Here is a 262523-nt window from a genome sequence, read left to right as displayed (position 1 = left end):
CATTTATCATTGTTGCAGGCAAAAACCACCTTACATCTTGGTATGAGAATAGTGGATTTTCAAGCGATTGGGTGATTTCTGTTACTGAAAATGGCTGGACTACAAACGAGAGAGGCATGGATTGGATTCAGCACTTTGAGAAGCATACAAAGGCCCGGAGTGTTGGTGGTTATCGCTTGTTAGTCCTTGATGGTCATGAGAGCCACCACTCAGATGAGTTTGAGGAGTACTGCAAGGAACACAACATTATTACGCTTTGTATGCCTGCTCACTCTTCTCATCTACTCCAGCCACTTGATGTTGGCTGTTTCGGCCCGTTAAAGCAGGCCTATGGTCGGCAAATTGAAGATATGATGCAGGCTCATATTTCTCATATTACAAAGGATGACTTCTTTCCTGCCTTCCACACTGCATTTAACACTACAATGACGGAAAGTAACATTTGAGGCGGGTTCCGAGGGGCAGGGCTTCTTCCATTTGACCCTGAGAGAGTGATATCTACACTTGATCTTAAGTTAAGGACACCAACGCCTCCAAGCTCCCGCCCAGGTACTGCTCAACCTTGGGTTTCTCAGACACCAAACAACCCAATTGAAGCTATGTCACAGTCTACATTTATTAAAACTCGGATTTCACGCCATCAAAATAGCTCTCCAACCTCAATCTATGCAGCTGTTGACCAGTTTACAAAGGGTGCATCGCAAATAATGCATCAATTAGCACTGCTAAAGGGAGAGAACCAAAACCTACGACAGGCAAATGAAGTACTAAGCAAGCGCCGGAGAGCTAGGAAAACATGACTACAGCAAGGAGGATCACTTAGTCAACAAGGGGCGCAAGAGCTACAGGATGAGAGGGATGTTGTGCAGCAGGTAGAGCAGGAAATAAGGGCAAGCCGTGGTCGGAAGCCAAGGGAAGAAACCCGTGCCCGTCGCTGTGGCAAGTGTGGTGAGACTGGGCACAATGCGCGCACGTGTCAGATTGTAATAGACACCTCTGAGGAAGAGGACTCCGAGTAGTTTCAATTGATTTCTAATGTTGTGGTAGATTTATCGCAATGTTTGTCGTGAGGGTAGATAATTTTGGCGCTTTCGCTTGTTTGGCGCTTTCGCTATACATGTACGTTATTTAGAAACCTGTTTTGTTGAAGTTATAGATATCCTCGTCTTAGCTCCTGTATTTTGCAACCGTATTTTGTACAGGCTGAAACCAGTTTTGAATAATTGTAGGATTTTCACATTTAGCCCATTGGTAATCGTATTTATGGTTGTACTTTGATTAGAGGGAGTTGTGACATTTTATAAACTTATAGAATGTCACAAGTACTATAGGATCTAGGGTCTACGTATCAACTGTAGAAAGGCACTGGCATTTATAGGCCCCTTGACTTCGTTGAAATGCTTCAATGATATTAGATTGCTAAGAGAGTGTCTTAATGGCTTGTACAAAAGGAATGGCAATTGAATGAGCATCTAATAGATGTGTAGTTACAACTGCAGTACCAGAAGTTTCTTGATACTCCTTTCAGCAGTACTTACAACGCCAAACAGCCTTTCCATATCTATTAACATAGGCTGTATCACGGTGCTCAGGTGTATGGTCCTAGATTTTTGATGTACATGGACGTTTTCAGCTTTTAAGAGATGAAGAGGACTGTGTAGGCGCGTCGCTTTGAGTATCAAATGTCTCAAACTGAGAACTATCAACATCTAACAATAAACTAGACTGTTGTAATGCCATTTTGCAAAGAATAAAGCTATAGATCATGAAGATGAAGAGTTTTCACTATATGGTACTCATATATTAGGCCAATAAAATTGCCTAATCAGGTAATTCAAACTGCAGTTTAAACTGCAGTTTCAACTGCCAAGAACTAACTACGAACTGTACGGCATAATCTGTAAACCAACTGCCAAGAACTGCATAATATCAGCCCTGCAAACCTAGGGAGGTCGGAGTCAGTATCCTGCTGATCTAGGGGTGTGTGGCCACGTCTAGGTATTGTAGTGAGTTGTGTCTTGTGGTCGGAGCCACTGTGCATGTCAAGGCAGACAGTGGACTGTGCGAAAGGGATGTTAGAGAAAGTTGTTAAGAACATGGCCTGCAGGTTGGAACTCCTAGGGTGCCGATGAAGTCCATGCCGCTCTCGCTAGCCCATCTTGCAAGTTCTGCACCTTGGTGTACTGACTGTACTCCTGGTTCAAACATGTCGTGCTAGGCATTGAAGTCGCCTCTAATAAGGCAGTTTGGTACTAGATGTGTAACGTAGTTGAGCACCTGTGGCTAGAGGGGTTGTCTGTAGACATTGAGAATCGCAAAGCCATTGTAAGGATGCCTTCTCGTCTTTCACTCTAAGGAGCAGACTCTGAGTAGCTGCGGGTCACGTGTGATCATTTGGGCGGGCTAACCGAGTCGGAGGGGTTTCGGGTACTTGAGGGAAATGACTCATGGGGTTCCCCCTTCATCTTTTTTGTATCCTTCGTAGTAGACTTATAGGATAGCATCCGTTTAGCCTCCGACTTGCACTCTCATATGCTACTACTGTGAGCTGGGTGCCCTGTGTCCTTACAGCCATTGATGTCTATCCATAGCATGTCCTGGCTTTCCATAGGGCGGCGTTGTTGGGTCATGAGGCCAGCTATGAGTAAGAACAGGTTTAGAGAAGCCGGAAGTGAACATGATGATGCGCATAAGTGCAGTTCGCTTTAGGTCAATGTCATGACACTCCTTCAATATTTGTATGACCCTTCGATTTGCTTTAGTCTCTAGTACTTATTTCACTATGTCATTCACTTCACCTGCTTCGCTCACTTCGCTCACTTCGCTTCACTTGCTGACCTAGATCAGCCCAAATGTTGACTACTGGCTTAGGCTCTCTTGTTATTGGCTCGCTTCACTAGGGCTCGCTTAGCTAGGGTTCGGTTAATTAGTGCCTTCGCTTATTTGGCACTAGGGATTTTTACTGTTATATAAGCACTTATTGCTCATGTCTCTTATTGATCTTTAGCTAGCAAATTATACACTACTTGGCCTTCTTGCAATTCCTCCTGCTTCGACTTACTTTGCATTCCCTTACTTCGAGTCTAACCACTTGGCCAACCTGTTAGTCTCACCACTTGACCCCTGTGGTATAAAGTATATGCTTTGGAGCCTGAACTACTATACCTTGTCCTACTGCTTCGAGTATCGAAGTCTTCACATTATACTTCAGATACTTCTGCAGACTCGAAGGTCAGCCTCAGTTTGAACTGTCCTTACAGTCAAGCACTGGTCTCACCCTGTTTTATATTTGAGAATAAAAGATAAAAGTAGCACGTAGAAAAGAGCCCAAATTTGTTTCTTATACCGGCCAAACTAGCTTATTGCAAAATCTATAAGAATTATGTTTTTTTCTCCATCTATTTTCTTGTTTTTCTGATCTGTAAAGCATTACTCTCTTATACTTCCAATAACAATACATAAGAAAATAATGTCGTTATGGGAAGTTATTGCAAAGCGTGATCAGAGACTGCTAGAAAGGAAATCTTTAGATTATCAACTGCATGGATTTAGATCTAGGAACAAGTCTGATAAAAGGAATAAGATAGAGCAGCAGATCTTCGATCTCGATAAAGAGATTCTCAAAGACAATTCAGAGATACAGAGATTAGAGAGAGAAAGTAATGCTTCTTAAAACGATGATGTCGCTGCTGCGCAGAAGGCCAAAGATAAAGCAGATGTAGAAAAGCAGGCCTTAGATGTCGCGGAAGAAGAAGCAGCAAAAAAGGCAGCAGAAGAGAAGGCAGCAAAAGAAGGAGCAGAGAAGCAGGCCTCAGATGCCGTGGAAGAAGAAGCAGCAAAAAAGGCCACAGAAGAGAAGGCAGCAAAAGAAGCTGCAGAGAAGGAAAATACACAGAAGACTGCAGAATAAGAAGCAGCAAAAAAGGCCGCAGAAGAGAAGGCAGCAAAAGAAGCCGCAGAAGAAAAAGCAGCCGCAGAGTCGCCACCTGACGACGATATAGTTAATAGACTTTGAAATGGTCTGACTATCAGCAAATTAAAGGAGGATATTTCCATATCAGTAGAATTTTTTTTGTCAAAACATCAGCATGTTGTTGGCTACAAGAATGGGTTTGGAACCCCAGTTATTATTCTTGACAAACAATTTCCCCCAGCAAGAATTTTCAGAATAAGAAGGGACATTGGACATGACAAGAGTAGTCCCAACATTATGCTGCGGAGATGTGGGGGAGAGCTAAAACCTAACTCTGAGGTGAAATGGGGGGTTGACGACCTTGCTGCTGTTAAACTGATTGCAATAGATGTCCCACTTGATTATACTTCATCTCCGGCAAACCTGGTCAAGCTAATTCCTAGGATGATAGGTACAGAAAAGGATGAATTCAAAGCAAATAATTGGAAAACTCTGACACAGCCGGATGTACAACTCTACTGCGAATGGGAGGAACTGTTAATATTAGAAAATGGTGAAAAGGTCTTATGTGGAAGAAGAATGCGGATAGTTACTTGCTTTATGTCACCACATTGGTCGAAGGTTGGTATCAAAAGGTTTCTGGTGGGGCAGTATGTAGACGAACCAATACCAAACACCTGCTGAGGGTGAAAAAATAATCGTCGTGACCAAACTTTTCGCTTCGCTCAAGGTTGGAGTAAGCAATACGCGGCTGCCCAACCTGAGAGGAAGCAATATGCGGCTCGTCGGAACGTGCGTCTGTTCACCGCCACTCCTCAACAAAACCTCTACCATAGTTGTCCATAGTATTTAGATAGTAATTATATGCAATTCATTTAATGGAAGGGACTCCTCTATCAAATGCTCATGAGTGGCTCCTAGAGAACCCCTCTGAAACAGCAACTACTACCAGTCAGATTTTCAAAGTGCCTAAATCAACGATACAGTTAAGTATCAGCCGACTAGCCTAGCAGCTCCTATCCAAGGGTGCTAGAATAAGCTACTCTCTACTGTGTAGACAGAGGCCATAAAGAAATGGATCCTTAAGCAGTATTACCTAGGGCTTAGAGCAACTAGGAATATGATATTTACTGCTGTCTATAAGCTGTAGAGCCCACAGCTGCCCCCGTCACAAAGCTATCTTACAAAATTTATACAGAATGAGCTTAAGGAATATTACTTTATTACGAAGCTAATTGCGTAGTAGTGTACGAAGGCTCAAGATGAGCCTATAGTTCTAAAGTGGTTTCAAGAGTACGGCTAGTTTATACTAGAGCGTGGTATAAAATCAGAGTCAATCTAGAATATAGATGAAACTGGCTTCTAGGTTAGGATTCTAGGTAGAGAATGTGTGATTGTGCCACAAGCCGTAAAGGAGCTCTACATCCTAAGCCCTAAAAATCATATGTCTATTACTATACTTAAGGCTGTGTCTACAACTGGAAAAGTCATACCGCCTATACTTATCATTCCGGGCAAAATACACATGGATTCTTAGTACTACGCCAACCTTTAAGGCACAGAGCTCATCATGCTCTCTAACACTGGATTTTCAAACAGCTAGCTTGCCTTACGGTAGCTAGAGCACTTTATAGAGCATACTCCCTCTAAGGAAATGAAAGTTCTACTACTTAACTCTTATATAAGCCATATAAGTGATGATTTCATCATTATGGCAGAAAAACCAATATTATCATATATACATTCCTATCCCATCTTACTCATATTTTACAGCTACTAGATGTAAGGATCTTCTAGCTGTATAAGCACTAGCATAGAGAGGATATGCTTGCTGCCATACATGATATGGATGTTACATATAACCTATCGTCCTTTATGAGGGATCTTACCAAAATGCAGTTATAGACTTTTAAGGAGTCTACAATTATATCAGCTTTCTAGAAAGCAGGAATTTAGCTAGTAATCTACGTTATAGCTCTCGCAAAGCTATGTATGTACTTCCAGCCTGCTCCTATGCCTACACCTACACCTCTACCTATACGGGTTTCTATACCAAAACCCTCCACTTTTAGGGGGGTTAAAGAGGGGCTATAGTACTAGAAATAACAGGTTCTAGAGGGTTTTAGTAGCCCCTTAAGGGAGAGCTATAGGCATTGGCTCTAGGTTGAGGAGTCAAAGAAGCGGTCGAGCTGAAGCTAGTCTCGCCTTTAGTTTGGAGGTAAGCTTATAGCAGCTCACGCTTACGAGCTTCGGGCCTAGAAAGCTGAGCTAGCAGCTTAGAAGCTTGAGGCCAAGTGGGTTGGAGTAGCCTGCTAGGCTGCCAACTAGGCCTAAAAGCAGCTTCGCTAGGCAGGAATTGAGGCCTAGAAGAAAGAGCGCCTCTGAAAGAAGAGGGTAGCAGCTCTTCAGAAAGCTAGCCCCCAATCCTCTAGAGTTTGAGGACCTAATTCCTAACCCAGAAGCAGTGTTGAAAATCGTCGCCTTCTGCTAATTCATCCACATTTTGTACCCATTTAGTCACCTCGTAGTTGGCTCCTCTGCTAAGCCTGGTATAGGAACCGGCAAGGAAGAAGTTGATTTGTACGATTGCCTCCACAGCTGCCCTACCCGAGATTTAGCTCTCTCAATCCATTCTGTGTTGTCTTCCCAAGTCTTCTCCATGTATGCCCACTTGAAAGAAGGGTTTAAGACTGTGGCTGCTAAATAGACTGGAGAGTCTTCTGTCAATTTATAGTAGTCAGCCAGTTTGGCCCAAGCAGTCTCCATCATCGTAGCCAAGTGGGGGATGGCCCCTGGCGGCCTCGATGTGGTGTAGGAGATAATTGTTATGGCTAAGTGCTAGTGTTATGGCTAGCACTTACGGCGGCAACCTCACGTGATGGATAACATTGGATATCATGGATATTATGTTATCCATGTTATCCACAGCGATCCACGGAATGTCATATGATGGATAACATTGGATATCTTGGATATTATGTTATCCATATTATCCACAGCGATCCACAGAATGTCATGTGATGGATAACACTGGATATCTTGGATATTATGTTATCCATGTTATCCACGGATATCCCTTTGGCACGACGCCACTATATAAGTAGATAGGAGCTTCGTGCTCAACTCAATATAGTATTCTTTACAATACTGTAACGTATTACTTAGAAAGCCTTTGTGTTTAATCCCCTGCCTCCTCTGTCAAGTCAACCTTATGCAGGAAACCTCTGTGTCTTCTATCGTTTAGAAGTCAGCGTTACACTTTGAGCACCACTTCTACGAGGTACCAGCTTATACACAAAGCAACATGTTGGCTGTAGAATCCAAGGGAAAGGTCAGGGCTGCCACAGCTGCGTAGACCTTTGGTTCCTTAACCCTTCCAATTGGCCTTTGGGCGGGTGCAGTCTCCCTAGACTCAGTGGAAGCTGTGTCCTCCTCGTGTCCTTCCAGACGGGGGTCCTCCCACTCGTCCTCGATGTCTTGGTGTCGCCTTTTTGTAAGGATGCCTTCTCATCTCTCACTCTAAGGAGCAGACTCTGAGTAGCTGCGGCTCACGTGTGATCATTTGGGCGGGATAACCGAGTCGGATGGGTTTCGGGTACTGGAGGGAAATGACTCACGAGGTTCCCCCTGGTCACGTGTGATCATTGGGGTGGGCTGACCGAGTCGGATGGGTTTCGGGTACTTAAGGGAATTGACTCACGGGGTTCCCCCTTCATCTTTTTTGTATCCTTCATAGTAGACCTATAGGATAGCATCCGTTTAGCCTCCGACTTGCACTCTCATATGCTATTACTGTGAGCTGGGTGCCCTGTGTCCTTACACTTTTATGACGACTTTTTTCTTGAATTTGGGCTTGCTTCCTTGCAAAGTCCTGTAGGGCCTCAGGGTAGGCGTTGTAATTGTCACCGTGCGATCCTCGGAATACTTCTAGGGCTTCCTTCATTGTGTTGAAGTAGGCCCTCTCTTCTTCCACTCGCTTCTGAAGGTCGGCCAGCTTCGAGGCCATATTCCCACCTTGGTCGGCCACCAAGTCGTCGATTTCTTGGGTCGTAGGTCCTGGAGCTACCTCGGTGGCCTCGGTGGCTGGTGTCGCTCCCCCCGAGGTCGCTCGAGTAATCCGTCTTTCCAAACTTGCCATCCTGACCCAGTAGGCTGGATATGGGTAGAGTCAATAGAATTGTAACGTGTAAGCCCAAGGTCTCACAGGAGTCCAGGGAACCAGGTCAAGAGGCAGGAAAGGGGTATCGTATTCGTAAGGACAATAGGTCTACATAAGTACAGCGACTATTGACTGGAGGCCTTCTTCCGAGGCCTCCAACCCCTTTTATCTATGCACCTTGTGCCCTACTTTACCGAGCCCTATGGGCCCCTAATGAAAGGGACCTCACGTGGTGGCACGTGATGGCCTTCCTTACAACAAGCTACCAAAAAGGGATGTGAGGCGATCGACGAACAGGCCCCACGTCTCAAGTCACAAGCCTATCGTGTAGCTCGAGATCGTATTCTGAAGGAGCGTGATTTACTATTTCGACGAAAGCTTGCTGGTAAATTCACTCGATCAATCGACAAGGCTCTGCCGCGGGATCACATGGCAAAGATCTATAAGATACTGGATAGACAGGATACAGCCATCCTAGTAGAACTAAGAACAGGTCACGTTGGATTAAACGATTACATGGCCCGAGTTCATAGGGCTGACTCGGTCGCATGTTCATGTGGAGCTGAGGCTGAAACGGTATCGCACTTTCTATTCCACTGCCCGTTGTGGCATAGCCCGAGACAAGAATTGCAACAAGTGTTTGGCGATCGACGAAGTGATCTGTCGTACGCATTAGGGGGATGGAGTGGACGCATCGAGAGACGAACTGGAAAGCATGTTGATGGCAACCGGGATCAATGGAAGCCAGAAATTATGGCGATCAAAGCTGTTATACAGTTTGTGAAGGCAACCGGAAGACTTCAACCACAGCAACGTATTGATATGGAAGACGAAGGAGGACAGAGGGGCAGCTCGGGATGAGGGTGGACGAGAAGGCGTCGGAGAAGAAGGCAGCAATGCTGGAAATCTCAGGCTCGATCATTTGCGACTGAGGAGTTTTTAAGCTCGGAAGCGATGGCCAACACTTTGAACAATTAGGATAGCTTATAGCATATAGCGAGAAGCTTTACAAATAAACTTAACTTGACTTAAGTTATGACAGTAGAACGTAGGGAAACAACAGTAGATCAGCGCTCCTGATAGTCCAAACAGTCAGTCGGTCTGTCATGGGCAGACTGGACTGTTGGTCTGTTCGTTATCGTCAGACCAGACGGACTGTTGGTCCGTACGTCGTCATCAGATCAGACTGCAGTCTGGACTGTAGTCTGGACTATTAGTCTAAATCACAACATATGACTTGTAGCCTTTGCTATCAACGATTCTACCTCCAAGCTCCCCTATGTCATCTCCACTGTGTCTGATCCCCCACCGCTCTCATCGCGCCCCAATGCATCAGAGTGGTTGGACCCAGCAGCCGCATCGACATAGCGACACTAGACTCTGCAATTAGCTGACGGTAGTCCTCATGAAGCAGAAAACTCACATCTGATGGGACTATCAAGGCGCTGCTGTCCCAGGAACGTAGACATTCTACGAGATTTAAAGTTTCAGCGTCCATAGCTCCTCGCTGATCGGTTACCGTAAGTTTTTATTTCGAGAAGAGTCGCTGTCCCAGAAGACATGGCTGCAATAGAAAGAATGTCAAGGGCCATCAATGACAAGCTAGGGAATCGTTTACGCTGGGCCAGCTCCAGCCACCATTTCAGCGGGTCTGGCGTCATCACAACAGGCTCACGGCAGTACACTTCGTACTTGTCAAGGGCGAGAGTGAGGGCGAGGGTGAGGCGAGGGTGAGGGCGAGGGCGAGAATGGGAGAGAGGGTAGGAGTGGGAGCGAAGAAGTGATAATTTCATAGAATGGCTTAATTATGTACCTTTACATACAAATTACTATAGAGAGGTACTTACGGTCGCAATTGTGACGAGCCGCGTATTGCTTCCTCTCGAGTTGGGCAGCCGCGTATTGCTTTTGAAGAAGAGGAAGAAGAGGAAGAAGAGGAAGAAGAGGAAGAAGAGGAAGAAACAGAGCAGGAGCGTCAAGAAAAACTCATTCGCGAAATCGAAGGCCAATACTGAGCTAAATACAAGGTATTGCTAAACGCTAGATTAACTCGGAAACAAAAAAATGCTATAATAAAGAAATTCAATGGCGTTTACGGCACAATTTGATAGTAAGACTTTGTTTTTGGTTTCATGTTTGCAGTTTTCAGGGTAGCACAAATAATCATAATAATCATGACTAACTTATGCGCTTTGTAAATAATCATGATTATGATTACGACGACCTAATAATCATGATTATAATTGGTTTTCTAACCGTGGCAGTTTTAATGAGCTTAGTTTATCCTTTCTGCTTTGTTTCAGTCCAATCATCCATACTCTTTCAATCCGCTAGGTTTCCATTATTTCGTTTTAAATCTGTCATTAACCCCCTTACTTGGATAAGTCGTCGAAGCTTCTGGCAATTTTTGGTCATACCCTGCCATTGCCGTGCCATTACGATTTTAAGTCTAGACTTCTGCTATGATACTATATTACCTAAATATAGCATGCGACCATTAATTAGCACGGCATACGCCTTGTGATATCGTCCATGCTGAGTCAATCAGAGTGCTTTGCTCCTAGGATTGCATTATGTCGGCACACTACGTTAAATCTACTGCTTCGGACATAGTAAACGTGCCATTTGTAAGCACGCATCCCCTAAGCATTCTCCGAACCACGCTAACTTCCCCTAGAGCCACGAGACCTGCCGTCAGACCTTTTCGCAGAGCAGCAACCTTCAGACACGCAATATGCGTCATACTAACGATCGCCCTTACGGCTGTGTCCTGTGCAGCGAGCAGTTCGCATCAGTGAGCAGTCTACGCGTTCACAAAAACACACACAACGGTATAAAGGAGTTGAAGCGCAACCTTGACCATTGCAATGAGCGTTTCAGATATCCTGGTGACCTCAAGAATCACCAAAATAAACGCCATACCAACTCGGTACGCAATCTAATGGTTAACAATACGAACTATGACGGGGGTAAGGGGCATGAAAAGGGCGGGTATAAATATGAAGAGGGGCAAACACACGCATTTGCGGATAGGATGTGCGTAGAAGTAAGTTGAAAACCTTGCTTCTGATACCCTATTTTAGCAGCTAACATTTACGAAATAGGATTGGGATTTGACTTTGTCTACAGCAACGAAACATATAACCCCCCTTCAAGAAACTCTATTAGCAGGTACAGAATGGGATTGGCCAAGTTAGTTAAATAGCTTATACATGGCACTTACTGCGTTGCATAATATCCAAAGATTCTTGTTGAGACCTTAATATCATTTGAAGTCACGCTCCTAGCTCTTCAGTTCCAGAACCTCAGCGAAGTGCCCCACCTTCAGCTTCAGCGAGGAATGCGCTTCCACTTCGTTGAATAGCTTGTCTGCCTCCAAATTCCTACATTACAAATTGGGTTGCCCAGTCTTCGTTATCTGGTCATGTCTTCCGGATCGTCCTCATAGTTTGTCAGGCATTCATCTCGAAGGTTTGGGAACAGTCGATCAGTCCATAGGCAATCGTTTTAATAAAGTGTATTTATCGTGATAATCCGCCTTTGCAGAGTATCTAGGCATTGTCAAATAATCGCAGGCAGACAGCGTAAAGTATTCGTCTCTTATGGGGGAGATCAGGATTGAATTTGGGGGGCTTCTGCAGCGTGAGGCCCAGAAGGATAGCTATGGACAGCAACTTGATTACCAATTTAAACTTTGGCATAGGTATAATCGTTCTCCCCAGTAGTCGAAATCGTCTACACAAGTTTCCGGCTCATCATATATTTGGCTGTTATGGTCGTGGATATCAGACTCCGGTATCAATACCGCCTGCCTATCATACTTATGACCCCTAGCAACTACCACATATGGCCACATAGAAATTCTCCATCGGAGTAAACCAGTTTCATCGTCCTTATATTCGCGACTTTCTGCTTCTCGAACCAATAGCTGTGCGACTTTTCGCTTCTCGAACCAACAGCTGTGAGTTTGCCTGTTCGGTATTGGCCCCCTCTGGATCTTCTTCTGTTTTTCGAGGGAGTTCATTTTCTCTCGTGTCGGGTTGGTTTGATTGCTGGCAGTAAAAGTCGTCCAATTGGTTGCCCCGTTTCTGACTGAGCTCTTCATTGTCTGTAACAATGATCTCCTCGGGATCGACAAGGTCAACGCAGACGGTAGCACTTGCGCCGAATTCGCCCCGTCGGTAGCGCTCCTCCATGTGGTTCCGTCGCAATTAAGAAATTAGAAGGCTGTGCCCATGCTGGAATTACAACAGCTCACGACATTTCTAACGCTTTCGCTCTGGGCCAACGGTCGCATGATGCGCTCTTTGAACTTCTGTCCACCAATTTCAGGGTGGCTATAAAAACTGTTCGCAGGCTAACTACTCATGAGAAAACTCGACTTAGCCTGTTGGTGCGGGCAGAGAGGTGGACTAGGAAGGAGCGTCCGGGGTCTGATGACGTCCATGACTTTTGGAGGGGGAGGAAGGAGCGGGTGAAACAGGCTCATGATGTTGATCTTGACCTCCTCGCTCTTACCACGCAGCAGCTCGCCGGCGCCCTCCTCTTCCAGTCCTACTAGCGCAGTCGTATTCGTCCGGTAGACGAACTTGTTGATGGCCTGGATGAATTTCTCGTGCAGCTCCTTGACCTGGAGTTCCTTCTCTAACCAGTTGTACGTGCTAGCTGCGATTTCGACGCAGTAGATTGCGGTAATCGATCAGGGCCTTTATCGAGTCAGGTGTTAACTTGAAGGCGACCTCGTTCCGAAGCACCATGTATGGGGTTTTTAAAAGTCAGGGTCAGAACAAGGCTGACGACTGATGGCAAGAGCGTCCTGGCTGTATAGACGGTAATGATGCGAGACTAGCAATATCATTTAATGCTGCAGAACTATCAATGCAAAGATAAAAACGCACAATAACAAAGCTTCCAAATTAACACAAAAGCCTTCAGCCAGTTATGGAGAGGCAACAAACTGGTAATCTTGAACTATGGACGAATCACGAGTAGCCCTATAGAAGCGAATAACGATATTACCATGGCCCTAGCTTGTTCGTCCCATCGTACCCCGATGTTTGCTTACGACATAGCAATTCTGTCCTTCCTCGCAATTTCCACCCTCTTTGCCCAAGACTGCGAAAGCCTGCTGGAGTAAAGTTGCCACAGCTTTGGCATCAACTTCATATCTTGCGTACAGTACAATGCCATCTCCTGTTGTAGCGGTCTCTTGTTAAACACCTCGTATGAACCGCCGAGCTCAGGGGCGAATAGCCGCTTGCCCTTGCTTTTCTCCGCTATCCATTGTCGTTTCTCAGACGCTGCCATAACTAGGTCTTTCTCGATACAGCTTGAGAGGCCTTTAAGACAACGTCTAGAGTACATCCGAGTTGCTAATTGAAAGTCTTCTTTGATGTACGGAATAACTCAGATGCGCTGTTCAGCCACTTTGGCGTCAAGTTAGCGTGTATTCAGGATAGTATTTGACCAGTATCACCCGCCGTAGTGAAGGCATCGCCTTGAGTATGTGGACGTCAACCAGATAAGTCTTGTCACATGGCGGGATGAGGATTTGAAGAATTGAGACGGAGCCTAGTCTACAAAGATTTACCCCTTCAATGTCGATATAAATAGGAGGAGGGCTTTCTGGAAGGCCAAGGAGAGAGTCGACGAGGTGAGAAAGAGCCTCAGGGCTGTCAACCAAGTAACCAGATCCTTCTTTCTTGGTTGACAGCCCTCTTACTTGGTTGACAGCCCTGACGCTGTTTCTCACCTCGTCGACTCTCTCCTTCTTCTAGAAAGCCTAAGTTAAGCTTAGCGACGAGAATTGAAGGGATTCGTAGGTCGTATATCGAACAGCTGGAGGATCGAAGGATCGAAGGATCACGGCCCAAATGCAAGCACAACAATGAAATCCCTTAAATAACGTAGAATATCCCTTCTCATTTCAATCATCACCCCCCCCGCCCGATTCTTCCCAAAACTCCAACTTCAGACTCCCGTTACAATAATGGGGGCAGGAGTGGGTGATGTTATGGGGGTAGGTGTGACTTACGGGCTGAGGGAGACGTGGTGAAGAGCTGCTCGGTGGTCAAGCCGAGTTCTTCGAGGGAGGATGGTGTGTTGGTTTGCTAGGGAGGATGGTGTGTTGGTTTGCTAGGGTGATATAATGGGGGCAGGCCTTCCCTCCCTCGAAGAACTCGGCTTGACCACCGAGCAGCTCTTCACCACGTCTCCCTCAGCCCGTAAGTCACACCTACCTCCATAACATCACCCACTCCTGCCCCCATTATATCACCCTAGCAAACCAACACACCATCTACAGTCGCGCCCCGAGATAATGAATTCACACAAGTGACCCGCTGCCGCACCCCTAGCGAGGGGTCCGAATACGTCGCCGACGTCGACGACGTAATTGCGTGCTACAACTACCTCGTGGCCCTCGGCGACTATACCTGCAGAGAGCGCGAGCTCTGCAGGATCGGCAGCGCTAAGATCACGGGCATAAGCAAGAACGGGCATACATGGTCTTGGGGTGTTCCTTTCGTTTTCACTACCGTGAAATGTGTGAGCTGTTACACACAGGCACAAACTCGCCTAGCAGCCGTCCTTCCATTTCTGGCTCAGGTCTTGTCCTATACTTCGACGTCTTCGAGCTCTTCGGGTCTGCCCTAGTCTTGCATCTAGTATGACAGCACCGCCCGGCGGGTATCCACCGGATCTCGCCGCGTTATTCACATCTGGAATTGGCGTCGAAATTGTGAAATGAGAGGTGGCTTCCTGCATTTGTGTCTATTGAACTCGTGAGCTGAGTTGGCACTGTCTCGTACGGAAATGTCGGTGACGAGGCTCATCAGTGACGACTTCTGGAGAGAGTTCATCCTGCTATCAGACTGCTTCCGCTCCTGATACGCGTTCCGGGCCGAATGAGGTCGGCATCTGTAGAAATGACTACCCCCTGCTTCACCACCAATCTCGCCAGCTCCGTCTTAGCTTGACCTATCTCTGATGCAGGTATCTTCTTGCTGCTCTTTCCATTCTCACACTTCCCTTCTTCGGGAGACCAGCCAGGCTTTCGTTTCCGATTTGGAGATAGAGTTCCGAGTACCGCTCGTGGGCGTATGAACTCGGCTCGTTCAAAGTCAATCCAGGTAATTCCTGGCCGATCCGGGTGGACGAGAATGTTCCGGGCTGCTGGATCACCCTGTAGTACTCCCAACTGATGTATGGCATGCAGACCGGAGATGGCGTCGTCAGCGAGAGTTTGTGAGATTGGCGATCGTAATTGGAATCCTCCAAAGCTTAGAAACATCATATAGACAATACGAACGGCTCCTGCGTAGTATAATATACTGTCCACTTTCGTCTCTCCTAGGTGCACAGGTACGCACTTCCCCTGAACAGGAAGGAGACGATGGTAAATTGTTGATTCGTGCATCAGATCTTTAACACACTCAATCCCGGTGCCTTTCGCGGCAACGGTGTACCCAAATCCAGGTAACTTGACCTTGAAAAAAGCTCCTCGAGCTCCATGAACGTTCATTGTCACACAATAGTCAAGCTGACTGCGCAACAACTCGCGGATATGTCGCATGAATGTATTACGGTCGAGTTGATGACGACCTTTTCCATGTTCCTTGACATTCGGACACTGCCAATCGAGTTCTCCCCCATCTACCATACCCATTAGGCAGTTTGGCGTACAAAATCGACCTAAGTTCTTTTGCCGATGAGTCTCGCTAGAAGCCCCCTTTTTCCCACCACCTTCGGTCCCACCACGTTTGGTAGATTGTGATGGTTGGTTGGGGGAAGTAATAGTGTTTCCGCTTTTTGGAGGCGGTTGAGGACGACTTGGTGTGTCGGGATGATGGTTGTCATCATCGCTGCTGAAAGAAGACGTCACCGAAGCACAACTTCCCACGTATATGTTCTTCCTGCGAGGTCGGAATTGGATCGGTGACCGTATAATATCCCGAGTGACCCTTGGTGAAGGGCGATACTCCGAAGACGGAACTTCGTCATCGGCGACGGCATCCTCGACCTCCTTAACGACGACATTCCATGTCTTGAGCTGACGCAGAGCTTTCCTTATCCATTGTGCACTGCGTGGAGGCGTTTTAAGCGCGCGAAGAGTAAACGCTATAGCCTGACCAACCGCGGTCATATGCAATCGATTGGGCTCATTTCCACGCTCGTCCCAGCCAGTGGACGGCCCGACATCTCCTTTTGGAACAGATAGAGAGTAGTACACGGTCGAGGGATCATCAGGAATGCGCAAGAATATTGTTGCTTCACCAGTGTAGATCTCGCCATATTCCACCCCAGCCTTCACCATATATGAGAAGCCTTGCGTGATCACCGCGGCCACCAAACGACGACAGCGAATTGCCACACTTTCATTCTTGCTTACTTCCACAACCTCGTCCAGGTTCATCTCGGCAAGACCTTTATAAATATGCCCTAAGGTCAACTTATGAGGAGCTTTGTATTCGATCGTCAGCGCGGTCACTCGGCGCTCAGTCTCTCCCTCACCACCGACATTGTAAACGCAGAACTGATCTGCGCGAGGACGGGGAGTTGTCGTTACGGATTCCGATGACTTGGAAGAATCAGTCCATCCCAGGTTTTTTGCAGGGGCTCGAAGGCGTTCCGACCGTCGCGGGTTATCAGCGATGCTAAGAGATTGCATTTCCTCTGTTGTTCGATCCGGACTGAGTGTGTTACTGTGGTTTTCAAACTTGACTGAGCCTTTGAGACCAAAACAATGGCGTAATACGCTGTCTTTAGAGAACCGCTCGATGATCTGGGATACCGGATCCTCCAAGGTGAGTCGAGCAAAGGTATGAAGGTCTAGCTCTGACCCCATCTGGCGCCGGCGAACGGCTTCTCCTGACTCTGCCAGTGTATGCAAAGAGGTAAAGTGTCGTTCAAGGACGAATTCTGACTCCATCAAATCGACCCACGTACGTGCCTGCTCCGAGTCAAACTCTGGCCATGGCAAGATTCGTTCAGGGCGGGGTTTGTGATGTGCGTTTGCGGCATCGCCTTGCGTGGACTGTGTACTATCAGGTTGAATGGTCAGACCTAGGCAAAGGTGAGTATGGCATGCATCGAGGAACTCGGGTAGCGTGGTCTTTCCGGTCCTCCGTTCGTAGCGCTGTCGGTCTTCTTCGCGGAGTTGTTCTGCTTCTTCGCGAAGTTGTTCTGCTTCTTCGCGAAGTCGTTCTGCTTCTTGTTCCCGTTGTTCTGCTTCTTCGCGGAGTCGTTGCTCTTCTTCGCGAAGTCGTTCTGCTTCTTGTTCACGTCGTTGCGCATCTGCCTCGCGTTGCTGCGCTGCCCGAAGCTGTTGCCGCAGAGCCTCAATTTCTGACGACATCTTCGAATGCTGAATTAAAGGGCTGGCTTTCAAGTATGCTTGATGTTGGAGGTAATTGCAGAATACGGGGAACTACACACGAATTTGTGTGGTAATCTCCGACAACCGTAATCAGTCTCTTCGGGCAAAGGAGCAGAAGCTTCACAGTAGAGTACAGTAAAACAGTACAATATAATCAATTGAATTACAACCTAATCTACGGGCCTACGTACGCTATTTGTAGGCCTGGGGGAAACCCCCAAGACCCTGACAAGCTGAGGGGCTTCAGCTGAGCTCAGTAAGTGGCTTTCAATAGCCTGGCGCCACTGTCCAACTCGTAAGCCAACCGGGAAGCTAGACAGTTCCCCGGGGAAAACCCGTCATTTTTGGGCGTAAAAGTGCTTTGGTTCCAGTCTAAGTCTTCTAAGGTTCAACTTGGTATCGACTTGGTATCGAGTATATTGGGGGTTAGCTTAAGGAGCGCCAAAGAGAACCCAGCGGAACGAGTGTATAATGTTGCACAGCATATTGGTGCCCAAATCTTCCTGCCAAGCAGCTCAAGTACTTCTGCCTGCTGCTACTCGAGTAGTAGTATGAAAGAATCCCGTGAGGGGAAGGCTAGAAGAATGAACAGAAAGAATGTGCCATTTAAGGTGGACACTGTGCCAGCAGCGGTAATGATGAACCAGAACAGAAGTCTCCGGTGTGGTAAGTGGCTCTGATTTTGAAATATTGCTTGCTGCTGGTCGGGCACAGCAATCCGTTCCGCAGCCTACTACATCGGATGACAATACCATTACAGGAACAACCTGCGCTTTCGCAAACGTCATTGTTGTAATGGTGGGTGCACCAGATGTGAGAATCTAGCCACCCAAGGAAGGGATGAATTTACTAAGACAACACACTGTCTTAGGAAACAGAGCCAAAGGGTTGTAGCTTAGACTATTCCACAACGCAGCAATCAGGTGTGTGATGTAGTGAAGTGGTTCAGACAAGTTGCAACAAATGTTGAGTCTGGGAACTCAGGGGTAAGTCAGAGGTTAACACCTCACTGACTTTTCAGAAACAAGGAGTAACAAGATGAATGCTTAGAAGCTTAGAAAAGACGTGGAAGTACGGAGGTAGCGTTCAAAAGTTTTGTCCTGCCAAGAATGCCAAGGTATGCATAACTTCCCCTCACTTGCGACCGACGAACTGACTCAATCGACAGTGCCTTTCAAGTTCAAACGATGGCACCGAACACGGATATCTCGACGAGGGCCCTGATTGTGGCCCTCAAATCTCCGACTGGAGGAAAGACTTCAGCGGAAGTTGCTGAGAAAACTGGCCTGTCAACCCGACAGGTGAACCGGATATATACTCGCGCAATTGAGCGTGGGTTTGACCCCAACCATATGCCACTCACCTTACGAGATGAGTGGTTACAGGATGCTCCCCGGTCTGGCCGCCCGACAAAACAAACAGCTGAAGTGACAGAGGGAGTTGTCGCAAAGGTGTGAACCGACCGTTACGGAAGGGAAAAAACTTGTGCTGATATCGCGGGGGAACTTAGCTTCCAAGGTATCGACATCTCCTCCATGACAATATGGAGGGTTTTAAGGACTGCTGGCTTCCGGAAAACGAAACCGACGAGGAAGCCAGGGTTGACGAAGAAGATGAGGGCGGAGAGATTAAAATGGTGCCTCAACCATCAGCACTGGACACTCGAGGATTGGAAAAATGTAATATGGTCAGACGAGACATCTGTGGTACTAAACCATAGACGGGGAGGTTATCGGATATGGAGAAAGGCAGACGAGGCATTTTTACGGAGTTGCATTAGGGAACGGTGGAAAGGATACTCAGAATTTATGTTTTGGGGATGTTTTACTTACGACAAGAAAGGGCCATGTCATTGTTGGATCCCAGAGACAAAAAAAGAACGAGACGCTGCAGAAGTTGAAATACATGGAATGAATGAAGAGTTGGAACCAATTTTACGTGAAGAATGGGAATTATCAAATGGGATACGCCGAATGTCTCTACGCAATCTTCCTGGTATAAAGCCACTATGGAGATGGAATAAAAAGAATGGGAAGTTAAGCCGTGAGAAAGGAGGAGGGGGGATAGATTGGTACCAGTATCAGAAAAAGATTCTGATACCAAAGATGTTCCCATTCACAAGGGAATGCATGGTAGACCGTCCGGATACTATTGTACAAGAAGACAATGCTCCATCACACAATCATTACATTCAGCGGCGAGTATTTCAATTACATGACATTAATCGCCTCTTCTGGTGCGCCAACTCTCCAGATTTAAATGTCATCGAGCCGTGTTGGCCATGGATGAAAAGGAGGACTACAAGGAAGGGGGCACCAAAAAGTCGACCAGACACGATACGAGCTTGGGAGACCTGTTGGGAAGATCTCCCTCAGTCGCAAATCCAAGCCTGGGTCGAGAGGATTCCTCAACATATCCAGAAAGTCATCGAGCTAGAAGACGGAAATGAGTACAAGGAGGGGCGAGAAGAACACTGATTTCATAACTATGTACATAACTAAATTGTGAACTGTGGCGTTTCCTAGCGTGGGACAAAACTTTTGAACGCTTCCTCCGTATGTGATAGTCAATTTACTGTATTGTCTGCTTGCCCTTTCTTAAGGAAAGGGCAATCCTATTTATGCTAAAGGAGTGTAGTTCTCTCATTTTCCAAGACTTTCCATGACTTACCAGGCTTGGTAACTGTAGTCGACGTAAGAGAATCCCATAGAACCATCTCTTAGGTTCATAGCCTATAGGAAGTAAAAGGAGGTCCAAGGTCAGAGTACCCCTATAGACAAATTATGTCATAGACAAATTATGTCATAGACAAATTATGTCATAGACAAATTATGTCATAGACAAATTATGTCATAGACAAATTATGTCATAACTTAACCAATCTTGTGGGTAACTAAGGAGTGATGATGTGTAATGAATCATAGATGGTTGTAGAAGCTTTTGGAGCAATCGTTCATGTTCCTAGGCCTCTAGTTGATAGAGATATGTCATGTGTAGTATTAGCCCAGTAACTAATTGTTACGACGGAACAAGAAGGCTGGCCAACTACAGGACAGGAAGGAGGGAGGTCGCATGAGACCGGCCCTGGTACCTGGAGGGGCAGCGGGGAATAGTAGTTCCGAAAGTATCACGTGACGGACTCGCAGGATGATCAGAAGAGTCCTAAGAGTCCAGGACTCCGAGGACTCGAGTGAGTTCCCAGGAGTCCACTAGGCACGTGATGGACTCGCAGGATGATGAGAAGAGTCCTAAGAGTCCAGGACTCCGAGGACTCGAGTGAGTTCCCAAGAGTCCACTAGGCACGACGCCACTATATAAGTAGATAGTATTTCCTTAGATAGGAGCTTCGTGCTCAACTCAATACAGTATTTGTTATATACTAGTAACGTGTTACTTGAAGCCTTTGTGTCTGATCCCCTGCCTCCTCTGATAAGTAAACCTTTACGCAAGAGAACCTCTGTGTCTTCTATCGTTTAGAAGTCAGCGTTACACTAATGTAAGGACACAGGGCACCCAGCTCACAGTAATAGCATATGAGAGTGCGAGTCGGAGGCTAAACGGATGCTATCCTATAGGTCTACTACGAAGGATACAAAAAAGATGAAGGGGGAACCCCGTTGAGTCTGTTTCCTTAACTCCCGAAACGGGCCCGACTCGGTTATCCCAACCCTAGCCCTGAACCTTCCACCGCAACAGGTCTACATCGGCCCTGAACCCTATACACTTACCGTCCCCCACTATAGTGTAACTCGCTATATGCTCCTCTACTGGTTCGAAACCCCACCGAGTCGGATTCCATGCTTGTAGTGACCGTAACAGTTCTGAGACAGGTTCTTCGAGTATCTAGGTACGGAGGCATCCTTACAACTAAGGAGTGATATCATGTAATGAATCATAGAGGGTTGTAGAGATATGCTATGTGGTCATATCGGCCCAGTAACTAAGGAGCAATGACGTGTAATGAATCATAGAGGGTTGTAGCAATCGTTGAGTAGTATTGCTCTTGTTGTTGGTGTGACAAGCCAAAATATGTATAGTGACTTGTAGGTTTGAGGAGGAGATTTCTAAGTTTGCTCTTGAGTTTGATAGCAAACTGAGTGCACCGAATGTCAGTATGACAGTCCGACTCAGGTAACCTGCCCTAACTCTCCCCACGTGACCGTAACATGTCGACTCCGATCCCTTCCGTCACTGAGGGCGGAGGCATCCTTACAACATATGCATTTAATCGTATTCCATTGATCTTTTTTTTTAGTGAAGAGCCTTGTAAGGATCTTCTTCTTCTGAAGCTATATAGTGATGCAGCTGATGCAGGAGTGACGGCGTTGTGTCGCCTAATCGGGAAACCACGCCCTGGCTATTTGAGTCCAACAGTTGTTGAGTTAGCTAGGTCAATTAAGTCAGTTGGGTCAATTGAGTTGGTCGCGTCAGTCGCGTCTGCTGCTAGGTCGGTCGGGTCTGCTGCTAGGCTGGTTGATTTGATAGGGTCTACGAAGCCACTAGTTAGAAATAGCCGAGTCTGCTAGATTATGGCAGGTTTAATGGGTTGGTTGTTTGTTGACTTGACTGAGCTGGTCAACTCTGTAGACTCGACACTTATTTAACTACACTTCCTCTGCAACCTCGCGTAATATCCGATGGCAGCATGAGTATAAGTGATCCTCAAACAAAATAACCACTGCCTTGAGAAGTGGCTCGAATACCCGCTTTTTATTCTGGTCCTTGGATATGAAGTTTACCATTGGAACTATAGCCTCTTCTACAGTAGCACCCGTAGGCAGCTCCCCTCGTGGATGTATATAAAATGCAGCTTCGACTCAAAGCTGGAGTGCATGTCCTTTATGACTTCGAGTAATATCCGACGAGCCATCCATAGTTTCGACTTTCATACTAGTTTTGTCAAAGTTGGTGCCGGGAATGTACGAGAGCAATACGTAGTTTTCAATGTTGAGGCACAACTGTTGGAACTACGTTCCTAGATGTACGCTGCACAGTGTAGCTTGTATACTGGCTATATATATATAGGGCTTCGCACCCATAGTTTACTCAATCAAGTCGTCAAACTCCAATTATGTGTTCAACAACAACTCCACCTTGGTTGTCAACGCAGCAGTAAACATGGCGACAAAGCTACGTCGTCTGCCTTTCCATTGTTCAAGTCCTTCACCCCATGTAGAGAATCCAGTACGACTGTGGCCAAACAACCTGCAAATACTCGAGAAATTACATTCCTCCGGACACTCCACAACAGTAGTGTGTATATGTCGTACAGTCTGCCTCGAGAAAGATTGCTAATCATAGCGCTTTGGGTAGGTCATCCCACAACATAGTCGGGCTTGCCAACAAACGCTGAGGGAAGGATGAGGCAATAGGAGGGACAGTCAGGACGTTCACTACATGGACTAAATTGATCGATTCAAATAGCTAGATTAAACTTCTCAATAACCTTTCTGGGGTTTCACTTGACATACAAAATCTTTGATCATCGATAGCCCATATTGATCGTTCTCAGGCGTAGCAAACTTGAAATCCTCCCTCGTCCAGCCTCTCGTCCCAGCCTTTATACCTAAACGTTCTCCCTCTCGCCGACAAGAGTCGAAATCTGTGATGATTGGATTGTCATCATTCCCGCTCATCAGGATAATAAGACCCAGCTTATGAAGGTGTTGAATGCCATTCTGAATACGACCTAAACAGAGATCTGCATCGAGAGGGCGAGGGTCTTTGGATACTCTCTCTGATAGAGTCATGCCGTACTTGACAAAACAAAGGCCTGTTATTCTTCCACCATCGACTATACACCCAAGATATTGAGCAATATTCGGGTGGGGGCATACTCTTAGAATCTCGCAAGCTTCAGCCTCAATAGGAGGGTGCTGAGTTCAGTAGAGGCATCCGTTTCGCCGTAATATAGTAAGTAAGGAAGGCCGCTTCGCATAACAGTTTTGAGGAAGCGGCTCCGGAGCTCGTGTGAAATCTGTCGGAAATGGAGGCCAAATTTGTGAAGTTGGAATCGGGCTAAGGACCAGCTCGTTTAGGTGACCATGTTCTCAAGCACTGTCGCGGCGTACCTGGCAGATCTCAGGCCCAACAACGATTCTTTCTTATTCATCAACTATTATAATGTAGATTGTAATTTAAATGATAATATCTCAACATGAATGGAGTAGTATTTAATATAAATGGCTCGAAAATGAAACCTCTTCCTTTCGCCAAAACGCAACGCCACTAAAGATTCAAAAAAGAAAAGAAGAAGTCGGCAATCCAAGCGTCGCATATACCTCATCAGCATCTCGCACTTCTACCTTCTGCAAATCCGACCATGTACCATCCCCCACACAGCCCGCGTATAGCACTTCACCCCCCCCCTAGCCATCCACACCGCCACCGCCACCCCAATCACCGGCACCACCAGCGCCCCCGCAGCCAAAATCACATTCCCCTGATGCCGACTCGCCTCCATAACCTTACTATACCTCATATTCCCAAAGCTAACCCTCGAATACTGCGTCGCCCACCCCAGCGCCGGGAAATAATGACTCAGCGTCTCCTCCAAGCGCTTCCTCAGCTTGTACAGCGGTAACACGACACCCTCGCGCATCTCGACGTAGTTCGCCAGCGCGAGGGAGCTGATGGCTGCTGCGTCGGGGGTGCGGAGGGCGGTGTAGCGGTCTAGTGATTCTGGGGTCGGGTTGGTGGAGCGGGGGAGGAGGTCGAACAGGACGCGCACGTCTTCGAGGCCCGCGTTCATGCCCTGGCCGTAGAAAGGAACCATAGCGTGAGCGGCGTCGCCGAGGATGACAGCCGAGGCGCGGAAGTGGTAAGGGGAGCAGGTGAGGGAGATGAGGGGGAGGTGGGGGTTGGCGTTGAACTGAGCGATGAGGGAGGCCGGGGGGATGAGGGCCGTGACGCCGGGGAAGGAGGCGTTGAAGAAGGAAGGGATGGTAAAGGGGTCCGTGGCGAGGCGGGAGAATTCAGAGGAGGGGAGGAAGAGCGTGCAGGTGAAGGAGCCGTCGAGGGAGGGGATCGCGATGAACATCCTGTCGCTGCCGGGCCAGATGTGTAGGTGGTTGGGGGAGATGGTGTGTTTGGAGGTTGGGGTGAGGTAGGCGTTGGGGGCGATGGTGAATTCGCACCAGAGAGTGTCGATGTACTCCTGCTTGTAGTCCATGCGCGTGTACTTCATGAGGTGGTAGCGGGTGGCGGAGTGGGCACCGTCGGCGCCGATGAGGAGGTCGAAGGTGATTTCGACTTCTTGCCTTTCGCCGGCGGGGGATCTCGTCTCGAGCCAGGCTTTGTTGTCGGCGAAATTTGCGCCGACGAGCTTGTGGTTGAAGAAGATCTTCACGTTGGGCATTGACTCCAGCTCGTCGAGGAGGTGCTTGTTCAGCCCGCCACGGTCGACGGCGAAGATAGTCTGATGATATTAGATGGGTTTGATGGGGATGTGAGATGACTTACCCTGCCGTGGATATCGTAGTCCTGGGATTCTTCGTAGAGGCGCCCCGAAGCTTTCTGGCCGTGGATCATACGGCCTCGCATGGGGATGGTGTCAGCCATGATACGCTCAAGTAGGCCGTCCCTTCCACTGGCTCGCAGGGAGTTGATCCCACGCTCGGAGAGAGCAAGATTGATGGACCGTGTGAAGTTCAACGGCGTTGTTGAAGGGTCGCGGAGATCTGTTATATGTTAGATTGTGGCCTGGTGAGGTGAGAATGCATAGAGGTCCCGCGAACTCTCAAAATGAGACTGCTTCTCGAATCGACACAAAAACCATGACAAAACCCCAATAGACGGCAAAGAAAAGTAGCAGCTGCGTATAAAAAAGGGTATATATTCATAGATGATAGATAGTAAATGATATCATTACCATTTCGTAGCTCATACACTTCCACCTCGAAGCCCCGTTCAGCCGCATATATGGCCGCCAGCGCTCCCACCGGCCCCGCGCCGACGACGACAATCTTGCTCTTTGTCCCCGATTCATGCTGATTTTGGGTTTCCCGGTCATCCGAACCAGAATCCGAACCAGAATCCGAACCCCGAGAGCCCGTGACCGTCCATGTCACGCCTGGCTGGCGCTGCTTTGAGTCTAAGCCGAGGTCAGACTCGACGATGGAATATGAAGAATCCATGTGGCGAATAATATGTATGTGCGTATAGACAAAATACAAAAAAGAAAAGGAAACAGATGGGAAATGACGGGGCTTTAAGCAAATAGCGTTACGCAAACCATGGCGTGTCACTCGGGTCAAAAGATGAGGCCGATGATCCTCCGATGAGTAAGCTTGCTTTAAAACGTGCTAAGCCACTTTATTCTAGCCTCGCGGAAAATGTTCAGCCTCGTCATGATTTTCTCAGCCTTGCAGATGTTTTCATCGCACTCAGCCTTGTGTGGCTCAGTCAGCAATACTGTGGTGGCGGCTGAAGGAACTTTTGGTTTTAACAGTTGTCTTTGAGAAGGCGCAACGCTTTACATCAGAAAGGAATATCTTCACCACACATCCTTAGCTACACGATTTACAGCGGGAGATCAGGCATACATAGGATATATTTGATATCCAGTTTTGTAAAGCTCTACGCCCCATCGCCAGCAATATGACTGCAACCACTGAGAAAAAGCGCACATGCATCAGCACCGACTGCCCAAACGAGGCTGGCACTCTGCAATGCCCGACGTGCTTGAAGCTTGATATCAAGGATAGCTTCTTCTGCTCGCAGGACTGCTTCAAGAACAATTGGGTATGTGGACTCCAAGGCCTCTCCGATGTGCCCCACGCGACACCAACGAGTACGAAACTGACAGACGCCGCAGTCCACCCACAAGACCGCCCACAAGTCAAGTAACTTCCTCCGAAAACCTCATAGTGCCCGGTGTCGTATCTAAACCAGATCCCCTTACAGGTCTCTTCAATCCCTTCCCCACCTACCCCTTCGCAGGGCCACTCCGGCCTGTATACCCGCTGTCTGATACACGAACCCTCCCCGCATCGATACCCCGCCCCGACTACGCCAGAGATGGCATCCCAAGGAGCGAGCGCGCGCAGGGACGCCAAAAAATCGAGATTCTAGACAAGGCAGCGCAGGATGGCATGCGCAAGGTGTGCCGGCTGGCGAGGGAGGTCCTGGATATTGCGGCTGCGGCGGCGGTTCCTGGCGTCACGACTGACCATATCGACGAGATCGTCCACAACGCCTGCATCGAGAGAAACGTATGCCATTACACCCCATGTTTGTAGGAACATTTGCTGACGTCTAAGCAGTCATACCCCTCGCCACTGAACTACTGCCACTTCCCGAAATCCGTATGCACCTCCCTCAACGAAATCATTTGCCACGGCATCCCCGACAAGCGCATCCTCGTCGACGGCGACATCCTCAACATCGACGTCACCCTCTACCACGGCGGCTACCATGGCGACCTCAACGAGACATACTACATCGGCGAGAAGGCCCGTAACGACCCCGACTGTGTGCGTGTGGTCGAAGCGGCGCGTACCTGCCTGAACGACGCCATTGCGTTGGTCAAGCCAGGCGTCCTCTTCCGCGATTTCGGAACCGTGATCGACAAGCACGCCAAGTCGCAGAAGTGCGACGTCGTCAAGGCGTACGTCGGCCACGGCATCAACAGCCTGTTCCATTGTGCACCGAACATTCCGCATTACAAGAACAACAAGGCGGTTGGGCAGGCGAAGGAGGGCATGTGCTTTACGATCGAGCCTATGATCAACCTGGGGTCGCACAAGGATAAGACCTGGCCGGATGACTGGACCAGCTCGACGCAGGATGGGAAGAGGTCTGCACAGTTTGGTAGGTTTTGCGGATCTGATATTTGTGGAATTGGCTGACTTTCTCATAGAACACACACTTTTGGTGACAGCGGATGGGGTGGAGGTTCTCACGGCCAGGTTACCAAACTCACCTGGGGGCCCGGTGCCAATGCCAGTCGTAGAAAAAGTAGAGAATGGGACAAAGGCAGAGTAGTGGCAGCAGCATGACATGCCTTTGGTCGGCACGGGGCGGTCCCACAGTGTAAATAGGTGAAATCTGGGGAATTAACTGAGCCACTGAACCCTTAAACTGCCTCAAGACATGACAGTCCGTTTTAAGTCTGACGTAGACGTGAAGTATTGGCCTACTCAGGTACACAAAAACTCACCATTATGAACAAAATGCAACCGTGAAGAGTGACGAATTGATCGTCCCTTGCATATCCTCACGTGCAGTGCAGTAAACATTTGAGACCTATTACCCCAAAAAACCAACAAAAATGCAAAAATATGAGGTGGCTGGTGGCAGTGCACTCTAAGGGTTTAGTCGTGTGGCTGGCGCCTGTACCGAAAGGCAAAGATTCTCCATCGCCCGTGCGCGCCAAAACACCCATTTCATCATCTCGGCCTCAAGCTACCCAACCAAGCTTTCCACCTCCTCACGCTTCCTCCTCCTCGCAACTCCACCAAGGCCACGAGAACTCCCAGAGAAGAAAACGAAACCCTCGCTGTATCTTCATCTCCTCCCGTCTATCCTCAAGTTTCCTGCTCCGAGTCCGAAGCCCGCGAAACGACCAACCCCCGCGTCATCACAGCTTCATCGCAGTAGCACCAACAGGAGTCTCGAATCGCGCGGGAAAAGGGAGGGAAGAGAAGAAGAGACGAAGCTTCGCCGTGAGAAAAAGGAGACATAGACGGATCTCTAGCTCGCACGCGATCCCGCTAGGAAACCTATCTGCCTATCATGATGTCCGGCGAGGCCTGGTTATACCTGTTGGCGGTCATTATCAATGCCGTCAACCTGTTCCTGCAGGTCTTCTTCACTATCATGTACAGTGATCTCGAGTGGTGAGTTTCCTCCGCCCCTTGGACCTGGTTTCTTGGCGCAGCACGCGCCGAGATGGGGGCTAGATGCACTGTGCGTGTAGAGCTGACTGGGCGTAGTGATTACATCAACCCGATCGACCTCTGCAACCGCCTCAACACATATATTATCCCCGAGGCTGCGGTGCATGGATTCCTGACTTTCCTCTTCCTCATCAATGGTTACTGGGTTCCGCTCATCCTCAACCTGCCGCTCGTGGCATACAACGTGAACAAGTACGTCACCCCGTCTGCCTGCGTGGCATCGTCCTTTGGGTGGGATTTGGGACTAACACGCGCGCAGGATTGTGAGCAACTCGCATCTCCTGGATGCGACTGAGATCTTCCGCAAGCTGAATGTGCACAAGAGGGTATGCATGTCTCCTATCTACCGACACGATATCTGCTAACGTGACCAGGAATCCTTCTCCAAGCTTGGTTTCCACCTCATTATGTTCTTCTTCTATCTTTACAGGTATGCTCGAACCACCTTATTCCACAGTGAACTTTGACTAACACCATCCAGCATGATTGTCGCCCTTATCCGCGACGAGACGCACTAAATAGCGGACACGTTCTAGACGGGACAGCGATGATTGAATGATCTGCTTGGAAATGTTGGGATAATGACTGAGGACAGCGGGCATCATAGCGAGAGCTTGTCTGTGCGGAGGATCGTAATGTGAGAGTGCTGTGAGAGAGCCGCAGTCGCGGGGGGATGTCTGTGCATGTGGGTACGGTATGGAGTAGCTATATGCTATATATAGCTGGAAGGGGAGGTACAGCGATCGGGGGCGCGATAGATGTGATGAAGTTGTGCATATGAATGGTATTATGTATGCATTTACAGCGTTTGAGTTCCCTTAGTCGGTGTTGACAGCGTCACTTCCAATAAGTTAGTTAGCTCAAGTCTTCTGGCGAGATTCTGATAACAGTAAACGGATCACGTGACCAAATATTTATCGCCGCGATCCTCAGCCAACCTTAAATTTCCCGAGTCCAGAACGTCGACATCGACAGCTCTCCCAAACAACCTCACACCACACACAACCATGGCGGACCTCAACACCTACCCAGCGGACATGGCGCCACAGAACGCGCTGGTCGCGCGCCAGCTCTCCGGCCCCGACCACGCCGTCGTACCCTACAGCGCCGAAAACCTCTCGCGGCCTGCTCAAGGGCCCGCGAACCCGTTCAAAGACGACGTGAACAGCCTGAAGCGCAAGAACGTGCCGACGGGATTTGCGCAGGAGACATACATGAGCGAGCACACGTTCCGGTCGCAGCAGCTTGCTGGGGAGCGGGGGGCGCGCGGGGGGATGACGGGGCCTGAGCTGAAGGCGGAGGCGGAGCGGATAAAGGCGAAGAGGATGAAGAGGGGGGATGCGCTGGTGGTGGATGGGGAGGGGGAGTATGTTGGGCCGTGGGCGGGGTATAAGAGGGCGGAATATGAGGAGAGGGATGCGGATGGGGGGGAGCTGGAGAGTGGAGAGGAGTATGAGGAGGTTACGGATGAGGAGGGGATGGTGGAGAGTGGGACGGCGGTGAAGGCGATGCCGCAGGCTGTGGCGAAGAGGAAGGAGGAGGAGGGTCAGGGGGGGGAGACGACGACGTTTCATGGGGCGGAGGAACGCGATTATCAGGGCAGGACGTATATGCATGTGCCGCAGGACTTGGATGTGGATCTGAGGAAGGAGGAGGGCAGCATCAAGAACTTCGTGCCGAAGAAGTTGATACATACGTGGAAGGGACATACCAAGCCTGTCGTTGCGCTGCGCTTCTTCCCGGGCAGCGGCCATGTCATGCTCAGCGCCAGCGCGGACTCGACTGTGAAGCTATGGGACGTGTACCACCAGCGCGAACTTCTGCGTACCTTCTCCGGCCACACGAAGGCGCTGTCGGACGTGACCTTCAACACCTCTGGTTCGCAATTCCTCTCTGCATCATACGATCGCATGATCAAGCTCTGGGATACGGAGACAGGTCAATGCATCAACCGCTTCACGACGGGCAAGACCCCGCACGTGGTGCGCTTCAACCCCGACCCGGAGAACGCGCACGAGTTCCTGGCTGGTATGAGCGATAAGAAGATCGTGCAGTTCGATACGCGCACGCGCGCCATCGTGCAGGAGTACGATCACCATCTCGCGGCCGTCAACACGCTGACGTTCGTTGACGAGGCGCGGCGCTTCATCTCGACGTCGGATGATAAGAGTTTAAGGGCGTGGGACTACCATATCCCCGTCCCGATCAAGTACGTCGCCGAGCCATACATGTACCCGCTCGTGCGGTCGTACGCCCACCCGAACGGCAAGGCGGTGCTGTTCCAGAGCGCGGATAACCAGATCGTGGTGTATGCGGCGGGAGACAAGTTCAGGCAGAACAGGAAGAAGGTGTATAAGGGGCACAACAACGCGGGATACGCGATTGATGTTGTGGTGAGCCCTGATGGGCAGTTTGTGGCGAGCGGGGATAGTGGGGGTTATGTGTGTGTGTGGGATTGGAAGACGTGTAGGATGTGGCATAAGATTAAGGTTGCGGAGGGGGCGGTGACGTCGCTGGCGTGGCAGCCCCAGGAGAGCAGTCGCGTGGCGGCGGCGGGGCTGGATGGGAAGATTAGGTATTTTGATTAAAGGAAAGGGGCTGAGCTTGGATTGGGAGCATATGGTGGGATTGCAGATGGCGTTCGGGCAGCGGGAAGGGGGGTTGGGGGGTTACATGTAATTCGAAGCGTTGCTCTGAAGGTAGTTCTGGAAGGCAAGGAGAAAATATATGAATGATATATTTGGCAAGCAGCCAGGCAGACTCCCAACACAACACCCAAACCAAACGGCAGGAGCCTCCTGGAGATCAGCCTTTCTCTAGCCTGCCTCTGCCGCGCCGGCCACGAAACGCGAAGGATCCTGCCGCCGGCGTGCGGCGCGGCAGGGACCAATTGGTAGCGGTGTGGCGTGGGGTAGGGGGGACGGAGGGGGGATGAGGGGGATGGAGGGGGGATGAGAGGGGATGGAGGGGGGATGAGGAGGGATGAGGGGGGATGAGGGGGATGAGGGGGGATGGAGGGGGATGGAGGGGGGATTAGGAATATTTTTCTGCTTTTTCCGTCACTGTGGGTTGGGAGAGGAGTGGTAGGGATTGGGGCTGTGAATTGATTTCTATATTTAGCCCGGCTGTGACACCGTCTATTGGGTCCACCAGGGGTCCCACCAGCCGTCAAATCCCCACGCACACCATAGTACCTAGCCTGTCATAGGTAGGTACTTCCAATCTAGCGCGCATCACACCAACAACTCCAGTACCACCCTAAGTACCTGTCCATGCTATCTTGACAAGGGGAGAGGTGGCTGAGGCTAGCTAGCCGGGCGGCCTTCGCTCTTCGATTCCCCGTGGGATTTCTAGACTCCCTTTTCCCTTCTTTCTTGTTTATGTATGCTGCTTCTGCCTGTTCTTTGAGCCTTCCCTTCTGTACGCGCTGTTGTTGTGATTATTGTTGTGTTTATTGTTGTGATTATTGTTGTGCTGAGCGGGAGAACGGCTGAGCTGTGCTACTACTGTGCATACGGCTGGACCCTGGGCTTTTCAGCTGGAGGTGTGAGCCTTGGGCGTGTGAGCCTGGAGACGTTGGACGACGACGACGTGAAACGAGTGAAGAGGAGGATTCTGATTAATAGGAGGGAGGAGAAGAGAAGGAAAATACCCGGGCAGAGACGAACGCTGGGAGGATTATACACGATATCGACGATTCGACATACTCAGAGCGAGAGCTCGACAAAGACAAAACAGGGACAAGATCCCACAGTACATACACTCCGAGTCACCATGTTCATCGATCAGCCGCGTCTGTCGCGGCGTGAGATGAAGGGAGCCCAGATGGGTCAAGTTGTAGGCTTCCCCAGACCCCTACTTTTAACACACGCCCGGCATAATTATACACTCTCATATCCTCATTTTCCTGCTACCAAAGCACTACCTTCACTGCCCTCAATTTTATCCACCTCCTAGAGAATATAGCTAACATTCCCCAAGATAGGCTCCATAATACTCGGCCTCGCTGCCAGCGTAATCGCCTACTACTTCCTCCGCAGATTCCGCCGCAGCCATTCCGAACCAACATACCTACCAACCGCCTACCTCAAGCGCAAATGGATACACTGGGACGTCCCCCAAAGTCGCATGTCCCGCACCGATGCTGCCCACCTGGAACCCATCTCCAGCAACAGCACCGCAGGCCCCAACCGAGGCCAACCCCCCTCCACAGGCGACAGCAGCGCCATCTTATCCGCCCCCTTCAACTTCGGCATAAACTCCGCCTCCAATTCTGATGTGGCGCTCTCGAGCTCGGCAATTGACCGCAACACCTCGCTGCGCTCCATCGCTACCCTCCCCGAATACGCCTTCTACCCCAAGTCGACAGAGCAAGTTCTCGGCCGCGCCGGCGAGCGCGATGGCATCGACACTGTTGTTAAGTTCCCCGACATCGCTGAGGCCGCTGAGGAAGAGCGTCGCGAAGATGAAATGGAAGCCCTGTACCAGGTCCGTCTAGCGCGACGCGAAGAGATCGCTGCTCGCGAGGAGAGGAGGCGGCTGAGACGCGAGGCCCGCGACCGCGGCGATCTTGACACTCTCGCTGAACTGAGGACTAGAGGGCGCCCAGAAAGTAACACTAACCTCGATGCTCTGCGCGCGGAGCACTCGCGCCTGCGTGAGCGCGAACGCGCCGTCAGCCAAGTCTCGTACGAGGGCCTAGGCGTGGCACACCTCGACGGCTCGCGCGTGCGCGCCAACTCCGAGGAATCCGAGCGCCCCCTCCTCGGGGACGCGGGCGACATGGGCGCCGGGGGACGCGCAAGCATGGGCAGCGTCTTGACCTTCGACAACACCGCCCGCTACAGCGAGCGCTACAGCGAAGATGACCCCGGACGCCCACCGATGTACGACGAGATCTCCCTCGGCGCCGGCCGCGATGTGCCACCAGGATACATGCCCAGCGCGTACACCAGCGGCGGAAACAGCACACGCACGCGCCCAGATCTACCACTCAGTTCCCACCCCGTCACGGAGCTTGATCTCGGACTGTGCAGCGCATCACCCCCCATCATCGAACGCCGCGCTAGTGCCTCCCCACCCGTTCCCTTCCCCGATATCGAGGAGGGATACGACACCGACGACGCCGCGGAACTGAACAGGCTGAACAGGCTGAACAGGCTGAACAACAACAGTGGCAGCGGCAGCGGCGCGAGCAGTTCCGGTGCCACCACTGCAGCCAATACATCGAGCTCCCGCCGCGCATCAGCTACGTTCATCGACCCGATTGCCCAACGCGGTCTCTCTCCTAGCCCAGGCCGTCGCGTCTCTCCTCCCCGGCACGTCCAGCTCCCGCGCACGGCTTCGTTCCCCGCCGTCGCTTCGGAGGGGGGATTAACGCCTCCCTCACAATCGCCTTCACCCACACCACCTGGCGCTGCGCCTGGCGGGGCCTCTGGTGGCTCTAGCGGGGCTGGAAATGCGAGTGGAGACCCGGCGCCACGTCGTATGTCGACGCTCGCGCGGAGGAGAATCTCGGTGAATGACTTGATGGGCACGGTTGGGCGGGCGGCGGAGGATGTGGTGCCGCAGAAGACGTCGTATGTGTTGCATACCCCGCCGATGCCCTCTACTACGCCACCGCTGGGTGAAAGGAGGAGGAGTTCGTTTATGGGACTCCCCCGCCTAGGAGGTGGAGGTGGAGGTAATGGAGGACAGGTGCAAGGAGGACTAGGTGTTGGACCTAGTATCGTTGTTGAGAGCGCTACACCTGTCGTTGGACCCGGTGGGGGGGGGAGGGGTGCGCTAGGGTGGGAGAATGAGAGAGCTGGTGGTTAAGTCGAGATATAATTGCCGAATTGTGTGATATATGTGGTGATAAGCCAGGAAGATTAATTTTTTTCGCAGATAAACTTTAAATTCATTCAAATATCCTATCCCACCTGATCATCCAATCCACATACTCCTCTTCCCTCCTCTCCAAACTACCCCTAATACCCCCAAACTAACTAAGCTAATGCCACACTTACCCATACTTCTTCTCAAACTTCTTCAAGAACCCCGTAACCCCCTTCTCCAACCTCACCGCATTCTGCCCCAACTTACTCTTCTCCCCCTCAATCGGCTTCACCTTCCCCATCGCCTCCCCCTCCGTCGGCCGATACACCTGCTGATGCACGTTATACTCCGCCTTCCCCTGCGCCGGCTGTCCACCTTGTGCATACGAGTAGTTCGCGTACGCCAGCCCCGACGCCGTAGTAGCCGCTGGGGCAGCTGGCGTGCTGCCGGGGTGCGGAGCGGCGGGGGAGGCGCTGGGTGCGTATTGGCCTCCTGCTACGCTGGGGGGGCCGGGGAAGTACACCGCTCCGCCTGCGGGTGCTGCCGGTTGGTATTGCTGCTGGTGGTGGTGCTGGTGCTGCTGGTGCTGCTGGTGCTGCTCGTGCGTCGCGGCACGAAGGGGGTTAGCCCCCGCATCCGGTGGCGGGGGTGTCTTTTCGCGGTGAGCGATCGCCTCGGGCGCAGCGGGGGCAGCGGGGTTGTATGCCAGTGGTGCAAAAGACTGCGCTGCGGGCGGGGAGGTGTAGGCCGGGGGTGCGGTGGTGGGTGGACCAGCGAAGGGGGGCGAGTGCTCGTTGATAGCGATATTCTCGAGCTGTTGCACTATAGGGCTCATGGCTTGGGCATGGGGTGGTGGGGTGAGTGCAGCGCCGGCGATGGCGAGGTGGTTGGCGGGGAGGAGGCGCTGGAGGGAGGTGAGGAGGAGGGTTGCGTCGGCGGGGGTGTAGAGGTAGACGTCGATGGTGTGGAGGCGGTAGAGGTATTTATTCTCGTTGCGGGGGTCGTAGGTGGGGAGGCGGAAGTCGGTGGGGGATTGGGGGGGGAGGGGAGGGAATGCATCGACGGTGATGGTGAGGAGGGTGGGGTGCTTGTGGTCGTAGGTTATGAGAACGTTGTCGAGGGCTGGGAGGGGTTAGTTGGGGTTTATGGAGGGGCTGGGGGGGGACTCACGGCCGTCGAAGGCGTCTTGGTCTGGTGTCCCTGCCGAATTGGCGACCTCGATGCGTGCCCGTCGCTGGGCCGCATTCTCGTAGAGGTAGAGGTATGATCCTTTGTCAAAGCGGTGATGCGGCGGCTTTTCAGTCGGCGGGCCGTAGTAGTAGTGGACGTCGGCGAAGCTGTGGTTTCTGTCAGGATATGCCTTCTCTATAGATGGATATATAGGAAGATGCGGTGAAGCAAACTCACAGTGTCGCAGTGACTTCTTCGCCCGGATGAGCAGCCATCGTGGCCTCTCTCCTGTGGGCTTACGGAGTGCGGGGTTCGCTCCTCTCAGCTCGGCGGCTTTGTATATGAAGCTGTTTCTATGCAGCTGTAGCTGTCCAGCTCAAGTGAATAACGTCGTGATGGCAAACAACGACCACAAACGTCGCAAAACCGCGGAAAACAGAGAAAACAGTGAGAGATATATAGGAAAGCAAGGGGAAGAACAGGACGGCGGCTGTTGGTCTTGGCATTTTGTTGGGGAATCGTTCCTGTTGGCTATCGCGATAACAGGGGAGCAAGGAAGTTGCCTGACAATGTGACACCTGATATTTAAGGCAAATACCGAACGGACCCCCATGCTCAAATAATTTATCGATTGGATAGACAAGAACATGAAGCTCGAGGCCAATATACAAATATATATCCCACGACCACAACTCCCACCTCATCCACCGCACCGCGCTTCTCCACCTCGTCGCTCCCACGCTCGATAGAGCTCCACGCGCCCTTTGGTATTTACTCCCCGTCAACCCCGAGCTCCCAACTCCCCCGTCTAACTTCCTCCCCCAGGACCACTCCAAACCCCCCAACTGCACACCACCACACCCGCCGCCCTCGCGGGCTAAGGATCCTTCTCCCGCACACCACCACCACCGCTAACCTCGCAATGTCTCTCGTCAACCTCGCCAACGTGTGCTCGCACCTCCAAAACGCCAGCCGCGCGCGCCTCGGCCTGACCTCCGTCCCCGCCTCGAACATGATCCTCTCCCTCTCCCTCTCCCTCCAACAATCCGGCTTCCTCCGCTCCGTGACCCGCGGCGGCGGCCAACCTCCCCCCGTCGACGCGCTGAGCACCTACGTCCCCGAGCCGGTCACGCAGGAAAACGTAGCGAGCAGGCGGCTGTGGCTGGGGCTGAAGTACTGGAATAACGCGCCGGTGCTGAGCCAGATGGCGATGGTGAGTAAGCCGACGAAGAGGATTTATGTGGATGCGACGGTGATTGCGAAGTTGGTGAGGGGGAGGGATGCGGGGACTGTGAGGGGGCTGAGGAAGCCGGGAGAGTGTATTTTTGTGAGTACTGATAGGGGGATTTTGGAGGCGAGGGAGTGTGTGGAGAGGAAGATTGGGGGGATGTTGTTGTGTAGGGTGTTATAAGGGGGGTTGTAAGGAATATGGGGTGGAAAATGAGGGATGCGGGGATGTATGATACGTGTAACTGCATTGCGTGGTGCTGGTGTGTATAAACCAATTTGTTCTCTTTTACTTTTCGTTCAATGTGTCACTTCCATGTCTTGTTTGCTTCCATCCGCCGAATCGAGCTCCAGCGAATGCCTCGTTCATTCAGAGACCCCAAGCACGGAACCACCTTATGATTCACCCCTTTCTTCTCCTTATGTCGAAGCCTACTTCAACTCAACTCCACGCTTTCCTTCTTCACCTAATACAAACGCACCATCCTGCCAGTCCTTATTATACAACCCATGCAAACCAGAAACAATGGCCTACAACGACTGGCTATACTTCTACTCGCAGTTCTTCTGCCCCGACTGCGGCGGCTTCCACCCCCCCGACGACGGCGGCTACGGAGGCTACCCCGGCCAACAAGGAGTCTACCCCGGACAGCAAGGCGGTTACCCCGGTCCACAAGGAGGCTATCCCGGGCCCCGAGGCGGCCACCCCCCAGGCGGAGGAGGCTACCCCCCCAAAGCAACACCGCCAGCCTCCACCCCGGCCGTGGCGGCCCCCCCATCTACGGCCCCTCCACCGAAACCGCCGACGGCAACACCCCCGTCACCACCGGCCTGGGCAGCCTCTCCTCCCCCCTCCCCCCCTCCCCCCCCCGGCCCCGGCCTCCTCCCCCCCCTCGACCCATCACAGACTTTCCTCAATAGCTCCCTGCACGGCCACCTCCCCGGTTCACGCAAGCATCCCGCGCAAGAGGGATATCCGAAGCGGTTGTATACGACGCCGCCGGATGTGAGTACCATGACGCCCGAACAACAATCCGCGCGCGCCTTCGTCCTCACCGCCCTCGAAATGCTGAACTGGCGCTCCTTCGCGGAAGACATGCAATTCGTCCTCACCACCCACCCCAACGCCATCACCCCCGAACTAGCAAACCAGATCCGATACCTCCTCTACTGCGCGATCCCGCATCTGGAGGACGGGGGCGACGTGCCGCCCGGGGATTACTGTAAGATCCGCGCTGTCTTGGATCGGTGCGCGGAGGTTGGGGAGGTGTGGGGGGGGCCCTGACGTGGGGGTTTGGGTTCGGGAAGGGGGGGGAAGGGCGAGGGAGAGGGGGTGGTGGAGGGCGGAGGGGGAGGGGTGGCCGGATGGGGGGCCGGTGAATTCGGGGGATATTTTGGGGGGATGAGTGGGGACGGAGGGAATAGTAAGGTTTTGTTTTAAGCATATCGAGGATGCAATTAAGCATATCCAGGATGCAATTAAGCATATCGAGGATGCAATGAACTCCTTCCGTCACGCCTGGCTCCAGTGACAACTATATACATGCTCCCCCACCACTCCAGCAATCATCCATCAATCCATCCCCTGAAACCCAATAACCCCATTCGGCGTCCCCCCCTCCCCCTTCACCCCCCCCCTCCCCTTCCTCCTCTTCTGCGGCTTCTCCCCCTCACTATCACTACTATCCTTCTCACTGTCCTCCTCGCTGTCGCTCTCACTCTCACTACTACCCCCCCTTCCACCGTCCTTCTCCGCCCAAACCTTGACTACGTTCCCACCCCCTGAAATCAGACGGCCGTAGCAATCATAGCCCACGCCGATAACACTCTCCACCTCGTCGTGTCTCAGAACATGCCTCACGCCTCGACCTGTCAAATCCACAATCCTCACCTTCCCATCGCCGCAGCCTACAACCACCTCCCTACCCCCCGGCACACGCGCCAACGCATCGAGACTCTCGCCCTCCGCCTTCCCGCCAGGAACAACAACGACTCTCTCCCCCTGATCATCCCACACGCCCCTTTCCCACAGCGTTATCACTCCATTCCCCCCACCCACAACAACTTTCTCCCCACTCCCCCCCGCCCGTGTCGAAAACCCATCCACACTCAACGAACTAAGCAACTCCTCCTGCTGCTCCTCACTCTTAACCAACACGCCCCTCCTCAAATCCGTAACCGCCAATGTCCCCCCCCCGGTAGTAACCCACTGCTTCGCGAACCCCGAGGTGCTCGCATCGGACGGCTTGAGCGGGGTGAGCGAGGAGATATAATCATCATGCGGCCTGTGCGTCGCGGCGGGCTTGGGGGCGCCGAATGAGGAGGAAGAACGCAGGTCGAAGAGGTGCAGGGCGCTGGAGTCGGTGGCGAGGAGGAGGGTTTGGGGCGAGAGGGCGTGCAGGAGGGTGGGGTGGTCGGGGAGGTCGTTGTGCGCGGGGATGAGGAGCTTGGAGGTTACGATGCCGGTGAGGGGGGAGAAGGCTTTGAGGAGGGTGTCGGTGCCTGCTGAGTAGAGAACTGTGGAGGGGGTTAGTTTGATTTTCTAGGTGGAGGTTGGTTTGGGGGGGGGGGGGAAGTAAGTACCTTCGCCGTCTGGGCTGAAGCCTAGGCAGCGGCAGGAGCCTTTGTGGCGGCGCGTGCGCCATTGCGTTTCGATGTGGCTTTTGCCATTGGACAGAGCCGAAAGCGTAGTGGTATCCTCTTCATCATCATCATCATCGTCGGACCCAGCATTGTCCTCCTCCTCCTCAGCAGGAAGGCGGAAAGCCTGAACATGCCCACTGGACAGCCCAACAGCAACAATAGGCTCTGAGGGATGGATAGCCTGGCAGAAGAGCTCGGAGCTGAGGGGCAGCTGGCAGAGGTTCTCGTACAGCGACATGTTTGCGATTGGGGGTCCGCTGGGCGGAGACGGAGGATTGGACCTTGGTGATGGTGGGGGGTTGCGTTGGGGGAGGGTTTCTGTGGTTGGGGTTGGGGTTGGGGTTGGGGGAGTTTTTGGAGTTTTTGGGAGTTTTTGGCGGCAGAATGGGGGTCTCGCCGCTTTTGGGTGGGCGAGGCTGGGAGTTGGAGGAATTTATTTTTCTCATGCGCGAAGGGTCTTATTTTTTGCAGTTTGGACGTGAAATATCTAGATGTTTTGAGGTTGCTATGGTAGAGATTTCACGTAAGATGGAGTTAGGAAGAGGATGACGTTTATAGAAGGTCGGGGATTCAGACAAAGAGAATTCCACAGATGGGTTATCACATTCTTTCCCGTCAGATATTTCAGCCTGTGGTTACGAGCATTCTACGATGTAAACAGTTATACAAATTCTAGAAACATGACAACATATTAGAAGTCTTATAGAAGTTATACAACCAATCGAACCCATACATGTCTCTTCATGACCATAGCCCATGCTTCCACTTGAACCTCCACCAGAAGATAGATGAACACAACTGTAGACACCGCAACTGAGCCACCATTCTTCCTCACAACCAAGCATCAAGCCCAGTCTGCAATGAAAAGAAAGAAAAGTCAAAAAGACAAAAGCCTGTCAGACATCCGTCACCACCCACCCAATCCACGCGCCCAAAGGCAGACGGCAAGACCGGGACAAGATCATCACCACTCTCTAATACAGCCGCCTCTTTCGAGAGCAAAACCGCCACGCTTGCGCGCAGAGCGAGAGTAAAAAGGTATCACTCTTGGGCAGCGAGGAGATAAGTCATCAACCAGGTTGGAATCTGTGGCTTTCGTGAGAAACACAGTATGGGGATGTTTACTAAAGAAAATGATTCCATCTGGGAAGGTGTTAGCTGGTGTTCCGTTGTTCAGACAGCCGCCTGTTTTTGACTGTTGAGGTAGCAAAAGAGCAACTGGTGGGAAGAGTTGGGTTGAGAGCTGGGGGGGGGGTAGACTCACGAAGTAAAATCGACATGAAAAGAAAAGAAGAGAGTTTGGGGGGGGAAGGGAGTTTATATATCTGGCTCGCGTCGCGCTAGTGGGGGTAGGCGAATCTGGTGCATTTCCTGATTCAGATGCAAGTGGATCGAGAGCGCGAAAGAAAAAAAAAAAAAAAAAAAAAGTCCGAGGATGAGATTACGAGGTGGATATTGTTAGATGAATAACTTGGAACTTGACGAAGAGTGCCAAATTAAAAAACGGCAAAAGAATAATATAGCATGTCTTTTACCCTGTAAAGAAGCATATAAATTGGGTTTTCTCATTGTAAAAACAGGCAGGAATAGTAGTTAGAGAATATACCGAAAATACAGTCATGAAGCAGTAGGGCCCAAAGTGATAATTTTGTAATGCATATTCTTAAAATTGAAGCTATTCTAACTACTATATATACTGTTACGGGCTCTATTCCTATGCCTATTCGTGGCTCGGATCCTGAAACCCTCCTGGTTTCGGTCCGTTCCCTAGAGCTTCAGAATCGAAGCTTTTAGAATCGGAAGATCCAGTATCCGGAGGATCACGAAACTGGCTGACACAGCTTCGGTATCAGGGCCCTGATCCCTGTTTCCGGGCCGAGGATTCAACAAAATCAAATCATTCATTCGATCCTGAAGTCTGGACCCAAGACGTTGCGTCTCTATCTAACACATCCAAATAAACGCCAGCATGGTATCATACATTCCCTCCCTCGATCAAAATAATCGGCCGTTAAATCCTCCCAAATATACTCCCACGATTTCCCCTTCCATCTTCATCCCTAAACATAAGCCCTGCTCCCCCCCCCACTCCTCCTGCTGCTGCCTCTGCTACCCCTACTCCCCCTCCTCGACCTATGCCTATGCCTGCTACCATGGCTCTCCCTCTTCACCACCACCACCTCCTTGTGTCCCCCATGCATGTAAGCCAGCATACTAGTAAAGAAAAAGAACAGGCAATTCATAATCGACAGCGCCCAGCTCGCCTTGAGCATCGCACACGTCTTGCTCAACGGAATCCCATAACCCCCAAACCTCACACTCCCCAGCAGCGCAAAGCTAGCCGTGTACGAAGTCGGCGACGTCAGACCGGTGCAGTTATCATCCGAGATGCCGCGGAGGGTGTAGATGCCCCCGATCAAGGCGCCGACGAAGCCGAGGTCGATGAGGGCGACGAAGCGGGCGTTGTTCTTGGAACGGTGGTAGGTGAAGAGGGTGGCGATGGCCCAGACGACGGCGAGGACGACGACGATAAAGAGGACGAGGATGGCGTCGGGGGTGAGGGCGTTGGCGGTGACGTAGAGGTGGATGAACCAGGAGAGCATGCCTACTACTGGGATCTGGGGGGGAGATGTTAGCTAAGGGTTCGAGGAGTAGTATGGGGGTAGCAAGGGGGGACGTACGAGGGTGAGGATTTGGGAGAAGCGCCAGAAGGCGAAGAAGAGTCCGAAGAGCATTGTGGGTGGTTTGTAGTTGTGAAAGAAGGTGGTATGTTGGTGATCGGAATGATCAGAGAAGTGATGCTGTCGAGGTCGCAATACAGGTGTTTGCGACGACGGAACAGGCTGTGATTAGGCGACTTCTTGTCGCGTTTGGCTCACCGCCGAGGTGTATTGAAAAGGACGAATGAAGCCTTTAGTCTGTTTGGTTTGTGATGTCGAGTTTGTACTGTACTCGTTGTTGTGTCGATAGACTCTCAAGCCGCGTCGCTGACCTCGGGGTATTCTCACTTCGCAGCCTGGCAGTAGTGTTCAATACTGATAAGATAACTTCACGATGCGACAGCAAAGAGAGACAGTGAATAAAAGATCGAGAGCGATAGATTACTTACAAATGGGAAAATGGGGGGGTTGGCGGAGGATTTGGGGGTGGTTGGGGTAGTGGAGCCAGGGGGGTCTTGGGGGTTACCAAGGTATGAGAACACGCGCATATGCCCTGTTTCAACTTTTCATATTATCTATATTATATCAAATATACAGAGTACAGCAGGAAGATGAATATCTACTTGATATATCAGTGGTTAAAGGATTCGTGGTGGATGAAATGCGGGATTTCAGCTGTACGCTACCAAGGTATGTGAAATCACGTGATATCGATTCTATCAAATCATGATAACAACTGGCAATGAGACAATTGGATTGAATACCATTCTCAGCACCACATCTCATAGCTACTCGTTCCCACCCCCTTCCTTCCGCGAAGAGACCCTCCCTTTAACCAAGAGCTTTGCCAGATAGTCTGGTATGGCCAGCGGTGGTGTAGATCTTGGTGTGGTAGTTGTTGACGTAGTCGTGAATCTAGGCTACTATCGACGCGGCGGAGAGGCCGTAGCAGGTTGCGCCGGAGGGGTTGTACTCGATGTCGAGCATGCCGGGGAGGGTGATACCGTCCTTGGACCAGCCGCCGCCGTGGGCGAGGAAGTAGTTGGCCTGCGCGGCGCCGGTGGAGGAGCCGGGCTGGGCGAAGTGGTAACCACCGCGGATGAAGCCGGCGTTGGTGGCGCCGACGTACTGGGAGGAGAAGGTGGATCTTGTGCGAGCTGATGATCGGCACTGTATCTGCCGATCACTCGCTTGCCAGACAGGTCTGGAAGGTGGATATGGCAGGCACGCGCACATGCCATAGGACGACAACGCAAGGCATACAACAACTTGGTGAGTCCCTGCCGTGGCGCCGTGGCACCTAGCGTATAGAGTATAGTTCGGCCCATAGAAAAAGCAAGTCGCCGAGCGAGCAGCGCGATTCAGACGTGAGCTGGGTTGTAGATCTCATTGGCAGACTTGCGGGTCATCATGAAGTGCTCCATTGCATCACACCAGGCGTTGTGGCTTGCGTTGAGGCGTATTTTAGTTATGGTTTTGGTTGCGTCCCTGAAGTGAAACAGAAGATCAGTGCGGGGAAACCAAGAGTGTAAGACGGGCATGTGGTCTTGCCGGGGGGTTGCTGGACCGTGGCGGATTTGAGGTGCTTGACAGGTTCCATTGGAGGAGATGGCTGATTCAAGCATTTGCGGCGTTTCGAGAAGGCGGAAAGAAGAAAGCCATTGACGGTTTTAGAGGGGCAACGTTGTGTTGTTGAATCTCCTTGAGGGAAAGAACAAAGGTCAGTTAAACAGCCAAAACACGTGATTGAAACTCAGCTGGAAGAAGATACATGAAGTCTAGAACCATCACAATAAAAATTCATAGATAGAAAGAAGTAATCTTTTATTATTGATGAAGTCGATCATGGTAACTTAAACAGTGTCAGAAAGGCGTGATGAATTCACGTGTTGTGGATTAGCCGCGTCTGACACCCATCGCGCCTGTCGCGGCTAAGCGAATATCAAAGTCGCTCCTTCCCCCAAAACACCACCAAAAGCACCTCTACTGACATTTCTGTGCCTCGCCAGCCGAGATGAAGAAAATAAAAACAATCAACGACAAAGAACAACCCCCCGGTAACTCCTTGTACAGCGATCGGGACGATTTTTTGAAAATCCAGAATGAAAAAGAAAAATATAATAGGTCTCTCACTTGACCGAGTGGGTACTCCACTGCGAGGTCACGGCACTTGAATGGAGACCCCGAGGAAAGCTAGATCCTATCAAACTGACGCGTGCAGTGTGTCGTTATGCTAACCGGCCGAGCTAAACCTCCCATTGTTGGAGGAAGACGAGCAATTGGGGTTTATATAGGGTGTTGGCGGCTGTGGAAGTACAGATGCTGGGAATCACAGCAAATTTTGTATGAGATTCCCAACTGCAGTACTTCAGCACAGAAGTGAAGTCCAGTACCTTACTCTCACCCCAACTAGGCAGCGCACTGGGTACTCACGAGTCGAGTAGTAGAATTTTTACTCACCCAGCTGAGTTACTCACTCATGTCCCGAGTATTGTTGAATGAGGATTACTCACTTGCTGAGTACCTAGTATGGGTCTTGGCAACTCAGTTATATCACGTGTTTGATTAGCCATTACTTATGTTAAAAACGGGGTGCGACTTCATTGATCAAGACGCCATAACTCCAACTCCATTCCCATATTGTTGATGTCCTATTCCACACTATAACCTTTGGCCTTTAGGTACCAGGTTACCAGATGGTTGCCAGAACTCATCTGACCTTCATTCCTGGGTGAGAGACATTTCCATCGATTAAGCCCACAGCTTAAACATCATATCCTGCAAACGCCGAACCAATATCATACCCTTTGCCTGAATTGTCACTCTCTTCGCATGAATAGCGAGGAGGTTTGTCACTATAACTGTTAGTATGTCCCTGTCACTATGTTTAAACATCATACTCTCAAATTCTCGAATGAGGAAGCATTCAGCAGCTTCCTAAAGAGCTAGGATAGCAGATTGCTGGAAGCGAAGATTGGACTTGAAGTCTTCTGTGATTTCCCTAACAAGACGCTGGAATGGGAGCTAGTATCAAGTTGCTGTCTTCTGATATCGCGGAGAGCCTTGGTGCCTATATGTTTATTAGAGAGTTCTGGTAATCCTCTGGTAATCCTCTGGTAATCCTCTTACTAGACTTTGTGCAGCGCGTGGCCTTCTGAGCATGATTGTTGCTAGCTTGAGATGAGCAAACTGGAGCTTTTCTTGCTGTGCCCACAGCCTTTTCCTGTCCCTTTCCGCCAAGCCCAGAGCCAGCCCGTAATCCAAGTGGCATCCTTGGTGCTATGCCGCCAGTTGATCTCCTAGCAGTTTGCTTGGTACGAGTCATTTGCTAATATCAAGGTGAGTTAGTAAAGTAAACACAAGATAAAGAAGTAGATCAAAAGATATGTGTACTTACAGTGAGTTTGTAGAAAGAATATTGCAGAAGAAGAGTATAGTAAAGAGGTAGAGGTTGAAAGGTATGTGTTTTATATGAAGGTGCGCATTGTGGTGTTGTTTTTGGAACAGTAATTCTTTGTAGGTGAATATTCCTTCACAAATATTTTTGTTTGCAACTTTAAAATAACCACGACCTTAGAACCACCTTCCTTGGTTACTCTCCGATCTACACATTCTTCTTCCCTTTTGAGCCTTTACCTCTTCTCTAGGACTTCAACTAAGTTTATTATCTTGATTCTATAGCCAGAACTTCTGGAGATCTCTGCTAATCACGTGTTTAGTTAGTATGGCGAAACTCAAGGCACATGAAGAACTCTCCACTAATGCGAATACTATCAAAGCTCGCAACTGCGTCTCCAACCTTACTGAAGATGAGAAGGCTGTTCACTTAGCACTCAAGGCTGACCATGCTGATCTGAGCTACTACTTAAAGAAGTTATATAAGTCTGCAAAGTGTAAGGATGCCTCCTTACCTAGATACTCGAAGAACCCGCCTCAGAGCTGTTACGGTCACCACAAGCATGAAATCCGACTCGGTGTGGTTTCGGACCAGTAGAGGAGGACATAGCGAGTTACACTATAGTGGGGGACGGTAAGGGTGTAGGGTTCAGGGTCGATGCGGACCTGTTGCGGTGGAAGGTTCAGGGCTAGGGTTGGGATAACCGAGTCGGGCCCGTTTCGGGTACTTAAGGAAACAAACTTAACGGGGTTCCCCCTTCATCTTTTTTGTATCCTTCGTAGTAGACCTATAGGATAGCATCCTTTTAGCCTCCAACTCGCACTCTCATATGCTATTACTGTGAGCTGGGTGCCCTGTGTCATTACACAAAGTATATCGCTGCCTCTACTGAAGACAAGACACGTCTACAGAATGAATTGAAGGTTGAGCGTATTTGTGTTCAGTAAGTTCCTTCTGGTAATCTCTGGTAGCCTCAATCTAACTATAAACAGGACTGAGAAGGGTACCCATGCATCTTGCATTGCGAATCAGAAAGTCAAGAATATTAGCGCCTCTTCTTCTCCACAAGCCCCACCATCTACTCCGCCCAAACAACTTCTGACTGAGCTTGCTGCATTTGAGGGTATCTCAAGTATTCCAATCGATGACAATCATAACAGCGAATGGGAGGATACTGAGGTTGAAGACGATTTGGAGTTGGAGCTTATGTTACAGCGCGAGATATTTTAAATGACGAGGCTGTTCTACCAGATGAGCTTTCCGATGAAGAGATCACTAGCACCCAGGCTCTCTTAACTCAAGCGCACATTGATGTATGCTACCTCATAATCTGGTAATCTTCTGGTGATACTAATAGTTGATAGGCCCATGAAGAGTCCAATTTCCGCAAGTGGCAACATTTCTGGGATAGCTGTATCCACTCATATACGAGAAAGGCTGGAAAGCTGAGAAAGAAGCCTGAGCGTCTCTTTGAGTATATGCCGTGGATTGATGTAGAGGAAGGGTACGTCTCTGATCATCCTAGCAATCTTCTGGCAATACTAATTGTTTATTATAGCACTTTTCACGAGGTTATCCCACCACATAAATATTTCTGTTTGTACGAGCAGGCAGTTTGGAAAGTGGGCCTAATTACCAGGACCTGTGCAGTGGTACCCAAAGTCTTACAATCTTGTCGACAATGGATGGTTGCAAATATCCACTCATAGTTCTAGCTTCAAAGAGGCGTTCTTACTTGTCTACTCTAAGAAGTTTGATAAGGAAAAGTGGGCTAAGGTATCAGCTGCACAGGATATGTTGTTCCTGGAGCTAGAGTAGAGGAGAACTTGAGTTGCTAAAGTTATAGCGCTGGAGTACCTTTCGCGTTGGAAAACCAGGTATTTAAGTACTTCATCGTAGCCAGACTTCTGGTAACCTTCTGATAATCGAGCAATTTGCCAAATGCCATCTCAATACTCAGAGTTGTTTGATTCTGACAGTATTCTCAGACTCTTTTCCGTCTTCTCAACGACTATCCTCATTAAATTAAGTCTGTAAGGACACAGGGCACCCAGCTCACAGTAATAGCATATGAGAGTGCGAGTCAGAGGCTAAACGGATGCTATCCTATAGGTCTACTACGAAGGATACAAAAAAGATGAAGAGAGGAACCCCCGTTGGGTCAATCTCCTTAAGTACCCGAAACGGGTCCGACTCAGCTAACCTGCCTTAACTCTTATCATGTGACCGTAACCTGCCCGACTCAGATCCTTTCCATCACTGAGGGACAGGCATCCTTACAAAGTCCCTGCAGGCCTTGAATATATTGGCAAGTTAAACCAATTCGTCAAATGGACTAAGGATACACACGATATATTCATTGAGTGGTGGAAGCTATCACGATGGTATGAACAACACTCAGATCATACTACAAAACTCCTTATGAAGATTGCATGGGATTCAACCAACTGGAGTTCTCAATACTGGAGAAGTTATCACCAAGGAGCAGACCGGCTTTCTGGAGAACCATGTGTTATTTGTACTTATTGTTCGAAGGCCCTTACGCATCCTGCAATCAAGTCTGCTGGCCCAAAGTCTATGGCAACACATCTTGCATCAGACATTTGCAAAAAGAAGTCACAGATGGGAAGGATAGTCTCTATCAAATGTGAATCAATCAAATGCAACCTCAACAAGTAAGGATTACCAGATTATTACCAGAATTATGTAGGTTAATACCTATAATAAGATCATATTCTCACACAAGAGACATTTTATGAACAAGTTCTATACACAGTTATCTTGACTCATAGCTCGTTCCGCTCAGTCGAGGATCCTCATCAAGACCCTATAAATACTTTAGGTATTAGTAGGTCTGGCCGGCCTCATCAAGCAAGGTGGAGGGATGTTCTTAAGCATATATAATAGATAATAGCGTTCTAATAATCTTCTGATAATCATGGTACTTAGATAGAGGAATATACATGATTCGTTCTCACAGCTTACTAGAGATGGCGAGAGTGATGCTAATAGATGTAATACTTTAACTTAACCATAAAACAGTATTAATCGTATGAGGGACTGTTCACATGATGCATAAATCTTACACGTGATAGCCGAGTACTCACCGGGTTTTTACAGAGTAACTGAGTATTGACCTCACTCACCGAGTCGAGTAAAAGGTTCAGCTACTCACCCAGCTGAGTAACCCACTGAGCGAGTGAGCCGAGTATTGAGCGAGTAGTGCGCAGCCTAATGTCATCCCATGACGAGCCATCTGGGGGTTTTCAGACGGCCAGGCTCGAGCGACAGTTTATCTGAATGCCCTGGAAGGTAAGCTCGAACGCAAGGAGCAGCCTTGAGGAAAGAGTGAAATTTGGCTAATACTCCACTGACGAACACTTCAGATGGCCGACGAATTTGAGGGGGAAGAGCTCTTCGGCAGATAGTCCAGTACGAAGCACATCGATAGGAAGCAAGGCTCTTGCTTCTTTGGTGGTCCATCGATCATGGCCTCTGCTTGTTAACATATATATTTCATGATCGTGAATCTCATAATAATGAGATGTTGGAACTGCGTTCCTGGTAGTACGCTGCACATGCGTAGCCTGTATACCAACTGTGTATATATAGGGGCTTCTCCCCCCGTAGTTTCTCAATCAAGTCGTCAAACTCCAAATTTGTGTTCAACATGAGATATTCGGAGTATTTTTAACAACTTACTCTACTTTGCTGTTCGGACAAAATAACAACACCGTCTATCAGTCACACGGCTATAAATGGGACGAAATTAGCACCCCTTGCGGCATGCGTTGACAGCGGCGTGGCGCTCACTGCCAATCACTAAGTTGGGGGCTGAACTGAGCTAAATCGAGCTGCGCCCATGCCATCGACGGCCTCGACAAACCACAGGAGCGCGAGCCAGCCACCCGATAAAACGGTGTTAATTCCTTACAGCTACAAAATGCCGTGCCGCCCGCAATCCCGGCAGTTGTGCGCACTATCAAAATGCATATTTTGGTATAATATGCACTGAAGCTGCATGTCGGTGGTACAACGAGGGGGTTACGTGGTCGATCCTCCGATCTCCCACTCATAGCTACAGCGTTTACTATAACTTCATTAAAATTATTAATTTGTGCAATGGAGATGTGTAGAGATCGCCGATGAGCATCTATTTTAACGTCTGAAACGTTGGGGCTGACCTGGAATTTAACCATGCAGCGATATGCAGCTCCCTTGCTTTGCGCGCAAAGCAAGGGAAACGCGACTCCGGCTGATTTTGCATTATCTCGATCTTGTGGCATATATGTTTGGCTGCTTTCCCAGAGCCATACCAAACTTACTCGTCTTGGATATTGGATTACTTGTGTTTGGTTTCTAGCTTGGTTCGGTCTAAAAACCTAAAGTTATAATTCACTGTTTGGGTAGCGCATCATGGCGACTCAATTCAATGTCTTCAGCATGCATATTCCCCCACTTTACGCCCTCATTCCCAGTTGCCTGGCTGTCCTAGTAAGTCAAACCGAAATAATCTCGAGAGATAGAATCCCGTTTAATTCTCGTCAGACTGTCCTCTATACACTTTCCCGTGTGATATACAACATTTACTTCCACCCCCTCGCATCCTACCCCGGCCCCAAATCCCACGCCTCCACACGCCTCCTCTACGTCTACTATCATCTCACCGGCCAACTCCCCTACAGATGCCACCAACTCCACACAACCTACGGCGATGTAGTACGTATTGCCCCCGATGAGCTATCCTTCACCAACGCCGATGCCTGGAAAGACATCTACGGCTACCGCCATGGCCACCAGCCCATGCCCAAGGACATGTCCTTCTACAACATCCCCTCCAACGGCGCCCATAGCCTCATCACAGCCAGCCGCGCCGACCACTCGCGCCAACGCCGTCTCATCGCCCATGCCTTCTCCGACAAAGCACTGCGCGAGCAGGAGCCCCTAATCAAGGGGTATGTTGACCTGTTGATCCAGCGCCTGCATGAGCGCTCCAGTACCGGTCCCCTCGATATGGTATCTTGGTACAACTGGACGACCTTTGACCTGATCGGCGACCTTGCGTTTGGAGAGTCCTTTGGGTGTCTGGAAAACTGCACCTACCACCCGTGGATCAGCATGCTCTTCTCCACTATCAAAGCCGGGGCCTTCCTCAGTTCCTTAAAGCGCTATGGCATAAAGTGGATGATGGTGGTGCTGGTTCCGAGGGGGCTGCTGAAGAGTAGGTCGGAGAATCTGCAGCTGACGAAGCAGAAAGTCATGAAACGCCTCGAGCAGGGGACTAGTAGGCCGGATTTCATGAGCCATATCCTTCGTCACAATGATGAGAAGGGGATGAAGGTCCCGGAGATTATAACCAATTCTACCCTGTTGATCGTGGCGGGGTCGGAGACTACGGCGACGCTGTTGTCGGGCGCGACGTATCATCTGCTGAAGAATCCGAGGGTGGTGAAGAAGTTGCAGAGAGAGGTTAGAGAAGCATTTAAGGTAGAAGAGGATATTGATATTGCTGGGGTGAATGGCCTCGAATATATGCTGGCAGTTTTGGATGAAGCGTTGCGGATGTACCCTCCTGTACCGACGGGGCTGCCACGTCGTGTTCCAGGAGACGGTGATGTTATTAACGACCGATGGGTTCCAGGAGGAGTAAGTGTTGGAATCCTGTGTTGGCGCAGACTGTACTGATGGCTGACTACTTGCGAATTAGACAGCGGTGTCAGTAAACAACTGGTCTACCTACCGCTCCGAAGCCAACTTCCGAGAGCCCAACTCGTTCATTCCCGAACGTTTCCTCGACGATCCTCGCTTTGCTTCAGATAATAAGCACGCACTGCAACCGTTCAGCCTCGGACCCAGAAATTGCGTTGGCCGAAAGTAAGTTTTGCCTCTCACGTCTGGACCGGAATGGCAGTGATGCCAGGTATCAAAGTCCACTTGCTGACGATTATAGCCTCGCCTACGCCGAGATGCGTCTAATCCTCGCACAGGTGCTCTGGAATTTCGACATGGAGCTGGCACCGGAGAGCGACAACTGGGCTAACCAGAAGATATTTTCGTTTTGGCAGAAAGGGCCACTGTATGTTAAATTGACGCCGGTAGTGAGGTAGTCAAAGGGATGGAGGCCGGAGTTATTGTGCCACTCAACCGCCTGTAGAAGGAATACGTGGAACAGTCGTGTTTACAGCAATAATAAGTAATATAAATACCCTTGATCATTCAGTGATATCATTGTTTTACTAGACTCCTCTCTGCGTTTCATGTCCCCTTTGAAGCCTTCGCAGCACCCAACTTCCTCAGCCACACATTCCCCAACACCCTCCCCTCCCTCCTCCTCAACCCCCTTCTCTTCTCATCAAACTTCTCTCCACCCCCAACCGCAAGCACGGTAAACAAAGGCATAGTGCAATTACCAGGCTGATGTCTGACAACGACGAGGTGGTGAGACGACGATCAGTAGGATTTGATTCTGGACTGGAGGAACGTAAAGCCGTAGCCGTAGTATCTCTAGCCAATAGGGGGCATTGTTGTCTGCAAGTCACGTGCGTAATATTGTGAATATGTCTTGGCATTGTTTGGGTTGTTATGAGAATGTTATTAGAGAGTAGTCTCCGCATGACAAAACACATCAAGACTCTTGATTGTTTTTGTTGTTTTTGTTTACGACTGAGGGGAGGAGTGTGACTTATTGGACAGACCTTGTTAATGGGCAGACGCCCTGGAACGGTACATGACGAGCAGTGGCAGTTGGGGTTAGGCTGCGCACTACTCGCTCAATACTTGGCTCACTCGCTCAGTGGGTTACTCAGCTGGGTGAGTAGCTGAACCTTTTACTCGACTCGGTGAGTGAGGTCAATACTCAGTTACTCTGTAAAAACCCGGTGAGTACTCGGCTATCACGTGTAAGATTTATGCATCATGTGAACAGTCCCTCATACGATTAATACTGTTTTATGGTTAAGTTAAAGTATTACATCTATTAGCATCACTCTCGCCATCTCTAGTAAGCTGTGAGAACGAATCATGTATATTCCTCTATCTAAGTACCATGATTATCAGAAGATTATTAGAACGCTATTATCTATTATATATGCTTAAGAACATCCCTCCACCTTGCTTGATGAGGCCGGCCAGACCTACTAATACCTAAAGTATTTATAGGGTCTTGATGAGGATCCTCGACTGAGCGGAACGAGCTATGAGTCAAGATAACTGTGTATAGAACTTGTTCATAAAATGTCTCTTGTGTGAGAATATGATCTTATTATAGGTATTAACCTACATAATTCTGGTAATAATCTGGTAATCCTTACTTGTTGAGGTTGCATTTGATTGATTCGCATTTGATAGAGACTATCCTTCCCATCTGTGACTTCTTTTTGCAAATGTCTGATGCAAGATGTGTTGCCATAGACTTTGGGCCAGCAGACTTGATTGCAGGATGCGTAAGGGCCTTCGAACAATAAGTACAAATAACACATGGTTCTCCAGAAAGCCGGTCTGCTCCTTGGTGATAACTTCTCCAGTATTGAGAACTCCAGTTGGTTGAATCCCATGCAATCTTCATAAGGAGTTTTGTAGTATGATCTGAGTGTTGTTCATACCATCGTGATAGCTTCCACCACTCAATGAATATATCGTGTGTATCCTTAGTCCATTTGACGAATTGGTTTAACTTGCCAATATATTCAAGGCCTGCAGGGACTTTGTAAGGATGCCTGTCCCTCAGTGATGGAAAGGATCTGAGTCGGGCAGGTTACGGTCACATGATAAGAGTTAAGGCAGGTTAGCTGAGTCGGACCCGTTTCGGGTACTTAAGGAGATTGACCCAACGGGGGTTCCTCTCTTCATCTTTTTTGTATCCTTCGTAGTAGACCTATAGGATAGCATCCGTTTAGCCTCTGACTCGCACTCTCATATGCTATTACTGTGAGCTGGGTGCCCTGTGTCCTTACAGACTTAATTTAATGAGGATAGTCGTTGAGAAGACGGAAAAGAGTCTGAGAATACTGTCAGAATCAAACAACTCTGAGTATTGAGATGGCATTTGGCAAATTGCTCGATTATCAGAAGGTTACCAGAAGTCTGGCTACGATGAAGTACTTAAATACCTGGTTTTCCAACGCGAAAGGTACTCCAGCGCTATAACTTTAGCAACTCAAGTTCTCCTCTACTCTAGCTCCAGGAACAACATATCCTGTGCAGCTGATACCTTAGCCCACTTTTCCTTATCAAACTTCTTAGAGTAGACAAGTAAGAACGCCTCTTTGAAGCTAGAACTATGAGTGGATATTTGCAACCATCCATTGTCGACAAGATTGTAAGACTTTGGGTACCACTGCACAGGTCCTGGTAATTAGGCCCACTTTCCAAACTGCCTGCTCGTACAAACAGAAATATTTATGTGGTGGGATAACCTCGTGAAAAGTGCTATAATAAACAATTAGTATTGCCAGAAGATTGCTAGGATGATCAGAGACGTACCCTTCCTCTACATCAATCCACGGCATATACTCAAAGAGACGCTCAGGCTTCTTTCTCAGCTTTCCAGCCTTTCTCGTATATGAGTGGATACAGCTATCCCAGAAATGTTGCCACTTGCGGAAATTGGACTCTTCATGGGCCTATCAACTATTAGTATCACCAGAAGATTACCAGATTATGAGGTAGCATACATCAATGTGCGCTTGAGTTAAGAGAGCCTGGGTGCTAGTGATCTCTTCATCGGAAAGCTCATCTGGTAGAACAGCCTCGTCATTTAAAATATCTCGCGCTGTAACATAAGCTCCAACTCCAAATCGTCTTCAACCTCAGTATCCTCCCATTCGCTGTTATGATTGTCATCGATTGGAATACTTGAGATACCCTCAAATGCAGCAAGCTCAGTCAGAAGTTGTTTGGGCGGAGTAGATGGTGGGGCTTGTGGAGAAGAAGAGGCGCTAATATTCTTGACTTTCTGATTCGCAATGCAAGATGCATGGGTACCCTTCTCAGTCCTGTTTATAGTTAGATTGAGGCTACCAGAGATTACCAGAAGGAACTTACTGAACACAAATACGCTCAACCTTCAATTCATTCTGTAGACGTGTCTTGTCTTCAGTAGAGGCAGCGATATACTTTGTGTAATGACACAGGGCACCCAGCTCACAGTAATAGCATATGAGAGTGCGAGTTGGAGGCTAAAAGGATGCTATCCTATAGGTCTACTACGAAGGATACAAAAAAGATGAAGGGGGAACCCCGTTAAGTTTGTTTCCTTAAGTACCCGAAACGGGCCCGACTCGGTTATCCCAACCCTAGCCCTGAACCTTCCACCGCAACAGGTCCGCATCGACCCTGAACCCTACACCCTTACCGTCCCCCACTATAGTGTAACTCGCTATGTCCTCCTCTACTGGTCCGAAACCACACCGAGTCGGATTTCATGCTTGTGGTGACCGTAACAGCTCTGAGGCGGGTTCTTCGAGTATCTAGGTAAGGAGGCATCCTTACACTTTGCAGACTTATATAACTTCTTTAAGTAGTAGCTCAGATCAGCATGGTCAGCCTTGAGTGCTAAGTGAACAGCCTTCTCATCTTCAGTAAGGTTGGAGACGCAGTTGCGAGCTTTGATAGTATTCGCATTAGTGGAGAGTTCTTCATGTGCCTTGAGTTTCGCCATACTAACTAAACACGTGATTAGCAGAGATCTCCAGAAGTTCTGGCTATAGAATCAAGATAATAAACTTAGTTGAAGTCCTAGAGAAGAGGTAAAGGCTCAAAAGGGAAGAAGAATGTGTAGATCGGAGAGTAACCAAGGAAGGTGGTTCTAAGGTCGTGGTTATTTTAAAGTTGCAAACAAAAATATTTGTGAAGGAATATTCACCTACAAAGAATTACTGTTCCAAAAACAACACCACAATGCGCACCTTCATATAAAACACATACCTTTCAACCTCTACCTCTTTACTATACTCTTCTTCTGCAATATTCTTTCTACAAACTCACTGTAAGTACACATATCTTTTGATCTACTTCTTTATCTTGTGTTTACTTTACTAACTCACCTTGATATTAGCAAATGACTCGTACCAAGCAAACTGCTAGGAGATCAACTGGCGGCATAGCACCAAGGATGCCACTTGGATTACGGGCTGGCTCTGGGCTTGGCGGAAAGGGACAGGAAAAGGCTGTGGGCACAGCAAGAAAAGCTCCAGTTTGCTCATCTCAAGCTAGCAACAATCATGCTCAGAAGGCCACGCGCTGCACAAAGTCTAGTAAGAGGATTACCAGAGGATTACCAGAGGATTACCAGAACTCTCTAATAAACATATAGGCACCAAGGCTCTCCGCGATATCAGAAGACAGCAACTTGATACTAGCTCCCATTCCAGCGTCTTGTTAGGGAAATCACAGAAGACTTCAAGTCCAATCTTCGCTTCCAGCAATCTGCTATCCTAGCTCTTTAGGAAGCTGCTGAATGCTTCCTCATTCGAGAATTTGAGAGTATGATGTTTAAACATAGTGACAGGGACATACTAACAGTTATAGTGACAAACCTCCTCGCTATTCATGCGAAGAGAGTGACAATTCAGGCAAAGGGTATGATATTGGTTCGGCGTTTGCAGGATATGATGTTTAAGCTGTGGGCTTAATCGATGGAAATGTCTCTCACCCAGGAATGAAGGTCAGATGAGTTCTGGCAACCATCTGGTAACCTGGTACCTAAAGGCCAAAGGTTATAGTGTGGAATAGGACATCAACAATATGGGAATGGAGTTGGAGTTATGGCGTCTTGATCAATGAAGTCGCACCCCGTTTTTAACATAAGTAATGGCTAATCAAACACGTGATATAACTGAGTTGCCAAGACCCATACTAGGTACTCAGCAAGTGAGTAATCCTCATTCAACAATACTCGGGACATGAGTGAGTAACTCAGCTGGGTGAGTAAAAATTCTACTACTCGACTCGTGAGTACCCAGTGCGCAGCCTAGATGACATGGTGTACCACTCTCAATGTGTGACTTGAATTCAAAAAGCCAAAGTATTGCTTGCAAATCCACCGGTAACCACCTCAACAAATAAAAAAATCCCACATAGGACCTTACCTACCTAATCCTGTCCCCTCAATCGATGGGGAGTCAAATCTCAGTACATCCCCATCAGCCGCGTAACTTACGCCAGCCGCGCGCGCCAAGACCAAGCAGGGGTAACTTACGCAGCAGCCGCACCCGCTCGCTTCCCCATCCGAAATGTGTTCACTACTTGGCCTGTATCAAGCCTCACCCGAAGCTGCCAAACAACTCCCAATTGCATCCCCCACGAATCCCAAAATGCGATTCCTCCATCTCCTGCCGTCGCTGCTGCTAGCCGGCACGGCTCTCGCGGCTGAAAAGCCCTGGTCATTCAAGGACGCGACTGTTTCTGTTATTGGGAAGGGGAGTCGTACATCCAAGGAATCGTACGTCCACGTCTCCAACAGCTCCAATTCCCCCAACCCCCCCCCTCCAAACACCCCAATTCCCCTCCCCAAGCCCCCAAAACAGCAAAACTAACACCCGCACCAGTCTCTCCCCCTCCAAGCCCCTCGCCCAACCCCTCGCCCTCGGCCGAGCAGGAACCCTCAAGCTCTCCCTAACCACAACCTCCACCACGCCCTCGCGCCCCCACCAAGCCTTCCTCACCCTCACGGACCCCACAACCGGCCTCTCCACCTCCTTCGCCCTCCAAACCCGCACCACCGGCGCCGCCACCCTCGATCTCCCCTACGCCTCCCTCCCCTCCGCGCTCCTCTCCTCGCCCTCCCTCTCCGCCTCTCTCGTGCTCGGCTCTTTTGGCTCCGTCCCCGCGTCGGAGACGAGGCTGTTCAATATCGCTCTCAGCGCCGATGAGGGTCTCGCGCAGGTCGAGAAGCCGCCGATGAGATACGGGAAGTTGGCTGAGATCCACCATATTTTCGTGCCGGAGCAGAGTAGCCCGCCGAGGGTGATTAGTGTCTTCTTCACGCTCGCGGTGCTGGCTACGCTCCCCGTGGTGCTGGGTGCGTGGGCGCTGGCGGGCGGGAATGCGGGGCATGTTGGTGCGGCGCTCGCTGCGGCGCCGGTGAGCCATGGGTTGTTTTTCGGGAGCTTGGTGGCGATGGAGGGGGTGTTTGCGATGTACTATGTTAGTTGGAGGTTGTTTGAGGTGTTGCCGCTTGCGGGGGTGGTGGGGGCGGTGACGTTTGTGAGTGGGAGTAAGGCGTTGAGTGAGGTGCAGGCGAGGAGGGTGAGGGGGAGAGGTGAAGGGGGAGAGGTGAAGGGGGAGAGGTGAAGGGGGAGAGGTGAAGGGGGTTGGGGGTGTGTAAAGATGTAGATTATGGTGGAGATGGGGGGAGTTGAAAATGGGGATATGGGAGTGGTAGATTGGGGAGTGGGTTGGGGGGATAGATTGGCTGTATTGCTATGTTTATACTAGGCACGCATGATATCACGTTTGCTTGAGAGGAATGCGTTGGTGGTGCACTTGCTCTGGTTATACAGACATACGACTACTGAGTCGTGGGAATTGTAGACTTCAATCTCGGGGATTTACGAAATAGAAACTCAGCACAAGTACAATAGTTGCTATTGCTACACAGCTTTTATCTACCTGGTATATCCTAATACGACCCCCCCATCCCATCTACACCTACAATCTCCTCAGGATATCCGCCACCACCTCACTCGTCTTAGCCGTTCCCCCAAGATCAGGCGACAAATACTTGCCCTCAGTCAAGTTCGCATCAACCGCCTTATAAATCAACGCCGCAGCCGTCTCCTCCTTCAAGAACTCCAACATCAGCGCCACAGACCTCAACGTCGCAATCGGGTTCGCGATATCCTGTCCCGCGATATCGGGCGCACTTCCATGGCAGGGCTCACCAATTGCGAATCCCTCACCCACATTCGCCGACGGCACAAGCCCGAGCGAACCAACCAGCGCCGCGGCGCCGTCGGAGAGGATGTCACCGTACAAGTTCGGCGCGACGATGACGTCGTAGGTCTCGGGCTGGCGGAAGAGCTTGTAGACCATCGAATCCACGATCTGCTCCTCGACGCCGACACCCTTGAATTGCGGCAGGGCAAGGGCTTCACGGGCGGTGGTGCGGAAGAGCCCGTCAGTCTGGGAGAGGACGTTGGATTTGTGGGTGATTGTCACGAGGGGGGCGGAGTGGATGGATGGCGCGCCCGCGTCACGGATGCGCTGGCGCGACTGCGCGATCTCAGCGGCGATGAGGGCGATGCGGTGGGAGGCCTTCTGGGAGATGCGCTTGATTGCCTCGGCGACGAGGGAGCCGTCGGGGGCGGTGAAGGTGCGCTCCTCCTTGACGTAGAGGTCCTCGGTGTTCTCGCGGACGATGACCATGTCAATAGGGTTCGCGGCCGTCATGACGGACTTAACAGGTCGAACGTTCGCATAGAGGTCGAGGCGCTTGCGGAGTGCGACGATGGGGGAGGAGTAGCCCTTTACGGCAGTGGAGGGGGATTGGACGGCGCCGAAGAGAGCCCCGTCGCACTCGTGCTTGAGGGTTTCGACGGTCTTGTCGGGGAGTGCGGTGCCGGTCTGCTCGAAGGTCTCGAAGCCGGCTTTGAGGTCGACGAAGTCGAATTTGAGGCCTAGGCTGGCTGGGAGGGCTTCGAGGAGGCGGCGGCCGGCGGGGATGACTTCTTTGCCGATGCCATCGCCGGGGATGAGGCCTGGGGGGAGGGGAGGGGGTGGTCAATTAGGTGGGAGGAGTTGGGGGGGGGGGGGGGGGGGTGGGAGGGGGTAGGTACCGATTCTGAGGGTTCTGGTAGCCATTGGGAAGGGTTGATGGAGGTAGGGTAGCTCTCTCTTTGAAGCTGCGATGTCGGGGGAAGAGGGAAGAAAGAAAGTAGAGTAGGATGGGGATGGGAGCGGGTTAACAGATAATCCGATGGCAATAGAGATAATCCGATGGCAATACAGATAATCCGATGGCAATCAACCACGTGATTTGTACTCGACAGAATCCCGTCCTGTTCCGGTGTTCAGCTGCCAGTAGACGCCTACTATGCACACTACATGTAAAATACAGCAGACCAGAGAAACCTCTTCCGCACATTTGAACCATGCCGAAAGTACTCTACCGAGTATCGTTCAGGGCGATTTTGTATGGGGAAAGTATCGTTTGGGGCTATTTTGTATGGTGAAAGTACCTGTTCCCTCCCCCACAGACCCCTATTCTGTTCCTCTAGACACGCCAGAAAGTACAAGTCCTCCGTAGTACGGCGTACCGTTCAGGGCTATTTTGTATGGTGAAGGTACTTGTTCCTACTGTTTTACTGTTTGTCCACACGGATATTCGAGACACCACCCGTCTCGAATATCCCAACTTTCCCCCCGAATCCTAAATTTACTGCCTCTTTCTTATAATCCTAATATGCTTCATTTCTATTCTATATAATATCGGTCTTTTATATATTCTACGTACGCTGCCATTTTTTGGTATTCTGTTGCTTCTCAGCATATACCCGCCGTCCTGCGCGTCATACACTGTTTGCTCGAGCTCCCGTTTGCGAACGAATCACCCCCCGAGGACCTGCCCAAGGAGGTAGCCAGGGGATTGATTGCCCGCCATTCCAATACCACCACCCCAAACTCGTCCGTCCTCCAACCATTCTATTCAACCCAGAAAAATAAAATAAAAAGAAGATATATAAACCGCATGAGAAGGACTACACGAGTCTCCGCGTCATCCATCACTGTGGTCTTCTCTACCATTGTTCCCATCTCCCCCAACAGCTCTCTCTTCGCTGGGCCGTTCCTACATATACGCTATGTCTAGCCAGGGGCGATCCGCCAGCAGCGGTGTCCGCAATCTCCGTGCTATGTTCGAGAACAAAGACGACTCAACAACATCGCCACCACAACACAGAGGACGTTCTCCAGCCCCATCAATTGGTATGTGAATACCTTTGTGCATCTGATTCAGATGCTTGAGTTGCCGCAAAGAGCTTCCCTGTCCTGTCTCGTTGCTACCACCTGCCTCCGCTCTTCATACCCTGCAACAGCTCCCTTCTCGTTCCTCAACAGCTCAAGCTCAAGCTCAAGCTCAAGCTCAAGCTCAAGCTCAAGCTCAACCTCAACCTCAACCTCAACCTCAACCTCAACCTCAACCTCAACCTCAACCTCAAGCTCAACCTCAACCTCAACCTCAAGCTCAACCTCTACAACTTTATTAAATCTCAACTGACACAAGGCAAGCAGGAAACAACAGTGCATCGCCACGACCGCTATCGAAAGTACGAACAAGCTTTGTCGCAGTCGAGCGAAACGGTCAAACAGGCATACAGTGGGGCTTAAGGAAAGAAACAACCGTCCCACCCGAAGATTCCACCATGTCACAACGGCGAGGAAGCTTCGCCGAGAATGAAGCCACCGACCCCGACGTGGTAATCGAGAGGAAGAAGTCCATCCAGGCCGAGTTCAAGGCTCGGGAGAACAGCATCGACGTCTCCGAGACGATTCCCGAGTTCGCCCTCGAGATGCCCTCCGCTGCGGCGAGCAAGCAGGGAACTCCGACTATTGAGCCCAAGGATCCTATACTACCTGCAGCGCATACCCCGACGGGGAATCCAGACAAGCCCTCGACGGTGGAAGAGCGTAATGCAAAGCTTCTCCCGGCCGACGTCAAGGGTGCAGCCGCAGTCTCTGGTGGCAAAGCTCTGAAGGGTGCCTCGGGAGTTGGAGAGGACCTCAAGGGCGTCACAACTGGCAAGCTCAAGACTGCATCTTCAGCCAAGCCAGGCGACAAGGTAGCAGCAAGCAAGTCTTCCAAGCCCGCTCCAATTTCGACCACCAAAACTTCCACTCTGTCGAAATCAAGCAAGTCGCCCGCCCTCCCAAAAACCCCCGTCTCCAGCACCTCCGCCAAGTCAAGCACCAGGACCACCAAGCCCGCGGCCGAAAAACCCACCAGACCCTCCACCACAACCACCACAACCACCAAGCCCGCCGCGCCAACCACCCGCACCACCAACCCAGCCACCAAGAAACCCCCCCTCCCATCCTCAACAGGCTTCACCAAGCCCCTCCCCAAATCCCCCACCAAACCCGCTAAACTACCCCCCTCCCTCACGGCGCCCACCTCCTCCTCCCTCTCCAAGCTGACCGACGACGCGCGCCGCACCAGCGCTGGGGCGACGAGGTCTTCTAGTGGGGTTAGCCAGAGTCAGAAGTCGGAGCAGTCCCGCAAGGCGCCGAGCAATAGTAGACCATCCCTTGGACCCCCCCCGGCGGCCGCGGCGGGATTGAAGAAGCAAACCTCGCGACAGAGTCTCCCGAAGGCGGTGGCGCCGGCGGATGAGGGGTTTTTGGCGAGGATGATGAGGCCTACTACTGCGTCGGCGGGGAAGACGCATGATAAGGCTGGGACGCCGCCGAAGCCGAGGGTGGCGGGGATGGAGAGGCCGGGGACGAGGAATGGACATAATGCCAGGGGGGAGAGTGGTGGGAGTCCTGTTTCGGCGAGGCCGCCTGTGCCGACGGTGGGGGCGGTGCCGACGTTGAAGCCGTTGGGTGGGAAGGCTACGGCGGGGAGGGGGGGACGAAGGGGGAGGTGGGGGCGAAGAAGGAGGGTTCTACTGCGGCTGAGGCTGTTAAAGCTGTGGAGCAGGTAGCAGGGCCTCCTGCAGTGGAAGAAGAGGTTCCAGCACCAGCCACCACCGAAGAGACCGCACCAGCAGAGACGGAGGTTGAGATCGACGAGCCAGCTCCTGGTGTCGATATCGAGGAGGTGGAGGAAGTTGCTCCTGTCGAGGAAGCCGCTGTTGAAGCCGCGGTGCCTGTTGAAGAAACCACCGAAGAGGCGACTGAGGAAGTTGCATCAGAGGTCCCCACGCAGGACGAGCCAGTCGTGACGGACAAGGTCGACGTCGAGGCTGTTATTGACAACACCGAGGAACCTGCTGTGACTGATAAGGTCGACGTCGCTGCTGTTATGGAGGAGGCTGAGAGGGGGGATGAGGTCGAGGAGGTTGAGGTGGAGGTTGAGGAGGTTCCTGTGGTTGTTGAGGCTGAGTCTGAGGCTGCGGATGAGGAGACCCCTGCTGTTGTTGTTGAGGTGGAAGCTGAGACTGCCGAGGCGGATGTGGTTGAGGATGTTGCTGAGCCTGCCGTCACCGCTGCTGTGGAGGAGGAGACCGCGGACGTCCCCACCACCGCCGTCGCTACCGAAGAAGGGACGCCCGCCAAGGGTGACAAAACCGAGAAGGCGGAGGTCGAGGAGGTTGAACCCGCAGAGGCGTCTAGTGATGTCACGACCCCTGTTGCGAGCGCGACGCCGGTGGTTGCTTTATAACCCGCCTCTCGCTACAAGATAGTTGGGTGATATCTTTAACACCGTGTGTATGGGGTGAAGAGGGAGGGGGAGAGGGGTGGAGGTTGTAAGTTTAGTAGTTATATAAAGGATTGGATTCCAGCGATGGTTTGAGGGGAGAGGGGAGGGAGCGGGGAGGAGGGGGGAGAGATTGGATAGAAAATAGAGAGAAATTAAGATAAATATAGTATTTTTAAGCGGTTAATAATAGAGTTCACTTCTCATCGTCAGCAACTTAGGCACTGAAGGTATATGGGTGAGGCTAGTCAATTAGGGCCATCTATATATCGTACATCTGGTGTTTCATGAACTTTGGTTTCCGCATCATAGTGGCCGATTACCGTAAATTTGTGTTATTGAACTTGAGATAAGCTCGTCGTGTTTGCCACTTACTCATACAGAAAATAATCACCAGCGGAACAGTTGCCTGATACTTTTATAAGAGCCACTTATCATTCTTATACCCCACTACCTACATTCTCATCTGTTACTATTACAACAGCCACCTGGTATTCCTATGCCCCACTACCGGAACTAAACCCTGCATATCTTACAACAGCCACCAACTGCCAATTCCTACATTGTTGCCAGTTACTCATATAGAGAGGAATCACCGGATCTGTTCCCTAAAACATTTACAATAGATAGCCCCCATTCCTACACCTAACCGCCCGAACTATACCCTACCTATCTTACAACCAGCCACCCACCATCTTCCCCCCACCACCGGAACTATACCCTACCTATCTTACAACAGTTACCACCGCCCATCCCTACACCACATACCCCCCCTCCTCATCCCCCTCATCCTCATCCACCCTCGCCACCCGACTCAACCCCAACGTCCCCCTATCACCCATCCTCTCCCTATACCTCCTCTCCCTCTCCCTCAAATCCTCCAACTCCATCTCTTCCTCAATCTCTCTCTCCTCTCTCTCCTCTCGCTCCTCTCTCTCCCTCCTCTCCCTCGCCTCCCTTCCCTCTCCCATCCCCGCCGGTGCCTCCATCCCGGCACCCGCGCCCCAGTGAACATTCGCCAGGTGGCCTCGGCCATCCTTGCGCCCGCCTTTGGGTCCGAATATACTACCGCCCGCGGCGCCCGGGCGGTTGAAGCTCCGGCTGAAGTTGAAGCTGGTGCTGGGGGTGGTGCTCTGACGTCCTCCGATACTCTCATTCGTGTTCGTCGCGATGGTGGCCGAGGAATCGTTGAACAGCAGAGAAAGGTTCGAGGACATAACGTCGATTTCTTCGGTGTTGAGTAGCTTGGACTTTTTGCGGCGGAGGCCGAAGAGACCGTGTGAGCGGGCGCGGGGCTCGGGGGTTGAAGCTCCGGCGGCATGGACGGGGAGCTCAGAAGACTCGTTGGATGGGTCGTTCAAGAGATCATTTGAGAACTCGTTACACAGCTCATTGGATTGCTCCTCGGGCAACTCGTCTGGCAGCTCCGTCGCATTTCTATTCAACGTTGAACTGCGGCGACGCAAGCGCAGAGGGTTGAATGAAAAGCTGCGAGTGCTGCGGAGCGGCGGGTGCGGCGCATTCTCATCTGCCGCATCCGGCTGTGCACCTCCTTTGTTGCGCTTCCAGAAACCGCCACCGCCGCTGCTGCGACCAATGGTGCCTTTGTCCGCTGGGACGTCGGCGGTGGAATCGCTGAAGAGAAGATTGATATTGTTGGACTTCTCTTCGCCCTCTTCTGCGTCTTTTGGCTCTTCTTTCTTGCGGTGGAATAGACGAGACATGCTGCGCTTTTCTTTCAGATTCGGCGGTGGGGCGAGCTCGGGGTCATTGGGAGCTTCGCGCGCATAGGCATTGGAAGAAAAGCTTTTCGCAGTGCGCAGTGTTGGCTTCTTTGAGGGCTTGTCATCGGCGTCATCCTTTGATTTTCCTTTGCTCCAGAAACTCCCAGATCGGCTACGTTGATTCTTCAGCTCTTTTGGCTCTTTTGGCTCGTTTTGCTCTTCTGGCTCTTTTGGCTCTTTTGGTTCCCTCGGCACTGGTGGCACAGAGTAATGGAATAATGAAGCGAGGTTCTGTAACCTCACACCTTGCTTCCTCTGTTCTTCATCTCTTTGTTTCCTGAAACTCGCACCTCGGGCGTGCCGTGCCTCCTGTTCGGCCTCTGATTCCTCGGGTACATCAAAGCGCAATGTTTTCCTGGAAGACGATGTGGGGATTTGGTGCAGTCCGTCCTCGTCGGCAAATCGAATAGCACGCCTTGACGAGGAGGTGGGGATTTCGTGCAGCTCGTCCTCATCAGCAAAACGTAACGTGCGCCTTGATGATACGGTGGCGATCTGATGCAATTGGTTACCTACCTCAGGCGCTGGGGGATGAGGCCTCGTTGGTGGTGGGGGCATCGCTGTGTTTGGGAGTGGCCAATCGAGTACCACACTGCCGTCTGTGTTCGATCTCGATCTCGTACCATCTGTATCATATGTAGAACCCGTATAAACTGTGTGAAGTTCCAGTTGAGAGTGGTTTGATTGTTCATCTATATGATCCCAAGGCTCATCGGCCTGGCTGAGATTCTCGCTGCGGATGCGTGCCATTGTTGGAGTGTCGGATCCATCATCGGGAAGATAAAGAGTTGATAAAGAATCGACCTCTTGCTCATGCATGGGAGCAAGTTGCGCAGGTATCGTAGGGTCTGAAAACGCCATGTCGAGAGTTGATTCCGATGCGTCAGTATAGAAAGTAGAATTGGTTGAAGAATTATGCTGCGCCAGATGCGAGAGACCCGCGCGCTCGTGTCCAAGGTTCCAGGGCCTATTCATCTGAATTTGGCTCCGACCAGCTGCTGGCACTCGCGACTCGGGGAAATTAAACAGTCCATTCACTGCTGAGGACGTGGCATTGATCTCTTGAAGTTGATCGTCGATCTCGGGTATGGAAGCCATCGTCACAGGTATGATGGGAGTTCTCGCTAGAAACCTCTGGGGCCTCTTGAATAGTATATTGATTGCTTTGCGCGTGGAATTGACGACGATAGGTGGACGGCGGTCCTTGGGTAATCCACGAGTTGCCGTGGATATCCCAAACAAATTACCGAACCTAGTTGACATCGAATCAATCGCCCAGATCTCGATGATTTCGTCGCAGAAGTTAGGGAAGTCGGGCTCGTCTAGCTTCTTTTCAATGTGTCGTTCTATGTCATACATCCGCATCAATGAGTATTTGTTGTTGGGATGGCGGGGAAGAATGGGAAGCTGGATTCCCAAGCCAATACCCTCCGGGTTATCCTCGTCCTCTGAAGCTGTATCTGATTCAGATTCTTCATCTGAGTCGTAAAGGGTTGGAAATAGCTCTCTATAGTCAAAAGGAGTGCTGGTTTCAGGGCCTGTTATGTTGGGAGTTGTCCTGAAAAAGGATATCCTGCTAAGAGCTCTTCTGAAAAACGCCCTGCTTGCAGTCATCCTGCTTGTACGTGGCTTTTCGACATGCTCCTCTTCTTTAGTATTGACAAACTTTACGACAGTGCCCAGGTAATCACCATCAGTCGTAGTTATGCCAGGCTCAATTTCTGGGTAATCGCGAGGCCAAGGAGGTACTTTTGGAGTGATCAGAAGCGTGGGCCCGTTTCCAATTGAGCCAATTTCAGTGAGGATATATTTGGTATAAGGCTTTCCAAAGCCCGAGAGCCGGAAATGATAGAGAGGTATGCCCTCTCGCCCAAGACGTTGCGGCAGAAAGTCTAGAACTGTTGTTGTGTATGAGGAACAGTATTTGATAGGAACATCTGCGGATGGTTAGTATGTGACTTAAGAATAAATGAACAATGACATACTTTTGTTCGGCTTATCGTTTGCCGTTGGAGGCTTGTCTGTATTAGATGTGTCTTCTCCATGTGAGAGTTCAACAATGACACTACTGTCTAGCGAACTGCTAACTTCAGAAGCCCCATTTTTAAACCCATCGTCGGACCCATCTTCAGACACATCTTCAGACTCATCTTGGGTCCCATCTTGGGTCTCATCTTCAGGATTCCCATCTTCAGGAGTCCCATCTTGGGGGGTCCCATCTTTAGGAGGCTCGGCTACAGAAAGTCAGTAATAGCCCTTGGAAAATGGAACAATAACATACTATTATCCGGAATATTCGTCCCAGGAATATTCTCCTCCGGAATATATCTCTGCGAGGGTGGTCGGAAACCTTTGTATCTCCGACACATGATATGCAGACTCCGTATGGTCCCACTTCTATCGGAAAGGGCTCGCACTAGTTTTTTCATAAACCACTGCATCTCTCTTCCGCCATGTTTGAGCGCAAACTTATCGTTTTTGTAGCACCCCCCTAGTCGTGTGAAATCAACTTCCACAGTCAAGAACTGCATCTTGTTCGCAAATAGCGGCAGCCATTTGTTCATGAGCGGCGCTGCAATTGGAGTGCAGAAGTAGTTGAAAGTAACATGGAAGTGGAACTGCGAACAATAATATGTCATGATTTCGTGCCGGAGTTGGAAACACGACAAACTTAGGCCGCCAATAATATCGAAAACAGTTTGAGGCTCCATGAAATGCTTTTTTGGCCAAAACCCATCTATCGTACGGTTTGGTGATAGAATAATCATCTTGTTTTTTGCGCGTACTGGCCCGGTCACAAACTGGTAGATTCGAAAGCGAACATTGACGGGTAGTCCGAGAAGATGCGGATCTCCAAAGCCAGGCACTCTAATTCTTTCGCGGTACCGATAACCTTTGGGCAAACTCGGCAAGATTGTCATGAAAGCATCCAACGCGTCCCCATTATCGTAATAACCAACCTCATAATCGACTAGGTGGTGGTAGGGAGGAATATGTTGCCTCTCCGGAATTGGAACTGGAACCGGGACCGCGACTGGGGTGGTGGTGACTTTTGGACCTTTTCTCCGGAAGAACGGTGCCTTCAGACTCTTGAATATGGACGACGCTGGAAAAGTAGACTTCGCTTTGCTCAGTGAAGAATCGGGATCTTTGCCGCCTAGAAATGGGGACTTGAACCTCGGGAAGAAAGGAATTGAAATCTTGTGGCCGAGAAACGGAGACTTCAGATTTGCAAGGGAAGTTTTTCGCCCAGGAAATTTGGACTTCGAATCTCCCAGTGAAGGATCAGGAGGTTGGCTTCCGATGAACGGGGATCTCAGTCCATTAAGCAACGGAGTGAGGATGTACCTCATCTGCGAAAGGACATTAGCAGTCTAGTTCTGGTGCCGACACACAAAGGTGGGTAGAGTAGCTACCTTGACGTTTATAGAAAGGATCGGTCTGTAGATTCAATCGAATAAAAGACATCCATAAAAAGGATTGATCTGTAGATTCAATCGAGTAAAAGACGTTCATAAAAAAGGTTGATCTGCAGATTCGACTGAGTGAAAGACGTTCATAGAAAGGATTAATCTGCAGATTCGACTGAATGAAAGACGTTCATAGAAAGGATTAATCTGCAGATTCGACTGAGTGAAAGACGTTCATAGAAAGGATCAATCTGCAGATTCGACTGAGTGAAAGACGTTCATAGAAGGGACTGATCTGTAGATCCAATGGAGTGAAAGACGTTTATAGAAGGGGATTGATCTGTGGATTGAATGGAGTGAAAGAGACTCGACGACCAACGCGCCGTCGAGTAGAAGCACGCAGATGAGGTTATGAGTTTGACGATGACAAAGAATTCAAAACATAGATTTAAGTTACCCTTGACGATTGGCGTTTTTGTTTGGTGTGGGCCTAGGGTGAGTGCCAAATTGTTCGCTACGTGGTATTCTGTTCGCCACATGCCATTTGTCCCGCTCCCCCCAGCGAATTGTTCCAGGAGAGCAACTCTATATCTCTAGAGACAAAGGAAATATGGCTTTGTGATTCAGAAAGAGCATATAACAATTGCTCACCTACTGTATAACGCATCGAAGTGATATTCTCATATACTGCGTTTGGTCCCTAGTTGAGAATATCAGCTCAGACGGGGAGCTGGGCACTCCCATCATTTCAAAGTAGTGGATTTGACTCATTAGATAACTGGCCTGCTTACTAGTCATCATATCCACCATTTTATCAATTTGAACCCCTTTCTCAGCTTGTAGAACAGACGAGAACAATGACAATCCACAGAAAGAAAATAAAATATCCCAACAGGAATAGGTACCGGGCATTACGAAAACAGACATATTGAAACATGTCAGAGATATTCAGGAGCCTTCTAAAAAAATCCAAGGGCCATGGACACCTACGAAGTATGGAGCTAGCCATTATAACATAAAACTATACGTGTATGATCGTTGTCGTCAATTCAACATTAAGCGCCAAGCGCGATCCGGCGGCGTCTATGGCGGGGTAATTATGGCGCTAAAAAATCATCGCAAGATCGGTATTTCCCGCACCGTCATTCTGCCCAATTCCGCACCCCTCTATCGTGGAGACAATATTTTATACCCTTTGGACATACTTGGAGGGCTGAAATCTACTAGGTTTCGAAGATTTTATTTCGTTTTACACCAACCTTGTTTGTAAATAGATTATAAAAGCACACCAACGATGTCGGGGCCACCTGCGAAGTTCAACGCCGAAGAGGCCGATAACTTGGAGGATGTACGTTTTTGTCCCCCCCCCAAAGTATGCGGTTTGACTTATATTGGGGCAGATTGAGAAGCAGTTTGCGGTGAAAGGTACGTTCTATCCCTCTGGGACCATTTCCATCGCTGACTTAAGTGCAAACAGCTGTGCAACACATGTCGACTTACTGGGCAATCCTCGAGAAAGTCAAGGGATCCTCCCTCAAACTGACGAAGATGGACGATGATATCTACGAGCATCTGAGGAAAGACCTTCCAGAGTTTGATCCTGCAGCTACCATCAACGAGGATGAGATGAAGAGCAAACTAGGCAAGGAGAAGTGGCGCAACTTCATGATGTTTTATGACAAGAAGATTGACGACTACAACTTCGGAACGATGCTGAGGACCAGCCCAACGGAGGAATACACACAGGATGGTACCATTTTTGGTGAGAATTGCTGGTGAGACACGTATTGTTGTATCCTTAATAACCTGGAAATAGTGCCAAGAATGCAGTTTTACGCTGTTGAAATCGCAAGGTAAGACCGCAGCCATCTATTTGCTCTTATATACTTGCGCGACCTATCGTCAATTCCATTTGGGGCGGAGTATGCTGACCATAGCGCAGAAACCGCAACGGACTGAATGACTGGATTTACGAGAAGGCACAGAATGAGAAGGCTGTCACAGAGTCGTAGACAACACACCCAATCAAGGAAATCACGACCCAATTTATAACTTACATATGCTTTGGTGGGCCCCTGATATGATAGGATATTGAGAAATCCGACCGAAATTTGTGGGAAAATACGGATGTGAGGTAGCCTGGAATGGTACAGTACCTTTTCAATTATTCAGGTACACCTCATAGCCCTTTCATTCGTGTCACCACCACAGCACGGGCTCTCCCTTGCTTGGTAGCGATTTTATTATAGTTGATGCATCACCTGTTACCCAGCGCCATTGCTGCTTCCGGCGACCGAAATCTCAAAATTGCGATTGATTCGGCCGCTTCTAAGAACAATAGTAAGGAAGCGACAATGAAGCTATGGGGTCCATGTCGGCCAGAACCTTCTGTAAAGGTATGGGGTTTTGTCTCATAATTGGGTGGTACTACACCCATTAATTCTTTGACCTACTTTCTTCATCATGCTTGCCGCTTTCAATCGTCTGTATATTTTCTACTGCCACTGACGGCTTATGGGGATGGCGGATACTTCTCTTCGCAATGAGGTTTCGGGAAGATTGGAGAACTCTACTGCGGGCAGAGAAGACTCCGATACGAAGCCGGCATGGAAGTCCATGTTTGCGTTTACGGTGCGGGGCCACCTCGCCGTCATGATCCCTGCGTGGATCTCTTCCATGACCGCGGGAGTAATCAGGCCATCTATGGCGATTTTTATGGGATTTATTTTCGACGATATAGCAGAGTATGTGACTGGATCAACTAACTATTCATCAATGATAAAGCGTATCTCAAAATGGTGTATTGTCCTCACAGGTTTGGGGGTGGGCTCTTGCCTTGCCAACGCGGGGTTCTTTGGATTGTGGTTAATATTTGGAGAGTCACAAGCAAAACAGGCGAGACAGAAGCTATTCACAGGATTGCTGAGGAGAGAAATGGAGTGGTACGATCTTCGCAAAGACGGAATATCACCCGTTCTTATTAGAATACAAACGTAAGTCGGTAGTGGACGAGAATGGTTTGGTTTGCTGACACTTTGACAGACAAGCCAGAGAGCTCCAGTTGGCGACATCCCAACCGATGGGGTTCTTCGTGAAGGACGTTGCGGCGGCTGTCACGGCCATTGGTATTGCCTTTTATTACTCATGGAAGTTAACTCTTGTCCTTTCACTGAGTGTCCCGACAGCGTCACTTGTTATGTGGCTCGTATCACGTCGACTCCAGCCAGCGATCGAGGCCCAAAGGCGAGAATTAAACATAGCCTCAAAATATACAAACACAGCCTTCCATGCAATCGACACCGTGAAAGTGTTCAACGGACAGAACCACGAGATCCGGCAATACGCCTCTGCAATCAACGCGGTCGGCTTGTCGTATATGATTCAAGGGCAAGTCAGAGCTTCACAGATGGGCAGCGCCCGCTTTCTTGTGGTGGTCTTGTTTATGGCTGGATTCTGGTATGGTCTGAAGTTGCACAAGGATGGTGAACTCACACCGGGCGACGTGATTACGACGTTTTACTCGTTCTTGATGGGGAACCAGGCTGTCACGTCGCTCTTGGCACAATATGTGATATTGTGTAAGGGCAAATCCGCAGGGGCGACACTGGAGAGGATTATCGGAGAATTGAGCAATACCTTGCCGCTCTCGAAAGTTGCTGGTACTCGGACATTGGAAGTCTGTGATGGGGATATCGAGGTCACAAATGTAAGTGATAAACTCGTTCCATATTGTAGCATCGCTAATTATAACAGCTCACGTTCTCATATCCATCGAACCCGACGCAGTCTTCGCTTATAGGCGTCGACTTATTCTTCCCTGCTGGAGAAACAACATTTTTGTTTGGTCGAAGTGGATCTGGCAAGAGCACATTAACGAACTTATTACTTCGGTTGTATGATACCACATCAGGCACAATCTCAATCGATGGCTGTCCAATCGAAACCTTGGATGTTAACTGGCTTCGAAATAATGTAACTCTGGTGCAGCAGCAGAGCGTCCTGTTCAACGATACTCTGTGGAACAATGTTGCCTTTGGTTGCGGCGATGGGAAGCAACCAACAGAGGAAGATATCCAAGTGGCATGTGAGATGGCTATGCTCACCGAGGTTATTCAAGACTTACCAAATGGACTTAATACTTCAATTGGAACAGGGGGTACTGCCATGAGTGGAGGGCAGAAGCAAAGAGTTGCTATCGCTCGCGCACGACTGCGAGACACTCCGATTCTGATTTTGGACGAAGCAACAAACGCGCTGGACCACGTGAATAAAACTCTCGTTATGGACGCGATTCGAGAGTGGAGAAGGGATAAGACTACTATTATAATCACCCACGATTCATCACAGATCCAAGATATGGACTTCGTTTACGTTATCGATCACGGGAAAGTTGTTGAAGAAGGCTACCGGCATTCGCTCGCTCAAAACCCTTTTGGAAATTTCGCATCTTTGGCAGAGATCAAGAGCGACAAGGAATATATGGAGGAAAAGCGTAGTCAAGTGTCATCCATTCATCAAAGGAGCTCAGCACAACCACATACTAATATGGCGATGGTCAATAATATGCGTGTGGCCTCTGCCAACCCTTACGCAAACGACCACGTTGGAGAAGGCAGCTCAGAAACCTCAGAACCCATGACAAGGTTGCAATGTCTCTCAACTTTTCTAGCCTATAATCATGGTGCAAGCCAGCAAGCTCATCACCACAATAATAGGACATCTCTCAGTACCGCGACGGTATATGCAAATACTATCCATACTAATGACACCTCAGATAACCGAAACTCCTGGCCAATCCGCTCCCAGGACCCTTTGCCCAATCTGCCTGAGCCGAGTTACAGGAGATCTCACAACCGATTAAACCAATATCCGCCGACGAACTTCAGCTATATTGGGTTGGCGGCTCATAGCCAAAAAGAAGTGATGTATCCAGTCAACATAACAGAAACGGATGACTTGGACGCGCGTATGGAATCAGAGTTGAATATCGAGTATATTAACTTAGTGAGAGGCAGTACCATCCAGGTTTCTGCAGAAAAGAACAAAATGGACTGCAGGCGTCCTGGACCAGCTACCCTGAAAACAATTCTGGGAACCATTTGGCCAAATCTTACGCGGAAAGAACGGCTGGTATTGATACTTGGGTTTGGAAGTGCCTTCATCTATGCCGCATGCACGCCTGTATTCTCTTATGTACTTGCAAAGCTCTTCAGCACCTTTTATGAGACCAAAAACCAAGGGCCAGAAGCGCGTAAATGGGCACTGACGCTTCTATTCATCGCAGTAGCAGACGGCACTTCCAGTTACACCTTCTACTACTCTCTTGATTGCTGTGCCAGAGCCTGGGTCGACTCCCTCCGTAAGGAAGCACTCACACGCATCCTGGACCAACCCCGTTCGTGGTTCGATGAGGCTGAGAACTCGCTGTCCATCCTCAACGAGAGCCTTGATCGCAGTGGAGAAGAAATGCGCAACCTGCTCGGTCGCTTTGCTGGATACACATTCGCAGCCGCTTGCATGATCAGCATCGGCGTCATCTGGGCGTTCATTATGTGCTGGAAGCTCACAGCTGTCAGTCTAGCTAGTGTTCCCATTATCTACGCCATAACCCGCGCATTTGAGGCTGTATCTGGAAACCTTGAACGCAAGAGTGACGCAAAGTCCAATGCCATTGGCGAGGTCTTTTCTGAGACCTTCACTAATATCCGCGTCATCAGGGCGCTCACACTAGAATCACACTTCCAGCGCAAGAACTCCATTGCTGTTCAAGAAGCATTCCGCATCGGCCTCCGCCGCGGCACCTTCTGCGGTCTCTTCTTCGGAATGTCCCAATCGACAACCCTTTTCCTCACAGCCCTCATCCTTTTCTACGGCGCCGTCCTCGTCGGCACCCGCGCCGCTAGCTTCTACGACGTCGTAGCTTGCATAACCCTCCTCCTCTTCAGCATCGGCAACGCAAACGACACTCTCTCCGTCATCCCCCAAATCGCCACCGCCCGCGCCGGTGCAACCCGGATGCTTCGTCTCTCCTCCCTCCCTCCGGGTGAATCCTCACGGATCCTCCACCAACGCACCCTCACCTCACCCCTCCCCATCTGCATGACCAACCTCTCCTTCGCCTACCCCTCTCGACCGCAAACACCCATCCTACAAAACCTCTCCCTCACTCTGAAGGCCGGAACCTGCACCGCCCTAGTCGGACCCTCCGGCTCAGGGAAAAGTACCCTCGCCTCCCTCCTCCTGGGACTATACACCCCAACCTCCAACCTCTCATCCCTAACATTCGCGCACCACCCCCTCTCGAACCTCTCCCTCCCCGACCTTCGTGCCCACATGGCGCTCGTCCCCCAATTCCCCGCCCTCTTCCCCGCCTCCCTCGCGCAAAATATCATCTACGGTCTTGCACCCAGCAGCCCTCTCACGAGCCTCGCGAACATCGAGCGCGCTGTCTCTAAAGCGGGGTTAGATGATTTCGTGGCTCGGCTACCAGAGGGGCTGGAGACGCAGATTGGGGAGGGGGGCAGGGCGATGTCTGGGGGTGAGACGGTGAGGGTTGCGATTGCGAGGGCGTTGGTGAGGAGACCGAAGGTGTTGGTTATGGATGAGCCTACGGCGGGGTTGGATGGGGAGGGGGTGGAGAGGGTGGGTAGAGTGGCGGAGGGGGTGGGGGATGAGGTGGCGGTGGTGGTTGTTACGCATGATGTGAGGATGATGAGGAGGGCGGGGTGGGTGGTTGTTGTTGAGGGGGGGAGGGCGGTGGAGCAGGGACGGTGGGAGGATTTGAGGTGGGCGGGGGGGGCGATGGAGAGGCTAGTTGGGGGAAGTGCAGGAGTAAGAGGAGGTTGAAGATAGGGTGGAAATTTGATATTGGTGGGAGTTTGGGGATTGGCGTTATTTGCATTTGGTTGATTTACCATGTCCAAATGGGCTATGATAATGTTGTTGATTAAAACCAACGTATTTCACATGCGAGCTGGTCGGTCACCCAAGCGAGCTGGTCACTGAATTTCCCACCCAAAATCAGGAAATTTGCAAGATAATAACTCAACAACAGCTTGATAATACATATTAAAAATACTTTTCTAGCCTTTTCTACTTAGTTAAATCCTTATCCAGTTATTTAGGAATAATCTATGTTGTAGTTCTTAAGATATTAAGTATGTTCCGGCCCAACCGTGAACTGAGCTGGTTCATGAAGTGGCCGGCCAAACCAGAAGTAGGAGTAATCAATTGATCTATATAGCTACGTTTCCTGCTGTGTCTGCCTGTGCTCGTTTCCGACGAAGCCTCTCAACTAGAACTATTTCTGTACGAGTAGCTAGCCTAATAAATTGCCGCAGTCATGGTCGTCATTATGGCAGTGTATCCTTTGCTTCCTTATAACAACGGCACCTCTTTGTACTACATTGACCCCTACATTTACATGATATTCCAACCCGTGCGCTTGTAGAAGCCTCTCTAGCTGCAAGCCCTAGCGTTACTTGCTTTGTAAAAGTAGGAATAATGATATCAGACCATATAGCTTGCTCTACAACTCCAAGTAATTTCGTAGGTATAAGGCGTTATATAATACCAGAGAGTGTTAGATATCGGTGTAGGTAAGGCTCTTCTAGAATGCGTGCAAAGAGCCTCTTATTATCAGTTGAGGTTCTATCCTCTCGAGGCACCTTTATAGAGACTATAGCTCTAATATCAAAGTGTTAGATATCATGCTTCTTTGTATAATTGCGTATCATAGAAACCCTCGCTCTTTGAGTAGCTGCTATAGCTCTCTCAATTACAGGGTCGGGTGTAACCCGAAGCTTAGTCGTAGGCTGAGCTGGCACTCGAGCCTAGGTCCCACGCCAGAGCTCAGAATTGAGCTCTCGAGCCAGCTCTGGCTCAGAGCCAGAGCTAGGCTCGGAATTGAGCCCTAAGCCAGAGAGCTCAATTCCGAGCTCTCTGCTTTGGAAGAGCTGGGCTCGAGCTCGCCAGAGCTGTGGGCCAATTAGAGCTTCGGGCTCAAGCTCACTCTTTAAAAATCAGTGCTATAGGTAGGTCTTTGTAAAGGCGTAGGACCCAGGGTCACACGGGAGCTCAGGGAACCAGATCAGTAGGTAGGAAGTAGGATTCAATGCGTAACAATAGGTCTACGTATATACAGCGACTATTGACTGGAGGCCTCACTCCGAGCCTCCAGCCCCTTATATACAGGAACCCGTAGGCCCTAATTTACTGAGCCCGCCAGGTCCACTGTAAGAGCGTGACACCTCACGTGCCCTCACGTGAGGGCCGCCTTACAGTCTTCCTGCTCAACTCCAATTAAGAGATCCTTCTAAGCTTGGCTATTAAGCCAATTAATATGAGAGCTCCTATCTTAGAACAGTAGCTTAGCTAGTGCGCACCTAATAATAGACTAGATTTAGGTGTTTATAGCAAGTGTAACTTCAAGTAGCCCATCCTTCCACTCTATAGACCCATGATCCACTTTCAAGCTCATAGCTTATTCTTAATGACTCCATTTGCCTACTTAACTAGGCCTTGCATTTGTGGTGACTGTGGTGCTCCATTTACTACTTGAATTCCATACTTCTGTAGTAGAATGAGTAGAGCTCCCGTAAATTCCTTTCTATTATCAGCTTGCATAATCTTAGGAGGTAAGAAGGCTGTAATAAAGAGAGCAAAGGAGTCTGCAATAGGCTCTGCATGCTTGCTCTTTAATAGATATAGCTATGTATATTTTGAGAAGTGATCCTTTATATGTAGAATCCACTTATATTGTCCTAAAGGCTCGTGGCGCATATTTTATTGTGTATTACATTTGCTACACCTTTTGTAACCTAATTAATGCTTTGTAAAAGTTAAGTTAGTGAGTTGCCGGGGTTGGCGGTGGCGGATTGGAGGGTTAAGGAGGCGGTGGGTGTTCTTTGTATAACGACGTTAACTAAGCAAGTCATTTGCTTTACGAAGTGTAGCATTTTCTCGTAATAAAGTTAATTTGTGTATTACATTTGCTACACCTTTTGTAACCTAATTAATGCTTTGTAAAAGTGAAGTTAGTGAACTATTCTAATGTTGCATAATTTGGTCTTTAAGCTATGTTGATTGATATTGTGTCTTAAGTATATTATATAGAGTTTTAGGTTCCTAAATCATAGGTAGAGTTATAGGCGTTAGCATAAAAAGTTGAACATTAAGCTTTAAGATTACATAGTCTAGATTATACAATAAAGCCACTTCTCGGGGTTGGAGCTGCTGAATTTGGCAGGGCGCGGTTGCTGCTTTATGCACCCTTTACCTCCATGCTAGACCCAAATGCACGTGATCACAGATCGCATCACAGCCCCAAGTTGGTTACCCTTCAAATGGTTCCTGGTTTCTGGTCCCTGTGGTCTACTTTCTGCTTTCCATTTCTCTCTTTTCTGCTTGTCCCAAGGTACCACTGGCCATCATGATCATGAGGGCCACCACACGATGGACCACCTGGTCGCTCAGACTCGGACTGGCCACTTGTTTAAATACCTAGAGCAGTCCGGGTTCCGCGGAGCTGGCTTAGTGCCTTTCGACCCGCAAGCAGTGCTTTCAAAGCTTGACGTGAGGTTACGGACTCCAACTCCCTCTAGACCCTCTACTGCCAACACCAACCCTTGGGTCTCCCAGACCCCTTCCAACCCAACTGAAGCTCTTTCACAAACAACCCTCGTTCGAAATCGAATTGCCCGTCACCAAGGAAGCTCGCCAACTCCACTCTTCGGGACAGTTATTGCATTGGCAAAGGGTATGGAGCGACTAGCACATGAGAACACCCTTCTGTCTGCTGAGGTACGTACCCTTCGAGCAGCCAACGAAGCCCTTAGCAAACGCCGCAGGGCTAAAAAGGCTCGTGTCCGTGAAGGAGGTGCACTTATAGTAGAGGATGCACAGGCTATTATCGCACAGAAGGATGTGGATGAGCAGGTACGACGCGACGTACGTGCAGTTGGGGGTAGTCGCAAGGAGGGGCAACCGTCTAGGCGATGCTGTGGGATCTGTGGAAAAGCTGGTCATAATGCGCGAACTTGTCAAGAAGCTATAGATATGTCTAGTTCATCTGATTCCGCTTAGTTATAGTTAATTTAATATGTTATGGTTGATTTATTGATATTCAAAGTAGAATGCCAATGAAAAGTGTCCGAGGTACTGATATGTCCGACGTACTGATAAACCACGTTATGCTTGTTTATAATACAAGTTATAATACAAGTACACCGACTCTAGGTGGCGTCTATTTCATGCCTCATAACCGCTATCAATACAATGCAAATGCAGCTGCCTGGCGCTCCTATTAATGAGGCACCTTAGACCAATCACGACACATCCCCAGCACTGTTCTACACAGCTTCCCCATCTCAACTGTCATATCCTTCTTGCGCCAACTTCCCTGCGCACGATGCTGCAATCGCGCATCTGGGTCCGTCAGAAGCTTCGAGCCCATATTGCCGTAAGACGAACGGCCAGGGCTGTTGAACGTTAGCGCGGTATTCCAACCATAGCGACCAAAGGAAAAAAAATGGTGCAGAATAGGAACATACCTAAACGCCGTAATCGGGAAAATAATCGTATCACCAACAGCCTTACTCCTCCCTCCATCCTTCAGCCCCGTAAGCGCGTCCCACCTCAACCCCGCATCCTCCTTCAACTGCTGCATGGCTGCCGTCGTAATCGCCTCCGGCCCAGTAAGTTTCAGCGGGTCCTCCCTGGCCAACACCCCCGCCTCCGCAGTCGCCGTCAAGTTCCCCTCAAACGGCCGCACCAGCTGCGCCACGCGGGTCTTGAAATTCGCAAGGAAGCGATTGAGCACCGGGTGGTCCGGCGCAGAAGCCAGCGACCATTGTGTCAGCTGGATGGGGAAGAAGTATCCCATGCGCCAGTGCGTGTCGGTGTTGGGGTCGTTGTCGGCTTCGATGCCGAGGAGGAGGCGGGCGAGTTGGGGGGTGGATTTTGAGTGCCCGGAGGCGGGGCTGTATTCGGTGTTGGTCTGCGGGTCGGTCCAGGGGGTCATGTCGCGGTCTTCGAGCCAGGTGGCGGGGGAGCGGAGGGGGTGGGTGTCGATATCGCCGTACTGGTGGGGGTTGGGTTAGCCTTTGCGAGGTTTGTGTTGGGGCGGAGGTTTGTTTTAGGGGAGACTCACGATGCCGCCAATGCTGTTTGCGACGACGACTCTGAAGACGTCTGATCTCTCGACTGGTAATGGTAGTGCCTTCAGGGTATCCACGAGGTCCGGCGTAGCATCCGTAAAAAGCTGGTCGCAACCGTCGTCCAGCCAGAGGAAGTACGCCATGCTCCCACGGTCCTCAGCCTTTGCATATTCGAGCCAGCGCTCCACGCCCAGTACAAGGTCTGGCGCCCACTCATCAATCTTTGTATTCATCCATGTCTGGTGTACTATCAAGGGAATGGTGGAGTGAGGGATCGTCTGCTTCAGTTCGATAGCGCGCTTGGAAGCCAGCCGGGCTGCTTCGAGGATGGTTGTGGTTGGCGGATCGGAGTCTTTTCGCCATTCGTCGGGAACATACCATACTGTCAGGCGCACATCTGTTAGCCATGAAGTCCATTGATTATCCCATAGCAATTGGGGTGGCAAATGAGGCTGGAATCCTTTGCGAAGCGCAAAGGGGGCAAGGACGCGCGTACCTCCTCCTTTCCCACTGTTGCTGTTTTTCCATATATGTTCCCACGCAAGAGGGTATTTCTGTCGGATGTACGCCTCATCGTACTTCGGCTTCGAGGCCTGGAGAAAGGGGCGACCAAGCCATAGGTGGAGGAAAACGAGCAGGAGACAGATTGTGATGAGCTGCCTCCGGCGAAAGAGAGCCATGCATGCGAGTAGGACGTGGTTGCTGTGTTATGGGAAGATGTTACCGCATGTCGGGGCGCTGTAGATTCGAGTCTCAGGGCAAAGGGGGACGAGATTATTAAAGGGACAGGCACAGGTAGAGTTTGTAGTAGTGATGTCGTCGAACAGGGCGGCGGAGTACTGGAGTCGGTCAGGGTGCTAAAGCCATCTACTAGTGAGGACCCCAAACCACGCTAACTCTTGTGGAAGCATCGTGTCCAGGTACATAGAATCGTTAGCGGAATTAATGATTGCGCCCCAAAATATAACTTTTTTAACCCAATTCACAACCACGATTTCATAACTGCGAGTTTAGAGCTACGAATCTGCTTTATACAATAGCACGAGGTCCACTATCATTAAATGTATTTAGTTATACAGTCTCGGCCTTGTTTTATATTGCATGTATACGCATAACGTATTTCACAGGCAAAGCGATCACCCGGGCGAAGCGATCACTGAACTTCCCACCTAAAATTGAGAAATTTACAAGATAATAACTCAACAACAACTTCATAATATATATTAAAAATGTATTTCTAGCCTTTCCTATTTAGTTGAATTTGTACCTAATTATTTAGGAATAATCTATTTAGTAGTTCTTAAGATATTAAGCTTAAAATAAAGGAACCTACATGTATACTGTATATATTCCTTTATTTTAAGCTTTAAAGCAATTAGACTAGTAGATATTAAAATATAAAGACCTAGTCTAAATAGTGCCTAAACTTAATATATAAGGGTACACACACATTTTTAGAACATATTATGAAGTTGTTGTTGAGTTATTATCTTGTAAATTTCTCAATTTTAGGTGGGAAGTTCAGTGATCGCTTCGCCCAGGTGATCGCTTTGCCTGTGAAATACGTTGATTTATTAATTCATATTTTTGTTGATTATATTGTAAGTAACTGCACCTTAGGTGGCGACAACCAGGAACTTTTCTCATCTTATCTTTCTGCATTTTGTGGGGTAAGACGCAAGGCTAGTTTCCAAGTGTTCAAGCTACTATTATAGCATTGTATAATATCCCCTAAACGACCTTACACAATTAGATTTAGGGAATGGCTTCTTAATGCGATTCTATTCCTAACTTAAGTTTCTCTCTACATTTAAAGAAGCATTTAGAGCTACATTTATAGAGTAGAACATTAACAGTAGGTTCTAAGTAACATGATTAGTTCTGCACGAGCTATAGAGTGTCCTTTCTCCTTAAGTCCGTATAGAGGTGGCAAGTAAGAGTAGTCGGCAGGTAGGCTCTAAGGGCCAACAGAAGCGCTATGGCTTATGTGGTATTATGGGCTATAATTCCCGTATGTGCAAGAGGATTCAATTACAGTTGAATAAGGGTCGTTATAAAGGGTGGTGTAGTAGTAGATGTGGTAATAGTCAATTTATTGGTGTTTTGGTGGGTGACTTGCTTGTGTAGGCGTTATGAGGTCCCCCAACTTAATTTCTCGTCAAACATAAGTATCATATTGGCAACATAGCTTAATCATCAAATAGAGAAGAATGCATGTATTCCAAAGATCTCTCTGCTAGACTAAATATCCCTCTGAGAGGAGAATTAATTCTTTTCTTTTCGTCCCGAGCCATGGAATCAGGTGATAAGAAGGCACGAGGCTTCAGGATGGTGGCACGGAGCGTTCCATTCATCCATCTAGTAAGGCCCGAACCTTGCTAGCCCGCCCCGGCCCGGGGCGTATATCCGAACTCTGGACCCTGGCTAATGGCAGAGGGTATGCACACACCAGAAAGCCTCACAGCGAAGGCTTCCAAGCCTCTTTAACCAAGCCTCTTTAATGCTTGGTGGGAATGAAGGCTGCGACTTCCCATGAGGCTGTGTTTTGGGGCCGCGTCTCATTACAGTGCGACAATCCAGAAATAGTTTGCTGCCTAAGCATAGTTCAGCCCTACCTGACCCCCAGAGCGTCTTCTTCATGTGATGAGGGGTATTGTGGCGGTATCGCAATTACCCACTCTACGCTGTTTTCCATGTTGTAAATTACGAATGCGCTTGTGCTATCACACGCATAACACCATATTCACACCGGAAAGCGCGCCGACCCTCGCGGCGGCTATACCTTCGGAATGTCTGGCGCTGAAGCGCTGGCCCTTATCGGGATCATTTCGAGTACTCTCCAGCTTGTCAGTTTCAGCTCGCAGGTGCTGCGGCGGATAAAGGACTACAAAGATGACACCACAAGCCTGCCGAGGGAGTTTTGGACGTTACAAGATCAACTACCCCTCATTTCGCATGCGCTGCACATAACATGGAAGCAGACCCAGGCAGACGAACTTGAGGAGGAGGCATGCAAGGCGCTTGTTCCGGTTATTAACGCCTGCCATCAGGAGGTTCTCAAGTTGAAGGCGATACTGGAGAAGGTGGCGCCCTCAGCGGGTGATGCAGGATGGAAGAGAAACTGGAAGGCCCTCACGAGTGTCTTCCACGACAAAGATGTCGCAGCCGTGGCAGCGGGTCTGGCGCAGTTGCTGTCGGTTATCAACCACTATCACGGGGCGTATACAGCCGCAACAGCCGGCTCGATCTTGCAGAAGTTGAGCGCTATGGCAGAGACGCCCAAGAAAGTCGAAGTCGAGGTTGAAGTGCACGTCAAGCATTTCATTGCTCCTACTGTCTGGACGGACGATTTTGCTGGACGAAAGGATACTATAGCGTCGCTAGAAAAGTTGCTAGCAGGTGAAGATAAACATCGCCGAATCTCTGTCATTGGGCTTGGTGGGGTGGGAAAGACTCGACTGCTGCTGCAATATGCGCATCGGTTCAAGGACTCGGACACTCACTCGGTGTTCTGGATCCACGCAAGTAGTATGTCTCGAATGAACAAGACGTGCGCCGAGATAGCGAGGCTCGTAAAAATCAAAGGATGCGAGAACCCCTTGTCCAACAAGATAGAGCTAGTGAAGGATTATCTTGAAAGTCCGAAGTCGGGCAAATGGACGCTTTTACTAGACAACGCCGACGATTATGACCTGTTCTACGGATCTGGCAAACTGTCGCAGTCAATACCACGCTCGGATAACGGCTCTATACTTATGTCAACTCGCGATGGAAGGGTAGGAATGGAATTCGCGAAGAGAAACTCAATTTTGCTCGGAGCACTGTCCCTCGAGGAGTCAATTACATTGCTTGATACCCGCCTTGGCGTGGAAGACAATACCTTCAACGATCTCAAAGAGCTGAGCGAGGAACTCTGCGGCATACCTCTCGCACTCGTTCAAGCGTCGTCATTCATAAAACAGAACTTCCTTTCTATCCCTAGCTACCTAGAGATCTACCGCTCAAGCGACAAAGATAAGATCGAGCTCCTCAGCGAAGACTTCGATGACGACTACCGGGACGACGAAATCCGCAACCCGATAGCAACGACATGGAGCCTGTCGTTTGAGTTCATTCAAAAAAGGGACCCGCTAGCTGCCGAGATCCTCTCTGTCATGAGCATGCTCGATCCACAGGCGATTCCGGGGTCTCTCATTTACAACGAGAATAGCACTCTTAAATTCAGCAAAGCAATGGGCACACTTCAGGCCTTTTCTCTTATTACCTCACGCCTAGATGGCCCGATATGGGACGGCCGGCGGGACAAGTCATTTGACCTTCATCGGCTTGTTAGGCTAGCTATGCGGAGTTGGCTGGCTTATCATAACCGACTGGAGATGTTCACGGCGAAGGCATTAGGCATTATGGCGGAGCGATACGTGCACAGCGACTGGGATAGTAGGGCAAAATGGGCGGCGTACCTTCCTCATGCGGCTGTGCCTTTTCAATCGGATCACTTGAAAGCGATTGAGGATGTGGTTGAGACAAAGGTGTCGCATAACGAGAAGGATGGACGATCAGTACACCCTCGAGGTCGCCGAGTCTACCTTTGTAGTTAAGCCAGGGCGGGTCGATCGTCTCGACATTGCATACCGGCATATGTGGCTCTATGCAATGCGACATTACCGGGAGATACCGACTGTAAAGTCGTAGGACCCAGGGTCACACGGGAGCTCAGGGAACCAGATCAGTAGGTAGGAAGTAGGATTCAATGCGTAACAATAGGTCTACGTATATACAGCGACTATTGACTGGAGGCCTCACTCCGAGCCTCCAGCCCCTTATATACAGGAACCCGTAGGCCCTAATTTACCGAGCCCGCCAGGTCCACTGTAAGAGCGTGACACCTCACGTGCCCTCACGTGAGGGCCGCCTTACAATTACCTCCCCCTTCTAGGGAATTGCCCCCAATTCCAGGCATAGAGATCAGGGCTGATTGCGCCCTTGTTTGGGCTTGTTTGGCTTGTTTGCTCGCGCGTAGGGTGGGTTGTTGTTATCGAACTCGCGCCTGTCAGGGGGGTCCCGTGACCCCCCTTGTTGTTGTGCCGCGGCCACCCCCAGTTGTTGTGGGCATCGCGCTTAACTCCCACTTCCTACCCAACTTCCTACTTTCCTCACACAACCTCACACCAAGTGCCCGCTCTTCTGGGTTCTTGGGTTCTTCCTTTTGATCCTCTTCCAAGGTTTGCTTCAAGGATTACTCCCTCTTCGCAAGGTATTTACCTCCCTTCCGCGTCTTCAGGGACTGATCTGTGGATTAGTTCCGTCAATCATGGCTCCGCGCAAGCAGCCCAAGAAGACAGTGGCGCCTGTCACCACCCCTCTCAAGTGCTCTTCCGCCCAGATGTCTGGGTCTCCCGAGTTGGAGTCACCTGCCACCCCTACTCCCTTCGGTCCTGCTTCCGTTGCGTCCACCTCTCGCCCTCGCACCGTGCGTCCCTACCGATCACCTTCGGTTGAGGACGCTCCAGAGGAGGAGGAGGAGGTCGCTGCTCAGTTGGCCGCCAAGGAGATGCGTACGGCGCTGGGGTGGAAGCTTTCTGCGCGCCGCCCAGTTCCAGAGTCTGTTGGTCCCCTTCGCGCAGGCTCCCGCGACTGCTGCGTCAAGTGTTCAGTCACCTATTACAACTATCCTGGACAGATCTGCTGGGTCCCTGTTGGCTTGGACAAGTGCGGCGACTGTCTCCAAGGAAACCACCACTGCGTTCCGGTAGGCCTCCTTTTCCTTCTTAGTGGGATATGCTGACAACCAGGCAGGTCGGTCCTGATCAGAAGGATGCCCTCACTGCCCTGCAGCTCAAGTCCGACGCCTATTTGAACTGTTGCGCTGACGACGAGGACGCTGGGCTGGAACATAATTCGGTCGCCACCCGTGAGGCTCTGGCCTCCCTCCTCTTTGCCCAACGCGAGTTCACTACCGCTGATAAGGGCAAGGAGCCTCGCACCCTGAAGGTCAAGAATAAGGGTAAGAGAGCTGCTACGTCCTTCCACGAGGAACCTGTTGCGCCTCTCCCTGAGGCTGGGGGCCCCGTCGTCCGCAACCTCAACGACCCACGCCAAGCCCTTCTTCACCACGCTGAGACCCTTGCTGAGCTGGATCAGGCCAAAACCAAGGCTCTCAAGGCTGCTGCTGCTATGTTCCACGCCGCTACTGATGCGGCTCTAGACGCCTACCAGGTTGGCCTCAACGCCCACGTCGCCGCCCTGAAGTTTGTCGTAGGTTTGTGATTCCCATCCTTCCTGGACGTTTTGCTGACCCTGTGGGTAGCTCGAGTGAGGCCTGTCCTGCCCTCCGCGCCCTTGTCGGTAGGACCTATTCTCCTGCCTACGCCTGCGGATTACGATCGTGCTCTTTTTGAGCGTTTGTTTGTGCGTCCAGACCAGTGGCGCTTCAATCCACGCCCTGCCCCCGTCGTCGCCCCCTTGTCTGACGCGCGCATTTCTTCTAGGTCTGGGTCGGGGTCTGCTTCTGGGTCTGTGAGCCCTTCTCCTTCGGAACTTGACGCGTTGTTTTTTCCCTTAGTTTAGGACAATACACTACATTGCCTTCTGCGTCTGTTCCTTGTGATATGCCTTGATTAACGGTAGTCCTACGTCAAGCTTTGGAACCCACTGATCGTCAGCTGCAGTGTAGCCTGCCCACCTAATCAGGTATTCCTCTCGGATTCCTCTACCCCTCCGCACAGTCCTGTGGTCTAGGACTGCCTCGACCTTGTATTCTTCTTCCCCATCCACGATCTCTGGATCTGGTGGAGGATCGGCCTTCTCAACGCCTTCCCGATACCTCTCGAGTAGGGAGACGTGGAACACGTCGTGAATCGCCTTATACCGTGGGGGAAGCCTCAATCGATACGCCTGTTTACCTATCCGCCCGGTGATCTCATACGGTCCGAGCCACCGGTGACCTAGCTTCCTACTTGGCTGGGTGGTTCTGATATTCTTGGCAGAAAGCCACACCCGTTCGCCGACCATGAACTGCATTGGCTTGTGGATCTTGTTATATCCTCGGACTTGGGCTTCCTTCGATCTCGCCCAGGCCTCTTCAAGCTCCTTTCGTAGGTCGAGGATCTTCTGGACTCGGTCTCTTGCAACCGGCACCTCCCTTCTCATGGGGTCGTCCTCGATCCCTTGCCGCAGGTCGATGTTGATACCGTATCGAGCCTGATTTGGCGACATCTGGATGGAATCGTGGAAGGCATTATTGTAGGTAAGCTCCGCGAAGTGAAGAAGTTCTACCCAATTGTCCTGGTGCTGATTGCAGTGTAGGCGTAGGTAGGCCTCAATATTCTGGTTCTGCCTTTCCGTCTGGCCGTCAGATTGAGGGTGGAAGGCAGTCGATAGGTTCCGCCGTACTTTGAGGTGGAAACAGAAGGCCGACCAGAAGTGGCACGTAAATACGCTGCCGCGGTCTGTAATTATTTTAGCAGGAATTCCAAAGTCCTTAACCCAATACTCAAGGAAGACCCGCCCCAACTCGGTGGCAGTAATGGTCTTCCGGCAGGGTATATATTTGGATACCTTGGTGTATCGGTCTACGATTACCAAAATGGAGTCTGAAGCCTTAGCTTGGTCTGCTCCTATACTAGGCGGCAGATCTGTGATGAAGTCCATACTTATGGACTCAAAGGGCTTAGTAGGCATTCTGAGGCCTTGCATTTCGCCGTAGGGTCTATGCCGTACCGGCTTGATCCGCTGGCACCGATCGCAGCCACGTACGTACTCCCTGGCTTCCTGGTCTAATCCAGGCCAGTAGTATTTCCGTCGGATCAGTTCCTGGGTCTTCTTATATCCGAAGTGCCCAGCCAAAGGGTCGTCGTGGCAAATCTTGAAGATTTCCATACGTACTGCCTGATTGGGAGGCACGTAGGCCGCTCCCTTGAAGCGTAGGATGCCTGCATCGTCTACTCTCCAACCTGAAGAGCCCTTCGCCCACGCCGACCCTGCTTCTCTGGCCCTGTGAACAGCGAGCTCGTCAGCCGCTTGAAGGGTTTTGATCAGATCCGCTAAGGGTTCGGCCGTGGCACTGTAGGCGCTCTCTCCCTGAGCCATGGCTGCCACCATAACTCGAGGGACAACGAGACCTGGACTCTTGGTGTCCTTACTCTGGTCTTCGCCCAGTGTGGTGCCTACTTCTTGTAAGTCAGCCACTACCCGCCTCATCTGCAGGGCTTCTTCTCCTGCCTGTATGGCTTTCTGGAGCTTGTTTCGAAGGGTAGGAAGCATCACGTTCTGGCTACCCTTCTCTTCCTCATAGTCTGGTCTCCTAGACGGCCCATCTGCGGGGTTGGTCTTGCCAGCTCGATAGGATATTTGGAAGTCGTAGGCTGACAACGCCTGCGCCCACCGCGCCTGCCTTCTTGTGAGGGCGGTGGTTTCCATGAAGTATTTCAGGTTGTTGTGATCCGTCAGGACCTCGATTGGGTGTTGGCTACCCTCTAGGTAATGCCTCCACTGTTCGAAAGATCTCACGATCGCCAAGAGCTCTTGGTCGTGGACCTCATAGTTCAGCTCTGCTGGCTCCAGCTTTTTGCTGAAGAAGGCGACTGGGTGCCACCCACCCCTTCGTTCTGGGGTTTCTTCTACATATTGGGAAAGATTCCCTGCCAACCCGAATCCGGAGGAGTCTGTCTCAAGTCTAATCTTACAGCTTGGATCGAAATGGACTAACATGGGAGCTGTGGTGAAGGCCTCCTTGAGGCGATCGAACGCGCCCTGCTGCATTGCTCCCCACACAAAGGGCCCGGTCTGTTTACCGGCCTTGGCCCCCTTCATAAGGCCAGTCAAGGGTGCCACAACAGAGGAGTACTGCTCTATGAAGCGTCGGTAAAAGTTGGCGAAGCCGAGAAACACCTGGACCTCTCGGTAGGTCTTGGGTGTAGGCCACTCAGCTATCGCAGCAACCCGGTCGCCTTCCATAGCCACTCCTTCTGTTGTGACGGTATATCCAAGGAAGCCTACCTGTTTGGTATTGAACTCGCACTTTGAGAGCTTTACATATAGGTTCGCCTCTCGTAGGCGACCTAGGACCTCCTGTACGTGGTGGGTATGTTCCTCCTCTTTAGAGGAATAAATAAGGATATCGTCGAGGTATACAACGCATATCGTATCAACGAGCCCTTCGAGGGTCTCGTTCATATAGGCCTGAAACGTGGCTGGCGCGTTGGCCAAGCCAAAAGGCATCACTTTGTACTCAAAGTGGCCGTAACGAGTGCGGAAGGCGGTCTTCCACTCGTCGCCTGGGCGGATCCGGATCCTGTGGTAGGCGTTCCTAATATCAAGCTTTGTGAAGACCTTTGCTCCTTGGAGCCAATCCAAGGTCTCTGTGATCAGCGGCAAGGGGTGCCTATTCTTTACGGTGATCTTATTCAGACCCCTATAATCCACGCAGAGGCGTAGACTGCCGTCCTTCTTCTGTACGAACAGTATGGGCGCGCCCGCTGGGCTTATGCTCCTCTGGATCCAACCCTTCCTTTCGCTTGATTGAAGGTATTCCCGGAGTGTGGCCAACTCCGTCTCAGATAGGTTGTATACCGGGCCGTAAGGCGGCTCTTGCATGCTGGTATTGATACCGTGGGTCTTCCTACCCAGCTCGGGTAGGTCTTCTGCCCGCTCCTTAGAGAAGACGTCGGCGAATTCAGCGTACTCCCTTGGGCATTGGGGTTCCAATGCTCCTTCCGAGGTCAACGCCAGGACAAAGGCAGTATCGCCTTTGTCTAGCTCTTCAATACCCACCTCCATCGCCTTCGATATATCGAAGGGGTAGCGCCATATCTGGGTCTGCCAATCGATCTGGGGGTTGACCTGTACGATCCAGTCCATTCCAAGGATAACATCCACACCAGGGGTATCCATGGAAAGGAACGTCTGGTCTACGGTCGTCTCCCTTCGAAAGTGGTCCCAGGCCTTGATCTGTACGGTCGCCGCTCCGTATATGGCAATCTCCTTGCCGTCCACAGCCCTCGCTCGAGGTGGGCCCTTGTCTCGGCACTCTAGGCTCTTATCTTTTGCGAAGAGGGGGTGGATAGTTGACGCGTCCGACCCCGAATCGAGTAGAGCCTTGGCCTTGTGCCAGGTAGGCCCTACTTTGATTTCAATGTCGATCTCCATCCTCTTCGCCTGCGTAGGGCGTAGGGCTTCGGTAGGGAGTCACTCCCGCTTGAGGAGTTGGGTATCCAGCTTCCGGACTCCCGGCCCAGTGTGCTGGCTACGGCAGTCCTTTGCAAAGTGGCCTGGTCTGCCACAGTTGTAACAGGCGTTCCCTACTTGGGTAGGCCTTGCGCCTTGGGTGTCGGCTGGCTTGCGCGCAGGTTGTTGGTCCGATCGACGGCGATCCTGGAAGGGCGTTCGCTCCCGGTGATTGCCCGACTTGTGGCTATTGAAGTGGCCCTTCCGAGCTGGAAAGCCACCCTGCAGGGTTCCCTTATTCTCCCTTGTGTTGGGCCTATCCGTAGAAGGATTCTTCTCGGTTACCCACCGGTTGTTCATTTCCAGCATGGCTAGGATATTGACAACAGCCTCCCTGTGGGTCGTGGAACGCTCAGCGTAGCTACCCTCAAGGAGGCGCTGCCTCATTTCTGGGTGTAACTTCGTCAGGAGGTGGGTGGTCCTCTGGGACTCGGTGTAGGGCTCCATTTCCCGCTCCAATTCCTCGAGGTACGCAACGAATTTGCGGATACCCTGCCCCTTACGCTGGTGGGCGCCGTTGTATTTGAGGGCTGCAATGCGTTGCCGGTTGGCTGGGTCGATATGGAGGTCGCGAAGGAACTCTTCAAACCCTGCGATATCTAAAGGGTCCTCGAGCCCTTCCTCTTGCGAGGCGCAGCGGTTGTCCCACTCCTTCATGGGGTCGCTCTCAAGGTATTGGGCGGCGAAGGCCACCTTGGATTGCTCGGTTGGGAAACTTGGCTGGTATCGGAAGGAAGCGCGGATTGAGGCCATAAACTCGTTGAGCTCTCGTGTCGACTCGCCTTTGTAGACCTTAGGGTCCTTGACCTTGCCGAAAGGCCTATACGACGGGGTTGCTTCTCGCGATACTACGGAGGCAGTCTCTTGTTCCTCCTCGTTTGGGGTCCCCTCCCATTCTTCCTCACTGTCTTGGTGTCGCCTTTTCCGGCGTCCTTCTTCTTGTATTCGGACCTGTCTTTCTGCGAAGACCCTTACTTCCTCCGGGTAGGCGCTATAGTCGTCGCCGTGCGATCGTCGGAATACTTGGAGGGCTTCTTCCATGGTATTGTAGTAGGCCCTCTCTTCTTCGATCCTATTCTTGAGGGCGGCCAGCTTTGACGGCATCCTGTCCGCTTTGCTCGTCGCGGAGCTGCTGGCTTCAGGGCCCAGAGTCGGTGGGCTGGCCTCGATGGTTTCTGCCGCTGGAGTCGCTCCTCCGGAGGTCGCTCGGGTAATCCTCTTTTCCTGGCTCGCCATCCTGATCTGGTAGGCTGAGTATGGGTTGAGTCAATAGAATTGTAAAGTCGTAGGACCCAGGGTCACACGGGAGCTCAGGGAACCAGATCAGTAGGTAGGAAGTAGGATTCAATGCGTAACAATAGGTCTACGTATATACAGCGACTATTGACTGGAGGCCTCACTCCGAGCCTCCAGCCCCTTATATACAGGAACCCGTAGGCCCTAATTTACCGAGCCCGCCAGGTCCACTGTAAGAGCGTGACACCTCACGTGCCCTCACGTGAGGGCCGCCTTACACCGACGGAAGCAAAAAAAAGGTTACTAGCAAAAGTGGTAGTGGAAAGGGCAGACGAGAACATACTCTCTGCACTTGCTGTTCTTGCCAACAAGGTTGGATTCGAATCGGCCGAGATCTACGACTTGAAGCAACGGTCATCGGATAACGAGATTGCACGCAATGCGTTGCTAAAGGCTCGAAGACCCGATCAATATCAATACAATAATTCTACCCTAGAAGCCAGTGTGGCACAGATTGTGAGCTTGTTTGATACAGCTATTCCTGTTCCTTGTGTGTTTTCGAGCCCGATCTCGCACAGAAAATCGATGTGGGTTTCCAGATGAGGATTCTTACGACCAGGACCGAAAGTTTATCTTTATAACACATATACATTGCGAGGGTGAGGAGCAAGGTGAGGAGATCACATCATTCTTTGTGCGTCGATCTGTATATTTGGCTTTTTTTGGCAACATTGCGAATGCAGCAATAATATTTTCTGCGTCTCAGGTGACAGAAACAGACGGAAGAGATCAAGAAATGCTTGCGCTAGTAGAAGAGGAAAGACTTGCGTTGGTAGAACAGGAAATGATTTCGCTAGTAGAAGAGGGAGGTATAGCCGGAATAGAACTAGAGAGGCTTGAACAAGTACAGCAAGAAAGTCTTTTACAAGAGCTGGTTGAGCAAGACTGGCTTGAGCAAGAGATCTGGGAGCAAGAAGCATGAGCAGGCGCAAAGCTGCCACACTGTTGCCAGTGGACTTGCTCGACTATTTTTTACACAGCATAACGCCCACGCCCGTCTCAGCTAGCATATGCAATTAGAAAAGTCCACACCAGAGAGAGCCACAAGTAGCTTCTTAGAAAGATGAAATTATTGAGGTGTGGTAGAGGTCGTTAGAATTAGCTCAAGGACGGTCTCCACACTTTTCACACTAATGCAACGTGACGTACAGAAGACCGCCTGATCTATCTAAAACTGGATCTGGCTTGCCCAATCAGCTTTTACTCAATGTAGCCAAAAGTAGCTTCTTGGTGTTTGGTACGAGCCCTAGGCTGCTCCCTAGTGCTTCACTACTCTCACGCCCGCCGGTCTTACACCCCAAACGCTCCAACGCCCGCCGGTCTTACGCCCCATTACGCTCTAGTGCCCCACACGCCTCTCGCGACCACCGCTCTTACGACCAGTCACGGCCTCGAGAGCGCCGCTCCTAAGATCGCGATTGTTGTGGGACCATATGGAAGCGTGAGACCGAGGGGCCTGAGAGCGCAAGAGGGCGTAAGTCTAGCTATGGCGTGAGAGCGTATGGTTCGAAGGACCATTGGGAGTCCCAAGAATCATTGATTTCAAGCAAATCGACAATAAAACTCCAATGCACAACTCAGGGCCAGCAAAATCATCTATCAAATGAATTATTTCTCTGTATAGCGTAGCATTACTTGCCTAGCTGATAGAAGCTGTGGTGGAAATAATTGCTTTAAATAGCATCATTTTGATTCACAAAATAAAAGACCAAGGAATCCAGCCCTCGATCGCATGAAAACAAATACGTAACTGATGAAATTTCCTTCCTAGACTCCATAGTCACCAAACACACCATTGCCAAGTAAGCTCCATCACTCTAAACATCAAACCTCCTAGGCGGTATGGACCTTGTCTGAGGTGTAATCCCCGTCCCAATCTTTGGACGATTGCACATAAGCTATGTACAGCACTACAGCAGCAGTCGTCATATTTAAAGCCGTCGCAACAACTTCGAGTATCATAACAGCCCAGTGTTTGCTATGCGGCGTATATAGATTAGCCAATGCTGTCACTATGCTGAATATAGAATTTAGAACGGTTGGCCTGCTTTAGTTAGTGCTGTCATCACAGTAATGGCGATTTAGGTATAAAAACTTACAGTAGTATGCGTTCCGTTAGCCAAATGTGGTGTCCCTTACTATTCCAACAGAGCCAAGATAGCCCCACTATCCAATAAATACAACATATTCCTCCAGCAACTAGTGGTGGGATATCTTCGACTGTATTCAGGACAATGTTACCAGCCCTTTCAATACCTTCTAGCGCACGAGAGTTGCGAATGAAGGCAGATACAGTAGGGAGGACAGTAATTCCGGCTAGAACAGCCCAAGTGGATAAACTTGCCACTACATTCATGTATAGTAGTTTTGATTCTTTGGATGTCATGCTTAAAGGCGATATAGTTTGGGACTCGGAGCCTGTAAGGCTTGAATCTAGGCGAGAGCTCTCAGGATTATTTGTATGGGAGACTTCGGGTTTGGATTGACCACTGAGTTTCGAACACAAAGTGCTTTGGCCTCTTCTAATTCGGACGTCTCCGGGACGAGGAGGCTGCTGAATAAGGTCCCTTGAACAGGAATGGGTGTCGTTCACAAGAAACTCTGGCATATTTGCAAAGGCAGATAGCAAGATATGGGTACGAATAAGGTAACTTTATTCATAGCCCTACGAGCAAATAGTTGCTTACCGCTACAAAGCAATTACGCTACTAGTCTAGAGCTTTGTGGCTTATAGCAGCACATTATAGGAGCCGCTTTCGGAGCTACTGAAACTGGCTGCTAAATTTATACAGCTGAATAGGCCCCTCAGCTGACATGACTAGCTACATTAAGTCATCTTTAGCGCCTACGGCAAATATCGAATGAAGCTGTCGGCTGTAAAACTGGCTTTTTCTTTATGGACAGGCGCTAGAATTTTCACCTCCCTTGATGGATATCATGGCTTCGTCTAGGTATTATATTTAGCCGTACTAGGGTGGCCATTTTTGAAGCTGCCTAGAACAGGACTGCTGCTCGGCACCAGATATTGTGGAGAGTCTAACTACTGCACCAACGTTGCTCTGAGGACTTCTATAAAGAGAGGCCGACTCAAAACTGCAAATCATATTATCTTAACTGCATCAAACCGAGCTTTTATTGAAAATTATAATCAACATGCGCATCTCTAATACACTTCTTATGATGCTCGGCATAGTGATAACAGGTGCATCTGCGGATTGTCTGTCTACGAATGGAAAGGAATACCCATTTGGGACGTACACGTGTGATGGCGAGCACAAGATTGTAAGTACATCAAACATAATTAATCATACGTCCACATTCTAATTGGTATAATAGGTACAGTGCACCGTTACAGGCAACTGGACCCTGATTGCAACCTGTGGCGGCACTTGCACATTCGTTGGCTCCTCTCCCTACTGCCCTTAAATTGTCATGACTAGACAAAAGCATGCTTAAGTCGCTGCTTAGAGAGAGGTTTCTGACAATGGTCACCATTGAGATTATGGGGTAGTGCTCGTCTTGGGTTCTGGTGTTGATTTATATTCATTCCATGTCGCGATAGGCTGGCAAGTCAGTGCGTTTTATCACATAAGTTAGCTCAATATATTCTTACATGTGCTTCCATCAATGAGTTTCCCTCTCTCAGTGTGGTTAATCCTAAGCTGTCCAAAGGTTAGCTGAGCTAAGCATCTGTACATGATTACCTGCAGAATCTTTTGATCTTGCACGCTGACTTAGTCCCAGGTGCAAAGCAGAATTGTATTTGATAACATACTGTAATTTGCGCAAAGACCGTTGTTATATTTCCGCATGAGCGGGATGGTTAGACGCCGCTATAGCTAGCTGCTCGGAGAGAATATGAAGCCATAGGGTACTTCATACTATGAGCAAGGAGCTAATCTATAGGAAAATTATGTAGACTTAGAAGACATTCATTTCTATGAAGGTAATAATATTTGTTGGTGAGTAGACGGGCCCTAGCAAACTGGCTTAGTTAGTGAGTAGACCAGAACATAGCTAAGTTAATACTTTCCAACCATTCTAGTTACCCCCTTGCATTGTACGCCTCTTACGCTTCCTTTACATCTTCTTTTTCTGTTTTGCTGCTTGTATAGCACAAGTTCATTCTACGCTATAGCACCTCCTAAAAAAGGCCTTGTTTGGAGTCAATTACAAGGTATAAGTTACATTAGGACGTGGGCCACCACCCGCAAGACAGATACGGATTTTCACGAAAGAGGACCAACAAATAAGTTATCAACTAACTTACTGATTCAGTGTGCAATAATACAAAATTGCAAGCTAATGTGTACGGGAAATAATACTGCGTGATAAAGTAAATAGCAGGAATAACTTAGAAGTCTATTTTACGATTTCCACTGTTATTACTACTTCTAAGTCGCGGAAACCAGCTGAAACGGTGTTACTCTTTCTCCTTGAGATTGGTGTACTAGGCTAGCTAATTTAGCCCTAAAACGTAGTACATGTGCACTGATTGGATAGAGTTATAGTAGTTGTCAATGTAATAGCGCAGGTTGTCGCCGATAAAATCGCAGATTCAGCTAGGGTGGAGGTGTATTCGGAAGGCGAGCTAACGTCCGGCATTCCAGCTCGAATATTGGCGTAATCCGAATCTGGATACGTAAGTGTGTTTGGGGTGTTGTCAAGGTCTAACCCATTTTTACCACCTAATGCTAAGTAGACGCTCGTAATTAGGCTCTTGCTTCCTAGGGCGTCAGCACTGCTCTCCCACCACATAGCACCACCAAGTTCCATTTTCTGAATCCACGCCGCCTTTTGATTTACCACTGCTATATTATCATAGCTAATAAACTCTCTCTTTGTAGCATCATAGCTATAGCTTACCCCTAGCTTTTCATCAAATTGCTCTTTGGCTCCTGCTAAGGGCAAGGCTTTGAAATCATAAACGCCCGGTGCCCAGCTTCCAGAGCTAGCAATAGTGAATGGTAATCCAGCACCGGCAGTTGCATCAAAAGCATGGCCATATATAGGCATACCAAGTACTATATTTTGTGGTGCAATGCCTTTAGAAATGTAATATTCGACTGCACTCTGTGTATCAAATGGCGTAGACTTATCGTTTGCAGAAAAAAGGTTTGCTTGGTGGCCTGTCTCTGAACTGCCAGACAAGACATAATCATACACCATAAGATTCCAGAAGTCTATGTACTGATTCATCTCAGCTATTTGCAACTGTTTATAATTTGACGGGCCAGCAGGGCATGCGATTGTGAGCAGAAAGTGATATGGCATACTAAGTGAGTTGCCGTATATATCAAGGGCATCCCTAATGGCTTGAAGTAGAAGAACAAAATTTTTAGCTTGGGTGACATCCGCTGGATATTCCCAGTCAATATCGAGTCCGTCAAGTCCAAGATTCTGTACAAGGGAGAGTGCAGACGAGGCAAAGATGGAGCGACCAGACACTGTCCCAGCTGGTGTCGCAAAGTTTGCTCTATAAGTCCAGCCACCAATTGAAAGCAAAACCTTCAGGTGCCGGTTTTTCTTTTTTAGAATGTAGAGTTGTTTTAGACAACCATAGAGGTTACTGTCAGCATTGTCTATACGGTCACTCTGAAAATGTTTATCAGTGTCGGCCCATTGATCTGACAAGAATCTAGTTTATTCCGGCAGTTAGATAAAATACTTTTACTGTTTAGGGCAGACTTACACATTCCCCGTCTCTGGGTCAATATTTGCAAAAGCATATAGCACATGCGTAATCTTATCTGCTGGTATGTCTTGGGGAAAGAACTGTCTCCCATATATTGCCCTCTAGCTGTTAGTTTGAAACGCATATAGATGGCAAGAAGGACGCAAACCAATTCACGTAATATGCAACATTACGATAGCTATTACCCTTTGGCTGGGTTGCTGTACGGCTTTGTACAAGTGAAGACGTATAGCTAAATAAACAGCTGCATATTAGTAGCAAGATGGCTAATTTGAATGCTCGTGCCATTGTCTACAAAAACTGATAAGTTATAGTTCTGTTGTGGCTAAAGAGTTTTAACTGCTGCTGAGTATCCAAGATCATTCGTAGTCGGCGTAGTCTTAACAGACCTTAAATTACGAGGGCATTACTCAAGGAAGTAAGCTTGACGAAAGGTGCCAAAACAAGTCTTAAAGTACAGCAGCCAGTTTTGGCTTTATCTCCAAAAGTGACTGCTTCTACAGCAGTTGCGTCGGTTTGGAAACGTAAAACGGTAATAAGGCAAAGTAGACTGCGTCCCATTTTCGAAAGGTCACCTAGGTTATTAAACTTTATTCTGGGATATATAAAGGTCTACGCTAGAGGCAAGCCAGAAGCAGAGTGATATATTCAACGAGCATCAAAATAAAACGCCATGCTGTCGGCCTTACAACGTCTTGCTATTGAGCAAGACTTTAGCGATTTAGGCATAGAAACAAACGCTCGGAGCAAGCTAGATCAGGCAGCAAACGCATTTAACAAGAAAGAACTAACGACGAGCGCCAATCTATTTCTTGAAAGTTGGCGTATCTTGCAAAACGAGTATGAAAGTAATCTTTATACGCAAGTTAATTCCTTACCAGAGCTAGAGCAGCAGCGACAAACCAAGTCTCAACAAAATAAGGGAAGAATGATTTTGAGTTTTGCCGCCCTTAATGACCTTGCAAGAGCCTGCTCGCAAAACGATGAGGAGTACAAAGACGAGGCTGGAAAATGCAAGCTACAAGTTTATGCTCTCCAGCACGGCTGGGTAAGGAATACAATTGCTAAAGCGCTTGATATTGACGAAAACAGCAAGAGCAGCGTGCTCTTAGAAGGAAAAGGCGTGGCTCAAGTATTCTTACTAAAAGATCCGCTTGGGCGTCTGTTAGAGAAGGCAGACAGCTTCAAGGAGGCTGCAGCCATTGTTTCAAAATTTTGCTTCTTTCACGTTGCTTGTGTTTCTGGAACATCTAAGGAACACGACGTTGCTTATGAGTTTATCAGCAACAGTATGAGATGGGTTTGTATCAGAGCTTCTCTTGAAGCAGTATGTATCAAGGATGCAAAGTTTAAGAGCTCTAGAATCACTCAAATGCAGGCAGAGAGCAAGAGCCGTCCGGAAACAGAGAAATACGAGGGAATCAAAAAAGAGCTAGTGATCAGAACGGATGAGCAAGAGCAGGATGGAAATCCACTAGAGAAGGAGAAGGAAGTGGAGCTAATTGAATTCCTCGAGAAGTTCCACACCACAGACTACAACGGTAAAAGTTGCCAACAAATGCAACAGAAGGACAAAAGCGGGTCTTCAAATGAGGATGAGTCGACGGATCAAGAGAGTGTCTACGAAGACTCCCTTCAAGATGAAGATAAGGACCTAGATAATCTCTTCGATAGGTTTCACATCACAGACCCAGACAGAAAGTAGGGTTGGTTATTAGAGGTGAGACAACGCTGAATTGGGGGAAATTTGTTAAGCAAAAACCGGTTGCCAGATAAGTTACAGGAACAGGCTGGGCAGTTTTAATATATTTAAAGTTTATTCCACCATAATTTGATGGGGAGGTACCGCTTGCCATTGCAAATCTAGAAATCATGATATTGCTGTCTTTATTAGGAAAATCGTAGGCAAGGAAACTGTCAACAGAATAATTTTCTTAGCTAGCACGAGCATCTTCGAGTTTATATGAAGCTATTTTGAACCATGATAAGTTAGCTGTAGAATACAATTTATGCAATATTATAGAAGATATTGATAAGTGTATAGATTTTAAGATATTCACAGTCAAAGTAACTTAGTAACGTGCATCCCTGCATTGAGGGACGCACCCCGTGACGGGACAAATATTGGTACTTTGAATTCAATTGTTTATAAATTTGTGAATCCATTGAAAGTTCTAATATTTTTATGCCAGTCATGTTGTGTGACCACTCCTAAACACTCCAAACACCGGCTACTCTGAAATTTACGATCACATCGTCGCCGTCGCGCCTGATTGCGGAGGGCGTCAATTCGAAGAATAATATAACCCCACGACCTATAGCACCACCACGAGCTCTTTGCGCCTTTCAAACTCATATAACACTTTGATCTAGGTTTCCGAGCCTTACCACGATTCTGAAAAATCATTTTCAGCCATGTGATGACCAGGGAGTGAGGTGTCATACGACGTCTCCACATGGGTTGGTACCTCCAAATTAAGCGATCAAGGAACCCTGGTCACTTGGTAATAAAGGCGGTAGTGGCACCCGAAACCGGCGTGCCCCATTTTTAGTAAAGCGCGATACAAGGATACTGTATGGTCCCATGCATCTCCACCAGGTCCCCGCTCCAACCTCTTGCACAGTATCATCTCCGGAAATCAGGTTGCGCACCAGCAACCAGCAGCAGATTCCGACTCAGATCCTCCACGAATCTCAACACGCACGCGTCTCTCACGGTTGTGATAACACGAACTCAAAGAGGGAGATCCGTACGCCACATCTCATTTTTCGGTTTAGAGTACTGTGCAGTACTGTAACAGGAGCCCATTATGTCAATTATACTACCTCAAACCGAAGTAGTGGTGGTGGACTCTCCGAACGCTCTACTATATTTTCTCGATAGCGCTCAAAATCTCCCAGTCAAGCCTCCGTCGCTCTACCTAGATTTGGAAGGAATCAGGCTCAGCCGTCATGGCTCCATATCCATCATCTCGCTTTACGTCATCCCTACAGCAAAGATCTACCTAATAGACATCTACACCCTCGGCGGCGCTGCTTTCTCAACCACAAACAGCAACTCAGTTTCTCTCAAAACCGTTCTCGAATCCCCAGCCATCCCAAAAGTCATCTTCGATGTCCGCAATGACTCTGACGCCCTATTCAGCCATTTCCAGATTTCCGTTGACGGCATCAAGGACCTCCAACTCATGGAACTTGCGAGTCGGATGGGCAATAGGGCTTATGTCGCTGGATTAGCGAAGTGCATTGAAAAAGACAGCCCTGTCTTTACTACAGTGAAAACGGAATGGCAGCACACGAAAGATAGTGCTAGTCGGCTCTATAACCCCGAGAAGGGCGGCAGGTATGAGGTCTTTAACGAGCGTCCTATGAGGCCTGATATCAAAGAGTACTGCGCAAGGGATGTAGCTCTATTACCAGGACTGTATGGTGTCTATGCCGCCAAGCTGCAGAACGAAGGGGCATTCTGGCGGGTTTTAGTGCGAGAAGCGACAACAGATCGGATCAAGCTCTCGCAGAGCACAAGTTATAATGGACAGTCAGAGGACAAATGCTGTGGGCCATGGGATGAGTGGAGTATCCAGGAGGCTATGGAAGGGATGAAGAAGTCTGGTGGAATATACGGACTAATGATTTTGTTCTCAACGAGGACGACGTTTGGGTTTCACCTACTGTATCGCCTTCTCTGTAAACTAAATGGCGTATATGATTTGAGTTTTAGCACTTGGTTTACTACCGCCGCGCATCTGTGTTAGGAATACCGCCTTAATAGCCCCAATCTCATCCAACTAATAGGATCCTGGAAAGTGATTGAGGATTCCTCATAAGTCACACTCTTAAGCGTAGCTTGCACCTCCTTAAGAAGATCCACTGAAAATTCCGGGGCTTTTGAAGTCTCCCTTAGAAACTTGTAATTATCCTGTCGGAAATATTCTTCAACAGCTGCAGAAGCTAAAACACCGCGCACTGGATGTCCTTCTGGTAGATGTACTGCTGAAATGATGTGTTGGGCATGAGGCAAAACGTGTTCGTGTCTGGGGATCTCCACTTTTCGAATTTACCGTCCCTTGGAGCTGGATTCGCTATAATGATAGCCTTGATATGCCCAGCTATCACAAATTCCATGCCAATAATGCCGCACATGTCCGCCAATCTAGTTAGTTCGATTGCCGTTGTAATAGCTTCCTCTGGCGCAGACTCTCCGAACACGACCCGGCCAAGGCAAATCCACTGGACAAGCATTTGGAAGCTTCGAATTGAAACCACGCCATCTATCTCTTCCAAGTTTGTTGACTGTTTTTCCCCTTCCCTGAAGGACCCATTAAAAGTGGCTGCGAAATATGGAGATTGCTTGCAGAGGAGGGCTTTCGGAAGCTTATATTCGTGGCTTGCGATGCGGATTGTGACCAGAGGATCTGAATAAAGTGGAAGAAGACTATATATAGTATTAGTAGGGTAGGGAATATGATAAATACTAATATCACTCACGACGTTGCAAAGTGCTCGAAAGTCGCATCAAGGACACCCTTAGCATTAGTGGTCGGCATATTAGGGTTGAAGGTCATGTCAAAGGAATCCATGATTATGATGACGAGATGACGTGCCAAAGCGAGGAGCGAAGAGGCATCTGCACGCTATTAATCTGCGTGGCGACCATGCATGAATTTGCGCCGTACAGCCGCCACAAGGCTGATGACGATCTCCCGCATCGTAGTGGGGCCAAAGCTTAGATAAGACTCTCTTATGGGTATTAGGAGTGATAAGAGTTTGTGGTGATGCTGTAGCTCGAAGGTTCTATTATACTTCGAATTGATGCCCTCCGCAATCAGGTGCGACAGCGACGGCGTGATCGTAAATTTCAGAGTAACCGGGGTTTGGTCTGTTCAGGAGTGGTCACACAACACGACTGACACAAAAATACTGGAATTTTCAATGGACTCACAAATTTAGAATCAATTGAATTCAAAGTACCAATAGTTAGTTTGTCCCGTCACGGGGTGAGTCCCGTGATGTAGGGATGCACAGTAGATCTACTGAGAATAGCTACTAACGTTACAAACATCTACGGACAGCTTTGCGGGCCATCGGAGACAATCTGACCAGTAACAACATTCTTTAAGAAGCTTACATTTGCGCACAGTGTTAAAGCAATAGAATTATTATTTCTACACCCATGAGATGACCAGTCATCATTATAGTGTGTGTAGGCTTGAATGCAAGTTGAATTGCCATTCGGATTTCCACCAGGGCAGGTTACAGTAGCACAATCGTCACTGGTTCCTTCAACAATCAAGCCGTCCTTCTGGAATGGCCAGGGCAGTATCCCATTCCAGCCATCATCTGAATCAAAGACATAGCCATTTACATTTGAGACACTATACCAAAGACCCGGCGCGTTTTGAGGATGGTATGTGTACTCAAATTGTGTAATTGTGCTCTGGAAGAATGCTTGCTTATCATAAATCCCGCCTGGAGGGAGAGTGTTGACGGAGCCCGAATCCCCTATAGATGCATAAAACACAGGAACGTCGCATTTATTCACCACGATAGCTTCTCCGTTTTCATGTTGGGGAGCAACCCCAAGTTGGGCGACAGACAGAGCTATTCCAGCGAAGAAAGGGGTAATATTCGTAATTATCTGCATTTCGGGTAAGGGTTATTATGATGCATAGACCGTTGGCACCCCTAATCTGTCAATACACTCTTAAATAACAGGCGCACTCATCGTCATCTCTCTTTTACAGGGCGCCTATATTTCGTATGTTATAGAAATGAACTGTGGGCTGGAAAGTATTCAAAAGTGGCTCCTATGTCAAAAACGCCTTATATATAGCCTATAACTGTAACTAGTATAAGCTGATACAAGCTTCTCCCTAGCCCGTAGTTTAAATTGCATTGCTGCTATTATTCATGTTCATATTTGCTAACTTCTTGTATGATATTAAAGCTAGATATTGCTAGTTTTCTAATATGAAGTTCTCCACCCTTTTCCCCTTGGTTGTAGTGGCCACCATAACTTCAGCCCATATGGAGTTATGGTATCCACCACCACTCCATAGCAAATACAACAATTTCACAATCAACATTGATTATAGTATGAAATCACCTTTAGGTAATAATGATTATCCTTGTAAAGGCTACCTGCCTGATCTAAAAACTCCTGAAGGTGCTTCTGTTGCGACGTGGGTTGCTGGGTCAACACAGAAATTCACAGTCGTCGGTAGTATTACCCACAAGGGTGGATCTTGCCAAGCCAGTCTGTCCACTGATGGCGGCATAACATTTACGGTCATCCACTCCTACATTGGCAACTGCCCGCTCGTTTCTGAATTCCCTTTTACGGTCCCTAGCGATACTCCTACTGGCCCAGCCGTGTTTTCCTGGACGTGGTTTAATAAGGTTGGCAACCGCGAGATGTATATGAACTGCGCAAGTGTCACCATTAGTTCAGGGTCAGGATCAGGCCCTGTGGATACTGCGTTTAGCTCCCGACCAGACGCCTTTGTCGCTAATGTTGGCAAAGGCTGCAGCACCCTTGAATCCATTGATCTTGAATTTCCGGATCCAGGTCCAGATATCACGGTGAACAGCATTGGTACTACTCACCCAATTGGGTCATGCTCCCATGCAGTCACAAAGGCTGGCATTAGCTCCATCAAAAGCATTAGCATCGGTACCCAAACGTCGTCACTAAGTGGCAAGTGCGGTGGCTAATAAACGTGTTATGGAACGAAATTTGGTTGCTGCTGCTCTAACTTTGGATATTGCGGCACTACGACTACCTATTGTGGCGATGGATGCGACCCTATCTTTGGAGGTATGCGACATAGGCTTGGGAATCATTTGGCAACACTATAGCATGCATGCATTCAATAATATTACATTAGTGCAGGATGGCTAAGCGTAAACTTAGATAAATTTGGAAGATTAGGGCGTGTTTGTTCGTTGCTGGGTTATTCAGCTTATCACCTGTGGTCGTCTCATTGCCATTATGCCCTTTTGAACTTACGCTTTCTATATTTGTTTAATACTCTTCCTGAATCATGTACAAGGTATGATCGTCAGCCTCCATAGCAACTGTATAGCAATCTTCGTTATTTACTCTCCGACTCATACCATTGTGAGGTAATAGCCCCTCTTCTTCATGTAAGAGTATCATTCTATCTCTGACTACATTTTGTGGGTCTTTAGTTGGCACTACTATTGAATCTAGTTGGTCGAACGGTAAGTCTTTAGCTGGCTTAGATACCCACTGTGACTCTTTTATGGCTTTCTTTACGTGAATTGTAACAGTGTTTTGAGCAAGAATCTGAGCATTAGTCGCGTTTTCACTTTCTATATCTAGTAGGCTGTTCGATTCCTCGTCCTCTTGGCGAGGCCGCTCTGGAAACGCTGGGATGTCGTGTAAAGCTAGCTGGGTATCATCCTCTAACTTCACTTCCTGAGTAGTTTCACATAAGGGAGTGTTATATAAATCCAGACGGTCTTCTTCCTCTGTCTTAATTTCCTGGCATTTCTGGGCAATTATACTTAGACTTTCCCCATCATTTTGTTTTATCTCTAGTGTAGATTCGTACGTAGGAGCTTTGTGTAAAGCTGACTGGTTGTCATCTTCTACCTTTACCCCTTGGGTAGGTACGTGTAAAGGAACGCTGTATAGATCCATTCGGTCTTGTTCCTGTGGCTTTATTTTCTCACGTGTGTAAGGAGTTTTAGTCTCACGCTTCCCCTTCCTTCGTTCTACTTTTAGAGTAGTTGTCTGTAAAGCTGGCTGGGAGCTTTTCTCTAACTTTACCTCTTCGGTAGGTATAGAGGGAACGCTGTATAAATCTAGACGGGCTTGTTCCTCTGGCTTGATTTCCTCGCGTTCGAATTCCACCCCACCCATAACTGATGTTTCAAGTTGTTCGCGCCATTGTTCGTCGTCCTCAGGCTTTATTTCCGAGATTACAAAAAGCGTATTGTTATTGCCTGCCATAGTCGCCACTTTATAGCATTCGTCAGCTGCTATATGTCTCTTATTTTTGTCACAAGTTCTCTTTCCTTTATCTTTGAGCTCTATGACTTGTTGTTTAACAAAAGAATTCGGGTCGCCAGAATCAACCCGGAGTTGAAATACTCCATTAGATTCTGGTAACTGGTCTAGGCATTCAGTCGCCATACCGTCTTGTTCTACAAAGCGTATGAGATCTTGGATTGTAGAGTCTAGTAATGTTAGACATTGCTTTTAGCGGCCACAATGGACGAGTAATCTTACCAGGGGGGACGTCCATCTCCATCTTTAGAGTTGGGCTGACTTTCACTTTAGGTATGTGTTTGACGCCATTTTTGTGCTTGTCAATGCGCGCACTATGCTGCGGACCTAATGGTCATAGCTGCGTCTTTTGTAAATTGACACTCTCGTTTTTAACTTCTTGGTCTTTGGGTGGTGACATGTTGCTGTCAGTGTTTGGAACCGGTACCGGTATCGCCCATGTGCCAAAAAATGCATTGAACCAAGACTTAAGAACATAAAATGACGTGATGCCTTCGCCTGCCTCGTCACTTTGGAGTAGGTTGTGTAAAAATATATGCTGTCTGTCTTCCTCAAAAGTATCAGTACGTGGCATCCCAGACCTGCGCTTAATCTCAACCACAGCTGTTTTAGGTACGGGAACTAATGCTTCCACTTCCGAGAATGTTAAAGGCTCCATCCCTTTCAGCCTCTCTATCTCAGGGGTGCTAAATCCTAATTGCTTCGCAAAGGAAGCACCTTTTTGGAGCACTTCACTATCGGCTTTTGGCCTTGCAATTTCTATCAAATTTTTCTTCACAGACTGCTTGGGTAAATCTCTGTAGTCTTTCATTGCAAAAGCAATCATTTGCAAATACCCAAGTTTCATACAGTATGTCGGGTTTCCCTTTACTAAACGGAAGGTAGTTTCAGTTGTCTGGACTACCTGAGTGCATTGGGTGCCTCCTTGAGATTGGAACGCTTCCCCTAGCGCTGTGAATACCGTCTGATCCGCCTGATCCGTAGGAACTGTAACTAGCCACCTGATGCAGTTAACGCAGGCTTCCAACAAGTGCATGTCTTCAAAAAAGGTTGATAGAGAAGGTATAATGCCTCTAAACTTGAGGATGTTACCCCATATAACGCTGCGTTCTTGGCTGCTGAAGCCACTGAAGATGGCGCCATTAAAAATAGCAATGGATAGCTCCTGAGAATCCGAGGTTGATACTGCAGGTGCCTTACGTTCGATAGCCTTAACGGTGGCCTTATCTAGTCTCTGAATCCCGTTTTCAATCCCGTTAAAAAATCCAACGAAAGCTGTGAAAATATGATTAAGGTAATGCTGTATTTCCTACATGTAATATAAGTAAAAGATTGGTTAGGCAAAGCATTCGACTTACCTCATAGCACCTCGTTGCCATCACTGTATGCAGTGTAGTGACCTTCATTCCAGCGTCAAAGAGAGCCGGAATCTTAGTAAGAGCATCAAATCCAGCGGCAACCAAGCGGTGTCGGAAGAGGCCGCGGAGTCTCTTCTGTCTACTTTCATTAAAACGAGACCACCAACGCATTTCGAAGCTTACACAGGTAGCTGGTAAGACTAGGGCATCGGCCTTCTGGGGTAGATACTGGTATTCACGGATTTTGCGATATATTTGACCATCACAAGGCCTATCTTCATTAGAATACTCTTCGTCTAGAATTGCCCTCGTCTCGTAGCTGATTCCTGAAAGGTATAGATCCACTATCCACCATTTCTCAGCCGGGCGCAATGCTTTTCCCGCTTGAATTCTATGTAATCCATGGAGACAGATAATTCCACCTGGAAACTCAAGCTCTGGGTATCCGTTTTCTGAGTCGATCATGGCGTAACTACTTGGCAAAATCCCCGTTTTCCACGTCTTATTTTGCTTCGCATTCTCTATGGCAGTGTCGAGATGATGTTGATCGACAATAGCAGGTATGTGGTTTCCCACCTTTAGCGAACGGCATCCTTCCTTCTCAAAGATCTTTTTAAGTCGTAGTACATTCTTCGGGTCATGTTGGCAAGTTTTATGCTCTTCCCAATTTAGACTCTCAAGCTTGACAAGAGCGGAACCTTTGCAGAAGAGACGCCGCTCTGTCTCAAATTTTAGGTCTTCCGCATGTACTCGCGCTTTCATATTGAGGTATGGATGTCTATGCTCTGGGAGAATGCTCGCTTTTCACATGGGCTATCTAAGTGCAGCAGCCGAAACTGGCTTAGTGCAATATCTGGCTTATTTATATCAGTATTAAAAGCCTTATAGCTCTTCCAATCATAAAAAAAAATTGTGTCAACAATAAGTTATTGCAAGTATGAGCTTAAAAAGGAGTAACACCCGGTTTGGGTTTCTTAGAGCCACCCCTGACTCCGACGAAAACGGGTTGAATGGCACGGCATCCCCTCCCGCATCATCCGACAATGATCCCCCGCCAAACAAGCTGAGGAAGAGGATACAAGAAGATGAATCATCACAAAAGAGTCGCCGGCGCTTAGGGGAGAGCGTTCGGGGTAGAAGCAGATTCCGTGCTCCAGAAGCAATTCAGTCCCAGGATTCGTCACCCTGGGAGCGCCTCCAAATGCGATTTAACCTAACCTTAAATAAATCAGTTATCATTGCTACTCAAAACGACGGCCTCTTTGTTGCTGTGAGAAAATTCTCTGATGATCCAGATATAGAGAAGAAACTAGACATGCTGAGTCGAATTCGAAACGAGAATTTTCTGAAGTTTTTAGAAAGCTTCAGCTTTGAAGGATCTCAATATGCCATCTTTGAGCATGAACTCAACAGAGGCGAGAAGCTGCCTATATGTCTCAGCCACTATGCCACACTTGTAACCTATCCTACCGAGTCACAGCTTGCTGTGATACTTCGACAGGTGAGCCTTACCCTGAGCTGCCTTCCACATCTTAATATGTGAACAGATCCTTAGCGGTCTCGAATACCTTGCATCAAAAGGTTTAGAGCATGGTGAAGTTACATGCAAGAACATCCTTATAAGTACTGAGGGATCTATAAGAATAGGTAGGCCGTCAGGCTATGTCACGGGCGTCAACTAACAGTAAGTAGCGGGCCAAGAATGCTGCCGCAGACTCGTGTCAAATCGCGACTCTATTAAGGATATTAGAGGAGTTGGTTATGTGACAATGGAGCTTATGAGTAAAGTCGCTGTATATACTGGACCTATGAATACTCGCGACCCCATCCTTTGGCCACTAGACAATGATGCCTTAAAGTTTGTTCAAAGTGCGGAATCTGCGCATTCGATCGATGAATTAAGTCAGGTAGGAAGCTCAGCATCAATCACAGGTTTTCCACTGACAAGTGTAAGCAGCCACTGTTGAACCGTAAGACAACAAAGGCGGATAGTGACGATATAAAGGCTGATGTATACATGGCTGAATTTTCAGTCTTCAGAGGACATAAAATTTGCAAATAGTGTGGAACTCATTCTTAATTAAAAGGCCCAAATTATTTGATGTTTTAATCTCGACTAAAAGTGTCTCTCCTAGAATTACATTCTCCTTGCCCTCAAAAAAACTTGTCCCCAACCCCAGCCCCAACCTCAAACCGCCAACCTAAACCGCTCGTAATCCACCCTTTCCCCCATATTCCATATCTAACGTGCATCCCTGCATCACGGGACGCACCCCGTGACGGGACAAACTATTGGTACTTTGAATTCAATTGATTTTAAATTTGTGAGTCCATTGAAACTTGCAGTATTTTTGTGCCAGTCGTGTTGTGTGATTACTCCTAAATAGTCCAAACCCTGGCTACTCTGAAATTTACGATCACGTCGTCGCTGTCGCACCTAATTGCAGAGAGCGTCAATTCAAAGTATAATAGCACCCCTTGAGCTATAGCATCACCACGAACTCTTACCACTAATAATACCCAAAAGAGAGTTGTTCCGGCCCAGTCGCGAATAATTCATATTCACGAATAGGCCGGCCCGCTCGCGGAGGTTCATATTCGTGGTTGGGCTGGCCCATTCGCGAATGGGCCAGCCTATTCGCGAATATGAATTATTCGCGACTGGGCCGGAACATATGTTTTAGGAATAATAAGAGGTTAGTGGTGGAGCCAATGGTGGGGAAGCCGTTTCGCAACAAATGCAGACCTCTGCAAATCAGGCGCGACAGTGTCAACGCAAACTATATATACTGTAATGTAAAAGATATTGATAGGTGTGTAGAATTTGAGATGCCTAGAGTCAAAGTACCTATCATTTTTTCCGGCACGGTGGTTTTTTCGGCACATAGGGATGCACGTTACATGTTATAGTTCGAAATTAACTTCATAGCTAAATTCCCTATGATTTTATTTTGAGCATCTAATATATCAACATAAGTTAGTTAATGGCTTGGTAAGAAATTTTAGAACCTAAGTTACTCCTTTGTAACCGCTCCAGACTCTTCAAGCTCAATAGATCCAGCAGAGCCCCTCGTTACTGTACTGTAACACCGCACTTAAATAATCACTTACAACCATAGCGATATCCGAGTCAGAAATAGTGTCGACACCTGGATTGGGGATGGTTGTGTCCATAACGGTATGGGTGCTTTGTTCATTTGGAGTCTCGTTGAAGAATACACCCCAATCAATGTCGCCTTCGTTCTCCATGATTATTGTGAGATTGTTATTGGATTCTACCCTTGAAATGGCGCATGTATTAGGTATATAAACACCTAGAACATATGGTTGTGTAGTCATTAGTCACGCCAAAGACAAACCAACAAACGCCGCGCGTGTTACTGTTAGACCAGACTAGCGTTTACGAGGGGCAGGTCCGCAAACTAGATCCTGAATAACGTCGTATTACCCCAAAGTATTGTTCTGGCCGGCTATTCTCCCACCCGACAGCTTGGTTAGACCAATAACGTTTAGTTATCACCACCCACCAGAAAATATAAATGCCCCACGAAGGCGCGTAACAAGGGCAAATTTTGTCTGACTTGCTGTGGAGTGAAATTAGATCAAATTTTCTGACCCGATAGCTTGGTTAGCCCAATTACATTCAGTTATATAAATGCCTCATGGGGGCGCATAACAAGGGTAACAAAAAGTCCGGGACTTCCGGTCTATAATGAGGAAACGAATGGGTCAAATAGATCCCCCTCCGTCGCGATCGAAATTTCACGCCATTACTTCGAACAATGTCTGCAGAACGAAAAGAGTGGGGCACTGAGGAGTTGGAGTTGCTTCAATACGTGAAAGCTCATAATGCAACAGCCAAAAACGAGTACCTTACGAGATTATTTAATGAGAAGAGTGGCAGAAAACGGACACCACATGCAATCCGGTTTCGGTTGAAGAGACTCAGGAACTCAATCACTATTTTTCGCAGTTTATTTGGTAGCTCAATGTACCAATCCAAGTCATCATCTCTTGGAGAGGGTCTACTTGTGAAAGCGAGCTGTTGGTTCGATTGGAGTCGTGTGGATAGCTTGCTATATCTGCAGAGTGAAGTCGCGTTGCGCAGTTGACGGGAGATAATTAGAGGATGCCTCGGTATGATAATGGTTACTTCTGAACAATAAAATTAGCCGGTGACAGACGGGGTGCAGTGGATACGTACTGTCACGGGGATCCACACTATCGCGGGTATTCGCACTGTCGCGCGGTTCCGTACCACTACGTTCCGGGCCGAAGCGTTTTGGTAAGGATTTAGTAATCAGGATCGACGTAGTTTGTGGCTGTTGCGGTCGGCTGATTATGCCTTACCCCGCAGTTTCTAGCGAGGTTATCGCCTGGCCGCAGCAATTGGCGCGGTGGGGTGTGCAAAACCAACACTCAAGTTTTTGCCAAGAAACAAACATGTGATTGCTTCGCCATCGTTGCACTGTCTATGACCGCACGTTATGCAGGAACATATCCGGCCGGTGATATCCCGGAGCAAGGGTAACTGCACAAGGATAACCATCACCCTGGATGGCCATCAGCCATGCTTTTGAGAGCGAGCTCCAGCCCGAGCTTGAGTCTGAGACTGAAGCTCTAATTGACCCACAGCTTCGGCGAGAACCAGAGCTCGGAATTGAGCTCTCTGGCTCGGGTTTCAATTCCGAGCCCAGCTCTGGTTCTGAGCTCCAGGTTCGAGCCGGAATTTGAACCAGAACTGGAGCCAAAACCCAGCTTCGCCAAGCACTAGAGCTCAGAATTGAACTCTCTAGCTCGGAACTCAATTCCGAAGCCAGCTCTGGCTCTAAGCCTGAGCCAGAGCCAGAGCCAGAGCTGGATTCTGGGCTTCAAGTTCGAGCCAGAATTCGAACCGGAATTCGAACTGGAACTCGAGCTAGAACTCGAACTAGAGCCCAGCTCCGCCGAGCGCCAGAGCTCAGAATTGAGCTCTCTGGCTCGGAACTCAATTCCGAGCCCAGCTCTAGCTCTGATCCTGAGCCAGAGCCAGAACTGGATTCCGAGCCCCGGCGTGTGATCCTGTAGTTGAGAAAGCTATAGCAGCTACTCAATGGGCAAGGGTTGCAATGATACGGAAATATACTAAGAAGCATGATATTCAACACTTTGATATTGGAGCAATTGTTTCCTTAAAGATTCCTCGGGAGGATAGAACCTCAACTGATAATAAGAGGATCTTTGCACGGATTCTAGAAGAGCCTTACCCACACCGGTATCAGGTTATTACAGTATCTGGTATTATAAAACGCCTTATACCTACAAAATCGCTTGGGGTTGTAGAGCAAGCTCTATGGGCTGATATCCTGATTCCTACTTCTACAAAGCAGGTAGCACTAGGGCTTGCAGCTAGAGAGGCTTCTACAAGTGCTCGGGTTGGAATATCCTGTCAGTGTAAAGGGCAGTGTAGTACAAAGAGGTGCCGGTGTTATAAGGAAGTAAAGGGGTGTAGTGTACACTGCCATAACGATGACCATAACTGTGGCAATTTATCAGGCCTAGCTACCCGTACGGAAATAGCTTTAGTTGAGAGGCCAAAGCGGAAGCGGGCAAGAGTAGAGTAGGTAATTCAATATACTATTCTACTATTCTACGTATAGGTTGGTGGTTGGGCCGGAACATATATAACAACGTGGCTAAGAAGTAGCGGCTTGTTATTGTATGATTCGGGAAAAGTTAACGCCATTGAGATACCGTACTTTTGATATACTTCCATACAAAATCCAAGAGACGGCTGTTCGGGTTTTGTTGAATAAGAAACAATCTACCTCCCCAGGTCAACTCCAAGTCTTCCTTCAAAGCAATGGGGATGCTGGCAAATAGATCCTTGTATCAGAAACCTCCTTGGATTTAGCTCTACGAGATGCAATGGTCTAACTTGTTCGCAGCCCTCGGAGGTACGCCCCCACAGCAGGAAAGCCAGGCCATTATCCCAGAGCATCCACCGCCCAGCGAAAGTAGCCTCTAATGCGACCCGTGACGTGTAACAGCTAGAGCCTTTCACGATGACTTCAAAGACGTTCTGCTCCTTCGGTCTAACCTGCAAACCACTAGCCAACCAAAATGAAGTTTGGTGGTGACATGCCTCCCCCTGTACAATAATCAGTGTGTGTCTTGCATCGGGAATAATCCAACCTACTCTATTTGTGGCGTTATGGGTTTTTTGGCTGCGTATGCATACAATCGGTGGAAGATAAGCGGGTTTTAGACTTGGCAGAATCGGGTGATATGAGCTGACACCAAAAAGCACATGGCTTGAGCTGGCATCAGAGGAGATGGAAGGAACTCGAGCGTTCTGCGGCTTGTAAGCTGACGTTTGAGATGCAGTGGGAGGAAAGTATGGGTGGGCCATGGCGAATGGGCGGACTGGCAAAGGCCGTATCAAGGTTGCTGCACCATGAAGAGAGACAAGGCAGGCTTGCATGTACGATCAAGGGAGCGCGCACTCAATGAGAGCGGTGAAGTGTGACCGGTAAAGGTGATCAATTATGACTGAAGAGAATTGGGATGGAAGCTGGTAGCCTCGTTCTGCAGCTTCTTTTTATACATTGAATTGGATCTTCACTTTGGAGCACACACGGCGCGTTGGACCGACATCAGATTGATCACTTTCCCTTTCCATTTCCCACTCAGAGGTTCTGTCCATCTGGCGGATTAAGGGGCGTTCCCCGGCACCCTACATGAGATGCAAATAAAAATCATTCAAGGTCTGGATTTCTCTTCTATGCCATTGGTTGCTAGTAGCTGAGTCGTCGCCATGTCATTTTTGTGCCATTGCCCTGCCATTGCCCCTGCCATTGCCCCAAATGTCTCTAAAAGGGCAATGGCAGTCCCCGATAAAAGCCTTTGACACCTTCTTGTCGCATGATCTGCATAATGCAGTCGACAATATTCTTATATTTCTTATGCACCTTCCACAGTCGCTTTATCTAGTTGCAAGCGAGTCTTGACCAGCCAGATGGGATTCGTGATTGTGCTCGTGGCTATACCTGCACAAGCCGCAGCTACCATGTGAATCCATATAGGCTCGTGATCATTGACAGGCCCCCGCCTAAATCCGGGGTAACTACCACCAAATTACCCCAAACGCCGCGCACGCCCTCTGAAAACCTCAAAGTAGTGAGAATCCTCTTTCCCACGGGGCCTTACAACCTGTACTTCTTGGAAATTGGCATATAGCTAACCAGAACAGTTCGTATGGCGTTCGGGGTTGGCTTATCGTTGCCCCTTTGCTCCAGCGCGACGTTGACGAACGCCACCTAGCCGTTGACGAGGAGGTACACTACAGTGGGCTTCTTACCACTGTACGTCCTTAGGGGTTTTGCCCCTAACCCTACCGGCATCCTATTCCGTAGATAGGACGCCAAGCCCATCCACTATTGGCCGAGCGCCTCTCGAGGAAGAGGAGCTACTCAACGCAGCGGAAGCGCAGCTACTCGCTGAAGCTGAAGGTGGGCCCCCCTCCCTGAGAAACCGGTTGCCCGCTACAACGGCAAAGTACGCCGGCTACTACGGCACTATGACGAAGCTCTCGGCGCTCAGGAAGTGCCGGAACTGAAGAGCTAGGAGCGTGACTTCAAATGATACTAAGGTCCCAGCAAGAATCTTTGTATATTATGCAACGCAGTAAGTGCTATGTATAAACTATTTTACTAACTTGGCCAATTCCATTCTGTATCTAACCCTAATAATGGAGTTTCCTGAAAGGGGGCTACATGTGTTGCCGTTGCTACAGACAAAGTCAAATCCCAATCCTATTCCGTAAACGTCAGCTGCAGAAACAAGGTTTTCGACTTTTCAACTTACTTCTATGAACATTCTATCTGCAAATGTGTGTGTTTGACCCTCTTGATATTCATTCCCGCATTTTTCATGCCCCTTACCCCCGTGATAGTTCATATTTTTAACCATTAGATTGTGTACCGAGTTGCTGTGGTGTTTGTTTTGGTGATTCTTGAGGTTACTAAGATGTGTGAAACACTTGTTGCAATGATCAAGCTTGCACTTCAACTACTTTATACCCTCGTGTGTGTTTTTGTGAACGCGTAGACTGCTCACGGATGTGAACTGCATGTCGCACTGGACACAGTGGTAAGGGCGATCGATGTTATAACGCATATTGTGTGTTTGAAGGTTGCTGCTCTGCGAAAAAGTCTGGCGGCGGGGCCCGTGGCTCTAGGGGAAGTAAGCATGGTGCGGAGAATGCTTAAGGGATGGCGCTTACAAATGGCACGTTGCCTCTGTCCGAAGAAGTTAAATTAACGTAATGTGCCGACATAATGCAATCCTGGGAAGCAAAGCACTCTCGTTTTGACTGGGCATGGACGATATCACGAGGCGTATGCCGTGCTAATTAATGGTGGCATGTTGTATTTAGATAGCATAGTGAACGTAATCATAGCAGAAGTCTGGCTCGTAGCCGATGAGTTAATAAAGGGTAAAGATGTAGATGATGCATACTGGTAATACTTAAAATGGTAATGGCAGGGCAATGGCATGGCAATGGCATGGCAATGGCAGAGCAATGGTGGAGCAGTGGCAGGGCAATGGCAGGGCAATGGCAGGCCAATAGCATTGGGGTGACGAGAAGGATGTACCAGCGTAGTAGTGTGTGGTGCACTATAATTGGCTAGCGGACTAACTAGTGCGGCTTTTGTGGGGCAACAATGGCAGTACTTCACTTCATTGTTCCGGATGCAAGAAGCCGAACTTTAGATTAAAACGATCCACATGTCACGCGTAAGTCCCTCTATCTTCCACGGCAGAGAGCAGCCTTCCATCTAACCATCCCAAAGACAATGGGGGCATGTCATCGCTCCATACGCCGCATACAGATGTAGGCGCGAACTCGAGGTGTAGGCGCGAACTCGAGGTGTAGGCGCGAACTCGAGGTGTAGACGAGAAATCGAGGTCGAGGCGGGGAACCAGCTAGGGTGGGCTCCCCGCTGGCGCATGTGGCGGATTCCCCACGTCGATCTATTCCCTACTTTCAATTACTGCGGCGATCACTTGGGTGGGGCTGATGGTCGCCCCGAACCTAGGCTCGTACCTGCAGGGGCATTGATCAGCGTGCGACGTCGTGACCCCTGCCATTGTTCATTAAAGGAGGCCAAAGACTGCCTATTTGGTCTCATATATTAGGGAATGTCATTTTCTAACTCGAGAACAACATTGGGTTGCCTTGCCTTATCAACTCCGAACTCAGAAAAGCGTGTAAATGCTGCCGCAACGAGGCAGCCTTTGTCTGTCTACATCATTCTCCACTGGTGCTGCACCTACTTCGTGTCAGTAGTGATCTTGCGGAGCAAATTTTTATCAGCCAGGGTCACCTGTTCGAGCCAACTATGGCAGAAGAAGAAGCTGCCGCAGCTGATGTCGTTGTTCATGACATATCTGAGGAAGAAGAGAGCGATTTCGACCCTGGCTGTGGCAGTGATATGTGAGTTTCGCCAGTAAGAGCAAGCCCAAAGAATCTTTGACTAAAATTTTATAGTGCTAGTTCCACCACCTCGATACCAGAGTCCTTATTTGATTATCCCGAAATTCACGGCAGAACCTACCCTAATTTCCCAGGTACCAGTTATTGGTACGATCTCCTTCTCTATCAACGGAACAAACTAATCTCTTTTACAGGTTGCCGAATGATAAGGCTGCTCAGGATACTCTTGATATAGCGTATTTACTCACTCACTGATTCAGGCAGCCTTAATTCTGACCATTACTAGCCACAACATGTACACTTTCCTACTCGGCGACAAACTGTTCCTTGCACCAATTGGAGACAATCCACAGGTTTGCGTCTATTACTGAAGTTGACTTTGTACTCTCTCCTGACAACACTAAGAAAGTAATCGATATCGGCACTGGAACAGGCATATGGGCAATGTGAGCCCCCTTCCTCTCCGCAAAGACAATGCAAGGTTACTAATCGATTCCTAGAGACTTTGCCGACGAGTTCCCCTCAGCAGAAGTTACTGCGACAGACATCTGCCCCATCCAGCCTACATGGGTCCCACCTAACCTCTGTTTTGAGATGGATGACGCTCAACTCGAGTGGACGCAGGCCCCTAACATTTACGACTTTATACATATCTGCGGGCTCTTAGGCTGCATGTCCGATTGGCCCGCACTCTATTCAAGAGCTTTCCGTACCACAAAGCCCGGCGGCTGGCTCAAAAACGTTGAGATGGACATGCGTTTTAAGTTTGATAACTGCAATGTTAGCCCAGGACACATCTTGTTCGACTGGGCAACGCCATTCATTGAATCTGGAGACAAAATTGGAACGACGTTTGACGTTGCAGGAAAGATGAAGGGTTGGATGGAGCACGCCGGCTTCGTCAATGTAACTGAGAAGAGGTATAAAATCCCGTTTAGTGGCGAGAGCAGGTTAGCACAGTGGAATCGATGTTTCTACAACTCTGACTTAGAGGGGTTTGCATTGTTGGTTTTGGTAGAACGGATGAAGGTGTGTTCTCTTTTTGCTATTTATGCTTTCTACTACTAATGACCGGGTACAGTGGTCCTATCCGGCAGTTCTGCTATATTTAGCTGAAGTTAGAGCGGCGTTACGTCAAGCGGCAACCTATGCTTTCTATTACTATCCTCTGGTCCGCTCCCATCATCGTCTCAATACCTCTTCTCCTCTACAATGCCGTCATCGGTTGCCTAGTCCTATCTTGACGCACAAAACCAAAGAGTTTGCCAAAGCTACAACGCGATCTGAACAGGAAACTTCAAGCACGTACACATTCAGCGATGTCGACCAGCCAGCAACGGGTTGATAGTAGTGTTGAATCCAACGACAAAGCACTTGAAGAGCAAGCAACTCAAATGGTACAGAATCCCCTGAGATTTGATACATATTTTTATTAACCCTACATAGTGCGGAGAAAGTCTAGTCTTGGAATCAACCGAGGCAATAGTGAAAGAACTTGACGTAGTGCCTCCAGCAGTCGTCGCTGTGTTGATCAAATTGCATGGTGACCGTGGAGCTCTAAGGGTCTATGCGCAGCCGCTCATCAACGTGGTCGCTGGCCCAGGGCATGGTCCCGGATATATCATTGTTAACGTGTCTGGGAAGGACACTACAATCTTTGGTTCGCCGTCGTTGCGATATTTTCACCGCCGACCCTTGACTTGAGGTATTTAAGAAGGTTTTTACACACTTCAACTGATACCTCGACTTTGGTGCTGAAACCTGGACTGAAAATGATGTATATAGTTGGTAACGGCTTCCCTTGCCACGGACAGGCCAAGTGAAGCTTGGGGCAGGTGTCCTCAAACTGTTTGAGGAAGGAAATTAAGCCAGTAAATTTGAAAGGAAGATCCTTCTGGAACCATTGAAGAAAGCTGGTTAGGTCGTCAAGCTCGAAGTGCAGGATTGTTGTTTCAGGATGATCTTCGAGAGTTGAGCAAATTTCTGGCGTGCGACTCTCTGTCCGTTGCTCAACATCACCATGAATTTCATCACTAGTTTGCTCCTTCCCCGATTTCAACCGCGCAAGCTGTCGTAGCCCTTTTGGTGATTCAACCGTTCTCCACCACTTTAAAATGTTATCAACGTAGTCGGTCCCTAACTGCGACCTGCTAAATTGTGAAATGGACTGAACCAAAGTGCAGAGCAGGAAGACGTCGTAGCCAACGTAATCTCTAATTGAGATGAATATAGAGCGTGCCCTCTTCCGTATGTAGTACATCGGCTTATTATCTAAGATAAGCTCATTGGCTCGTTGGAACCTTTCCACTTCCATGACGCCCAACGGTCGGAACTTTTCACCGAAAAGGCGCCTACGGTCGTCAAGCAGCTGAATAAGCGCGTCACATGTGAGCTTCGGCCCCCGAGAAGGCATGCTGGCGACAACTATAATGAACAAATAAATAAAATATTGCGAAGTGCGAAGAACTAGTCGAGGATTCGTGAATGTTCATGAACGGTGGGGGAGATTCGTGAATGTTCACGAACAGTGGGGGGGATTCGTGAATGTTCACGAACAATGGGAACGATTCGCTTCTTATAGATCTTTGAGTCCTCGTCACGCGCCACACTTACTTCGCTTGCCTTAGCCAGTAGGATTGAAGAATGTGTGGAGCAAGCTGTGGGTTCGTGAATGTTCACGAACTTTGCAGACCGATGTGACCAATATGAGGCCAGGATCGACACGTCCCCTACCTTTCTCTGTGAATTCCTTGTCCCCCTACTTTGACCGATTGGCTAAAAGCTCGGGGAGGCTAAACGTTGTCTACCACACCTTTTCCTGCATCAACAGCATACGTACTTGGCTGGGACAGAAGAGTGAATAAAGGGCCTCATCGCCGGCACTTCTCTGGTAGCACCTCAGACATTCACAATTCATCAACAATCATTTTAGGTACGACTATTTTAATATTTAATTTACGGCTTTCCGCGATGAGATATTGCAAACACACACAGTGGCTCAGTTTAGCTGTTAATGATGGGGATGTATTCCTCCAGAATACCGACAGACTCCAGACCCTTCTAGATGACCTTCCAAACCCAGATAAACAAACCCCAAGTCTCTTCGTATTTATAGGGAATAAGTCTAAGGCTATGGCCATAAAAGAGCTTGCTAAATCCTTTTCCCCACCGCCAAAATATAGTTGCCACCCCTCTAAGCATAATGAAGAGCCGAGCTGGGAAGGTCAGACAAAGTTAAACGGTCGACGAGTATACGGAGAGATTCACCTCCACATCCACCCCCCAAGTGTTTTTAGCAGTAGACCGGTTTTGCTCGCCGAGGGGGATTTGCCTAACCTCTCTAAACTAACAAGTGCACTTGCTATTGAGAAGTGTCACAAGACAGATAGCAGGCCACTAAACGCTAGCACTCTAGTTACTCCAACACTGTCTGAATCCGCTGACAGAATCTACTTCAGGCTTCTTTCCCCGCAAGTCGTTGTACGATTGGCTTAAACTTTCCAACGATGACGTTGGAAAGTTTAAGCCAATCGTACAACGACTTGCCCTCTGGCTAGACCTAGGCCAGCCGTCAACACTACCGAAGTCGACGCGTCCAAAAGTTTTAATCGTGACTGAGCGGGACGATGCCCACAACAATGATGAGTCTGACCTTAAGGCATTCAAGCGGATGCTGAGCAACGAGACAACGATGGATGTCTCGGAACAATTTTCAGACATCCAAATCCTTGGCTTGGCTAGCCGCAATAAAAATCTCTCAAATAAAGCCAGGCACCGAGAGCTGTTCGAGCGCTTACTAAACTTTTCTGACCAGGTACGAGAGGCCAGGATTACTGCAGAGGTGCTCTTCTCTGCTCACCACCTCACTGCTTTTTTTCACTACGCTTTGAGACATGTGAACTCGCCTTTACCATTTAACTTCATATCTGCGTCACAATCTGAGAACCCCGTGGCAAGCGACTTGCGGGACCATCTAGTCGACTTCCTTGGCAAAATTATAACTCCCCAAAAGTTGCTGCAGTTTGCAATTCCTGTTATTGCCTCAAGCTTTATACTGAATAGCTATCCACCAGATATGCATTGTGAGCTAGCCTTCATACACAGACATTGCTAATTGATACTAGTCTTTAACCCTGCCGAGGTTTACTGCAACTCCTACAAAGAGATATGTCGTCAGGTCTGTCGAACGGGAGTTCTTGCCCACGAGGGGTCAACACATTTAATTCTCCCGTCTAGCTTCATTAGGCTGCTAGAGGTTGAGTTTGTAAAACAAGCGGAAGCGTTTGCTAAGCTTGATAACGTATCCAGTGCCATGTGGCATTTGCGAATGTTATCCGAATTTAATCGCGACTGGCTAACTATTCGCTTAGAAAATACGTGTTTGGTGTGTTTAAGCGGTAGACCTCGATACTGCTTGCCATGTAAACATATTATATGCGACAACTGTGTCTGGAGGCATGGACACAAGAGCGACGTCTGGAATTTCGAAATTCGCCAATGCTTCCTTTGCAAAACAGACACGCCGGGTGTTAACATACAAGTGAGGCCTCCTACAGCTACAGCCCGGCTCTTAAGCATTGACGGAGGCGGAGCAAGAGGTATAATTCCCCTGGTATTTCTGCAAGCACTAGAGGAAAGGATTGGACTGCCATACCCAGTTCAGGGGAATTTTGATTTCGTATTCGGTACAAGTTCTGGTAAGTCACCATAGGTTTCATGCGGACAGGTCTAATGCTGACCTGGTCTACAAGGGGGTATAATTGCCTTGGCTTTAAGTCACAAGGGGCTATCAGTAGAAGACTGCATAGACCTCTTTGAACGGTTAGCTAAACGGGCATTCGAACTACACTATATCTCGTACTTCCGAGCAATCTTAGTCTCCTTATTTACTGATGGTATCTACCCTGCTCGCAATATAGAAAGAGCACTTCGAGATGTATTCGGTAGTAATGAGACTATCCTCGACTGCTCAAGCGCCACGGCTATGGGAACTAAAATTGGGGTAGTTGCCTCCACAATAAAGCCGGAGCCATTTCTTTTCACAAACTACAACAGCCTAGGAGATAGGAAAGGCAAGAAGTATGACTATAGTGTTTTGCGAGGCAACGCACTTGTTTGGGAGATGTAAAACAATCATCCGTGAAGCAGACTCCAGCTAACGTAATATAGTGCGAGGTCTACATCTGCAGCACCAGGGTGAGCGACATCTTTGGCGTCCGGCTAACGTTGCTGCTAACGTTTACAGAATATTCACCCCAAAGAAGATTGAAGACCTGGGAAAGTTCTAGGATGGGGGACTAACATTCAACAATCCAACAAAAGTTGCGCTAGCAGAGATAAAGGATTTCTTCCCTAACGATCTTTTTGCTAAAAGGTCTACTTTAAAGGTGTCTCTAGGCACCGGCAAGGCACCTGAACGTGAGCCTGAGTTGCACGGGTCAAACTCCTGGTGGAAAGATTTATGGTTCTTCCGACTCTGTCGTGTACTCTGGTCGTCTATGGATGGTCAAGAGAGTAGCGATGCTGTTTACAAAAAGGTAGCAAATAGTGTCGAGGATCTAACGACTGTAACGAACAAAAGGCGAGGTGAGTACTTCCGGTTTAACATAGAATTCCGTAGCCAGCAGCCCCGTTTGGACGACTCAAGCAAGATACCTGAAATGAAGGCCCTCGCACAAGGAGAAGTGGCGCTTCAACTAAGCCAGCTAGATCAGCTTGCACACTGCCTCATCGCGGAGTTCTTCGTGTTTGAGCTAGAGTTAGAGAGCGTCCCCAGGAAAGAAAATGGCAAGTATTCATGTACTGGTTATATCTTATGTTGCCATAGAGCCAATTCTCCTGCATTTAACGCCTTGCTAAGACGATTGACGGGATTGTCGGCGGCATTTCTCCTTCGAGGTCGCATGCTCCCAGGCTCCGTCCAAGACCGATCATCTCTTGCAAGAGATGGAAACTTTAGGAAGAGGGTGTGTTTTGACGTCAATAGCAAAGAAGATTTAGTTTCGCTACAACTTCAGGAAAGAGGCTCTGAACCTTATCACATCAGTGGTTCTCCATTCGCAGTTAACTGGTTGATAGAAGCACAGGGATTGGGACTGCCTTTTGGTAGGCGAGATGGTGTAAAGAGGAAGCGCAAAGGTACTAACGATAGAGAGGTAAAGAAGCGCCAGCGGTCATGACTAGATTGCAGACGAAATGCATACTGCAGTAAGAAGTCATAGCACAATTTATAATTTAACCAGGTGCCATGTGGTGTCGTCTAATTAGCCTTGCATAATACCGCACGGGTGTCCACTTCACAAGGGAGAGTTTGCGAAGAAGCTAGTACCAAAGACTACTATACATACTGTATGCTCTAAACGCGACGCTTGTGCTAAATTTGGCTGGTTGACAATGGTCCGTATTTATCACTCGTGATGAATATTTCTTTCTAATTCCTACGCTCCTCTCTGGGCTGATCTACGTTCAGCGGCTCCTCTTCCTTGAGTACGCCCTGCGATCGTGACTGCAACAATATGTGCGACTTGATGTCGTCCGGGCGGATGCCCCTGCCTTCCTCCTCCGCTGGAGCGACGATGGGGAGACCATGTTCTACGGAAAGTTCCACCATGGACGAACCGGATTTGCCAGGTACAGGCCGTTGTAGGGTTTATTCGGGTCACTGGCTACACATTTCGAAGCCTGGATTAAAAAGGATTGAACTCTGTGATGGCGCAGTGCGGGCCTGTCTTCCAGTCTCTTCGTCCTGGGCCTTTTTGAGATCCAGTTGGTAGGAAACCCTAAGTCTCCGATAATCTTTTGCACTTACGAGAGATTCAGGAGGGTTTAATTCATGATCTTGAACAATCGATCGTACTTCGGATTCCGCGATTCAGGTAGGAACCATCTCTTCAACAAGCTTTGGTCCGTACCAAGTATCTGCGTCTACCTCGGATGGGTCGGCCCAGGGACAGCTATTGTTGGAATAAGCACTTTCCGACCTCCCCAACATGATCTACCTTCGCCACCGACACTTACTAACAGACCTATTATTAGAATAAGCACTTTCTGACGTCCCCGGCGATCGCCTTTTTTTAAAAAAAAAATGTCTCAGATAGTTACCCTGCCATCCAACATGATCTACCTTCGCCACCCACATTTTGTGACTCGTCTGTTGTTGGAATAAGCACTTTCTGGTGTCCCTGCCGATCCCTTTTTGCAATTGTCTCACCTACCCTGCCGTCCAACATGGTCTACTTACGCCACCCACAATTCGTTTTTCATCTGTTGTTGGAATAAGCAGTTTCTGACCTCCCTGCCGATCCCTTTTTTCTGAATGTCTCACCTACCCTGTCATCCAGAATGATTTTCATACGCCACCCACATTTTGTAAGCAGTTTGTGGCCTCCCCGGCGATCCCCTTTTTCTGAATGTCTCACCTGACCTGCCACCCAACATGATCTGCACACGCTAGCCACATTTATTGACAGACCTACTGTTAAAATAAGCAGTTTCTGACGTCCCTGCTGATCACCATTTTTAAATATCTCACCCACATTTATTGACATATCTATTGTTGGAATAAGCGCTTTGTGGCCTCCCTGCCGATCGCTTTTTTTAAACGTCTACCTGGCCTGCCATCCAACATGATCCACCTTCGCCACCTACATTTATTGCCAGATCTATTGTTTGAATAAGCAGCTTTTGACCTCCCTGCCGATCCCTTTTTTCTGAATGTCTCACCTGACCTGCCATCCAACATGATCTACATACGCCACCCACATTTATTGCCAGATGAATTATTAGAATAAGCAGTTTCTGGCGTCCCTGACGATCGCTTTTTTTCTAATGTCTCACCTGACCTGCCATCCAACATGATCTACATATGCCACCCACATTTATTGCCAGATGAATTATTAGAATAAGCAGTTTCTGGCGTCCCTGACGATCGCTTTTTTTCTAATGTCTCACCTACCCTGCCATCCAACATGATCTACATACGCCACCCACATTTATTGCCAGATGAATTATTAGAATAAGCAGTTTCTGGCGTCCCTGACGATCGCTTTTTTTCTAATGTCTCACCTACCCTGCCATCCAGCACGATCTGCATACGCCATCCACATTTATTGCCAGATCTATTGTTCAAATAAGCAGTTTTTGACCTCCCTGCCGTCCCTTTTTTCTGAATGTCTCACCTGACCTGCCATCCAACATGATCCACCTTCGCCATCCACATTTATTGACATACTTATTGTTGGGATAAGCACTTTCTAACCAACCTGCTAATCGCTTTATTCTAAATATCTCACCTGACCTGCCATCCAGATCTCATACGGCAGCCACATTTATTGACACAGCTATTGTTGGAACAAGCACTCTCTGGCCTTCCCGCTGATCGCTCTTTTCCAAATGTCTCACCTACCCTGCCATCCAACATGATCTACTTTACGCCATCCACATTTCGCGACACGCCTCGTATCGGATCTCTATGACGAACTTATTTACAGCACCATGAGCGTCACACGTGATTTGTGGATTGCTGCCTAAAAAATTCTCTACTGTTGCCTGGTTTTTGTTGGGAGTAATTCTACGGTCCGGGGATGTAGGGCCAGGACTGTATGTAGATCTCCGGCGACCGTAATTAATCCCGGGTGCAACGGAACAGAACGCTCACAGTAAATATGGTAATTTAGAGTAAAAATGAAACAATTGAATTCCTATACTATCCTACGGGCCTACGTATTCTATATGTAGGGAATGGGGAAAAACCCCGTACGGCTGGGTGGTAATCACCTGAGCGGTGGAGGATTTCGGTGGCTGCAGCAGATCAGCACGGCCACCCAGTATGGGAGCTGGACGGTCGCCCTGGGAAATACGGGTGTCTCAGGGCCTAATTTCCACCGAATCCCCACGCCCATGTCCTCCTTTCCCTCCAACAGTTTTGAGTTGCACCTCCTTGCACGTGATTGCTGCCTTAACATCGACAAACCTCAGCGCCACGGTTGGGATTTGGCTACATATATAACATCAGATTTGATGGGTTAATACCCGCTTCAGCGTCGCGATAGTGCCGACTGACCTTCATTGCTTTCAGTCTCGGCATTAGTACTAAGCAGCAGCAGCAGCGCGATTGCGCAATGTTCTAATTTGCAGAGTACATTACTGTATAGCTTAGTAGACTAAGTTATTTTAAATATTTTTTAGCCCCTCCATCGTGTCCATAAGCAGCACCTTTGTTTGAATACTATAGATTCTGACTGCATTGATGGCGAGGTTGTACATGGCAGTGGTCGTGTCTGAATGCTTGCCTCCGAGGATGTGCATCTGCTTCTCAAGCACCTCATGCTGTATTGTAGCTGCCTCATTAAGCTTGCCTTGATTGCTAAGCGTGACAGCAAGGTTATGCATACCTACAATTGTGTCCGGGTGCTCATCCAGCGCATCCTCAGCGATGCGCATGCAGGCACGATCACGGCCATGTCTAATCTTGCTATCACGCTCGGCGATCAAGGAAAATTCGATGAGGCAGCCTGCATGCAGCAGAAGGTGCTCGAGAAACGGCAGCACATCCTCGGTAGATTTTTGAGCGCCTCCGGCTGCATGGCGGCTGCCTTGCTAAGCTTACCCTGATCTCTCAGCGTGATAGCGAGGTCATTCATGGCAGTGACTGTGTCCGGATGCTTGTCGCCAAGTATGCGCTGCCGTTTCTCGAGCACCTTCTGCTCCATGCAGGCTGCCTCATCAAGGTTTCCTTGATCGCCGAGCGTGATAGCAAGATTTGACATGGCCGTGATTGTGTCCGGGTGCTCGTCGCCGAGGATGACCTGCCGTTTCTCGAGCACCTTCTGCTCCATGCAGGCTGCCTCATCGAGGTTTCCTTGATCGCCGAGCGTGATAGCAAGATTAGACATCGCCGTGATTGTGTCTGGGTGGTCGTTGCCGTGGATGCGTTGTAGCTTCTCGGTCACCTCCTGCTGCATGGCACCTGCCTCGTCAAGTTTTCCTTGATCGCTGAGCGTGATAGCGAGGTTATGCATAACTAATATCGTGTGCGGGTGCTCATCGCCGAGGATGCGCTGTAGCTTTTCGAGCGCCTCCTGCTGCACGCAGGCTGCCTCATCTAGTTTTCCTTGATCGCCGAGCGTGATAGCGAGGTTAGACATGGCCGTGATTGTGTCTAAATGCTCATCGCCAAGGATGCGCTGTAGCTTTTCGAGCACCTCCTGCTGCATGGCAGCTCCCTCACCGAGCTTACCCTGATCATTGAGCGTGATAGCGAGGTTATTCATAATTGTGTCCTATTGCTCGTCGTCGCGGATGCGCTGTTTCTTATCAAGCAGAGAATGTAAGCTAGGAGATGATCTAAATGTCGGCCAAACTTAAAAACATTGAACTGGACCGACGCCAATTTTACCTGCAGCTATTACTCTTTGTAGTTGAAATTGGCTGCCATATACTGAGGCAACGATGTCAGCTATCTACCACTTATTCGAGATTCTGCTATATACGTGGTTTTCATTCATATCCTTGGATAATGAATCCTAAAAATAAAGGTAAACATCGACTATGGCGAATAAAGTTCTATAATATTGATTATGACAATTTTTTATCTATTTGTATTGACCAAAATACGTGCCAGCAGTCACGGTAATACGTAAAAGACAAGTGTTATTCATCTTTAATAACGTGCATCCCTGCATCACGGGACGCACCCCATGACGGGACAAACTATTAGTACTTTGAATTCAATTGATATTAAACTTGTAAGTCCATTGAAAACTCCAATATTTTTGTGTCAGTCGTGTTGTGTGATCACTCCTAAACAGTCCAAACCCCAGCTACTCTGAAATTTACGATCACGTCGTCGCTGTCGCGCCTGATTGCGAAGGGCGTCAACTCGAAGTATAATAGAACCCCTCGACCTACAGCATCACCACAAACTCTCATCACTCCATTTACCCATAAAAGAGTCTTATCTAAGCTTTTAGGCTCCAATACGATGCGGGAGATCGTCATGAGCCTTGTGGCGGCTGTACGGCGCAAATTTATGCATGGTCGCCACGCAGATTAATACCTCCCACGTTTCTATAATTAATTTGCTTACGTCATACTTGGCGAGGCTGTGACTGATCAGGGACTGCGGTGTGGCTCATTAGAGCTGTGGCTGAATTGTTTGGGTGAATACGAATACTTGTCACAGAGGGATGGCTTTGTTTACTCAGCCACTATAGCTTCGTCCCAACCCAACTTGAACCTCAGCTGCACGAACAAAGATGTCTGCGACACCCTCTCTTCATCTGCCTCATCGCAATAATAATGGCAGAAGCTCTCGGACTTGCCTCAAGCGTTATCACAGTGATCGATCTATCCGCAAAGGTTGCTTCATGGTGCTCTGAGTACTACGCCAATGTTAAGAATGCCCGAGACGACATTGAACGCCTTCAACGGGAGGCCCAAGGATTGAAAGTAACACTTGAGAGGGTCCAGTCACTGTGCGACGGTCCAAATGGTGTGAAACTCCAGGAATCCCAGAGCTTGCGTGAGGCAGTCAAGGACTGCAAGAAGCAGCTCGACCAACTAGAGACAAAACACGAGCCTCGTACAACAAATAAATTGATGAGTCGTTATGGAATGCGCGCCTTAAGATGGCCTCTCAAGAGCAAGGAGGTGGATGGGATTATGAAGAAACTCGGAAATTGCAAGGACAACATATCTTTCAGTCTCCAAGTCGACCAAGAGTACGTGATGTCGTTCATATTTTGAATAGCAGGAGTTGACAGTAGTGCTTACAGGCTACAAGTTCTTGACATCCATCAAAAAATCGTTCTTGACAAATTGCGGTCCGCCGACAACGCCGAGTTCGACTCCCACAGCGAAGAACACAATGCTAGATGTTACCAAGGCACTCGAGTGGAACTACTTCGACAAATAGATACCTGGGCTAGCAATCGAGGCAGCGAACGTATATTCTGGCTGAACGGTATGGCGGGCACTGGCAAATCTACGATTTCCCGCACAGTGTCCCAAACCTTCGCCGACAAGGGAGACCTCGGCGCCAGCTTCTTCTTCAAGAGGGGTGAAGGCGACCGTGGCCACGCAGGAATGTTTATTACAACAATTGCTACTCAGCTCATCCAAAAACTACCTTCCTTGGCGCTGCACGTCCAGAATGCGATCGAAGCCGACCCGGGAATCTCCAAGAAGGCTTTGAAGCAACAATTTGACACACTTGTCTTGCAACTGTTAGTAAAAATACAAACCCATCCTCAGAAGTCTTCAAGCATAGTGATTGTGATCGATGCCCTTGACGAATGCGACAGAGAAGAGGACGTCAGAACTATAATTCGCCTATTCTCACAAGTGAAGCAGATAACATCTATACAAATCAAGTTCTTTTTGACAAGCAGGCCAGAGCTTCCAATTCGCCTCGGCTTTGAGGATATAAGCGGTAAATATGAAGGACTAGCTCTACATCAAATTCCTGAACCTATTATCAAGGAGGACATCTCTGCATTCCTAGAACACCAGCTAGCAATGATCCGCGAAGATTATAACAAATCAGTCACCCAAAACAGGCAATTACCCGCGTATTGGCCAGGCCACACAGCTATTCAAAGCTTGGTCGGAATGGCTATTCCGTTGTTCATTTTTGCTACAACCGTCTGTCGGTTCATCAATGACCGAAAATGCGGCCAACCAAAGGATCAGCTTGCTAAGGTTTTAAAATATGAGACTAGAAGCCAAGCATCTAAACTTGACGCAACGTATCTCCCAGTCCTAGACCAGTTACTCGTCGGGGTTACAATTTCAGGGAGAAGAGCTCTAGTAGAAGAATTCCGGCAAGTCATCGGCTCGATCATCATTCTCGCTAGCCCTCTCTCTGCTACTTCTCTCGATCGACTACTTGGAGTCCCTGAAGGTACTGTCGATAGCAGAACAGATCTCCTCCACTCCGTTTTAAGCGTCCCTTCTCATCCTGATCACCCTATCCGACTGCTCCACTTGTCGTTCCGGGACTTTCTCGTTGATACTGAGAAGAGCGAGACGAACCCTTTCTGGGTCGACGAGAAAGATGCCCATAACAAGTTAGTGACCCGATGCCTTAAACTCCTATCTACAAGCAAAAATCTCAAGAAAGATATTTGCAATCTTCGGACACCAGAAAGGCCACGAGCAGATGTCGATAAACAAACGATAGATTCTCAGCTACCATCTGACATTCAATATGCTTGCCAGTATTGGGTATATCACTTAAAGGAAAGCGGAAGCATTATATGCGATAACGACCAAGTCCACAAGTTTCTTAAGTGTCACTTTCTCCATTGGCTTGAATCATTAAGCTTTATTGGAAGGCTACGAGAAAGCATTAGGATGATAGACAACTCGATTGCTATAATAGAAGTAAGTCACCCACAAATTCAATTGCAAGTATTTACTAACTATATTTTTTAAGCCGATAAAAGGCAGCCAGGTATCTAGATTCCTTCATGATGCAAAGCGCTTTATCCTTAGCTACTGCTCTATAGCTGACTTGTCGCCTCTCCAACTCTACTCCTCTGCACTTATCTTCGCCCCGAAGAACAGCATCATTCGAAATACATTCAAGAATTATATTCCTGATTGGATCGTACAGGAGCCAAATACAGATCTGGAATGGAATGCCATTTTGCAGACGCTCGAGGGGCACAGCGGCGTGGTTAGGTCTGTCGCCTTCTCAAACAACTTGCAGCTGCTGGCGTCAGCGTCGCATGACAAGACAGTTAAGGTCTGGGATGTGGCTACAGGCACGTTGCAGCAGACACTTAGGGGGCACAGCGACTGGGTCAGCTCTGTTGCCTTCTCACATGACTCAAAGCTGCTAGCGTCAGCGTCAAATGACAAGACAGTCAAAATCTGGGACGCGGCTACAGGCATGCTACAGCAAACGCTTGAGGGGCATAGCATATGGGTTAGCTCTGTTGCCTTCTCAGATGACTCAAAGCTGCTAGCGTCAGCGTCGCATGACAAGACAGTCAAGGTCTGGGACGTAGCTTTAGGCACGCTGCAGCAGACTCTTAAGGGGCACAGTAGCGTAGTCAGCTCTGTTGCCTTCTTAGATAACTCGAAGCTGCTAGCGTCAGCGTCACATGACAACACAGTTAAGGTCTGGGACGCGGCTACAGGCACGCTGCAGCAGACGCTACAGGGACACAGCGCTGGGGTCGACTCTGTTGCCTTCTCACATGACTCAAAGCTGCTAGCGTCAGCGTCATATGATAACACAGTCAAGGTCTGGGACGCAGCTACAGGCACGCTACAGCAGACGCTTAGGGGGCATAGCCACTTGGTCAGCTCTGTTGCCTTCTCACACGATTCAAAACTGCTGGCGTCAGTGTCACATGACAAGACAGTCAAGGTTTGGGACACAGCTGCAGGCACGCTGCAGCAGACACTTGAAGGGCACAGTGGAAGCTCTGTCGTTTTCTTACACGACTCGAAGCTGCTGGCGTTACTGTCGCATGACATGACGATCAAGGTCTGGGACGCAGCTATAGGCACAGTACAGCAGACGCCTGAGGGACACGGCGACTACGTCAACTCTGTCGCCTTCTCAGATGACTCAAGGCTGCTGGCGTCAGCGTCGCATGACAAGACAGTCAAAGTCTGGGATGCAGCTACAGGCACTCTACAGCAGATGCTCCAGGGATATAGTGCTGGGGTCAGCTCTGTCACCTTCTCACATGATTTGAAGCTGCTAGCATCAGCGTCGTATGACAAGACAGTCAAGGTCTGGGATGTGACTATAGGCACGCTACAGCAGACGCTCCAGGGACACAGTGCTATGGTCAACTCTGTTGCCTTCTCACATGACTCAAAGCTGCTAGCGTCAGCGTCGTACGACAAGACAGTCAAGGTCTGGGACGCAGTTACAGGCATGCTACTGCAGACGCTCCAGGGACACGGTAATTCAGTCCGCTCTGTTGCCTTCTCATACGACTTAAAGCTGCTAGCGTCAGCATCACATGACAAGACGATCAAGGTCTGGGACGCGTCTACAGGCACGCTGCAGCAGACGCTACAGGGACACAGCGCTGGGGTCGACTCTGTTGCCTTCTCACATGACTTGAAGCTGCTAGCGTCAGTGTCAAATGACAAGACAGTCAAGGTCTGGGACGCAGCTACAGGCACGCTGCGGCATACGCTTAACGTTAATGACTACATCTCGACTCTATCATTTGATGTTACTGACTCTATCTTGATTACAAACATTGGTTGTCTTACGGTAAATACACCTGGGTTCCAAACCTTGCCTATATCCTCTCAAGAGGTAGGTAGCAAAAGTGACCGTAAAGGATTAGGTATTAGCGGGCATTGGGTTATATGGAACGACGAGAACCTGCTTTGGTTACCACCTGGCTTCCGGGGTCATAACTCTAGTATTTCGTATACAGGCTCCACACTTGCTATCGGATGTTCCACTGGGAAGGTGTTCGTCATAGGAGTTTCAATAAATATGACACGTAGCTGCTATTCTTAATAAAATCTACTTGCTTCTGGTGTCACAGGTGAATGCAAAGGGTACAGTTCAAATGCTCATTTGTTAGAAAAAGAATTAACGAAGGAAAGATAGAGAAAGGAGATTCTTGTTCTCGTAGAAAGAAAGTGCTGTAGCTGCTAGTGCACAGTGGCACAGGTGTTAAATGTGATAGCGTGTCCCAAGCGTAACTAAGCTATGTTATGGATGCAATCCGGTTTATTTGGAACAGCTGCTGCATCAACATTATCCTCTCCTTTATATTTATTATGTAACTGAGCCAGAACAAGGTGTGGGGAGGACTACCCTTATATACTCGTGGGATTATACTCTATTCGTATATTCGTAGTCAGCCCCAGTCCTAATGAGCCACACTCCAGACAGCCACAGTCCCTGATCAGCCACAGCCTCGCCAAGTATGACGTAAGCAAATTAATTATAGAAACGTGGGAGGTATTAATCTGCGTGGCGACCATGCATAAATTTGCGCCGTACAGCCGCCACAAGGCTCATGACGATCTCCCGCATCGTATTGGAGCCTAAAAGCTTAGATAAGACTCTTTTATGGGTAAATGGAGTGATGAGAGTTTGTGGTGATGCTGTAGGTCGAGGGGTTCTATTATACTTCGAGTTGACGCCCTTCGCAATCAGGCGCGACAGCGACGACGTGATCGTAAATTTCAGAGTAGCTGGGGTTTGGACTGTTTAGGAGTGATCACACAACACGACTGACACAAAAATATTGGAGTTTTCAATGGACTTACAAGTTTAATATCAATTGAATTCAAAGTACTAATAGTTTGTCCCGTCACGGGGTGCGTCCCGTGATGCAGGGATTCACGTTAGGTTTAAAAGGTCCCTAGACGGTATTATTAGCCCAAAAAAGGGTACGATTATACTAGAGTTTTATAGGAGAAGGAAGTATTTATGGAGGCGAGTTTATATTTCGTTATACCCTATTCATCTGAAAAGATTTATAGATACAGGTATGTTATTTAATCCTACTTTACCTCGGCTTCTTGGCTTGATTTCACGAGTTCGTTGGGTTTCGATAAAGACATGAAATAAGCGGCATCAATGCCTTGGGTTCACGTGATTGGGAATGTGGATATTAGAGGCTGGGAAGCTAAGGAGAGCTCGGCGCATTGGTTGGGAGGGAATGATTTATGAACAAGCCACTTTACGAGCTGACGATCTTCTGTTATGGTAACAATATTAACCTCTGTCGCCTTTCATCCTCCCTCTGGCTATTGATGCCGACTAAGATTAAACCTGTTCGGACGTGACGCCAAATTTCGCCACTTACTGTATATATGTATAGCAGTCCACTTTAGCGGCGTCGGACCAGTTTCAGCAAATCTGTGCCAGTATAGCAACACACCAACGCAGCCTATGTATTATCAGCCTGCCATTGACAACTTCAACAGTGTCATTACTTACCAACTCCAACTTATTGCAGTGTTGTTGGTGCATGTAGTGAGTAGCGTCCAATCGAGGCCAACAACAACCCCAGTGGCGGCCTTGTGGCCTGGAAGACTATGTAACGCTCCACATAATACAGCATAGTAGGGACTTAACCACTCAATGGCATAGATCAGTGGTGCAACCACTGAAATTCCCATTACAAAGTCTAATAGAGCTAGATAGAAAACCGGAAATTCTAACCGTGGGTTTTCTGTATCCATAGCATTTAATTCGCGGATTATAGATATATAACTTAGTGCTGCAGCGGGAGTTAAATAGGCTATAATTTGCTTGGCCTAACTCCGTTAACAACCTCTGTTCTTGCCGCTCATGGCGGAAAGAATACATGGCGAGAGGCTTTGGGCTCTAAAGGATGCCTCTGGATCTACGATAACTTGCCTCAACCAGTACAGTACATACACTATACAGTAGAAGGCGGATTAAGTGTCCCTAGCTTTTTAGTTAATTATTTCTAGCAGGGTCCATTTACAGACACTTGTGGTTGTGCACCCCTGCATGCTTGTATTCTCATCGCAGCGGATCCGAGTCTTGCCGAGTCTACCCTTTCCGCTTACACGAAACAGTCTGCATTATATGGCGCTAAGTAACTTTCATGAACGTACCATCTCTCGTACAGGTACCTGGTTTTGCGCAGAGGCGTGGAAAATGAAGCCAATGTGACTTCTCATATGCAAGACTAATAAATAGCTTCTTGCATGGCTCTGCACAGAGGGGTGGAAAGTGAACCCAAAGTGCGCTCACAACTGGAGGCTCAGACGTCATTATTTAAGTCCTATTAGACTGGCTGTCCATTTCTGAGTGGAGCTGTGAATGTCTGCTCGTGCTCTCCTTGACCTCGCTCCCCATCTATTTACGACAGTAAAACGAGAATATCTGCTAGGTCCTCCATAGTATCCTTTTCTACTCTTCCCAACCATAAACGGGCCATCTTTGCTATCCTCTCCATCCTCTCTAAACTCAACCACCGTTTGACCACTTGCGCAAGCTGCACCCCCAGCAAGAACACCCTCTTCGGGCGATATTCTAAGCGCACAATCTCCGCTTCTAGGAGGCAGCTCTCAGGCTCAATGTTATCGTTTGCGAACTATCTGTTTGGTAAGTGACCGCACGTCCAGAGTAGCCTTTGCATAGCCCAGTCCTTGGGGAAAGGTGGTCGTCTACCGCCACTTCATTTTGTATTTCCACGTGGAAAACCATCCAACTGACCGTGATGAGATTATGGTAGCGGTTACAGGCCCGAGGCTCCTCTCAACTCTGGCCTCAAGACCGTTTACGCTAAAGTCTCAAAGCCGTAACGAGGAGGCCATTTCATTAATGGAGACATGCTTTCAGCTACGTGAACAGGTCCTTGGCCGTCATCATCCTGACACAAAGATTTCCGTTAAAAACTTGAATAAGTGGCGGATGGAGAACATACTGTAGAAAAAGGTGTTTAATGCTGCTTTGATTAGAGAGCCCGAAAATATAGAATGGATCGTAACTTACATCGGAAGAAATCACGTGCGCCGTTAATCCGAGTGGTGGTACTTGGGTTACCGCGCGAGTGGTGGCTTTTAAAAAATAGCGACAATTAATAATAAATGGACAACAAAATAAAAAATGCTGTCAAATATTTTTACTGCTACCTAATAATACCAATAGTAACATGCATACCCGCGTTAAGAGACGCACCCCATGGCAAGACAAATATAACTAGGTACTTTGAATTTAATTGATTCTAAATTTGTAAATCCATTGAAAATTCCAGTATTTTATGTTAATCGTATTGTATGATCACTCCTGAATAGTCAAAACCCCAGCTAGTTACTCTAAAAATTTATCACGTTATTACCGTCGCGCCTCATTGCAGAGTACGTCAATTCGAAGTATAATAGAACCCCTTAACCTACAGCATTACCACGAGCTCATTGCACCTTTCAACCCATTTAACACTTTCCGAGCCTCACTACGACGCTGAAAAATCATTTTCAGCCTTGTGGGACCAGGGATGTCACCATGCGACGCCACCATATGTGCTGGTGCCTCCAAATTAAGCGATCAGGATCCCAGTCACTTGGCAATAAAAGGTGGCTGCCGAGCTGTGGCTGTGTGCGGCGACATACTCCGAGTTGGACTGTGCCCTCTTGAGTAGAAGCAAAGAAGTGGCCAGTAACTGCAAAAATGGGCTAATTTTTGCTCCTTTGGTTAAAAGAATACCCCTGTGTCACAACAAGCTTTACAAAACAATAAACCATAGCGGCTCAGACGATGACGGCTTGGTAGCGACTACGAACACAGCGGTGTGCACGACGACACACGAATATATAATAAGATGCTGACGGGCATGACAATAACGAGCACAACAGCGGGCACAACGATTGGCAACAGACACTGCAGGGAATGACAGGCACGGGCACGACAAGAACGACAGAAGGACACCAATGGCCAGTCTTATTATACGATATATTTCCTACGCTCGACTTTGCATGGTTCTGTTTTACAGTCTGATGAGTCCTCCTTTCCTTCTCCTCTATCCTGTATCCGAGAACGATGCCTCCTAGTTCGCCTAGTCTGAAACCCCAGCCCTCTGGTTCCTCCCAGCGCAATTCCTTGTAGTAGGTAGTTGGCCTAGCTGCATTAGCCACTCTTAAAATGTTCCTCTATCAAGTGGGTCTCCTTCTCCCCTATCGCACCACAGTTGCACTGAAGAGGACGAAGATCGTTGAGTTGTACTGAAATGCGTCTCTTATCCTTCAGGCACCACTGGGACAGAGCGTCAATCGAAGCCATAGAGTGCTCTAGGGTAAACCAGCTCTTAATGACAGGTGCTAGGACGTCGTGGGGAGGGTCGAGGCTAAGCCCAGATAGTAGAGCGGAGAGGTACACCCTGATATCTTCGAGTATGGCATCCTGGTTGTGCTCATAACCAGGCAGCTGGATTAAGATAGCCCGTGCCATTATTGGCAACTCCTCTACTATAGAGTAGTTTACGCCGCCAAGGAAACCTCCAGCTGTAGTAAAGACAGCATGTAGCTAGGTATGTTAGTTAGAGTGGACAGGAACAGGACGTGTGACTTACTGCACCAGAGGGCAAGTCAATTGCTAACGAGCTGTGGAGCTGAACAACTAGGCCCCCTTCCAATTTATCTCCAATTCGTGCTAAGCGGTTATGGAGTCCAGCGGTTGACGCAAATAGAGTGAGGTTTTTTTTCGGTAGGAGGAAATAGGATCAAGACCTTCTCGCAGAGGCCATATACCGTAGAGAGGCCAGACCTTCCAATGTCGCAATGAAGATCAACATAGGACCCTCGAGGCGTAATATTAACCCCGACTGTTGTTGCATCTCCGCATAGAAGGTAGCTAGAGTCAATGTGTGTAGGGGGAGTGAAGATAATGCCTTTAACCCAGACATTCAAAACGCAGCAGAGAGGTTCACTGTCGCTATACTGAGTAGGCTTTGCAAGTTTGGACTCCCTCCGTGCTGTAGCCTGGTAGATTGAACATCGGGCAGTTTCGATCATTGCGTCCCGCTCTGCATTAGTATGACATCCAAGTCCTGCTCCATGGACAGCTGATCCGTTCTTGTAGGCATGAAAGGTTAAGGTATTAATAGAGTCGAGAACAGCAGTATATACGTCCTGCTCTGAGACAGCACTTATAGGGACTAGACGTGGCATTCGGTGCCACAGGGACTTAGTCGCATCGCTTGCAGAATGAAGTGGGGTAAGGCCAGGTATGTTACTAGGCACCTTTTCGTGCCAATTATGTTGGGAAAGATTGAGGAAGTGGTTGAGGTAGGTCGGGGCCTTAACTGGGGTTCCTTTGCATTTGTGGTCTCGTTTTCGGGTAAACCGCCTATCGCAAACTAGACAGCGACCTTTCTGTTTTGTACATGATCGTATGTGTTCGGTAATATGGCCAGTATTAGAGACCTTGTCGCAGTGGGGACACTTGCGAGGTGCTTTCGGCATAGCAATAGAGTGCGTAAAGGGGATTGTGTACGAGAGTGTGGTGAAGGAAAGCACAACTAGAGTTGTAGAAGATATTTGTAGCACGCGAAAGAACGCGACCGCGGGCTACACGCGGTCGGGGGCGGGGGCACGCGAGAGCACGCGACCGCAGGTCACCCCGCGGGCTGGGAAAAAGGTGGCAGGGGCACGCGAGAGCCGGCCCGGGAAAAGGGGGGCTAGAAAAAGGGTGGCGGCAGGCACGCGAGGGCACGCGACCGCAGTCTCCCCGCGGGCTGGAAAAAGGTGGCGGCAGGCACGCGAGGGCACGCGACCGCAGTCTCCCCGCGGGCTGGAAAAAGGTGGCGGGAGGCACGCGAGGGCACGCGACCGCAGTCTCCCCGCGGGCTGGAAAAAGGTGGCGGCAGGCACGCGAGGGCACGCGACCGCCGTCTCCCCGCGGGCTGGAAAAAGGTGGCGGCAGGCACGCGGGTGGGACACGGTAGCGTGCCCTCGCGTGCCTGCTGCCAACTTAATTGAATGACGCGATAACATCGACAAGAAACAACAAGATGCCGCCTCCCATTCTAAGTAGGTTGTTCGATAGTAAATTGCAATCCTACTCGTTGCATTGGGTTTCATCATGAGCGCACCACAGCCAATGCAAACTACACCCCCTAGAAGCTTCACGAGTCTACACAAATATGAGATATCACTGTACGTATAGATTTCGAGATACTTCAAGTCCAAGTATCTAACATTTTGTTAGATACTCAGAGAATAGTTCGCAGGTGCGGGGAAAGTCCATGTATGGTTTTCATGGAAATCAATACCTCAAGTCAAAGCCACTAACCTTTGTTTTGGTTGGTGTCTAATACCCCCACATCTTATGACGTAGGCTCGCTTAGAATTTACACAGGAGATCTGGGAGCCACACTGAGGCTGAGAGATTGCCTTGCGACAACACTAGAACATTTATAGTTAGCGTCTTCTACCTCGCACTGTTTGCCTTTGTCCGGGCCAATCCGGTCACGTGGTAGAATTGTTTTGGATACTCGCAAGAACATCCAAGATTCCGATCGTTTCTACCGCCTGAGCTTTGATTTCTGAGGGTTTTAAGAGCTCGGGTAACTTACAATCCCTTTATTTGTTTTGGGAATAGTAAGAGCTTAGTGGTGGAGCTATAGTGGAGGAACTCTGTTTCGCAAAAAAAAGCATGCCCTCTACAAATCAGGCGTGAGGGTGACAACGCAAAACATAATTTTCTTAAAGGAGCGGTCTAAAGTGCTTAGGAGTAACTGTAGAATACGATTTATGCAAAAATATAAGAGATATTGATAAGTGTGTAGAATTTGAGATGCCATTTTCGGCACGGTGGTTTTTTCGCCACTCAGGGACAGACGTTAGATGATAATTTAATCCGCCTCTACCCTAATAGTTGCTAGCACTATCCGAAACGCATTATTTAGTATTACTCCGTTTAACGAAGCAAGTCTTCAAGCAACTGATAATTTCGACAAATACGTGGTAAATGCCTTTGCAAACTCCTCGCACAAGGTATATTTAGGCTCAGCCATAATTGTTGAATTTGTCAGTACTGCAAGCCCCTGATCGAGACTGGGTATATAGTCAGTGATCCCCTCCTGTATTTTAGACGAAGTAGAATATAACGTCAACCAATTAGAGCACCAAAAACATCAATAATGTCGTCTGAAAAGAAAGCCGCTGAATACCAACGAGTAATCTCGTTCACAAAGAAAGATCTAGGGAAGTTTGGTGAGATTGCAACGTCAAGACGGACGCCAACCTCCAACGACTCAAAAGTTTGCTTCCAGTCGTCTCGTGCACGAAGACCATTGAAAGTTTTCATCGCAAAGTGTTTCAAGTCCTCGAGACAAAGCCCAGAGCCAATCCTAGTAAATGTGGCATTTGTCGCCTGGTCAACATGCATCGTATCATCATCTGTGGTACTGTTTACAGTATGTGCAATTGCCACAATCATGCCCCCAAGACCTCGGCGGCTGTGAGGCTCTTGTTTCGTTACGATAAAGACGCGAAACTCACCCCAGTCTGTAAACGTAGAGATAAACTCCTGATGGAACCACAGGGGCTTGGCTTCCGTGGCCTCTGCATGCATCTTGCGTTTCTTTCGTTCTGGAATGTCTTTCTTCATGCAAGTTAATTTACCATTGTCACCCCTATGCTTAATCTGCACACATTCGCCGCCAGAGCTTTCTTGGTGCTTATGTACGGTTGTCTCTGCATCCTCAAGACTGCACTTCGTCACGGGGTAGCAGGTGATAGGGTGCCAAGATTTGTAAGTATGAGCTAACTCGTCTAGAGCTTGAAGGTCTCTAATCTTCGCTCTTGCTCGCAAAGCTTCAGTCTGCCTAGGGAAGGCGCACACACGAGCTCCGTAACAAGACCGCAATCGTTCCAGTCGGGAATATAGCAAGTCCATGCCTGACTCAACGCATATAGCAGCGTCACAACTTAACACGATGATTGTACTGCGAAGATTTTGTTCGTCGTCTAAAAGCATCGATTTCATTTTTTGTGACTCCTCCGGCCCCACGAAATCTTCGCGAAAACCATTCCAGGGGTGGACTGAAACCTCGGCATCGTAAAGTTGCTTCACTATTTGTGTCAGAACGAGTCCTTGGTGGATGTCAGGTTGCTGGGTAGGCCCGATTGAGTTCACGAACGCAGGACCCAACGATTTTTGGGGGATTTTCAAGTCCGGAAGGTTAAACCACGGTAGTGCTTCCTCGATCTCATTGGTAGTTTTGAGAAACCTGACGACAAGATTCTTCTCAATGGGATCCCCTGAGCTGTTGGGACACATCACTTGCGGACGAGCGCCATCCCCTTCGCTCGGGGCTGATAGGGCTGCACGGTTCTTGACTCCCTTTCTCCTTTTGGAACATCTATTATCCGTACGTTTAAGCCACACGATAGCTTGAATCAACCATTTCTTGCGATGCCCGTCGAGGCTTGCCACGTCGAAACGAGTATCACAGAACTCTGAAGCCCATTCCTGCCAGCGCTGCTTGTCCTGGTCACTTTTTATGCTATGCTGGTCAAACGGCAACGAAGTAATCTCCCGTTTAAGTTTCCGAAAGTCGACTGAGGAGAGGTTCAGAACCGCTGAATAGGCTTGCATCGATGTGGTCCAGCGCGGCATATTTTTGACATACCAATCGTTGCCTTGGTGGTCGGGGCCTAAAACGTAGATTGAAGGGGCTAGCCCATTCATATCCAGATCTGACATGATAGCGCAGTCAGTCGGTGTGCGGTATTGTGATATCTGTTTTTAAAGCGAATTTGAAGTTCGTTATGTCTATGCCGTTGTTTGGGGCTCAGATTTATATGGCGTGGCTACTACCAAGCGGTAAGGCCATCCCCATGTGATGCGGCGATTCCCAGTGCTCCTTGGGGAGCGGTAATTAGCTGGAGGGTGGGAGCGGTGTTGGGTGAAGAACGGAGTTTGGTTGGCTGGTGTTTATACGACTGGCTTCCGCCTAGTGAGGGTGATGATGTGTCTCCATCTCATGAGTTGATTGAAAAGGCGCCATACATGGCAGACTCCAGCGTGGTCATTCGACTCCCTCCATTCGCCCTGGATGCCTGAATCTCAGCTAATCTAGTTATCCTACCCCCTTTTATGCACCAGAGCTCAGCTGACGTGGTCATTTGACTCCTTCCGTCTGTTTTCTCTGTGCTCAAGCATCCGTTTATGCGGTCATTCTACTCCTTTCATGCATCTTCCCCGCCCGAGCCCAGCTGAGGTGGTCATTAAACCCCTTTCATTTGTCCTCGCTGTGCTCAAGCCTCAGCTGATGCGGTCATCCTACTCCTTTCAAGCATCTTCCCCGCCCGAGCCCAGCTGAGGTGGTCATTCAACCCCTTTCATTTGTCCTCGCTGTGCTCATGCCTCAGCTGATGCGGTCATCCTACTCCTTTTATGCACTTCCTCCCGCTCCATGCCCAGCTGACGTGTCATTTGTCTTTGGTTCATCCTCGCAGTCTCAGGTGACCTGGTCATCCTACAATCTTGCGTGCATCCTTCCGTTCAGGTGACGTAGCTTGCCAGCTCCTTTCATTCATTGTCACTGTCAAGTCTCAGCTAATCTGGCTATCCTACCTCCTTCCATGCATCCCCTCTCACCTGGCTTGCAGATGTTAAGCGGTCACAGGTCAATCATGATAATGTAAACAGGGACTGCATCGAAGCCACAATTGCTGCAGTAATATGATACGGTAGAAAAAACTCTTCTATTGCTAAAGTCAAAATTGAGACTTGATGCCTCCGATGCGCCTTCGACCTCCCAAATCAAACTCTCCTTGGATAACCAGAAGTAAGGAGCCAAAACCTTACAAGTTGACAATGCGCTTGGTTCTGCACATCCTTATTCGTCGAGATATCGTCACTTTACCTACTATGTTAGTGTAAGCCTCGCATCATAAGGAGCCTCGTACCTACTTTCCTGGCTCTTCTTAGGAATGGCCAAAATCTCTTGTGAACCTGTCCGCAACCTCGATATACACTAAGACCTGTGCATCACTTCTGTCTCTGGCCCGCCTTTCCATTATGTTCTCGAGGCCGAATCCGTATTTCCTTTTGTCTCTGATTGCTCGCGATAGTAACGGGCCTCAAGACCGCTCTGACTACGATAATAGCCTGGGAATGCCTTGTTGTACTCCTCAGTGACTATCTTCCACGGCGTGTTCTTGGCGTCTCTCTCAGTTTGGATGAAGAGAAGTTGGTCGGCGGTGTAAGATTTATTGGAGCGGTGTTTGTAGCTGTGTATGGGCTTGGCGTATGACGGTAACGTCGCTGAATTGCTGCTCTGATGCTGACTATGATTTGCCTGGAATAGTTCCGGTTGTGTTTGGGTCTGAGCGTTGACGGACTTGTACATTGGCAAATGTAAATCTTTGATGGGCGGAAGAATAATTTGAGGTTGTTGATGTAAATGGACAGTGTTCTCGAGGATGGGATACAACAACGGCCTTTTTGAAGCGCAGAATTGAGCAGACGAATGGCGGCCATCCATCGTGAAGGGAATCTCTTTTAAAAGGAAGAATTATGACAGCGACGAGGATAACTGACAGTTCCTGGCAGTACTCACATTCATCGTGTAAGTGGATGGCTGATTGACTCTTATAAGACATCGTATCCATCGTCCACTGGCGTGCACTTCAGAGATAGAAGCCATCAGCGTTGCATTTTGCATATCATCCAACACCGGTAGTTGTTGTTATGTGTCGTACCCCGCATCTCGTTGGAATCTGAAGTACCCAGCATGGCTCAACCTGCCAGGGGTGGCGCTAAGGAGTCTAGCCAAAGCAAGCCGTAATGCGTGCTGAGTTGCGCATGCGGCTAACCCGGCTGTGAATGTCTATCCGCATATCCGCGAAAAGCGAATCAAGTCAACGCAGAAGCCTTACCATGGCGCTTAGAGATCAGTGTTGGAAGTAATAGACGGACATTTATCCGCATATGGAAGCTTTGGTGACGTAGTTTGATCCCTTTTGCTTTTGGAGGATGGGGATGTTGGTGATAGCTAAATATTTGCTGTGCACAGTAGTTGCCACACCCACGGCAAGCCAATCGCCAAAGTCTTACCGTGGCGCTTGGCTCGCATGATGTCTTAGCTGCCTTGGCCGTGAACCTGTCTTGGATGTCTTAGCTGTCTTGGCTGTCATATGGTCAAACATACCCCGCATAGCTGGGGTGGGTACTGTCGAATCTCACCCCTGCTGCCAAAGCCTCGCCAAGCCTCGCCTTTACTGCCAAGCCCCGCCCTCTCGCCAAAGCCCACCACTCCATAATAGAGGTAGAGCTCTCTGACATTACTACAAGAAATAATGAAACGCTGAGTTAGTGGTAAGCCTCTGGCTATTGCAGCGCCCAACTACCAGATAATTATAACAAAGCTACGATTGCTCCTGAATTCGGCATTCTAACAGAATCGAGCTATCCAATGTTGGTAATATAAAGGTAGTGTCAGATTCAGTCCTCAAAGCTGGGTGTATACCGGAGAGGCGTATATCGGAATTAAGATACATGTCAGTGCGTATATTTTGATGAAGGTTGGTGTTGATGACGGTAATGGGAGTCTGCGATCGGGGCTCTTCCATCTCAGAGCCAGCATACATGCTTTCGTTAATGGCAAATCTGCCCTCTCCCTCTTCTGCTCGGCCCATGCATTCGTCCCCAAGCTGGGCCGTTCTATAACTCGATGCCAGACTTTTGGGCCGTTGCATGCCAATGCGACTGCCAGACATCTGACTTATTCCGCTCGAGCGCATTATCTCCATAACACTCTGAGGGTTTGTCTCAATTGATGTTGCAGAACTTCTGGCAAGACTGAGAGCGCTGTAATTGTAGCCTAGCTCCTTCAAAATCTGAAGACGGCGTAACTCACTCGGCGATTTGTCCGTGCCGGGTGTCGTCTGTTCATCTCCCTCGCCCGATGGTGTCGTTAATGCGCCATTATTGTTGCTTAGACCAACATGTCCTTGCTCTATATCCGGTAAGAGAGCGCCACGCCAACGAATTATTTGTCGCTGGAAGAGGAAGAGCAGAGCGTCGAAGAGGTCAAACGACGTGACCACTGCAAAGGATAGACAGCGATGTTGCCCATCCTGTGTGGGCTTGTACCAGAGGATAGCGAGCATGAGACTAAAGGGAGTTTAGCCCAGATTTCAGCATTGAGAGACTACACAAACCTAATACAGAGGTATGCAACAAAACTTTGACATGAGAGTGGCTTGGCCAAGAAGACATAAATAATTACGTGGAAGAACGGAAATACTGCCAGAACCGCAACAGTAGCGGCTATGAATGTGATTGCTCTGTTGGATGAGTCCACCAGCCAAATGAAGTAGATGCTAGCCTGGCTGCAAAGTTTAGCACCGTAAAGGAAGTACAGTAACGCAAATGAACTCATGATGTTTTGTGGTGATGTAGGCGGAGTTGTTGGTTGATGAGAAATTAAACTTTTTGACATCCCAAGGGCTGGTACTGGCGCCTTTAAGTACTAGAAGCTGCTTTCAAGTACCGCTAGGCTCCAAATTTTGGATTTTGAAGTGGGATGCGTGTAACCTTGATTACGGCAGATGTGATTGGAACAAACATAGGAGGTCAACATAGTCAATTTATGCATAGTTAAACATAGTTGTTGCAAATTTCAATGCTACAAATGTAGGCTTTCAATTAACCGCTCTTCACTTGTACTAAGCTCTGCTAGTGATGCTATCTTTTCTGAAAACCCAATCCCAGCCAGAGCGGAGCTTTTGGAGATCTATTAGTCGACTATTTTGACTCTGCATTAGCCCATTGACAGGCGTCCAACTCGGTACATCGTTTGAAGGCTGAGGACTGTGTTGCAGGCTCGTATTGTAAAGCACGTAGGCCGCCTCTTTGTGGGCAATATCCACTTGGAGCTCATTCTGCACCTCCTGTATATCTACATCCATCTCACTTGTTGCCACCACGTTACAGGCCACATAACTTTTGTCTATATCCTCAGGCATTTGGTCCGTCAATAAGGTATCGATCATTGTGCCGTTTGGTTTGTCGGTCTTGCTGGATGTGTCCGGCTCCGTATCTGAGCCAACTCCCGCACAGGAGTTCCAATGTAGCCGGCTCTCCGATTCTTCAATTACTTCCGTAATCATTTCTTCTGACTCTCGTGATGCATCAAGTGAATTTTTGTGCGGCTCATTTGCCTGCTGAAGTTCGCGCAGGCGTGCATTTTCCTTCTCAAGTTCGAGGAGGCGTGCATTCGCCTCCTCAAGTTTGAGCACCTGTGCATTTATCTCCTCAGTTTCGACTCGCCGTGTATTGTTCACGATCTGGAGCGGGTTGTCGGCCCGACTTGGAGCGACAGCCGAGATTAGCCTGTCCCCGGCGTCCGTGTCGTTTCCATCTTCTAATACTGGTTTCCAGAAACCAGTGTCAGAGATTTGCTTCCTGAGAAATTCGTGTTTGCCCAAGGGGTAGTTCGCCTTTGAGCATTTAATTAGCAAGGAGCTTTAAAAGAAGTGTTGACTTACTCTCATGTCCTGATTTGGCCAGTTCGGGTCGTCGGATGAAGTAAATGTGTCGCATTGTCCAGAAGCATAAAGCACACTAAGATGAACCCAGGCGTCGGTGTCAGTTGCTAGTATTTTAGCTTTGCGGAAGAGACTCGGAGGTCTCTTTCTTGTTTTCTCTTGGCGTTCCTTCCGTTCTTTGGCTAATTCCTTGCCCCCTTGTGCTCGTTTCTTACGCCGAGGTGGTGGCATAGCAAAAGATCGGTTTTTAAGGATCTTTAGGCTCTTGTGACTAGAATGTAGACGTAAATATAAAAATTCATAAGCCAGAGATTTTACCTTATCCAAAAAATTCAGCTTCGTGCTCTGCATCATAAGCCATAACCGACCCCGCCGACCCCGCCTATCACAATGCCATATTAAGGTGTGGATAATGGAGCCAAAATGACTCCTCATCTCATGTGCAAGGTCTAGTCATATGCGAGGACAAGGAACGGGCTACTACGTAGGGTCCGTGCACAAATGTGTATTCGAGGGGCCTAGAAATAAGCTATGCAGGCTTATGCAAGGGAGTGGATAGCACTGGGGCGACAGCGTCTCTCATGTGCAAGTTTAAACTGGTTTTTTGCGCGGGGTCTATTGCACATCATTTCCTCCCTTTCACAACCCTGTCATCACATCATAAGCCACGTTGACTTGCCCTCCTACTTACTGACTTTTTTCTAAATGTCTCACCTGCCCTACCACCAACATGATCTACCTTTGCCACCCACATTTCGTGACACAGCAATTGTTGGATTAAGCACTTTCTGACGTCCCCGACGATCTCTTTTTTCTCAACGTCTTACCTACCCTGCCATCCAACATGATCCACCTTCGCCACCCGCATTTCGCGACACAGCTATTGTTGGATTAAGCACTTTCTGACCTCCCCGACGATCGCCTTTTTCTAAATGTCTCACCTGCCCTGATACTGTATCCAACATGATCTACATACGCCATCCACATTTATTGACACAGCCATTGTTCGAATAAGCAGTTTCTGACGTCCCCGACGATCGCTTTTTCTAAAATGTCTCACCTGACCTGCTATCTAACATGATCTACCTTCGCTACCTACATTTCGTGACAAATCTATTGTTGGTATAAGCACTTTCTGATCCCCTTTTTTAAAATGTCTCACCTGCCCTGCTATCTAGAATGATCTACCTACGCTATCTACATTTCGCGACACAGCTATTGTTGGAATAAGCAGTTTCTAACGTCCCCAACGATCGCCTTTTCTAAATGTCCCAACTGACCTGCCATCCAACATGATCTACTTACGCCATCCACATTTCGCGACATAGCTATTGTTGGAATAAGCACTTTCTGACTTCTCCGACGATCGCCTTTTTTCAAATGTCTCACCTACCTTGCCATCCAACATAATCCACCTCGCCACCTACATTTTGTAACACAGCTATTGTTGGATTAAGCAGTTTCTAACCTCCCCGACGATCGCCTTTTTCTAATTGTCTCACCTGCTCTGCGATCCAACATAATCTACCTACGCTATCCACACTTTTTGGCTCATCTTTTGTTCGAATAAGCAGTTTCTGACGTCCCCGACGATCGCATTTTTCTAAATGTCTTACCTACCCTGCCATCCAAAATGATGCACCTTCGCCACCCACACTTATTGAAAGACATGACTGAGGAGGTAAATAACTTGGCGGCATTCGGGGAACTAATTTAGCACATATCCACTCTCGGACGGCGCTCAGCGCAAGCACCCTTGAATCAGCCTCGTTATCATTGTCCCTCCCGCGGGCTTGGAGACGTACACGTTTTAGCCAGTTGCTGTAGTCGCAAAGATGCCTCACATTGGATCCTCTAGACGGTCACTCCAACTCTCCCAGTTTCTTCCCCAGCTTTCCTCTTCCGCCTCATCAATGGGCTGTTGAACCGGCCCCCCACCCGACCTACCCGAAATGTACCACTGTCGGTGACCGCAGCTTGCGCCCCTCTCCTCCACCTTCTCCGAGTCGCCCACGTCCTCCCATTCCACCTTTACTCCCTACCCCGCCCTCGCTCTCGCCATCCTACGCCGTTACCTCGACCACCACCACCTCTGCCTCAGGCAACATGCAGGACTACTATTCCTCCTACCTCCCCGTACCCTCCCCTTACGAAAATGCAGGGGAGATGCGTTGTTGCTCGTCGAGAAGGAATTTTTATTCGTCTTCGCCGTCAAATCTCAGCAAATCATGATCACGCATACATAAACCGTATTGAACCAGCAATTCTGGAATAATACGATTAAGATATAATATTATTCCATTACTGAAGTCGAGATCAATTATCGACTCTATCGAGATATTCTCCTTTTAAATTGTTTCTCAGCCTCCTACTTATGTTTCCAGCTTCCGTTTAGGAATGACCGAAAATGCTGGGTGCCTGTCCGCAGCGACTTGTGTATCATACTTCTGTCTCTGCCCCGCCTTGCCATTATTATATCGATCCTCCATCTATGTTCTCGAGGCCAAATCTGTATCTTCTTTTGGAGCTGACTGCTCGCGATAGTAACGGGCCTCAATACTGCTCTGACTACGATAATAGCCTGGGAATGCCTTGTTGTACCCCTCAGTGATTCTCTTCCACGGTATGTTCTCGTCGTCCCTCTTGCATTGGATGAAGCGGATCTGGTCGGAGGTGTAAGGTTTGTTGGAATGATATTTGTAGACGTGTACGGTTGCAGCGCATGACGCTAATGACGTTTGATTTCCGCTCTGATGCCGGCTATGGTTCGCCTGAAAGAGTCGCGTTTGGTGCTGAGCGTCGACGACTTTGTTCATTGGCAAATGTAAATCTTTGATGGACGGAAGAATAAGCCCAAATTGTTCAGGTGCTGAATGGGCAGTGTTCTCAAGGATGGGATATAGTAAAGGCCCGTTTAAAACACGGAATTCAGCAGACGACTGGCGGTCATCCATCGTGAGAGGAATATGTCTTTTGAAACAATTATTGTGACGGCGATGTAGATAAAGGACCTTTCCCTGGTGACACACACGTCCATCGCAGGTGTAACCAGATGGCTGATAAAAACTTATAGCAAATCCTATTTACTGGCCTACTGGCCTGCACAGCTGAAAGATCCCATCAGCCGTATAGCTTGCCCATCCAACACCAGCTAGCTAGCCCATGTCGTATTTTAGATTCCAACGAGATGCGGGGGACAACATAGGGATAGCATCATTTTTTTAAAAAAATGCTCAGACACATATTCACATTATTTAGTTGAGCAGTCACTTTAATTACGTGCCTAAGCCATGGTATGAAGGGGCTTCTGAAGCCGAGGCCGGCGGCTTTATCAGCTAAGAATTTCCGGTGCTCTATTATAGAGCTGTGGAGCATCATCATAATGGAAGGTCGGAGAGATTTGTTAGTACATGGTCATGGAGCTTCATGCTTTGGCCTAGTGCCAGCAATCATCAGTTCTGGCGCTGTCACTTTGGGGGCAGAAATGACACCAAGCTCCTCCTCCTCTTAGTGATAGTGGCTGCAGCTGGATATTGCGAGTGGTAAGGCGTGACGAGTAGCGCCTGCGGCTAACCCGGCAGATTTCAAGTGGCGGGATCAACTACATCCATAGGAGGTTGCAATGCAGCGTTGGGCGGAGGTATATCTGCAAATGGAAGCTTTTGGTGACAAATAACGGATGAAACGAGAGCGCTTGGAACATGCCGAAAAGCCAATCACGCCAACTCCAAGGATCGTATGCGCGGCGACAACCTCGCATAATCTTAGCCGTCTTAGCGCCGAACATAGGCGGCGCTGCCAAGCCCCGCCGGCCGCTGCCAAGGCGCCATTCCTGCCGCCAAAGCCTCGTCCATGCTTCCCCACCCCGCACTCAAAAGAGGTAGAGCTCAATGGCTAACTGCCAGAATGATTCTATTTGTTCACTTCATCGCTAATTGAGGGCTTGACGTTAATTTACTATACTTCAGACGCTATATCATACGTCGCGTGGTGCAGATGCCTTGTCCGGCTCCGGTGCCTTCAGCCCCAGAGAAAGATCCCTCAAACCCTCTCTCGACAGACAGTAGTCACCACGGGATCCCCGATGACAGGCAGTGTCAGACTTGGATCTCAAGGCCAGGTGTATATTGGTATTGGTATATATGTCGGGCCGTAAATTTTGATGGAGGTCGGTGTTTGAGACCGCCGGAGAGGGTGCTCTGGCTCAGGGTGCAGTGCGCAAGTTGCCAGGCGGTGGTTGACGTATCGCGAGGATGGCGAGGATGGCTCGTTTTTGGTTGGAAAGGGTAGAAAAGAGTATGAGAAGGATCGAGCGGGTATTCTCACTTCAATTTTGCAAATGGACGGGGAAAGCGCGATATTCACACTTCAGCGGAAACGGACGAGGAGAGCGAGAATAGGGACAGTGAGGAGGGTGAAAGCAAAGGCAGAGAAGCGAAGAGGAGAGAGCGAGAACCCGGAGTGAGAGCGGGGAACTGACCGCAGGAAGACCTCGTGCAGATCAGTAATAAACAGGGAAGCAAGTGGCAGTTTGGTCATCCGTCCACTTCTGCCTCCTCTAATGCCAATTTCCAAAAGGGCCCATGTAGCCAACAGAACCTGTCACTTCTGTATACAGGGTTATGATGGGATGTCGTAGATGCAGTGCGCGCGCAGGGGTATTCGCGTCAAGTTGTGGCGCTTTTCGCGGTACGTCGAGACTGTAGCCTTGGCGCATTTACAGGGTCAAGCGACGGTCCCAGATTATTCTGACATCTATAACTTTTAAGCTTCTTAGTTTTACAGACTTCTTTATCCTGGATCAGTCCACAGTATTACTCCATTTCTGACATCTATAACTTTGAAGCTTCTTGGTTTCTTTAAAATACAGTCTTGCTCCACCAGGAACGGACGGGAAAGGCGAAGAGGGCGAAAGCAAAGGGGGGAGGGGTGAGAACCCTGAGAAAGTAAGAGCGGGGAATAGACCGCAGGAAGGGCTAGTGCAGATCATAAACAGGGAAACAAGTAGCAGTTGTTCCATCATCCATCTACTTCTGCCTCCTCCAATATCTATTTTCAAAAGGGCTGATGTAATTGCCTACTTGGGGACACAAGGGCTGTGATGGGACCTCGCATATGCAGTGGGCGCGTATGGGTAATGGCGTCCAGTTTTGGCGCCTATCGCCCTGAGACGAATAGATGTCTTGGCGCGTTCACAGGGTCAAGAGACGGCCCTAAGTACTTCTAACATCTATAACTTTTAAGCTTTTTGGTTTTACACCCCTCTTTATCCTGGATCAGCCCACCAAAGTGTCACAACGTTGCTCAGACCTATAACTTTGAAGCTTCTTAGTTTCTGCAAAATACAGTCTTGTTCATCATGGATCACTTCACGGGAATATCCCAACGTGAGAGCGATATTGTGTGTGGGTGGAACGATGACTTAAACTGCTTCCAATATAGAGGCGATATAAAACGTTTTCCTCCGTTGGCTGGAAACAAGGGTAGAGGGAAAGTAAGTGCCAATTGCCCGTACCAGTGTTACGAGTCATTTTAATGCTATCTCTAGAACCTTATAAAGCCCACTAAATTGAGAGAGCATGATGATATATACCCTCCCATAGAGGAGCCAGTTTATCAGGTCTCAAACGAAAGCCAGGGTAGCGCGGATCCAAGACCTCGCTGTTGTGATCAATATGATATCCCCTGGCAAGATCTTTGCCTTGTAAACCAGATACCACTTCTGAACAGCCTGTCGTCAAACATCGGCCGTTTCGACGACGTCATAATCACTACTGTCAGCGACGACGATGACGAGCCCCATAACAAACCTGGCAGGGTCTTGGAGTGTCGGGTGCATCCTAGCGGCAAACAATACCTCCTGGTGGCATGGTGGTTCAATCGCAGCATGTTGGCAAAAGCTTGCCCCAAGTATGAACATTATTTGACCGGGAAGTGGCCACTGAAGGCGGGCTTCAAATTTATCCTTGGCTGCCAATTTGATGTCATTGACAGTGACACCGTCTTACAGAAGGTCCTAAATAAAGGGTATTTTTGCACGACGATGGTGTATGGCGGGGTGTATCACAAACATGAGATATTCTCACCTGCCTCCGACAAAGACGAGAACCTTGAAATTATAGGTATTAGTGGAGGTTCTCGGAAGCGGAAGACGGAGTTGGTACGGCAGCAAAACCTGCACTCCCTGCTGTTTGGAGGAGTGTAATAAGATTGTTGTTTACTATGTGGCTGTTTTGTTTAGTACTTTCCAATAATTTTATGAATACTGAAATATAAGAAGCTCTCAATGCACGCATAATTGGGAGATATGTCATCGCTTTTAATGTCAATATGAAATTTTAGCAAGGTCATGTAACTGTCAACTTTTGAAAAGCTATATCTATAATCTTAAGGACTTTGCAGGAAAGAATGAACTTCGGAACCATAAAGCTCCTCGGGCTGTCTCTGCGACTGGCAACATAGGATTTGCGTCGCCAAGTGGATACGTGGTACCAACTTAGATGATGACATGGCCTTGGTTAAGAAGACGTGCTGTAACATGTCAGGCTTGCTCACAGATGCCGCATTTGTAGACTCACGTTCTTAAATAGGGATAAAGAGTCGGAAGCTGGAATTGACGAAAACTCGATCGCCTCACGCGACCAACATCTTCCGCTAGATGTGCCGTATGACATAAGGATCTTTAGCATCTCAACGAGAAATTCGGAGTTATACTGATGGCTAGGCATGTCATCGTCTCGCGAACTTTGGTAATGTACGTCGTTGACTAGAAGGTTAGCACTGGTAGACAATTGGATAGATGGCGTACCAAGCTTAACATCTCCCTGGAGAGACAATCTCACGCTGTCAATGCTGATTTCGGAAACCGGCAACGTGCTCATGAGGTAAGTCATCGCCTTCATAATCTGCAAGAATTAGCTTCTCTTCCTGAACGTGTGGCAGAATTACCTCTGCAACAATCGTTGCAATCTCCCACTCTTCTGGGGGCAGCCTGCTGAAGTCGAGATCGAGAAGGCAAATATCCAGACGTTCAGTAACGATGCTTAGTCTTCCATCGTAAAAGTATATATCGAGAATTTCCGCGATATTTGGATGTTGGACCAGTGACAGCTCTTCGAGCAAATGCAGCGGTCTTGGTGAAAACGATTCACGTATAACAGCAAGACAAAATAAGGCCTTCCTATGGCATACGAGAGTGCCTTGGTCTGATTGTAGTTCCTGGAAGAACAGATAGTCTTCTTTAGGGCTCTTGAATTCAATTCGCAGCAAACGTTTCAATTTCCATGGCCTACTTGAGGAGGCGGTATCGTGAACGCTACCAAAGTCGATTGGTTTGGTTCTCCTTATAGATAGGCTGCTATTGGGATCCATAATGTGGCAATGTTGAGATGGAAATGTTGAGAAGCTGGTTGCTATCTGGGCAATGCTTTCATTTTTAAGGGCGCATTAGTAGCGGCTGGTTTTGGCTTCTACAAACAGGAGTGGGGCCAATACATCATCTGTTCTGTTGCAAAATGGCTAAATAGACTCATGTCATTCCTGACAGAGTAGGACTTGCAGGCGATTACGTTGGATGTACTATGGATCCAAGCGCTCTGGCGATGGCTCCCCCAAATCCTCGTCCTACGTCTAGTGTCTACAGCGACGACTCGCCCAGCATGCCCACCATGAGCCAGCTAATCCACGAAGTATCGGAGGAGGCAAAGGACCAAGAATACGAGACAATCGCCTCCTACAGGAGAGAAAACAAGGCGCTCGAGGAGGAACTCGCACTTCATAGAAAGACATGGAACGGGACAATTATGCTCGCAAATAAAGTCATAGAAACTGTCACAATGATCAAAAAGAGCGTCGTCACTGTTGATGTAAAATTAAAAGATGCAGAGAGAGAATGGCTAGCATTTTGGGGTATCTACAAAGAGTCCCCAGGTTCACATCCGCCTTGGATCTAAATACTATCATTCATTTCGAACGGGAAGTCATAACTTGGATCTGAGTATGGCGCTGGGACTTGTGATGATGGTGCATAATATGGCTGTGTCGGATTTGATGATGGGAAAGAAGGTGGAGGCTGAGCAGCGCTTCGTTCTTGGTATGTCCTCTGAGGGTTGACTGATATTGGTTGCTGATGTGAATATTGGTTGGCCGGCTGAGGATTGGAAGATTGCGGCTGCGATGTCGATCCGTTTGGTGGCTGTGAGCTCAAGGCCTCTGCAATAATGCTTCTACCAATAACTTCAAGCCTTACAATCGCCTCATTAGCTACCCCCATTCCCTCCAAAGTAGTTCTAATTCAATCTATCAGTGGAAGCTTTAAAAGTAAAGATGGAACATACTGTGCCATACTATCCAAGGCCGGCTTAATTTGCTCGACTTGCGTCTTCAATTCCGCTAGAGTAGCCGATATACACTCTAGATCATGTTTTACCTGTAGGTATCGAGATTCAGAGGAATTTTCAGTAGCTTTCTGTGGAGGAGTGGGTTGATAAGGACTGCGACGTGGAGATAGACGTGGTGTTGTGCGCTGAACTCGGTTTGTTGGATGCTGCAGCCCGGCCGCAGGCTGAGAAGATGGCTGTTGGCTTCCATTTTTGGATTGATATTGTTTGTACATGCGAAAAAAGTTTGCCATTTCAGCATCGTCGTTAATGTTTGCCATAATTCTGGAAGGGCAGTAGCACAAGCTGTTCTTGCCACAACACTTGACTTGGTAGTGTTATCACAACGACCACTCGCAGTAAAGGATACGCAAAAGGGGTTCAAATTGAGGCGATCGCAAAAGTGCTAAACATGGACATAAGCGTTTTTACATTCAGTCCGTTTCCAGCTTTACTGGCTTAAGATATCAAGGCCAAGGGGCCGAAAGGGCAGCATACCAAAACGGATAAAAGGGCGCCAAAAAGCAGGAATACCTTCTTGGCATGCAAGGGTGCCGTCTGACCGAAAGTATGTCTCGGCGCTCAAAGCAAAAGAGGTAAGGGCGTTGGTTTTCATGTCACGATGAGACTTGGCAGGGGTGGCAGCCTTGGCAGGGCCCCTCCTGTTAGCGCCAGAGCATGGATCAACGGCTGGGAGCCAAAATCGCTCGGGCGCAAGCTAGAATGCATACACATCCCTGCTGCTGCTGAAACCTGAGGGATATCTATGTAAGCGACAAGCGCCACCAACGACATCACATTCAAATGTTGCCACCATCGTGTGCAAAGCAGCCATTTGTGGCGAGGAATGTTGGGAGCTTCTTTCACACAGCGCGAACTGTTCTCTCGTGTGTTTGCCAGCATGGAGACAGTGTGGCAGCATGACCCTTCAGAACCTATAATCTCACCAGAGCGCAACATACGATGGATAGAGATCAGTACATAAGTCTATAAGAGTCTCAAAGGCTCACAACAAAGATCGCTATCAGCAACATATCTATCTATTCCCTTCACCAGCTTTAACTTCCCAGAAAACGCCCATAATGCTCGAAAACACCAACGGCACGCCCAGGTCTACGCCAGAAGCAGAGGCAGATCTCTACCAAATGAACTCCAGCCGAACCGATGCACTTCTCCGTGGCTACCAGGCCGTGGCTGAGAATCGCCGAAATGTGGATGAGTGCGTCAATGATTTACACGAGACTTGCTCTCATCTTGAGAAGAGGTTCAGGGGCGTATGCGAGACGTACGATGGCGAGAAGGCCCAACTTCAACATCAGATAGCCAGACGCGAAGACGAGATAACTCAGCTTGAGGACAAGCTAGCCAAACTTTGCGAGGAGAATCGAGTCGCCAACGAATGCATGGCGAACCAGAGGCATCTGATTGATACGCTCCAAGCTCAACATCACCCGGAGCCGGTTATGAACGGACTTGTCCAACATGGGCTAATGCTGCCGCAATTTAACGACACACATTCCGGCCAATATCAGCCCTACCAACTACTACCCAGCCAGGACTTCACCATGAAACTAGACCCGCCAAATGACATCGATTACAACATTGGGTCCCCCATTGAGTCGCCCAACGATCCATACCTTGTGATGTCTGACGTCGCTGAACCGGACAAGACGGCCTTACAATTCTTGCTGCACCCCACACCATACGAAACATCTGCGGAGCGGGATACTGATCAGGGAGAGAAGAGGGTTTACAATGAGAAGGATAGATTGAAACCTAGCAAAAGCGGAATACGGGCGGTTACCATCAGTAGCAAGCTGTGCTCCATATAACAGCATTCTTAGTAAATCACTATGAGAGTATATGGTACCTAACGACATTGCATGCATATGAATGTCACGTGAAATGGGAACTGATGACAGTGTATGCATAGAATGTGCTGCGTACAAGGCGAGTCAGTTCTGGCAGCCCCTTCGTCTTCCATTTTTCTTCCCTTCTAACTGATCCTTCCCCTGAGGCCTCAAAAGGCATTTCATTACAATGGCCAGTAGATAACCTTCTTTGCCATGGAGGGTGATTTTCATCGCAGCCGCACTCAGCAATTGCGCTCTCATGCCAGGTCTTCCATAGACGGACCACCTCTGCTCAGCCCAGTTGACAAGGTCATCAAACTTCATCATGGCTCTACTACAGCCATTGAAGCGACTCACGAGAGGCTGGTAGCTTCAAAACAATACCCAGTCCCTAGCTTTACAGAAACAATTGAGCAGTTAGAGAGGCATGGTAGTAGTCTAAATCACGAAGCTACATATTTTCGGAAGATGGAGCCCATTCGAAAGAAATTCAAAAGCGACGTTTCATGGTGGGCCAGAGAGCTTAACGATGTACTGTCCAAGTTAGACGAAATTGAGCAAAATGTTGACCGTGAACGGACTCTACCCAGCCAGACCCACCAGCTAAGCCCGGTCGACAGGATCATCAGTCTATATTTTGATTCTACGATAGATATGGAAACAACCTCTGAAAACTTGCAAGGCCCGAAGCAAAATGAAATCCCAACTTCAGCAAAAGAGATTGAGCAGCTACAGAGGCGTAATGGCAGTCGCACACAGGACGTGGCATATTTGCGACGGAGAGAGACACCTATGACGGAATTTAAAGATAAGGTTTCGTGGATTGTGAATAAACTTGAGCGTGCGCTGTCTAAGTTGGGCAAGGACCAGCGAGAGGTTGATCGCGAATGGGTCCAAGAGAGTAGGGCATGTATTCAAAAGCACCCTTCATAGCTGTAACATTCACATATTCGGAATTATATTTTGTATTTTCAAAACAATATATGATGCTATAATTATTTCCTTGATCCTGACTATCCATCGCTACTGCTTATGGTTTGAGGTGGTGAGTTTGGGATATCATTCGTCAGCTCAACAGAAGGCGAGAGTGGGCGTGAACTTGTGCATATATTAACAGATGAGTCACATGGTGAGACTTGGAAAAAAGAAAAAGCTATGGCGGGAGTACTGTAGTAGGGGGAGGTTAAAAGCGGCCATTTCTCAGTTCAAAAGTGTGGGTGGATACCGTATGGCGGGTGGCAAACAAGGTGAGACATTTAGAAAAAGGCAATGGCCGGGGAGGTCACAAAGTGCTTATTCTAACAATAGATCTGTCAAGAAATGTGGATGGCAGGTAGATCATGTTGGATGGCAGAGCAGGTGAGATATTTGCAAAAAGAGATCGTCGAGGACGTCAGAAACTGCTTATTCTAACAATAGATCTGTCAAGAAATGTGGATGGCATAGGTAGATCATGTCGGGAGTGTCCGAAACTGCTTATTCTAACAGCACTCTTTAAAGAGGATGCTCAGACGCTTAGTGAGATGAGCCTCAAGTAACGTATTATTCAACATGGGGAGAAACAATAGCAGCTCGTCGATTACAGAGGAGACGATGGAATCCGTATTACGGACGATTAAATTATTAGAGGCTGGGATAAGGGGACAAAGGGCTATGAAGGCCATGGCCGGCACAGGAAAAGGATATTTGTGTATTGGCGGGAAGTCATTATTAGACATATAGTTCGTCTCTTTTTATCCTGCATGCTTCAAACTAACCGAACTAGTGGAGGATACTCCGATGAAGACCTCGACTCGTTATCGAAACATATCAAAGAAAAGCGCCCTCAACTACGCACGTGAGGCTTCAGATACCACTGGAAAAGGAAGAGACTGATCGATGTGCCTCCGTCCCGAGGAGTAAGGCGAAGTGATAGTGAGAGGCTGGTGATGATGTCCCGAGTGGCGCGAGTACGACTCCATCTCCTGCGCCTCCTCATAATCCTCCTGCGCGCGCGACGACGTCCTCCTCCTCACCACCGAGCGGCGCCTGCGGTTCATACTCCCATTCCACCAGTTCTTGACGCCGTTATCGCTGCGGCCATGCAGCCGCCTCGCGATCTCCGCCCACCGCTTCCCGATCTCGGATACGAGGCGCTCGATGAGGAGGCCCTCCTCGGGGCTGATCGGCTCGTGGTTCAGGGTGGGCTTGAGGTTGTGGTGGTAGCGCTCGCGGCACTGTTTGGTGGAGCGGGAGCTGATGAGGGAGGCGATGCGGACCCAGTTGAGGGGTCCTTGGGTTTGCACGAGTTGGGTGAGGTAGGCGTCTTCGGCTTGGGACCAGGGCCTGCGTCGGTGGGACGTCATGCTGGGAGGAGTAGGCCTGTGATTAATGACTCCGCTGAAATATATAGTTAGCCGGTGTTACATGATAGCTGTTTGTCGATACAGAGAGGGATGGTGTTTTAAGTTTTTCCAAAGAGAATGACTGCGCCTTAATTGATCCTCGATAATCTCAGATATAGATAAAGACTTACTCTAGTGGTTTCGTCTGGCCAGAAGTGCGAATGATGCCAACGAACAACCTAAGAATGGCTGGTGAAATGTTTATCAAGAGGATATGTTTATCTGAAACGGGTGGGCAGGTGCAGTTTGGGGCCTCAAAGTTGGAGACTCGACAAGCAAAGCGGATCGAATTTTCTGCAGCGTACGAGTTGCCTTTATTCATGGGCGATTCACACTGACGAATGGGACCACTGCTACTAGTGTTGCCGCCCTATCTAACGCCCTTTTATTTACCAGGCAATAGCCCCTTTCCAGCCGCGTTGAGCTGTGTGTTGGCGGCGTTTTGCGCGCTATTTCTGGTGCCTTGTTTTAACCCAATTCCGAGCTCCACCCCAATAATACCTTTACCTGTAGCTCCCCTTGCCCTTGTTGATCGACTTTTTTTCACTCACCGTCCATTTTATGCAGAATTCCAGCCTTGTGCCAATGACAGACCCAACATGGTGTATATTCCCTTCGTCAGCCTCACCCTCAACAGCGACTGTCCCCATCACCCGTGTCCCCATCACCCCTGTCCCTATCACCCAGGTTACTGATCCCCACCATGACCCCCTTTTGACACAATGCAATGATTTGCTAGCGTGGGTATGGGTGTCTCAAATAGCGACCCGCTATTATGTACAATTAGAACTGTCCACTGTTCGTCACGATAACGAAGGATGTGCTACTAAGATGTGCCTTCCTTGGATGCGAATGCAACTTCAAGGGAGTAGTAGGGAACGTAGTTGTGTGTGTGAATCCCGTGGCAAGATTTGACACACGACTGTTTTGACCTCTTAGAGCGGGCAGCTTGTTGTACAATGGTATGAGAACAAGGTTCGTAACAAGATAGAAAATTGCATATATATTTTGCTAAACCCTTACTGTTGCCAAAATGCATAGATTATTCCATTATGAGTAAGATATCCCCCCCTCCCAACTGCTTCTGTTTATAGCTCGGGCTGACTTTCATCATCTGCAATATCCGAGATCTTTTCGATCCGGGCAATGAATTGGTCCTGGTCAAACGGCTTTTGACGTAAATGTAGGTTCGAAGCAATTTTGCACTTCTCCTGCCAAATGGATATCGCACGCATTATGTTCTGTAGCACATGTTAGATTAGTCTATTTGGCAATCTAACTCCCTCCTCCAGCATCCAAACCCCCAATGTTTATCGAAGGAACTGCTCTGGATCTTGATTATTCTATCGCAACAGTTGAAGGAGAATTATGCAGCAATGATACCGGTTGCTACGACAATGAATGAATCGCCCTCTGACCAATAAATAAATTTATTATTATTTAGCATTGGTAATAAACCTAGTACTGCCGGATGTGTACATTACTTTAGCATAGAAACTATTTATATATCCTCTATCAAAGATCCACTCTCAACTTATAAGTTAGACTTACAGTCCTCACTATCCCCCTCGCTCATTAACCTCCACCTCCAATGTCCCGTTCTCGCACCTCGACTTACTGCCATGATCACTATCCATCTCCTCGTCCTCGCTCGGAATATGTTGATGCGGAGGAGGCAAGGACTGGAGCGGTAGTCCTCGCCTCCTCCGCATCAACATATTCCTTCCCTCTCCCTCCTCAACTGCATTGTTAATTACTCGAGCTGACTCTAATTATCACCAACCACCATTCCTTCCCATTGTCGCTCCCACATATGTCATCCATTCGTCTCTTCTCTTCATAATTTTCTCTATGAATGCGGGATCATCGTTTTGGCTGTCAACACTAATCCTATTAATTTGCCCGTTTCCAAATTCGGATTTGGCTGAGAAAAGGCTGGCAGCAGTCGTTTTCCGCAAAGTTTCCTCGTCACATAGTGTCTGCAGCGAGATTGTTGATGCTGTAGCCGTCCCATATTGTATGCAGCTGAGAAGGGAAATTGTTGATGCTGTAGTCTTGCTGCAAAGCTCCCTCGTTACATAGTGTCTGCAGCTCAGCAGGGAGATTGTTGATGTTGTAGTCGTCCCTTATTGTCTGCAGCTGAGAAGGGAAATTGTTGATGCTGTAGTCTTGTTGCAAAGTTCCCTCGTCATATAGTGTCTGTAGCTCAGTAGGGAAATTGTAGTCTTGCTGTAAAGCTTCCTCGTTACATAGTGTCGGCAGCTCAGCAGGGAAATTGTTGATGCTGTACTCTTGCTGCGGAGCTTCTTCGTCGTAGATCATGCGATCTTCAAACGCCAGCTCACCCTCCTTCCTCAACATCTCGTTCAGTGTCTCGTTCAGCGTCTCGTTCAGCGTCTCGTTCAGTGTCTCGTTCAGCATCTCGTGTCGATATAATCTCTGAGACAAACGCTGGTTCTCTTTGAGAACATTCGACGCTGCGTCCCGTATCTGAGGGTTGATCTCGACGCCCTCCAATTCGTATTTCCGGACTCTCCGTTCCAAATTTTCGACATATGCCTTCCTATTTGCTCGGGATCGCCTTTGATTGTTGCGAATGTGAACGTCCTATAGTACGGTGTTAGTGACCTCCTTGTGGATTTCCTGGGATTCGTCAAGTATGGGCATTTTGGATGCGAAGTAATATATGCTTACAGGCATGCCAATTGCTTGTTGCGTAGCAAGACGGCGTTAAACTTTCATTTTAGAGATCTTTGCGTAGCCAGGGCTGTGGTACTTGGCTTAGGGAGGTTGTAGTGTCTTGCGGAGTGTGGGGGGTGAAATAGATAAATTGATCGATGAGAGGAGTCAAGAAGAACGGTTATTACGCAGAAGTTGTTGCATGTAGAGTGTGATTGAACTTGAGAATCAGATGAGAAATTGAGATAGTGGCCTCGTTTGTAGCAACTTACATATAGGGCGGATGTTTGAGGGATAACGGCACAATACAGATTCATATTACCTTCAAACATCTAGGTTGAAAGTAATACACTAGGAATAATGGAGATGACAAAAATGAACTATACAGGAGGCTGAGACATGGTAACTATCGACGAAGAGAAGCATAAAGCACGAATGGGGGTTACTTTTGCCGGGGGTTCGCAGTAGCAAAATTACGATGATAGTTATGCTTCATTATTTCCCTGGTACTTCTGCGCGAGTGAGCGAATGAGCGGAATAGAATGGATTAAACGCCGTCCCTGCAGCACGCTGATCCCATCGCCGATCCTTTGTGCAGATCCCTGTGCGCTATTCGACAAAACTCAAACACCTACCAGTATCTGGGGAAGTGGAGGAGCTCCCCCCAAAAGAGTCCTAGCTGGGAAGTAGTTCGAGGTTCACAGACCTAGAGCATACAGCAGTGCAGCCGCGTTGTAGCAGCCAAGGAGTGGAAAACGATACAGATGAGAAAGGGCTTGCCGTGGAAAAAGATACATCGGGCTTTTATCCGTGCCTTTCCGGACAGGAGCATCAGATCGCTTCAAGTGCACTATTGCAACGAGTTAAAGAACAGAGACTCTGAATCTGATGATGAATAGAATTATTTGTTAATTGTATGGGTTTTATCTTCCGTGAATTCCCTTGTTCTTCGTAAATTCTAGATGTTATGGCGTTACTATGATGCTCGTAACTCTGGGAACTTTGTTAGTTTAGCTAATTAAAGTCGACGCTAGCTTCGAACCATTTGTTGAGAACACGAATGCTCTAACTATCTCGTAACTTATGTCTCTTGAGTGTCTGTTGCACTGTGTCCGTCGCTGCATTTCAACTTTTCTGGATCATGCTGCGAAGTAGTGGTTTGTCACGTGATATTAATCAAAGGTCTAAACCTGTCACATTTTTGTCCACAAAAGGTGTGTCCATTGGTTCATCACGTGAAAAAGGTGGCGTTTCCCAAGTGCACTGACTCGACACCCTCGTCCATCTCCCAACCATTATCCACTCCACAAAGGTTGCGTTGAGTAACATACTCCTCCCCCATGGGGCTGTCTCAGGGGATTTCTACCCTTATTTACTGTATTGCTCAGCCGCTCTCTTGCGAATTTACGGACAAGCCCTCTGAATGCAAAAAGTAACCCAACGATCCCTGCTACAGTCTTGCAATCCTCACAACGCGACCCTCACTCGCAGAATGTTTAGTTGGTGGCGATGGATAATGTCGTGGCGAATTCCTGTGACCGTTTTGGCTCGGATTACCAGTACGATATCATGGTTATACATGAGCTACAGTGACAAGGCTTCGATAGAGCAGGATGTGGAGAGTGGCCAAAGAACCTCTTCCACTATTGAAGAGGTGGACCATGAAAGACCCAAAGAGCAGACGCATGAACCCCAAACTCCAATATGGTATGGGTTAAACTGGAGCTTAACCCGAAGCTCCTTGTTTCCTAGAAAGCACATTTGCAACTGCTGACTTCCGACAGTATCATCGGAGCTGAAACTTCAAGCAATCTAACGGAAATAACTGGGGCTGGTCGGGATATTCCTGATTTCGGAATTTTGCAGGTAAGAAGCGACCGGTATTCTGGCGAAATAACTTGCTGAAGTATAAGATAGTTAGACACATACGACAGCGAGCGAGCTGATTCTCGCAGAGGCGTTATCTCAGGAGGGAGTACAGGCTTGATATATCTCCTACCTTCTGGGTATGTGAGAAAGACAGCCTACCCAGATTCAACAAGAAAGCAGAGTCTTCGAGATATCGAGCACGAGTACAAAATCTATCAGAGGCTTCCGCGGCATGACCTTCTCCTGGAAATGGTGGGCTACTCCATGGAACACGGGCTCATTCTCGAATACATGCCAAACGGCAACCTAAGGGAATATTTACAGACAAAAGCTGCGGACGTGAGCCTCGACCAGCGACTTCAATGGGCTTGTGATGCTGCTGAAGCATTACACCTTGTACATTCCCACAATATTATTCACTGCGACGTGAAGCCTGAGAATTTTCTATTAGATTCCAGACTCCGGTTGCGGATTATAGACTTTTCGGGCTCGTCCATTGACGGGTCGTATTTCTCGGCGGTTGAGAGCGCCAGATTCTGCCTTCCACGTCCTTGGGAGGCACCCTCATCGATAGTGACAGACGTGTTCGCCTTGGGGTCAACTATCTACGAGATTATGACCGGCACGCAACCATATGCGCATTGTACAGATGAGGAGGTAGAGGCCTTATTTGGGGAAGGGACATTCCCACCAGTGGACATGATACCCTGCGGAGAAGTGATCAAGAGATGTTGGCACAGCGAGGTTCATTCAGCCAAGGAGATATGGCTATCAATCAAGGCTGAAGTACAGAAGTTAAAAGGTAGGCGTCTTTAAGTAAAGTCAACTTTATACTATGGAACTTCTCTAATTATTTTTCAAACAGATACGACTGGCGAGGCTTCAGCCCAGCTCAGTCACTGATTTGTATTGTCCCTGTCTCTTCGATGGGTCTAGCGCGAATATCCCTCATCGTTGTGCGTTGGGCAATCGTCCCTCCTTTTTGATGAGCCGATTTCCCTCTCCTTCAGATCGTTGCCTGTGCAGTCCGAACCACGTTCCTGAGCGGCTGTGCATCTTTTCGTTCGAATGAATTTTTTGATCGGACACCCGCATTTGTAGATATAACTTGACACTTCCTTGTCGCACATTCTTCCGAGTTAAGGGATGTGGCGATGGGACTGATGGGGTGAAGGTATGGACGTTCAGGTTGAAATCTTGGCAAGGTCAGCATGTAGAACGTATGTTAAATAGAAGGGACACGTACAATAGGCCAAGTTAGTTGGAGACTTCTTGAACCTGATTTTCACGCAAGGCTTGGGATAAATAATCATCGAGATGCAAAGGGAGGCATTACTTTATACATAGAGCCAACTCTGCTGCCTAAATTCACCGATGAAGCTCCCATAAAATTCGACTTTGCAATATGCGACTCGTTGAATCTGGTCGCGTCGACATATTTCGTGGCTGTTAAATGCGGCACCATATTGGTCCATGTGATGGTGGTTGCCTTCCCATATCTGTGGAATCAGTCACGAAAAGATCGTCTGTCTATGAGTGGCGCCCTGCATATGTGGTGGGCCTGTGAACTGCCCAGGTGCCAAGGTGAAGAGGGATACAGGAATTTTGGCTTCGTTGAGAGTTGTTTTTGGCTATCGTCAAAAAGAGCGCCACCACTGCACATTTAATAAGAACTGCGCATTTACTTATGGGGTATTTACCAAGCAACGGGCATCACCAATGGCAGGAAAACCAAAAGGTCGAGAGTTTACATTGAACATGAGAATCTCAAAGCCACCAAGGTACAGATGTCTAGCCTGTGGTGGGCCAAGATCCCCGTCATATCATGTAAGACACCCCCCTAGCGAGCCTCGCCCAGCACCGGGCCTATGCCGGGAGTGTTTCAAAATGGAAAGAAGGACTGAACCTCTTCCCGTATCGACAGTCACTATACACGAAATACATCATTACCACACCTACATATGTCAACATGGACAGCATTGTATGGGTCGTGCGGAAAATCCACCTCAGGAACAGGTAGCTAGGCCAGTAGAGCTTCCCATATTGCCGGCATGCCCTGCAATAATAGAGCTTTCAGGAGAAGAGCAGGGAGGCAAGTTTTTTTCTCCATCTCAACTGTTGGAGCGTCCACCGCCACAGGTGATGCCTTTGAAAAAACCCAGTTTTTGTGATGGCTTTCACTCTAGCGGAATCTGTAGCTAAATGAGTTGTTGTCGATGTAATCTCTAATATAATGCTTTCGTTCAACTAGTTTTCAGGTATAGAATTATCTATCTCCAATAAAGTTTATCCCCACACATCAAACTACCAGTCTAACTTACCAATCGGCCACATTATGTATGAGACACGAAGAGCCACTTAATGTACTTATTCCCTTAAGATAACTTAGTGCTAATCTAATCACCCAAGCTCCTCATCCGCGTAGCATCATCCACCCAAATACGTGTATTCTTAAACGAAGGTATCAAAATGTTCGTTATAAGTTACTTAATCAATTTAACAGCTTTGTGGAGACTTTGTTTACAAACCAAGTTTCATAGAATTAGGACGCCTATTATACGTGTAGACTAACGTGCATCCCTGCATCACGGGACACCCCGTGACGGGACAAACTATTGGTACTTTGAATTCAATCGATTCTAAATTTGTGAGTCCATTGAAAATTCCAGTATTTTTGTGTCAGTCGTGTTGTGTGACCACTCCTGAACAGACCAAACCCCGGTTACTCTGAAATTTACGATCACGTCGTCGCTGTCGCACCTGATTGCAGAGGGCCTCATTTTTTCCTACTTCCTCAACGTAGAAGGGACGTTAACTTTAAAGGTAAGAATAATAACTGCATAAATTAACTACTACTAACTTATTGTAGATCGACTTTGTTTTCTAGCTTAATAGAGAAAAATTAACGAAGCAGAGACTACGGTTAAGGGGAAGTATTGAAATCAGGACATTTAGAATGATAAATTTTATAGCGTCGACACAAATCTGGATTAGATTTAGTGAGGTCCTGATCCCAAGCCACTAAGCCATCGCTGTCTAGGAGATCACACCTCCATTTTCCGTTTGTGTCTGTATTAACTACATAGCTAATGCACCCTGTATTTAGATCACACTTAAAAAAACAATTACTTAGGGGTAAGGAAAACTGAGCGATAATATTTTTGCTATTCGCGCAGCCATTAATGGGAGTTGAAGAGCATTGAGAAGAGTAAGTGCTTGTGCTAGATATGGTTGTACCCGTGGTCCTAGTAGGTGACGAGGAACTACCAACTGTAGTAGAAGCTGACGACGTGAATTCAGTAGCGTCGTTTACTGTAGTAGTAGGGGTTGGAGTAGGGGCCGAAGTAGTAGATTCAATACCAGCTGCACTAGAACTAGGAGCTACATAAGAACTTAGACATGTTAGAAAGTTTCACCATAATAAGAGAAAAGCTTGCCTAGTAGAAGAATCTTTACAAGTGCATCCTGGATTAACACTCCTATCATCGTGACGGTGTTTATAAGATGTGGCTAGATGGTGACCAAGTACAGAGCTCAAGAAAGCGAAGACAGCTAGTTCTCTGAGGAACATCTCGACTTGAAGGTAAAGTTATGTTTGAGCTAATCAGCTAGATATTATATACTTTTACTACTATATGCTAATGAAACAGCAACAAATGGCTTAAGTCGAGCTCGCACTGGCATTAAGATGCTCCATTTGTAGAGCTTTCAATAATGTATCTAAAATGCAGAAATTTACAGCCCCTTATATAGCTATAAGCCAATAAATACTATGTGCATTTTAGCAAATATTTTATTGCACACGCTACTAAACTACAGTACTGTACTCCATATTTTGCTGCAAGGGCTCAATGAAAGTGCCATGAGGGTTTTATCTGCTATGCAGCAAGAAAGAGTAAGCGGCGTCGTATCCATGGCAACGAGCATCTAGACATGATTATAGCCACGTTCGATCTTTCTACAGTACCACAGGAGGTTTTCAACGTAAAAAATATCATAACCCTAAGTTTATGAAATTTGGAGGGTAACGACGTATGCGACATGTGGTATCCCTTCATATTTGTTAAGACACATCCCAAACCCCAAACCCACCAACAGTAGCAAACAGCTATGATAAGTTTCATCTTTATGTATAAAATTGGAATTCATAGCTCAAATTTAAGGTAGAGCTTAAATTACATATCGCGACGCAAGAAATACTGGTAATTGCTATACCCAAGAAAGAGTGTGAGAAAGTTTATGTCGCTGTTTAATTATCTATATCCATGCTTCAATTACGAAAGAATGTCTTAATTACTCAGCCTAACCGTTTCTTCAAATAGCAGGTGATTATTAGACTCAATGGGAAGAACGTCTACAGGTAAGCGGCCGTTTATTAGCGCCATAAACAGAGGGCTTGCAGCTTTCAACCTTGTTAAAACTTCATTTCCTGGCTTTCTTACCCTCGCACGGATTGTCTCGAAGAAGGTCTTCCGATTGGCTATAGTTAACGTCTCTAGACTGTACGTAGAGTTTGAAACGGCGCATAGTGCAACACTAGGATGGTCTAGATAGTCCTTGAATATATCAGCTAATTCGGTCCAGATTGATGCTCTCCGTGCACGTTGCAAGACGAATTTCCAGTTATTCATATCAGTAATTGCAAGCTCCTTCATCACCCGAGAGATTGTTGTCTTAGGCACTGGGCCGCGTTGATGTGGAGTCCTGTTCATTTTTTCCATCTCAGCCCAGAACTGACGAGAAAACTCGTAGTGTATATGATGTTGTCTTAGAGCCCGCTTCTCTGCGCTAATCATAGTCCACAAATGATGAAGCTTGATGCTCTTAATTTCTAAATTATCCTGGCATTTTTGTAAAGCTCGTTGAGTGATGACAGCCTCTCTTAGTGTCTTGACTATGCATACCTCTTCTCCAAACAAATCAGCTGGCTGAGCTGGGCTCTCCCTGGAAGTTGAGAGTGGCTAAACCTGAAGATCCACCTCATGTTCGGATTCGTTAAGATCATCTGAAGTGTCTGATTCTATAAGGATGGGAGGAGATAGGGACACAAATAAACTTGCTGACATATTCTTCTTGCCTTTAAGAGGTTTTTTCTTGAGAGAGAGGGCTGTCAACGAGCGCCTGTCAACGAGCGCCTCTCTTTGTTTGAACTCTTCAAGTTGGGCGCTAGACGGATCGAGACATAAAGCTAAGAGCTCTGCTAGGACTCTCTTCCTAAATTCGGGTATGATCGCTATGGCCTGCTGGTTAGACAGATGTGGCTTCCCTGAAGCCATAAGGCGAATACCGAGGAGGACAAACAAACTGCAATCAACTTCGTTGTTTTGCTTGGGATTTGGTAATGCTGGAACCCTTTGCTTTTTGGGAAACCAATTACCAATCCAGTCTAAAAATACTTGGGGTGGTTCCCCGCCAAGGCTATTGAAGTATCCCCACTGCACAATGGCGCCCTTCTCCTGCGATTTAATAACAGCAAAAGTCCAATGGAAAGCATGATTAATAGGAATAAATATAGAATACTTTCCTGTGTCCGTCAGCTTTATAAAAGGTTTCCATGGCCTTTCTAACACCATTCTTAAGATAAAGGTGGTTTGGATACCTTGACCGTGAGGGAGATTAGACCTCTGAAGAAGTTCAATATACGCATTGATAACCTCATCATCAAGGTATTCTCCATGTTTAAGACGCCAAAGTGACGAAGCTATATTAACCTCATAACCTAAGTTCGTAATTGTTGTAAGGACTGACGAACTTCGGTGGTTCTTAACTTTGATTCCCCGGACAATAACACTATCTAGCCTCTTTGAGGTTTCTAACTCCCAACCAGGTGTAATTTTTGGTACGATTTCTAGACCACTATGGGCCGGAGTCGTCGTAAAAGGGTACAGCGCACTTGATAAGACAGACGTCGGTAATTGTGAGGCCTGGGATGCGGAGATAAGTGAGACGTTAGATGCAGATGCTTGTGCAAGTGAAGCGATGGGTGCAGAAACTGGTTTATGTGAGACCTTAGATGCTGACGCTTGTGCGGCTTGGCTCTGAGATGCAGATGATAACAAATGAGGGACTATGGACGAAGTAGACTGCCATAATGGTGGGATTATAGAGGATGCAGACGAAGTTTTAGGCGGGACTATAGATGAGGGTGCTTGTGTACGTAGGGTCTTATGAGGCAACACTGGAGTTGCCTTCTTAGCATTGTGATTGATGGCTTTAAAGGTAATCAATTTTGCTGCCTCCCCAGAATCAAGAAGTATGTTCTGCGTCGTGCCAAGTGCTGTCGGATCCCTCTTCTGGTCCTGCTCCAAAAGCCTACGAGCTTCCTCTGTTGACCTTGCAATGAACAGCTTGTACTTATCTTGTAGGTACTTTATGTTTGCGTTGTTTATAATATTAGGACAATCCTTCAACCACCAGCTAGACACATGCATTGCTATGGTGTCAGAGTCGCCTTTTACGACTATGTCGAAGCATTTAAGTGGTTGTGAAGGAGGCTCAAGGTTAATCCAGGCACTTAAACCACCGCATTTTCGAACTGCTGCGCACATATCTATTGCAAAATTTCTTCTTGACTCGACTTTAAGTGCAGTTCCTACAACAATCACCGCATCGGGTTTTGACCTGAGATCTGAGGCACTAACCATGGCAATAGCTGTCGTATCTGCATAGTTATAGTCATCATAGAGCCAAACTCTAGGTCTCATGAGAGGAATATGCCTGGTTCTTTCTCCTTCATTGTTTTTGCATATAGCGCAACATGGCAGAGCTCCCTTCTTGAAAAGTTCTGGGTTAAACGAACCTAGATGTGTTGGATTCCCTTGACATTTAACAGTCCTTAGGTCTCCATGTAGCTGAATCGTTGTCGGCCATGGCTTCGTTTCTGGCAGTGGTATTTTAGTTCCGAGGGACGGTAGCTGCGTGTCTAATCCGTCAATATTTTGAGTGTACAAACGATGCAAGCGGCCTTCTTTAGCAAGCTCTTCAATAACGTGGTGAAACTGAGTTGGGCTTGCAGATCTTATACTGCTGTACATTCTGCACATTGTCTCGTTAAGAAGCGTTGTAGAAGCATCGTCATTATATGAGTTCATGCTAAACACGTCTCTGCCTTTCACTGGCAAATCTTGGAATGTAGCGACTACATTGATTAATGACTCTAGATAGAAGGGAGGGGCTACCTACTTCCTGCGGATGCTGAGATTCCAGCTCCCACAATGATTACAATTCTCTTTCTCTGGCGAAATGCATCTATTAATGGACGCAGCTCTACATGCGCCACATAATCTGCTACGGAGCCGAGGTCAACTTCCAATACCATGTTTCTTTTGGTTTTTAGCGGTAGTGGAATTATGGGATTATAATGAGAAGTCTAAAAATAATGGGAAGTCTGAAGTTGTCTTATGGTAATTATTACTAACTAATGCCCGCAGCCCGTTTTGGCTCCTCATTGTAGAATTTACGGCTTCAAAAATAGCCCTACTCTAATATAGATCACAATTTTGCAGAGACTCTAGTTCTTATCTGATGGCTGATAATCTAGCTCCGTTAGAGTAATGTCTTTGCTAAGAGAACTATGTAGAATCAATCTCAGCTCATCGCGAATCTTTGTCGACGCAGATACTATATGCTGTAAGCAAAAAGCTGCCTTATGGCATTGCAGACTTACCTGTAATAAGCATTCTAGGTGATTTCGTACACAGGGGTAAGGTTTCTAACTCGTCAATTTTCTCGTCTGGTTGTTGAACATCTTGAGCCTCATTCGTGATGTTGCCTTGCCATCTTCCAACCTTCCCTACTCTCTTCTTCATAATTTCTTCCATAATTTCTTCTCGTCCCCTTCCTATTTCCTGAGCTCTTTCCTCTGCTGCTCTTTGTGCGGCTTCATTTTCTCCCATTTTTCTAGCGTCCATCGGCGCTATTTCAGCGTCGAATGCTCCTTCAAGTGGGATATGCGTGTCATATACCATTGCTCTTTGGCTGAGTTTATTAAGGAGGACCAATTGCGTTGAGTAGAGTGAAATTGTAAGTGCCTAGCAGACTTAGTAAGACAATACGTATAGGCATACTTTTAAACATACGCAGTTCTTGCCTAGTTTCTGAGCCTCATACAAGACCCAGTTAAGTATGGGAACCACTGCGTCGTAGAGATCTATTATATAGAGTTAGACAAGTAACCAATTTGTAAGTCAGACTCACCTGTGTCTTCAAATTCCCAAACGAGGCGAATTCGAAGGGCTCGAGCTTCGCGGGCAAGTACACCGTGTACCAGTCGCTCTAAAAGTGGCAACTGTGCTACAATGCCATAACCACTTGCGACCATGAAGAGGTACTCGTAATCTCCCACTGGTATGGAAGCACCATGTGGCCCAGTGAATAGGACCCTTCCTAGTCCCATAGTCTGCCCGCTCACATCCATTGCCTTCGACTGGAGCCGTTTAGTCCAACCACGGCGAGGTTCAATGATGAGCATTAACTTTGTCTGCTGGTTACCTGTCCAGGAGGCTACTACAAATGGATGGGTCTGCATAATTCCAAGAGAGCCAACCCAGATATTAATGTATTGTCCCGCATCTATTTGCAATGGCTTCGGGCAGTGTATTATAAACTGGACCGGATTTTTGTAGCCATCTGAATTTTCGCCAACTGGATATTTGAATATCTCTCCAACTCTAGGCAATTTTCCCCACCTAGTATTCGTGAATATTCCTATGAATACTCCATTGCGGCGTACTAAAAGCAGCGCTTCAGCTGTTAGGGTTGTCGCATAGATCCCTAGGCTGATGTAGATGTATAGAACCAATTCTGACGGGACATGCAGCAGAGCAGAGACAACAAGTACAGCTGCTAGTGTATGGTGCAACCAGAGAAAGATCTCGTAACACCGCCTGCGGAGAGGATACCAAGACAGTAAAGTAATCAAGACAAGAGAGGACCCGCCCTATTACATACAGTAAGCAACACGGCACTTAAGCATCAAGGCAGACTTACAACTACTGCAGAAATTCTCTTCACACCGCGTAATATGAACCTCCTAGGTGACAGAACCATGAAAACTGCATGGAAAATCACCATTGCGCATGACATTAGCCCAGCGGAGCGATGTAATGCGCGAAAGGCAGTCAATGAGACACCAAAGATATCAGCAAGAAAACTTATATGTGGGCCTAGAAATAAGGGAATCAAGTTTATTAGTGAGAGGCTACCAGCTCGTAGACCAGCCTGCATAATGGTCGGAACGGGAGGTTGGAACACAAGGCAGAAGGAGTTGGCAACTATGTATACAAGGTGGATAATAATGTCTGCTCTTGTCCACGGGCCTATAAATCGATGCCGGTAGATATAGTAAGGATATGTTAGGTACCTAATCCCCTTATGCACAGAGCGCCATCTAGGTGGTATAACAACTGGGAGAATAGGAAGCAGATTCATAAGAACTGGGATGAGGAGGAAGCCTCCCAAGGCGATGGCTTATGCTAAAGTGATGTGCATGATTGGGAAGATGTAGGTTTGATAGCAAAGATACTAGGCGTCGTACTTGTACTCTTATAGTATGCCAGTGTTAATAAGCCGAGAGCGCTGCCTATTGCTGATTGGTAGCAAGCCACACCTACGATTTGCATTTAGTTATACATTAAATTAGGATAGAGGAGCCAAAAAGTGCGCGTGGCTTACAATGCAGGATGCCGGCTGGTAGAGCCAGAACAAGCCGCTAAACTTATATGTCAAGGTCTTCTTTGTAGCAGAGCTTAGGAGTTGCATGGATTTTAGAAGCAAATTTTGATATTAATAGGCTAGAGGACTAATTAAACACTATCTAAGCTACAAACTTCGGTATTCTAATAGGGCAGCAAGGGCGATAGCAGGGCTCGTATTAGTAGTTATGACCAAAACTTGTCAGAGGCTTCAACAACTTAAACTAACAAAAATTAATGAAGTAACCAATTTAAAGGCGTTGATGACATATTCCAGCGAATTAATGGAAGCCAGAGTTAGCCTAGGAGATTGAAAGAGTGTAGATGATTAGACTAAAACAAAAAGGAAAGAATAAACCTAAGGTCCTTGAAACTCTGAAAAACATGAAAGCAAAAACAAAACCTTCCCATTAAATTGTATTGAGAGCTCTTTTATATTTGGCCTCTACAGCGTCGTATTGTGTAGCCGTTAGTTTAGCCTTTGGCGCTATCTTATTTTTAGTCCGGTATTTCCCCTCGATTTTCAGAAATAGTTCTTCTCGACGTCCCAGCTCTGCTTCGTCTGAATCCTCGTCCGAATCATCTGAATCCTTGTCTGAATCATCTGAATCCTTGTCTGAATCCTTGTCTGAATCCTTGTCTGAATCATCGTCTTCTCCTTCTGTGCTCTGAAGTTGCGAAGACCTATGTCGTGTACCCTGCCGAGACTTCCTCCCCAGGCGTATTGAAGGCGATTTCGACCGTCGCGATTTCTCCGTTTTTTTGCTAGAACGCTTTTGCGACCCAGGTGTTTTTTCGCGCCCAGCTGTATTCTTAGGTGTAGGTGTCGCGTCCGATCCCGGCGTCATTGAACTTCCTGCCCGAAATATCTCAATAGTCGGCATTGGTTCATCTTTATACTGCCCACCAGAAACCTTTTGATACCAACCTTCGATCAATCTGGCCACATAAAGCAAGTAATTATCCGCATTCTTCTTCCAAATAAGACGACACGTTGCCCTACTTTCCCAACTTGAGAAAACTAAGTTACCGTTGTCTAATATTAACGGCTCCTTCCATTCGCAGTAGAGTTGTACATCTGGTTGTGTCAGAATTTTCATATTAAGTGCCTTGAATTCATCTTTTTCTGTACCCGTCATCTTAGGAATTAGCTTGACTCGATTTACCGGAGATGATTTATAATCATCTGGGACATCTATTGCTATCAGTTTAACAGCATCAAGGTCGTCAACCGCCCATTTCTCCTCAGAGTTAGGTTTTAGCTCGCCCCCACGTCTCCGTAGCATAATGTTGGGACTACTCTTGTCATGTCCAATGTCCTTCCTGATTCTGCAAATTCTTGCTTGGGGAAATTCTTTATTAAGAACAATAACTGGTGTTCCAAACCCTTTCTTGTGGCCAACAACATGCTCATGTTTTGACAAGAGAACTTCTACTGATATAGAAATATCCTCCTTTAGTTTGCTAATAGTCTCCCCATGTCGAAGTCTATTAACTATGTCGTCATTGTCGTCATCAGAAGGCGGCTCTTCCTTTTCTTCTTCCTCTTCTTCCTCTTCTTCCTTGGGCTTTTTTTCAGCCTCTTCTTTGGCCTTTTTTGCTGCCTTCTCTTCTGCGGCCTTTGTAGCTTCTTCTGCTTCCTTAGCTGCCTTTGCTTTAGCTTCAGCTGCCTTTGCCTTTGTAGCTTCTTCTGCTTCTTTAGCTGCCTTTTCTTTAGCTTCAGCTGCTTCCTTTTCCCTAGCTTCCTTTTCAGCTTTTTCAGCTGCTTTTTCTTCCCTAGCAGCCTTTGCTTTTACTTTTTTTGCTTCAGCAGCTTCCTCTATAGCTGCATTTTTTTGGGCAATTTCTGCCCTGACCCCGGCTTCTACACCTAAGCGAAATTGTTCTAGCGTGGTACCTTTTAGTTCGAGTGGTTCGTTCTCTTTCTTGCTATTATACACGATTGTAGAGGTTTCCAATATTTTCATTTCTAGACTTTCAAGCTCTGCCTTGGAAGTTCTAGAACTTTTACCCTCTAGCTCTATCTTCTTAGTATAATCGGAGACGAGTGAATCCATGTTTAATTTGCATATGATCCAAGCATAGACCAGATATATTTGGGTCTAAGAGGGAAGGCAAATGGTCTTTTATATTTGCAATAAGCCAATTTCAGACTGTGCATGAGCAAATATTGGCTTTCGTTGTACACTAGTTATAGTTTTTATAAGATGGGGAGCGATTGTCGTGAGGTGATTGGCAAGCGCAATTATGTCCATCAACATGTTCACTTCCGGCTTCACTCAATCTGTTACTACTCATAGCTGTATTGGATTACAAGCAGAAGCGACGATAGAAATTCATGATAATAGCCACGCTAGCTCAAATTCCATACCAATGACGAGCCATCACGCAGCTATCACTATCATTCCTTCAAACTCAACTATGTCCGTTGGAGGTTTACAAACTGGATCTTCAAGCGCAAATACAGTCTCTCATTCAAGCTTACTATCATCCCAGCCCTCTAGCACCTCTTTCAATACCCCGCTACTATTTGGGAGTAGTCGGACACTACTGATAAACAATACTTCCACTAACAAGTGCATGACTACAGGCCTTTGCGGGACCGCAACGGCTAAACCGAGTCAGTTGGGGTCGAGCACTTCAGGGCCTCACAGCAGCGTTGTTGTTGGGTCAGGGGTTAGGCAAGTCTCTATGTGGTCTCACGTGTTCCTTTGGGCAGCACTAGCTGAAATGTTATATTTCTCAAACTAAGGGCTTAAATGGAGGCCTAGTTAATTATTTGATCAATTATCTCTAGAGTGTAAAGTCGTGAGTTAGCGCTTGGTTCCATAATAATCTCTCTCCCCGGAGTTGCTAAATCATAGCATCTGGTGCTTAGACTCCTTCTCTCTGGTGGTGATGGTGCCCCAGACCAATTAAACCTACTCCTCCATTCAGAAACTGATAGTTCTTCCGTGCTCGATCCATGGCCGTTAGAGGCAATTTTCGATATCCAGTTAAATACGACGCATCCACAAACCATTATCATTTTGCGCTATAGATCCTTACAATTTATTATCACACAGTGTATATAATCTATACGGTGGCTTGTGCCATAATTGGCACCCTTAAATGATACAGAGCATAATTGGCTTCCTATATTAAACCTAACTGTAATGGTGGGTGCACCAGATGTGAGAATCTAGCCACCCAAGGAAGGGATGAATTTACTAAGACAACACACTGTCTTAGAAAACAGAGCCAAAGGGTCGTAGCTTAGACTATTCCACAACGCAGCAATCAGGTGTGTGATGTAGTGAAGTGGTTCAGACAAGTTGCAACAAATGTTGAGTCTGGGAACTCAGGGGTAAGTCAGAGGTTAACACCTCACTGACTTTTCAGAAACAAGGAGTAACAAGATGAATGCTTGGAAGCTTGGAAAAGACGTGGAAGTATGTGATAGTCGATTTACTGTATTGTCTGCTTGCCCTTTCTTAAGGAAAGGGCAATCCTATTTATGCTAAAGGAGTGTAGTTCTCTCATTTTCCAAGACTTTCCATGATTACCAGGCTTGGTAACTGTAGTCGACGTAAGAGAATCCCATAGAACCATCTCTTAGGTTCGTAGCCTATAGGAAGTAAAAGGAGGTCCAAGGTCAGAGTACCCCTATAGACAAATTATGTCATAGACAAATTATGTCATAACTTAACCAATCTGGTGGGTAACTAAAGAGCGATGACATGTAATGAGTCATAGAGGTTCGTAGGAGCTTTTAGAGCTATCGTTCATGCTCCTAGGCCTCTAGTTGGTAGAGATATGTCATGTGGTAGTATGAGTGATGTCATGTAATGAATCATAGAGGGTTGTAGAGATATGCTATGTGGTAATATCGGCCCAGTAACTAAGGAGCGATGACGTGTAATGAATCATAGATGGTTGTAGCAATCGTTGAGTAGTATTGCTCTTGTTGTTGGTGTGATAAGCCAAAATATGTATAGTGACTTGTAGGTTTGAGGAGGAGATTTCCAAGTTTGCTCTTGAGTTTGATAGCAAACTGAGTGCAACGAATGTCAGTATGACACTAACTTCTTATACTTGTTCTAGATAACTAGAAGGCGAATTGAGCATCGCTTGTGTTTTACTTAATGATTTTTAGCAGGGTCCATTCCAGACAAGTGTGGCTGTGCACGCCTGTCCGGTTTGTACTCTAAAGGTACCGGTCCTAGTTGTCATCACAGAGCGGAGCCGATTCTTGCCAATTCTACACTTCACGCTCAAGTTTTACAAGCAAACAGTCTCATGACTTTGCACTAGAAAACATAACTTAACTTACTATACAGTCGCTTGGAAAACCGGTTTCCCTTTTATGTTCCAGCTGCCTAATCTTGTGCCCTAGTTGATTTTTGAGAAGATGATAACGTCCATCCCTATGTGCCGAAAAAAATGATAGGTACTTTGACTTCGGGCATCTCAAATCCCACACACTTATCAATATCTTTTACATTGCAGTATATATTATATTCTACAGCTACTCCTGAGCACCCTAGACTGCTCCTTTAAGAAAATTATGTTTGCGTTGCTACTGTCGCGCCTAATTTGCAGAGGGTTTACATTTGTTGCGAAACTGACTTTCCCCCCTATAGCTCCACCACTAAGCTGTTATTATTCCCAAAACATATAAAAGGGTTGTACCCGAGCTCTTAAACCCACATAACTACGCGGGACATCGTCATCAGCCATGTGGTGGCAGTGCGGGGCAAACTCATCCGTGGTTGCCATGGAAATTAAGGGCAAAAGTTTTATATACCCTGCATTTGACGTGATAAGTTTTATATACCCTACATAATATGAAACCCCCTGCGACTAGTAAAAACCCCCCAATCCCCCCCCCACGTAGCCCCCCGTAGCCCCCCTCGCCGTCGCCCCCTCGCTGTCGCTCCTTTCGACGGCCTCATTCATGAGGCCGTCGGCAGCTCCGGGCGTTATGCCCAGGCTCCCCACAGGTGGAGCAGCAGCTGCCTACCAAGTCTGGTACGCGCGCCACGACTGCTCCCAGGGGGAGCAGTCCACCGTGGTCCCTGACCGCTCGCCGAGTCGTCGAGTGCCTCAGTGAGGGCAGCGGCTAACGAGTCAGCTGGGACAGCGAGGAGGGCGACGGCGAGGGGGAGCAACGGCGAGGGGGAGCAACGGCGAGGGGGAGCAACGGCGAGGGAGGCAACGCGAGGGGGGAAGGCAACGCGCCGAGCACGTTGAGTGGTTTCCTGCTTAGTAAGAATCGGCATGGTATATAAAACTTATTTATGAACTTACCGGGTATATAAAACTTTTGCCCGGAAATTAATACCTGAAGTCGAAGAGACTAGTGGTTTTCGGTTAGCGTAAATTGACCCCCACGTCTTCCGATGTGAGCTCGCTTATGTCATCATGTGGCAAGGTTTTATCAGCCACACCCGCGTGTGGCTGATTGGCGAGGCTGAACTGTAGGTCTTCTTCTGGAACTTTCCATGAGCGAAAGTGCCTGCTTTCGCTCTGGGCTGATCTGCCACTGAAGTGTTCCTGTCACTATCTTCATATTCACCAGTAAGTAAGCAATGAACGACCGCGCCAGTAAAGCCCTTACTGAGGGCTTTCTGCCGGGAGAGACATACGATGCTTTTTCAAAGCGTAAAGATGTCCCTCTCACTACCGTCTACCACCGTGACCATGGGCGACCCTCGAACGAAGCGAAGGCCGAAGGTCAACTATACCTCACTCCGTCAGAAGAGAAAGCCCTTGAAAAGCATCTGAAACTAACATCTGATCTCGGAAATCATGTGCGAATAAAGTTAATACGTTCACTAGCATTTAGTATCGCCCGCCAACGTTCCACGACAGATAAGGCGATCAAGCCTCAGGCAAGAACTGGCCTCAAGGCTTTGTAAAGCGTCATCCAGCACTCAAAGCAAAGAGACTGAGGGCGATGGACTAGAAACGTCACGACAATAATATCTATAATAAGGTTATAAGCTGGTTTGAGGTGATTGAGAATGTAGTAAAAGATCCGACCATTCTGTCGGAAAATGTGTATAATACAGACGAGACGGGAGTCATGTTATGCATTCTTAGTTGAAGCTCTGAACTGAGGATACAAGTGTGATTATTCAGAGACTATGTCTATAGTTCTACATATATATTTATCTGGTGTGCCGTCGCACCATTGTGTGAGAATAGGGTCACACCAGTGTTTAGATCTTATGGCACGTGATCCGGGGTCCAACTGCTTGGCTCTGTCAAAGTCCTTGTACGTAAGGACGATTCGCGGGGCTATAGAGGCGCGGGCGTCAAGCGAACGATGGTCACTGCCATCGAGTGTATAAGTGCAAACGGTAGGTCCTTGTTGCCATTGATTATTTGGCCAGCTACTACCCATCGAAGCAACTGGACCACGTTCCCCACCCCTGGATGGCACTATGCATGGTCCGAATCTGGGTACACCGACTCCAAGATTAGCTTGGAGTGGCTCACGCGTGTGTTCGATCCCCAAACCAAAGAACAGGCGAACGGGAAACCACGGGTGCTCATCTGCGACGGCTTTGGGACCCACGAAACCCTAGAAATGTTAGAGTTTTGTTTCGAAAACAACATAATCTTATGTCGTCTCCCGTCTCATACCTCTCACAAGCTCCAGCCCTGTGACGTCGGAGTCTTTGCCCCCTTGAAGGCGGCGTATCGCGACGAAGCTGAACGACTATATTGGGTTACAAATACAATCGGCAAGGAGCATTTCACATCCCTGTACAGCCCTGCAAGGGATAAGGCGTTCACGAAAAGAAATATCACTGCTGCATGGGCTGCAAGTGGTCTGTTTCCATTCAACCCAGACAGGGTGCTCAAATCTATTCTGAAGCCCCTCGCTCAATTAACCATTCCACATGCTGATGAGGTGGGTTCTTGTCTTCAAGACGAAGTGCTAAACTCGCCTGTGACTCCAGTGTCAGCAGAGGCTCTTATGTCGCTCCATAATCTGATCAAACAGGATCAATCAAGTACACAGCGCCAACAAAGGCATGTACAGAAGCTTGCTAACGCCGCCCAAATGCCATTCGCCAAAAATGCCCTTCTCCGGGATCAAAATCAAGTCTTGACCATAATAAGCAACGAGGTCAAAGTTCGCCGATCCACCAGGTCAACAGTGGTAGGGACGGCGAGGGTGATGAGCTATGGGGATATAGTGAAGGCACGAGCAGACCGTGCTGTGAAAGACATTATAAAAGGCAAGGGAAAACGCGGTCGAAAGCGTAAGGCGCTAGAGACAGGTGAGCAAGTGCTAGAGCCAGAAGTAGCGCATGCTGCGAAAGAGGTAAAAAATGGCAAGGGAAAAGGTAGTCGGAAGCGTAAGAGTGCTGTACCAGAAGCAGATGAGCCAGAGCCAGAGCCACAGCCAGAACTGGCGCGGATGACTGCACCAGTGGCGCTGATGTATAGGCGCAGGTTATGGAGGATAGATTGTTGCGGCGGGCTTATAGAATCGTTATTGTATTGTTGGTCGGATGAGGCAGGCCTTGCGAATAGTTGCTATGCTACAGTTAGTTTTTGATATACTTTTACTGCGCAATGGAAGGAATTAGCAATGAAGTATCTCCTACCCGTGCACAAAGGTATATGCTGAGTATATCCATAACGTTCACCGGTGCTTCGTGTTCTGCAATATACAGAATAAACCATCGTCTCCGTGGAAGCGACAAGTCTGTTTAATCGTAGTCTGAATCATTCTTCCAATAAGGATCATTTCTCCTCCTGTCATATTCCTCCTTCCACCGCTCGTCCTCTTGGTTTCGCTCTCTCCGCATATCGAGGACGAGCTGTTCGTTATTATACGCTTCACAATCCTCCTCGTTATCAAATTCGACCCGTTCGTTATTACTGATCCAAACCTTTGGTGGGAGTATTGTAATCTCGACAGTCCACGTACGATCGTGCATCATCTTCGTCAAATCGCTTAGATCCTCACTGCCATATATCTGTAAATTGACAATGATCTTTTTCAGCGACAAGATGGTCTCAAATTGCGTGCCGAGCAAATCTAGCGCTTTTGTTGCGAAAAGCGAATCGCTGAACGCATAGCTCATACGATCTAGTTGAAGCAATAATTCGAGAGTAGCGATGTGTGTACAGGTATTTCGGATAAGTGCTAGATTTTCGATGTGTGCTTCGTGAAGCCTAGCTCTCTCATGCCGGTAATCGCCAAATGTAGGGAAGGGAATGCAGATGTGGCGAACAAGGCTTGCGTAAGATCCGATTTGTCGAAGGAATGGGGCGATGTGAGCACTATCTGTGGCGGACAGTGCCCGATTATAAACGTTAGGAAATTGAAAGCAATTGTTTGAGTAGAGAAGGGGACTAGCTTCCCCATGCGCCTGCTTGTTGATGCGGAGGAGCGCCGGATACAAACCGACTCTACTGGATCGAATCAGGGGCGGTGACGGAGGGCCATAGTCTGCCACGAAAATAATGGGCTCGGAAAGGACAAGAAGCTCTGAGTAGATCTTAAGCCGGATCTCCGGGGTGAAGCTGAAAAAATTCACTGTCATCGTGGTGGGGTGATCAAAGACGGAGGTGATGACAAGAACTTGAAGCGGGGAACTGGTTGAGCCGTCAAGGTAACACAACAGCTTATGTCATCGGTCGGCTGACCAAAACAATGTAGGCAATCAGAACACTCGTTGTCAGGTTGCCCGGTTCCACCACTCTGGTCGGAATGATAACGAGAAAACGTTCTTGAGGGCGAAGCTATTCTCCTGCACGACTGCGCCAAATGCTGAAACCCCGCGACCACATCTGCACGCTGACATTTTTATGACTCCGTCAGAATCAATATGAAGGACATCCAAACAGAGATTATCAACACGACAGAGCAAATCGGCGACTTGGTAGACTGGCTAGTCTTCCGCCATGCACCGCCAGTCCCATACTCGCCGACCATGTACATCGATCTCGAAGGTGTAGACCTCTGCCGTGAGGGTTCCCTTTCCATCCTCACTCTTATGATCGACACGGGAATACCGACTAGACGCGTCTACCTCTTCGATGTGCATTTGCTAGGTACACATGCGTTCAATACTGCCGGTGTAAAACAGAAGACCCTGAAGGATATCCTGCAAGACGACAAGATCCCAAAAGTCATCTTCGACGTTCGCAACGATTCAGACGCCTTATTTACGCATTTCGGCGTGAGGCTACAGGGAGTGGAGGATGTTCAGCTTATGGAGAGTGCTACGAGGATGGATACAAGGTCCAGAAAATTCCTGAGCGGTCTGGCCAAGTGTGTTGAGAAAAACGCTTCCTTATATGGTAGTGACTTAGTCAACTGGAAGCTGGCAAAGGAAAAAGGGGAACGACTGTTTAAGGTTGAACATGGCGGTTCGTGTGAGGTTTTCAATCAGCGCCCAATCCCCGAAGAGATTATTGCTTATTGTGTCGGTGATGTCCAGTATCTCCCCGAGCTACGGGATAGATTCTGGAAAATGCGGGCCTTTCGGTGGCAGGACTTAGTCAAGGAAGAAACTAAAAAGCGTGTCGCGGAGTCTCAGAAACTGGAGTACCAACCCCACGGCCCAGATAGGGCAGTGGCTCCATGGAGTGACGATCAGAATAAGACTTTGGATGAGTGGAATTACGTCCCTCCTCCCCGTGACTACTTCAATGAATGCGACGACTGGGATTTCGATGCGAGCGACGGTTGGTATGATGACGGTCCCACTAGCTGTAGGGACATCATCAACGATTGCGATTACGACTATTACTATTCCGACTAAGCTTCGTGACATGTTGGACACTTGGGTCCTATATTACCACACTACTGGACAAGGGTAGAATTGCAAGAGCCTCCCTCACGACTAGGGGCGGAGGTAGTTGGAGAAAGAATGGATTGATGACTGACACGAATATTCCTGCATGTTTGGACGATTTGTCAAAAATAAAATTCGAGGTGCATATCATTTATTCATTGATCTGTTCTTGAAAAACACAGATTACCCAGAAAATATGAGAGGACAACTAGAAGCGTGCCTCCGTGAAGTGTTTGGTTACACCACAGGCAGCCCATACCTATCCACCAACGGCCCCTTTTTCAGACAATCCAGAAATGCAGGACCTATAAATTAGTAATAAAAGAAGTGTGACTTCATCGAAGTGTGATTTCATCCTTCAAGTTGTAAAACCTTAGAGTGTACATCTATTCAAATATTTGCCCCGTGATAATCCCAAAATTACCATTACAGTATGCGTGAAGTTTGCTGAGTGTATCAGTGAGTTGAAGAGCCCATTGACGCCAGGGACGTTTCTTCGTTTGCGACCGTAGTACATCCTCCAACGTGCCATTCGAATGATACTCAAGTAAAATCCCCCGCAAGACAGTCTGATTATCCACTTTACTGGTTTTTATAGTTTGGTACGGATTCCCGGAAACAACAGCAGCAACGAGTTGCGCGACACCTTCAATGCCACGCAATAGTTTCAAGTTATGCAACTCTTGTTCCAGCACGTTAGTATCTCTTGGTTCATATAGGGGCCTGTCCACTTCCTTGTATACATATGTAGTCTCATCACTATTCACGCATGCCTTACAGACGCCCATGCTAAACTCTTGTGTTTTGGTTATTTGCGACAAGTCTCTTGTGTGAATAGGATCGACGGTATTTTCGAACGTTGGAAATCGTACACGGTATGGGTCTTTTCGTATGATAACACATAGTCGGTTGGCAATAGAGGCGTACTCTGATTCTATGTCTGGCGTTGACTTGAAATGTATCGTCTGGCATGATCGAGTGGTAGTGGTCGCACCTTGCTGGTATGTAATGATAAGCTCGGTGACTGTGTCGTCTAGGAGCTCCAGGCGGTCAAAGTCAATACAGAGGCAGAGGTTCACGAGTTGTGTTCGCCGTTCAGGTTTTGACGCAAAAGTGCTTGTCTGGACCGCTTGAAGCGTGCCTTTAAAGGTAACCTTGACATGCCATTCGCGGTGAGCGGAATGGTACACAAGTCTGAGCGAACGAGCTGCCGGCTCCACTCCTCTCTTCCTTATATCTTCTTCGTAGGTTCTGGGAATGAAGTCGACAGATTGCTCTTCGTAGATTTTGGGGATTGAGTCGATAGATTGTTGTTCGTAGGTTTTGGGAATAAAGGCGACAGATTGTTCGTTAAAGCGTAGCAACCTAGCTATACCTCGCCAGATAAGAGTGAGCGTTGCGGTTGGTAAGAACATCATAGCGAGTATGCTTCCGAGCAACTAAGATGAATGAGTGAGAACATTGCCGTTGTGGTTGCGACGGGTTGCAAACTCGAAGTTCAAAGTCAACGAGGCGCGACAATGTCAGTAGGTATCACGTGTGAACATTATATGTGTTCCGGCCCAGTCGCGAATAATTCATATTCGCGAATGGGCCAGCCCAACCACGAATATGAACCTCCGCGAGCAGGCCGGCCTATTCGCGAATGGGCCGGCCCAACTGCGAATGATGCCCAACCTATGCGGGGTAATATAGTATAGATATTGTAGATAGATCTATTATATCAACTTCATCAATATGGAAGACCCTACTATCCGGAACAGAGTCATTATCTAAGCTTTGAGGCCCCACTACGATGCGGGAGATCGTCATTAGCCTTGTGCGGTTGTACGGCGCAAATCCATGCATGGTCGCCATGGGGATTAATACCTCCCACGTTTCTATGATGTAATTCGCTTACGTGACACTTGGCAAGGCTGTGGCAGATCAGGGACTGTGGCTGAAAGAGTTGGGTGAATACGAACACGAATCGAGTATAATCCCACGAGTATATAAGGGTAGTCCTCACCAAACCTTGTTCTGGCTCAGTTATATAATGAATATAAAGGAGGATAATGTTGATGCAGCAGCTCTTCCAAACAAACCGGGTTGCATCCGTGACATAGCTTAGTTACGCTTGGCACGCGCTATCATATTTAAACACTTAGTATAACGTACATGTATAGCGAAAGCGCCAAACAAGCGAAAGCGCCAAAATGATGCGGTGACCAAACCCCCCAACTAAATGTTAAATTCCTCAACAACAAAACATGCCCCATAAAAACGATGAAAGCCAATTAGTGCTAGCTATCCAGGCTATGCAAAGCGACCCAAAGTTACGCCTTCGAGTTGCTGCTAGGATCTATTCTGTGGACCACCGCAAGCTAGGTCGTCGTCTAGAAGGTGTACCTTCACGACGCGATATCCAAGCCAACTCACGGAAATTAACTAACCTAGAGGAGTCCATCCTTGTTCAGTATATACTCGACCTAGCTGCCAAAGGGTTTCCTCCTCGGCTGTCTGTTGTTGAAGATATGGCAAGTCGACTACTTGCAACATGCGACGCGTCACGCGTTGGGTCGCGTTGGGCTTCAAACTTTGTTAAGCGGCGTGTAGAGCTCCAGACACGCTTTCAGCGCAAATACGACTACCAGAGGGCTAAGTGCGAAGATCCAGAAGTTATTAATGGCTGGTTTGAGCTTGTGCGTAACACAATTGCGAAATATGGTATCGATGAAGCAGATATCTACAACTTTGATGAGACTGGGTTTATGATGGGCGTTATCTCAACTGCTATGGTTGTAACAAGCTCAGACGGGCGGGCAAAAGCAAAGAAGGTACAGCCTGGTAATCGGGAATGGGTTACAGTAATCCAAGGCGTTAGTTCTCAAGGTTGGGCAGTACCACCATTTATCATTGTTGCAGGCAAAAACCACCTTACATCTTGGTATGAGAATAGTGGATTTTCAAGCGATTGGGTGATTTCTGTTACTGAAAATGGCTGGACTACAAACGAGAGAGGCATGGATTGGATTCAGCACTTTGAGAAGCATACAAAGGCCCGGAGTGTTGGTGGTTATCGCTTGTTAGTCCTTGATGGTCATGAGAGCCACCACTCAGATGAGTTTGAGGAGTACTGCAAGGAACACAACATTATTACGCTTTGTATGCCTGCTCACTCTTCTCATCTACTCCAGCCACTTGATGTTGGCTGTTTCGGCCCGTTAAAGCAGGCCTATGGTCGGCAAATTGAAGATATGATGCAGGCTCATATTTCTCATATTACAAAGGATGACTTCTTTCCTGCCTTCCACGCTGCATTTAACACTACAATGACGGAAAGTAACATTCGAGGCGGGTTCCGAGGGGCAGGGCTTCTTCCATTTGACCCTGAGAGAGTGATATCTACACTTGATCTTAAGTTAAGGACACCAACGCCTCCAAGCTCCCGCCCAGGTACTGCTCAACCTTGGGTTTCTCAGACACCAAACAACCCAATTGAAGCTATGTCACAGTCTACATTTATTAAAACTCGGATTTCACGCCATCAAAATAGCTCTCCAACCTCAATCTATGCAGCTGTTGACCAGTTTACAAAGGGTGCATCGCAAATAATGCATCAATTAGCACTGCTAAAGGGAGAGAACCAAAACCTACGACAGGCAAATGAAGTACTAAGCAAGCGCCGGAGAGCTAGGAAAACACGACTACAGCAAGGAGGATCACTTAGTCAACAAGGGGCGCAAGAGCTACAGGATGAGAGGGATGTTGTGCAGCAGGTAGAGCAGGAAATAAGGGCAAGCCGTGGTCGGAAGCCAAGGGAAGAAACCCGTGCCCGTCGCTGTGGCAAGTGTGGTGAGACTGGGCACAATGCGCGCACGTGTCAGATTGTAATAGACACCTCTGAGGAAGAGGACTCCGAGTAGTTTCAATTGATTTCTAATGTTGTGGTAGATTTATCGCAATGTTTGTCGTGAGGGTAGATAATTTTGGCGCTTTCGCTTGTTTGGCGCTTTCGCTATACATGTACGTTAACTTAAATATAAAAATATAAAATAATAACGTTATGCAAATGTTAACTATATTAATTAATAACTATTAAATTAACGTAACCATATAATATTTATCAAACTATAGCTATATACATGTCGGCGATTCTGCATTAGGAAACTAGGGAGGCTGCAACAGGGAAAGCGCCGCTAAGCCTACGTGGCCGCTCTAGCGCCCTCGCTGCTTGAACGCATCGTACCCGCCGACGCTAGCGTTACCCCAAATATAAAGCCAACGCTGTTTCCACCTTAACTCACCTTAACACCTCTCGATCAACCGCCCCCATTTCTTGCTCATCGAGCAGAGCAGAGGCCTTGCGGCCTACGGCCTTATCTCGCTCGTTCTTTGTAGGTCTGGCCTCTTGAGACCCGCATTTCTCACGACGTGCATCATCCATCCAGCTGACTCGTGTGTTTCGCAATATAGTAGCAGTTTCGATAGCTCATCATTCGCATCTCGTACCCAGAAACCTAGGCCCTGCATTGGGCGAGAGAACCCCAGTTACCTCTCGCTCTGCCTTGCTATCAGCCTTGATTTAGGCGACGGAGACAGCGAGACATGAAGGTCGCTGTTGCCCTCTCCCCTCGGAAATGCCATAGACCTGCACTCTAATGAGCATGACGACACAGCTCAGCTTCAGCCATGACACGGTTATTCTGCTTTTGCCATGTCTCTTGCTGCGTTATTTCCCTTGATGTCTGTTCCTTTCGTTTCCAAATGGTTCCAAGGTAGCCTTAATGCGAGCGCACTAGTTCAGCTAGGGCTTCTTGTGGCCTGCCTTGAGTCGGGCAGTGCTCATGTGGATGCCCGTCCAACTGGGGCTTCCGACCTTCCTCGGGTTGCGAAGTGCGAATACAACTCCAAATTGGGCTTCGCCCAACCTGCCTCGAGTTGAGCGGTTGCTTGTGTGGATTCTACTCCAATAGGAGCTTCAAACTGCCTCAGTGCCCGTGCAGATACTAGTCCAATTGGGAATCCTCCGGACCGCCTCGAGTTGAGAAGGTGCTCATGCGGACACTTCTCTAATTGGGGTTTCCTCCGAACTGCCTCGAGTTGAGAAAGTGCTAATGCGGACACTTGTCCAATTGGGGCTTCATCCGACTTGCCTTGAGTTGGGCAGTGCTTGTGCTGGTACTAGTCCAACTGGGGACTTACCTGACCTCCTCGAGCCGAGCAGCTTCGCAATGCACAGCCCCAGTTCGGGGTCACCGACAAATGTGAGCCGCTAGAAGATATCTACGAGGCAGGAGATGGCGACATTTAAATTCGGATTACCTGGTGTGCCAAAGTCCGAAAGGCTGCATAGTTGGAGCAGGGGACGGGTTACGCTGCTATACCCCTATTGCATGGATGTCGATATACTTGGTCCAGCTGATGCCGCCATTTCCGACGCCATTTGACCCCTATTCAAGGATTACCCAATCCTTCTTGACGGACGTCGTGATTGTACTGTATCCGGGCCTGCAGAACACGACAATTCGAAACTACGAGGTGCCTGCATGGGGAGGTCGGAAAGCCATGCCGAGGCTTTGAAGAGGTTGGGCAGGTTTGCCTGGCTATAGATGGTGATGAATTGAGGGAAACCTTGATATTTGCCAGCTTAGGTACAGTGGATACGAAGAGCATTATTCGCTACTGTTGTCGCTGAAACTCATCAAAGGTGGGGATGCAAAAATGACAAGAAGGGAATACTCCTATGTTGAGTCTATAAGAGGGCCCCAATGCTGCACATTTCACTCTACAGTTTTTCTTTCGACAGTGGGACTCCTCTCGTTTCACTGGCATTGAAAATGGATACTTTTCGCGTTATCCCTTATAATTACATTCCTCGCAAGACTCGACGAAAGGAAGATGGTGCGAGAAGTCGAGTACAGATCGGTACTACTCGGTGTTCCACCCACTCGCTTCGCTCGTAGGTGGCGACAGCAAGTTGTGCGTGCGACAGCAAGATGTGCGTACACCGCTATTTTGATATATAGAAAAAATAATAGTATTCTTCATAACGTAGTATCTACAATGCCTCAAAATAACGATCCTACTATGATTGCTCGCCTTAATGAGGCCCAACAGTTCTTCTTAAAACAACCAAGTACATATACAATTGCTTGGGTTGCAAATAAATTCAATGTCAACCGTGAGACACTCCGACGTCGTATTACGAGTACTACGTCTCCTCAATTACCCCACGGAGGTAGCAATCGAGTCTTATCTCAATCGCAAGAGACCGCGGTCTGTCAATTCATATACGACCAACTTGAGCGCGGGGTCCCTGCCAACCGATCTATGATACTACGGGCAGTTGCAGACTTACGACCTAATCGTACGATACCATCACAACGGTGGCTACAACGCTTTCTAAAAGCACACCCCAAATTTCATACAATTCACACGAAGACGTTAAATACACATCGGAAGCAAGCACAAAAGAAAGAGGTGTTTGAGGAATTCTTTCTCACATATAACGCCCTTATTACAAAACATAACATTAAGCCATATAATTTATGGAATGTTGATGAGACAGGCTATATGATTGGGTGTTATAAGTCTACGGCTGTTATTGTACCAATCGGTGTAAAGCAGTGGACTGTTGATAATCCTGAGAATCGGCTCTCTGTTACTGTAATTGAGGCAGTAAATGCAAGTGGTGCTGCACTTGCAGAAGCTATCATTATCCCTGGCAAACTTCATATGGATTCATGGTACAATGATGACCTTGAGCCAAATGCTCTCATTATTGTAAATGAGAGCGGGTATTCAAACGACGACATTGCAATCCAATACCTTATGCATTTTATCCAACTATCTGCAGAGCATATGGCACCAGATGATACTCGCCTCTTATTACTTGACGGCCATGACTCTCATAAAACAGAGCGCTTTCTTACATTAGCAGAAGAGCATAACATTGTTATTTGCTGCCTTCCTGCTCATACAACACATCTATTACAACCTCTTGATGTAGCGGTTTTTAAGCAGTGCAAACACTTTCATCAAAAGGCACTTGATCAAGCAGTACGTAGCTACGACTATGAGTATAAGCTACGTACGTTCCTTTCAGACCTCCCGCAAATCCGACGGCAATCTCTAACTGTCCGTACAATTCAATCTGGTTGGAGAAATACAGGACTATATCCATATAATCCTCCACTTGTAATTGACAAGATACAAGAGACTCGGAATCAAACACCTGATTATGAGCCATTTGCTTCATATAATATTATCTCAACACCGAAAACAACTATGCAAAGTGTGCAAGCGGTTGAACATTGGCAGAAGAGAGCAGAGGAAGCTTTCTCATCGCCTTCAAGAGAAGGGTTTCAATCATTTGCACGTGGAACTACAGTTGTTCTACACCGGGCAGAGCTCTATAAGACCGAGCTAGATATTATGACTCTACGTGCAGTAGAGCAGAAGGCAGCAAAGGCAAGGGCACGGAAATCACTACAGAAAGGAGGGCAGTTATATGCATCAGATGCACGGAAAATGCGGGAAGAGAAGAAAGCAAAGTTGCAAGCAAAAGCAGACGCAAGAGCAGCAAGGGAATCGGACCAAGTAGTAAAGCAGCTACAAGCGCAAGCACGTAAAATCGAAATTGAAGAGCGTAAGGTTGAGAGGAAGCGGGTAGCAGAGCGGAAGAAGGAAGGGTTGAAATCAAAAGTGATCATTTTACGGTATAGTAAGGATCAAAGTGATAGTAGCAATAGTGGCAGTAGCGATAGTGATAGTAGTTCTATTGATTTTATGTTTTAATTATATAGTTATATAGTTGATATATAAGGCGTCTTTTTCTTCGTTTTATGTGTCGCACATCTTGCTGTCGCACGCACAACTTGCTGTCGCCACCTACGAGCGAAGCGAGTGGGTGGAACACCGAGTACCTGCTATAGTAGCCATCTTGAAGGTGGAAACGACTTTTCTCGTGCGTCAGAGATCCGACGAACTACCCTAAATATCCACAATCTGGAAGATGAAAGTCAAGTTAGTGAGCTAGCCGTGGACGATACTCCTAGATTTCCTGATCTCAGCGATTCGGCGATACATGGTAGCCTTACCGGCAATCAAGGTAGACATGCAACTTCACAGTACTGCAACATCCTGCTGATAGTGTGTACTTAGCCATGCCAATTGATCTCGAGAACGAGGTCAACAGCTCCCGCAATTTCATATCGGAAACAACAAACGTTCGTGCAGCTGAGCGTGGTATTGACGAGAGGAGTCCAGTTGCTCCTGAATCCCGAGGTTACGATGATGGGACGGATCAAGAGCCAGCTAGTAAGGAGGTATCAACACTTGTTTCTGCTGGCTCTCTCATTTGCTCTCCACATGGCTTCGATGTGATTACATTTGCCGGGAGCTCCCCCAGTCAGGATGGCGGGGATTCTACACTCGCTGGGGAACCGGAGATATCATCTTGTGATGGTTTTAGTAAGCCAGATGAAGAACATCGACACGAAAACGAAAGCGTACCTCAGGGCTGTACTGTCATCGTCGACCGCGACGAGGCACATGGGGTCATGCAACCCTGTACCCAAACACGAGGCGACAATGCTATGAGAAAATCGAGCCTTGCAGCTACGCGAGACGGCGCGGGAAATACGCAGGGCCTCCGATATCCAAAACGGAACAGAGCCTCCATAGTCGCCAAGACTGCTCATCAGAGTCAATCAAAGCGACAACGCCTATCGCCACCAGATTCAGAAAATGAGAGTACTAGCAGCGAGGATAATGACGAAGATGATGCTGACTACGAACTCAATGAAACCCGCAATAACGGCTATGTCTCATCGCCTTCCCCGGGTTGCGATGCAGAAGAACGGCTAGTTCAAAGCGTCTGTACTGACGATATTGTCAATCCAGATATGCTCATTCCAGTATATATCCCCAAAAAGTATCTTCGTTACCTCGCCTTTCAGCAAAACATGCAGTCTGTAACAGCCAGTGTCAAATCACGCAACTTGAAGCGAAAATCTGCATCAGTCAAAGCCACAGGGACAAGATATACCGAAGACGACGACAGGCAACTGCTGGAATTGAGGGAGGAAAGGGGGATGTCGTGGCAGGAAATACAGAGGGAGTATTTCCCTAAGAGAGAGATCAACTCCCTACAGATACACTATTGCACGAAAGTGAACCCAAAGCGGAAGAAGGATCATGTATTGCACGCATAGTTAGACATGCTCGCTATGGAAGTACAACAACTCTTCGGAGCAAGCACAATGCATGTTTGACCTTCCAAAACAAATCGTTTCCCTTCAGTTTTCTTGAGGGTTTTCGCGCCGGACGTTGCCTCACTTCATTGCAAAGGTCTCATGTTAAGTCTCAGTCTCCTCTGTATCGTCCAGAAAGGAAACTATAGCCATAATGCCAATAGCTGCTTCAATACGCCCCGGACCTTTTTCAATATCGAACTGTTCTGAAGAGACGAGACTTAAGAAGGGTAGACTGTCTGTTGGCCTATCTGATTGAAGGTAATCCAGGTACTCCTTGTTGATAGTAGTATGTGTGAATGTAAGGGTCGTCTGATGCGCCGAGATGAGGAATACACTGCGCACGGTTAGCCACCTCAACATACCAAATCACAACAGGTAGTAAGACTTACTGACGATCTTTGCAACTTAAGTCGTCAGGGTCATCATCGGCATTTAGCCGCTGGAAGATGGAGCCAAAGATTTCACAAGCTAGCTGGGCCCGCACACTAGTAGACATCTGAGCGACATCTTCATCTTCGTTCCAGGACGTGTATAGAGCTTTGGCTTCGAACATAGCTAAATTGTGGCCTTGCGAAACCCAACCCCCATGTAGTTTGTTCTTTTTTCTCCGAATTAAGGATCCGTCATCTTGACAGACACTTTGGAGCCATTGAAATTCTATAATATATGTTGTTGGAGCTGGGTTAAACTCTATTCGGGAGTCTGCGTTCTTCTGCTCGGAACAGATATCTAATACCGCTGAAATGAACTCGGCTGCCATCCCAGCGGTGACCACTTCATGTTTTGTACGAAGCACATGCTCGGGCCGTTCGACAGGGTCACTCTCAGATAGAGAGAATGATGACGGCTGCGAGGAGACCAATCGCTCTGATCCGATAGGTGATGATAATCCCAATCCTTCTCCTGACACGTAGCCGGACCTATCTGGGGGAGAGACCACTCTGCTAGGTCGGACTTGGAGCTCTCCAGCAGGTAACCGAGCGATATCAGCCAGCCGGATATAGAAGGCCCCAAAGTGATTGCCCTTTGCCCGCAGTTGCTGATGCGAGCATAGCCTCAAGTCTTTCGGAGTCACTGCGATAAGACTCTGGTACACTTCACCTGTATTCTTAATCCGATGCCTAGCAAGCTCGACATATGGTTCTAGAACTGGGAGATGATGCACCGACTGGGACATTATAACCCGACAGGCTTGGAGATGCGAAGTATTCCATCGGCTACCACTTGCTTTTCTATTTCCTTCACTTAGATTATGAATGGTATGGTGCTCGTTCTCTGGAAACCTCTCGTTAAACTCTGTAACACTAGAAGGATACTGTAGGCATGATTTGGATGCATAATATGCCATGTTGTAATTTTAAATTCGTGCTGTTTACTTTCTTAAATAAGAGGACAGAACTATCTATATCAAGCCCAACCTTATCGCCGCGTCTATATCGGCCCATCCTTATCTGCGTCTGTCGCTGTGCCTGAACCTTGGGGGATCATGTCATGTGACCAATACAACTATCGCGTAATCGCGGTGTTTGTACCCATCGCAAACAAACATCAATATCCACACCGACGCCCAAAAAACATAAATGCCCTGGAATGATGGCTAAGGCCATACGGGAGAGTTGCACCCCAGAACCAGAATCTCTCCGCCATTTGCTAGTTACTCACCCTTCTACGCGCCTCTTTGTCCGCCCCGAGTCCTGGACGGCTGAGCACTTGGCCTTCCTCGACTGCCCACCTCCACAAGCTATCACGACGCCCACAGAGGCTATAAGCAACCGTTCTCGTCGATATCCACCAGTAAAGGATCAAATTCTACATGAATTTGATACTCTCGATTGTGTGAGGGTAAAGTCCCTTCGAGACGAATCAATCCGACGTCTATTTTCTCTCCTGGTTCTCACGGTCAACCAGCTCAGGTTTAGCAGGTATGGAATATCATACACGAGCCAGTCCTCTAAACTAAGCATGCTCCATAGTCCAAAACTTCCTCTGCTTTACGACAGCTTACATGTTGCTACCGTCTCCTGCCCCCTCCTTGTTTGTGCGAGAGAAACTTCCAGGCCAATGTTCGCCTTCATCGACAACACTTGGATATCACGCAAACGCCGGAAAGAATTTACACGCCAAAAACAGCCGCTGAATGTAGCATATAAATTAGTTCAAAAGATGAACAAGCTGCCTTTCGATCCTTACAACGCTAGCATTCTAATTGCGATAGCTCAAAGTGCCAGGTTGTCGATACCAGATGGAGATATTCAGGTAGATAGTCTTCCCTCCTTCCAGTTGTCGCGGCTCTGACCCTCCCAGGCATTCTTATTCTCTCCGACGACGGACAGAAAATCCATCATACAATACTCTGCAACAATCACGTCATCATATTTACGGAAATTTGACGAGCCATACAAATCACATACATCCCCGCTCATTATTACAGAGAAATACCTGTCTTTGAATGAGCCGGAGTTGATCGTTGACGCTTTACACAATATTGAGCAGCTTGCGCGCCTGCCAAAAAGCTTCACATCGCCGCTGAAGCGCAAAGTAATGTCTGACATCACTAATTCTGTTGATATGTCTGTGGCTGAACGCGAACCTGCGAGGAAGCGCGTACATATTGGATGAGGTCTTGACATGCCGCGCATGCAATTTTTCAATCGGCAAGGGGTTGAAATTATTCCTGGGCGACGTCTCGAATGAAAATGCTTTCGCCTTCACAAACCATGCCCGCACCCCCCTGCTACAAAGATCGCAGGACGACTTTGACCAACGGCTTCTCTAGAAGCCCACCTGGCGAGTCTAGGACGCGGAAGGTTTCACGAGCGATATTTTGAGGACAAGTTGTTGACGAGATCGGCTGCCCATCCACTCCAAGTAGCAGTCCGTGGTCATGTTAACTGTCGAAGTCTGAAGCTGAAGTTCATCGCTTTAGTTCAGAATCCTGATATTTTGATGGGTAGATAGAAGAATCTAAAATCACGATATATAATTTGTCATATAGCCTGGTAAATCAGGGGATATTTTGGGCTAGATGGCCTATATAGTTCTTCGCCGCATGAAAGAGCATGTAAATCCAATCCGTACTATTCTAGAAGCCCTAATTAATTGGCTTGAGGCTGTTACTGGTTATGCAACTTCTCAGGATCGAACCTTCTTGCAATCTCCCGTCTCTCTGCTTTACCTCTCACAAGTTCGTCATATTTCTTCGGGCCGAATCCTTGTATTCCTCATCTGTGTAGCAGACCTACAGAAGTTCAGTTGAACATTACTGAAGAACACGAAGGAAGATTGCTTACGCGTTTAGGTCTGTTGGCTGGGTTGAATTGAAACCGCTCTTCCAACGTTTTAAGGATGGACGCTGGTAATTGAGTAAGGACACTATTCTATCAGCTTCGGACTAGGGCCTTCGTATCTTTCACTGCTTACAGCGCCTCCCCATTCCATCTGAAAAATGAGGTAGTGTAGTCCTCACTATCCAGGGGACCATTATCAACAAGTAGGTTACACCGTACGCCGTACGTAAATTCACCCTCCAATGTTATGCGGTCGCCGAGACCCTCATTGAAGTCTCGACCCCAAACCTTCTGACAGGCTTGGTTGGCTAGTAGCGTAGCTTTCTCACTATCCGGACCAGGAACCTTATGCGATTTGCATGTAATGAGAATACGCTGTGCCATGGTTGTTATCTCAATTGAATTGATGAGTATGTCAAAGATAGTTCGCATTTGATGGGGCAGAAGTAGCTTTAATACTTGAAAGTAGCGGAAGCCTATTTTGTTCTAGTCTATCTTCCATGTGCATCTTTCCCAATCAGCGCCGACCATATTACCACTTCCCATATCACTGAGATTCCGGGGTGCCCAATGAGCAGTCTCCACATTTGGTTTCATTGACATAGTGTTCCTCCTTTTTGTCTGGACAATTGTCGCCTAGATTGCTGGGGGTACAGTACAACCAACCACCTGGTAGAATGCAGCCGCAAACGGTATAAGCAGTATACGAATGTGTGCACATCTTTGCTAATCCTGTTAGTTAAAGCAATATTATTTCGATGTAAACACTTGCCGCTGTAGAGTTCTGATGACCTATACAAAAAGTAGGTGAGGTGCGTAAAAGTACGTTGTGTTGAGTAAGCTGTCAAGACTGAAGGATATATCACTAGTTCTGTTGTTGCGCGCAGACTGTATGCTTGCTTTGATCTAGAACCAAGGGAGAGACATAACTGGCCCATGACAGTGTGCAGAAGGTCCTGAGTAAAAACAGTCACGCCAAGAAGACAGCTCACGAGGCAAAAGACCGGCAATCAAGATGAGACTCTTATTATTACTACATACAGATATCTACCACCCCCTCACCCCCCATTCTGCCCCCGCCCCTTGCCAATGTCGTAATTCCCCGTTTGGCCAGCGGCAACGGACGACTCCAGAACCCCCGCCCCCTTCACATCCCGAATTACCCCAGGCCAAGTTGTATTCCAAGCTCTTTCAAGACCTTCGCTAGGTCTTATCATCTAGTGTATCCTTTGGTGTGTTCCGCTGGCATTTGTGCATCGAGGATTCCAAGTTTCGTTCGAGATATTCGGTGTGTAAAGCTTCGTAAGAGCGTCGAGAAGCTCAGGGTCCGCCCGGCAGTAAGAACATGAGATTCCTGTGGGCAATCATGGCGCTAGCAGCTGTAAACAAGAGAGGGGCGGGGAGGAGCAAGGGACAAACCGTGCAGAGCTGCGAAAAGCCAGCTCTGTTGAGCATTGTTGGTTGATCAACGGAAGTAAAGAAAAGGAGAAAACACAAGATAAAGCGGACTTACCTGAACTGGGCTATCAAGTCTGCTAAAGCGAACTTGATCGAAGGCCGTTTGATTCGCATCAAACGGAAAATGAGGAAAACAGAGAGTGTTGGCAAGAGCGAGAAAAGACAGAACAAAAGCAAGCTTGAAACAGTTAAATAAGACAGAGGAAAAATAGGAATAATACTTGGCCAATAGCTTCAACTCACCTGTGTGTTTGATCTGCCGTAGATGGCCATGACCAGGGACACTGAATTCAGAATAACGAAGAACTAAAAAGTAAACAAATAGAATTGCGCAAAACAGGGAAAACATACCGGTGATAGCATCAAATCCAACGGGCCAGCTATGACTAAGCTATGACTGTTGACAGAGGAGAACGGATACTTTCATGGGGAGCCGCCTTATATATAATCCAGTGGGGGTTTATCACCAACTCTCCGAACATGGGATGGACGGGTAGCCTTGTTGCTTCGCATGAGCTGTGAGTGCATTTTGACCAAGCCAACGAGGTTGCAGTGAGTGTCACATTGCGACCACTGGTAAATTTCGGCCAAACTTCAGAGCTCTCCTGCCCACCGACGGCGTACAATGTTGCTGAGTCAATTACATAGTATGCATATTTTAGTTCCACTTTGATGCGGATCAAGTCATAAAGTAATTTCCATGTGGATTTGTGTTTGCACGTTTCGTCCGGTCGCCTGACACAGCAACCCCACCGCGGCAACCAGCTTTGCCCGAAAATATGCGAACTAGGTACTGGAACCTTGGTGGTTAATATCGGCGTGGGAATGAAACACGGATAATATTTGCGCCTAAGGCCACAACGTAGGAACAGGGGCCATATCAGGCAACAAGCGTTTTCTGCCCAAGCGCTTCGGCTACCTTATGACACCGCAGATTCCATCAGATCATCACGACTGATGAAGCTTGCAAGATACTGTAGATATCACGGAAGCCTTTGCCAGCGAGTTCATATTGCGCAAAAGGAACGTCCACTCATGCCCATAAGTCAAGTTTTACAACAGCACTTGCGACCTTGGCTGGAAAGCGTGAACCGCCATAACAGAAATCATTAGTGGGGTTACGTTTCGAACATCCCACCTCGATACCGAGATATTACGACATTTACGGGGACACCTCTACAGTTTTCACGATGTCTATACCAGGGCTAGGAACATCACATCTTCAGCAGACCAAGCTGAGCAATGAGGCCGTAGATCTGTTGGAACCACTGGCGGACTGGCTATCTACGCTAGAATTTGCTCGCAATGCACGAGAGTTGGAAAATTTGGTACATTCACAGCTGAGCGAGAAAATGAATTCTCTCCTCACTGAATTAGGTCTCCTCAACAAGGTAAAATCCATACAATGCATACTATATATTGCTTCTGACTTCTAAAATAGCGATACTCTGTTGTCAGGATCCCCGGGCCAAAATCTCAACAATTCTACAATTCCGAAGGCTCTGCATATATTATACCTATTCGAGTTGAAGACGGATACCGTCCGACTGTTGATGGACGCCCATTAGTTCCCGGCGAAATCACCTACATGACCACTGCGGTAATGGTCAGTCCAAAATTGGACTTGCTATTCGTACTCGAGTAGTTATGTACTAATGTGGCGGGCAGGACTGCGGCTGATTGTAAGCGGTGTTGTAGTTGGAGGCAAAGGTGGCAAGGTCTTGAGGGTTGTCGTAGTCGAAGGCAGAGGTGGCAAGGTTATGAGGGTTGTTGTAGTTGAAGGCAGAGGTGGCAAGGTCCTGAGGGTTGTTAAAGTCGAAGGCAAAGGTGGCAAGGTTATGAGGGTTGTTGTAGTCGAAGGCAAAGGTGGCAAGGTTATGAGGGTTGTAATCGACAGCAGAAGTGTTTAAGCCATATGTGTCGCCGTTATTCAATTGATCGTTTCCAGCATTTAGCGTGTTAGGATTGTTGTTAGGGAACAGAATGGGTGCGTCAACTGTTCCGCACAGCTGTTGTGATGCATCGAGTTGGCCATATTCCACGCACCCAAACTGATTAGAGCCTTGATTGGAGTCATTGCCAACTGCAACACCAGGCTCGTCATCGCGGCAGTCAACTTCGCTGCTCATCGACGGGAGGGCTGATATCACGGAGCCATCAGGTGAAGGACAACCAGAAACCAGGTTGTGCACCGCTATGCGTTCTGGCCCCAATGGCGCCTCTGTAGAGGAAGGGTCCCAAATTGTATGGTGGCTATCACCTCCCTCCATTTCATGCTGATTTGCAAATGGTATCGCGTTATTGCAGATAGGCTCGATTGAAGCGAGTGGTTCTCGAGCCGACGACTCCCTATGTACGGCTTGCCGGAAACCCTTGGATTTACCCTTCAAACTCGAATCATTCCTCGTGCGTTTGCGTTTCCCTTTTCGAGGCTCCGGGCTTGCTTCATCCCGGATTGAAACGTACTTATCGAAAAGCCATTCCATTTTCTTTGTGATGTAAGGGTTGCGATCTTCCATTTCAATAGTATGGTAGTGTTCGCCAAATGTCAGAGCTTTACTGATGTTAAGTAGCCTGCGTTGCCAAATTAGTCAGTGACAAGAGAGGCTTGGGATTTACGTACGAGAATCTTTTACCAAGCACAGCTTGGACAAAAATCGGCATACACATGTATATAAAGTCGCTCGATAGCTCCGAGTCGTGAATGCCTCCCGCCGCGTCGCTAGCCTCATTTCGGCGGACCTGAGCCTGTCCGTTGACATCCTGGCCTCCTGCGGTCGGTCCCGTGAAGTTATTGACCCTTTCCGCGTCGACGACGTCATCCTGACCTCCTGTTGCAGGTATTCCTTCCAAGTGCTTCAAGACATATGGTGTTGACTTTTTCGCATTACTATACAAAATGCTGTACTGGGACACGGATAGGGCACCTTGACAAATTCGTTAAAGCTCCTCTTAGGAAGGTAGGTCTCACTTAACTCACAGTTAAATAAGTGCTCCGTTATTCGGTGCTCCCATGCAGCGTTCCGTGAGGAAACTAGGCTACAAAACCATCGTGCTCCCCCCCTTAAACGCTCTAGATTTTTAGTGCTTGAGTCGGAAATGCACAGCTTCATCAATTCATCAATAACTTCGAGTTTGTACCCGTTCTTGAGTAAGACTTCACACGCCGAGACAAAGATAAGCTCCTGGAAGGCGTGTACCTTTCTTGCACGCTCAGCGAGACGTTTTGTGTGGTTACTGATAATGCTGTAGTTTTTTATTAGCTCTAGAGGGTTTTGTGGTTTAGTGTTACCGAGTTCTTTCGAGCACTGTCTCAGCGTCTCTAGAGGGTCTTGTGCATCCGCAAGCGATATTCCTCGGAGTATTAGCTTGATACGCTCGTTGAGGCCGCCATCATTGTTTCCAAAGTCTTCGTTATTCCGAGCCTGGTTGTCTTCCACTATTCGAACCTGGCTGTCTTCCACCACCTGAACCTGGTTGTCTTCCACTATTCGAACCTGGTTGTCTTCCACCACCTGAACCTGGTTGTCTTCCACTATTCGAACCTGGCTGTCTTCCACCACCTGAACCTGGTTGTCTTCCACTATTCGAACCTGGTTGTCTTCCACCACCTGAACCTGGTTGTCTTCCACTATTCGAACCTGGCTGTCTTCCACCACCTGAACCTGGTTGTCTTCCACTATTCGAACCTGGTTGTCTTCCACCACCTGAACCTGGTTGTCTTCCACTATTCGAACCTGGTTGTCTTCCACCACCTGAACCTGGTTGTCTTCCACTATTCGAACCTGGTTGTCTTCCACCATCCGAGCCTGGTTGTCTCCCTCATGCCAGCGCAGATCGTCTCCATACTTCTCCCACAATTTCTTCTTTGGGCGACGAATTGATTTCGGGTGACGAGTTGGTTGAAGGGAATCAGGTGACTTCGATGGAATGGGGTGAGGTAACTGCGGCGGGTGAGGAAGAGGTAACTGCGGCGGGTGAGGAAGAGGTAACTGCGGCGGGTGAGGAAGAGGTAACTGCGGCGGGTGAGGAAGAGGTAACTGCGGCGGGTGAGGAAGAGGTAACTGCGGCGGGTGAGGAAGAGGTAACTGCAGTAGAGGAGGATAAGACAAGTCTGGCGGATGATGTGGATGCGACTGCGATGGTGGGCGGACGGTCAAAACTGCTTCTCGGTCGTGTGTAAAACCCTCTTGTACATAATTGGGTTGAGTAAAGTGACGATCTCCAAGAGAGCATTGGCGATGGTGGCGAACCAAAAACTCATTTTCGTTCTTTAACTTCTCAATATATGCAAACAGTCTAAGGTCCATTGTTCTCGACGTCCTTTCTTTTTGATGCATTCGTGAAGGACAGATGGATGCACTTCGTGAAGGACAGATGTAAAATACTCACAACTGCACTGCCTTGGTCATTTGTCTAAGCGAGCAGCTGACAGGTCCGATCGAGACACATCAAGCTCCACATCGACTCGCTTAGGAAGATGCCATTTTCCAAAGCGGGAAGCCAACCGCGGTCTGAGCCGAAACTATATCACGGATCGGCTTACCGCATAGGGGTACTTGATGAAGGATCGTTGGTTTGAGGTAATAGAATGGCGGGGAGGGGGACAGGCTGAACTTCGAACGAGGTTTCGAGCTAAGACGATCTTGGTAAGTGGGTTAAGAATTGAGGCACTACTACGACCAATAAGAAAGAAGTGTCGATGCTCGCTTAGAAAAATAGCATTTTTCTAAGCGAGCAGCTCCTTAGTGACTCGTAAGCAGTTAGTCTGGAAACTACCAGCAATGCCTGTCTTGGGTCTCGCAATCCCGACTATGCGAACCAATCCCAAACTACCGTTGCTCACATTGAGATGAATCCTGTTCGATGACCAGTCAAACAGGAGCGGGGAGTAAACCTAAGAACCCGAGAGTCATTGAGGATTATTCTTTTCTGGTTAGTTTAATGCATCACTCCTAATGAATACCAGCGACGGCGGCCACTGAATGGAATAGAGGACTTGTCGTATATCTCTATCTTTGGACTTCTCTACAAAGGGGTTTATTTCTCGATTCGGAGCGGGCGTATTAATCACTGTGTGTTTATAACATACCAATGCTATCGTTCTGCGCGTTTATCCATCTCAATCCATGCAAATGAATGCGGGTGCTTCGATTCGGACTGTTGTATAAGATGACGGCAGCGACCGGTGTGGCTCTTCATTCCTCATTCCTCACCGCTACCTTTCCTGCATACTTTCTCTTCTCGGTGAGCCTTTGCACGCAAGTACACCTGATCACCGCTCACACCGGTCACTGGGATGCACCTCGTGCCTAAATCAGCCCTCGCTAAATCGGCCATTATTTCATCGTCGACATGTCGACCCAGTTGCTGATATTTGTGGTCATTGCCATCTGTTTGGCTGTACTCGAATTCGCCCTACTCTTCAGATGTGGCAAACATAATTCCGAACCTCCTGGAACTACACCCCCCCAACCCTGGCACAAGCCACCACCAAAGTGGTGGTTCCTAACTATGTCGGCAATATTGTTCATTCTTGCAGTATCCCTCATCTGGAGCATCGTGTATACGTTTGTCACCCCAAGACCAATACTCATTGGTTCTATGGGTATTGTAGGGACCAGCTATCAGGTATGACACACGTTGCTTTTAAATCACTGTACTAATCTTATAAAGATTTCATGTCAGAAGCTGTATGACGGCACAAAATTCACGACGTTGGCTGTTGTCGTCTGTTCCGCACTCCAGTTTCAGCTGTATATACTACTACTGCGCCAACCTTCAGAGGAGTTGCTTGAAACTGATATCAGTGTTCTTATGCTGTCGTTTATTGCAGAATATACCACCATTTTCTACGTATATCTAAACTTGCCCCAATCTCCTCAACCAAGAGTCAATATATTTGCCAACTTCGGCAAGGTTTTCTGCGCCATCACTATTATCGCTGCTCTGGTCTCGCAACCTTTATATCGTTGGGGTATAGTTGACCTTGTTTCGAGCTTGTTGGTATGTAATACAATTATCGCAATTCCTCAAATATTGATTATATCAACAAATAGTAACTTATACAATTATCACGCCAATACTCTGCTTTTTGCTCTATAAACTCAAGGTCGCTCTAGAACGCAAGCAACATCGTGCCATACCTTCCTTGCCATCTTCGGTTGCTGGGAGCAATGTGACCCTTACTCGACTAGGTACGCAGAGAAGCAACCATCTACCTGCCCATCCTCAGTACCTTCGGCCACCGAGAGCAATGCAGGCCGTTGTGTAATACTCATACGTTTAGCGTTAGTAATTCATTATGTAACGTTTAGAAGCTTCATCACAATAATTAGCTCATATATTGATCGTATTTCATTTAAATTACACGTGTGGAAACTGTTAAACTTTATGATGCTCTCACGCTTCTGCTGCTCACCCCTGCAAACCCCCCGACCCCCTCTTTTCTTCCACCTCCACCCCTCCCTCCGCCTTCTCAATCCTGATATAAAGATGTGCCCCAGACTCAATCGAAGCTTTTTTTCTCTTCCTCTCTCACCACTACCACCACCCGCGCGCCGCAGACGCTGCCACCCCCCGCTGCCACCCTCAGCCCACCTGAGCTCACAACCACCACCGCCTAAACCAGGGGCCAACAGATGTCCACTTTCCCACACCACCCAAGCCAGCACGCCCCGCATCGCCGCACCACCACAGCCCGGCCGACCGCACATCGTCGTCAAGTCAAGCCGAACTGCTTACCTCTGTCACTATTCCCATCTTCCTCAAGCTCCAGCACCGAGGCTAAGATGTCTGATCAACGCGTGAGCGCTAGCATGCTAGGCAGCTCAGATACGAGCTCCAAGGTGAGTAGAAAGAAACCACTCGCGAAAGCCCATGTTCTAATTCGTGATCTAATAGGAATTCACGCTAACGCCGTATCAAAAGCAAGCTTTAGTAGCCGTTATTGATATATTTATTCCTTGTTTCAGGCCTGATGTTTTGATGACGCGAGAAATTTCTCAATCATTGATTGAGAAATCATTGATTGGCAAATTAGACCCTATATTCCGGCAGGTAACGCAGAGCCTGTCATTTTCTGAATGCGCTATTCTTTCTTCTGCAAAGCAAGGGTTTAATCCCTGGGGCCTGCACCAGTTTGCTCTTAGCAAGAATCGAGACTACCAAGTGGAACAAGGAATGGCAAATAGGTATGGCATACAGGTGAAATACCTGGAAGTTGCTGAATTCGACTTAAGTTTTGACAAGCTCAAGGTAAATCTATTAACCCTAATTAGAGTTCATATACTAACCTATCTTAAAGCAAAAGCTTGAAGAGAGAATCGAGCCTCTAGCCCGTGACCAAAATTGTACATTTGACGTCTTGAAGGCCTTCACAGGTCTTACACTTACAATTCAAATGGACACTGAAGAGGATCTTGCCAGTTATCTCATTCATCAAACAACGTCGTTTTGTTATGCGTGCATAAAGGAGTCGGATTATAGCCGTCCTTTATTGCGGGCATGGTTCATTAGCGAGGGCGCTCAACAGTATGCATATACCAATCTATATTTATCTTTGAAATATCTAATATATTAGTATCGAGACATGCATAGGCATGTTGGACCATGCGGTAACTTATCTCGACGTTGATGCAGCATTCAGAATGATGGCAATTATATATTGTGGGTTCAGAATCCAGGATGAAATGATACTAGAACCCTACACCATTCCAGGACGCCGAGGTGACTGTCGGCAACCGCAGAAGAACCGCCGGGCATTTTTTAAGTGTATCGACAATCTTCGTCAAAATGAACGATTTTCACAAGATCTGGGTATTTACGGTTCATATGCAGATAGCTGTTGATCGAACGTGCAAGGTAGCATCGGATGTCGGGCAGGGAGTAATTTATGATTTTGCTGTTATGTTGTGGTGTTTTTTGTGTGTGATGTACGTGAAGCGATATGTGATGATGTTGGGTAAATTTTCGTGTAAAGAAGGGTAATAAGTAATTAGCCAAAGAGGAAATTCAAAGGTTGGATCAGTAAAACCCCGCCCAAAGGCGGCTGAAAACCCACATAGCCGCCCCTCGTTTTCCTCGACCGCCCTCCCTCCGCTCACACTCCGCATCCGCCCCCCACATGTTCCATTCGTTTATTCCATGCCTTCGCGCCACACCCTGGAACGGGGCAGCACACCTCTGTAATCAACGCTCTTCCTGTCTGCTTCCCCTCATCTATGTAGGTGCTTTGCAAGCCAGGTCTTGAATCCCCGGGCGCCCTTTCCCGCGCCGGGCTAGTGCATACGCCGGACATATTGCGCGAAACAAGGGGTTGGCATTTGTTTCGGATCATGACATGGTGGTACAATATTTACGGCCTACTTCCCACTACTGCATGGTAAATCGGTTTTGTCAGCGTCTGCAGATATGAACGACGGCATGCTCGTCTGACTTATAAAGAAGCAACCTCCCCCTCTTCCTGTCTGATTGATTTGTCTCTAACGCCGAGGGAAGTTTTCAACTCACTTGATAATATTTGGCATGGATTTCCCGCAAAGGCCTCCCGGGGAGGGCTCTGTTCCTGTAATTTTGTTGCACCCAGACTCTGCTACCACAACCCAAAACCCAGTGTTGGGAGACTCAGATACGTCAAACCTCTTGTTTCCATCTTTTGAAATGGCCGATTTGAAACCAAAGAAACCTACGAAGCGGAAGAGTGATGACGATATAAGCAAAAGAAATAAGGCGGCGAGGCTGACGCCACAAGTATGTTAAATCCAAGATACATCCTCTTTACTTGTTTCTAATAAAAATAGGTTCGTTGCAGTGAGACAGAGCTTAATAGCCAAAACGACGTTTCTGCCAGCCTTTCTCACGCAACACCTGCGATGGAATTCGACAACGAAGCTATCACTTTGAAGTTTGAAAAGGCAGACTGCGAAATGAGAATAGAAGACTGCGAAATGAGAATAGAAGTTCAAAAGGCGACATCCACCACTGACTCTAAAACTCGAAATGACACTCTTAACGATGGAGATACGATCAGTGTTGACAGCCAGGACCTGGGAGTGGATGCCTCGATTATAACTGAGCTGCTAAGACAATTGGAAGTACGGCCTCGGATTATTATTGCCCCTGAACAAATATCTGCAGTTCCGAGTAAATTTTACTCTGTACAAAGTCTTGCTATTCTGCATAAGTTATGGGATGCAGGGCTATGCGCGGGAACAGAAGATAAGGATATGGATGTGCAATATGCCCTTGAAAATGTCCATGATATGATTTCCCCTGAACATCACGAACTGCTCTGCCATAGCGCATGGCAGTTTGAAGCCCCTGGAATGAGACTGCTATCACCCCAGTGGGTGAGATTTTGCAGATTTGCATTTAGGCGTGGGGAAGACTGTGAGGAGGAAGACTGTGAGGAAGACTGTGAGGAAGACTGTGAGGAAGACTGCGAGGAACACTGTGAGGAATGCTATGAGGAACGCCGTGTCTTTAAAGCCTTGGCGACATCAACATCGAATGGCGAGAAAACCGCAGGAGAGATCGCTGCTGATTGGCGAGATATGTTTGTTTGTATTCTCCTTTCATCCCTACTGTTCAAATATAACTAACATAGCCTATCTAGTTTGCGATTAGTAGCTCTCTCAAGTCCCGACTACAGCAGAGGAATTTCGATTTATGCCCTTGTAATATTTCGCATCCTCACTCTGCAACTGCTCTCCAGAAAAGCCTTCAATTCCTCCAAAACGCAGAGAACAACACCAAAGAAAGGATAAAACAGGCGGTCTCTGCTTGTACAAATTTGGCATTTTTTGATTCTGTAATTGCGGTAAGGCATTTTCAGAAGGCATAAGGGCATAACGCTAACTTTACATCCAGGGGGGTAGCGAAACCTCAAAACATACAGATAACAGCCCTTACAAAGCTATCCGCACTGCTATAGAAAATTGCAAGGGTGATAAAGGGCTTTCTGATGAAACAAAATACGATTTAAGCAACGTCGTTGCGTACTTAGACGCAGCTGAAGCTAGCAACTATGATCTGACAACTGCGCAAAAATTAAATGAGACCCAGAGCGCAACCGCCAGTTCTATGCCGACTATGACAGCGATCAAAGCGCCTCAGAACGACAAAGACGCAGTTGTCATGTGGAAGCATGTTGCCAAATCTTTGTCAACTATGCAATCGGTCAAACTGCCCAACGGCAACAGCGATGCTGACATCTTGAACCTTGCTGTTAGCTATATGTCGAAAATACAACCAGATCACCCGAGCGAGAGAGCTTTGCCTGGAAATGATTATATAACCTTTCGAAATGAAAAGTACGAACTTGGGATTAACGTACTTTCCTTGAAGCAGATGGAGCGACTACTCTCTGGAATACCTAATGCTCAAGCTGTAGCTTTATTTGTTCTAATCCACCTGCCAGAGAAATATCACGCTCTACTTTCGTGCACTACAATATTCACGGAAGAACATACCCCTGTCTGGCGTGGTCATGTTTTGTTTGAGGGATGGTCGAAAGAAGAATGCGATGCTATTGCTTGCGAACTTTCTCGTCTGGCTCATGGATCATTTACCTCACCATCCGTGTTGCAGAAATGGCGTGAAATACGTGAGGTAAGTTAGCATAGAGAGTGCTCTTACACTAACGGCTAATAAGTGCTGTACAGGTCCTCAATCCGATAATGATTTCTATCTTTTCTTCGTGTTTTGAAGTAGGATTTCCTCGCTCAGACTTGATGGAAACTGAAAACGCTTGTCTGGTCATGGTGCTTTGATGTGAAGGCAGAGTTGTATGTTTCACGAAAAAAAAGACGAGTTGGACCCGATCCCGCATAATTGCAAGTGGTTGACATCGAGCTATGTTTTGTTTTGCCTTGTTATTGCCTTCAAATTGTTATTTAGATTTTAACATAATCAACTCATATACTCCTGTATTAAATCATCATATGATGTTGGCTTTTCCGTTATTTTTCGTCTCACAGTATCTTGCGCCAGGCCACAAAGCTGCTTCCCTTGGGTCTCCCTCACAACCAGGACGCAAGCCCTTTCCCTCTGTAACTTTCATGTTCCATCACGAAGCGTAATACCTTCTGTTCTTATTCTTCAGTATGATGGCGGAATAATAAGATTCTGCACTATTCCGCGGACTAATAAATTGAGCTTCCCCCACTTATATAATTTGTCTTCTGTGGCGCCATTGTAGAATAGGAGTGAGTAGCAGGAAGGTGGTTATCGTATTATTGTTGCTGTTGGTGCGAGTTTGACAATTGACGTCCATGCGAGTCGTAAATTGCCCTAAGGCTGCAATGCTTCGAGTACGAGGCAATAAGTAAGGCATTAACGTGCGTATAATTGGGTTTATTTTTGAGCCTATTCCATTTCATTGGCTGGAGTATATGCCACATTCGTTCACCGAGCGAGGTCTCTAGGTTCTGAAACCTATAGCGCCCCACCAGCGCCTTGCGTCCCATCGTCGGTAGTATGTATAAAGCAAACGTTATACCCATATCAAAACTAACAAATACTAGATGTTACGACGGAACAAGAAGGCTGGCCAACTACAGGACAGGAAGGAGGGAGGTCGCATGAGACCGGCCCTGGTACCTGGAGGGGCAGCGGGGAATAGTAGTTCCGAAAGTATCACGTGACGGACTCGCAGGATGATGAGAAGAGTCCTAAGAGTCCAAGACTCCGAGGACTCGAGTGAGTTCCCAGGAGTCCACTAGGCACGTGATGGACTCGCAGGATGATGAGAAGAGTCCTAAGAGTCCAGGACTCCGAGGACTCAAGTGAGTTCCCAAGAGTCCACTAGGCACGACGCCACTATATAAGTAGATAGTATTTCCTTAGATAGGAGCTTCGTGCTCAACTCAATACAGTATTTGTTATATACTAGTAATGTGTTACTTGAAGCCTTTGTGTCTGATCCCCTGCCTCCTCTGATAAGTAAACCTTTACGCAAGAGAACCTCTGTGTCTTCTATCGTTTAGAAGTCAGCGTTACACTAGACGTCTATTACTTTGAGAGTTTTATATTGCAAAAATTCAGAGAGTTCGGCGAGCGCTACGCTAATGGGCCAAATGACAACAAACGAGTCTCAGGCGCGAGAATTGCGAGATAAGTCTCCAACCATCCCGGGTTCAGGTAGCCTAAGCCTACTTCAAATACTGTACCTTGCTAATATAACAACATAAAGAATATGAAGACGATAAAGGATATGGAGACGATAAAAACGAATCTGATCTCTATTTAGAGTATCGCGAAGTAGTCGGTGAACTAGAAAATAATGTCCGATTTGAGGAATACCACAACGACAACAACGAATACGATAAGGCTCAGATACTACAAAAATGGGGTGGGCTTGCAGAAGAGGTCGAGCGTTTGCGCGCGAAATGTGTCGAGAAAGATGTTAGCTTGACGGGCAAGTTACAAACACCACAGCTATATGTTTATTGTCTAATAATATAGTTTCAGAAGACGACAAATACCTCCAGGTTTTATGTTGGACAATCCGCCACCCTCCTTATGCCAAGTATGATGAACTCCGTTCGTCCCGAAAGAAACTCATAAGCAAGATCTTTGAGCATGAGGCAACATTGGTCAAGATGCAAGATAACCTAGGTCAGATTGACCTAGATTTCGAGCGAGCATATGAAGACTGTCTCAAGGCAGGGCTTATAACTAAGGATGGCCTACCTCTGGTCCACGGAGTAAGGAGGGGCTAGGAAGCACTGTTGCAGCAGCATCACGAAACGTTGATCCTTTCTCTCTTCATTTCTTTGCACGGCCAAATGGGGAATTAGTATGATTTATAAACCGAGCTTCATATAATTTGTCTCTGAGCCTTCTATGTCAACTATCATGACCAAGTATTAGCAAATCCCATCCAACCACACTCTATTTCTCGCAGGCTCTAGTAAAAGGCGAAGGGATTTCGCCCAAATTGATAGAGAAGGTCTCTAGGCAATTATCTCCCAGGACTTGACGGAAGCCTTAGGCTACGAGCGTGGCTTTGAAACGAACAATGGCGTGTATATGCCGTCAATTTCCCATCGACAGCAAGACCCGTCCTATCGATCAGGAATTTCGAGAGCTCCCGTGTCCTGAAAACTAGAGCTGCGCCAGCTCTCCCCGAGCGGCCAAAATCCAGTCAGCTCCATGGGTTCCATCACCGATAGCTTCCTGATAGCTATTCGGCATTGGGATTCGGTAGACGGCAGAGCGCTTGCTCGTATCGATTCCGCGGTCGTGCCCTCTTCCGGATAACAGTTTCGTTAGCTGGCTGTTGATATTTTGAGCTTCGTCAGATTTTACGAGGAGCTGGTATCTCACGTCGTCATCGCTTTCTACCTGTAGAACGCGTCAGCGAGCTCGGCTCCGGTACCTCGAGTTCTAGCTCCCCATCGTCTTAAATAGACGTAGTATCGGCTCTAGGGTGCTGTAGTAAATGTAATACTGCTTGTTGTATTGTAATTCTCCTCCTTCCGTGATGCTGGTGCTCCTCTAGCCTCGTTGTTGCTAGGTGGTCGTTGCAAGGTTAGAGGAGTTGACCTGTCACTTCCTAATTAGGTAAGGTTTGTGGGGGAACGGGTACGCTACTGTTGACAGCTGCGCTAGCAGTGACGTTCCGCAGTACGTCGCAATCACGTGATACTTTTCCGTTACAAACCAATGTTGGCATCGTATACGCCCCTATCGGGGTACCTCTAGGGGTCCGTCGGTGGATATGGTATTGATGACCTCTTTAAGAGGATTTGCCTCCATGGGGTCGAAGACCATTGTCTCTGAGCTTTCGGCTTCGACGTCAGGAGGCAGATCGAGCGTTCCCTCTTCGAATCTCGGTGCGGTCGGGACGATGATTCGATTACCAACCTGGTGGTGTAGCCGGTACTGCCTTGACATAGGCATATATTTGGTGGTTGTGGTGCGTATAGCGCTAGACTAGAGCTTGTCGCCGTCCCTTTGCCAAGTAGAGCGGTACGTATGCTACGCCCAGGCGCGCAAGATTAGAAAACAACGGCGGCGAGAGCTAATGGCGCGCACACCTACCAGGCACGAAGACCTCTCTCCCAGGTTCAGATACCAATCCAGACTCTCCGGTCTACCATCAGTCCATGACCGAGACACAAGAGTAGTACCGCAGACCCGCCACCACCGCCCTCGGAAACCCACAGCTACACAAACGTCACATCACCACCACCACCACCACCACCACCACCCCCCGTCGCCCTCCCATCGCGATCGAGCAGGTGAGCGAGACAGCGCAGAGACAGCTCTTGAGACACGCCCGCCGCCTGCACACCACGCACAGCACCGGACGCGGAGTCGCGCGGGAGAGAGACAGAGCAGGACGTAAGCTCTGAGACCAGCTCCCGCATCTAAGGCTCCCCGATCAGGATATTGATCAGCCCATCTTTTCTACTAGGTTGAGCACAACGTCTATCGATTGATCTCATTATGACGGACTCGACTTCAACAATGACAGCTTTGCTGCACCAGCCTTAGTCAAGCCGCATCCTGACGATACGTCAACGTCTAGGGAAACATTGCGAGTCTCTCGAGTTATCCGTAGCCTCTTGTAGGAGACCAAAAAATAGTACAAATCAGTCACTTGTCTAATGAATGTGTGATGTAGAGATTAGCTTTATCGTCTCACGTAGACCTACTAAGCCCTGCACATCGCTCATGTAACCCTTGCAGGTTACCCTTGCGCCCAAGTGTAATGGTGGGTGCACCAGATATGAGAATCTAGCCACCCAAGGAAGGGATGAATTTACTAAGACAACACACTGTCTTAGGAAACAGAGCCAAAGGGTTGTAGCTTAGACTATTCCACAACGCAGCAATCAGGTGTATGATGTGGTGAAGTGGTTTAGACAAGTTGCAACAAATGTTGAGTCTGAGAACTCAGGGGTAAGTCAGAGGTTAGCACCTCACTGACTTTTCAAAAACAGAGAATAACAAGATCAATGCTTGGAAGCTTGGAAAAGACGTAGAAGTATGTGCTAGTCGATTTACTGTATTGTCTGCTTGCCCTTTCTTAAGGAAAGGGCAATCCTATTTATGCCAAAGGAGTGTAGTTCTCTCATTTTCCATGACTTTCCATGACTAACCAGGCTTGGTAAATGTATTAGAAATCAAGTGCGACCCACAACTAGCTTGCTAATCATGTAGTGAACGTAAGAGAATCCCATAGAACCATCTCTTGGGTTCCTAGCCTATAGGAAGTGAAAAGGAGGTCCAAGGTCAGAGTACCTATAGACAAATTATGTCATAACTTAACCAATCTTGTGGGTAACTAAGGAGCGATGACGTGTAATGAATCATAGAGGGTTGTAGAAGCTTCTAGAGCTATCGTTCATGTTCCTAGGCCTCTAGTTGGTAGAGATATGCCATGTGGTAGTATTGGCCCACCCCCTTAAGGAGGAGATTTTCTTAATAACTTGTTCAATGAGTGTCCAAATGATATGCCGTGATGTATGTAGCATAAACAGATGTAGTAGAAGAGTTTGCAGCAATCGTTGAGTAGTATTGCTTCTGTTGTTGGTGTGATAAGCCAAGATATGTATGGTGACTTGTAGGTTTGAGGAGGAGATTTCTAAGTTTGCTCTTGAGTTTGATAGCAAACTGAGTGCAACGAATGTCAGTATGACACCAAGTTATCCATGCACCTCACCTAAGTTACCCTTGTACATTATTAAAAGCTGGCGCAACATCTGAAATAGTATATGTGTAGTAAGAATGTAGAATGCACCCTTCTCAGACCTCTTAAGCTATATCTGTCTTTCTTAGCCCTATTGAACTTCAACCTTCCCTTCAAAATAAAGGGTTAACAATAGTTTACGCAATAAGATGGAAGCCATTTCGTTTTTATACCTATCTCTATTAGACCTTCTAATGGGCACTTTTCTTGTTGCGCCTTTAATTTGTGTCATAGAGTGGGTAACTAAGGACTTCGTCAAATTGTCGTTGTCTGGGATGCTACGATGTCTCTCACTTAATGAGCCAACAATTTTACTCGTTTTGGGCCTTTTTTGGACCGTGATCACTACATTATCCAATAACACAGGCTTTAGTTGGACCTGGTGAGACTTTTTAATAAAGCTAAGAAAACTTTACTGACACGATGTAGCTTCTGTCGACTATATGCAAAATTTAATTCTAGACACTAATAGATAACTTATATCAAATAAACAACCTCTATCTACTAAAACATCTCATATAACGAATCAAAGTATTTGCTCTCATCAAAATCATCGCTATCACTTTCTTCCTGGTCCTCATATTCCTCATCATCTTCATATTCCTCATCATCTTCATCTTCATCTTCATCTTCATCCTCGTCGTCATCTTCATCCTTGTTGTCGTCATCTTCATTATTGTCGCTATCTTCATCCTTGTTGTCATCATCTTTCTCACCTACAGACTCCTTATCGGGCTTAACTTGGAAGCATCTAAATGCCTGAGCCTCCCACTCCTCAGAAGCCACCCATAGATCCTTTGTCAAAAGATTAGGCTCATCTAAATTAGCCACCACAAGACTCGAACCTAGGCATGTTAGAAGAATTTATCATTATAATAAGATTCTCATTACTGACCTTCGTAGCCAAATCCTGCTTTAGCAGGAAGTATCTTGAGGTTAATCAAGCAGTCTCTATTGAACTCAGTGCTACTAGACGAGAGAAGGCTGTTTTGCTCCCAGTTCCGTTTCTCATCGCAGAGGATATTCCACTCGAATATGACGTCTCCGTCTTCAAAGGTAAACTCGAGAGCACCTTTATATAGTTGTTTTTTCATCAATTCGTTAATGCTGTGCCAGGAATAATTGCGACCATCCACAATTCCTTCAAGTTCTGACAGGACCTCTTGGTCTGATAGCGCTTCGATTCGTAAAACCTCTTGCTTTGGCCAAAGCGTGAACCCAGCCAGAGCAGTGTCCTTGGTCATCATACCCTGAGTATGCTTGTCGGTAGCCATTGTTAATAAAGAGGAAAGAAAACGCTGCTTAACTGCACGGAATGATGTATTAACAAGTTTATTTTGCAGATAATCAGGACTTTTAAGGGGAGGTTGGAGAACCATTCAGGGCATCAGCCTTGAGGGGGCCATCAGACTTGAGGGGGCCATCAGACTTGAGGGGCCCATCAGTCTAAGGCGTACCAGTTTCTTGTTGGAATGAACAGCCATAATTATAACTTCTGGTTATTCCTTCACAAAACGCCAAGAGTGTGCAAGCTTTTTCTAGCACCAATGTGTGGGGGGGACCCTATCGGTTGAGCCTCAAAAAACCCGCTGGAAAATGAGAAACTTCTAACTTATAACATTTTCATTGCCCGCTAGGAATTGACCAATAGTTTTAGTCTATGGAGTGATGTAAATTTTATATTATCAGCTAGGGACCAAGCGTATCCATGTTTTGGATTGTTCGAGAATAATGTTTCCATCTGAGCCTGGATGTCAACTAGGATAGGCCGGCGTGTCGCCCCCCTTGGCTCCATTTCGCAAGATCTCACTCCAGTATAGGTACTTCCTCAATACTGTTGAGATATCATAGTTCTGGCGTACGGGCGTATTGTTTAAAGATCGTCTTCAGGTGGAGCATAACAGACACACATAGCCATATCAGCCTCGTAGCGTTTTACCCAGCGAATCATCCTCCCAGTCATGGTCTTTTCTGGTCCATCAAACTTAACTGCGACGGTAGCATATTCTGCAGCTACTGCAGCGTCTACCAACTCAAGCGCACGGTGGCTAGCGCAGGATAGACCGGTGTAGTTCCGAACGACCATGAACTTAAGGATGTGCAAGATGATCTCAAACGGTAGAATGTCGAAGATGTTACGATTCTCATGAAGTGGTGCCATATTGTAGAGGTATATAAGGTGTTATGGCGTGCGTTTATCTCTTAAGTTTCGTCCAGAAACGCCTGCAAACAAGTTGGTTGCTTTTGATGTGGTAGGTCTGAGAGCAAGGAGTCTGAATATCTTATATAGTATTTATAGGCAGCCTGGGTGGCTGGTGTGGAGCCGGTCACGGGACTCTGTCCTGATTACATAACTTTACACTACTCGACTTAGCCGAGAACAGCATACCTGCCCTCGTAGATAGCTTACAAATGGATCATCTTGGAACCTTACGAATTCTGCCGAACTTATATTTGAGGCGGGGTAAGGGCTCGCGATTTCTCTGGTTGAGGCGCAGCACACACATGACTCAGCCACAGTTTTCGTTGTACTTCATTGAGAACATTTCGACAACCTTTAAGTTAAGCTTATGAAATATGAAATTTGCTCAACTTCTGAATATGCCTGGAGAAGTGCTGTAACTGGCTATACTGTTCTCTAAGTCTTACTTTATTGATTTTGCCTGATTTGTTTTTCTGCCACTTTTCCTGAATTTGATATTGCTCCTTATCTGGGTTCATGGGAGATATCGATGCGTGCAAAGGTTCTGAGATGCTTTAAGTTAAAGTACCCATCGTTTTTCTCGACACATAGGGCTTCTTGCTACATACAGAGGGGTACTGTTGTAATTAGACTCTTAACAAGCTCGTAAGCAGACGAGGTATGAGCTTCCTATAGCGTAAATATTGGAAACGAAAGTTATATATCATTCCATTTGTACTATTAAATGTAAACTAGAGCGCTAATGGTATAGCTACGTACGTGCTCAACAATCGGTACACTGTGCTTAGTTGGCCTGACTTTTAAAGACTGTGACGGTGCGTGTAGTGATGATAGTTGTCAATGTGACAGTGCCGGTTGTCGTCGATGAAGAAGCTGCAGACACGGTAGATTCAAAAGTAGATTCGGAAGCGGACTCGCTGTCAAGCATTCCAGCTCTGAGGTTGGCGTAAGTCGAATCTAGATACGCAAGTCTGTTCGAGGTCATCTCAAGGCCTAAACCATCTTGACCACCTAATGCTAAGTAGACACTCCTAATTAGGCTCTTGCTTCCCAAGGCATCGGCGCTGCTCTCCCACCACATGGCGCCACCAAGTCCACTTTTCTGGATCCACGCAGCCTTTTGATTTACCATTTCAATATTATCATAGCTAATAAACTCTCTCTTCGTAGCATCATAGCTATAGCTCACTCCTAGCTTGCTGTCAAATTGCTCTTTGGCCCCTATTAAAGGCAATTCTTTGAAATCATAAATGCCTAGCTCCCAGGTTCCTGGGCCAACGCCAACGAATGGTGATCCAGCACCGGCAGTTGAATCAAAAGCACGGCCATATATAGGAATACCAAGTACTATATTTTGCGGCGCAACGCCTTTGGAAATGTAATAGTTGACAGCAGTTAGTGTATCAAATGGCGTCGAGCTATCGTTCGCAGGGAAAAGGTTTGCTTGGTGGCCTGTCTGTGGACTCCCAGACCAGACATAATCGTACGCCATAAGGTTCCAGAAATCGACGTATTGGTCCATCTCAGCTATCATTAACTTTTCATAGTTGGACGGGCCAGCAGTGTAAGGACACAGGGAATACGGCTCTCCGTAGGTGCATATGGGAGTGCGAGTCGGAGGTGATGCTGTATTCTATCCTATAGGTCTACTACGAAGGATACAAAAAAGATGAAGGTGTCACCCTGTATGGCTGTTCCCTTAAAATACCCGAAACCGCTCCGACTCAGCTAGCTCCCTGTTTGCCTAAGGCTTCCTTACGTTATGTGCCTAAGGCTGTCAGTCGCGACTGACCCGTAACGGCCCCGAGTCTCGATGGCGCCACGTGACGGCCGTAACTACCCCGAGTAAGGAGGCATCCTTACAAGCAGGGCATGCAACCGTGAGCGTGAAGTGGTATGGCGTGTTAAGTGAGTTGCCGTATGTATCAAGGGCATCCCTAACAGCTTGAAGCAGAAGAACAAAGTTTTGTGCTTGAGTAGCATCCACCGGATATTCCCAATCAATGTCAAGCCCATCAAGTCCGAGATTCCGTACAAGTGAGACTGCAGATGAGGCAAAGGTGGAGCGACCAGACGCAGTCGCAGCTGGAGTCGCAAAGTTTGCTGAATAGGTCCAGCCGCCAATCGAAAGCAGAACCTTTAGGTGCCGGTTTTTTTTTTTAAGGATGTAGAGCTGATTTAGACAGCCATAGAGATTACCACTAGTGTCGTCTATAGGATCACCTTCAAAATGTATATCAGTGTCGGCCCATTGATCTGACAAGAACCTAGTTTATTACGACAGTTAGATAAAACAATTTTACTGTATAAGGTAGACCTACACATTCCCTGTCTCTGGGTTAATATTTGCGAAGGCATATAGCACATGCGTAATCTTATCTGCTGGTATATCATGGGGAAAGAACTTTCTCCCATATATTGCCCTGTAGCTGTTAGTTTCAGACGCGTATCGAAGGGCAACAAGGAGACAAACCAGTTCACATAATATGCAACATTACGATAGCCATCGCCTTTTGGCTTAGAGGCTGTACGGCTTTCTAGAAGTGAAGACGTATATCCAAACGAACACCTGCATACTAATAACAAGATTGCTAATTTAAAGAGCCTTGCCATGGTCTGTTTATAATTGTCTGTATAATATAAAATTCTGTTTACAAAGAGTTTTGTTATCTATTAAGTAGCTAAGGTTATTTCGGGTAGACGTAAGGGGGCTTCTAATGAAAGGGGGACCTCTAAAGAAAGGGGACCCCCTAATGAAAGGGGGACCTCTAAAGAAAGGGGACCCCCTAATGAAAGGGGGCCCTCTGAAGAACGAGGCCTTCAAAAGGTAGAATGGCTTCTGCAAAAGTCTAGCTTAAAATTGATTAGCGAGATTTAAGAGCAAAATCGAATCCCGATACTGTATACTGTAACCACTTTTTGTTTCGGGGTCCATTAGTGGGCATCACAATGCTGCTGGCCACCCGCCTGCGTAGGCACCTGATTACCAGGCGCATCGTTACGTAAGCTAAGTACTGACACCTCATCTTGCCTCCAGCCTTTGAATCCGACAAGTCAGAGACGCTTGGCACTTTGAAAGTTCTATCAAGAAAGTACTGTATATGGCTGTGCCATGAAGAAACACGGCGCAAGGGATGGACATAGGGGTCGCGTAACCTCATTCATCGTTCACGTAGAAGAAAGATTTCAGAGCAGCCTCATTATAGCTAACTCCCAACGCAAGCGCGCGAAAATCGCTGATATATGCACTTGTCATCTCCGTCTGTTTCAATTTAAGAAGCTGTTAGCCGTCTTCAAAGGCTTTGTCTTTAGGCATGTCGACAGATAACCCGGGGGTTGAAACTTACACTATCAATACGCTGAAAGAAGTACATGGTAAATGATATAGTACGTATAGTCCGGGAATACAGAGGCTCAATATCCCAGCCCAGCCGTATTGCTTCCATGCATACTAGGCGATGCCTCTAGTGACGTTGCAATAACTACTGCGGAGGCCCGCCGCTTAAAACTATCCTGCCATCCTTATTAAGTACCGCTCCTTTGGTGCTAAGCACCAGGCGTTTATTGTATCTTCGTGAATGATAGCTCTCATTTGCCGCTATTCCGAGAGCATCCTTTGGAACCCATATGATGCACCTCGATATGCTGCCAGCATTCCCGCATTTAGAAAAGCACACTGTACGGGCGGTGTCAAATCTGTTGACCTGCTTACTTTCCACCTTTTCCTGTTTGTGATAACCAACAATCTTACCCATGATTGAGGTTGGTCTCCAACTGAGCCCATCCCAATAACCCATTGTGCACTGGAATACGAGAGTGAAGAATACTAGGAATATCATGGCGATAGCTTGTGCAGCACAGACAGGCTCGTCGTTTCCATCGCAGACGAGATAAAATAAACCACCAAGGCAGAGTTCCATACAATACAAGCCAGTGAATAGCTGGCGTATAGCGGTGGGATAAAACTGGCCGCGACCACATAATACCGAGTCTGACAGCTTTGGGGGGTGGCTTCGATATAGTATCCATAGCGCCCCAAATACTATGACACTAAACAGTAAAATGAGGGGAGCAATCACTGAATAGATTAGTCCTAAAGCATTAATAATTAGCACCTAACACAGCTTGTCTACAGGGCGCATACCTATACATGCGAGGTTTGTATATACCGGCACAAAGGTGCCCCAGAGCTTGACGTTGATTGCCTCGCTCCTCGTCCATTTCTGCCTCGCAGTCTTGTCTCGTATATACGAAAGAAGAAGATTCAAAAGCTTTTCGCCGCATATGAGAGTAATGCTGATTGTTGAAGATGCCTTCAAGATGAAGTAGGAGAAGAAATAATTGCTAGCCTTTGGCAAGTTCTGTGCAAGGACGAGGGGCACCGACTTGGCATTGCTTCCAAGTCCCGCAAGCACTGTTGTAATACTAGAGGACAAGGAAGCGACGAGGAAGACCTGAATAAAGAGGAAGATAAAATAAAGCCTCTGCACCGAGCTCTCTACGGCCTGATGTGAATGTAACTTCTGGAAATTTACCAGGACGCGTACAGCCATGGGCACCAGTGAGATCCATACTGCCAGCATAATCGGAGGGAGGACACCTTGAATTGCAGGTACCATCCAACTTGGGAGCGTCTCTAGCCAGGCTAATTCTGGGATTATGCCAACGATATATGCGATTTGAGACACAGCACCTGTGATTGTGACAGGGAGGGCGTATCCAAAAATGAGCCCAGCAAAAAGAAAATAGGCTGTGCCTGTCCGAATACATCTTTCCCACGGACGTATAGGGAGATTCGTCCATATAACATCATCATGCGTGGCCCCTTGCTTAATCGTCCAAAAAGACGGGCTTTGAGTAGCCAAAATTAGAACAGATAGTGGGTCTGAGAGTCGATGATTGAAATGAACAAACGCAGAGTTTAGAGACGGAAATGAGTACGGCCGGTGTCTATCTCGCTCAATATCAAGGCTGCATTGAACAATCTTAGAACGACAATACTGTATGGTGTCAACTCTGGGTCCAAAAAGTTGCTTCCACCTAGAAGTGGATGGGCTCATCGTGGGTCGGTCACTCTCGAGCAAATATCTCTTCCACAACAGCACAAAACTGTGTTGAGCCAATAGCGGCTGAGCAGGCATTCCCTTGGAGCGGCTCGCTTTTCTAACCAGCTCCGTTTCGGCCGCCTCAAGCTTCGCGATCCAAGCATCCAGACGGGAAATCTTAGCATCAAGCAGGCGAAGGTCGCGGTTTATCGTAATGCCCTGCACACCCCCAAACATGGCACTAAAATGTCTTCGAATTGCTTTGGGATCAAGCGGCTTCTTCGACGAAGAGACAATGAGGATGCTAGATCCGGTAGACTGAACGCCTAAGGACTCCTCAAATCGGCTGTAACTCCGCAGTTCCGCTTGCAAAATCAGACACACAGATATAGCCACAAAAACTGCTGAAACGAGGTGCGCCCAGTACAGGTAAGGGTGTGAGAACCCAACATTTGAGAAACTCAATCGATCCAATCCCTTCACCCCCACGGTCTCGCTTTTACCGCTGAGATTTATCGGCAGGAGGATAGGCAGCAACGACAAACCTAATAAAATAAATATCCTCAATAGTGTATGAATATATCGATCGAATAGATAGTTCTCGAGGCCAGATAGTTGGTCCGACCTTGGGTCTGGCATGGGGAGAAAGATCATCTGCGGCCACACCGCCACGGCTCGCCATCTCGGCTCGACATCCGAATATGTCCCAGAGCAATGAGGACTTTAGCCACCAGCCCGTATGAAAAGCATGCGCAACTTACTATAACCGGAGCCACTGTGCCCTGAAGATGACATGAACTGAGGTGACAAATCCGCATAAAACGACTGACACTGCCAAAGAGGCGAGGAATGATTGGAAAGTCTGGCCTTGAGCCTTTTGAGCTTTTCCTGAGGTAATAAATGCATCGATGATGTTATTCATCGTTTAAATGAAGGCTGGTCTAAAATGCCGGTAAAATATTCCTTGTGGAAGGAAAGAAACAAAACTTCATATCTTCTCAGATGCCTCTTTGGCCCCCATGTTGTTGGTGGCCCCATCTAATCATCCACCACTGTGAGCCCGCTACGGTGTGCCTCCCTTGTAACGGCCCCTTGCATGTCTACAGACCATTGAATGAGCTGATCATATACTTCCTTGAGTCTTGCGGCCCTCCTAAATGCTGTCAGCAATATCCATGACTACGTCAGTGCCAGATGTACCGTAAAGTAATATTAACCTTAGCAGACGCCTCGTCAACTTTGTCGTGGGCGTCGTCAGCTATCTTGGAAAAGTCACTTAGAGCCTGGCTCTGGTTGTAAATCCTGTCTCGTTGTCAGCGTATATCATCAGTCGTTATTCGTATGAGTTTACATCTGTCTGAGTTGCTGCATCTCTAATGCGAGATCGCCGAAACCCCTAATCTGGCCCAAAGCAGGCAGGGATTCTCGAGGCCTGTAAAGTCTGTCCTGAGGGCTCTGGCTATGATCTTGACGGCAATCAGGCGCGTCCGTGTCAATGGTGGAGTTTTCTTGTACCCAAGTCTCAAGTGCAGCGACCATGCCAAGACGAGTTTACTGGTGTGCGCTTTGGCTTATGCGTCCCCAAGAGAAAGTTAGGTATCGACGGCTGGAGTGGAAATATGATTGCGGGGTGCCACTCTACGGCGATTTTAAAGGGGAGTCTAAGAATATTGACAAGCTCTGAATGGACCTTCGTGCAGGGGATATGCCAGTCCACAGCAGATGACCCCTAGAGCACAAGCAATGCCAGTAGGTCCAAGACAACAACAAGTCATATCACGCTCAAATCCACAAGCGCTATCAGCATTAGACGCTCCTCAAGCAGCGCCGGTATCCTCCCCTAATCCCATCACGACTTTGGTTTCCAACGGCCAAGCAAATCTATTGCCGAGAGTCTTCGTCGCTACAGACCTTTTCTTAAGCGTTTGAAACAGACACGTATCATATAGAAGCATAACGCAAGCATAGCTATAGAGCTTCCTGTAATTGTTGCTGTAATAACGGCCGTCACTGACCACACTCCGTGCTGTATTGTATATATATTAATCAGAGTGTTAAGCAGCCCAGCGGCGGAATGGAGAAGACCTGGTCTTTGGCGATGGCACATTAGCATAGTATATCCCAAACATATCTCAATAACTTACGTTATTATGCGACTCAATAACCAGTCAGGGTTTTTCTTCCGTATCCATGACAAGGAGGACATCCCAATGACTCCAATGAAGCAGGATGCTCCCCCGGAAATTAATAATGGTCTATTATTAACGGCTTTGAATACCTTCCCAATTCTGTTAGTATTATCTTTACCTACATCTAAATTATGGAGTGATGCAAAGGTGCCCGGTAGAACCATATAGCCACCAAGCAAAAGCCAGCTAAAAAAGATAGCAAGCAGATTGTGACGGGTAGGAATCTTATCTAGTTCCATGAGCGTTTTGGTTCGAGGAGTAGAGAGAATCCAATTCTCGGTCGCGAAACGTGGGCTATTAGTTGGATATTCTCCAGGAATTCTCGGCATTCTGAAACCTTTATCGTTAGGTTCAGGAACCTCTTGAAGGGTTGGCATTATAAATACAGGCCTTTGCCGCGGCAACCTGTTGAGGTACACCTGTGAAGGCATGTGCAGTAAAGCAATAGCCCTATAGCTAAATATTACAATTGGCCGTGGTTTGCAAATCACAAGTTAATATATAATATCAGCAAGGAAACAACGCTGCTTAGTTGGGGTTAGAAGTAGCTGCAGTGGCATTAAAGTACTTATGTGGCCATTAATACCGCCCAGTGTAAAGCGTCATAAATAGCGCCTTGCTAATTTGGAAACGGATATATATAACGGACTAGCTTCTACTTATACCCATGATAAAGATGTCATCTCAACGTTGTAGTATTATTGAAGGTCAAAAGAGTGACGTTGAAAATATATATGTTATAAACAAGAAAGGAAGAAGTCTAGAGGTTAGGGAGACCATGTGGCGCTACTACAATAGCCCCCAGGTTGGTGGAAAAGAAGGTCCTCCTCATCAAACAAAGGCGTCCAAACAATCCAAACCAGATCAGAGTCACAGTAAGTCTGACAATAGCATACCAAAGCCGAATAAGCCCCGAAGGTCTGAAAGGCTAGAGGCCAAGAGGCTTGCTGCATTGCATTGAGATTTACTTATAGTCTAACTTAATAACTTAGCTTCATAATGTTTTTGTGATACTGCTTTTAATGTTACATCCCCGTGAAGCTCATTGTGACGTTACTTACTCCAAAACTGCCCCAAGTTTGTCTCTAACGTACAGACCAACGTCACTCCCTTCGCAGGAAAGAACCCACTATGCGGGAAAATAGATCGCACAAAAATATTGGAAGTCAACATTGCAGTAGCACATGTCTAAGTTATGTGCAGAATTAATCTTAATTAAGTTATCATCCACAATCTTTGCCCTTACAAAGCGAGACTAAACTGCACCTTTGTTGCTTTGATTGTCCATCCACGATTCTCCATCTCTGTTATGAAATTACTTGGGTCGTTGTTATACACGCCAACAATGATCTTTTTTAATAAGGGCGAGTTAGCTCTAAAGAGAGTATCAACTAGAGTCAATACCTTAGAAATGCTCTCGGGGTTGTCTAGTTCATTGAGCGCAAACTCCATAGTAAGTGCACCCACGAACGCTGTAAGTGTGCTTAAGTTAACGCAGCTGCTTTGGATGCTCGCAAAGATGCTAAGCTATCGTCCGAGAGGGTGACATCACTTGGCTCTTGATGGTAGAAATTAGGAAATTCGACACAGACATGTTAGATATAGCCTGCGTTTTTACGGCCGATTGTCTGAAGGAACGAGGCTATGCGTTTAGGGGTGGCCTAAATGCAGATAACACCCAATGTTGCCAGTCTTCTTCTGAAGGAAATCTAATGATAGCCCCAGCCAAACACGACTTTGGCCTCGCCCATGTACCACCAAAAAAGGTTGTTCCAGAAGGTAGAAGCATTGCAAGGTTCTTTTCGGCACGAGGTCCCACTTCTTGCAGGTACAGCCACAAATGACACGCAAGCAGAGACGAGACGAGGCTGAAGGGCTATGGTTCACAAAATCGACAGCAATATTCGAGCCCATTACTCGGACAGATTTGAGTGCAGCACCAAACTGGATTCTTGCCAAAAGCAAGAACTCTTTCGACGCTGTAAATGGTTGGGCATGCCCATTTGCTGAGTACTCAGCTCCTGTACAGGCACTAGCAGAACCATCTGATAGCGAGGAATTCCTAAGAGATAGACGAGAGCGTATTATTTCTCTTGCATGCAATAAGCATTGCGGTGGCGGGGTGTTTGGAGATTTTGATAGTCTTTTACAAGCGTCGTCAAAGAACTCTACGCCCCAGAGGAAGAGTACAAGGGTGAGAAATCCAATTAAGAGATTAGGGGACTAGGTGGTATTATTGGTCTAGGCTTCTAACTTGTCACCCGAGCGAGCTGGTTGATGCTCAAGTCCGAACGGAGGTGGCAAGTGAGACCGCTTGGCAGGTGGGTTCTGTTGAACAATATCCGTAGGACCCGTGGGAGTAGGTAGAGAATATAAACCGAAAATACAGTCACAAAGCAGTAGGGATCGAAGTGATAATTTTGTAATGCATGTTCTTATAATTGAAGCTATTCTAACTACTATATATATTGTTACGGGCTCTATCCCTGTGCTCGTGGTTCGGATCCTGAAACCCTCCTGGTTTCAGTCCGTTTCTTGGAGTTTCAGAATCGAAGCTTTTAGAATCGGAAGATCCAGTATCCGGACGATCACGCAGCTCGCTGACACATCTTTGGTATCAGGGCCCTGATCCCTGCTTCCGGGCCGAGGATTCAACAGGTTCTAAGGGCCAACAGCGGCGCTGTGGAGTATGTGGCACTATGGGGCATAATGCACGTGCGAGAGGCGCTAGAAATCAATTACAATTGATTAATGGTTATTATGTAGGGTGGTACAGTAGAAGGCGAATTGGGTGTCGTGAAATTTTTAGTTAGCTGTGGGACTGCGGGGTAGGCGTGTGGCTTGTTGTGGCTTTGCAGATACATGTACTGTGCAGGTACCGAGGGAGGTACGTACCAAGGAAGGTAAAATTGGCGACTCACCTCAAGACTGGCTTTCCTTCCCCTCGCCCAACTTTCCTCCAAAACCTCAGCAGTCTCTCGTGTCAGCGCTTTGTGTCAGCCACGATCATGGCTCCGCAACTGGATGCTGCGAAGCATATTTTGATCAAAACATTGCTTAAAGAAGAGTTTAAAACCAAGCTAATAGCCTCAGTAGCCTTGTGCAGCGTACGGGCCGTCCAGAGAATCCGCCTGAAGCAGTTCGAAATGCCCATTCAACGAGCAAAGCGTGCCAGCCGTCGTAGCTGCATTACACCAGCCATGGACAACGCCCTCTGTGATCTACTACTTGAGCAGCCCTACCTGTACCGGTCTGAGATGGCGGATTTCCTCTATGGTAAGTTTCGCAAAAGGATTTCGGAAAGATCGCTCGGTCGGTTTCTGCGATCAATCGGCTGGACGAGAACAATGATCCATCGTATAGCTCAACAACGGAGTGCCGACCTTCGAGACTACTATCTACATAAGATGTCGCAATATAAGTCTTACCAACTTGTTTTGTTGATGAATCTGGCTGCGATGGAAGGGCTGGATATAGACGTTGGGGGTGGTCTCTGAAGGGGTCCTCCCCAGTTCAGGTTACAAAGTTTGGTCGCGGAAAAAGATGGCAGATCCTCCCAGCATACGCGCAAGATGGCATCGTGTTGAGGCGAGTATACCAGGGATCAACAGACAGTGATTTATTTGAGGACTTTGTTGCCCAGTTGCTGCATCACTGTAACCCATACCCAGGGCCCAAATCTGTAATTGTAATGGACAACGCCTCTTGGCACCATTCGGACAGAATCAAGCAAATGTGCCGAGACGCAGGAGTAGTATTAGAGTTCTTATCACCGTACTCGCCTGACTTTAACCCTATCGAGGAGTACTTTGGAGTTCTCAAGAAATTTATCAAGAAAAAGTGGCATGAAAACGAGGATTTTATTGCAAGGGAGTTCAAAATGTATCTGGAGTGGTGCGTTGATGTGGTAGGTCACGATGTGCACATTGCAGAGAATCACTTTCATCATGCAGGGATATCTATTACACAGTGTCCCAAATAAATCTCAAATACTATAAAGCAGTTCCTAGAAAATACTGTACCATCAAAATACTATATCCTCTCGCGCTTAATTAAGACTTCTGTTCCTCCCGTTGAAATCTTTGAACGTTGCTTACAAATTGCAGTGCAATGCCTGGTTTCACCCCGTGCTTCACCATTAGTTCGGCGACTACCTTTGGGTGCTGCAGAATAGTGTTTAATTCTAGGAACTGATCCATTGCAACCTTATTCGCAGTCTGCAGTGCACTTCGCCATCTGTCGCTGTCAACTTGTGTCAGGCTCCAGGTACAGTACTCCTCAAGTTTAGCATGTCCCTGGTATCGCAACCCTCACTATTGGCTGAGACACGGGTTTTACAATGACGACAGTTAGTTAGCCATCTGCTTTCCGCTTGCGGCTATTATCCACGACATTTTTGAGAATCCTGGATGGGATCTCGATGTCGATATTGACATCCTCTTCTGTCTCCCCTTCCTTTATGTTGTCTTTGATATTACGGACAATATCCTCCAGCTGGCCTGACAGCAGACTATGATGGTTTCCACGTTCGTCTGACCAACAGTGAGGTCCTTGCTTGCAGTAGTTGCCTCTGCAACGGTAATGCTCGTATACTTGGGCCCAAAGACCAGCGTCAGCGGCTCTCTGGAGCTTCTGGGCTTCAGTAGCGCTTTTCTTCTTTTTCTTGCCCTTTGCGGTTGTAGAATCACAAGTAACCTCCTTATAAACAAACTCCATGCTGAAAGTTATCTTCCTCCCCTTGCTAAACAAGTCACTGAGGCATTCCAGGTGGTTGTCAACCTCCTGCCAGTTGATGGCGACCTTCTTGTATCGTTTAGTTAGCCTGCGCTGAGGGCTCCGCTCGATAGAGATTTCGATGATTGTTTCGTCACACGCATAGTTATCTCCTTGGAATTTGCCCTCGTCTTTCATTTCCTGTATGAGGCTTTCGAGTCGTGCCTGGAATTTAACCTTCCAAAAATCGCTCGGAGCCAAGACGAGATCGGGATCTGTGTCTGAACAAACATGCCTAGCTCTGATATTTTCACGTTGGGAGATCTTCCACCGAAGGTCATAGTGGATGCAAACGGGGTTATTCTTGTCATACTGCTTGTCGCTTTTCCAACCACTGAGTCGGAGAAGCGGTAACGCATGTTTGTAACGCTGACTTCTAAACGATAGAAGACACAGAGGTTCTCTTGCGTAAAGGTTTACTTATCAGAGGAGGCAGGGGATCAGACACAAAGGCTTCAAGTAACACGTTACTAGTATATAACAAATACTGTATTGAGTTGAGCACGAAGCTCCTATCTAAGGAAATACTATCTACTTATATAGTGGCGTCGTGCCTAGTGGACTCTTGGGAACTCACTCGAGTCCTCGGAGTCCTGGACTCTTAGGACTCTTCTCATCATCCTGCGAGTCCATCACGTGCCTAGTGGACTCCTGGGAACTCACTCGAGTCCTCGGAGTCCTGGACTCTTAGGACTCTTCTCATCATCCTGCGAGTCCGTCACATGATACTTTTGGAACTACTATTCCCCGCTGCCCCTCCAGGTACCAGGGCCGGTCTCATGCGACCTCCCTCCTTCCTGTCCTGTAGTTGGCCAGCCTTCTTGTTCCGTCGTAACACTCGCTCCCTTCCCCTGGGCATTCGTCTCGAATCCTATAAGTACGTCCATGTCCCCGGGACTCTGCTGCTCCTCAGCGAGTCCTTCAACATGCAACATGCCTACTGACACTGCCCGCAAACTCCAGGAACGCAACGATCTTGTCCGTCGAATAAAGAACCACGGATACGAACTACCCGAAATGGATTCTTGCTCGAACTGCGTGAGGCGAAACATTACTTGCGTGTCGTCTCCAAATGATTCACGGCGGTGCGCCGAGTGCGTTCGTCGCAACTTGAAAGAAAAATGTGACTGTATGGGTCCTGAGCATCCCGACTGGGTGAAGCTCGAACGGGAGGAGGATCGCCTGGATCGCGAAGAGGAAGAAACCCTTTCGAAGTTACTTCGTCTGCGGAAGCAGAAACGCCTCATCCGAACCCGTGGTAAAGATATGCTCCGGCGAGGTTTGAAAACCCTCGACGAGCTTGATGCGGCAGAGGAGGCCGAACGTGTGGCTGCTGAGAAGCGTGACGCTGTTGAGGCCGAGGAACAGGCAGTTAGCGCTGCCTCCTCGTCTGTGACCGGGACCCCCGCTTCCTCCGATCCACTGGCCTACTCCCCTGCATCTTGGGATCAATGGCTGGCGGATGGCGGCGTCGATATTCCTCCAGCAGTTCTTTGCTGATGTTCCTTGTTGGTTCCCACGAATTATCCGTAGGTTCGTAATTTTCCCATTTTATCAAAAACTCTTCTCGACGTCCTACTAACCTTCTGTCTAGGATCGCTTCGACCTCATATTCGATTATCTCATTCTCGGGTTGGAGTTCAGTGTCGGTCGCAATTGGGGTATTTCCTCTTGCTGGTTCCAGTAGTGAGACATGAAATACCGGGTGTAGTCTAGACTTCCTGGGTAGCTGCAGTCTGTAATTAACTGAGCTGACTTTGTTCAATATTTTGAATGGTCCCAATTTCTTGAAGTCCAACTTTGTGCTTGGTCGTTTCGTTTTGATATGTTTCCGGAGTAGGTATACTTTATCCCCCTCCTTGAAGGCAGGTTCCATACTGCGCTTCTTGTTTGCGTATGCGGCGGATCGTTCATTTAAGAATTGGATGTCCGTCGCAAGTTGTTCGTGGAACGATTTCAGTTGTTCCACCACGATCAGGGCTTGTTCAGCTCGTGATTCATCCGGTCTTGGTTGCCTATATGCTTCTGGCTGGTAGCCATAATTGGCAAAGAATGGTGAGACTTTCGTTGCTTCTGTCATCGCGCTGTTATATGCAAACTGTGCGATGGGTAAGATCTGAACCCAGTTATCCTGTTGATGATTGACATAGCTTCGCAGGTACTGTTCAAGGGTCTGATTTAATCTTTCTGTTTGGCCGTCTGTCTGGGGATGAAAAGCTGTTGATAGCTTATGATTTGTTCCCAGTAGCGCCATCAATGATTTCCAGAATTTCGAAGTAAAGAGCTTGTCTCTATCTGAGATGATTTCTTCTGGCATCCCATGATCGGCTAATATGACTCGAATGAAGGTATATGCGAGCGCCTCGGCGTCGCTAGCTTCTAGATATGGTATAAACTTCCCATATTTCGTGAGTCTTTCCGTGATGACGAGGATAGAGTCGTATTCTATTCCTGTTAACGGGTCCTTGGAGGGTGGAAGCTTGACGATGAAGTCCAAAGCTATTGATTTCCACGCTCCTTTTGGTACTGGTGTCGACTTGAGTTGTCCGTATGGCAGATGCCTATTGGATTTTGACTTGCTGCAAATGTCGCACTCTCTTACCACTGTCTCTACCTGCTTCCTCATACCTGGGAAGTAGTAGTGTCGGGTGATTCGTTCGAAGGTTCGTGTTACTCCCTGATGACCGTGTGCTGGTAACGAGTGTTGTTCTTGCACCAGCGGGCGTCTCATTTGACTTGGGACATACACTAACCCTTTGTATCGAATCAATCCTTGTTCGTCGATGGTGAAGTCGCCTTCGACTTTGGACAAGACTCGCTTGGCGCATTCGTCTGTTGCGTAAGCTTTCTTGAGTCTTTCCTCGAGTTCTGTATCTTCGATGACTGAGATCGTCGCTAGTAACTCGTTGTACTGTATTCCTGCATCTGTTTTCTTCAGAATTGCTCTAGGTCTTTCTTCCTTTGGGCCGGCGTAGTCGGTCCGTCTGCTGAGAGCGTCTGCTCTTGCATTCTCGGAGCCCTTGCGATAGGTTATCGTGAAGTTGTAGGCTGCGAGGGTTTCTGCCCAGCGGACTTGTCTGCGGTTTAAAACCTTGGTCGTGGTGAAGTATATGAGGTTCTTGTGATCCGTCCATACCTGCACAGGGTAGGTGGATCCCTCAAGATATACTCGCCACTGCTCAAAGGCAACGACAATAGCCAGTAGCTCCTTGTCGTGGATGTCGTAATTGAGTTCCGCGGGTGACAGTTTCCTAGAGTAGTACGCGATTGGTTTGAACTTACCGTTCTCGTCTGGTTGATTCAGACATGCTCCAATTGCGAAGTCAGAAGAGTCCGTTTCGAGGATGATCTTCTTTGCAGGGTCAAATGTAGCAAGGATAGGTGCTTCCGTGAACTTCGTCTTAAGTTCCTGGAAAGCAGCCTCTGCCTTGTCCGTCCATTTGAATTCGAGATCCTTTCTGGTAAGCTCCGTGAGTGGTTGAGCTACCTTGGAATATCCCGAGATGAATCTTCGGTAGAAGTTGGCGAAGCCTAGGAAGGCTTGCACTTCCTTGACCGTGGTCGGTGTTGGCCATTCCAACACTGCCGTTACTTTTGCTTGGTCCATCTTGATGCCGTGCGTTCCAATAATGTAACCCAAGAATTCGACTTGGTTTTTATGGAACTCGCACTTCTCTGGTTTGAGGAGTAAGCTGTACTCCTTTAGTTTCTTCAGGACGAGTTTGACATGCTTGACATGCTCCTCCTTGGTTGCTGAATACACCAGGACGTCGTCTAGGTAGACGATGGTAAAGATGTCTAAGTATTCGTGCAAAGCATCATTCATCAGTCGTTGCATAGATGCGGGTGCGTTTGTTAGCCCAAAGGGCATGACTTGATACTCGAATAGGCCATAGCGGGTGCGGAATGCTGTTTTCCACTCTTCCCCAGCCTTGATTCGGATCAGGTTGTATGCTCCTCGCAGATCTAGCTTACTGAAGATCTTTGCTCCTTGAAATCTATCGTGTAGTTCGTTGATTAACGGCAGGGCATACCTGTCCTTGATTGTGATGTTGTTCAACGCTCGATAGTCCACACATAACCGTAGGGAGCCGTCTTTCTTTGGTACGAAAAGCACTGGACTTCCTGCGGGTGATGTGGATGGTTTGATGAATCCTTTTGCTAGGTTATCATCAATGTACTCCTTAAGTACCTTCAGCTCCTTTTCCGATAGCTGATATATTGGTCCGAACGGTGGACTCTTGTCTTTTTCCAAAGGTATCTCGTGATCCCATGGTTGGTGCTTAGGAAGCGCCTCGTTCTTAGGGCCTTCCTGGAATAATCGCTCGTATTCCTTGTACTCCACCGGTATACTCGTCGGTGAGGATGCCTGGGCTAGGTCATCGAGCTCGGAGGTTGCACATAACTCCTTCCGGCCCTGGGAGGGTTTCTCCCGTTGTCGCGTGTCCGTTCGTTGTTCACACGCGCACTGGCTCATCACAACTTTCTCGTTCCACCAGTCGATCTGGGGGTTGTGTTTCTTGAGCCATGGCATACCAAGGATGCACGCATGGTTGTCCATGTGCACGATGTCAAACTGAATCGTTTCCTTGTGCCCGTGTAGCATGACCATTTCCAATGGGACCGTTTCGTGGGTCACCATTCCTTCATTAGTCGAGATGGGCTCTCCATCAACGACCATTAACGGGTATGGTTCGGTTTTCAATTGCGTCTTGAAACCTTGCGTGTCTGCTACTTTCTTTGTCATAAAGTTGCCCGTCGCTCCTGAGTCAATCATTGCTCGGAGGTGTCGCTGTTGTATCTTAGCGACCACATATAGTTGCATGCTGCCCGTCGTGGCGCATAGCTGGTCTGTACTAGGCCTCTTCGTGTCGCTCGCCGGTGGCCTACCGTCGAGGACTCCTAGTTTTTTGACTCGTCCGAGGAAGGATAGTATTCATCCGCTTCCAATGGTGGTCCTTGGGGAGATCGTTTCCCTCGCTCTTCTGCTTCATCTAGCAGATGTGGGTATTTCTCATATACCTGTTCGCTTTTGATAGGCAAGTCCCCTTCAGACTGGCTTCGCCTGAGGGCGTGAACTTGCTCTGCGTCTCTGAAGTGTATCCTGGGCGAGGATCGGGGAAACAACTGATTCTGGTGTTTCTTTTTCCAGTGGAGCTTGCAGTCATCTTCGCTGCAATACTCCCAGTAGACATACGCGTGCCAGGGATGATCAGTCTCTGTTGCGTCTGTCGTTGATAGTTCCTGCTGTCCTCTCACCCATGCACTATCTTCCCTCGGAGGCGTGGAGAACGTGTCTAGTTGCTCCATGGCTCTCCTTTCGATGCGTGGAGTGGGTCTCGCATTTTCCCGTCGGAGCATATCTCTGGCTTTCTCGTCGTACTTCTTCAGGGCTCTCCTGCGGTCCTGGTAGTAAAGTTCGACGCTTTTCATATACTTCAGTTTAGCCATATGCTCGACATCCTTCTCCAGTTCTTCCGCTTCTTGGGCTTCCAACTTAGCTACGTCTTGGGACGTGCCAAGCAGCCTGCGGGTATTCGTTAGTTGGTCGTAGTATCTCCAGAGGTCATCCTTGCAGTCGTCCACCTTGCACTTTAACGGAAGTTCCTGTAACAGGTTCCCGTAGAGGTCTTTAAGCATGGGGATTCTCCTCTGGCCATTGGGCTTGTCTCGTTCGGCCCTAATCTTCGCGTGGGCGTGTTTTGCCATGCGTCTTACTACGTTCTTGCACCGTGGACTCATTGGTTCCATAGGTGCGAGTTCATCGAAGGTCTCCTGTTCCGAGATGGTGAACGATTCCGCCTCCGACCCTTCATCTGAGCTCTCGTCTTCTGGGGTGCTTTCGCCGTTTATTCCCCAGTCCTGTTTGCTCACAAACGTTGCGTTCAACTGTCCTGTCCAGGTGGCATTGAGTTGTTTGCCGACTTTGCGTCCGCCGTTCCCTTTCTTTGGCTGTCTGCAGTCTCGGGCCATGTGGCCTGGCTTGTCGCAGTTAAAACAGAGTCGTTCCTTGAATTGTCTGTCTTTCTTAGGGTCACGGGGTCGTCCAGGTTTGAACGTGGCATCGAGTTCCATTGGGTCCGACCAACGGTTGTCTCGCGGGTGTTGATCCCGTCGTCTGCCCTCGTTTCCCCGGTAGGGGTAACTTTTCTTGGGCTTGTCATAGGTCCGACGTTCCTTCTGGAATTCGTATAGTCGATTGTCGATTCGGACCGTATGTTCGATTAGCGCTACCATGTCCGTTGGTTGTTGTTCCAAACGGGCAAGTTCCATACGTATATGGCTCTTCAGCCCACGTCGGTAGTGGCTGATGAGTGCGCTGGCGTCCCATCCTGTCTGATTGCCGTATCTCTGGAATTCTGTGGAGTATGTGAGGGCGCTGCCAGTCTGCTTAAGTGCAAACAGATGGTCTTCTGCGGTCTTAATCTCATCGATGTCTCCGAACATGCGTCGGATTTCCTTACAGAATCCATTCCAGCTGCCAAACATAGTCTGCGTAGTTGTCATGCTTCCATTGGTACTTTCATATTTGAAATAGTCCTTGAGGAATGGTTCGATCCATCGCAGGGCTTCCCCCCTAAGGTAGGACGCAGTCCACAGGGCATAGCTCTCCTGGGTGGGAAACTTCTCATCATTGAAGTGCTGGTACAGTTCGACCTGTAGCAAAAACACCTCAAGTTCCTTTCGGTTGCCGGAGTAAGTGTCGGGCAACTTGACGCGTAGAGTTTCCTTGAGTTCGTTGACGGTGGGTGCATCGGGCATCTCTTCATTCTCAGGCTTAGACCTCTGAGACGAAGTTGGCGTGGTGGGGGTTTTCCCCTTCGAACTGACGACAGACATGTTGCTTTGTGTGTAAGCCGGTACCTCGTAGAAGTGGTGCTCAAAGTGTAACGCTGACTTCTAAACGATAGAAGACACAGAGGTTCTCTTGCGTAAAGGTTTACTTATCAGAGGAGGCAGGGGATCAGACACAAAGGCTTCAAGTAACACGTTACTAGTATATAACAAATACTGTATTGAGTTGAGCACGAAGCTCCTATCTAAGGAAATACTATCTACTTATATAGTGGCGTCGTGCCTAGTGGACTCTTGGGAACTCACTCGAGTCCTCGGAGTCCTGGACTCTTAGGACTCTTCTCATCATCCTGCGAGTCCATCACGTGATACTTTCGGAACTACTATTCCCCGCTGCCCCTCCAGGTACCAGGGCCGGTCTCATGCGACCTCCCTCCTTCCTGTCCTGTAGTTGGCCAGCCTTCTTGTTCCGTCGTAACAATGTTCGCCACTTTGCTGGTCAACTTGTTCAGCTGCTGGGCTGGCTCTAGGGCTGTCAGAAGTCAAAAACTCGGGGGTTCTATGATTTGAAGCATAATCGCCATCCAGCCAGTCAAAGTCGATGTTTGCCATGATAGCGTGAGTTCTGAGTTGACGAATATTGAGGCGAGAAGGCAAGACCGTTGCCACATTGCTCGTCGCCTCTTGGTAAGGACACGTGGCCATATCCTAGCAAGTTTTCTATGGGTTTCTACGGGCTTCTACGAGCTTCTATGAGAGTCTTCTGCTTGCTATTATGTGACATGTCCAAAACCACACAATCATATCTCCAAACATCTCAACTGGAACTGCAATGAGAACAGACGCATCCCGCAACTGATGTCCCAGTTTATTTCTTTCTCGGTTTCTCCAGCGCAACGCCATTCGCCGCCACCATGTGCGCCACTTATGCGTTGTTTGGTTGCCGTTGACCTACCTGAACGGCCCCTAAACTGCGGTAATGCGGCTGGACTAGAGTCTGAGTGTCTGAATGGTAATAAATGCGGCAATGAGTTTTATAAATTGAAATGTAGGGTCATCCAAGATTAACGTCATGTACTTTTGCAAAAGTTGAGCGTGAATCCTAAAATTGGCTCTGCTCTATGATGACCACAAGGAGCGGTACCTTTGGGGTACAAAGTAGACAAGGGTGAAGGACGGGTGCACGGCCACATGTGTCAGGAAATGGACCCTGCTAAAAATAACTAACTAAAAAAATAGTGACACCTAATTACGTAGCCTTCTACTGTAGGTGAGAGATTTAGAAATAGGCGATCGTCGTGGAGGTCAGAAACTACTTATTCCAACAACAGATGAGTCATAAAATGTGGGTGGGTGAGACATTTGGAAAAAGGCTTTCGTCGGGGAAGTCAGAAAGTGCTTATTCCAACAATAGCCGTGTCGCAAAATGTAGATGGCGTAAGTAGATCATTCTAGATGGCAGGTCAGGTGAGACATCTAGGAAAAATCGATTGCCGCAGAGGTTAGAAACTGATTATTCTAACAATAGCTGTGTCACGAAATGTGGATGGCGTACGTGCGAAAATGTGGATTGCGGGAGTCTAAAAATAAGCTTATACAGGTTAATGCAGGGGGGTGGATAGCACTAGGGTGACACTGTCTCTCCTGGGCAAGCAAGGTTACAAACTGACATTTGTGCGGGGTCTATTGCACATCATTTCCTCACTTTCACAACCCTGTCATTACAGCATATGCTACGTTGACTTGCCTCCTACAGTAAAAGGCGAATTGAGTGTCGCTGATCTTCTTAGTTGACTATTTTAGCGGGGTCCATTTCCAGGCACACGTGCAAATTGTCATTGTAGAGCCGAGCTGATTATTGTCAATTCTAAGTTACGCTCTAAGCTCAAGTTTTACAAGCAAACAGTTTGATGACTTTGATATGACGCTAATTCACTTTCCTTTCTATACTACTTAAGACAACGCTCTCTAACTTGCAGAACAAGCTCCGCGTCACCCTCAATAGCTTTTCAGCCTGCTTTATAAAATGCTTCGTCCTTGCCATTATTGAATTGCTGTTAAATACATATAATGCAGATAATACCCTCTCAATTCTCGTTGTTCCCACAGCTGCCGCCTGAGTTGCAACTCCTCATATGGGATTTTGCTTCTTTCGAACCTCGATTTATACCATGCTGCTGCTCAAAGCTCCAATACTTCATCCCTCCTCTTCTTTGGGTATCTCACAACTCATCTATATGGAGTTTAGCGCCATATTGTTGTCATGTGACGAAGAGCGGTGTTCTTTATAGCGCTAAACTACATTTAGACACGGGAAGCATTTTTTAATGCTTCCCGTGTCTAAATGTAGTTTAGCGCTCTATGACCTATTCCAACACACTCTCCCGAATCCGAACGTTCCCCTGTTGCCACCGACGCAATTCATATACGGCCTCTTGAGATGGAACAAACGCCCTTTAAATCAATCATCTGATTCCGCAAATAGACTGGAGGTCTTCACTATCGCCGCTGATCCCGACACGATCTTTCGCCCCGTCTATCCATCTATTACCATACACACCCTATCCCGCTTCCGCGGGGAAGGAGAGGAGGACCTTACCACCACAACCCCGATCCCGAACAAAATCCCAATCCTAAACACAAACATTGCCCTATCTATCTATATCTATGAGTCATACACGGTATCCCAGCTTTGCCGGAAAGGAGAGGAAGACCCTACCACCACAACCCCGATCCGTAAAACCATCCTAAACACAAACATTGCCCTATCTATCTACATCTACGAGTCTCACACACGGTATCCCAGCTTCCGCGGAGGAGCACACATTCTCAGAATCTTCGCAGGCCCGCTCCCGAACACTGTCCACCTCCTACCGATGTAGCCGTGGTGCATACACACCCCATATCAAATGGCAATAACCAGGACTAGCGGGCATGGCGAAGCTCGTGATGATAACACCAGACCACGACTCCCAATTTCCGCTGTCGCCGCTGAACGTGGCGGCATGAACCAGCGCCAGCAATTAAATCTCGTCCAAGAGTTAGAAGATGCTGTTTCTCAACATAAGGACTCTATAGAGGCTATACTGCAGGTCCTCCAGAGATTAAGATCCAAATGGTCTATGGATGAACAAGACCTTACGAGAAAACCATTTGAAGACTGGATTATAAGAAAAGTGAACTCAAAGATATGGCTACGTGCTAGAACAATAATATACGAGGCGAAGATAAGACATACAAAACTTAAGAAGCAAGTGGAAAAGATAGCTGCCTCGCTCGATACGAAGCCGAATAAGCTTTTTTTTCACATTGGGGGCGATGTTCTATGTTCAAGGGTGGGAATTGACAACCTTAAGTCTCTTGTCGCACTCTCTAATAATAATTTCGACTTGACACTAAAACGTGTTGAAATAGCCAGACACGACAGGTTAGCTTCAAAAAATGGTATAGTGTCGAAAAAATCAACGAGAAAAGATATCATTGTGATAAGTGATTTAAGGATGCAATAACGGTAGAGGAAGAGGCGCAGAAGAAGAGAGAGGCAGAGGCACGAAAGGTCCAGGAAGCAGCAGCAGAAGCAGCAGCAGAAGCAGCAGCAGAAGCAGCAGCAGAAGCAGCAGCAGAAGCAGCAGAAGCAGCAGAAGCAGCAGAAGCAGCAGAAGCAGCAGAAGCAGCAGAAGCAGCAGAAGCAGCAGAAGCAGCAGAAGCAGCAGAAGCAGCAGAAGCAGCAGAAGCAGCAGAAGCAGAGATAGAGACACGAAAGGTTCAGGAAGCAGAAGCAGCAGAAGCAGAGATAGAGACACGAAAGGTTCAGGAAGCAGAAGCATCAGAAGCAGCAGAAGTAGCAGAAGCAGCAGAAGCAGCAGAAGCAGCAGAAGCAGCAGAAGCAACAGAAGCAGTAGAAGTAGCAGAAGTAGAGGCGGAGGCAGAGGCAGAGAGGGAGAAGGAACGAAAGGGGCTAGACGCGGACGCCACACAGAAGGCCGCAGATACTCGGAACAGCTTAGACGCCAGCACAGACGCTGAGAACAGCATAGACGCCCAGAACAACATAGACGCCCAGAACAGCTCGGGCATTCAACCTGTCGCACGGATGACCAGAACAGCTCGGATGCTCAAACGGTCGCAGATGCGCAAAATGTCTTCGACGCCCAGAAGGATGGCGTACTACCAACGCAGAGAGAGACGCCAAGGAGTGATGCAGACCTAAAAAAGAGCGTAGAGATGCAAATGGGGACGTCTTAAAACGGCAAAACGGAAACCTAATGAGCAACAATCTAATGGTGGCGCTCAAAGCAAGCGATTAAGGCCATACGTTCGAGTAGGTACTAAACAGGAGAACTCACAACAGTCCAAATATATCGCTCGAAACAAGCGATTACGGCCGTATGTTCAGATGGGTACTACACACGAGAAGTCGCAACGACGATTGGCTATAGCGGGACCTCTACATGAGAAACGTCATAGACGCTATATAAGACAGAGTCGCCAACTGAGAGATAGGCAGAGACATGCCTATCAGCAAGATATACGAACAAACCCCCTATCTACCCAAATCCTTTTCTCTGCACAGAAGCAGCAGGATGATCTGTTTAATGACGAACAAAGGCATGCGTTACTTCGTGCATATCGCAGAATCTATGAAGAAAACCCAAACACTCACCTTGCCAATGCTGGGCAACTCGCCACCCATATATTCAAGTACGGGCGCCCTGCAAAGGTATGGACAGCTGGTAGTGAAGGATCCCATAATGTGGGATTTAGTTTTGATACTGTCTCTATACATGGAAAGTGCGACTGCAAGTACGACGACGCAGATATATTACTCCTTACAGAGGGAGAGCATGCTATATGGGCAGCTAATAATAACGACCCGAAGCTCATTATTATTCGAGACCACAAATTCTTGGAGCGACGACCATATCAGACGCTGCAAAAGTGGTTCAATGAGATGGAGACAGAGGCTCAAATCTCTACAAAGTCAATGCAAATCGATGTCCAATACTTAATAAAGATACAAGCAGACAAGCTGTTGAAAATTTAAAGATACAGGACGCGTTTACCTTATGGAAGAATGCAGAGGCTTCTCTAGAAGTTTGCATACAAAATCCGCCTGTTAATTTTCTTAATATTGCAGACTGTGGGTATGGATGCTGCCTGCAGGTGTCACCAAACACTACAGCTATCTACGGAAGGTTGTTCGCTACTGTAAACATTAAAATATAATGAGATCAACGTGGGAAAGCCAACATTTCTACCAGTCCGCCCAGTGGATATCCAGCAATGTATGGGGTTTTCAATTGTCGCCCAGCGAGGGGCAGCCTCGGGCTGGCATAAGGATCAGAACGGAGTTTCTACCGTGTTAACACTTGAGGGACACAATGACAACAGCAAGCCAGAAGACGTCGTTAAATACTGGCCAGTGTTTCCAATTAACCGCTTTGGGCCAGAAGGCATTTCAAAATGGCTTCATGGAGCATGGTGAGAACTGGCGACCAGAACTACAAGGGCCACAAATACCAGTCATTGCACTAGTGTGTGGGGATACTCTTATTCAACCACCTGGTACTATACATGCCCCTATAACCCTCACTGATTGCATGTTTACTGGTACAATGGTTTGGCGAGAACGAGATTTGAAACTTTCTTTGACAGAATGGCTTTTCCTCGCAAACAATGGCAGTTGTACAAACGAACATTTACCGCAGCAAACTCCAGAAATCTTACAATACTTACTGCCTCGGGTAAAACTTGAGCCGGAAAAGTTTGGGTATGCGGTTGAAGAGCTCCCACAGCTCGAAGAGACCTGTGCTCGACTTCTAGATCTTGCAACTAGGCGGCTGCTTATCTTTTTTAGCTACCGAAGAGGAGGCATAAACCATGTTCGGGGGAGATTGGGGGATGGTTTGGTGTGCGAGCTTTCATTTTGGCATTTGATTCGGGGCCCCCTTTTTAAGGGGCCCTCTATAATTAGGGGCTGTCGGGGTATTTTGCTCCGAATATATATACCTAATAACTTTTTAGTTACATTATGGCAGGTGATAGTACTGTAATTAAGTAGTACTAGTAGTAAGATTGTTAATTTAAACCGCATTGTTACATGCAAGGTTTCATGTGGCTATACATCATCCCAGGTGCCTAGTAGGGGCTATCGAAATGTAGCGTATTATGTGAATTGGTATGCAACCTACTTGTGTGCTTTCGACGGTCTAACGATCACAGGGCCATATATGGCAGAAAGTTCTTTCCACAGGATCTACTAGCGGGGAGGGGCGAGGGTAAATAAATGGCAAGCGACGGAAAAGGTCAACTTCAACTCCTGAGAGTGGAAAAGCTGGTCTTATCTCCTGATAATAATTACAATTTCCTATTTATTTGTGTGCATAGACCGAGTCCGTTCCTGATCATACTTATACTAGGTCGTAATACAAGAGATCTAGTTAACAGGATTGCACAAGGACTCACCCTTGTCAATATTGAGAACCTCGCCAGTGACAAAACGATTTTTCGCCAGGAAAAGCACACCTTGCGCTATCTCGCTCTCAGTGCCATTCTCTTCGCCAACGGGCACCAACTGCGTCTGTCTCCCCTCGTTATAAGACGGGAAGTAGCCTGGCGCAATACTGTTAACGCGTACATTGAAGACTTGGAACTCGTACGCCATCATTTTAGATAGGTGGATAGTGGCAGCCTTAGAAGCGCTGTATGAGAAATAGCCACTTAGGCGGGATTGGAGTCCTGACATGGAAGCGATGATGATGACGGAAGCTTTAGCGTGACCATCGCCGCTACACTTCTGGAGCAGCGGCAGGAAGGCTACCGTCTAGCGGGGTTAGCATGTTAGGTAGCGTAAAGACAAGGAATAAGACGGACTGTGAAGTAGATAGCAGATACATTAGTGTTAAACGTCGAAAGCCATTCCCTCTGATCCTCGGCAAACAGCATCTGCTGCAACTCTTTTGCGTTCATACTAGGCGTCGTGCCGCGCTCGCCTTCAGACCCTGCCGCAGTGACTAACAAGTCGATGCCGCGGTGCTCGCGTTTCTCAACCTCGCCTACAAGGTACATTAAGTCCTCCTTGTTGGTCAAATCGCAGGCAATGCTAGGCCTTATTAAGTTTTGTGCAAGGAGAGAAGAAGAGTGGTGACAGACGGTATAATTGACCCGCCTTGGGAGGGCCAATGACCCTCAGAAGTCTGTTCGAGCGCCTTGCGGTTGTTGCTTACGACGTAGACTCGTGCGCCGTTCATTATTAGTGCTTGGGTTACCCTGCTGAGTTTTAGAAGCGGAACATAAGGACGTACTGCTAAGCAAGGGTGTACCTGAGTCCTATGCCAGTGCAGCCGCCGGTAACGACGCAGACATGTTGTTTAAAGGAGAAGAGCCTGTCTCCCCTTGTATCGTCTGAATACGGCATCTCAGGTGGATAAGGTTTGCTGTTATAGGTGAAAGAATTCTAGGCGTCGGAAGAGGTAGGATTTTCTAAGGACGTCGGAAGAGGCAGGATTGATATTTACTGTTCCATCTGCAGGAAGGATGCTTTATAATGCTTAATTGGAGCTACGTTTGTGTTTCGTCATACGTTGTAGACCTAGTAACCCTAGCAGAATCGACGAGAGGGTACTGCGGAGTTCCGAGAGGAGCGGTGAGGTTGGCTAAGGAGAATCTAGAAGCGGCGGTTTAGTGTGTCACGTGATAATGCAAAGGGTTGGGAATATAAAAACATTGCTCGATATTGCCGTGATGAGATAATGCCAAACTGTTATTGCGACCCCAATAATGACATAATCCATGCATCATAGATTGACCTGACGGTACAGCTCAGATTTGTGGATAGGTTGCTCGGCGCCGCGGAGGTGGAGGGTGCTCACCGGGCGTGTGCTGGTTATCAAGTCCTTGATTATAGGGTTGATGACGGGTTGGTGATCTAAATTATTGCTTAATTAATGATGCGTGGACAACGGAGGACGAGAACGGACTACTCTTAATTTGAGATGGGAGTGGGAGTGGGAGTGGGAGTGGGCATGAGGAAGTGATAATTTCGTAAGATGGAATATTTAGGTAGCTTTACATACAAATTACTATGGTGGGGTACTTACGGTCGCAAATTTTTGAGTTGCCGCAACTCGCTTCCTCTCACGTGAAGTGCCGCAACTCGCTTTCTCCATCCAACCTTGAGCGTTGGTCACGACGATTAGGGCCACATCGCAACCAGCATAAACAGCGGCTTACCGTCGTTCACTGAAACGAGGCATTGATCGGTAAAATCAAAGCGATTCTGGGCGTAAAAGAGCGAGTTGGCTTCGTGGTGGAGGGTCTTGTTCGCCCGGAGGAGGCCAGGACTAAGATCATGTCGGTGATTGAAACCAGTCCAAAGGGCGAGAGGCTCTTTATGCAATAAGCATAGCTCATATATCCTGTTGCGAAGTTCGCCAGGGAGGTGGAGGAAGTTTACCAACATGTGTTCTGTAGTTGTGAGCGTGTTGAAGGTCGTTTCAATAGATTTGCCTTCCTAGCTCTATCCAAACGATTTGGGAAAAGAAAGAAAGACACAGCTAGAATCTAATTACGTGACATGGCCAAAATCACAAAATCGTATCTCTAAACATTTCAATTAGAACTACAATGAGAACAAGATGTATTCCGCAATTGTGTGCCATTCATCGCAAAAGGGATCTAGGTGAGAACGAAATGCGGCGATGGGTTTATAGTAGGTTATTTTCTCTATTGAAAAGAGTATCATCGGACCGTGACTTGCAATACTTGAGTTCCAAGCGTAAAATGGGCCAGAATCGGCTCGGTCTGTGATGATATTGTAGCGGTTCCTTTGGAGTACAACCAGGCAGGGGTGCACATCCACAAGCGTCAGAAAATGGACCCCTCTAAGGAGAAGAGAGAGTTTTGTGATTACAGTACTGTACATGCATATTTACTTTTCGTTTATGCTAAATACGGTAGAAGGCAAATTAATTGTCGCTAGCTTTTTTCCCTGTGGCTTGTTGTGGCTTTGCAGATGGCTTGTACCAGGGAGATATCGAGGGAGGTAGAATCGGCGGTTCAACGTACTACTGAACCACAAGTGTCTGGAAATGGACACTGCTGAAAATAACTAACTAAACAACCAGCAACACCCAATTCGTCTTCTACATGGATCAAAATGTGGCAAAGAGGCAGTTTTGCAGTATACAAGGATTCGCAAAAAAACATGATATGTGCATCTTTGCCATACTGATAAATTTGACAGCCCTTAGCGCAGAGTTGAAGAGCATTTAATTATGCGCACCCGTCTTCTAATGAGAAGTCAACTACCACCTCTAGCGATAGATTGTCCTGAAGCCATGGAAGAAACTAGCCAAGATTCGTCCAGCAATCCATTACGGGCGGCATCCGTACCCCAGGATGACATCATCGCCTCAAACGCCAAGGATATTTCCACCAGCCCTTGTGATAACTTTCTCACCCCGAAGGTTTTTGGGAGACTGAAGCGGGGTGTCTCTTGGATGTCTGACGAAATTTGGCCTTTGGCTAATGACGAGGACGTGCTATGCGGCTGCACCACTAAAGGAAGCAGCAATGTGCTGAGAAATCGTGGTGACCTGGGGGTCAGATTCTCAAACGAGATCCCTGATCATGCAATACGGATGCCGCTTACTCGGACAAGAGATTTAAACTACCACGATCTAACCATAGCTGTGCCTACAACTTTAAGTCCCCACTCAGCTCATAAATTGAGTCATCAAGCAACGCCTGATTTCGAAAAAAGTCTGGCCATTTGTAAAACAAAGAGTAAGAGTAATCAGACTCATCAGCAGAGCTACAAAGACAGCCCAATATCACCGCTAGATATAGGCTCGGATTGGGACCTCATAGGAAGTGACGATGACAGCGAATGTATCTTTTCCTTCAGCCCACACGCGGGCAATGATACGATGGGTAGCAGCTCTAACACAAAAATGTTCAATAAAATTACTAGATAACGTGCATCCCTGCATCACGGGACGCACCCCGTGACGGGACAGACTATGGGTACTTTGAATTCAATTGATTTTAAATTTGTGAGTCCATTGAAACTTCCAGTATTTTTGTGCCAGTCGTGTTGTGTGACCACTCCTGAACGGACTAAACCCCAGCTACTCTGAATTTTACAATCACGTCGTCGCTGTCGCGTTTAATTGCGGAGAACGTTAATTTAAAGTATAATAGAACTAGGCTGCGCACTGGGTACTCATGAGTCGAGTAGTAGAATTTCTACTCACCCAGCTGAGTTACTCACTCATATCCCGAGTATTGTTGAATGAGGATTACTCACTTGCCGGGTACCTAGTATAGGTCTTGGCAACCCAGTTATATCACGTGTTTGATTAGTCATTGAAAAGGGGGTGTGATCGTGACTTCACATTGATATCGATATCGTAAAACGCCATAACTCAATAACTCCATTCCCATGTCGTTGATATCCTATTCCACACTATAACCTTTGCCTTTAGGTACCAGGTTACCAGAAGGTTGCCAGAACTTATCTAACCTTCATTCCTGGGTGAGAGACATTTCCATCGATTAAGCCTACAGCTCCATGATTAAACATCATATCCCGCAAACGCCGAACCAATACCATATCCTTTGCCTGAATTGTCACTCTCTTCGCATGAATAGCAAGGAGATTTGTCACTATAACTGTTAGTATGTCCCTGTCACTATGTTCAAGTATCATACTCTCAAATTCTCGAATGAGGAAGCATTCGGCAGCTTCCTGGAGAGCTAGGATAGCAGATTGCTGGAAGCGAAGATTGGACTTGAAGTCTTGTGCGATTTCCCTAACAAGACGCTGGAATGAGAGCTTTGGAATAATCAGGCGAGTATCAAGTTGCTGTCTTCTGATATCGCGGAGAGCCTTGGTGCCTATATGTTTATTAGAGAGTTCTGGTAATCCTCTGGTAATCCTCTTACCAGACTTTGCACGGCGCATGGCCTTCTGAGCATGATTGTTGCAAGCTTGAGATGAGCGAACTGGAGCTTTTCTTGCTGTGCGCACAGCCTTTTCCTTTCCCTTTCCCTTTCCACCAAGCCTAGAGCCAGCCTGTAATCCAAGTGGCATCCTTGGTGCTGTGCCGCCAGTTGATCTCCTAGCAGTTTGCTTAATACGAGCCATTTGCTAACATTAAGATGAGTTAGTGAAGTATACACAAGACAAAGAAGTAGATCAAAAGATATATGTACTTACAGTGAGTTTGTAGCAAGGATGTTGTAGAAAGAGTAAAGAAAGAGGTAGAGGTTGAAAGGTATGTGTTTTATTTGAAGGTACGCGTTGTAGTGTTGTTTAGAACAGTAATTATTTGCAGGTGAATATTCCTTGACGAATATAATTGTTTGCAACTTTAAAAAAACAACAACCTTACAACCAACCACCTTCCTTGGTTACGTTCCGATCTACACATTCTTCTTCTCTTTTGCGCTTTACCTCTTCACTAGGACCTCAAGTAAGTTTATTATCTTGATTCTACAGTCAGAACTTCTGATGATCTTCTGCTAATCACGTGTTTAGCATGGCGAAACGCAAGGCACCTGAAGAACTCTCCACTAATTTGAATACTATCAAAGCTCGCAACCGCGTCTCCAACCTTACTGAAGATGAGAAGGCTGTTCATTTAGCACTCAAGGCTGACCATGGCGATCTGAGCTACTACTTAAAGAAGTTATACAAGTCTGCAAAGTATATCGCTGCCTCTGCTGAAGACAAGACACGTCTACAGAATGAATTGAAGGTTGAGCGTATTCGTGTTCGGTAAGTTTCTTCTGGTAATCTCTGGTAGCCTTAATCTAACTATAAACAGGACTGAAAAGGGCACCCATGCATCTTGCATTGCGAATCAGAAAGTCAAGAATACTAGCGCCCCTTCTTCTTCTCCACAAGCCCCACCATCTACTCCGCCACAACTTCTGTCTGAGCTTGCTGCATTTGAGGGTATCACCAGTATCCCAATCGATGACGATCATAACAGCGAATGGGAGGATACTGAGGTTGAAGACGATTTAGAGTTGGAGCTTATGTTATGGCGCGACGATATTTTAAATGACGAGGCTGTTCTACCAGATGAGCTTTCTGATGAAGAGATCGCTAGCATCCAGGCTCTCTTAACTCAAGCACGCATTGATGTTGGTACCTCATAGTCTGGTAATCTTCTGGTAATCTTCTGGTAATACTAACGGTTGATAGGCCCATGAAGAGTCCAATTTCCGCAAGTGGCAACATTTCTGGGATAGCTGTATCCGCTCATATACGAGAAAGGCTGGAAAGCTGAGAAAGAAGCCTGAGCATCTCTTTGAATATATGCCATGGATTGATGTAGAAGAAGGGTACGTCTCTGATCATTCTAGCAATCTTCTAGAGATACTAATTGTTTATTATAGCACTTTTCACAACGTTATCCCACCACATAAATATTTCTGTTTGTACGAGCAGGCAGTTTGGACAAACTTTACAGCTTGGAAGTTTGGAAAGTGGGCCCAATTACCAGGACCTGCGCAGTGGTACCCAAAGTCTTACAATCTTGTCGACAACGGATGGTTACAAGTCTCCACTCATAGTTCTAGCTTCAAAGAGGCGTTCTTACTTGTCTACTCTAAGAAATTTGATAAGGAAAAGTGGGCTAAGGTATCAGCTGCACAGGATATGTTGTTTCTGGAGTTAGAGTAGAGGAGAGAAATGGAGTATTTGATTTTCCGACGCGAATAGGGGCTATAGAGATTTAAGTATTTCATCGTAGCCAGACTTCTGGTAATCTTCTGATAATCAAACAATTTGCTACTTGCCAAATGTCATCGCAATATTCAGAGTTGTTTGACTCTGACAATCCTATTTCTAATATATTCTCAGACTCTCTTCCCTCTTCTCAACGACTACCTTCATTAAATCAAATCCCTGCGGGCCTCGAATATACTGGCAAATTAAACCAATTCATCAAATGGACTAAGGATACACACGATGTATTCATTGAGTGGTGGAAGCTATCACGATGGTATGAACAACACTCAGATCATACTACAAAACTCCTTACGAAGATTGCATGGGATTCAACCAACCGGAGTTCTCAATACTGGAGAATTTATCACCAAGGAGCAGACCGGCTTTCTGGAGAACCATGTGTCATTTGTACCTATTGTTCGAAGGCCCTTACGCATCCTGCAATCAAGTCTGCTGGCCCAAAGTCTATGGCAACACATCTTGCATCAGACATTTGCAAAAAGAAGTCACGGATGGGTAAGGATAGTCTCTATCAAATGCGAATCAATCAGATGCGACCTCAACAGGTAAGGATTACCAGATTATTACCAGAATTATATAGGCTAATATCTATAATAGGATCATATTCTCACACAAGAGGCATTTTACGAACAAGTTCTATACACAGTTATCTCAACTCATAGCTCGTTCCGCTCAGTCGAGGATCCTGAATGGAAAAGGCTTGCTATCTTACAGAATCCTCACTATCCACTACCCTCAGCAACAACTATTCGAAACCTCTTAACAACAAAGCTCACACAAATCGAAGAAGAGATGCTACAAGATGTTGTTCCTGGTTCAAAGATTGCATTATCGCTCGACTGTTGGTCAAGTGTTACTCGACTTTCATTTATGGGTGTTATTGCATCATTTATCGACCGTCATTGAAAAATGCAAGAGGTCTTGATTGGGTTTGAACCTATATATACAGAGCATACTGGTGCTGAGTTATGTGGAATACTTGAAAAAGTTATCACAAGGCAGCATTTAGAAGGACGAATTATATCCATTACGACTGATAATGCGTCAAACAACACTTCAATGATGAGAGATGTGGAAATAATGCTTGATAGTATTGCAGACAACGAGCATTTCATTGGAGGAAAAGTACAACACATACCCTGCCTAGCTCACGTTATTCAACTTGTCCTTAGTGCTCTCCTTGGTCGAATCCGGATTACGCCAACAAATCAAGAGATCTTAATGAACTGGGAAGAAGAGAATCAGATGGAGGGCCTTGCAAAGTTGCAGAAGGACAAGGGTATTGGATTTACACTTGGAAAGGTATATATTCTCTTGTTAGTTCTGGTAAACTTCTGGTAGTCTTTTCTAATATCTCATAGCTCCGGAAGCTCACTATCTTTGTTAATTCAAGTCAAACTCGAAGGAACAGGTTTATGACTTTGCAAAAGGCAAACATGAACCGGGGTCAATCATCTCAGAGGCTTCTTCGACTTATTCAAGATGTATCAACTCGATGGGATTCGACATGCCATATGCTTCTGCAAGCACAGCAACTCAAGTCAACAATCAATCAATATACTCGAGGCGATCATGGTGCTCACATGTTCAGACTTAGCGAGCTAGAATGGAAGCACATCGAATACATCATTGATCTTACAAGGCCATTCAACTTCTTTACAACAAACATTGGATCGTCAGCCGGACCTACTGTCTGCTATACACTTGGAGTATATCAAAAACTCTTATCAACGCTTGAAGGAACTCGGCACCGGCTACGGCATAAGACATATCCATGGGCAGCAAAGATGACTTTAGCAATCGATGCTGCAGAGAAGAAGATTAGGAAGTATTATAACAAGCTATACACAAATACTGGATCTATCTTCGCATTTGCTAGTATCTTAAATCCTAGTGTGAAGCTCTCACACTTTAACAAAAAGGTTTGCAAGCTTGACTTTTCAATACGAAATTGGGAGACTGTAAGGATGCCTCCTTACTCGGGGTAGTTACGGCCGTCACGTGGCGCCATCGAGACTCGGGGCCGTTACGGGTCAGTCGCGACTGACAGCCTTAGGCACATAACGTAAGGAAGCCTTAGGCAAACAGGGAGCTAGCTGAGTCGGAGCGGTTTCGGGTATTTTAAGGGAACAGCCATACAGGGTGACACCTTCATCTTTTTTGTATCCTTCGTAGTAGACCTATAGGATAGAATACAGCATCACCTCCGACTCGCACTCCCATATGCACCTACGGAGAGCCGTATTCCCTGTGTCCTTACATTATACAAAAAAGATCACGCCTGCCGGGGACGGCCGTACTTAAATAATATCCCACAACGGAACGACTCAGGAGAACTGTCGAAACACCACCGACCGCGACTCAGTGACATTTCGAAGTAGAGACCTGACGACTTCAAATAGCCGTGACCCCAGAGAACTCACGGACAACCAGTGGATCAGGGTTTGATCCTGCAGAGCAAGCTGGTAAAGTCGCCGACGCGTTGGCGCCGAATAGGATACGAGATCCTTAAGAACCCCCTCAAGCACAGAGGCAATTGTGAACAAGAGTGTTGATAGCTACGAGCTACCGGAAGTCAAACTCTTTCGTATCGACACCGATACACTCCCGAACCAATATGAGGAAAATGACCTCAAACATCCCCCAAGACAATGATGGTCAACCGTCACGAATGTCAACGAGACAAACCACCGCTGCAGCTACGACCGCTGCACCCACCGATGACATACCGGATCGAATGGCAAACCTCGAGATCCAGATGCAAGAGATCAAGGAAATGATAGCCAACCTAGCGGCAACCCAGACCAGAATACCGTCCACGCCACAGGTGGACACCGTCGAAGTTGAGGAGCGACGAACTTCCCCTATGCGAAACACCCCCGAGACAGTTCAGTTGCCGCCTCTTCGAAACACTCGTTCTCCATCGATTCCGAGGATGTATTCCGAAGACCCTCCGAATCGCTACAAGAAATCCACCATCTCTGAGAAGATTACGCCGCTCAGCGATGGGATAGAACATACCTTTATGCAATGGAGCGCGTCCATTCGGGACCGCCTCGTAGTCAATGAGGATCACTACCCTACCGACGTCTCGAGAAGAGCGTTGATATGGGGGACTACGACTGGCCTGGCAAAGAAATACCTCGAACCCCAATACCTATCCGCGACACATGGGTTTCGGAGTGCCGAAGAGATGATGGACCTGTTGGGTTCATATTACCTCACTGGCAACGAAACGGAACAGGCCCGGAACCTCTTCGACGACCTCCAAATGGGAGAGAAAGGACATACCAACGAGACTTTCTCAGAGTTCAAAGCTCGCTTCCAAAGTGCAGCTATTACGGGACAGGTCACAGAGTCGGAATGGTTTCGGTACATGTGGAACAAGTTGACCCCTCAATTCCGTAGCCGCGTAGCGGTTATCAAAAGTCAATGGAAGGGAGACTACCACACTATGGTCCGAGAACTCACCGCCTTCAATCAGGAGCGACGCCGGAACAACGAGCTAAGCTTCCCGTCCAAGAGCGGCGAGTCGAGCTCCCGAGGACCCGCTCGTCTGAGCTCATCTAGGTTCACACCCGCTGAGCCCGGAAGAACCCAACCGCCGAGGCCTACAAGAAGCCCTCTGGTCTCCTTCCAGAGGACTCCTTTTACGCCCACGGCCCCCAAGCCGGACATTACAGGCCGCGTGCGGACCGCCGTGCCGGCTACGTCCGGGAACTGTTTCAAGTGCGGCAAGCCGGGCCATTTCCAAGACAAATGCCCGCTCAACCCCACCGTCAAGGAGATTGACCGCGAAGCCCCTGAGGACGAAGAGCAGTGGGAGGAAGCAGTCGCCCACCAGTCGGATGCGTCCCTGGAGGAAAACGACGAGGCCTAGGGAAAGGCTCCTTCCTAGGTCTACGCAAATGTGATCTGCAAGGACTGGATTTACGAGAGCTCTTGGGAGGCTCCCAATTTCTCGTTGATACAACCCTGAGTATGAACGGACTCGGGGTGCAAACGAAGTCACTCGCAGACACAGGAGCAAATGGCTACCTCGTCATTAATAAGCTTTTCGCGCAACGGTTGTCGAAAGCGCTTCAGAGCCCCATACGGAAACTGCCCTACTCTGTACCCATACGTGGATTTCAGCGAAATATCCAAAGCTACGTATCGGAGTATATTCGGTTACACTTGACAGTCGAAGGACGCCGAATATATAACTGCCCCTTTGTGCTCCTAGATCTCGGAGCGCAAGATGTGATAATTGGGAAGAAGCTTTTTAGCCGCTTCCGAATCCTACTCGACTCTGCAAAGAGCCTGCTAGTATGGCCAAAGGAGTACCCGCCTACTCCTAGCTGGAGCAAAGAGATCACCTTGCCCTACCACTCACGTGAACTGTCTATACGTCACCCCGCCCATCAATCGGATGCGAACCGGCGGGACGATGCCATCGACCATGACGACAGACGACGTGAGGGCGGACGCTCGATACCAATGAAAGTGATAACGGCCCATCGTGACGCTATTATGATCACCCCACCGAGCCCGGTGCGAGACGAGGGAACGACCCACCCGCACCCCAAAACCCCAAGGACACGAGCCTCGCCCATGGAAACCTATAAAGACGGACCCTTAGGGCAAGTGGAGGCGAAACCTCCAAGAAACGGACCATCCGCATATGAGAGAAAGAATCATGGGAGGAGCGGAGTCTTCTCTCTTTCCCGACGCCAGACCCTGGTATGCAGCTTCACGCCGGTCCAAATTTGCGAGATTGGCGCAAACGCTTTCCACTATGAGATGATGCGAAGCGACTCCGAGTTCTTTACGACAAGCATCTACGAGATCGACCAGATCATCCGAGAGAGGGAAGCGGCCGAGGACGAGGAAACGCTCCGCCTCATTCGGGACAAGCTTCCGCATATGCACCGCAACTATTCCGATGTCTTCTCGAAGTCGGAATCTGATCAGCTTTCCCCGCATCGCATATACGATCACAAGATACAACTAGAAGCCCCTTTACCAAATGCCTTTTCGCCACTATACCGACAAAGCACCGAAGAGCTTAAGGCGACTAAGCAATACCTATTAGAGAACCTCGAGAAGGGCTTTATAGTCAATAGCAATAGCCCGTTTGCCTCCCCTATACTGTTCGTGAAGAAGGCAGATGGCAAACTGAGATTTTGTATCGACTACCGGAAGTTGAACGGACTTACCCGTAACGACCCCTACCCTATCCCGCGTATCGACGAACTACTAGGACGGGTGTCGAAAGCAAAAATCTTCACGAAGCTAGACATTAGGCAAGCCTTCCATCGTATACGAATGGACCCCAACTCCGAGGAGTACACGACCTTCCGGACTCGGTATGGATCCTACAAATGCAAAGTGCTGCCGTTTGGCCTAACGAACGGCCCCGCAACCTATCAGAGGTATATGAACGACGTTCTTATGCAATACTTGGACGACTTCTGTACTGCCTACCTAGACGACATCCTAATCTACTCCGAGGACCCGCGGAACACATGGACCACGTACATAAGGTCCTCCAACGGCTTCGAGAAGCAGGACTACAAGCCGACATTAAGAAATGCGAGTTCAACGTAACCCGGACAAAGTATTTAGGCTATATCCTGACTACTACCAGTGTCGAAGCGGATCCCGAGAAGATCGAACCCCTCCGGAATTGGATCCGGCCAACAACTGTCACAGGCGTGAAGTCTTACCTTGGATTCTGCGGCTTCTACCGCCAATTTATCAGAAATTTCGGGAAAATAGCCAAGCCTCTCACCACTATCACCAGCCCCTCAGAACCGTTCCTGTGGACTGACGAATGTGAGAACGCTTTTGAAGAAATGCGCCGACAGCTTTTAGCCGTGCAGGCGCTCCACCACTTCAACCCCGAATTGCCTACGAAGCTGGAAACAGACTCTTCTGATGGAGTCGTAGCCGGTGTCCTTTCTCAGGAACACCCCAACAAGCGATGGTATCCTGTAAGCTTCTACAGTCACGTCCTATCTGGGCATGAGATCAATTGGGAGATCCACGACAAGGAACTGTTCGCCATCGTCAAAGCGTTCGCAAAATGGAGGCCAGAATTAGCATCGGTACGCCACCGAATCGACGTCTATACAGATCACCGATCGCTGGAATACTTCATGTCGACGAAGGTTCTCACGGCGAAGCAGGTTCGGTGGATGGAGCTACTCTCCGACTTCAATTTCTCTATTGCGTATACTGCTGGCAAGAACAATCAGAAGGCAGATATACTGAGCCGAAGAGAGCAAGACCTGATTACGCAACAGAAGGTCAAACTCGACAGCCGTGCGAGGGTGCTGTTAGGCCCAGCCCGACTACACTCCCGAATCAGTGCCGAATTAGCACAAACGTACGTGGCCTCGATCAATGCGATGGACGCCCCGAACACCCAGGTCCCCTTTGACCTGATAGAAGCGCTCTGCGCGGATAATAGGAGGTCGTTTACCGACACTCGCGTGAAAGACCCCCTACCTAACGGGTTTATAATGAAGGACCAACTCTTGCTATACAAAGGTCGACTGTGCGTAAACCGGCACACCGAGTTATGTACGAAACTCATACGGGAAGCACACGATCAAGTATCAGTAGCCCACCCTAGTGGCAGGAAAACTTATCAGTTACTCGCCCCGAAGTATCATTGGGTCGGAATGGAAGCGGATTGCCTCCGATATGTGCGCAACTGCGTGACGTGCCGACTTTCTCACACTAGCGTGACGAAGCAGCAAGGCTTCTTACACCCCCTACCGGTACCCGAATACCCCATGCAACACCTAACGATGGACTTTAAGGAATTCCCAAAGGATAAACACGGATTCGACAGCATCCTTGTGTTCATGGACCGACTCGGTAAGGGTTCGGTGTCCATACCGTGTCATAAGACCACCGATGCCCGCCAAATGGCGCAGCTATTCATCGAATGGATATATCGATTCGGACACACCCCAGAGTCGATCATTAGTGATCGCGGACCCAATTCATATCAGCTTTCTGGCGAGAGTTCTGCCGAATCATAGGGGTCAAGATTAAGCTGTCGACAGCCTATCACAAGCAGACCGACGGGCAGACAGAAATCATGAATAGGTATATCGATCAGAGACTGAGGCCCTTCGTATCACATTACCAGGATAACTGGAGCGAGCTCATTCCCATCATGGATCGGGTGCAAATGACCCTTCCCCATGCCTCGATCGGAATGACCCCTACCGACTCAAGTACGGAACTGATCCGCGCACCAGTTGGGACTGGGAAACCCCGAAAGCCACGACCCCTAGGGAAGTCATGAACCAGAAGGAAGCCAAAGCAGTAGCAAACCGCATGCACTCCGCATGGATTTACGCAAAGGAGAACATGGCCAAAGCACAAGAGGATATGTCTAAATACGCGAATCGACGCCGACGAGCCATTGACTGGGACGTAGGAGACAAGGTTTACCTATCGACCAAGAATCTGAAAAATCACCGCCCTAGCCGTAAGCTGGGGCAACAATGGGTCGGACCCTATACGGTACTGGAACAAATCGGACACGCCTTCCGACTAGACCTACCGAAGGGTTCCCAAATACACGATGTCTTCTCTCCAGACGTACTCATCAAGGCTCCGAATAACCCGCTGCCCGGTCAAGCAGCGCCTGAGCCAAGCAGCNGACCCTTAGGGCAAGTGGAGGCGAAACCTCCAAGAAACGGACCATCCGCATATGAGAGAAAGAATCATGGGAGGAGCGGAGTCTTCTCTCTTTCCCGACGCCAGACCCTGGTACGCAGCTTCACGCCGGTCCAAATTTGCGAGATTGGCGCAAACGCTTTCCACTATGAGATGATGCGAAGCGACTCCGAGTTCTTTACGACAAGCATCTACGAGATCGACCAGATCATCCGAGAGAGGGAAGCGGCCGAGGACGAGGAAACGCTCCGCCTCATTCGGGACAAGCTTCCGCATATGCACCGCAACTATTCCGATGTCTTCTCGAAGTCGGAATCTGATCAGCTTCCCCCGCATCGCATATACGATCACAAGATACAACTAGAAGCCCCTTTACCAAATGCCTTTTCGCCACTATACCGACAAAGCACCGAAGAGCTTAAGGCGACTAAGCAATACCTATTAGAGAACCTCGAGAAGGGCTTTATAGTCAATAGCAATAGCCCGTTTGCCTCCCCTATACTGTTCGTGAAGAAGGCAGATGGCAAACTGAGATTTTGTATCGACTACCGGAAGTTGAACGGACTTACCCGTAACGACCCCTACCCTATCCCGCGTATCGACGAACTACTAGGACGGGTGTCGAAAGCAAAAATCTTCACGAAGCTAGACATTAGGCAAGCCTTCCATCGTATACGAATGGACCCCGACTCCGAGGAGTACACGACCTTCCGGACTCGGTATGGATCCTACAAATGCAAAGTGCTGCCGTTTGGCCTAACGAACGGCCCCGCAACCTATCAGAGGTATATGAACGACGTTCTTATGCAATACTTGGACGACTTCTGTACTGCCTACCTAGACGACATCCTAATCTACTCCGAGGACCCCGCGGAACACATGGACCACGTACATAAGGTCCTCCAACGGCTTCGAGAAGCAGGACTACAAGCCGACATTAAGAAATGCGAGTTCAACGTAACCCGGACAAAGTATTTAGGCTATATCCTGACTACTACCAGTGTCGAAGCGGATCCCGAGAAGATCGAACCCCTCCGGAATTGGATCCGGCCAACAACTGTCACAGGCGTGAAGTCTTACCTTGGATTCTGCGGCTTCTACCGCCAATTTATCAGAAATTTCGGGAAAATAGCCAGCCTCTCACCACTATCACCAGCCCCTCAGAACCGTTCCTGTGGACTGACGAATGTGAGAACGCTTTTGAAGAAATGCGCCGACAGCTTTAGCCGTGCAGGCGCTCCACCACTTCAACCCCGAATTGCCTACGAAGCTGGAAACAGACTCTTCTGATGGAGTCGTAGCCGGTGTCCTTTCTCAGGAACACCCCAACAAGCGATGGTATCCTGTAAGCTTCTACAGTCACGTCCTATCTGGGCATGAGATCAATTGGGAGATCCACGACAAGGAACTGTTCGCCATCGTCAAAGCGTTCGCAAAATGGAGGCCAGAATTAGCATCGGTACGCCACCGAATCGACGTCTATACAGATCACCGATCGCTGGAATACTTCATGTCGACGAAGGTTCTCACGGCGAAGCAGGTTCGGTGGATGGAGCTACTCTCCGACTTCAATTTCTCTATTGCGTATACTGCTGGCAAGAACAATCAGAAGGCAGATATACTGAGCCGAAGAGAGCAAGACCTGATTACGCAACAGAAGGTCAAACTCGACAGCCGTGCGAGGGTGCTGTTAGGCCCAGCCCGACTACACTCCCGAATCAGTGCCGAATTAGCACAAACGTACGTGGCCTCGATCAATGCGATGGACGCCCCGAACACCCAGGTCCCCTTTGACCTGATAGAAGCGCTCTGCGCGGATAATAGGAGGTCGTTTACCGACACTCGCGTGAAAGACCCCCTACCTAACGGGTTTATAATGAAGGACCAACTCTTGCTATACAAAGGTCGACTGTGCGTAAACCGGCACACCGAGTTATGTACGAAACTCATACGGGAAGCACACGATCAAGTATCAGTAGCCCACCCTAGTGGCAGGAAAACTTATCAGTTACTCGCCCCGAAGTATCATTGGGTCGGAATGGAAGCGGATTGCCTCCGATATGTGCGCAACTGCGTGACGTGCCGACTTTCTCACACTAGCGTGACGAAGCAGCAAGGCTTCTTACACCCCCTACCGGTACCCGAATACCCCATGCAACACCTAACGATGGACTTTAAGGAATTCCCAAAGGATAAACACGGATTCGACAGCATCCTTGTGTTCATGGACCGACTCGGTAAGGGTTCGGTGTCCATACCGTGTCATAAGACCACCGATGCCCGCCAAATGGCGCAGCTATTCATCGAATGGATATATCGATTCGGACACACCCCAGAGTCGATCATTAGTGATCGCGGACCCCAATTCATATCAGCTTTCTGGCGAGAGTTCTGCCGAATCATAGGGGTCAAGATTAAGCTGTCGACAGCCTATCACAAGCAGACCGACGGGCAGACAGAAATCATGAATAGGTATATCGATCAGAGACTGAGGCCCTTCGTATCACATTACCAGGATAACTGGAGCGAGCTCATTCCCATCATGGATCGGGTGCAAATGACCCTTCCCCATGCCTCGATCGGAATGACCCCCTACCGACTCAAGTACGGAACTGATCCGCGCACCAGTTGGGACTGGGAAACCCCGAAAGCCACGACCCCTAGGGAAGTCATGAACCAGAAGGAAGCCAAAGCAGTAGCAAACCGCATGCACTCCGCATGGATTTACGCAAAGGAGAACATGGCCAAAGCACAAGAGGATATGTCTAAATACGCGAATCGACGCCGACGAGCCATTGACTGGGACGTAGGAGACAAGGTTTACCTATCGACCAAGAATCTGAAAAATCACCGCCCTAGCCGTAAGCTGGGGCAACAATGGGTCGGACCCTATACGGTACTGGAACAAATCGGACACGCCTTCCGACTAGACCTACCGAAGGGTTCCCAAATACACGATGTCTTCTCTCCAGACGTACTCATCAAGGCTCCGAATAACCCGCTGCCCGGTCAAGCAGCGCCTGAGCCAAGCAGCGAAGTCGTAGATGGCCTAGAGGAGTGGGAGGTCGAAAAGATCCTCGCCGTAAGGATCCGGCGAAAACAACTTCAATACCAGGTATCCTGGGTCGGATACGATCCGGACCCGGAATGGTACCCCGCCTCAAACTTTAAGAACTCCCCCTACAAAATCCGGGAGTTCCACGCGGAGTACCCAAACCTGCCAGGACCGCCGCAGGACCTACCCGGCTGGATCACGGAATGGGAGACAGGCAAACCAAGCTACGATCACGAGAGGCACGGCAAAGCAGAGGAAAACAGCGTCGTGGCTACCTACGACACTAAACTAAACACCCTCTAAGCCAGGGCACCCTCAGAGCCGTAGCCCTTGCGGAAGCCACCCTTCCCAAACGTCTCACCGGCGTCGCAACAAGCGGCTACCACCATGAGAGATGAAGGGTCGAAGTGACCCCACGCGAAAGACCACGCCCGAGTTCCCTCCGACACAGGGCCTATCACCCAAGGTCGACGGTCACCCCCTCCTCCTCCACCTCCGCCCCCCTCTTCCTCTTTTTCCCCCCACCACCGCCCACCTTCGCCGCTGCGGCGAGGACGTCGGGGATCCTCTCCACCAACTCCCCCACCGCATCCACCGCAGAAGCCACCCCATCAAGGGCAGCGATCTCCTTCTCCTGGTTCACCAGGATCAGGGCCGATTTCTGGCCCACGACGGCCACGGCCTGGCGGACCCGCTACGGTCGTCAGCGCGAGAACCAAAAACACACAAGGGAAACGGAAAACTTACCTCCAGACCGTCCTCGACGGCGGCGCGGAGGGCGCAACTCTCCATATAGGCCGAAAGCTCGGCCGGGGAGCGGAACTTCGGCATATTGGCGGTGGCCAATGTGACCACACGCCCAATCTCCGCCGCAGCGGCCTTGATGGCGGCGGGGACGGGAGGGGTTGCTGCCTCGGTAGCCAGGAGCTTCTGGTACTCCGGGCCAGCAAACCAGGAGATCTATCTCCAGAGGTCAGCGACGGGCAGACAGACAAACCACAAAACCGAAAACCAAACGAGAACCCACCGGAACACACGTTGCGTGTTGGGCCACGCAGCGCTCACACTTGGAGCTTTCCAAGCTCCACACACACGAGACGGCGGGATCTCTGTCCTTCTTGCGCCCTTTGGCGCGCACGCAGCGCATACACTGCTGGCGGAAAGCCACAGTGAGGGCGCCGGGAGGAGGGGGAACCGGCATCTTCAAATTGGAAATCTGCGATTTCCCGTCAGCCCAACCCAAGTTATCACCACCGCGCCAGCGCGGTTCCGTCACCTACCAAATCGTTCGTTGTGTTTTTGTATCTAAAAACAACCTGTTAGCATCCAGCTGTACCATCGGAAGGGCCACTTACCAGTCTCGGGAGGGGGGCTCAGCGTCGTTGTTGTGAAGAAAACAACAAGTTCTGGGCGAAGCTCGAATTCATATTCTGGCTTATAACAAAGCCGTCCGAATCGGGTTAGCGCGAAATTTCCCCCTCGACACATACCGCGCGGACCCTATTCGATACCAATACGGACCCTCGCAACACTAATCGCCGCGCACACAACAAAGACGCGACTTTGCGCAAACGGATTCAGACCACTTCCAGTGCCTATACGGCCGCCCACCATCAGCCTTCTGGACAAACAAAGGGCATTCTAGTCTTGGCGCCCGCACCTCACCCACCAACCCAAACAAGGGCTCGTCGCGGCAGCTACTCGGCTTGCGTGCTTTGAGGACAAAGCACCTTCTCAAGGCGGGGGGTAGTGTAAGGATGCCTCCTTACTCGGGGTAGTTACGGCCGTCACGTGGCGCCATCGAGACTCGGGGCCGTTACGGGTCAGTCGCGACTGACAGCCTTAGGCACATAACGTAAGGAAGCCTTAGGCAAACAGGGAGCTAGCTGAGTCGGAGCGGTTTCGGGTATTTTAAGGGAACAGCCATACAGGGTGACACCTTCATCTTTTTTGTATCCTTCGTAGTAGACCTATAGGATAGAATACAGCATCACCTCCGACTCGCACTCCCATATGCACCTACGGAGAGCCGTATTCCCTGTGTCCTTACAGAGACAGAGTTTGAACAACAGTTTAGGACTCTTTATAAAGAGCAGTACTCTACAGTGAGAGTTGCGAGTCAATCAGGATTATGAGATGCAGATATGGATCCATTAGCCTTAGTATTGCAGCAAAGTCAGACATTAAATGGGACTCGGGGCCAGCGAGAGGAATATGTGAATGAGGCTGATCTCTATCTTGATGCTCGTAAGTTTCTGGTAATCTTCTGATAATCTTATTCTAACTTATATAGCACATATCTACACAAAGATATTGCTATTTTGGCAACAAAAGGAAGAGCAATTTCCTGGTCTATCAGCAATGGCTCGTGATATACTTTGTATTCCTGCTGCTGAGTCTGGAGTTGAGCGAGTCTTTAGTGCCGCAAGGGACGTATGTGGCCACCGACGTGGTCAACTTAATCCTGAGACGATTAAGAGTATTATGCTTATATATTACTCTCGACAATACCAGAATCGTCAAGGTCATCGTGACAAGCTTGCAGATATGATGGACGTCGTTGATATGACTGAGGAGCAAGTCGAAGAAGAGTATGAGGCACAACGACAACGGATGTGCAATTCTATCGAGTTACAATATATCAGCGATGAAGAAGAACCACAATCAAATACACATATCCGAGAGACATATTCAAAGGTACAATATCCTCCGTTTAATCCTCAGCGGCCACAGCAACAGCAAGACTTATCACAAGCTGCACATGAAGAACGACAAATGCGCTACCAACAAGGTGAAGAAAGAGATAGGGCTGACCGTCTTAACGAGACCTTATACGACATCCCAGATGACGATATCCCAGATAATGAAGATATAAGAGAAGATGGTAATAATGAGGAGCCTATACTTCCAACTATTCATGACGATGAAGATAAGGATATGCCGTCCTCGCCACCAACGCCTATCCAACGCCCTCGGAAGACTGGAAGAGATCTACTTGATATCTTTCAAGCTACTCGTCAAGACCCTATAAATACTTTAGGTATTAGTAGGTCTGGCCGGCCTCATCAAGCAAGGTGGAAAGATGTTCTTGAGCATATATAATATAGTGTTCTGATAATCTTCTGATAATCGTGGTACTTAGATAGAGGAATATACGTGATTCGTTCTCACAGCTTATTAGAGATGGTAGAGTGATGCTGATAAATGTAATACTTTAAGTTAACTTACAACTGTAACCATAAAACAGTATTAATCGTATGAGGGACTGTTCACGTAATGCATATATCTTACACGTGACAGCCGAGTACTCACTGGGTTTTTACAGAGTAACTGAGTATTGGCCTCACTCACCGAGTCGAGTGAAAGGTTCAGCTACTCACCCAGCTGAGTAACCCACTGAGTGAGTGAGCCGAGTATTGGGCGAGTAGTGCGCAGCCTAAATAGAACCCCTCGAGCTACAGCATTACCACGAACTCTTATCACTCCATTTACCTATAAAAGAGTCTTATCTAAGCTTTAAGGCTCCACTACGATGCGGGAGATCGTTATGAGCCTTGTGGCGGCTGTACGGCCTAAATTTATTCATGGTCGCCACGCAGATTAATACCTCCCGCTTACGTCAAGCTTGTTGTTGACTAAGGACTGTGGCTGACCTGGACTGTGGCTCATATGCTGTGGCTAAATTGTTAGGGTAAATGCGAGTACTTTGTCACGGGGGCTGGCTTGTTTATACTCAGCCACTACACCCAAGCCTGGTCATGTGTGGCGTAAACTGCCATCCGTGTGGCGTAAGAACTGGTTTCTCGAACTTTCCATGGGTTAGGCGCGCGGTAGCATGGTGGACTGGAGCGCTGTCACTCCTCCTTCCACAAACACGGTATCGACGTGCTGACCCCACCTGAAATTCCACCACGGGAGATCGAATCCAACCCGCCACCGCAAAATTCTCAACCACGACTCGAACTTGATCGAGATGTGTCCTGTTCACAGTGCTACATCAATACGACTACAGGTGTATTAGCGGCCAGGCTCACCACCAAAGAGTTGGATTACTGGAAGAGCCTGCTACGAGACATTCTCGGAGGGCTGGGTCAAGCGATAGCCGCTGTATGGCAAGCCTTAAGAATTGAAGACTTTCTGGGTTTCATTCTATCCATATTCCTCTTTATCTTTAAGTGGTACATTATTGTTTTAGCGGTTGTTATTGGCATCAAAATCATTGGGCGTGTGGGATATTGGGGCTTGCCTCAGCTTTGGAAGATTTATAGAGAGAGTCGAAGGAGGAAATTTGAAGAACAACGGAGGAACGACGAGATAAAGCGACATGCGGCGCGTCTCGCTGAGCTCTGCGCGAAGCAAGCCGCAGACGCAGCAACATTAGAAGCAGCCAAACAACAAGCTCGAAGAGAACAAGCTATAAAAGACAAGCTACGGAGGGAGGAAGTGATGCGGCAAACAAAACTCAAAGCAGACTATAAGAGGTGGGAAATGGAATGCGACATCGCATTTCGGGACAAGGCCTCAATGACCAAATTCCCATTCCCACCACTTCCACGGGGCACAGATCCAAATTGCTTGGCTTTCGCCAAACTTCCTGCGCCAGCGTGCCAACACAATGTCAAGCAGTTCCTAAAGGGTTCCGGTGTCTTCTCAATGAAATTTCTCAAGCTTGAGAAAAGCCGTTGGCATGGGATCGCTTTGCATCCTGCCGAGAAGATCTGAGACCAGAGTTTGGAAGACTTGCGAATTCCTTATTTATAGTATTGCATCCATGGTACGAAGAGCTCAAGGAACAGCAGCGAAGCGCCGTTAGCTGAACTTAAATCGCTACACACACTCGAGGGCCATATAGGCTCCGTCAACACAGCCGCCTTCTCAGTAGACGGCAAGCAGATTGTCTCTTGCTCTTGCGACAACACAGGCCGGCTCTGGGACGCCAACACAGTAGTGGCGCTGTAGACGCTTGAGTGTCATGTAGGCTCGATCAATGCAGCCGCCTTCTCGTCAGGCGGACGGCAGGTGAATACTCTATGCGTCTCAAATAAATGGATAGTAGAAGACGGGACAAGAATTATTTGGCTACCTTTTGAATACCGACAGCCAAGTTGTGTCTGGATCCAAATGCTTGTCAAAAGATACACATCTGCGAGAGTTTCCATAATCGGATTTGAAGAAGGGTCAAAGGCTATAACGTACATGTATAGCGAAAGCGCCAAACAAGCGAAAGCGCCAAAATTATCTACCCTCACGACAAACATTGCGATAAATCTACCACAACATTAGAAATCAATTGAAACTACTCGGAGTCCTCTTCCTCAGAGGTGTCTATTACAATCTGACACGTGCGCGCATTGTGCCCAGTCTCACCACACTTGCCACAGCGACGGGCACGGGTTTCTTCCCTTGGCTTCCGACCACGGCTTGCCCTTATTTCCTGCTCTACCTGCTGCACAACATCCCTCTCATCCTGTAGCTCTTGCGCCCCTTGTTGACTAAGTGATCCTCCTTGCTGTAGTCGTGTTTTCCTAGCTCTCCGGCGCTTGCTTAGTACTTCATTTGCCTGTCGTAGGTTTTGGTTCTCTCCCTTTAGCAGTGCTAATTGATGCATTATTTGCGATGCACCCTTTGTAAACTGGTCAACAGCTGCATAGATTGAGGTTGGAGAGCTATTTTGATGGCGTGAAATCCGAGTTTTAATAAATGTAGACTGTGACATAGCTTCAATTGGGTTGTTTGGTGTCTGAGAAACCCAAGGTTGAGCAGTACCTGGGCGGGAGCTTGGAGGCGTTGGTGTCCTTAACTTAAGATCAAGTGTAGATATCACTCTCTCAGGGTCAAATGGAAGAAGCCCTGCCCCTCGGAACCCGCCTCGAATGTTACTTTCCGTCATTGTAGTGTTAAATGCAGCGTGGAAGGCAGGAAAGAAGTCATCCTTTGTAATATGAGAAATATGAGCCTGCATCATATCTTCAATTTGCCGACCATAGGCCTGCTTTAACGGGCCGAAACAGCCAACATCAAGTGGCTGGAGTAGATGAGAAGAGTGAGCAGGCATACAAAGCGTAATAATGTTGTGTTCCTTGCAGTACTCCTCAAACTCATCTGAGTGGTGGCTCTCATGACCATCAAGGACTAACAAGCGATAACCACCAACACTCCGGGCCTTTGTATGCTTCTCAAAGTGCTGAATCCAATCCATGCCTCTCTCGTTTGTAGTCCAGCCATTTTCAGTAACAGAAATCACCCAATCGCTTGAAAATCCACTATTCTCATACCAAGATGTAAGGTGGTTTTTGCCTGCAACAATGATAAATGGTGGTACTGCCCAACCTTGAGAACTAACGCCTTGGATTACTGTAACCCATTCCCGATTACCAGGCTGTACCTTCTTTGCTTTTGCCCACCCGTCTGAGCTTGTTACAACCATAGCAGTTGAGATAACGCCCATCATAAACCCAGTCTCATCAAAGTTGTAGATATCTGCTTCATCGATACCATATTTTGCAATTGTGTTACGCACAAGCTCAAACCAGCCATTAATAACTTCTGGATCTTCGCACTTAGCCCTCTGGTAGTCGTATTTGTGCTGAAAGCGTGTCTGGAGCTCTACACGCCGCTTAACAAAGTTTGAAGCCCAACGCGACCCAACGCGTGATGCGTCGCGTGTTGCAAGTAGTCGACTTGCCATATCTTCAACAACAGACAGCCGAGGAGGAAACCCTTTGGCAGCTAGGTCGAGTATATACTGAACAAGGACGGACTCCTCTAGGTTAGTTAATTTCCGTGAGTTGGCTTGGATATCGCGTCGTGAAGGTACACCATCTAGACGACGACCTAGCTTGCGGTGGTCCACAGAATAGATCCTAGCAGCAACTCGAAGGCGTAACTTTGGGTCGCTTTGCATAGCCTGGATAGCTAGCACTAATTGGCTTTCATCGTTTTTATGGGGCATGTTTTGTTGTTGAGGAATTTAACATTTAGTTGGGGGGTTTGGTCACCGCATCATTTTGGCGCTTTCGCTTGTTTGGCGCTTTCGCTATACATGTACGTTATACTAAGTGTTTAAATATGATAGCGCGTGCCAAGCGTAACTAAGCTATGTCACGGATGCAACCCGGTTTGTTTGGAAGAGCTGCTGCATCAACATTATCCTCCTTTATATTCATTATATAACTGAGCCAGAACAAGGTTTGGTGAGGACTACCCTTATATACTCGTGGGATTATACTCGATTCGTGTTCGTATTCACCCAACTCTTTCAGCCACAGTCCCTGATCTGCCACAGCCTTGCCAAGTGTCACGTAAGCGAATTTTGATCAATTCGCATTATCACCAACTGACTGGAAAAAACTAAAATACTTAGTCGCTCTTCTGCGGCCCTTTGCAGAATTTACTCATCTTATTGGAAACACGAAAGACACTACAATCAACCATACATGGAATGTATACAATACATTATTTGACCATCTTGATGATATTAATCAAAAGCTATATAACAAGGATACAGCATCTAATCCTTGGGTAGACGAGTTTACTGCTGCTATTACTGCAGGTGTTGCAAAGTTAAGGCACTATTATACTGAAACTGGTGGTCCTGTTGAACAGACGTATGCTCTTGCTGCAATTCTTGATCCATCTCAGAAACTGGACAT

General features: G+C 48.0%; 86 protein-coding genes across 86 annotated transcripts; 44 read left to right on the top strand and 42 right to left on the bottom strand.

The window, feature by feature from the left end:
- Window positions 1-3469: 3469 nt before the first annotated feature.
- On the top strand, window positions 3470-3910 carry VC83_03592 (uncharacterized protein; the record flags this gene model as incomplete). The annotated part of the gene is made up of 2 exons (XM_024467238.1): window positions 3470-3659; window positions 3708-3910. The coding sequence occupies 2 exons, from the start codon at window positions 3470-3472 to the stop codon at window positions 3908-3910; spliced, it is 393 nt and encodes a 130-aa protein (XP_024325725.1).
- A 3075-nt stretch (window positions 3911-6985) lies between these two features.
- On the bottom strand, window positions 6986-8269 carry VC83_03591 (uncharacterized protein). The gene is made up of 3 exons (XM_024467237.1): window positions 7734-8269; window positions 7614-7654; window positions 6986-7146 (listed from the first exon to the last, which is right to left on the bottom strand). Exons 1-3 carry the CDS (start codon window positions 8049-8051, stop codon window positions 7092-7094), a joined length of 414 nt encoding a protein of 137 aa, XP_024325728.1. The 5' UTR covers window positions 8052-8269; the 3' UTR covers window positions 6986-7091.
- Window positions 8270-9140: 871 nt separating this feature from the next.
- VC83_03590 (uncharacterized protein) lies at window positions 9141-10087 on the top strand (the record flags this gene model as incomplete). Its single annotated transcript, XM_024467236.1, has 2 exons — window positions 9141-9791; window positions 9908-10087. Exons 1-2 carry the CDS (start codon window positions 9633-9635, stop codon window positions 10085-10087), a joined length of 339 nt encoding a protein of 112 aa, XP_024325727.1. The 5' UTR covers window positions 9141-9632.
- Window positions 10088-11760: 1673 nt separating this feature from the next.
- VC83_03589 (uncharacterized protein) lies at window positions 11761-13379 on the bottom strand (the record flags this gene model as incomplete). The annotated part of the gene is made up of 4 exons (XM_024467235.1): window positions 11761-12262; window positions 12331-12409; window positions 12455-12733; window positions 13138-13379. 4 exons carry the CDS (start codon window positions 13377-13379, stop codon window positions 11966-11968), a joined length of 897 nt encoding a protein of 298 aa, XP_024325965.1. The 3' UTR covers window positions 11761-11965.
- An 841-nt stretch (window positions 13380-14220) lies between these two features.
- On the top strand, window positions 14221-14726 carry VC83_03588 (uncharacterized protein; the record flags this gene model as incomplete). The annotated part of the gene is made up of 2 exons (XM_024467234.1): window positions 14221-14296; window positions 14377-14726. 2 exons carry the CDS (start codon window positions 14221-14223, stop codon window positions 14724-14726), a joined length of 426 nt encoding a protein of 141 aa, XP_024325966.1.
- Window positions 14727-14928: 202 nt separating this feature from the next.
- Window positions 14929-17427, bottom strand: VC83_03587 (uncharacterized protein; the record flags this gene model as incomplete). The annotated part of the gene is made up of 1 exon (XM_024467233.1): window positions 14929-17427. The coding sequence occupies one exon, from the start codon at window positions 17425-17427 to the stop codon at window positions 14929-14931; it is 2499 nt and encodes an 832-aa protein (XP_024325973.1).
- Window positions 17428-22884: 5457 nt separating this feature from the next.
- VC83_09619 (uncharacterized protein) lies at window positions 22885-23577 on the bottom strand. The gene has a single exon (XM_024473032.1). The coding sequence runs from the start codon at window positions 23196-23198 to the stop codon at window positions 22887-22889; it is 312 nt and encodes a 103-aa protein (XP_024328800.1). The 5' UTR covers window positions 23199-23577; the 3' UTR covers window positions 22885-22886.
- BNA4 (kynurenine 3-monooxygenase, mitochondrial precursor (Biosynthesis of nicotinic acid protein 4)) lies at window positions 23578-25716 on the bottom strand. The gene is made up of 3 exons (XM_024467232.1): window positions 25319-25716; window positions 24910-25127; window positions 23578-24865 (listed from the first exon to the last, which is right to left on the bottom strand). The coding sequence occupies exons 1-3, from the start codon at window positions 25581-25583 to the stop codon at window positions 23750-23752; spliced, it is 1599 nt and encodes a 532-aa protein (XP_024325974.1). The 5' UTR covers window positions 25584-25716; the 3' UTR covers window positions 23578-23749.
- A 58-nt stretch (window positions 25717-25774) lies between these two features.
- MAP1 (Methionine aminopeptidase 1) lies at window positions 25775-27703 on the top strand. The gene is made up of 5 exons (XM_024467231.1): window positions 25775-26190; window positions 26264-26291; window positions 26353-26660; window positions 26712-27258; window positions 27308-27703. Exons 1-5 carry the CDS (start codon window positions 26047-26049, stop codon window positions 27430-27432), a joined length of 1152 nt encoding a protein of 383 aa, XP_024325971.1. The 5' UTR covers window positions 25775-26046; the 3' UTR covers window positions 27433-27703.
- A 479-nt stretch (window positions 27704-28182) lies between these two features.
- ERV14 (COPII-coated vesicle protein) lies at window positions 28183-28864 on the top strand (the record flags this gene model as incomplete). Its single annotated transcript, XM_024467230.1, has 5 exons — window positions 28183-28286; window positions 28383-28538; window positions 28606-28672; window positions 28721-28776; window positions 28828-28864. The coding sequence occupies 5 exons, from the start codon at window positions 28183-28185 to the stop codon at window positions 28862-28864; spliced, it is 420 nt and encodes a 139-aa protein (XP_024325972.1).
- Window positions 28865-29353: 489 nt separating this feature from the next.
- On the top strand, window positions 29354-31264 carry VC83_03583 (uncharacterized protein; the record flags this gene model as incomplete). Its single annotated transcript, XM_024467229.1, has 1 exon — window positions 29354-31264. One exon carries the CDS (start codon window positions 29354-29356, stop codon window positions 30932-30934), a length of 1581 nt encoding a protein of 526 aa, XP_024325969.1. The 3' UTR covers window positions 30935-31264.
- A 471-nt stretch (window positions 31265-31735) lies between these two features.
- Window positions 31736-34213, top strand: VC83_03582 (uncharacterized protein). The gene is made up of 2 exons (XM_024467228.1): window positions 31736-32183; window positions 32328-34213. The coding sequence occupies exons 1-2, from the start codon at window positions 32121-32123 to the stop codon at window positions 34161-34163; spliced, it is 1899 nt and encodes a 632-aa protein (XP_024325970.1). The 5' UTR covers window positions 31736-32120; the 3' UTR covers window positions 34164-34213.
- Window positions 34214-34226: 13 nt separating this feature from the next.
- Window positions 34227-35814, bottom strand: VC83_03581 (uncharacterized protein). Its single transcript, XM_024467227.1, has 3 exons — window positions 35571-35814; window positions 35334-35500; window positions 34227-35285 (listed from the first exon to the last, which is right to left on the bottom strand). The coding sequence occupies exons 1-3, from the start codon at window positions 35606-35608 to the stop codon at window positions 34351-34353; spliced, it is 1140 nt and encodes a 379-aa protein (XP_024325967.1). The 5' UTR covers window positions 35609-35814; the 3' UTR covers window positions 34227-34350.
- Window positions 35815-35886: 72 nt separating this feature from the next.
- Window positions 35887-36857, top strand: VC83_03580 (uncharacterized protein). The gene is made up of 2 exons (XM_024467226.1): window positions 35887-36100; window positions 36159-36857. The coding sequence occupies exon 2, from the start codon at window positions 36256-36258 to the stop codon at window positions 36742-36744; it is 489 nt and encodes a 162-aa protein (XP_024325968.1). The 5' UTR covers window positions 35887-36100; window positions 36159-36255; the 3' UTR covers window positions 36745-36857.
- Window positions 36858-37845, top strand: VC83_03579 (uncharacterized protein; the record flags this gene model as incomplete). Its single annotated transcript, XM_024467225.1, has 1 exon — window positions 36858-37845. The coding sequence occupies exon 1, from the start codon at window positions 36877-36879 to the stop codon at window positions 37843-37845; it is 969 nt and encodes a 322-aa protein (XP_024325841.1). The 5' UTR covers window positions 36858-36876.
- A 61-nt stretch (window positions 37846-37906) lies between these two features.
- JIP5 (WD repeat-containing protein jip5) lies at window positions 37907-39544 on the bottom strand. The gene is made up of 2 exons (XM_024467224.1): window positions 39144-39544; window positions 37907-39077 (listed from the first exon to the last, which is right to left on the bottom strand). The coding sequence occupies exons 1-2, from the start codon at window positions 39439-39441 to the stop codon at window positions 38134-38136; spliced, it is 1242 nt and encodes a 413-aa protein (XP_024325840.1). The 5' UTR covers window positions 39442-39544; the 3' UTR covers window positions 37907-38133.
- A 1302-nt stretch (window positions 39545-40846) lies between these two features.
- VC83_03577 (uncharacterized protein) lies at window positions 40847-42309 on the bottom strand. The gene is made up of 2 exons (XM_024467223.1): window positions 41885-42309; window positions 40847-41821 (listed from the first exon to the last, which is right to left on the bottom strand). Exons 1-2 carry the CDS (start codon window positions 41936-41938, stop codon window positions 41264-41266), a joined length of 612 nt encoding a protein of 203 aa, XP_024325839.1. The 5' UTR covers window positions 41939-42309; the 3' UTR covers window positions 40847-41263.
- A 469-nt stretch (window positions 42310-42778) lies between these two features.
- VC83_03576 (uncharacterized protein) lies at window positions 42779-43099 on the bottom strand (the record flags this gene model as incomplete). The annotated part of the gene is made up of 1 exon (XM_024467222.1): window positions 42779-43099. One exon carries the CDS (start codon window positions 43097-43099, stop codon window positions 42779-42781), a length of 321 nt encoding a protein of 106 aa, XP_024325838.1.
- Window positions 43100-45587: 2488 nt separating this feature from the next.
- Window positions 45588-47078, top strand: VC83_03575 (uncharacterized protein; the record flags this gene model as incomplete). The annotated part of the gene is made up of 6 exons (XM_024467221.1): window positions 45588-45756; window positions 46155-46203; window positions 46253-46392; window positions 46476-46573; window positions 46625-46764; window positions 46976-47078. 6 exons carry the CDS (start codon window positions 45588-45590, stop codon window positions 47076-47078), a joined length of 699 nt encoding a protein of 232 aa, XP_024325820.1.
- Window positions 47079-49478: 2400 nt separating this feature from the next.
- On the top strand, window positions 49479-51468 carry VC83_03574 (uncharacterized protein). The gene is made up of 4 exons (XM_024467220.1): window positions 49479-49754; window positions 49809-50906; window positions 50968-51134; window positions 51211-51468. The coding sequence occupies exons 1-4, from the start codon at window positions 49677-49679 to the stop codon at window positions 51365-51367; spliced, it is 1500 nt and encodes a 499-aa protein (XP_024325819.1). The 5' UTR covers window positions 49479-49676; the 3' UTR covers window positions 51368-51468.
- A 1959-nt stretch (window positions 51469-53427) lies between these two features.
- On the bottom strand, window positions 53428-54918 carry VC83_03573 (uncharacterized protein; the record flags this gene model as incomplete). Its single annotated transcript, XM_024467219.1, has 6 exons — window positions 53428-53530; window positions 53742-53881; window positions 53933-54030; window positions 54123-54253; window positions 54303-54351; window positions 54750-54918. 6 exons carry the CDS (start codon window positions 54916-54918, stop codon window positions 53428-53430), a joined length of 690 nt encoding a protein of 229 aa, XP_024325837.1.
- A 1576-nt stretch (window positions 54919-56494) lies between these two features.
- On the top strand, window positions 56495-57551 carry VC83_03572 (uncharacterized protein; the record flags this gene model as incomplete). The annotated part of the gene is made up of 2 exons (XM_024467218.1): window positions 56495-56700; window positions 56807-57551. The coding sequence occupies exons 1-2, from the start codon at window positions 56573-56575 to the stop codon at window positions 57549-57551; spliced, it is 873 nt and encodes a 290-aa protein (XP_024325836.1). The 5' UTR covers window positions 56495-56572.
- Window positions 57552-57662: 111 nt separating this feature from the next.
- Window positions 57663-59134, bottom strand: LYS12 (homoisocitrate dehydrogenase). Its single transcript, XM_024467217.1, has 2 exons — window positions 59036-59134; window positions 57663-58957 (listed from the first exon to the last, which is right to left on the bottom strand). Exons 1-2 carry the CDS (start codon window positions 59058-59060, stop codon window positions 57909-57911), a joined length of 1074 nt encoding a protein of 357 aa, XP_024325835.1. The 5' UTR covers window positions 59061-59134; the 3' UTR covers window positions 57663-57908.
- A 479-nt stretch (window positions 59135-59613) lies between these two features.
- VC83_03570 (uncharacterized protein) lies at window positions 59614-61900 on the top strand (the record flags this gene model as incomplete). Its single annotated transcript, XM_024467216.1, has 2 exons — window positions 59614-60182; window positions 60489-61900. The coding sequence occupies exons 1-2, from the start codon at window positions 60059-60061 to the stop codon at window positions 61898-61900; spliced, it is 1536 nt and encodes a 511-aa protein (XP_024325834.1). The 5' UTR covers window positions 59614-60058.
- Window positions 61901-62220: 320 nt separating this feature from the next.
- On the top strand, window positions 62221-62580 carry VC83_03569 (uncharacterized protein; the record flags this gene model as incomplete). Its single annotated transcript, XM_024467215.1, has 1 exon — window positions 62221-62580. One exon carries the CDS (start codon window positions 62221-62223, stop codon window positions 62578-62580), a length of 360 nt encoding a protein of 119 aa, XP_024325640.1.
- A 791-nt stretch (window positions 62581-63371) lies between these two features.
- On the bottom strand, window positions 63372-67891 carry VC83_03568 (uncharacterized protein; the record flags this gene model as incomplete). Its single annotated transcript, XM_024467214.1, has 5 exons — window positions 67817-67891; window positions 67187-67753; window positions 66682-67018; window positions 66386-66634; window positions 63372-66337 (listed from the first exon to the last, which is right to left on the bottom strand). The coding sequence occupies exons 2-5, from the start codon at window positions 67751-67753 to the stop codon at window positions 63372-63374; spliced, it is 4119 nt and encodes a 1372-aa protein (XP_024325641.1). The 5' UTR covers window positions 67817-67891.
- A 1081-nt stretch (window positions 67892-68972) lies between these two features.
- VC83_03567 (uncharacterized protein) lies at window positions 68973-70149 on the top strand. Its single transcript, XM_024467213.1, has 5 exons — window positions 68973-69158; window positions 69211-69235; window positions 69288-69572; window positions 69627-69663; window positions 69753-70149. Exons 1-5 carry the CDS (start codon window positions 69105-69107, stop codon window positions 69820-69822), a joined length of 471 nt encoding a protein of 156 aa, XP_024325855.1. The 5' UTR covers window positions 68973-69104; the 3' UTR covers window positions 69823-70149.
- An 81-nt stretch (window positions 70150-70230) lies between these two features.
- On the top strand, window positions 70231-74927 carry VC83_03566 (uncharacterized protein). The gene is made up of 3 exons (XM_024467212.1): window positions 70231-70803; window positions 70853-71516; window positions 71564-74927. The coding sequence occupies exons 1-3, from the start codon at window positions 70325-70327 to the stop codon at window positions 74654-74656; spliced, it is 4236 nt and encodes a 1411-aa protein (XP_024325636.1). The 5' UTR covers window positions 70231-70324; the 3' UTR covers window positions 74657-74927.
- A 2220-nt stretch (window positions 74928-77147) lies between these two features.
- Window positions 77148-79941, bottom strand: VC83_03565 (uncharacterized protein). The gene is made up of 4 exons (XM_024467211.1): window positions 79463-79941; window positions 78960-79348; window positions 78361-78890; window positions 77148-78288 (listed from the first exon to the last, which is right to left on the bottom strand). The coding sequence occupies exons 1-4, from the start codon at window positions 79644-79646 to the stop codon at window positions 78114-78116; spliced, it is 1278 nt and encodes a 425-aa protein (XP_024325711.1). The 5' UTR covers window positions 79647-79941; the 3' UTR covers window positions 77148-78113.
- Window positions 79942-81755: 1814 nt separating this feature from the next.
- On the top strand, window positions 81756-83564 carry VC83_03564 (uncharacterized protein; the record flags this gene model as incomplete). Its single annotated transcript, XM_024467210.1, has 1 exon — window positions 81756-83564. One exon carries the CDS (start codon window positions 81756-81758, stop codon window positions 83562-83564), a length of 1809 nt encoding a protein of 602 aa, XP_024325637.1.
- Window positions 83565-93639: 10075 nt separating this feature from the next.
- VC83_03563 (uncharacterized protein) lies at window positions 93640-93912 on the top strand (the record flags this gene model as incomplete). Its single annotated transcript, XM_024467209.1, has 2 exons — window positions 93640-93768; window positions 93823-93912. 2 exons carry the CDS (start codon window positions 93640-93642, stop codon window positions 93910-93912), a joined length of 219 nt encoding a protein of 72 aa, XP_024325856.1.
- Window positions 93913-94956: 1044 nt separating this feature from the next.
- VC83_03562 (uncharacterized protein) lies at window positions 94957-96351 on the bottom strand (the record flags this gene model as incomplete). The annotated part of the gene is made up of 3 exons (XM_024467208.1): window positions 94957-96124; window positions 96179-96280; window positions 96338-96351. 3 exons carry the CDS (start codon window positions 96349-96351, stop codon window positions 94957-94959), a joined length of 1284 nt encoding a protein of 427 aa, XP_024326030.1.
- A 503-nt stretch (window positions 96352-96854) lies between these two features.
- Window positions 96855-97886, top strand: VC83_03561 (uncharacterized protein; the record flags this gene model as incomplete). The annotated part of the gene is made up of 1 exon (XM_024467207.1): window positions 96855-97886. The coding sequence occupies one exon, from the start codon at window positions 96855-96857 to the stop codon at window positions 97884-97886; it is 1032 nt and encodes a 343-aa protein (XP_024325638.1).
- A 1105-nt stretch (window positions 97887-98991) lies between these two features.
- On the top strand, window positions 98992-99936 carry VC83_03560 (uncharacterized protein; the record flags this gene model as incomplete). The annotated part of the gene is made up of 1 exon (XM_024467206.1): window positions 98992-99936. The coding sequence occupies one exon, from the start codon at window positions 98992-98994 to the stop codon at window positions 99934-99936; it is 945 nt and encodes a 314-aa protein (XP_024325639.1).
- A 196-nt stretch (window positions 99937-100132) lies between these two features.
- On the bottom strand, window positions 100133-100761 carry VC83_03559 (uncharacterized protein; the record flags this gene model as incomplete). The annotated part of the gene is made up of 2 exons (XM_024467205.1): window positions 100133-100616; window positions 100670-100761. 2 exons carry the CDS (start codon window positions 100759-100761, stop codon window positions 100133-100135), a joined length of 576 nt encoding a protein of 191 aa, XP_024325822.1.
- A 1447-nt stretch (window positions 100762-102208) lies between these two features.
- VC83_03558 (uncharacterized protein) lies at window positions 102209-102895 on the top strand (the record flags this gene model as incomplete). Its single annotated transcript, XM_024467204.1, has 1 exon — window positions 102209-102895. The coding sequence occupies one exon, from the start codon at window positions 102209-102211 to the stop codon at window positions 102893-102895; it is 687 nt and encodes a 228-aa protein (XP_024325821.1).
- A 627-nt stretch (window positions 102896-103522) lies between these two features.
- Window positions 103523-104460, bottom strand: VC83_03557 (uncharacterized protein; the record flags this gene model as incomplete). Its single annotated transcript, XM_024467203.1, has 3 exons — window positions 103523-103573; window positions 103977-104386; window positions 104439-104460. 3 exons carry the CDS (start codon window positions 104458-104460, stop codon window positions 103523-103525), a joined length of 483 nt encoding a protein of 160 aa, XP_024325824.1.
- A 90-nt stretch (window positions 104461-104550) lies between these two features.
- On the bottom strand, window positions 104551-106336 carry VC83_03556 (uncharacterized protein; the record flags this gene model as incomplete). Its single annotated transcript, XM_024467202.1, has 3 exons — window positions 104551-105525; window positions 105575-105709; window positions 105758-106336. The coding sequence occupies 3 exons, from the start codon at window positions 106334-106336 to the stop codon at window positions 104551-104553; spliced, it is 1689 nt and encodes a 562-aa protein (XP_024325823.1).
- Window positions 106337-106511: 175 nt separating this feature from the next.
- Window positions 106512-107221, top strand: VC83_03555 (uncharacterized protein; the record flags this gene model as incomplete). Its single annotated transcript, XM_024467201.1, has 3 exons — window positions 106512-107075; window positions 107122-107167; window positions 107217-107221. 3 exons carry the CDS (start codon window positions 106512-106514, stop codon window positions 107219-107221), a joined length of 615 nt encoding a protein of 204 aa, XP_024325712.1.
- A 2910-nt stretch (window positions 107222-110131) lies between these two features.
- On the top strand, window positions 110132-110633 carry VC83_03554 (uncharacterized protein; the record flags this gene model as incomplete). Its single annotated transcript, XM_024467200.1, has 2 exons — window positions 110132-110290; window positions 110349-110633. The coding sequence occupies 2 exons, from the start codon at window positions 110132-110134 to the stop codon at window positions 110631-110633; spliced, it is 444 nt and encodes a 147-aa protein (XP_024325825.1).
- A 4324-nt stretch (window positions 110634-114957) lies between these two features.
- VC83_03553 (uncharacterized protein) lies at window positions 114958-120340 on the top strand (the record flags this gene model as incomplete). Its single annotated transcript, XM_024467199.1, has 12 exons — window positions 114958-115052; window positions 115107-115199; window positions 115247-115288; window positions 115339-115405; window positions 115458-115498; window positions 115553-116081; window positions 116134-116223; window positions 116312-116449; window positions 116499-116712; window positions 118511-119072; window positions 120222-120248; window positions 120298-120340. 12 exons carry the CDS (start codon window positions 114958-114960, stop codon window positions 120338-120340), a joined length of 1941 nt encoding a protein of 646 aa, XP_024325827.1.
- Window positions 120341-120550: 210 nt separating this feature from the next.
- VC83_03552 (uncharacterized protein) lies at window positions 120551-121211 on the top strand (the record flags this gene model as incomplete). Its single annotated transcript, XM_024467198.1, has 3 exons — window positions 120551-120810; window positions 120880-121157; window positions 121204-121211. 3 exons carry the CDS (start codon window positions 120551-120553, stop codon window positions 121209-121211), a joined length of 546 nt encoding a protein of 181 aa, XP_024325826.1.
- A 3012-nt stretch (window positions 121212-124223) lies between these two features.
- Window positions 124224-125323, bottom strand: VC83_03551 (uncharacterized protein; the record flags this gene model as incomplete). The annotated part of the gene is made up of 2 exons (XM_024467197.1): window positions 124224-124564; window positions 124660-125323. The coding sequence occupies 2 exons, from the start codon at window positions 125321-125323 to the stop codon at window positions 124224-124226; spliced, it is 1005 nt and encodes a 334-aa protein (XP_024325879.1).
- A 1027-nt stretch (window positions 125324-126350) lies between these two features.
- VC83_03550 (uncharacterized protein) lies at window positions 126351-130372 on the top strand (the record flags this gene model as incomplete). Its single annotated transcript, XM_024467196.1, has 4 exons — window positions 126351-126772; window positions 126827-128435; window positions 128488-130341; window positions 130367-130372. The coding sequence occupies 4 exons, from the start codon at window positions 126351-126353 to the stop codon at window positions 130370-130372; spliced, it is 3891 nt and encodes a 1296-aa protein (XP_024325828.1).
- Window positions 130373-134481: 4109 nt separating this feature from the next.
- Window positions 134482-134970, bottom strand: VC83_03549 (uncharacterized protein; the record flags this gene model as incomplete). Its single annotated transcript, XM_024467195.1, has 1 exon — window positions 134482-134970. One exon carries the CDS (start codon window positions 134968-134970, stop codon window positions 134650-134652), a length of 321 nt encoding a protein of 106 aa, XP_024325616.1. The 3' UTR covers window positions 134482-134649.
- A 702-nt stretch (window positions 134971-135672) lies between these two features.
- VC83_03548 (uncharacterized protein) lies at window positions 135673-136503 on the top strand (the record flags this gene model as incomplete). Its single annotated transcript, XM_024467194.1, has 1 exon — window positions 135673-136503. The coding sequence occupies exon 1, from the start codon at window positions 135913-135915 to the stop codon at window positions 136501-136503; it is 591 nt and encodes a 196-aa protein (XP_024325617.1). The 5' UTR covers window positions 135673-135912.
- A 1128-nt stretch (window positions 136504-137631) lies between these two features.
- On the bottom strand, window positions 137632-139230 carry VC83_03547 (uncharacterized protein; the record flags this gene model as incomplete). Its single annotated transcript, XM_024467193.1, has 1 exon — window positions 137632-139230. The coding sequence occupies one exon, from the start codon at window positions 139228-139230 to the stop codon at window positions 137632-137634; it is 1599 nt and encodes a 532-aa protein (XP_024325620.1).
- Window positions 139231-141899: 2669 nt separating this feature from the next.
- Window positions 141900-142643, bottom strand: VC83_03546 (uncharacterized protein; the record flags this gene model as incomplete). The annotated part of the gene is made up of 1 exon (XM_024467192.1): window positions 141900-142643. One exon carries the CDS (start codon window positions 142641-142643, stop codon window positions 141900-141902), a length of 744 nt encoding a protein of 247 aa, XP_024325621.1.
- A 558-nt stretch (window positions 142644-143201) lies between these two features.
- VC83_03545 (uncharacterized protein) lies at window positions 143202-144254 on the bottom strand (the record flags this gene model as incomplete). Its single annotated transcript, XM_024467191.1, has 2 exons — window positions 143202-143975; window positions 144024-144254. 2 exons carry the CDS (start codon window positions 144252-144254, stop codon window positions 143202-143204), a joined length of 1005 nt encoding a protein of 334 aa, XP_024325618.1.
- Window positions 144255-146512: 2258 nt separating this feature from the next.
- Window positions 146513-146977, bottom strand: VC83_03544 (uncharacterized protein; the record flags this gene model as incomplete). The annotated part of the gene is made up of 1 exon (XM_024467190.1): window positions 146513-146977. The coding sequence occupies one exon, from the start codon at window positions 146975-146977 to the stop codon at window positions 146513-146515; it is 465 nt and encodes a 154-aa protein (XP_024325619.1).
- Window positions 146978-149382: 2405 nt separating this feature from the next.
- Window positions 149383-150228, top strand: VC83_03543 (uncharacterized protein; the record flags this gene model as incomplete). The annotated part of the gene is made up of 2 exons (XM_024467189.1): window positions 149383-149517; window positions 149572-150228. 2 exons carry the CDS (start codon window positions 149383-149385, stop codon window positions 150226-150228), a joined length of 792 nt encoding a protein of 263 aa, XP_024325624.1.
- Window positions 150229-150410: 182 nt separating this feature from the next.
- VC83_03542 (uncharacterized protein) lies at window positions 150411-151394 on the bottom strand (the record flags this gene model as incomplete). The annotated part of the gene is made up of 4 exons (XM_024467188.1): window positions 150411-150554; window positions 150602-150789; window positions 150832-150928; window positions 150972-151394. The coding sequence occupies 4 exons, from the start codon at window positions 151392-151394 to the stop codon at window positions 150411-150413; spliced, it is 852 nt and encodes a 283-aa protein (XP_024325625.1).
- Window positions 151395-151603: 209 nt separating this feature from the next.
- On the top strand, window positions 151604-151975 carry VC83_03541 (uncharacterized protein; the record flags this gene model as incomplete). Its single annotated transcript, XM_024467187.1, has 1 exon — window positions 151604-151975. The coding sequence occupies one exon, from the start codon at window positions 151604-151606 to the stop codon at window positions 151973-151975; it is 372 nt and encodes a 123-aa protein (XP_024325622.1).
- Window positions 151976-153483: 1508 nt separating this feature from the next.
- VC83_03540 (uncharacterized protein) lies at window positions 153484-154233 on the top strand (the record flags this gene model as incomplete). Its single annotated transcript, XM_024467186.1, has 1 exon — window positions 153484-154233. The coding sequence occupies one exon, from the start codon at window positions 153484-153486 to the stop codon at window positions 154231-154233; it is 750 nt and encodes a 249-aa protein (XP_024325623.1).
- Window positions 154234-154467: 234 nt separating this feature from the next.
- On the top strand, window positions 154468-155187 carry VC83_03539 (uncharacterized protein; the record flags this gene model as incomplete). The annotated part of the gene is made up of 1 exon (XM_024467185.1): window positions 154468-155187. The coding sequence occupies one exon, from the start codon at window positions 154468-154470 to the stop codon at window positions 155185-155187; it is 720 nt and encodes a 239-aa protein (XP_024325818.1).
- An 896-nt stretch (window positions 155188-156083) lies between these two features.
- Window positions 156084-156599, bottom strand: VC83_03538 (uncharacterized protein; the record flags this gene model as incomplete). The annotated part of the gene is made up of 1 exon (XM_024467184.1): window positions 156084-156599. One exon carries the CDS (start codon window positions 156597-156599, stop codon window positions 156084-156086), a length of 516 nt encoding a protein of 171 aa, XP_024325817.1.
- Window positions 156600-158606: 2007 nt separating this feature from the next.
- VC83_03537 (uncharacterized protein) lies at window positions 158607-159338 on the bottom strand (the record flags this gene model as incomplete). The annotated part of the gene is made up of 2 exons (XM_024467183.1): window positions 158607-159245; window positions 159333-159338. The coding sequence occupies 2 exons, from the start codon at window positions 159336-159338 to the stop codon at window positions 158607-158609; spliced, it is 645 nt and encodes a 214-aa protein (XP_024325812.1).
- Window positions 159339-160833: 1495 nt separating this feature from the next.
- VC83_03536 (uncharacterized protein) lies at window positions 160834-162089 on the top strand (the record flags this gene model as incomplete). Its single annotated transcript, XM_024467182.1, has 4 exons — window positions 160834-161024; window positions 161102-161183; window positions 161235-161988; window positions 162052-162089. 4 exons carry the CDS (start codon window positions 160834-160836, stop codon window positions 162087-162089), a joined length of 1065 nt encoding a protein of 354 aa, XP_024325811.1.
- A 4058-nt stretch (window positions 162090-166147) lies between these two features.
- On the bottom strand, window positions 166148-168504 carry VC83_03535 (uncharacterized protein; the record flags this gene model as incomplete). The annotated part of the gene is made up of 2 exons (XM_024467181.1): window positions 166148-168324; window positions 168369-168504. 2 exons carry the CDS (start codon window positions 168502-168504, stop codon window positions 166148-166150), a joined length of 2313 nt encoding a protein of 770 aa, XP_024325810.1.
- A 192-nt stretch (window positions 168505-168696) lies between these two features.
- VC83_03534 (uncharacterized protein) lies at window positions 168697-169602 on the bottom strand (the record flags this gene model as incomplete). The annotated part of the gene is made up of 4 exons (XM_024467180.1): window positions 168697-168806; window positions 168853-169216; window positions 169265-169335; window positions 169383-169602. 4 exons carry the CDS (start codon window positions 169600-169602, stop codon window positions 168697-168699), a joined length of 765 nt encoding a protein of 254 aa, XP_024325809.1.
- A 1686-nt stretch (window positions 169603-171288) lies between these two features.
- VC83_03533 (uncharacterized protein) lies at window positions 171289-172935 on the bottom strand (the record flags this gene model as incomplete). The annotated part of the gene is made up of 1 exon (XM_024467179.1): window positions 171289-172935. One exon carries the CDS (start codon window positions 172933-172935, stop codon window positions 171289-171291), a length of 1647 nt encoding a protein of 548 aa, XP_024325816.1.
- A 3513-nt stretch (window positions 172936-176448) lies between these two features.
- On the top strand, window positions 176449-176686 carry VC83_03532 (uncharacterized protein; the record flags this gene model as incomplete). Its single annotated transcript, XM_024467178.1, has 2 exons — window positions 176449-176612; window positions 176683-176686. The coding sequence occupies 2 exons, from the start codon at window positions 176449-176451 to the stop codon at window positions 176684-176686; spliced, it is 168 nt and encodes a 55-aa protein (XP_024325815.1).
- A 1901-nt stretch (window positions 176687-178587) lies between these two features.
- VC83_03531 (uncharacterized protein) lies at window positions 178588-179427 on the bottom strand (the record flags this gene model as incomplete). The annotated part of the gene is made up of 1 exon (XM_024467177.1): window positions 178588-179427. One exon carries the CDS (start codon window positions 179425-179427, stop codon window positions 178588-178590), a length of 840 nt encoding a protein of 279 aa, XP_024325814.1.
- A 285-nt stretch (window positions 179428-179712) lies between these two features.
- On the top strand, window positions 179713-180651 carry VC83_03530 (uncharacterized protein; the record flags this gene model as incomplete). The annotated part of the gene is made up of 1 exon (XM_024467176.1): window positions 179713-180651. One exon carries the CDS (start codon window positions 179713-179715, stop codon window positions 180649-180651), a length of 939 nt encoding a protein of 312 aa, XP_024325813.1.
- A 419-nt stretch (window positions 180652-181070) lies between these two features.
- VC83_03529 (uncharacterized protein) lies at window positions 181071-182102 on the bottom strand (the record flags this gene model as incomplete). Its single annotated transcript, XM_024467175.1, has 1 exon — window positions 181071-182102. The coding sequence occupies one exon, from the start codon at window positions 182100-182102 to the stop codon at window positions 181071-181073; it is 1032 nt and encodes a 343-aa protein (XP_024325606.1).
- A 6388-nt stretch (window positions 182103-188490) lies between these two features.
- On the top strand, window positions 188491-189933 carry VC83_03528 (uncharacterized protein). The gene is made up of 2 exons (XM_024467174.1): window positions 188491-188776; window positions 188830-189933. The coding sequence occupies exon 2, from the start codon at window positions 188832-188834 to the stop codon at window positions 189879-189881; it is 1050 nt and encodes a 349-aa protein (XP_024325607.1). The 5' UTR covers window positions 188491-188776; window positions 188830-188831; the 3' UTR covers window positions 189882-189933.
- On the bottom strand, window positions 189934-191296 carry VC83_03527 (uncharacterized protein). The gene is made up of 2 exons (XM_024467173.1): window positions 190313-191296; window positions 189934-190257 (listed from the first exon to the last, which is right to left on the bottom strand). Exons 1-2 carry the CDS (start codon window positions 191269-191271, stop codon window positions 190026-190028), a joined length of 1191 nt encoding a protein of 396 aa, XP_024325612.1. The 5' UTR covers window positions 191272-191296; the 3' UTR covers window positions 189934-190025.
- Window positions 191297-191444: 148 nt separating this feature from the next.
- Window positions 191445-193621, top strand: VC83_03526 (uncharacterized protein). Its single transcript, XM_024467172.1, has 3 exons — window positions 191445-191845; window positions 191897-192179; window positions 192228-193621. Exons 1-3 carry the CDS (start codon window positions 191514-191516, stop codon window positions 192540-192542), a joined length of 930 nt encoding a protein of 309 aa, XP_024325613.1. The 5' UTR covers window positions 191445-191513; the 3' UTR covers window positions 192543-193621.
- VC83_03525 (uncharacterized protein) lies at window positions 191445-193621 on the bottom strand. Its single transcript, XM_024467171.1, has 3 exons — window positions 193344-193621; window positions 193214-193295; window positions 191445-193161 (listed from the first exon to the last, which is right to left on the bottom strand). The coding sequence occupies exons 1-3, from the start codon at window positions 193592-193594 to the stop codon at window positions 193102-193104; spliced, it is 393 nt and encodes a 130-aa protein (XP_024325614.1). The 5' UTR covers window positions 193595-193621; the 3' UTR covers window positions 191445-193101.
- A 1965-nt stretch (window positions 193622-195586) lies between these two features.
- On the top strand, window positions 195587-196579 carry VC83_03524 (uncharacterized protein). Its single transcript, XM_024467170.1, has 2 exons — window positions 195587-196059; window positions 196110-196579. Exons 1-2 carry the CDS (start codon window positions 195859-195861, stop codon window positions 196311-196313), a joined length of 405 nt encoding a protein of 134 aa, XP_024325615.1. The 5' UTR covers window positions 195587-195858; the 3' UTR covers window positions 196314-196579.
- VC83_03523 (uncharacterized protein) lies at window positions 196321-198978 on the bottom strand (the record flags this gene model as incomplete). The annotated part of the gene is made up of 4 exons (XM_024467169.1): window positions 196321-197242; window positions 197292-197595; window positions 197649-198732; window positions 198922-198978. The coding sequence occupies 4 exons, from the start codon at window positions 198976-198978 to the stop codon at window positions 196321-196323; spliced, it is 2367 nt and encodes a 788-aa protein (XP_024325608.1).
- A 412-nt stretch (window positions 198979-199390) lies between these two features.
- Window positions 199391-201000, top strand: VC83_03522 (uncharacterized protein). Its single transcript, XM_024467168.1, has 3 exons — window positions 199391-200299; window positions 200345-200674; window positions 200728-201000. The coding sequence occupies exons 1-3, from the start codon at window positions 200024-200026 to the stop codon at window positions 200728-200730; spliced, it is 609 nt and encodes a 202-aa protein (XP_024325609.1). The 5' UTR covers window positions 199391-200023; the 3' UTR covers window positions 200731-201000.
- A 250-nt stretch (window positions 201001-201250) lies between these two features.
- VC83_03521 (uncharacterized protein) lies at window positions 201251-202549 on the top strand. Its single transcript, XM_024467167.1, has 4 exons — window positions 201251-201516; window positions 201572-201925; window positions 201975-202201; window positions 202251-202549. Exons 1-4 carry the CDS (start codon window positions 201310-201312, stop codon window positions 202516-202518), a joined length of 1056 nt encoding a protein of 351 aa, XP_024325610.1. The 5' UTR covers window positions 201251-201309; the 3' UTR covers window positions 202519-202549.
- Window positions 202550-203329: 780 nt separating this feature from the next.
- Window positions 203330-205076, top strand: VC83_03520 (uncharacterized protein; the record flags this gene model as incomplete). Its single annotated transcript, XM_024467166.1, has 5 exons — window positions 203330-203419; window positions 203470-204228; window positions 204285-204488; window positions 204539-205000; window positions 205062-205076. The coding sequence occupies 5 exons, from the start codon at window positions 203330-203332 to the stop codon at window positions 205074-205076; spliced, it is 1530 nt and encodes a 509-aa protein (XP_024325611.1).
- Window positions 205077-207775: 2699 nt separating this feature from the next.
- Window positions 207776-208567, bottom strand: VC83_03519 (uncharacterized protein; the record flags this gene model as incomplete). Its single annotated transcript, XM_024467165.1, has 2 exons — window positions 207776-208015; window positions 208370-208567. The coding sequence occupies 2 exons, from the start codon at window positions 208565-208567 to the stop codon at window positions 207776-207778; spliced, it is 438 nt and encodes a 145-aa protein (XP_024325806.1).
- Window positions 208568-210872: 2305 nt separating this feature from the next.
- On the bottom strand, window positions 210873-211642 carry VC83_03518 (uncharacterized protein; the record flags this gene model as incomplete). The annotated part of the gene is made up of 2 exons (XM_024467164.1): window positions 210873-211213; window positions 211264-211642. The coding sequence occupies 2 exons, from the start codon at window positions 211640-211642 to the stop codon at window positions 210873-210875; spliced, it is 720 nt and encodes a 239-aa protein (XP_024325805.1).
- Window positions 211643-211724: 82 nt separating this feature from the next.
- On the bottom strand, window positions 211725-212529 carry VC83_03517 (uncharacterized protein; the record flags this gene model as incomplete). The annotated part of the gene is made up of 2 exons (XM_024467163.1): window positions 211725-211814; window positions 212275-212529. The coding sequence occupies 2 exons, from the start codon at window positions 212527-212529 to the stop codon at window positions 211725-211727; spliced, it is 345 nt and encodes a 114-aa protein (XP_024325802.1).
- An 826-nt stretch (window positions 212530-213355) lies between these two features.
- On the bottom strand, window positions 213356-214093 carry VC83_03516 (uncharacterized protein; the record flags this gene model as incomplete). The annotated part of the gene is made up of 1 exon (XM_024467162.1): window positions 213356-214093. One exon carries the CDS (start codon window positions 214091-214093, stop codon window positions 213356-213358), a length of 738 nt encoding a protein of 245 aa, XP_024325801.1.
- A 2565-nt stretch (window positions 214094-216658) lies between these two features.
- Window positions 216659-218538, bottom strand: VC83_03515 (uncharacterized protein; the record flags this gene model as incomplete). Its single annotated transcript, XM_024467161.1, has 4 exons — window positions 216659-216664; window positions 216741-217264; window positions 217646-218121; window positions 218378-218538. The coding sequence occupies 4 exons, from the start codon at window positions 218536-218538 to the stop codon at window positions 216659-216661; spliced, it is 1167 nt and encodes a 388-aa protein (XP_024325804.1).
- A 116-nt stretch (window positions 218539-218654) lies between these two features.
- Window positions 218655-219155, bottom strand: VC83_03514 (uncharacterized protein; the record flags this gene model as incomplete). The annotated part of the gene is made up of 3 exons (XM_024467160.1): window positions 218655-218769; window positions 218817-218918; window positions 218968-219155. The coding sequence occupies 3 exons, from the start codon at window positions 219153-219155 to the stop codon at window positions 218655-218657; spliced, it is 405 nt and encodes a 134-aa protein (XP_024325803.1).
- Window positions 219156-224158: 5003 nt separating this feature from the next.
- On the bottom strand, window positions 224159-225211 carry VC83_03513 (uncharacterized protein; the record flags this gene model as incomplete). The annotated part of the gene is made up of 2 exons (XM_024467159.1): window positions 224159-224912; window positions 225156-225211. The coding sequence occupies 2 exons, from the start codon at window positions 225209-225211 to the stop codon at window positions 224159-224161; spliced, it is 810 nt and encodes a 269-aa protein (XP_024325798.1).
- Window positions 225212-234282: 9071 nt separating this feature from the next.
- On the top strand, window positions 234283-235583 carry VC83_03512 (uncharacterized protein; the record flags this gene model as incomplete). The annotated part of the gene is made up of 2 exons (XM_024467158.1): window positions 234283-234817; window positions 234889-235583. 2 exons carry the CDS (start codon window positions 234283-234285, stop codon window positions 235581-235583), a joined length of 1230 nt encoding a protein of 409 aa, XP_024325797.1.
- Window positions 235584-236609: 1026 nt separating this feature from the next.
- On the top strand, window positions 236610-237250 carry VC83_03511 (uncharacterized protein; the record flags this gene model as incomplete). The annotated part of the gene is made up of 2 exons (XM_024467157.1): window positions 236610-237181; window positions 237231-237250. Exons 1-2 carry the CDS (start codon window positions 236755-236757, stop codon window positions 237248-237250), a joined length of 447 nt encoding a protein of 148 aa, XP_024325800.1. The 5' UTR covers window positions 236610-236754.
- Window positions 237251-237662: 412 nt separating this feature from the next.
- Window positions 237663-239050, bottom strand: VC83_03510 (uncharacterized protein). Its single transcript, XM_024467156.1, has 4 exons — window positions 238696-239050; window positions 238526-238642; window positions 238247-238475; window positions 237663-238196 (listed from the first exon to the last, which is right to left on the bottom strand). Exons 1-4 carry the CDS (start codon window positions 238788-238790, stop codon window positions 237810-237812), a joined length of 828 nt encoding a protein of 275 aa, XP_024325799.1. The 5' UTR covers window positions 238791-239050; the 3' UTR covers window positions 237663-237809.
- A 3866-nt stretch (window positions 239051-242916) lies between these two features.
- Window positions 242917-244067, top strand: VC83_03509 (uncharacterized protein; the record flags this gene model as incomplete). Its single annotated transcript, XM_024467155.1, has 4 exons — window positions 242917-243155; window positions 243205-243526; window positions 243588-243727; window positions 243782-244067. 4 exons carry the CDS (start codon window positions 242917-242919, stop codon window positions 244065-244067), a joined length of 987 nt encoding a protein of 328 aa, XP_024326039.1.
- Window positions 244068-257015: 12948 nt separating this feature from the next.
- VC83_03508 (uncharacterized protein) lies at window positions 257016-259593 on the top strand (the record flags this gene model as incomplete). The annotated part of the gene is made up of 3 exons (XM_024467154.1): window positions 257016-257118; window positions 257165-257911; window positions 258914-259593. The coding sequence occupies 3 exons, from the start codon at window positions 257016-257018 to the stop codon at window positions 259591-259593; spliced, it is 1530 nt and encodes a 509-aa protein (XP_024326040.1).
- Window positions 259594-262523: the final 2930 nt, after the last annotated feature.

This window comes from Pseudogymnoascus destructans (genome assembly GCF_001641265.1).
Source record: "Pseudogymnoascus destructans isolate 20631-21 unplaced genomic scaffold scaffold_6, whole genome shotgun sequence".
NCBI lineage: Eukaryota > Fungi > Ascomycota > Leotiomycetes > Thelebolales > Thelebolaceae > Pseudogymnoascus > Pseudogymnoascus destructans.
This window is presented reverse-complemented; position numbering and strand designations above follow the sequence as displayed.

Bases quoted from the DNA above. Each gene is read 5' to 3' on its own strand.
- VC83_03577 (XM_024467223.1), bottom strand. From the start codon at position 41,938: ATGCTCTTCGGACTCTTCTTCGCCTTCTGGCGCTTCTCCCAAATCCTC. The intron at 41,822-41,884 runs GTACGTCCCCCC...TCTCCCCCCCAG, and splicing joins TCTCCCAAATCCTCACCCTC to ATCCCAGTAGTAGGCATGCT.
- BNA4 (XM_024467232.1), bottom strand. From the start codon at position 25,583: ATGGATTCTTCATATTCCATCGTCGAGTCTGACCTCGGCTTAGACTCA. The intron at 25,128-25,318 runs GTAATGATATCA...AACATATAACAG, and splicing joins AGTGTATGAGCTACGAAATG to ATCTCCGCGACCCTTCAACA. The intron at 24,866-24,909 runs GTAAGTCATCTC...TAATATCATCAG, and splicing joins ACTACGATATCCACGGCAGG to ACTATCTTCGCCGTCGACCG.
- JIP5 (XM_024467224.1), bottom strand. From the start codon at position 39,441: ATGTCGCTGTACGAGAACCTCTGCCAGCTGCCCCTCAGCTCCGAGCTC. The intron at 39,078-39,143 runs GTACTTACTTCC...CCCCCTCCACAG, and splicing joins CTTCAGCCCAGACGGCGAAG to TTCTCTACTCAGCAGGCACC.
- MAP1 (XM_024467231.1), top strand. From the start codon at position 26,047: ATGACTGCAACCACTGAGAAAAAGCGCACATGCATCAGCACCGACTGC. The intron at 26,661-26,711 runs GTATGCCATTAC...ACGTCTAAGCAG, and splicing joins ACGCCTGCATCGAGAGAAAC to TCATACCCCTCGCCACTGAA. The intron at 27,259-27,307 runs GTAGGTTTTGCG...ACTTTCTCATAG, and splicing joins GAAGAGGTCTGCACAGTTTG to AACACACACTTTTGGTGACA.
- VC83_03581 (XM_024467227.1), bottom strand. From the start codon at position 35,608: ATGGCTGCTCATCCGGGCGAAGAAGTCACTGCGACACT. The intron at 35,501-35,570 runs GTGAGTTTGCTT...CAGAAACCACAG, and splicing joins GAAGAAGTCACTGCGACACT to CTTCGCCGACGTCCACTACT. The intron at 35,286-35,333 runs GTGAGTCCCCCC...AACCCCTCCCAG, and splicing joins CCAAGACGCCTTCGACGGCC to CCCTCGACAACGTTCTCATA.
- VC83_03525 (XM_024467171.1), bottom strand. From the start codon at position 193,594: ATGGCACAGCGTATTCTCATTACATGCAAATCGCATAAGGTTCCTGGT. The intron at 193,296-193,343 runs GTAAGCAGTGAA...CTGATAGAATAG, and splicing joins AGATGGAATGGGGAGGCGCT to TGTCCTTACTCAATTACCAG. The intron at 193,162-193,213 runs GTAAGCAATCTT...GAACTTCTGTAG, and splicing joins CAGCCAACAGACCTAAACGC to GTCTGCTACACAGATGAGGA.
- VC83_03582 (XM_024467228.1), top strand. From the start codon at position 32,121: ATGTTCATCGATCAGCCGCGTCTGTCGCGGCGTGAGATGAAGGGAGCC. The intron at 32,184-32,327 runs GTAGGCTTCCCC...ACATTCCCCAAG, and splicing joins GAGCCCAGATGGGTCAAGTT to ATAGGCTCCATAATACTCGG.
- VC83_03527 (XM_024467173.1), bottom strand. From the start codon at position 191,271: ATGGCATATTATGCATCCAAATCATGCCTACAGTATCCTTCTAGTGTT. The intron at 190,258-190,312 runs GTAAGTCTTACT...AACCGTGCGCAG, and splicing joins TTAAGTTGCAAAGATCGTCA to TGTATTCCTCATCTCGGCGC.
- VC83_03521 (XM_024467167.1), top strand. From the start codon at position 201,310: ATGTCCACTTTCCCACACCACCCAAGCCAGCACGCCCCGCATCGCCGC. The intron at 201,517-201,571 runs GTGAGTAGAAAG...GTGATCTAATAG, and splicing joins GCTCAGATACGAGCTCCAAG to GAATTCACGCTAACGCCGTA. The intron at 201,926-201,974 runs GTAAATCTATTA...CCTATCTTAAAG, and splicing joins TAAGTTTTGACAAGCTCAAG to CAAAAGCTTGAAGAGAGAAT.
- VC83_03574 (XM_024467220.1), top strand. From the start codon at position 49,677: ATGGCGACTCAATTCAATGTCTTCAGCATGCATATTCCCCCACTTTAC. The intron at 50,907-50,967 runs GTAAGTGTTGGA...CTTGCGAATTAG, and splicing joins ACCGATGGGTTCCAGGAGGA to ACAGCGGTGTCAGTAAACAA. The intron at 51,135-51,210 runs GTAAGTTTTGCC...TGACGATTATAG, and splicing joins AGAAATTGCGTTGGCCGAAA to CCTCGCCTACGCCGAGATGC.
- VC83_03565 (XM_024467211.1), bottom strand. From the start codon at position 79,646: ATGGCTCTCTTTCGCCGGAGGCAGCTCATCACAATCTGTCTCCTGCTC. The intron at 79,349-79,462 runs GTACGCGCGTCC...TGCGCCTGACAG, and splicing joins CAACAGTGGGAAAGGAGGAG to TATGGTATGTTCCCGACGAA. The intron at 78,289-78,360 runs GTATGTTCCTAT...AACGTTCAACAG, and splicing joins TTCCCGATTACGGCGTTTAG to CCCTGGCCGTTCGTCTTACG.
- VC83_03567 (XM_024467213.1), top strand. From the start codon at position 69,105: ATGTCGGGGCCACCTGCGAAGTTCAACGCCGAAGAGGCCGATAACTTG. The intron at 69,236-69,287 runs GTACGTTCTATC...AAGTGCAAACAG, and splicing joins GAAGCAGTTTGCGGTGAAAG to CTGTGCAACACATGTCGACT. The intron at 69,573-69,626 runs GTGAGAATTGCT...ACCTGGAAATAG, and splicing joins ACAGGATGGTACCATTTTTG to TGCCAAGAATGCAGTTTTAC.
- VC83_09619 (XM_024473032.1), bottom strand. From the start codon at position 23,198: ATGACTCTATCAGAGAGAGTATCCAAAGACCCTCGCCCTCTCGATGCA.
- VC83_03510 (XM_024467156.1), bottom strand. From the start codon at position 238,790: ATGCCGTATTCAGACGATACAAGGGGAGACAGGCTCTTCTCCTTTAAA. The intron at 238,643-238,695 runs GTACACCCTTGC...AAAACTCAGCAG, and splicing joins TGCACTGGCATAGGACTCAG to GGTAACCCAAGCACTAATAA. The intron at 238,197-238,246 runs GTCCGTCTTATT...TAACCCCGCTAG, and splicing joins TATCTGCTATCTACTTCACA to ACGGTAGCCTTCCTGCCGCT.
- VC83_03591 (XM_024467237.1), bottom strand. From the start codon at position 8,051: ATGGCAAGTTTGGAAAGACGGATTACTCGAGCGACCTCGGGGGGAGCG. The intron at 7,655-7,733 runs GTAAGGACACAG...GCTATCCTATAG, and splicing joins AAAAAAGTCGTCATAAAAGT to GTCTACTATGAAGGATACAA. The intron at 7,147-7,613 runs GTGAGTCAATTC...TCTAAACGATAG, and splicing joins AAAGATGAAGGGGGAACCCC to AAGACACAGAGGTTTCCTGC.
- LYS12 (XM_024467217.1), bottom strand. From the start codon at position 59,060: ATGGCTACCAGAACCCTCAGAATCG. The intron at 58,958-59,035 runs GTACCTACCCCC...CCCTCCCCCCAG, and splicing joins TACCAGAACCCTCAGAATCG to GCCTCATCCCCGGCGATGGC.
- VC83_03566 (XM_024467212.1), top strand. From the start codon at position 70,325: ATGGGGATGGCGGATACTTCTCTTCGCAATGAGGTTTCGGGAAGATTG. The intron at 70,804-70,852 runs GTAAGTCGGTAG...ACACTTTGACAG, and splicing joins GTTCTTATTAGAATACAAAC to ACAAGCCAGAGAGCTCCAGT. The intron at 71,517-71,563 runs GTAAGTGATAAA...TAATTATAACAG, and splicing joins GGGATATCGAGGTCACAAAT to CTCACGTTCTCATATCCATC.
- VC83_03522 (XM_024467168.1), top strand. From the start codon at position 200,024: ATGTCGACCCAGTTGCTGATATTTGTGGTCATTGCCATCTGTTTGGCT. The intron at 200,300-200,344 runs GTATGACACACG...AATCTTATAAAG, and splicing joins TTGTAGGGACCAGCTATCAG to ATTTCATGTCAGAAGCTGTA.
- VC83_03580 (XM_024467226.1), top strand. From the start codon at position 36,256: ATGTCTCTCGTCAACCTCGCCAACGTGTGCTCGCACCTCCAAAACGCC.
- VC83_03526 (XM_024467172.1), top strand. From the start codon at position 191,514: ATGATGGCTAAGGCCATACGGGAGAGTTGCACCCCAGAACCAGAATCT. The intron at 191,846-191,896 runs GTATGGAATATC...CATGCTCCATAG, and splicing joins AACCAGCTCAGGTTTAGCAG to TCCAAAACTTCCTCTGCTTT. The intron at 192,180-192,227 runs GTAGATAGTCTT...TGACCCTCCCAG, and splicing joins TACCAGATGGAGATATTCAG to GCATTCTTATTCTCTCCGAC.
- VC83_03528 (XM_024467174.1), top strand. From the start codon at position 188,832: ATGCCAATTGATCTCGAGAACGAGGTCAACAGCTCCCGCAATTTCATA.
- VC83_03524 (XM_024467170.1), top strand. From the start codon at position 195,859: ATGTCTATACCAGGGCTAGGAACATCACATCTTCAGCAGACCAAGCTG. The intron at 196,060-196,109 runs GTAAAATCCATA...CTTCTAAAATAG, and splicing joins AATTAGGTCTCCTCAACAAG to CGATACTCTGTTGTCAGGAT.